The 243,793-nt window shown below is 38.3% G+C and overlaps 27 protein-coding genes, 2 non-coding genes and 1 pseudogene across 36 annotated transcripts; 17 read left to right on the forward strand and 13 right to left on the reverse strand.

Annotated features, from left to right (window-relative positions):
• Window positions 1-36,324: 36,324 nt before the first annotated feature.
• On the forward strand, window positions 36,325-38,120 carry LOC126789130 (uncharacterized). The gene is made up of 2 exons (XM_050515202.1): window positions 36,325-36,797; window positions 37,724-38,120. The coding sequence occupies exons 1-2, from the start codon at window positions 36,368-36,370 to the stop codon at window positions 37,825-37,827; spliced, it is 534 nt and encodes a 177-aa protein (XP_050371159.1). The 5' UTR covers window positions 36,325-36,367; the 3' UTR covers window positions 37,828-38,120.
• A 5,441-nt stretch (window positions 38,121-43,561) lies between these two features.
• Window positions 43,562-45,365, forward strand: LOC126789129 (uncharacterized). The gene is made up of 3 exons (XM_050515201.1): window positions 43,562-44,011; window positions 44,432-44,615; window positions 44,757-45,365. The coding sequence occupies exons 1-3, from the start codon at window positions 43,659-43,661 to the stop codon at window positions 45,147-45,149; spliced, it is 930 nt and encodes a 309-aa protein (XP_050371158.1). The 5' UTR covers window positions 43,562-43,658; the 3' UTR covers window positions 45,150-45,365.
• A 295-nt stretch (window positions 45,366-45,660) lies between these two features.
• Window positions 45,661-49,881, reverse strand: LOC126789128 (mRNA cap guanine-N7 methyltransferase 1). The gene is made up of 13 exons (XM_050515200.1): window positions 49,692-49,881; window positions 49,177-49,316; window positions 49,019-49,087; window positions 48,870-48,941; window positions 47,932-48,033; window positions 47,732-47,785; window positions 47,483-47,621; window positions 46,964-47,028; window positions 46,772-46,822; window positions 46,611-46,673; window positions 46,298-46,421; window positions 46,132-46,193; window positions 45,661-46,033 (listed from the first exon to the last, which is right to left on the reverse strand). Exons 1-13 carry the CDS (start codon window positions 49,765-49,767, stop codon window positions 45,941-45,943), a joined length of 1,110 nt encoding a protein of 369 aa, XP_050371157.1. The 5' UTR covers window positions 49,768-49,881; the 3' UTR covers window positions 45,661-45,940.
• An 86-nt stretch (window positions 49,882-49,967) lies between these two features.
• On the forward strand, window positions 49,968-50,039 carry TRNAW-CCA (transfer RNA tryptophan (anticodon CCA)). Its single transcript has one exon. It is a non-coding gene; the product is annotated as a tRNA-Trp (tRNA).
• Window positions 50,040-52,244: 2,205 nt separating this feature from the next.
• LOC126789126 (putative beta-glucosidase 41) lies at window positions 52,245-55,672 on the reverse strand. Of its 2 annotated transcripts, XM_050515198.1 has the most exons (13): window positions 55,257-55,672; window positions 55,093-55,159; window positions 54,944-55,002; window positions 54,510-54,585; window positions 54,353-54,424; window positions 54,179-54,266; window positions 53,843-54,098; window positions 53,636-53,751; window positions 53,313-53,536; window positions 52,963-52,994; window positions 52,780-52,882; window positions 52,585-52,693; window positions 52,245-52,504 (listed from the first exon to the last, which is right to left on the reverse strand). In XM_050515198.1, the coding sequence occupies exons 1-13, from the start codon at window positions 55,371-55,373 to the stop codon at window positions 52,276-52,278; spliced, it is 1,548 nt and encodes a 515-aa protein (XP_050371155.1). In that variant the 5' UTR covers window positions 55,374-55,672; the 3' UTR covers window positions 52,245-52,275. The 2 variants fall into 2 exon arrangements, with proteins under 2 accessions (XP_050371155.1, XP_050371156.1); XM_050515199.1 differs by lacking the exons at window positions 54,944-55,002; window positions 55,093-55,159.
• Window positions 55,673-58,861: 3,189 nt separating this feature from the next.
• Window positions 58,862-61,572, forward strand: LOC126788039 (organelle RRM domain-containing protein 2, mitochondrial). Its single transcript, XM_050513992.1, has 4 exons — window positions 58,862-59,060; window positions 60,084-60,152; window positions 60,238-60,344; window positions 61,243-61,572. The coding sequence occupies exons 1-4, from the start codon at window positions 58,913-58,915 to the stop codon at window positions 61,336-61,338; spliced, it is 420 nt and encodes a 139-aa protein (XP_050369949.1). The 5' UTR covers window positions 58,862-58,912; the 3' UTR covers window positions 61,339-61,572.
• Window positions 61,573-65,204: 3,632 nt separating this feature from the next.
• LOC126788511 (uncharacterized) lies at window positions 65,205-66,705 on the forward strand. The gene is made up of 2 exons (XM_050514509.1): window positions 65,205-66,183; window positions 66,401-66,705. The coding sequence occupies exons 1-2, from the start codon at window positions 65,687-65,689 to the stop codon at window positions 66,453-66,455; spliced, it is 552 nt and encodes a 183-aa protein (XP_050370466.1). The 5' UTR covers window positions 65,205-65,686; the 3' UTR covers window positions 66,456-66,705.
• Window positions 66,706-74,911: 8,206 nt separating this feature from the next.
• LOC126787104 (protein DA1-like) lies at window positions 74,912-75,679 on the reverse strand. Its single transcript, XM_050513037.1, has one exon. It carries the CDS (start codon window positions 75,476-75,478, stop codon window positions 74,912-74,914), a length of 567 nt encoding a protein of 188 aa, XP_050368994.1. The 5' UTR covers window positions 75,479-75,679.
• A 1,287-nt stretch (window positions 75,680-76,966) lies between these two features.
• Window positions 76,967-80,128, reverse strand: LOC126787871 (scarecrow-like protein 21). Its single transcript, XM_050513780.1, has 2 exons — window positions 79,855-80,128; window positions 76,967-79,137 (listed from the first exon to the last, which is right to left on the reverse strand). Exon 2 carries the CDS (start codon window positions 78,969-78,971, stop codon window positions 77,241-77,243), a length of 1,731 nt encoding a protein of 576 aa, XP_050369737.1. The 5' UTR covers window positions 78,972-79,137; window positions 79,855-80,128; the 3' UTR covers window positions 76,967-77,240.
• A 23,901-nt stretch (window positions 80,129-104,029) lies between these two features.
• LOC126786848 (calcium/calmodulin-regulated receptor-like kinase 1) lies at window positions 104,030-108,970 on the forward strand. Its single transcript, XM_050512805.1, has 8 exons — window positions 104,030-104,277; window positions 105,058-105,429; window positions 106,116-106,269; window positions 106,639-106,765; window positions 107,075-107,160; window positions 107,263-107,334; window positions 107,519-107,722; window positions 108,364-108,970. Exons 2-8 carry the CDS (start codon window positions 105,113-105,115, stop codon window positions 108,697-108,699), a joined length of 1,296 nt encoding a protein of 431 aa, XP_050368762.1. The 5' UTR covers window positions 104,030-104,277; window positions 105,058-105,112; the 3' UTR covers window positions 108,700-108,970.
• Window positions 108,971-109,569: 599 nt separating this feature from the next.
• LOC126787105 (GDSL esterase/lipase At1g28600-like) lies at window positions 109,570-110,581 on the forward strand. The gene is made up of 4 exons (XM_050513038.1): window positions 109,570-109,579; window positions 109,740-109,888; window positions 109,970-110,246; window positions 110,334-110,581. Exons 1-4 carry the CDS (start codon window positions 109,570-109,572, stop codon window positions 110,579-110,581), a joined length of 684 nt encoding a protein of 227 aa, XP_050368995.1.
• Window positions 110,582-111,711: 1,130 nt separating this feature from the next.
• LOC126788342 (50S ribosomal protein L24, chloroplastic) lies at window positions 111,712-113,732 on the forward strand. The gene is made up of 4 exons (XM_050514316.1): window positions 111,712-111,865; window positions 112,581-112,619; window positions 113,057-113,287; window positions 113,388-113,732. Exons 1-4 carry the CDS (start codon window positions 111,761-111,763, stop codon window positions 113,586-113,588), a joined length of 576 nt encoding a protein of 191 aa, XP_050370273.1. The 5' UTR covers window positions 111,712-111,760; the 3' UTR covers window positions 113,589-113,732.
• Window positions 113,733-124,103: 10,371 nt separating this feature from the next.
• On the forward strand, window positions 124,104-129,728 carry LOC126786821 (putative anthocyanidin reductase). Of its 3 annotated transcripts, none has more exons than XR_007671222.1 (7): window positions 124,104-124,294; window positions 125,614-125,781; window positions 125,926-126,143; window positions 126,239-126,398; window positions 127,868-128,078; window positions 128,172-128,733; window positions 129,413-129,728. XR_007671222.1 is itself a non-coding variant. In XM_050512771.1 (6 exons), the coding sequence occupies exons 1-6, from the start codon at window positions 124,150-124,152 to the stop codon at window positions 128,332-128,334; spliced, it is 1,065 nt and encodes a 354-aa protein (XP_050368728.1). In that variant the 5' UTR covers window positions 124,104-124,149; the 3' UTR covers window positions 128,335-129,016. The 3 variants fall into 3 exon arrangements, 1 of the variants encoding a protein (XP_050368728.1); XR_007671223.1 differs by having other exon boundaries at window positions 128,172-128,419; XM_050512771.1 differs by lacking the exon at window positions 129,413-129,728 and having other exon boundaries at window positions 128,172-129,016.
• A 1,045-nt stretch (window positions 129,729-130,773) lies between these two features.
• Window positions 130,774-133,015, reverse strand: LOC126788513 (uncharacterized). The gene is made up of 2 exons (XM_050514511.1): window positions 131,969-133,015; window positions 130,774-131,416 (listed from the first exon to the last, which is right to left on the reverse strand). The coding sequence occupies exons 1-2, from the start codon at window positions 132,642-132,644 to the stop codon at window positions 130,785-130,787; spliced, it is 1,308 nt and encodes a 435-aa protein (XP_050370468.1). The 5' UTR covers window positions 132,645-133,015; the 3' UTR covers window positions 130,774-130,784.
• A 3,816-nt stretch (window positions 133,016-136,831) lies between these two features.
• On the forward strand, window positions 136,832-141,899 carry LOC126786409 (B3 domain-containing transcription factor LEC2-like). 3 transcript variants are annotated; one of them, XM_050512231.1, is made up of 7 exons: window positions 136,832-137,140; window positions 138,442-139,571; window positions 139,645-139,719; window positions 139,963-140,060; window positions 140,167-140,213; window positions 140,337-140,364; window positions 141,285-141,899. In XM_050512231.1, exons 2-7 carry the CDS (start codon window positions 139,566-139,568, stop codon window positions 141,295-141,297), a joined length of 267 nt encoding a protein of 88 aa, XP_050368188.1. In that variant the 5' UTR covers window positions 136,832-137,140; window positions 138,442-139,565; the 3' UTR covers window positions 141,298-141,899. The 3 variants fall into 3 exon arrangements, with proteins under 3 accessions (XP_050368188.1, XP_050368187.1, XP_050368186.1); XM_050512230.1 differs by lacking the exon at window positions 140,337-140,364; XM_050512229.1 differs by lacking the exon at window positions 141,285-141,899 and having other exon boundaries at window positions 140,337-140,767.
• Window positions 141,900-143,600: 1,701 nt separating this feature from the next.
• LOC126786198 (probable histone H2A.2) lies at window positions 143,601-144,693 on the forward strand. Its single transcript, XM_050511950.1, has 2 exons — window positions 143,601-143,862; window positions 144,276-144,693. The coding sequence occupies exons 1-2, from the start codon at window positions 143,674-143,676 to the stop codon at window positions 144,489-144,491; spliced, it is 405 nt and encodes a 134-aa protein (XP_050367907.1). The 5' UTR covers window positions 143,601-143,673; the 3' UTR covers window positions 144,492-144,693.
• A 421-nt stretch (window positions 144,694-145,114) lies between these two features.
• LOC126786196 (probable U3 small nucleolar RNA-associated protein 11) lies at window positions 145,115-147,956 on the reverse strand. Of its 2 annotated transcripts, XM_050511949.1 has the most exons (11): window positions 147,822-147,930; window positions 147,606-147,634; window positions 147,311-147,401; window positions 147,119-147,209; window positions 146,914-147,005; window positions 146,738-146,831; window positions 146,573-146,652; window positions 145,878-145,961; window positions 145,640-145,739; window positions 145,465-145,561; window positions 145,115-145,365 (listed from the first exon to the last, which is right to left on the reverse strand). In XM_050511949.1, exons 3-10 carry the CDS (start codon window positions 147,364-147,366, stop codon window positions 145,469-145,471), a joined length of 690 nt encoding a protein of 229 aa, XP_050367906.1. In that variant the 5' UTR covers window positions 147,367-147,401; window positions 147,606-147,634; window positions 147,822-147,930; the 3' UTR covers window positions 145,115-145,365; window positions 145,465-145,468. The 2 variants fall into 2 exon arrangements, with proteins under 2 accessions (XP_050367906.1, XP_050367905.1); XM_050511948.1 differs by lacking the exon at window positions 147,606-147,634 and having other exon boundaries at window positions 147,822-147,956.
• A 1,619-nt stretch (window positions 147,957-149,575) lies between these two features.
• LOC126786420 (formin-like protein 5) lies at window positions 149,576-156,030 on the reverse strand. 2 transcript variants are annotated; one of them, XM_050512242.1, is made up of 9 exons: window positions 155,937-156,030; window positions 155,260-155,850; window positions 154,136-154,850; window positions 153,980-154,048; window positions 153,241-153,898; window positions 152,943-153,148; window positions 152,024-152,259; window positions 150,176-151,095; window positions 149,576-149,917 (listed from the first exon to the last, which is right to left on the reverse strand). In XM_050512242.1, the coding sequence occupies exons 2-8, from the start codon at window positions 155,425-155,427 to the stop codon at window positions 150,193-150,195; spliced, it is 2,955 nt and encodes a 984-aa protein (XP_050368199.1). In that variant the 5' UTR covers window positions 155,428-155,850; window positions 155,937-156,030; the 3' UTR covers window positions 149,576-149,917; window positions 150,176-150,192. The 2 variants fall into 2 exon arrangements, with proteins under 2 accessions (XP_050368199.1, XP_050368200.1); XM_050512243.1 differs by having other exon boundaries at window positions 155,260-155,705; window positions 155,828-156,006.
• Window positions 156,031-167,122: 11,092 nt separating this feature from the next.
• On the forward strand, window positions 167,123-168,776 carry LOC126788379 (21.7 kDa class VI heat shock protein). Its single transcript, XM_050514368.1, has 2 exons — window positions 167,123-167,583; window positions 168,258-168,776. The coding sequence occupies exons 1-2, from the start codon at window positions 167,271-167,273 to the stop codon at window positions 168,533-168,535; spliced, it is 591 nt and encodes a 196-aa protein (XP_050370325.1). The 5' UTR covers window positions 167,123-167,270; the 3' UTR covers window positions 168,536-168,776.
• TRNAA-AGC (transfer RNA alanine (anticodon AGC)) lies at window positions 168,668-168,740 on the forward strand. Its single transcript has one exon. It is a non-coding gene; the product is annotated as a tRNA-Ala (tRNA).
• A 5,207-nt stretch (window positions 168,777-173,983) lies between the features above and the next one.
• Window positions 173,984-179,332, forward strand: LOC126785734 (kinesin-like protein KIN-14N). The gene is made up of 16 exons (XM_050511360.1): window positions 173,984-174,479; window positions 174,572-174,716; window positions 174,808-174,917; window positions 175,002-175,121; window positions 175,228-175,410; window positions 175,943-176,152; window positions 176,233-176,307; window positions 176,491-176,637; window positions 176,706-176,844; window positions 176,926-177,035; window positions 177,429-177,590; window positions 177,678-177,889; window positions 178,302-178,383; window positions 178,468-178,572; window positions 178,665-178,769; window positions 178,985-179,332. The coding sequence occupies exons 1-16, from the start codon at window positions 174,288-174,290 to the stop codon at window positions 179,162-179,164; spliced, it is 2,277 nt and encodes a 758-aa protein (XP_050367317.1). The 5' UTR covers window positions 173,984-174,287; the 3' UTR covers window positions 179,165-179,332.
• Window positions 179,333-179,485: 153 nt separating this feature from the next.
• Window positions 179,486-180,416, reverse strand: LOC126785735 (photosynthetic NDH subunit of lumenal location 3, chloroplastic). Its single transcript, XM_050511361.1, has 3 exons — window positions 180,140-180,416; window positions 179,705-179,991; window positions 179,486-179,618 (listed from the first exon to the last, which is right to left on the reverse strand). Exons 1-3 carry the CDS (start codon window positions 180,414-180,416, stop codon window positions 179,520-179,522), a joined length of 663 nt encoding a protein of 220 aa, XP_050367318.1. The 3' UTR covers window positions 179,486-179,519.
• A 4,241-nt stretch (window positions 180,417-184,657) lies between these two features.
• LOC126786122 (transcription factor ILR3) lies at window positions 184,658-187,512 on the forward strand. The gene is made up of 5 exons (XM_050511840.1): window positions 184,658-184,913; window positions 185,967-186,029; window positions 186,629-186,706; window positions 186,804-186,966; window positions 187,053-187,512. Exons 1-5 carry the CDS (start codon window positions 184,789-184,791, stop codon window positions 187,317-187,319), a joined length of 696 nt encoding a protein of 231 aa, XP_050367797.1. The 5' UTR covers window positions 184,658-184,788; the 3' UTR covers window positions 187,320-187,512.
• A 534-nt stretch (window positions 187,513-188,046) lies between these two features.
• On the forward strand, window positions 188,047-189,077 carry LOC126786661 (uncharacterized). Its single transcript, XM_050512552.1, has one exon. The coding sequence runs from the start codon at window positions 188,106-188,108 to the stop codon at window positions 189,075-189,077; it is 972 nt and encodes a 323-aa protein (XP_050368509.1). The 5' UTR covers window positions 188,047-188,105.
• Window positions 189,078-189,517: 440 nt separating this feature from the next.
• Window positions 189,518-193,107, reverse strand: LOC126786660 (probable galacturonosyltransferase 12). The gene is made up of 6 exons (XM_050512551.1): window positions 192,724-193,107; window positions 191,369-191,424; window positions 191,076-191,231; window positions 190,294-190,884; window positions 189,910-190,212; window positions 189,518-189,812 (listed from the first exon to the last, which is right to left on the reverse strand). Exons 1-6 carry the CDS (start codon window positions 192,932-192,934, stop codon window positions 189,528-189,530), a joined length of 1,602 nt encoding a protein of 533 aa, XP_050368508.1. The 5' UTR covers window positions 192,935-193,107; the 3' UTR covers window positions 189,518-189,527.
• A 1,280-nt stretch (window positions 193,108-194,387) lies between these two features.
• On the reverse strand, window positions 194,388-198,809 carry LOC126786554 (disease resistance protein At4g27190-like). Its single transcript, XM_050512404.1, has 2 exons — window positions 196,770-198,809; window positions 194,388-196,632 (listed from the first exon to the last, which is right to left on the reverse strand). The coding sequence occupies exons 1-2, from the start codon at window positions 197,564-197,566 to the stop codon at window positions 194,451-194,453; spliced, it is 2,979 nt and encodes a 992-aa protein (XP_050368361.1). The 5' UTR covers window positions 197,567-198,809; the 3' UTR covers window positions 194,388-194,450.
• A 1,047-nt stretch (window positions 198,810-199,856) lies between these two features.
• Window positions 199,857-206,511, reverse strand: LOC126785693 (autophagy-related protein 18f). Its single transcript, XM_050511316.1, has 8 exons — window positions 205,465-206,511; window positions 203,106-203,567; window positions 202,603-203,025; window positions 201,987-202,223; window positions 201,085-201,912; window positions 200,828-200,994; window positions 200,319-200,690; window positions 199,857-200,099 (listed from the first exon to the last, which is right to left on the reverse strand). Exons 1-7 carry the CDS (start codon window positions 205,657-205,659, stop codon window positions 200,321-200,323), a joined length of 2,682 nt encoding a protein of 893 aa, XP_050367273.1. The 5' UTR covers window positions 205,660-206,511; the 3' UTR covers window positions 199,857-200,099; window positions 200,319-200,320.
• Window positions 206,512-227,124: 20,613 nt separating this feature from the next.
• LOC126786257 (uncharacterized) lies at window positions 227,125-235,326 on the forward strand. The gene is made up of 20 exons (XM_050512029.1): window positions 227,125-227,367; window positions 227,456-227,544; window positions 227,670-227,779; window positions 227,858-227,912; window positions 228,413-228,498; window positions 229,264-229,330; window positions 229,430-229,492; window positions 229,748-229,918; window positions 229,995-230,088; window positions 230,184-230,263; window positions 230,356-230,431; window positions 230,653-230,696; window positions 231,072-231,139; window positions 231,650-231,735; window positions 231,823-231,980; window positions 232,103-233,435; window positions 233,572-233,852; window positions 234,168-234,359; window positions 234,440-234,596; window positions 234,856-235,326. The coding sequence occupies exons 1-20, from the start codon at window positions 227,256-227,258 to the stop codon at window positions 235,158-235,160; spliced, it is 3,627 nt and encodes a 1,208-aa protein (XP_050367986.1). The 5' UTR covers window positions 227,125-227,255; the 3' UTR covers window positions 235,161-235,326.
• Window positions 235,327-235,331: 5 nt separating this feature from the next.
• Window positions 235,332-236,588, reverse strand: LOC126786258 (E2F transcription factor-like E2FE). The gene has a single exon (XM_050512030.1). It carries the CDS (start codon window positions 236,583-236,585, stop codon window positions 235,626-235,628), a length of 960 nt encoding a protein of 319 aa, XP_050367987.1. The 5' UTR covers window positions 236,586-236,588; the 3' UTR covers window positions 235,332-235,625.
• A 1,226-nt stretch (window positions 236,589-237,814) lies between these two features.
• LOC126787106 (zingipain-2-like) lies at window positions 237,815-239,420 on the reverse strand (annotated as a pseudogene).
• Window positions 239,421-243,793: the final 4,373 nt, after the last annotated feature.

The raw sequence follows: 243,793 nt of genomic DNA on the forward strand, positions 1-243,793 counted from the left end.
TAAGTGCTAACCATGGTATAGTGCAGTTATGTAACTTCATTTTTTTTTCTTTGGAGCTGTGCCATCCACTCTTCTTTGTTCCTTCTGTGTGGTACAACTATGGCTAGGTAACTTCATTTTTTTTTCTTTGGAGCTGTGCCATCCACTCTTCTTTGTTCCTTCTTTGTGGTACAACTATGGAAATGCCACCGGTTCTTTTTTCCGATGAGGAAATGCAACAACTCATATATAAGCATAGCCCCCCCTTTTTTTTTAAAGAAAATGGTGGTGGAACTGAAGCCACTGACTTCAGTCACGTACTAGTTGATCATAAAATAAGATCTGCCTTGGCCGGCTACTTATAGACGCAGAGGTCCGTTCATGGGACATACCACTAATTATCAAATAATGGAGAGACTACTCATGATGGTTGTTTTGCCTTAACATGTGGGGTTGTTGCGTTAAAGCGTATTAGGCTTTATGTTTGGCATTCAAGAGTTTGAAAAACGTAAACGACCTAATCTCTTGACTGCTGTCAATTCATAGACTTGACAGCACTTAACAAAAGCATTTTAGGCTTTACGCATCACATTCACCATGGCGGCTTTCAAGAGTTTGACGGACGGGACAATCACTGTCCTCGACGATGTTGAAGATGAGTAAAATGATGACACCACCTTAACCGTATATCCCTCTCTTACCGGGTCATTCGCTTTTAAATCTCCATTCTATGGCAGCTGAACTCCCGTCTTGCAGTGAATCGCCAAGTAGCCAGCTTCTAAATGCACAGGTCAGGTAATGAGGTGCTAAGTTTAGACGTTTGTAGAACTTTGCTTGATCACGACAGCCCGAGAAATTCGACAAAATACTTTTGATCAACGTCAGTCTATGCTTGAGTCCCTTGAGAACTTGAATGAATAACAACAAAAGCTAGAGCAGACGTTGGACTCGCTAGATGCAGACCTTTTTTCTTCACGATGCAAGACTTGTTGATCTAGATCAGAAGAAGTGCCAAATCCGAGAGATTCCAGAACTGACTGCAATAGAGATTGAAGAGGCAAAGAAGTTACGAGCCAGGTTTGAAGAACGTCGAAGCAGCTTCAAGGGTTTGACCTGGATGTGATAGCTGACTTGAATGATCAGGATTTGCTCCTTTTTTTTTCAATCAAACCCTTATATTATTTTTTATTTTCAAGCAGGTAAACAGTTGGGGTTTGCTTCTTAATCCTCTCCTACTCATCAGAACAGATGACTATTAGTTCATCTAGAGTCCAGTTTTCCTTTTGAGCTTTAATAGCTAGTCCTGAGATGGTGAAAACGGCTTGGGAGTGTGTCCAGTGCATGATGCACCAGCAAGGTATCTTGTACTCCCACCATCATCTCTTTAGCCGATTGTTGATATTATTCAATTTTAATAAATGCTCTATGACTCCTCCAGTTCCTGAGTATTGCAAGCTATGATATTCCTTGTTCAGCCTTTTCACTCTCCTTGAACTTAGCTGCCACTGCCTCCAGAAAATCAGTAGCAAATTCCAGCTCAGCCACACATCCTCTAATGTTTTTTAGACATAGACTGCCTAATAACATTCTTAGCCATCATGTTTGAGTGCATCCACTTCTTATAGTTAGCTTTGATTGAGGTTTTATCATCTTATGTTGGGGTTTCAAGTATATCCTCTTGAAAACAATAGCCTATCTTGTCATTGATGGTGATATAAGTTTCTACAGAATCCTTCCAAACTCTAAAGTTTGAACCAGTAAGCATTAAAACACTATTGAATGTGAGGTAGGTGCTACCTAAAGAGCAAAATAAAATTTTTGTGAGTTCTTAGCTATCAGTGTTTTCTGTTTTGTCATACAATGTCAATCAAGACAAGCATAAAACAAAAACAAAAATTCTATAAAACAACACAGTCATATACTTGCATGTAATTCAGTCCATAACTTTAAATCAACACTAAGCAATACTTTTGAGCAATTACTTAATATTCTGTAATTCTTTTCAATAAGCCACATAAGATAAAAACATGTTATCCAAATAATCAAATTAACATCTTTAGATAGAAGATCTAATTCCAAGTATCCGAATTTATTTTCATCAAATATGCTTACTGCTGTCTGTATTCTAAAATCATATTTTAACCACTTCTTTGGCAGAACAAAAAACATGAATTTAAAAAACACATAACACAACTTTTCAGTTTGTTATCTTGAAAATTCCCTGTAGATATCAAAGAAGAATGTTTTGTGCAATATGTTCAATTATACCAACAGGAAACCACAAACCAATTTGAGCTTGCAACCTTGTTTTTCTATCCAGATAATCTTTATAAGAAAACTAAGCTATGTGTCATGTAAACCTTTTGCAATATATAAAATTGGGAGATTTTAAACTTCAACATACATTGTCCATTAATTACAATACACACACAGAATGCAATCATTCAATTCATTAATTCAACCATAGAGTATATATTTGCATACAAAACTAAATTTCCCAGTCATACAGGAACCACACGTCAACCACAATCCAAGTCTCTACGCTACTCTTATATGCACACTAGGTGTGCTCTAGGGTTGTTATGTATATTCATATACATATATATACTTCATATAATCTGCTTAAATTGAAATCTAAAAAACTTTAAGAAAAACTTGTTTTGCTTTTTCCCCAATTTTGCTGCAGTTTTTTAGCAGAAGCATAAAACAAATTTTTGAATCAGCAGCAATTCCCTTTGGTCTTCTTAATTCGTAGCAATTTGGGTTATGAATCCCGTAAGAGACGTAAAGGTCTCAATCACTTCCGATCCAGTCTTTTCCCCATAACCAGAAACTCAACGTTATGAAAAACACAACGGCAAAAAAATTATGGGTTGTTGTTCTTGAGTTCGGATTGGGTTGAGATCGGATCCGCGTGTTTGCAGCCGGTTCGACCCGTAAAGAAAAATTCCCCTTTTTTTGTTAAAATCTAAAAACGATTTTTAGCTATGCAAAACTGAAAATTTTGTGTTCATAATTGCTCTGATACCAAATGTAAATTGAATTACATGATATGAGTACATAACCAAAAATCATATCTATAACAACTAATCGTTACTTTAGTGAATGAGATTAACTTACCATCTTCATGAATGACAACACCGTAATCCATTGTGCCTTAATCCGGAGTCACAAGGTGCTAGGCAAGGTCTTCTGTTAGTCACTACTCTCTGCTTTCTCAATGGGCAGAAACTCACGCAATAACTCGTAGTGATAACATGGACGTTTACCATATATATATAGAGAATCTTTAACCCATAAGAATCATTCCATTAAGGACATCTTGTATGTTAAGTCATCTTATTTAGATTCCTGATTCAATACTGATTTGTAGTCTTGCTTCTAGACTTAAATTAGGATTCCTTACCATAATGATATAATACACGAAATCATTAAGTACTAGATTTGATACTATCTTTGTTTCCATGTAGAAATAAATTATGACATTAAACATGATAATCATATCACATAATTGATATGTGATATGTGCAAAATTGATCTAACAGTTAATGCTTTTCCTCACTGTGGCAAAATCAAGAATGAATCTGAAGACCACACCATGAAACCCATCACCACCACCGTGAAAGCATCTACCTTTGTAGTTGAAATCCAGTTTAATCAACTCAGTAAATTCAATCCCAAATCCAATTTCATCTTCTCAGTAATTTTCCTTCTCTCTCAAGCCCAATCTAATTCCATTCCCTATAGCCATAGATTCTCAGAAAATAAAATCGAAATTTAAATTCATCTAGGTGAAAAATCACTGTCATCGCTGATTATACGGTACCAAATGTCCGCATGTTGAGAATATACATCTCACATGGGAAAATGTGACATACCATGTGGGTTTATAAGGATTTGGGTTACTTGATCCATTGTCAATTGGTTTTGGGTGTGAATCTCTTATCATTTTATCATGATATCAGAACAGGTTACCCATGTCTACGTGTGAAGCTCAAATGGCCACACGGACTCCATGTCAACCCAAATGTTGTCCACATGTATGGCTTGAAAATTTGACACACGTGCGGTGACGTGTTGAGAATATACATCTCACATGGAAAAATGAGACATAGCCTGTGATATGGGATTAACATGATAAAATGATACGGGGTTCACATCCAAAACCAATTGATAATGGATGAAGTGACCCAAATACTCATAAACCTACAGACTATGTCTCATTTTCCCATGTGAGATGTATATTCTCAACACGCCTCCGAACTGTAGCGAATTTTCAAGTCATACATGTGGACAACATTTGGGTGACGTGGAGTCCGTGTGATCATTTGAACTTCACAAGTGGTCGTGGATAACCCGATTTGATACTATGATAAAGAGATATAGAGTTCACATCCAAAATCAATTAATAATAGATGAAGTGACCAAATTCTTATAAACCCAAAAACTAAGTCTCATTTTTTCATGTGTGATGTATATTGTCAACATTGCCGGACATGTTCTTCCTGCTAAAACCATCATCGTTGATACTATTAGATTTAATCGGGCGATTTTGGGAAATTTCATTAATGAAGATGATGGAATTGAATGATAGAAGTGGAGATTGATGATGACGGGCATAAAAATTGAGAAAGAAGAGTGAGGTTATCTGCGTAACGATGAGGATGTTTTTCCTCTAAAGAATAAAGAAAAAATACTATTTTGTTTTAATATAAGTTAACAGAGTTAGTGGGAATTAAATTATTGAAAAGTGTCAAATGATATTGGTGGCACAGGTTTGACATAGGGGAGTTGGTTTTTTGCTAGGTGTTAATATCTTAATTTTATTGATTAATATTACGAAGTTACAATTACTTTATCTATATTTGCAAGAAAAAGATACTACAATTGGAATCATGTCCAAGAATTAAAGGAAGAAGTGAGGAAGATGTTGATGGCTCCATAGGAAAGTATTTTATGGTAAGATGACTTTCATTGATGACATTACGCGCTTAGGATTGTCACAGCTTGCCGAGAAGGGAAACTTGTCTCGCATTCACTAAACTCAAGAAGCAGTAGACTACTGATAATGCGAATAACCATATTTTTTTCATGTTGAAATATCGGAAGAGTATATGATAACGAACTAATTATGTCTTTTGATGCTATCACAGTTTAAAGTCCAAGTTAGAGCTTACATCCAAGAAGCGAAAAGGTTCAAGAAAAAGTACACGCCAAGAATGGATGAGTATATGGAAGTCGAATGTGATACATCCTTCTTTTGCTTCATAGTCACATCATTTTATGGACTAGGACCTAGTGTTACAAATGGCACCATGGATTGGGTGTTTAGTGACCCTAAGATTTTGAAGGCTACATAAGTGATTGGCAGACTCTTAAATGATATAGTTGGCCACAAGGTACATCATGTACATACATATTTGCATTAATATTTAGACTCAACCAGCCATTGATCTCGATGCATGTTATAACCTTAGTCTTGTTATTGTAAATGCAGTTTGAGCACGAGAGAGAACATATTGCTTCATCAGTGGAATGCTACATGAACCAATATGGTGTCACAGAGGAAAAGGCAAAAATTGAGCTAATGAAGCAAGTCCGTGATGCATGGAAAGATATAAACGGAGAGTGGCTCCATCCCCGCGCGAGTATCCCGAAACCCCTACTATGGTTCATTGTGAATCTTGCTCGTTCGGTCTAAGTTCTGTAAAAGAATGTGGATATGTTTACTCATTCTAATTAAAACCGCACTCCAGGTTTATCTTGTCTCTCTATATATCGAACCTGTGTAAACTTGAAATTTTAGCTAGCTATAAAATAATGTCTACAAATCAAGTCCTGTAAGTTTTAAGAAGAAGAAGTTCATACTTGCTGGCTACTGAAAGTTAAATTAACTGTTTGAAGAACCGGTTCAAAGACAGCTGCGAGATGTCTTGTTAATAAAGTATTTTTCTCATTTTTCTGATCGATTGTGTGTGTTCGCTCGACTACTCTGATTTGATATTGTTTTGCCGGATTCATTGGTTAAGATTATCATTGGTGTGAAGTGTGAACATATGGTGTCACCGTATCTGTCCCATTTCTGCTACGATAGCGCCAACAAATAATGTTTTTAGTGTTGAAGGCGTCATCAAAATGTTGTTAATTGGACTAAGAACTATTAGGTTTCAAGAATCTTAGGGTTTAGGTACAATGTCATATATGAATATGATTATTCAAATTAATTTTCATCAGCTATCCCATAAGGAGACTTGACCATGTTAAAGTAATAAGTTTTCGCCAGAGACTTAATCCCATTTTAATCAGTTTCTATTCCATGCTTCAAAAACTCAAAGCAAGATCCAAACACAAGTTCTAGATGTTAATTTATACGACTCAATTCAGTTCAATCCCTTGTACTTCTAGGGGCTTTAGGTTGATGTCTTGATCGATTTCAAACTCAATAAATCACGTTGGTCTGTAATTCCGAATGATATCAACCTGGTCCAAAATTTAAATTCCACTCTGATTGTGACATTATGGGCTGATGAAGGTATTTAGTTTTGGCTTTTCATACAAGCTGCTGTTGTTCTTCCTAGTTGGAATAGGAAATCTCGGAAAGGCTCTTCAGATATGGTAACCGTATCTTTTCTTTTGATAAGATTGCATTTCTGGTATATCATATTATCAATCTAAACTAATTGTAATTTATCTGATTATTTTTATTCCTTTCTTATCTCTAATTAGTTAGTAAAATTAGCAATATCAAAGGGGGAGTATTTGTCTATAAGTATTTAGTTCTTTGGCTCTTTCTTGTGTGGTTTTTCTTCACAGTAATTTGATTATTGTGCAGTTGTGTCTCGCTCAACAGGTTAAGCTTTAAACCAACGTTCTCGGAGTATTATTCAAGCAACACTTGTGTGCTGGCTCATTTGCTTATAGAGAATTCATAGCTATTCAACTGTGTTGAATTAGGATTTTGAGTGTCTCTAGATTAGTTCATTGTTATAGTTAAGTTGTTCAACTCTGTACAAGTAAGCTTTGTTTGCTTAGTGAAGAGATTCGGTTCAATCTCTACTTGTTGATTTAACAATCTTGATATCGTAGTGGATTGTGGTGGACTACAATAGAGTCTCGCAATGATTTTTTCTGAAAGGGTGTTTGGGCGTAAAATAATACTCTGGTATTATCTACTCTTTAGGCTCGTGGACCGGTTATTTGGGGAAAATTTATCACAGAGCAAGATTACCTGCCGTATTGGAAAAGATTTAGGGGACTAAGGATGTATAGAATATGAGTTGAATAAGGAAGGTGAATCCAAATCAACTAAGAGGTTCTCAAGACTTGATTCGCAAGAAAGAACAATTTGTGTTCTCTATATAAAGGGGTCGAATGTGCAGAATAACACACGCAACCTCAAACAAACTATCGCGCAACCGCATAGTCAAATCTCGCCACGGAGTAAAAGTCTAATTCGCTTCGGCAACCAAGCCTCCCATCGGAGCGGAGCTACCCAGATGTACGCCTCGCGCTGCATGTAGCAAACAAGTCTGTTTAACCTCAGCAATTAGAGTCAAGTCCATCGAGTCGCTAGCCTAACTTCTAGCAAACACAAAAGTCTGCACTAGTCAGCAAATCCCAACAGGGAGAGAGTCCCGCTATCAACGACACAATATAAGCTCTATTTTTCCCCAAGCGGTCTAAAGTAAGATTGGCCATCTACTTGAGGTGGAGTGAAAGGTACCTAGCAACTCCGGTTGTGTATAGGTCATTCGAACTTCAGCGGTTTTTCATCAACTGCGGAGCAATCGTTTGAGAAGAAGACAGTACGTGAGCCCGATCATTGTCAAACAAAGCAACAGTTGTACCTAACTCAAAGGTACTGGCACGCTAGCAACAACAGAGAACGAAGGGTCAAACCGTCTAGGGTTCGACACCGGGGCTTGCTGATTGTTCTCTGAGGAAGATCTGTTTTCCCACCTCGAACATTTGGCACACCCAGTGGGACAGTGTCAAAGATAGCAAGCCAGAATCCTTACTCACGAGGATATGCCTCTTGCTCGAAACCAGAGCACTCGTAGTGTGTTCCTCACAACACAGCGACTTGCAGAGGTTTATCGGCGGTTGAGGCATTACTGCAGTTTGGAGTGATGGCGACACCGGAAGACATGCAACTAGCTTTCAAGGAGTTGACAAAGGTAGTCAAGTCGTTGGAGGAGTCCTTCGGTGATCGAATAACTGCAGTTGAGAGAACGTTGGATAATGTGTCGCAACCACAGTCGACACAGGGTCAGCGTCTGGCTGAGACCAACGACAGGTTGAAGAAGTTGGTTCTAGGTGCTAATGAGCACACGAACAATGCTTGCTTAGAGTTCGCAGGCCAGGATGAGTGATTCAATCAAATCGAAGAAGCGTTGGGAATCCAACGGACTGTCGCCAGGCTTTACGAGAAACAGAGCCATGACAAGCCTAATACCACCAAAAAAGCTAGGTCCAACAAGAAAGACAGTGTCGGTAACAACAACGGCGATGAAGAGAACGAGGCCAGAAGTGATGAGGCTGACAAATCTGATGCTGAGCTTGTCAAACTCGCAAGGAAGAAGAAGCTGAAGGCTAAAAAGGGAAAGTTCACGTTTGGAAGTTCCAGACGGTCGAACACACCCGAGGTTGAAGCTTTACAAAAAACATTGGCACTTCTTCAACCAGGCGGAAGACAAGAGCGTCAACATCAGTTCCGTCGCGAGCGACGAGAGGAACATCGAGAAGAGTCTGAGCAGGAAGTAGAAGAGGGTCAGAGCCTTACCAAGGAGCAGGTTCAGAAGATGATCCAGGAGAGTGTGAGGACCATTCATGGTCATGCTGCCGCGAACATATCTTATACAAGTCCATTCCCGGAATGGGTGACAACATGTCCTTGGCCCTCGGGTTATCGACCAATCAAGTTTCAGACTTTCTCAGGAGAGGGTTCCGAGAATGCAGCTGAGCATATATCGCGTTTCCACATCGATTGCGGGCCATATGCATCTGATCCAGTCTTCAAGATGAGGGCTTTTGGTTCATCTTTGTCAGGACCGACGCTATCTTGGTTCTCCAAGTTGGCGCCAAGGTCCATTTCAGATTGGTCCATGCTTGAGACAATGTTTAAAACGACTTTTGGAAGTGTTGAGCCTGAAGTGGATTTTTCATCTTTGACTTTCATGTTTCAACAGCCAATGGAATCAACAGTAGAGTTCCTGAAGAGGTTCAAGGTTCAGCAAGCAAAATGCAGAACGTCGTTCGCGGAATAGGATGCCATTCGCATCGCCATAAAGGGTTTGGAGACCTGTCAGCCAGCCAAACATCATGATACCTACTTTTCTAGCATGGCAGACTTAATGAACAAGGTAGGTTCCTACCAATTGTTTCTCAGGGAGATGGAGGACAGTGCTACAGTTCCAAAAGGTTCACATGTATCCTATCACCCTGGAACTTTGAAACTACGCTATGCAGTTCCATCCGGAACTAAGAGGGTTTCCACTACCTACTCGCATGTAGATCCTTTCTACACACCGTATCCATACGAAGAGCAGTGGGTCGAGGAGGTAGATGATGAAGTGGCTGTTGTAGAGATAGCTGGAAGACAAGCATTGAAGTCTAATGATTTGAAGATGTCCAGGGACCCTGTCAAGATCTCTACAGCAGTATTTACCAAGCCCGAGTACAACTCATATACCTACAATGCTCACAAGGCTCCATAAATTCTGGATGAGTTTTTCGCGAGTGGAAGAGTGAAGCATGATACTACAATGCCTACCGCAGCGCAGATTGAAGGGAAGAATAACTGCAAGTTCCACAACTTGTTCAATCACCACACAGCTGATTGTGTTAAGCTCAAGGATCAATTGCAGACCTGGATTAACAAATGCATGCTGGGGGTAGACACTGAAACAGTTGCAGGTTGGATTAATGTTGATCCCTTCCCTACAGTGTCAATGGTGGAAGTTACACCATTGGCAACACTGTTGAAGACTCATCGCCCTTCCAAGTTTGCTGAGTATACTTATGATGCGTCATTGGCTCATGAGATCTTGGACAAGCTTATTGCTGAGGGTGAAACCATTGTACCATGGACTGAGTTCCCGGCTGTGGAAGAAGTTAAAGGTAAACGGTATTGTAAGTTTCATAACGTTTGGACTCATGATACTCGTATTTGTATACAACTCAAGGACCAGGTACAACAGTGGTTAGATGAGGGAGTGTTGTCTTTTGCTTCAGACCCCAATCCGGGTGTGAAGACAACAGCGAAAGGAGTGCCCGTGGCAGGAGAGGTTGCAAGAGCCAAGCAATCTGATCCGGATAAACAAAAGAGCGTTGTCCAGAACAAGGAACAGAATGTCGTAAAGGCAAAGACTTATGTCCTTTGCAATCGATGCAAGAAAGCGTGTTCCATAAACTATGACAATGCTGGCAGACACGAGGAATCGCGAAGACATCGGAGGTCTTGCTCGCTGAAAAATCTTTCCGAGAGGGAGAACCCCAAAAAAGCTAGAGTTCAGATAGACACTTATGCTCAAGTGTTGAAACTGCCACACTCAGATCTTGGTGGGGTCGCGAACGTTCTTGGAAGGCAGCGAGTTGGGGCGAATGTACTGGAAACTCAAGCTTCACGCGAGGCGCTACAACGGCCATACATACCACCTGCCCCGAGGTCATTAAAGCCAGATGTCTGGTACGTTCAGGAGCATGGAAGAGCTCTGGAGGCTACAAAAACTCAGAAGAGGAACATACAGAAAAGATGGGGAAGGGCCAAGCGAATGTTAGAGGCGTATAACAGAAGAGTGCTCTCTTGCGACCAGCTAGAACAGCCACCTTAGTTGTTGCGAGAGACAGTTAAAAAACTTAGTCTAAAGCCATACGTGCACATTCGCCGGAATGATAGCCACATGAAGGAGTCATACCCCAGGGAAAGCGTTCATAATCGAATTGAACAACCAATGGAAACTGCTCCTAAACGAGGAGTTTCAATCCATGATAGGTTGTCTTACGCGTCCACCGACGGCAGAGCAACAAACATACATCATGTACATGGTGTTTCTATTCAGCAGAAACAACAGCGAAGTAATGTTGCACAACCTGCGCAATCTAAATGGGTGCCAAAAAGGTCTGTAAGTAAGTCATGCCATCAGGAACCAGTTCCAGAGAAAATCAAGCCACAGTTTGAATGGAAGTTGAAGATCAAAGAACCAGCACTAGTGGTTCCCACAGTAAAAGAACCAACACTTGTGGTTCCAGCGGTAGTTGAGACTGCGCTAGTGGTTACTCCTCCCAAGGCCCATCAGGAGCAATCACTAAAGGAATATCTCAGAAGCAAGTTCCCCTCACGAACACCAACTGGGTCAATTTCGGATGACAATATGGAAGAATCAGGTGGTAATGAGCAAGGGTTAGAATTTTCTGATCCAGAGGACAAACTGGAGGAAGGTTATGATGAAGAAATGATAGCTACCCCAGACTACAACATGTTTAACCTCTGTCATGGAGATAGCGTCGAGGAAGGAATACTAAGGCTAGACATTGTTCCTAGTTGCAACATGGTGTTCACTTTGTCCTCGAAGTATGCTCTTCCACGGCCGATGCCATCTCATCTATTCATCAGAGGTGAGACGCATGCCCAGGAGGTGGGTACAATCGCAGAGTTGTCATCTACAAAGGTGCCAACTGGTGAGAAAGACACGAGGAGAGAGGGAGCTGATAAATCTCATACGATGATAGATCTCCAAAGGTTCTTCATGATGTTCACAAAGCCTACGGTGACCATGACTCAGCACATTAAACATTTATACATATCAGCTGAGATGGAGGGTAAGAGAGTGAACAAAATCCTCGTCGACGGCGGTGCAGCAGTTAGCATTATTACAGTGAAAACAGTCGAAGCACTTGGTATTGCAAAGGAAAAGGTTCTCAGTTGCAATCTTAAGGTTAGGAGTTTTGCTGGCAACTTAACTAAGACCTTGAGAGTTTTGATCCTCAAAGTCAAGATAGGACCTTCTGAGTTGTTCCAGACATTCTTCGTTACAGACTGCACCTCTCCATACAACATCATACTTGGCAGGGATTGGATACGTAGAGCTTACTACATCCCTTCTACTCTACACTAAGAAATGCTGATGTGGGATCTCGCAACTGATAAGGTAGAGCTAGTGAGAGAAGATGATCGACCATACTCAGTCGCTTCATGCATTTTGGATGCGGAGTATTATTATGGTGACATGAGGCCTTTAGGAGTTTCCGGAATTGATACTAAGGGTCGTCCAGTTGGGGTGACTTCTACAGAATTGACGAGATGAGGTTTAGTATAAGTTAAAACATATATAAATTGACATGGCTTCATCGTGAAAATGAAAAATAATCATCCATGAGTACAACACTGGCCAAGGAGCAAGAGCAGGCCTACGTGTCCTTTCTCCAATGTTTATCTATTTACATAGAGGAACAGGAGGCTTGGGGGGGGGGGCAGTGGCGCTAGTCGAATGCATTGAGGATGATTTAACTGAGGTTGAAGCAGAGAAAGAGTTCATTCAACCAGCACCAGCAGCTTTGGATGACACTCCACCTAAAGTAAAAGATCCAGTGGAAAAGATCAATCTTGGGACTACATAAGAGCCCATGGAGGTTGAAATAAGTAAACACTTGGATGAGAAACTGAGACAACGTTTGGTAGAGTTGTTGCAAGAGTTTCGCGATTGTTTTGCTGAGAAATTTGAGGACATGCTGGGCTTGTCACTAGATTTGGTTTGCCATCGCTTGCCCATAATGGAAGGGTACAAGCCTGTACAACAAAGTTCACGGCGAATGAGTGCTGACACAATAGCAACAGTCAAGAAAGAGGTTCAAAACATGTTCCAAGCCGGTATTATCCGACCAGCTAAATATTCTCAGTGGTTGTCGAACATAGTACCAGTGCGGAAGAAAAATGGAAAAATTCGCGTGTGTGGACTACAAGAATCTGAATGCTGCGACACCGAAAGATGTCTATCCCATGTCGTGGCGGATATGTTAGTAGATGCAGTCGCAGGACACGAATTACTATCTTTTATGGACGGCACAGCTGGTTATCACCATATTCCTGTTGATGAACCAGATAGACACAAAACAACATTTAGATGTCCAGGTTTCACCGGAGTGTTTGAATATAACAATATGTCATTTGGTCTGACCAATGCAGGGGCTACGTACCAGCGAGCAATGAACCTGATTTTCCACGATGTGTTGGGGGGCATTCCCGAAGTATATATCGATGACGTGGTGGTCAAGTCTAAGAAGAAAGAAGATCACATCGAGAATTTGAGGACAGTGTTCACCAGGATGAGAAAGCACAAGCTCAGGATGAACCCAGCTAAATGCATTTTTGGGGTTCGAGCAGGAGACTTCTTAGGTTTCATAGTGCACGAAAGAGGTATTGAAGTCGTGGAGGATAAGGCAAAAGCGGTTCTAGACACGCCGGCACCTAGGAACAAGAAGGAACTTTGACGCTTCATTTCGAATTCCGCTGGAAAAACTGCAGTCTTTTCTCCTTTGCTGAAGCTTAAAGCGGATTAAGAGTTTCAGTGGGGACCTGCGCAACAGGCAGCTTTTGATAAAATCAAAGAATACCTTACTCATCCACCTGTTCTTCGACCCCCATGGCCTGGAGTACCGTTGAAGCTATACATCTCGGCTTCCCCTTACTCAATCGCAGGACTCTTAGCACAAGATGGTGATAGAGAGGGGGGCAAGAAGATTGAGCATGCAGTTTATTACCTGAGCCGGACCTTATTAGAGGCTGAAACTAGATACTCGCCAATTGAAAAGTTGTGTTTAGCTTTGTACTTTGCTGGTACTAAGCTCTGCCATTACATGATGTCCTTCACTACAGTGGTGGTGGCGCAAACCGATTTAGTGAAGTATATGCTTACCATACCTATGCTTAGGGGTCGGATTGGCAAGTTGATCTTGGCGTTATCAGAGTTTTATTTACAATATACACCCTTAAAGGCGCTTACAGGACAGACCGTGTCCGACTTTTTGTTGCATCATCCTATTATGGAGGACATCGAAGACCAGAACTTGGTTGTTTTCTTTGTTCACAGTCAGCCTTGGGTTCTGTATTTTGATGGTAGCAGCACTTATCATTTATCAGGAGCGGGTGTTGCATTGGTTAATCCTTCCAGAGTCAGACATTGTTACTCTTTTCAACTAGAATGGAAGTGCAGTAACAATCAGGCAGAATATGAGGCAATCATCATTGGCCTGGAGCTTTTGCTTGATCTGGAAGTCACCGAGGTGGAGGTATTAGGTGATTCACTCCTAGTCATTAACCAGCTCAAGGGTGTCTACAAGTGTAACAATTTTACATTACTCCCTTTTTGGGAGCGAGCATCAGAATTGTTAGACCAATTTGCAGACGTGGTGCTTGATTATATTCCTCGGGAACGAAATTTCGCTGTCAATGAATTAGCACAGTTGGCTACGGGCATTCGCTTGGCAGATGGCATTCGCGAGAGGATTTTGAAGGTTCAAAGACGCACATTACCTTCCTTTATGGTAAGGAAAGAGGTTAACGATGAATTGTTGGTTGCTGTTATCGACACTATTGATGTAGATTGGCGGCAACCGATTATCCAGTACCTCACTGATCCTTCTGCACCGGTGGACAAGAGGGTTAGATATTTTGCTACTAACTACGCCCTTCGAGGCGGTGAACTATTGCGCAGGGCCGAAGACGGCTTATACCTGCGATGCATCTATGGAGCTGAGGCTAAGAGGTGCTTACGAGAGGTTCATTGTGCCAATTGTGGTTCTCACTAAGATGGTCTAAAGATGCGATGGCTCATTCGCTGATATGGTTTCTATTGGCCTACCATGCTTAAAGACTGCATCAGCTTTGTGCAGGGTTGCATTGAATGTCAAATGCATGGACCAGTCCAGCATGTGCCTGACGTTCCTCTGCAACCAATAATTAAACCTTGGCCAGGTCGTAGATGAGCTTTAGACTTTATTGGAGAGATTCATCACAATTCTTCCTTACAGCATAAACACATTCTATTGGCTACAGATTTCTTCACCAATTGGGTCGTGGCTATACCAGTCAGGACGACATCTTCAGAGGTGATTACTGCCTTTATTTTCAAATATATTATCACCAAGTATGGCATTCCAGAATGTTTGGTGGCGGACAGGGGGCAGGTTTCATGGCTGAAAAGACTCGAAAGTTCTTAGCTGGTTATGGGATCAAGTTTCTGTATTCCAGTCCTTATTATGCTCAAGAAAATGGCCAAACAGAACCTAGCAACCGCATCATTATGTCTATACTCAAACGAATGTTGGATGCAAATCCGCGATCTTGGCAAACGGACTTGGATCACACGTTATGGGCTTATAGAACTTCTAAATGAACTCCAACTGGTACTACACCTTATGCCTTGATGTATGGCCATAATGCAGTACTTCCTATTGAAATTAATGTTCAGTCGCTGAGGGTTCGCGAGCAGCACCAGTTGATTGGCGAGGACTATGTTCAGGCTATGTATCAAGAGCATGAGGACTTGGATTCTTGACTGATGGAAGTTCTCGACAGCCTTATTGCAGAAAAGAAAAAGATAGCACGGCTATATGACAAACGCACGAGAGGATGCAGCTTTGGAGTTGGGGACTTAGTTTGGAAAGCTTGTTTGCCTTATGGTGAGCGAGTTGATGGTTGTGGTAAATGGTCTGCTAAATGGGAAGGTCCTTTTGTGATTGATTGAGTAATGGGCAAAAGCGCTTACTACCTTCGCAACACTGATGGGAATGTTCACAGAAATCCCACTATGAACGGTCGCCATCTTAAGAAGTACTTTCCTAGTGTTTGGGAGTATGAAGATCCACCGGCAACGGTGCAAGCAAAGTAACTGGTGTGCGGACTTTGGGTTTCCTTGGTTTCTATCCTTTCAACCAAGTAAACAAGGGGCAACACCATGGATAATCAGTACTTAACGATCGCGAACCCAGAAAATTTTGATGTTCGCAAATGTTACTAACGGTCGCGAACGTTACTACCGGTCGCGAACCCATAAATTTTTTGAGTTTTTCCTCGAAACTATCAAGTTTTACTGAAACTTTATGAGTTTCTTAATCATGCTCCGGCATTTTTTGTAAACACATTGGACCAATACTTGTGGTCCAGAATTGGTTGTAACTTTTGTTAAGCAGCAATGAAACAATACAAGTGTTTTTGGGAAACAAGTTGTGTTTTATTCATATGACTTTGTGGCCAGAAACTTTATACAAGACCTATACTATTACATGTGAGCTTTAACAAGTTCTGATACCATCTATGCTAGGTGGAAAGGTCTTCGCGGTTTCTCCTGTTCGTCCTACCACCACGAGAAACTCGAGATTAAGCTGTACCAGCTGAAGGCCGATTGGAACCAGCTTGATGCTAAACATAGGTTCTAATTGGAGGACTACTGGTAGCATGAGGGATCCAGAGCCTTGATTTGTACACTTCTCCCTATGTTCCTTCAAAGAAGGGAGATTGGAGGATATTGCACATAGGAGATGCAACAGCTCGCATCGCGTATCAAAAGAGGTACGTGACGAGCATGAAGCCTGCTTCTTGATGCTCGGCGATTAAACAATGATGAATATGCCATAGGAAGGGCTGCCATTTCCTCTCTCACTTGTAATCCTTCACTAGGAACAACCCTTAATGGAGGGCAGATCCCTAGTCCTGAACTACAAAGAAGAGAGGATGTGAGGGTGGAATAAGACTCCCACCTCACATTTGAGGGTAGAATAGGACTCTCAAAAATTGCTATTGAGTTTGCAAATCTGGGGGATGAAACTTAAGAAACCTAAGGGGTTTCGAATGAAGAAATGGAACAGACATGGTTGGAGGCTGCGGAAGAGAGTGTTGTGTGTTCTTTCCTTAGGGTTTCGTTTTATAGCATAAGAAACTTGGATTCAAGGGCTGAGATTAGAGATACAGATTTGGAGATCACGCCCGGGATTTATTGCAGCAGTAGTAGTCCAACTTAAACGATTTGTGCATTTCCCAATATTGATTGCTCCTGTTTTCGAGAGTTTGCATGCAAACTTGGACGGTGGTGAGTTATGTTGGGCTCTGGCCTTGGGCCTTTACTTGGGTTTTTGACGGGTCAAGGAGACTCAAGTAGGGTGAGCAGACAGAGATAAATTGCAATTCTTACTACTAAAATACTTTGATGTTCAAATTACATTCTATGTCCGATAAGGCGGATATTTAGTTGAAGTTTTCCAGTATCACTGGCTTTATCACAGATCAGGTTGTTGATCCTCCTTTCCTTAGCCTCATAAGCTGCCAGTTGCCTTTTGCGCTCCTATATTTGGGGTACCGTACTTCTTATCTCTTCCTCCACAGCCTTGAGCTCTCTAGCTTGCTCAGCTTCAAGCTCCGCTATTTGTTGCCGCAATGCACTGATTTGTTGTGAACAGCTGGTCTTGGCATGCTGATGCTTGGTCTTAAGTTGGGTAGGGCTTTGCACAATAAAGTTTCTAGCATCAGGTTTGTGTTGCGATAGACTCTGAGATTGGTTTCTCAAAGTTTGGCATTCTGCCAGGAGGCATAGAATGGTGCTCAGTGCATGTTCAGCCTTCGCTACTAGGCTGAGATCAGTTGAGTGTAGCTTGAGGTAGTGAAGGGCATCTTGGACTTTAGCCAGGCGAGCTGGATCCATTAGATCTTCAGCAGATACCTCCGCGAGTTGTGCTCGGGCCTGTACAAGTTCTTGAGACTCTAGGGATGTTAAGGGGCTGGCAGGACCCAGCATATCATCTAGAAGATCTTCCAGAGATTGACTAGAACGATTCTCTAATGGATCAACAGCTGATGTGGATCCAGATGCTCCAACAGTTAGCATGATTGGTGGGCTGGAAGTAGTCGCGATTACCACAACCTGCAGAGGGTAAAGAACAGTTAATAAGACAGTTAAGTGTTTACAAAGGGAAACAGAAACATATAAACCAAGAGGTGGTTAAGGGTTTTACCCCATCAGATTGAGAAGAAGGAACATTGTTTCTTGAAAGGGGTTGTGGTGCAACATTATGGCTCACTGAGGCCGCATTCGCGAGGGAATGCTATACATTTTCACCTTCTCGGTGAGAGTTGGTCACACCTTCTTCATCTCCTACCACATTCTCCAGAATTTGAGTTGAAGATGAGTGGGAGAGTACTGTCGTTGGGTTGATTGATGTTTGTGGCTCCAAGGTCCGAGTGCTCGCCACCGTGTTAAGGGGAGTAGCTTGAATTGGTTCTTTATACGCGATCACAGCCTGTTGGATAGCAGTCGCAACTCCCATGGTAGGTAACTGAGCTTCAGCATGAACTTGTGTTAGAGGCCATGAAATATATCATTGATTCACAGACAACCAACATAAGGTAAATGAATTACATCTTAGCAAACAACAAAGTGTTGCATGGGGGGCAACAGTGTGTTTAACTACTTACAGCAACGTCTTCCATCATGGTTGCAGCAGCCTGAGTGGTAGACAGAGGTGGTGAAGTTGGGTTCTCGCTAACCTACAAATCAAATAAGAATCAGTCAAAGTGGTTCATGAATGGATTGCCAGTTGGAACAAATAGGGTGTTCTTTTTACCTTAGTTGCTGTTTCTGGGTTGACCTGGTTAGTTGATGCACGCGGCATTACATCAATCGCGAGCGGGGCAGAGGTGCTTGAGGCAGCTATTCTTCTCCTCTGAATCAGCTGAGGGTCACAGGCATTGGTTAGTGGCGAAAGTTGCAACAGCCTTTAAGGGAATCAAATATGGGCGAAGACTTACAGGAATGAAGTCTATGGCGTCAGGATCATCCTCGCCGTTGTCAGATTGCATTATTCTCCCTCCTTTACGGCCTTGGGAGGAGGAAGCACCAGCTGTATCCTCAAAAACCTGCAACATGAACCAGTTAGTGGTTTTTAATCAGTGTTGGAATAAGAACTGTAGGAGTTCGAAGAAGAGTTAGGATTTTACCCTTGAGGGAACAATTCTTGCGGCATTTGGAATTACTGTCCGCAGCAAATCTTCATCACCGGGAACCTCGGATCTTCCTGCAAGTATCTTCTGAGCCCCACCTGGAAGATGTATTGAAAGATGACTCGCGATCGTTGCTCCCACTGGCCAGAATTAATCTTTCTCCACCATTGGGAATAAGCTTTGTCGACACGGAAGCAGCGAAGGATACTCCCACTTGCTATCACAGGAAAGGGGGTAGGTTGCAACTGAGACTGGTGCCCAGGATTAGCGGCAGTGGCGGGAACCATGGGGCGTCGCCATGATGAAAACAGGTTCAGACTCTCAATGGGAGGGAATGGAACCATTTGAGCCATGCCTAGCTGCCTCGCGAAGAGATGGGGGCATAGAGTTCTACTCCAGTGCAGGGATGTCGGGGTAAGTCCGCCATCGAAACAGCTTGTTCAAACAGATTTCGGCTCTCCCCGTCATAGCGTCTGAGGATTAGAAAGCCTCCTCGGAGGGCATCAGGGTGAGTGCGGTCTAGGAGCAGCCGTGCGGAGTCAAGAACTGAGGCATCCAGGGTGTAGAAGTACTCGAAACATGCTGCATAGCGAAGAGTGAAATTGGGCTCCAAACCAACAAATGCTTCTCCCAACACTTCAGTTAGACGGAAGTCCCTTGCGTTTTCGTTCCGCAATTGCACAAAGTAGACCTGGATCTAGAGGTCTAGAATCCACATAGGCCCCGAAAGCTTATGATAATTGAGAGGTTCCATAGTAAGCGAGCGCATCATACAGTAGAGTTTTGCCAGAATTATTTGTGCTAGGCCCACAGTGTGGCCATTGTAGAGGAGGGTCGCGAGTTGCATGTGCCGCCCAGTCATTTTCTTGGAGTTGGAGCATAACATAAACTTTGATAGCCAAAATTCCAAGAAGGCGATTCCAGCATTGGCAGTATGATTGCAATTAAAACTGGAAAGCCAGGAGCCATACGATTGGTAAATGTCAATCTCGCAGGTGGCGGTAACCGGGCACTCAACATCAAGATAATCCTGATCTCTATAAGGCCTGGTACCAACTGGTAGACCTAAGATAAGATATATGTCTAGCAGAGATATACCCATTTGACCAAATTGAAAGTCGAAGGTATTACTTGCGGAGTTCCAGAAGCAAGCAACGGTCATGATGGCACATTTGTTGCCTCCATCTTGAGTCAGGTTGAAGGAGAGATCGATACTTTCCAAGATTCCCGCTGCTTCCCAGATGTTTCGATCGATCAAGCGGCGACCTTCATACCATGTCCGCATGGCTGTGGAAACAATGGGCCATGCTCCAACGGGGGACCTGTGATGATTGTGCAATTTCCATCCATTGAAGGTGGTTGGGGTGTTCCTAAAGGGAAGCGGAGGAATTCGCGAATGGTGGTGCTAGTCGGCGTTGATGTGCTCGGGGATTACGGCAAGAGAAGGGCCCAAGAACACGGTGCTGTCATCAATCACTCCAATGGTGGTGTGATTGGTGGGTTCGTTGTTTGGGTAGCCGAGAAAAGGTTTGCACCTTCCTGGGCATCACGGTGATTGGGTCTCGGTGCCATTGTTGTTGGAGAATAAGAATTTCGAAAGAGGGCTTTCTGGGTTTTCTGATGATGGAGCAATCGGGTTGGATGAACTTGTAGAGTTCGAGATCGCAATTTATATAAGGGCTTTCTGGGTTTTCTGAAATCAAAACTGACTGAGTTCGGGGAAGAGTCGTGTCTGCTCTGTAACGACCCTAAAATTTCGAGCTTAAAAACTCAAAATCTTAAAAACGTTAAACACAAAATAATCTCAATGAAATCGAAATCATTTTAATGTCGCAGCGGATCACATCTGAGTTTAAAATATAACTCAGTCAAGCCGATTATTACAAACCCAAATGATAATTGAACATATAACAAATGGAATTGTATAATCCTCACAACAACCTCACAAATAAAATCACACCAAATCTCACACACAATCCACGCTGGAACCTCACCACGACTGGATGCGATCGACTTCGAGTCTTCGGAGTCGTCACTCAATCACCACTACTCAGCACCTGCGGAAGTATCCCCTACACCATTGAAATTGGTGCACCGCGATTGCAACACAAACCCGGTAAGCTTTACAGCTCGTATGAGTAAAATATTAAAATAACTCTCGTCTCATAAAAGACACAACTCCACATCAACACAGTATAATGAAAATCATGAGAAAACGAGCAACCCATCTGGTTACTCTAATACTTTCACAAAATGGTAACTAATGAGCGCTGGTACACATCTGTTACCCCTCACTTAGTATACCGCTGATGTTGGGTAACCACCCGCCACCCAACATCCAAAACAAGCTGAGTACCCATGAGCAGATAACCACCAGTTACCTCCCATGCAGTACTATGGCAGACAGACTAGAGCTCTAACTGTATCGTAACTTTCGCCCGGCCAAAGGCTAGGTTCCGACTTGCCTCACATGTACAATAATCTCACATCATATTGTACCACACATCACGTCCGAAGACAAATCACAATATTTCACATTTTCCGTGATAAAATCACATGTACAATAATCTCACATCATATTGTACCACACATCACGTCCGAAGACAAATCACAATATTTCACATTTTCCGTGATAAAATCATGTACAATAATCACTCATCATATTGTACGTTTTAAAACTTTCACAATATATCCATAATAAAAATCATAACAGTATATTATATAGCAAACTATATATATTCGTATTTATTTACCATTTATACAATATATACATAGTCCACTATATCATATACATGTCATATTTCATAAACACCTGAAAAATTACGTACGATAATCTCACATCATATCGTACCATTAAAATCACACATGCACAATTTTTCTGTCACCGAAATGACTATTTTTAATGAATTAATAACAGTATGTAATTTAATGAACTATATATATATATGTATTTATTACCATTATACTATATATACGTAGTCCACTAAGTTATATACATGTTGTAATTCATTAAATAAACACACTTGCAAAAATGTTGAATCACCACGAGGGTAGATTCGTAATACAGTGAGATTTTACTCACCTTATTGACTTGAGCGTGAATCCCTCAATTTCTGAAGATAATTTCCTTCCCTCGCTTTATAGATCACCTTGAAAAGATAAGAAAGGAATTTAGGATCGTTTCGTAAACCTTTAAATGCCGAAACAGTAATAATCGATTACTGTTCAGCAATTTTCGGTTTTACGAAGTTACTGTTCACTGTTCACTATTCACGTTTACTGTACAATAAGTACTATATACGTATTTCTGTACGTATAAGTACTATATACGTATTTCTGTGCGTATAAATAATATATATACGTATTTCTGTACGTATGATTATTATGTACGTATTTCTGTACGTATAAATATTAAATACGTATTTCTATACGTATAAATAATAATACGTAATTCTGTACGTATAAATATTAATACGTATTTCTGTACGTATAAATATTAATACGTATTTCTGTACGTATAAATATTTAATACGTATTTCTGTACGTATAAATATTAATACGTATTTCTGTACGTATACGTACGATTTAAATGTAAATACAAATTCAGTAAATAAAATTTACTAAATTACCCTTTTACAAAAATTACTTTTTACATTTACTGAAAGTAATTTATATTTACATTTACCGAAGGTAAAATTTAATTACATTTACCGTAGTAAATAAAAATTACATTTACATTTACCGTACACAGTAAATTACCAAAATACCCCTTCAGTCAAAACTAATTACACCGCCTCACACGGCGGCGCGTGTGGCACACGCGCCACCTCCGGCCGGCCGCGCGTGGGGCCCACGCGCCGAGCCCAAAACCGGCGCGTGTGACGTCACCACCACCCCAAAACCCTCCTCCTTTCTCCCCTCTTCCTCTCTCCGGTCCTAGGCAGCCCCTATGCCACCCAACACCTCCACACGCGCCGCCTAGGGCGGCGGTATCCCTATCTCTCCTCCTCCTCCGATCCTCCATCAATCCACCTCCGATTCAAATCAATTTCACAACAACAATCAACACAACCAAATAAAAACAAACCCTCACCTAATCGACGTCTTGAGAGTATCGGAGTCGATCGTGCTTGAGTCAAGACGAGGTGGGGTGCGGCGGTGACGCAGCGATGACCTCCGAGCTTGTCGATGCTCGTGGCAGTGAGGCACGGTGTGGGGGAACTCGGGGCTGCTTGCTGCGGAGCTCGCAAGGCCGTAGGAGCGGCGGTGCAAGCCACGAAGGGCAGGGGTGGAGATCGGAGAGGGAGATCGGCTTGGGAGAGGGAGGAACCGAGAGAGTGAGAGAGAGAGAGAGAGAGAGAGAGAGAGAACTGAGGGAGAGAGGTCTGAGGGGAGGCGGGTGAGTGAGGAGTGAAAGGGTTTCCAATTATGGGAACCCTAGCTCCAAACATTTCCTTTTATACCCCCTCCCACAATCGGAAACTAACTTCCGTCGTTAATAACTTTTACGTACGTCGTCCGATTAGAACGCGTCACATACTCTCGAACTCGTATCGACGAGCTCTACAACTTTCGTGAAGAAAGTTTTCGCAACCGAGCGACGGAATAAAAGTCGATAATTCCGTTCGGAAACGTAACGTTTTTCTTAATAAACGTTCCGAAAACGTTTCCGTTTTTCGTTTCAAAACAACGCAAACAATAAGTTTCATTTTATTTGAAATTCCAAAACTTAATAGAATTCAAAACAATTCACATATTGTTTTAAAATCTAGGGTTATTACATGCTCGATTGGAACTGGTTTGAGTTTCTGAAACAGTAAGTGTTTCTCGCGTACTTCAGCTCGAAAGGTTGTAGTGGTTTGAGGTGAAGTCGTGCGTCAGTTGGCAACGGGGGAACGTAAAGCGTTTCGAATTATTTTAAAAGGATAACCGTTTGGGTTTTTCTTCTAGCCCTTTTCAATTTCGTGAGGTCTTCAATTTCAAGGCCTGGGGGGCAATGTTTGGGCCTAAAATAATACTCCGGTATTATCTACTCTTTAGGCTCGTGGACCGGTTATTTGGAGAAAATTTATCACAGAGCAAGATTACCTACTGTATTGGAAAAGATTTAAGGGACTAAGGCTGTATAGAATCTGAGTTTAATAAGGAATGTGAATCCAAATCAACTAAGAGGTTCTCAAGACTTGATTCGCAAGAAAGAACAATTTGTGTTCTCTATATAAAGGAGTCGAATGTGCAGAATAACACACGCAACGTCAAACAAACTATCACGCAACCGCATAGTCAAATCTCCCCATGGAGTAAAGGTCCGATTCGCTTCGGCAACCAAGTCTCCCATCGGAGCGGAGCTATCCAGATGTACACCTAGCGCTGCATGTAGCAAACAAGTCTGTTTAACCTCGGCAATTAGAGTCAAGTCCATCGAGTCGCTAGCCTAACTTCTAGCAAACACAAAAGTCTGCACTAGTCAGCAAATCCCTACAGCGAGAGAGTCTCGCTATCAACGACACAATATAAGCTCTGCTTTTCCCCAAGCGGTCTAAAGTAAGATCGGCCATCTACTTGAGATGGAGTGAAAGGTACCTAGAAATTCCGGTTGTGTATAGGTCATTCGAACTTCAGCGGTTTATCAGCAACTGCGGAGTAATCGTTTGAGAAGAAGACAGTACGTGAGCGCAATCATTGTCAAACAAAGCAACAGTTGTACCTAATTCAAAGGTACTGGCACGCCAACAACAACAGAGAACGAATGGTCGAACCATCTAGGGTTCGACACCGGGACTTGTTGATTGTTCTCTGAGGAATATCTGTTTTCCCAGCTCGAACAAAGGATGAGCTTTTCTGGACAATTCTTTTCTGGAAGGCAGTCTTTTCTGGAAGGCAGTGATGAGCTTTGGCGGTGAAATAAGTGATAACAAACTGATCAGATTTTATTAATTAATATACTTGTTTTAAATGTCTAATTGTCTACGATGAATCGTGAGCAATATATGAGCTGCATGCAGGAATATGGATGTGTCGGTTTGGCTCATTGGCTGACCGATTCGGAGTTTGATCTACTTTGGAGTGATGTATTCAATGATTTGTAGCAAATTTAAAAAAAAAACATTTCTATACCGGAAATAAATTTGTCAATCATCCATATTGTGTCTATTTCATGCCCACTTCATCCCCACCTCATAAATAAATAATAAATATCTTTTATGATAACCATTATAAATTTATTGAACAAAAATAGCACTTGTCATTTATTTATAAAGTGAGCATGGAGTGAGTACAGTAGAAATGAGCGACAAATTTAATTACTAATGGATAAAACTTATCGTTGCTTTTGCCACGTTTAGTTGGGTTTTCTACCAAAAAATAAAGGAAAAAACTTGGCAGCTCTAGTCAATCATGCAATACAACATGGCTATTTTAAAAAAAAAATTACCTTCCCAAGACTGATGAAATAACAAAAGGAATAACAAAAGGTGTTCGACGTCGTTGCTAGTTCTCTCTCTCCCTTATATGAACTAAGTGGACCCATGCTACAATTTCCCTTATATAACAAGTCTAATAATAACGATACTCCCCCCCCCCCCACTTTAGCCACCCGGCAGAATTTGGGTATGAGGTTTTCTACAAAAAGTCTTGTCATCAGTGTGTGGTAGCAATCCTTGATTCTTCACATTTTTCAAGGTGGAATTACAAATGACTTAAATCTAAACCAATCTATTTCTAACAATCTCTACCTTGCATGATTCAAGTCACCATTAATTGTCTCACAATCCAAATAGCTCCACCTCAACTACAAGCATCAATCCAAGTCCAAATCTTGTGTCCTCAATCAAATTGGAAGCTCCACGAAATTCGATCGTGTCACAAGCATAACTTGGGCTCTAATACCAATTGTTGTGCGGAAGCGACCAATAATCTCACACACACGGGTCTAATAATGCCGATATTCCCCCCAATGGAGTTTGGATATGGGGTTCTCCACAAAAAGCCTCGGCATTAGTGTGTGGTGGCAATCCTTATAACCTAAGAATGACTCTTCACTTTTTCTAATGTAGGATTCACACAGACCTTTAATTAACTATCTAATAAAACAAGAATGAAACTCAAAACTCCAATCCATTCGTAATCACTAGTTCACTACTACCCAGTACCTCAAATCACAAACTTTTGAACCCAGAAAACAGAAACCAAACTCCTAGCTACAATTCTCTTCAATTCCAACCATGCATGGCAAACAAAACTTTCAAAACTTAAATCAAAAGATAAAAATTATGCCCAAAGAACCATCTAGATTGGTGGAAACCTTGCTTTTCTCTCATTGACAGCCTCGCAGACTAAAACGATGGCAGATTAACGGAAAAATGGTTGGGCAGCCATCCCAAAAAAGAAGGGATCTTTGGTTGTTTGACATTGGCAAAAAGCTGATTCAAAACGGTAAAATAATAATAATAATAATAAACTTCGCAAATGCTCTTGCTTTCAATCAAATCAAGTTTCGATATTGCTCAAATTGAAAACCTAATTTCAAATAATCAAATTTTTTATTTCGATTGTGAAGACGACAAACCCAAATCATCAAAGAAGAAAGAAGAACACGAACTGGAGAGAGAACAAAACAAACGTCGTTTGTTACCTATACCATAATACAACAGCACGCCTTAAGGAAATAAATAGCCATGTGACATTGCATGATTGGCTAGCTAGAGCTAACCAGATCTGTGAAGGTATTTGTCATTCCCCACCTTCTCCTAGCTGCACTAGGAAAGCATCTATTTTGGTAAGATATGTCTTTCTCAGTTTTTGAATTTCAAATTGGATCTTCTCCGAGATTTCCTTGAATATAAAAGGTTTGACTTATTTGTTTTGGCATGCTTATCTGCTATAATTATTATTCCTATTTGGTTAATTGTTTAAATTAAATTATGTTTAAGGCTTGGATTGAGATCTGGTTTGTTGAGTGGTCCTCGACCTCTATATAAACCTAGGTATTATTCTCTCTTTTGTGACGACTGATAAGGGGCATTGTTATACAGATTGTGATATTGCATACAAGTTATTATGCTAGTGTCAACTGTATCATGCATTCAATTTCGGTAGAACTCATGTGACAAGTTTATGATCATTTCTGAAGTTGTCTATTCTCATATTTGAGATTGTTCTTTCTTGATGTTTCAGGAAATAGAGTGAAGATTCAGTCATTGTGTTCAAGTGAATGAGTTTTATAATATAGCTTCATAAGAACAAGTTAGCAATGTTTACTAGTAAAGAGATATAAGTGTTATCTCTACTTGATTGAGGTGTATTGTAAACATCATTCATAGTGAAAGATTTTGTGTGTACTACGATAAAAGTCTCGCAGTGGTTTTTACCAATTTGGTTTCCACTGTAGTTAACAATTATTTGTTGTTTGTTTATCCTCTAAGTGATCTCCAGTTTGTTCATTATTACATACATACACATACTTTCCTCTCATATATCATTAAGTGGTACCAGAGCAGGTCATTCAACATATCAAGTAAGATCAAGGGCAATTGAGAAGATTTCTATCAATACTCCTCCGGGTTTTACTGGGACAAATTATGAGGATTTGAAACTTATGATGAGAGCATTTATATCTGCTCAAGATAGCAGATCTTGGCATTGATTTGTAGAGGAAACTGGTGAAAAAGCAAAAGGTGTGGCGAACACTTCAAATAATTCACTAAAAGGGGAAAAGCCAAAACTGAAAGATTTCAATAAATGGTCCAAAGATGAGATAGCTTACAGTGAGGCAGAAAACAAAGCAGTAAATGCATTATTTCGTGCTCTCTCTCAGGAGGAACGTGCTCAGATCAAACACTGTGAGAACTCCAAGGAAATTTAGGACACTCTTCAGATCAACTATGAAGGTAATAAAAAGGTAAAGAAACATATATTGCAATTATTACTAAAGGAGTTTGTAAATTTGCAGAAGAAGGATGATGAAATTATTGATCAGTTTCATAAAGGAGTTATCACCATTACTGGAGTAGTTAGATCTCTGAGTGTCAAGAAAACTATTCCAGAAGATGACATTGTGCTCAAAGTCTTACGATCTCTGCCTGAAAAATATGATATGAAGGCTATTGCTATTTCAGATGCATATGATATAGATGAGTACAGCTTAGTGGAGTTAATCAGAAATTTGAGGACCTATGAAGCAGATCTAATGGCAAAAGAAACCAAGAAGGTAAAGTCCGTAGCTTTTAAAGCTACCAAGTAGGTAGAACCCTCTGAAAACTGTGATATTTTCTGCTGCTGATTTTGCTTTGATTACCAAAGAGTTTAAAACTAAATGCTTTGATTGTGGAGGTGTTGGACATTTTGCCTCTGACTGACTGTGGTAACATGAAGCATAAAGAAAGTGAGAAAAAGGCTCTTAAGTCATCCTGGAGTGACAGTGATGATGAAAAGAATGTAGCTTTCATTGGCTCTATCAACTATGATGAAGAATCCTGCAATGATCTCTCAGAAGATGAGGATGAGGAAATAACAGGCAGGTATACCAAATTTTATAATGCTTCAATTTTTATGGTTAACAAAGTAAATTTCTTTGAAGAACAAATCGAGCAGAAGAAGTTAGAATACATAAACTTGGATAGATAGTTCAAATCCTCTCAAAGACAATGGTCACAGGAGAAAGAAATGATGAAAGAAGAAATTGTTTCTCTTAACAAAAATTCTTCTTTAGAAAGCTGGAAAATCGACAAGCAGCATATGGAAGTGAAACTTGAGTATCTAAGATATCAAGTGAAGTATTTAAAAACTGATAATTCTAATTTATCCTCTGAGAATATGGTGTTGCAGGAAAACTTGTAGAATAGTGATAACAAACTAAAGAAGTTTCTGATCAGTTCAGATACTGTGTCGAAGCTAATCAAAGATGTTCGGCCGTTTGGAAGCACATAAGGACTAGGATTCAATAAATTGCCAAAAGCACCTGCTGAAACATTTATGAATGAAGGACATGTGAAAGTAAAGGAAGTTGAAGCAGAATCATCATCAACAATACCAGAAAACAGTAAGGGAGACTCATTATCCTACTCAGGTATGAAAATGAATTATGAGGCAATTAACTTGAATTCTAATTTTATTCCAATGTGTCATTTTTTGTGGAAAATCTGGTCATCTTAAGTCTAGATGTAATAAACTAAGAAAGAACAAAGTTGAAGAAAAATTTCAGCTTCTTGAAATGAAATTAAATGTGCATATGGAAATGATTCATAATCTAGCTAGTATGATTAAGGACACAAGAGAAAGGAAATATACAAACCAGGGTCTTATGATGCTAACTTTCTGTTTACTTATTTAAGATTCATAGGTGATGATTCAGATCTTGACGATCTACAAATTTTAGCTACTTATAATGTGTCCCTCACTTCCCTAACTGACAAAAAGGATGACATGTGGTACATAGACAGTAGTTGTTCTAGACATATGACTGGAAATAAGAACTGGTTTGTAGAGTTTGATGAGAAATTTACAGCTGGCAAAGTTACTTTTGGTGATTTTAGAAGAGCAAAAGTGCTGGGAAAAAGAACTATCAAAGCTCAAAACATTCCAAATCTTAGAAATGACTATTATGTTGAGGGGTTAACTGCAAACCTGATGAGTGTCAATCAATTAACAGATGAACATAAAAATGTATGGTTCAACAGCAATCGCTGCTTAGTGCTGGACCAAGATACAAACTGTGTTATGGATGGACTTAGAGAGAAGGATAATTGTTATCACGTTTATCCAAATCAATCCATTGATATTAACTGTTTTGCAGGAATTTCATGATAAGAAAGAGTTTAACTTATGACATAGAAAGCTTGGTCATATCAACTTTCAGGATCTGGTGTCCATTTCAAATAAAGACTGTATCAAAGGTTTACCTAAACTCAAAGGTGAGACAAGTGACATGTGCAAAGGCTGTAAACTTGGGAAACTCACAAGGTCTCCACACAAGGTGGTAAATTTTACTACTACAACCAAGGTTTTAGAACTTCTACATATGGATCTTATTGGTCCTGCTCAGCTTGAAAGCAATGGTAGAAAAAAATTATATTCTTGTGGTTGTAGATGATTTCTCTAGGTATACTTGGGTAAATTTTCTAAAAGATAAAACTGAAACATTTGAGTATTTTAAAGGACTTAGCAAACAGATGAACACTGAAAAGAAAAAAATTAATCTTAAGATTGTTCGAATTAGAATTGACAATGGTATTGAATTTAAAAACTCTATGTTTGATGCTTTTTGTCATGACCATGGAATTTTTCATGACTTTTCTACTCTTATCACACCACAAAAAAATGGTGTAGTAGAGAGAAAGAATAGATGTCTATTAGAAATGGTCAGAGTTATGTTGCATTATGCAGGTATAAAGACTATGTTCTAGGCAGAAGCAGTTAGCACAGCGTGTCGTACTATAAATAGGGTCATCTTGAGAGCAGGTTCAATCAAAACTCCTTATAAATTATGGAAGGGTAAGCAGCCTAACATCAAGTACTTCCATGTTTATGCTATATTTATAAAGATCGTGATCACCTATCTAAATTTGAAACTAGAAGTGTTCAAGGTGTGTTTCTAGGTTACTCAATAAACAGTCGTGCATACAAAGTTTACAATAAGGAAACCAAGGATGTATTTGAAACGATCAACGTGGCCATTGATGACAACTATGCCAGGCACATTGCAGAAGACATGGAATTGTTTCCACTCACAATAAAGGACTCAGACCAAGACACTTCTGAGTTTATAAGGCATCCAAATGATAGTGAGGTGTACGGTACTAATGAGGTTATTCGACCTGGCTATATGCAAGTACGTAAGGATCACTCCAAATCTGACATCATTAGATCTCTGGATGATACTATTCGTACTAGGAGACAAACATCTGAAAAGGTAAATGAACAATCCACGGCAAATGGGACTGTAAGTGATAACAACTCTCTATTGTGTTTTCTTGAGACTAACAAAGATGATATTTCTATAATAAAACATTATGGATTTGTTTCTCTGATTGAACAAAAGACTGTTAAAGAAGCTCTTGCAGATGAGGAATGGATAAGCGCAATGCAGGAAGAACTTGGTCAATTTGAACGAAATAAGGTCTAGGAGTTAACTTCACATCCAAGTAATGCAAATATCATAGGAACAAAATGGATCTTTCGGAACAAGACAGATGAAAAGGGAGTAGTGACTCGAAATAAGGCCAGGCTAGTTGCTCAAGGCTATGCTCAAGAAGAAGGACTTGATTTTGATAAAACCTTTGCCCCAGTAGCAAGACTTGAGTCCATCCCAGGTTTTTCTGATGCTAATTGGAGGGGAAATCTTCAAGATGGGATAAGTACTTCAAAGGGATGTTTTATATTGGTCACAACTTAGTTTCATGGCATAGTAAGAAGCAAAATTGCATCTCTCTTTCCACAATAGAAGCAAAATATGTAGCTGCCAGCAGCTGTTGTACTCAACTGTTGTGGATGCAACACATGTTACATGACAATGGTTTTGACCGAAAACTTCTTACTCTATTTTGTGTGCTATCAATATTGCTAAAATCATGTTTTGCACTCCCGCACAAAACACATAGATCTACGATATCATTTTATCTGTGACTTGGTGGAAAGGAACATGTTAGAACTAAGTTTTGTACCATCTATAAGACAATTTGCTGATTTTTCACTAAACCTTTAGATACTGACAGGTTCTTAAGCTTGAGAAATGCACTTAGGATTTGGAGGTCATGAAGGCTCACGGGAAAAAACGTTAGTAAGATGGTCTTAAAATCATGAATTTAGCTTGCTCTCCTTAGCTCTATCTTTTCACTGCTACATGTCGTGTTGAATCTCTGCTTCTATGTCTAAGCTCTACTTCACCTTCACTCACAGTTTACATTGTGGTAGCTCTATTAACCTACATGAAGTAACTCGAGTGCATCTGGCTATAAGTTGAAAAACAATGATCACTTGTGTTTTGTTTGTCTCACAATATTCTCAGAGGCACGGCCAGGCTATTCTCAAAGTAACCACTTGTGGGAGAGAAACATGAATGGATGTCTCCTATGGAGGCTGTTTATATGACAAAACCAAGCTCGAGTGTGTGACCTTGAAGGTATCCTGGCTATCTAATACCCTAATATCATCTGATATGGGAGTTATTGTCATTGAACATTCGTTACATGGGCTTTTGTGTTTCTCAAGTCACTGAAAAAAATATTCTACAAAGATCTTGGAGTAACAAGGGGGAGAGATGAACATTATCTACAAAAGGTACTTCAGGTGTTATGGGGGAGAGTTGTTGATCCAATCAAAGATGTCAAGTTACATGCAAGTGGATTATATAGACTCCATATATGATCTCCTCTCCTTGCACTGGTTTTGCTTAGATCGATGGAAGCAGACGTTCACATGCTCAAGTTGATAGAACGTCAAATGGCTATATGGATTGATGTGGTGAAATTACAACTCAGTGAAATAGAAAAAGCTCGTGTCATGCAAATAGCTTTGCAGATTTTACTGAGTTGTGAACAAACAAACCCGATAAACTCTAAAAGCTCGTATGAGTAAACCGACAACTAAACAACCTCATACACATACGAAATTCTCATCTAAATACGATAATTAACAAAACAAAAGTTTCCAAATAGAACCACGAAAATTTCCTCAAGGATGATCCGGAGGAGACACTTCCCTCCTGAAACACTTTCACATGCATTATGTAAAAACTCGACAACTCATAGGTAAGTAGGAGGTATCACCTAACCCCACTTCCTAAACATACACACTTAGCGTAATGATCAATATTGTTACCCATAAGACATAGGCAATCGGACTAGAGCTCTATTCGTTCCCACTCACCCGGCCAAGGTGTGGGTTATTTATGCCCAAAGATCCCCTTCACTACTAAGGAGGGATCCTGATCCCCTTCACCACATAGAAGGGATCAAATGTCTCTTTCACCACATAGGAAAAATCATAAACCATTCGTAGATTACTACTAACAAGATAATTGTCGATTTATAAACAAGTCACCTCCCTCATGCAAGTACTACGAGTCCATATAACAACTCCATAGTCATATCACCATTATACATATATATTTTTCATGAACAAGCACATATGTATCCACTTGGTTCACCAACAATAATTTGTCTTTATACGAGAAACATAAGAGTAATTTTTTTATAAAGAAATTCATTTTACTTACCTATAAACCATTGACGATCAAGTTCATATGATTTTAAAATCAAAATGCATTTTCTCTAATAATTTCTCGTTAATTAAGGCAACAAGGAAAATATGTTTCATAAAGGGTTTTATTCACCCTTCCAAATCACGTATCTCACAATTCTACCATAATGATACATGAACAGGACACAATAACATAGCAACATATATATGTTTATTATTATTACCATTAAATACACATATATAAATAAGTTATATTATATCAACATCTCAAATGACCAACAAATAAATTTAATATCAATGACACATGACAACTACATTATAATATAGAAATCGTATACATCCATATTATTATTACCATTAATATACCTATATAAGAAACTATAATGTAACAACCACTTTAATTACTAACTTAAATTTCCACAATATGATCATATATTCATAACATGATATACGATAACCATGCTTACTTATGTAATCAACATTACCATTAAATTTACATATGCAAATCAACCATACTTTATCAATATCAACTATTAATCATATTCCATAATCACCAAACCCTTTAAAAATCCTTTTATTAAAAAAAAACATTTTACTTACCCTTGAACCATTGACGATCAAGCTCATGTAATTTAAGACAAAAACATATTTGAATTCACAATTAAAAAATGGTGAAATATGGACTGTAATAATAATTCACTAACAATTTGCAAACAAGTGAGTTTTACTCACATTTTTGCTCCCGCAAAACTTCCTATTCACTAAGACAAGTACCAAACTTCCAAATCAAATGCCTAAGTGGAATAATTTAGCTTAGTAAATAACCAAACAATAACACGCTACTTGAACCTACAACTCCACTCTTAGGTCTACACTCAAAGATTGCTGAAGCGGCAACTTTTCTCCTTGACCTACCAAGATCACAGACGGACCAGCACCCTAGCAACACTAACAACAATCGAAACTTATGATCACCACACCTCTAACAACAACTCACTCGCTCAAGAATTAACCTAACACGTGCAAATAATATATGTGCCTGCTCGTAGACGAGCACGACTTAATGGAGTAAGCCATTACTCCAAGCACTGTCGAACGCGCCACCACATGCCATCCTAAGAGGCTGCGCGTGGGCCCCACGCGCTGGTACCTAAACCTCATCAAAAGATCACGACTTTAACTACAAAGATGTAGATCACAAGGAGTTAAGCAACTTTCATACCTGGATTGAAACCTAACTCGGCTAGAAAGTGGCCGAAAAACGACTGGCAAGAATCTAAAAAATTCACACTTCACACTTCTCTTAACTCACGAATTCGAGCTCCAAAACCATTACAATCATGCCTAGAAGGAAGAATGGGGTCGAAAGGAGAGAGCTTGCCGAAAACACTACAACGATGTCGGCTGGAACTTGCATGTGTCGCAGCTACTCACACGGTGGTCGAGGTGGCGCGGGTCCTAGCTCAATTTTAGGAGAATTTCGAGCTAATCATTTTGATAGGTAGATCAGGTTATGGCGTCGCCGGATGGAGGAGAACGGCGCCGGAAAAATTTTCTGGAAAAAGGAGAGAGAGAGTGACAGAGGGAGGAGAGAGAAAGGGTTGGGGTGGCTTCCAAAAAATCTGATTTTCCAAATATAGGGTTTCCTCTTTTCGACCCCTATTTTACCACTTTCCAAAAATGCGCCACATCGTTTTTATTCGAAACTTTTTCGCATGACGTTTGATTTACATGTGTCGTGTGTCTACGAACTCGTATTGACGAGCTCTACGACTTTCGTGAAGACAGGTTTTAGAGATAAGCAACGAGTCAAAAGTGAACTCTTGAGCCCTTGAAGACTTGATCGTTTTTCAAGCTTTCGATTCTCGGAATCGATTCGACTTCAAACAACGACTAAATCGAAGGTGTAGAATGCAATTTTACTCAAATCACCATTCAATAATTTCAGAGAAATTACAAGAAATGTGAATTAAAAGTTCGGATAATTACACGTGTTGAGCCCGACAAGGCCCTAGCACGATAATTTCATAGGCTAGCTCGTTAAACACATAATTTTATATTATTTATAATAAATACTTAAAATTATCACTATTAGATTTGAATATTAGAACTTTTAAATAAAAATCTCTTGATTATTTAATTATTTTAACTACAATATTTCACAAATATAATCAAAGTAGTGAAGAAAACGTTATTGTTTTGACATACGTAATATTTTACAAATAAGATTATGAAATATGTTGTAGTATTATATTTATTTTACCATTCTAAATATTTATATAAAACAAATATTCTAATTACATAATATATTTTTTCTAATTGTGTGTTATAATGCTAATAGACCAGACCGGCTCGCTTCTTGGCCTAGCACGGGTTCGAGTCCGGCCCGATATAGGCTTGGGCCGTGAGCCAAGCCAGACTTGATATTTAACCAAATAAGTCAGCCCGAGCTCGGTACAAAAATTAAATGGGTCGGTCCGAGTACAGTTTTGGTCCTATTATAATGAGTCGAGCAGGACCGGTGTTTTCCACCTTTGCGGAGGATGACAAAGAAAGAACCCTAGCTAGCTAACGGCACGGCCCAAGCCAGACTTGATATTTAACCAAATAAGTCAGCCCGAGCTCGGTACAAAAATTAAATGGGTCGGTCCGAGTACAGTTTTAGTCCTATTATAATGGGTCGAGCAGGACCGGTGTTTTCCACCTTTGCGGAGGATGACAAAGAAAGAACCCTAGCTAGCTAATTGCCGTTTTCGAATGAGGAAAGATGCTGATATACCTCTTTAAATCTTATACCGCACGTCATGTTTTTTTGGTTACAGCCATTTTCGAGCTAGGTAGATTGACCTAGATCGATATTCATTATGATCTTTAAGGGTCACCGAAAAACAAATGATGTCAAGAGACAATATAATTCATACAACAGAAAGCCAACATACATAATGATTAGCATAAACAATCCGAAAATCTGGTGAAGGTACATTAGGTGCTACACTACAAACTAATTAAATCTCCTTTTGCCCTTCCACCAAGTTACCAACCTAGGGCAATCTAGTAACTTCCCTACATATTTTCCTTTATGAAACAGTCTCTCAACTTTCCAACTCTCCTTTAAAAATCATCACCACCTTCATCATCATCATCCTCCCTTTAAAAAAACACCGAACTCTCCAAATGCTCTCTCTCTAACACAGCCCACAAGCCATGTCCTTCTTCATGTTACTCCTTCGATGGACTCTCCTCAACATTCTTCTCTCTCTGCCCCTCTCTCTATCTTCTTCCTCCATCCATGACCTCCTCCGCTCGCACGGTCTGCCAGCCGGTCTCCTCCCCAAGGAGGTCAAGTCCTACTCACTCTCCGACGATGGCCTCCTCCAAGTCTTCCTCGACGCTCCCTGCCTCACCAAATTTGAGGACCGGGTTTTCTTCGACAGCATCGTCAGGGCCAACCTCAGCTACGGAAGTCTCATCGGGGTTGAGGGTTTGACTCAGGAAGAGCTCTTTCTGTGGTTGCCGGTGAAGGATATCATCGTTGATGATCCGGGATCAGGTCTCATTCTTTTCGACATTGGAGTCGCTCATAAACAGCTTTCTCTGTCGCTCTTTGAGGATCCTCCTTCCTGTAAACCATCAGGTAATTCCATCATGCCATTCATGCATATCAGAACATCATTTGCTTAGTTGTTTAGTTTTCATTTTCTTGTCTGGGGTTTTGTTTTTGTAACATATGTTGCTGTTCTTATGGAAGCTCATGTGGGTTTCTGTCATACTTTTGTGTGAGCTCAACAGTTTTCTTTGGACTTTAATGTCTGCCATGTCTCTGATGATAACTTCAGGAAACTATTAACTCATAGGTTGGTCCGCTGGTGCTTCAATTATTAAGTTCTATTCATAAAAGAAATGTTTTTTTATGTTTTTTTTTTCATAAAAGAAATGTTATATAATATATTTTGCAATTATTTCCCTACCTTTTACCTGTTCTCCCACATGATACATCATAATTTTCAATAAGACAATGGACGAAAAAAAAATTACAAATGCACATGAAAATCAAAGAGAACTTTCCTTTGTAAAAACAAATAAACCAAAAACAGAGAGAAGCTTAATTTTCTTGCTTGCATGGTAGCTCTTTTATTAAGAGTACTTCTTTGCACTCTAGCATTCTACAATCAGCATTATAAGATTTGTGGAATTTGCTATTATATATGCGTGAATAGTATGTATGAGTACACATCAATTATACGTTTTCCTCTTAATTGGAAGACTCAATTAATTACTCACAATATAGTCCACTTAATTAGGTTTTTAACTACTTTTCTGAATGTTTAAACATGGTGGAATCCAAATTGTGGGTACATGAAGACAAATTAGACATGAAAGTAACAGCTGTTTAATCATACGATACTAATTTATGCATGACGAACTAGCTAGGTAGCCAAAATCAGTGTGTGAATAGCGACATTTCCACTGTGTTGTGCATCTTCATTTTGGTCCACAAAGCTTGCATGCAAAATGGGGTGTGGGTTTGGTTCTTGAGCCTAATTCATGTGACTATTGCAGGTGTGGTGAAGAATCATGTGAAGGCGCAGGAAAAAAGGGTTCGAAGCTCTGAGATAGCTAGGGAGATGCCTTCCTGTTACAAATTTAATTGTCGTTTTCTATGATTAATCAGTTTAAAATTGATTGGTCTTCTTCTTACTTAATGATATAAGTAGTATGTAAGTAGGTGGAGGCTGGCTCGATGAGAGTATTTAGGGTTTAAGAGTCTTTCAAGAGGAATAGGTGGAGATTAACTCCAGGAGGAATCTGATGTACGTCCTCATCATATTAGCGGTTATAATCTTCTAACCTTTGTAAAAGGCCTTTCATTCTCACCTGTTCCCCAATCTGCCTTATGTTGAAGCAAAGCAAGGGATCAAACTTCTTTAAATTAATCTCTACTATATATTAAAAAGTACGAATCGACAAGGCAAGTATTCCAGAGTAGGTATAGATCGATAGTTCTTTATTAATAATAGTTTTATTATTAGCTAATTAAAAATCGACTTTAGATGGTTTTTGGTTCAAAGATTGATCACTACACCGACTAAAAACGTAAAGCTTACTATGAACTAAACGCAAAGTCTACTTCCTAACTCCTTAGTACTATATTTATATATGCGTACCGGCCTATGAAGCACGGAAACGTGCATACACCCACGTTTTCCGTTTCCGAAGCGGAACCACTCCGGAAACGCGTCGGAAACGCCCGGAAACGTGCTGGAAACGCTCGGAAACATGTTTCCAGAAAAATGAGTTTTGAAAACGCGGTGGAAACGCGAGTTTCTGAATTGGAAACGCGGTGGAAACGCGAGTTTCTGAATTAGAAACGCGAGTTTCTGAAAAATAAAAGTTTTTTTATGTTTTTTTATTTGAGATTTTGAGTTACTTAAACTAAAAATTTGTTATTATATTTATTTTTTATATAATTTATATATATTTATTTTATTTTATTTTCGACGTTTCCAAAACGTACCCGCTTCCTAAATTTTTTGAAAAACACGCTTCCGCGTTTCCAAACGTTTCACTTCCACGTACCCGTATCTGATTCCGTACAACCTAGGTACCGGCCAGGTTCAGAGTTTAAGAGGGGTACTATATCATGAATAGAAAGGCTTATGGTGTATCTGAGGATGACGAAGTATTTCCAAAGTCATCCCATCTTGCTGATTGACTTGTACGTAAGTTGAAATGAAACAGAGGATCGGAATGCCATAATTTAAGGGAGAAGAAGCGCAAGATTTCAGGCGATCGAAGACTCGAAGTGCTCGGTTTCATAATTTAATGACGTGCATGCATGAGGGAACTTGGATCATGATTATAACAAAATGTCCATGTATCTTATGGTGCATGATTCCTACTATTGTTGGTCATCATCAACAATAGGATTAGCATATGTTACTGACACTGAGCTTTTTATTAACACTGTATTACTAGTAGCGGCAAGAAGCAGGAAAGGAACTGGGCAAGCTAGTGACCTACTCATTGATCCGACAAATTTCCACGGCTATAAAGAGAACTAGGTCACAATTCATAACCCTAGCATCTACTTTATATATTTAATTACCCATGACTTGAGCCATTAGCTTTAGGGGTGGACAAACTGACCCGAAAACCGAAAAAAACTGGACCCGAACTCAAATCGAATCCGAAAAAAACCGAAACCCGAATCAAACCGAACTGAAAATAAAAAAACCGAACCGAACCGATTCTATTTGGGTTGGGTTTTGGGTTCAGTCCTTTAGAAATCGAACCGACCCGAACAACCCGAAGTCAATGGTCAACGTTAAAAAACGACATTATTTTGTCATATTTATAATTTTACATTATTATTATTTTTTTAATAAAAAAATAGTGTAGTCGGCCTCACAGCCGCACCTAATTTCTAACATAATTGACCTAATGTATAAGAGGCGCATTATTTAGCCGTCTTGCTTCCTTCATAATGCGATAGTTTTATTTTAAACCTAATATAAAGGTTATGATACATTAGTTGACACTTAGGTGATCGTCAACTCTAATTCGAAATATGGTCGATTGACACCAGCAGATGTGATTGGTATATTTATTTAGGGACCCCGTAAAAATTTGGTCCATTTTGGACATGGTTTAACCGTTCGTACCTATGGTCAACAAAAAAAGAGGCGTTTTGACATATTGAAACCCCATTGACCGGGGCTTTGCCAAATAGATTTCTTTAGTGCGACCGTGCATGATAGGTAACAAAAATTAGGTGATTTCAGATATGCAAACGGCTTTCGGCGTTCGCATATTTGTAATATGTCCTCCCTTATAGCATAATAGTGGTGTTTTCGATGTACCGAAAATTCCGACGGTCAAATGAGTTCCGAATTGGATGAAATTTTTATAGGGTTACTAAATATATATACCGATCACATCAGCTGGTGTCGATCGATCCCTATAAGTTTCCTTCATATAGTCGCTTAATAATGCGATAGTTTTATTTTAAACCTAATATAAAGGTTATGATACATTAGTTGACACTTAGGTGATCGTCAACTCTAATTCGACATATGGTCGATCGACACCAGCAGATGTGATTGGTATATTTATTTAGGGACCCCATAAAAATTTCGTCCATTTTGGACATGGTTTGACCGTTTGTACCTATGGTCAACAAAAAAAGAGCCGTTTTGACATATTGAAACCTCATTGACCGGGGCTTTGCCAAATAGATTTCTTTAGTGCGACCGCGCATGATAGGTAACAAAAATTAGGTGATTTCAGATATGCAAACGGCTTTCGGCATTCGCATATTTGTAATATGCCCTCCCTTATAGCATAATAGTGGTGTTTTCGATATACCGAAAATTCCGACGGTCAAATGAGGTCCGAATTGGATGAAATTTTTATAGGGTTACTAAATATATATACCGATCACATCGGATGGTGTCGATCGATCCCTATAAGTTTCCTTCATATAGTCGCTTCATAATGCGATAGTTTTATTTTAAACCTAATATAAAGGTTATGATACATTAGTTGACACTTAGGTGATCGTCAACTCTAATTCTAAATATGGTCAATCAACACCAGCAGATGTGATTGGTATATTTATTTAGGGACCCCGTAAAAATTTCGTCCATTTTGGACATGGTTTGACCGTTCGTTCCTACGGTCAACAAAAAAAGAGGCGTTTTGACATATTGAAACCCCATTGACCGGGGCTTTGCCAAATAGATTTTTTTAGTGCGACCGCGCATGATAGGTAACAAAAATGAGGTGATTTCAGATATGCAAACGGCTTTCGGCGTTCGCATATTTGTAATAGGTCCTCTCTTATAGCATAATAGTAGTGTTTTCGATGTACCGAAAATTCCGACGGTCAAATGAGGTCCGAATTGGATGAAATTTTTATTGGGTTACTAAATATATATAGCGATCACATCGGATGTTGTCGATCGATCCCTATAAGTTTCCTTCATATAGTCGCTTCATAATGCGATAGTTTTATTTTAAACCTAATATAAATTTATGATACATTAGTGGACACTTCGGCAATCGATAACTTCAGTTTGAAATATGGTCGATCGACACCAGCAGATGTGATCAGTATATATATTTTGGGAACCCGTAAAAATTTCGTCCGATTTGGATATTGATTGACCGTCCATAGTTATGGTTAACAAAAAAAAGGCGTTTTGACATATTAAAATCCTTATTGACCGGGGCTTTGCCAAATAAGTTTTTTTTGTGCGACCGCACACAATCGGTGACAAAAATTAGGTGATTTCATATATTTAAACAGATTTTAGTGTCCGCATTTTGGTAATGGGTATTCCCTTATGACATATTAGTGTTGTTTTCGGGTAAAAGCCCATCGGGCTTGCGGGCCTCGGCGAGCTTTTCAGATCCACGGACTAAATGATGAGGCATAAGTCAATTAGGTATGAAATAATCATTAGAATATTAGTTTTTCATCTTTATGTTAAATTTTGTACTTTTAAAATTAATATATAATATTACGTATTTTACATACGGATAAAACCGAAAAAGAACCCGAACCGAACCGAACCGTATGGGTTGGGTTGGGTTGTGGGTCACAGTCTCTAAAATAGAAAAACCGAACCGAACCGAACCGAATTTAAAATTTGGGTTGGGTTATGGGTTTTGTCCAAAACCGAACCGGATGGACCCGTGTCCACCCCTAATTAGCTTCAGAGCTCAAGACGGGTTTTCCGTCCGGATTTCACCGTATATGCACCATTTAGACGCCGACAACACCGTTTCTATCTTCTCGCCGGAGTGACAACACACATTCCTAAACGCTGCTACGATGAAAAAGAAGGCGAAAGAGATCGGGATCAGAGGTCCACCATGATCGATTGTGAAGTTCTGAGTGAGGTTGCTGCACAGACCTCCAATCTCGATCTTTTTCGCCTTCTTCTTCATCGCATCAACGTCGAAGAAAGTGTGGTGTCACTTTGGCGAGAAGAAACGGCATCGCCGACGTCTGGATCGTGGAGAAACGACGGAAATCTGGACAGAAAACTTGTCCAAACGTCCACAGCCAAAAAGCCATATATATATAATATGGTTTTACTCTCTCAAATGAGTACATACAATAAGAACTGAACGAGAAGTTTGATTTGAATTCAGTCATCAAATTTGTATGGTGTTAAAGATTAATGTGCAAAATATTGGTATGGTTTAACATGAAATATCAAAAATTATTGCTAATTACTTTGTACTCGTCACAAAACTCGTCCTTGTTTCATAATGATATTGATTTGATTTCATAGAGAGATTACTTTTGAATTACATTTCCCCAGCTTTCAAGTCATTTACAAACTACAATACTAGTTTCACATACACGAAACTTTGTAGTGTGGTTGTGCATGCCTGCATTATAATTCAAAGTTTAAACGATCTTTTGCCACGACCTTAATGGAATTTAAAGTTTAGGGGTTTATAGTGGATGATCAGGTAAAAACCTCCCCACATAGAAAAATGAGATACATATTTAGGAGAAATCTTGTATGTACGGTGTGCATATACACTACGCCATCTTAACCATCTATATATTTTATTTAACCATAATGTATTTATATAAATGTCATTAATTTGAACTGTTCACACTGTCGTGTATCTACACTGTGAAGAGAATACTCTTGGCATACACTATCACACCGATCTCTTTCTTTTTTCTAGTTTTGTCATATTTTAAATTAGACTTTGTTGAAAAAGAACAAAAAATAAATTAGACACGTTTTTTTTTTGGTGCAATTTCTCTCACTCATTGGTCTTCATATACGCAAGTACACACTCGACTTGGAGCGGGCCATTGAACTTCGGGCTCCATGTTGTTATAGGGCCCAGACTGGGTCATACCGATACACACCCATATTTGCCAATATCACATAGGTCCAACAAAGTTATCTGCGATTTAGAGCAACTCCGACAGTAAAGCTATTTTATATAGTTAAAAATAATTAAAAGTAATAGTTGATGGGTGTACCCCAGGAAGGAAGGCTATCCATTCTTAGCTAATTCAAATTTTAAATTTTAATTCCTTCTATTTTAATCACAATAACTACATAAATCAAAAGACGCTCACAAAAAAACTAACAAGAGGGTGAGCAACTTAGTAGCATTACGTTACTTCGATACAAAGAAAAAACATTGTAGCAAAATTTCGGGGGAAAAACACACTGATAGATTTCTGTAATTAAACATAATACTGTGTATCTAAACCCTAAAAATAGTGAGATTAAAGATCATAGTCATCAATATACCATAATAAATGAAGATACACGACATAATATTTATCTATTGGAAATACTTTATGTTCGTGACACATCGTGTACGTATACGATTTACTCTACTCTTTCTCAGGCCACAATAAATACCCCTACTCCTCTCTTTTCTCTTCCCCCAAAACCTCCGGCTATTAAATCGCGATCATCTCTCTCTTATCCTAGCGTTTCTATTTCCGATGGGCGGCGGCGTGATGAGGACGGCGGCGAAGGTCGCCGGTATCGGCACAGTTATGCACGGCGGGCTCCGCGGCTCGCCGGCGGTGCCGTCATCGGGGAAGTCGGTGCGGACGGCGTCGGTGCCCGTCGCGGCGGGGATGGCGTCGCAGAGCGTGAAGGGTCCTGACGCCGGGGCGATCGAGAAGCCGTGGGTGGAGGCGGCGACGACGGTGGATGACTGGCAAATGGTCGGCGACGAAGGGGAGATGGTGATGTCGGCCGGCGAGCCGATGCCGAGGGTTGTGTTCGGCGCCGCGCCGAGCTATAAGGAGGCTAAAGAGGCCACGGATGAGTTGAAAGAAGCTCTTGATAAGTATTATTATTCCTCTAATTACTTTCTTTGTTTTTTGAATTTTGGATTTGATTTTGTTTAGAATCGTACTGGGAATCTGCATTTACTGCTCTGTTTTTATTGCTTAATCTGGAATAGAAGTTGTTAGAATCATCATTTGCTTGTTTGGGATATGAGTTTTGATCTTTAAGGATAATCCTAGTTTAATTATTGATTAGATTAGTTGTTGAATTGATTATATAGGGGGGGGGGGAAATTAAAGTTCAATTAGGTAGGGTATTTGATTTAATCAACATTTGCTCAGTAGTGGAACTTGACTGGTTGTTTTTATTGTTTAAATATTTTGCTGTCATTAGTTCATTACCGGGTGGTCTGATTTCTTAAAAAAGTAGAATATGGTTTGTAGTTGTTTAGCTAATTCTGTCGAGTGTTAACTTTCAGGGTGTACCTATCTTCGCCTAAAGCTACTGAGCTCGGGGAACAGACTGCTGCCGGTAAGGTGTCTGGGCTATCCTTGTTTTTGAACCCTGAATCCGAGGCTGAATCGGTTCTTGCAACTAGGACTTCAGTTCCACAACATGCCTATCAGGCATTTGAACTGCTGAGTCGAAGTACTGAGGCTCAGGTATTGACTGAACTTTACCTCAGATAAATGTCTTTGGACATCGGAAATGTATTTCTGTGGTTCAGCTGTAGATACTAAAATAATGTGATGACTGACCACAATTTTATAGGGGAATAACTATTTTCTTGGTTTTATTTCTAGAATGTTGTTGCCTCGATTGCTAGTGACCCGAATATCTGGAATGCTATGATGGAAAACTCTGCAGTCAAACAATTCATGGAGTCTCAGAAAACCTTAAATCGTGTACAGTATGAATCTGTTTCTGATTCTGAGGTTTTCCATTCTGTACCCTGTAAGGAGGTCAAAGAGGAAGATGATACAAGCCAGTCTTTTGACTTGGAACTTCTGTTCAATGGTTTTGTTGATAAAGTGAAGCTTACTGTCAATACCATTGTCAGCAATTTGTCGACATACATTCAGAACATTTTTGAACCCCCTGCAGAGGACAATGGGACTACCAGAAATGTACTAACAACTGGGTTCATGGGATTGGCAGTTATGGTTGTGATGGTGGTTTTGCTGAAACGGGCCTAGAGCGTTATCAATCTTCCTGAATGAAGTATCTGAAATTGCATCTCAGATATCTTGCTCAGTGAATGTATGATAAATAAGACCAATTTTTCCTTCTTGTTACCCTTTGGTAAAAATTTTAGAGACGATTTTGCTTATGGTTTTGTATGATTTGCCTGTATAGTTTATTGGTCAGACATAGCTTGGTAACGTTAATTTGACAATGCATTGTTCGATGCTGCTTTACTTGCGTCGTGTTTCAACCTTAAACAGAACCCACTGATTGCAAATGCATACGGTTGGCACAAAAGTTTGAAGGTGCTAGTGACGAATTTGGTTTTAGTTGATTCGTTGGTAAAACCTCAGCTTCGTTTTGTAGGCTGCCTTCCCAAATGCCAAAGTAAGAAATTTCCCGAGTCCCTCTGCCTATTTTTTCAAACATTAAACAGTAGATTTATCGGTAGTTTTAAATTTTTAATAAGCATCACAGGGTTTTTGCTTGTTATCATACACTAATAAGAAACTGGTGCTCGGCTAGACAACTCCGGACCCGCTTTCATTTATTTTTAAATCGATCATTCACCAACAGCGAGCTGGACATTGTAATTGAAAAAAAACAACAAACTATATATGATTCCAGTTTGTATTTGACCACATATCTTGGATTGCTGAAAATCTACAAAATTTCTTGGAGCTGATAGAACAGTATGGTAGATTGATCATCCCTCTCCCACTTGGTCAAGCAGGGTACTAGGGTCACATTGCGCGTTTGTTCTATGAAATGGCAATTTGAAACATGTTCGGCAAACGATATTCTATTGTCCAATGTGCAGGACATCCTCTTTTGATAAATGCATCTTCCCCTTGTCTCTTCTACTACTTGCTAGAGTCCGATCAGGTTGGCCCTTCTGGAAATAAAACATGTTCATTTTCACATGTTTTTAAATTGGTGACAGCAACAAAAATTAAATTATGCTGGTTATACTTGGCACCAATGCGCACTCACCTTCCTCAAGACAAAGGATAGGTACAAATAGGCGACTTCCCATTCGTCTTGTGATAGTGTACCTGATATCACAAAGCAAAAATGAAAAATATATTACGAAAACTGATCTCACACATAATGATAGTGATAGATGTTGAGGACACACAAGTATGAGCAAATAACATACTCTGATCTTGGTTACCATCACCTAATGCCCCAAGCCTCCGCATTAGCTCCACGTACTCTGGCCTTTTCATGTACTCGTGCACAAAATCATGAGAATTCTTCACGAAAACTAGTTCCAAATCATACTGCAAGAGGTCAATACAAGTTCAAGTTGTATGCATATTACAAGACTTTGAGAGCCCAGCGCCCAAAGTAAACACAACAGAAATTTAAACACAGAATAGGGAGCATGTCAATAGCTCAATGCACTTCAATCTTCATTCATGTGTTGCGCATTACAATGGTCATTTTCTTAAGCATTAAGAAGGTTATACCTCTTCTAGCAATGACTTGAAGACATGAAATGGGACGATCCACTCAGGGCAGTCAACAGCATCCTGCAAAGTCAAGAATTCAGATATAATCATCTAGAATAACAATATTGAAATTACAACCACTATTAGCAGAAGAGAATATAAAGAAACAAGTTAGATACCTCCAAGTGAAACGTGTACTGGATACCATACGGGCTTGAAGATTTAAATTTCTGAGCCACACAATACATGTATTGTCAAATTAAAACAAAAAATTAAAATCATGTACAATATAAAAATCATATCTCAGCTTGGGAGAATGCTTAAACAAAAACAAATCAGAGAGCACATATGTGCAACATGATTTTTAATACCTTCTCAGAAAAAGCCTCATCAAATTGTATCCAGTAGACGCTATTTCCGAAGAACAATCCTTCAGCTGAACAATCAAAGACAAAATTGCATCACCAAACAATAATCAAAAGGGGAACATCTACATATTACTTTGTAGGATGCTCCAAAACTTAGTACTCAGCAAGGAAGGATCCTCACTGAGGGTTATCATTTAGTGAAGTCCAACGCTGACAGAATAGATTGGTAAGGTAGATTAAGGCCTTGACACTTTCAAGAGAGAATCAGGGTGTTGCCTATAATTCCATTGGTTTAATTCACAAGTACTATAAAATCACTAGAAAGTGGGTTAACACACTAACAAAGATCCCATATCCAACAACTTTTATAACATTGAGCTCATATTCCCACTCAAGCGAGAGGCACTCAAATTGCTTATCTGAGAATTTATATGACATATAGTAGATTATGATTATTTTTTTTATTCAACATTGCTTTCTTCAGCATCACGCTAAAACAGAGATTATAAGGTGTGAAATAACCTTCTCTCAGCTTCTTGATGATGACATTCGCGTCTGGCATTGTTCCTATGAAAGTTCCCCCTGGGCGAAGTAAAGCAGAAACATTCGCCAGAGCTCTCCGTGCACGTGCTTCAGTGGACCACGAATAATGCAAGGCAAACTGCAAGATAAAATGTGCTTTGGCTTATGATGATTCAGTTCCAAAGGATATCCTCACTTCCTATTTTTGTTTGTTCCAATAATGTATTCTATTGTTGAATGATAGATTACCTGGCAACTGCAAATGTCGAATGGTGCGTCATCTGCTAGGGCTTCATCTAGTGGCTGAAACCATGAACATGACATTAATATTTATAGGGTAAAACTACTCTTACGGTTCATGTCTACACACTGCTTTATGGCTTATGAGATTGAGACAAACACAGGCCAGCTCTTGGGAAAAAAAGCATGGTTAAGCTAACAGCAGATACCTCAAAGCAATCTCCCCACATAAGGCGTGCCGGAAATGTAAACTTCTTACGCCGTTGATGATGATCAGCATCACCATTGTAACGGGTACGACAATCTTCTATCTGTGAAACATTTTAAAACAGAACGTTACAAAGTTAAATTGAAAAATCAGAACTAAAAAGGCATCAGCATGTCTTGACAAGAACTGAGCACAGATACGTATTTTGTTCATTGGTTTGTCCTCAGGAAATACACCCCCAAAAGCAAAACGCATACTTGGAAACAATAAATTACGAAGGGCATTACCACGAAGAATAGCAATCATTTACTGTTACAAAGAGTAACTGATGAATCAACATATTATGAGGTTGTCCAGAGTTTTATTTCTTTCTCAGAACAAGAAAACAAATTCAAAATAAGTGAATAACAAACCAGCAAAGTTCAGAGATTAGTACCCTATATTTGTGATCAAAAACCAAGATCGAACATATGTTAAAACCTCTCAATTTAGGACTCCAGAAATTAATTGAATCAAACGAAGATTCTATAAAATCTCTCAGAACTTAAGAAATTAATTGGATATCATCAGTCAAGAACTTTCTGCAAGTTTATTTCACAAGACAGAGACCTTCAACCCACACCAAACAAGATTCTAATGAGCACTCTACAGCGCTGGCCAAGGACACAAAGTTCAGACCTATATACAAAATGCTTCTTTATAGCTATAACTTAAACCAACTAAAAATCTACAAGAATGGTACAAACTTACACCTATTAACTTTGAGGCTAGTAATTCCATGGCAAAACAATGAAAAATGATTCTGGACTCCAAATAAAAGACAAACTTTGAGGAACAGCATAGATACGCAAATTAAAAAAGATCCCATTGCTGTAACTATGTATCTATAAAAAGAATGCCAACCAATGGAGTTTACTATTACAAGATTTCAGCACATACCGATCCCTCAGCAATGTCAATACCAACGTAGTACCCAATTTTTGCCTTGTCCCACTTAATTAGATCCCCTCCCTGACAAAAATAAGATATTAGAAATAGTTTAGTGAAATAAAAAGGGGGAGAGAGGGAGAAAAATGGACCACCAATACCTTGCCACAAGCAAGATCAAGAACAGAGTCGCCACGACGAGCATATAGCTGAATCAATACACTCTTAATCTGTAAGATAAGAAATCGAACCATATCAATGAAAAAATACAGACAGTGATCATAACATTCTGAAGTGCATAGAGAATTAAATCACCAACCCAATTGTTCAGCTTTTTCAAATGAATAATCGGACTAGCTTCTCGCTCCTCCAAAGTTTGATTAGTCCTTGCACTGTAATGATCCGCCACCTTTCTTGCGAAATTCTTGGTGCTCTCATCCTCCAAGAAATTCGAATCGTCTAACAGCACAATGTAAACACTGTCATTAACACAAAACACCTAACAAAATGCGTGCATTCACTAATATAGCACACAGTGTAGGAAATACAAACAAAGCCTTTCAAATTCAGATTCTTAAACATATGATATGACTATTACCAACAGTGCAAGATTCCCAAACCTAACAATAATCCCAGCTCAAGTTTATCAGCATATCAGTATTGCAATGATAAGCACTGCAAAGCTTTCATCTTTTTCAAGTACACAGCAACCAAATACAGAAGAGAGTATAAAAATACAAGACCCAGATCCAAGGAACCCTAAAACTAATCAAAGTTTACCACAAGAAACTTAGAAATTCGAAACAAGGAGCAAGAGGGTAAGTGAAATTTTACCTTCAGGGTTAGGCTTGAACCTTGATTGAGGTGGCCCAGCAGAGCCGGAGGACGATTCGGAGTAGCCTCGCTTCATTGAACACTTCTGGGTTCTGCTGGAGGGAATCGAATGCAGCTTAAGATCAGAGCAGTGCTGTCAAAAAGGCACGGCAACAAAAAAGGGGTATTGTATCCAACTTCGGTTTTGCTTCAAAAACGAGACACACGAAGGCTTAGAAGGGGGCTTTGGTTTTGTAGAAAAATGTAAAAGATGAATATCAAATACATAACGGATTAGGATCTGTGGCGCAATGGTAGCGCGTCTGACTCCAGATCAGAAGGTTGCGTGTTCGATTCACGTCAGGTTCAATTTTTCATTTTTCCCTTTTTTTAGTTTTTATTTTGTTTTGAAAATGAGTTCAAGTTCTGTGCTTTTACCTGAAGAAGTTTTAGTTTGATAACTGGGAATACATTTTACTTGAGGTTGAATGATTTTTCTTCTTTTATATAAGAGATGAGGAGTGGACTTTCGAGAGCTCCATTGAATAGAACTTTATATGTGCTAGTTGATTTAGTTCTATAACACTCCCTTTTTTCTTCAATTGAATAATTTTTAGTTTGATGATGGGAATACTGAGATGAGAAAAGGGTTAGATTACATTCTAAAAAAAAAGTCATAAATAAATTCTAATTTTGAAATATTGTTGATCAACACCGATAGATGTGATTGATATATATAATATATATAGACTCAGTAAAAATTTCATCTGTTTTGAACATAGTTTGACTGTCTGTACCTACGGTCAACCAAAATGTGGCGTTTTGACATAATAAAACCAAATTAACCGGGGCTTTGACAAATAAGTTTCCTCGTTGCGACCACGCACAATTGATGACAAAAATTAAGTGATTTCAAATGTGTAAACAGCTTTCGGCATTTGCATTTTAGTAATGGGTCCTCCCTTAGGGCATATTAATGGTATTTTTGGTTTACCGGAAATTCTAACGATCAAACGAGGTTTGAATTGGATGAAACTTTTACATGGTCACTAAATAACCGATCACATCGGCTGGTGTCGATTGATCCCGAGAAATTTCTTTCATATAGTCGTTTCATAATGCGATAGTTTTATTATAAACCAAATATAAAGGTTAAGATACATTAATTGGCACTTAGGCGGTCGACAACTCTAGTTCGAAATATGATCGATCGACACCAGCATATGTGATCGGTATATATATTTAGTGAACCCGTAAAAATTATGTCCGGTTTGGACATGGTTTGACCGTTCGTACCTACGATTAACTAAAAAAGATGTGTTTTTACATATTGAAACCTCATTGACCGGGGCTTTGCCAAATGGGTTTCCTCAGTGCGACCGCGCATGATAGGTAACACAAATTAGGTGATTTCAGATATACAAACGGGTTTCGGCGTTCGCATCTTTGTAATGGGTCATCTCTTAGGGCATATTAGTGGTGTTTTTGGTTTACAAGAAATTCCAACGGTCAAACGAGGTCCGAATTGGATAAAAAATTTACAGGGTCACTAAATATAAGTACCGATCACATCGGCTGGTGTCGATTAATCCCGAGAATTTTCCTTCATATAGTTACTTCATAATGCGATAGTTTTATTTTTAAACCTAGTATAAAAGGTTATGATACATTAGTGGACACTTATGTGATCGACAACTCGAGTTCGAAATATGGTCGATCGACACCAGTAGATGTGATCGGTATATATATGTAGAGACCCCGTAAAGATTTCATCTATTTTGGACATAGTTTAACCGTCCGTTCCCTAGATGCGACCGCGCACGATCGGTGACAAAAATTAGATGATTTCAAATATGCAAACGGATTTCGACGTTCACACCCTGGTAATTGGTCCTCTCTTAGGGCATATTAGTGGTGTTTTCGGTTTATAGAAAATTATGACGGTCAGACGAGGTCCGAATTAGATGAAGCTTTAATATGGTCCCTAAATATTAGTACCGATAACATCAGCTGGTGTCGATTAATCCCGAGAATTTTACTTCATATAATTGCTTCATAATGATACAATTTTATTTTAAATCTAGTAGTAACTTTAAATATAAAGAAATATAAAATATAAAATCTTGTATTATTAATATATATAATATGTTATGTATAATTATTTTAAAAAAGTCATAAAATGATATATGTATAATATATTATATGCATATATAATATTTTATTTTTGGCGGGCATTTACGGGCCGGGTTTCACACCTCTAAACTAAGACTGACCCTCTACTCACGGAAGCTGGTTTTCTCACGGGTCGAGCCGGGTAAAAACTCATCAGGCTTGCGGGCTTCTGCGAGATTTTCGGATCCACAAGTTAAATGATGAGGCCTAGGTTCATCTTTGTGGATTTGATGGGTAGTTCATCGATGAAAATTATACCCCTTGTTCATGGAGAAAGTTTGTAAAACTAACAGGGTTACTGACGGTGTGTTCGAATAGTTACTGGTCGGGTTTATAAGTTCGTGTATTAAAATTCATGATTTGTAACTTGATGTATATAAATTCATAGTGAGTTTATTTTCATGTACCCATTGAAATATTCAATGCATTTCAACTACACATCTTTTATCTGTACTTCTGTATGCAGCAATGTATGGCTTCTCTGCTGATTATTAACTCGGAGAAACCTTGTAAACCATTGAACAGAAGATTTAGGAATCCTCGTGAGGTTCTTCTTGTAATCGACATAGTAGAGCCCAAATCTGACTGTGTAGCCCATGTTCCATTCCCAGTTGTCAAGCAATGACCACACAAAATAACCACGAACATCACATTTGTCTTCCCTGTATTTTCAATTTTCTGTTAAGCAGCATTTACAATGATGAGTCCAGAAGCATAGGATTTCAAACTTAACATTAGTTACCTTATAGCAGCTGATAGGTTTGAGAGATAGTCCCTGTGAAATCGTATTCTCTTTTCATCATTTAAAGCATTATCCATAGATGTGAAAGGTTTATTTGGATCATCCATACCTGATTTCACAATTTAAAGTGCATGCAAGTGTCAAGAAATTGAGTTTGATGCATGAAACTTGAAAACTGAATCTGAACCTACTCACCATTTTCTGTTATCATCATTGGGGGATTACCATACTTATCTTTGATGTATCTTGCCAACTTCCGGATGCCCCATGGGACTATGCGCAACCAGCGAGAAGCTGCCTGGAGGAGGAACTAGTGATGAGCTTTCTTATATATTTACAAAGTATATTTCAGGGCTTTATCAAGTTGTTGACACTTACTTTTTCTCCAATAGCCACTCCTCTTTTGTATTCTGCAATCAAAATCAGATATAAGAGGTATCAATTGAAATTCTGAAATACATTTGATTCTACAACTTGTACGTTAGTCTTTAGGTAGTGCTTAGTTCACTAAAATGAATTTTGGAATGGAACAGTCATTCTTATAGAATGCTAAGTCTCTTGTTTGGAATATATGATACCAATTGCATATCTGACCAATTTTCAGTACTGTCACCTTGAGTTTCACTATTCATTCTTATTTAAATATATCTGCATTCCATTCCTATGTTCTAATGTTCATTCCAGCAGCTAAACACTACAAGGTGGCAGAATGTACTGTGGTATCTTACGCGTTGTAATGACTGCAGCATCAGATGTAGCATCCTGCAGTATAAATTTTCTAATCCGTGACCTGTCATTCCGAGCATATAATGTGGTGTAGTGGTTTATGCCGATAAAGTCCACCGATCCCACCAGCAATTTAGACACTTCCTGTGCAATTTCAGGTAATCGATTACCCACAAGCTTCTTCATTGAGAGAGGATAGTCGCCAAAAAATAGTGGATCAAGGAACCTGATTCACTTTTCCTGTGTTATATAAGTTCTGCTTATATACTTTCTTTTTGGTACTCCCAAACTGTATGAATGAATGACATGTTTACAAAGAAGTTACCAGCCCAATGTGAATGCATTTGCTCTATGTGCTGCATCTATATCCTCATCACTTTCCGATAAAGGTTCATGCCATTTTGCATCAAGTGCAATTCCAATCAGACCTCCTTGTTTTTCCTAGGTATCCCAACAGAAGAGAAGGTATACAGAAAGAATGAGTGTATGTACTAGAAGGTTTGGAAAGTACTAAATACAGAAGGCAGGGTACCTTGAAAAATTGCTGGTAAGTATGATAAGTAGCAGCATGGGATAGGAGGATGTTATGAGCAACAATGTATGGCTCAACAGATGAATTTCCTTTCTTACAAAACAAGTGACCAAGAATAGAACATCGCCCTGGAGCTTGTATTCCCAAATCATAACTTTGGAGTGCATAACCATGGGGCTCGTTGAAAGTGATCCAATGCTTAACTCTATCTCCAAAAGCTTGGAAGCAGGTGAAGGCATAATGTTCAAAGTCTTTTCTGCAAGTCATTGAGGTAAATATAAAGCTTAGTTAAATCAGTACTCTTAAAGATTGTCTGTACATGATGATACAACATACACTATCTGTGTGCTCAGCCATCCTTCATATTTGTCTTCAAGCACCTGTGGAAGATCCCAATGATATAGAGTGACAAAAGGCTGGATCCCTGATTGGAAAGAATTTGATCTTAGTTTCAATAACCTTTCTTCTTCAAAGTATAATTATTTCCCGAAGAAAGTCTCATTCAGTTACCCTTTTCAATTAAAGAATCTATTAGACTATTGTAGTAGCTTATTCCCTCTGAGTTTGGTGTTCCTGTTCCATCTGTATAGACAGTTGCAGAGGCAGTTAGTAGCCACAAGGCAACAACTGGTGAAGCATATAATCTGAACATAGAATCAAATCTTACTTGGAAAAATTCTTGGCCACGATATTGAGAATCTGTATGCATTTACTCCCATATCCTTCATCAAGTCTACATCACTCTGTAAATTTGGAATGCTTAATTTCTACTTGGCTAATAATGTATTTTGTAATACCAACAAAGATGGTAATGCATCATTGTCATCTGTCATCATCATCTGAATATTCTTATTTAGAAGTTCATATAATAGTTTTCATTATTGTTGCATGATTCCTCAATATAATGTTCAAGAAATTGCCCTTGTACTATTGAATGTGACAAGTTTTGTGCTTCTTCGATAAAGCTAACTGGTTATCTAAACTAGGAAAAACTTGGATGTAATGTAAACAGAGTGGCGTGGAAGTAATGAGCTTGCTTATTATCTTAAAACTCTTCAAAATGGAAATACTGTAAGTCAACTAATGTCCCATTCACTTCACCTGAAATCTATGATATTGATCCACAGCTGTGTCTGCATTGCTGAAATCTAAAATCTTCCCTGTCAAACATATCACAAAAGGAAATTAAGCAATTACAAAGCATTTCAGATGATGTATTCTGTGAATTTTTGTGTTAGCTTCAAGCCTACCTGGTACTTTAGTGAAAGTATCCCATACACTAGCTCCCTTGTTTCCTTCATTTACAGCTCCCTCAAACTACCAAATACAGACATCATAATTGTTAATCTGCTCTTAATATGCAGGCTGGCTAGGTAGCTCCTTAATGTTGTAAAACAAAAGCATTGCGAAGTACCTGGTATGCCGAAGAAGCTGTTCCGAAAACGAACCCTTCTGGGAAATCTGCCCTGCTAAGAGCTTGACAGTTTGTAAAAATCCTGGTAATCAAGAACAGGATTATGCACAGTCTCATGATTCTTCACTTTCCCAGCTGGAAGTTCCTCTGGTGATCCAGTTTGGTTTCCTGCCTCATTGAAGAACAAAAGGATTGCTTTTTGAGAACTCTGAATTTATAAAGAGGAAGACTAAGCTGCCGTAATTGAAAAGTGAAGAATATATAGAACAAGAAACGGGCAAAGGCAGCCGCGTAGGAAGAAGGTGACACTTGTGATACGTATCTATTTGAAAAGAGTCGATATTTTTGTTTTCGTATCAAATTGCTTGATATATGACATGCAATGATGGGGCACTCAACAAGAACAACTGAGCACATGTGATATGTTTGTATTTGAGATAGTTGATCTTTTTCTTTTCGTATCAACTTCCTTGATACATGACCATAACACTTAATTTAACACGAACGTACAATTTATGAACAAATTAAGTTTAAACGTCCACGAACTTAATAGTTCTACTAAATTGTCCCGTCACTCAACACCTTAACGTAGAAGAACAATTTCGCGCAGTTTAATTTCTCTCGTTGTTGGAAGAAGAACACCTCTCGAGAGGAGCATTAAACGAGTGCTCAATAAATTAAGGGTAAACTTGAAGCTTGAGCAATGGTACCATCGATATCAACCTGAATTCGGGGTTGGTGAGAAGAGGACTAATATACATATCACCTCCATCGCCGACCTTTCATTTGTTTATAGGATTAGACATTGCCAGCAATTTCGATGCATACATCACACAGCCATTGTCATTACAGAAATGATTTAACTGAGAGCAGTCGACTTTTTCTGCTCAAACAAGAAAGAAAGAAAGAAAAATGGCACTCTAGGTCTAAGATAATATACATCATATGGAATTCTAAGGTAAAGGGACATTTGATTGCGTGGAAGATACGAACTTATCCATCAAAATGGGAGACATGACAGATTTATATGACAAACACCTAGCTTTTTTATGCTAGAAGTCTTTTAGACACAAATATTGTATTTAAGCCATTTTTTTCCTTTATATTATCAACCTCAAAGGTTTTCTAGGCTTAGAGATTTATATGACAAACACCAAGCTTTTTTTTATGCAGAGGAGTCTGTTAGACACAAATTTAATCTATTTTTCTTTATATAATCAACGTCTTAGAGAGGTCATCAAAAGTATATAAATAGTTCAATTTCAGTGATCATCAACAAAACAAACCTACATTGTACTGCCAACTACTCAAAGTATCAAACACGAAAACAATAGAAACATGAAATGGTCTTATACCACATGGTCAGTGCTGATTCCGAGCCCAAATCGAGGCATCCTCGGCCACCAACAGCATCTTGAACTGATGAAGATACAGCGGACCATTCCTGTCTCTAATCCTGTTCCGAAACGCCTCATACTCCTCCGGCAACCCCCTCAGAGCATACTCAATAATCTCGGCATGGTCCGGCAACACGCCAAACCCAGCCAGCTTACTCCTCAGATCACTGATCTTCTCCACATACACCTCCGCCGAGTCATCTCCCTTCACAATCGTCTCCAAGTCTGATCTGTACTTGATCACATTGAAATTCTACATGGACTTGAACCGCCGCTCCAGCCTCAGCCACAGGTCCCGAGCCGAACCGGAGCCGAGGGCGTGCGGAAGCGCTGCCGGGGAGGAGAGCGTGGCGTTGATGGCGGCCTGGATGCGGGCGTCGTAGCGGCGCCAGAGGTCGAAGTCGGGGGAGGACTCGGGAGGGGGAGTGATGGTGCCGTCGATGTAGCCGCAGAGGCGGGGGCCGGAGCCGCCGATGAGGAGGGTGATGTGGCGAGCCCACGAGAAGTAGTTGGCGGATTCGAGGCGGATCGTAGCGCTGCCAATTGAGGCGAGGGCGGCGTCGGGGGGTTCGGGGTAGGAGGCCATGCTCGGGTTATGTCAGATCTCTAGTCATATCGTTTACTCATAGGTGCAGAATATATATATGGCTACTTAGGTGCGGACGTCCGATTCCGGTCTGATCATAGGTGGAGAATATATATATGCCTATTTAGCGATTACGGTCACATCAGACCACAATGGCGGGGCAGACCAACTCAGCTGCACTACCCATTTTTCGGTGATTCCATCTGTGTTGGTCGAAGCTCATCGGCGACCCACGGCGGTCGAAATCTGAAAAAAAAAATCAAATTTCTGGGCAGATTTCAACGATTTCACGACTCTAGCTGCCGTAGGTCGCCGATAGAGCTCCGACCGACAAGAAATGTGGAGTGCAGCTGTCGTGGTCCGCTCCGCCGTTACGGCCTGCCATCACCGGAATCGGCGAATCCATACCTTACGTAATTTCTAGAATCATAAACTTGATACATCATAAACTTGCTACACTTTGGTGATTCTATTAGCCAAGGAACTAGTTGGTTGAATAAGATTCTCAATAAGCCTTCTGATGTCTTATTATTTGACATTATAAATTGTGTACGCTTTGGAGGCTTCTCTTTGAGATATATTCTATACAAAAGTAAAAAAAGCCTAACGACGAATGAAACAAAAGAGACAACTATGTCCCAATTTACATAATTGATATATCACCGATGATTTTAAAAGATATTGAATGTATAAATGACTTCTAAGGTTTCGCACATGTACAAATTTATCATAATCAGAAAGGGGTCGTTGGTAATACAATCGCAAATAAAACCTTTTAATTAAATCGCGATTAAGATTTCATCGTGCCCTACTCTTCTCGTCCGTATCCGACATGACCGAAGGAGAATGTTGAAGTAGTGACTTGACCAAGCTTCCTTCCCTAGTGTCACGAGCTTACTCTTTTGCTATGCAACTCGTGCGGCCTTAGCAACTCCCTTATGCTAAGTCAGCCTTAAACTCGCAAACGCCCTGCTAGAACAATTGAAAGGCAAAGAAGAATATCTTGAAAGAGAACTTATATTGAACAAGAGAGAACTTACAAGTATGCTTGATAGCTTGCTTCTTGCTTGACTGCTTGATGGAACAAATGAGAGGGTGCCTTGCTATTTATAGGCCTCCTCATCCTACTTTACAAGTTCTAGATATTTCTAGGACTAAGTACATTGTAGAGAATTCTAGAGAACTCTACATAAGTCTATACAACTCTACATGCTTCTAAGATGATCCTTGAGTATTCTAGAGAACTCTAGAGTGGTCTAGTTCCACTAGCCTCTCCAAGGTTCTAGAGAAATCCGGAAATGTCTCAAGGTAAAATTTGGCTAAGTTTGGCGGGATGTGACACTAGGGTGATATGTTCTTACTAGTTAAACTAGTTGCTAGTCATAGTGACAAAGTAGAAATATGTTCATTGCCTCATGCCCTCTTGTGTAATGGGCATTGATCTATTGAGACCAGCTGGGAGGGGAAGGTTTTGTGTTGACCTAGCAGCACATGACTAAAATGCCCCACATTAGGTTGCATTTCCTTATTCTTTTCATGGGTGCTTTTGTCATTTTAATATCACCTCATCGATATAGAGCCAATAGAGAGGTTCCTCCGATCTCTCGCTCTCTAGAATAACCTGAGAAGAGGGGTTTTAGCATAAACCCGTAGAAGCAAAAAACGAATAGCAAATGGCTTTGACTATGAGAGCGGCGGCGGCGGCGGGGCCTACACGCGGCCTTAGACGGCTGTTCTCGACTGGCTTCGTTCCTCCGATGAGCTCTCAGGCGCCTAACCCTCGACAAGAGGCTGAACCAAGCACCAACCTCTTCGTCTCTGGTAAGTCTCGCTCTTTCGCATTATTACCCCTTGTTTTCTTCATATTTACCTCTATTTGTTATTGGGTTATCGTGGCTTTAGTGTGTTTCTCTGTAAAATTAGGTAAAATTTGTAGCTTCATTCTCGTTAGTTTGGTTTTGCTGGACTTTCTGAATGTGTGAAGTTAAGGCTTACTGTGGAAACCAAGAAAACGAGGGCAGGAAAACTGTATGTATGTATAGAATGGTTGGTATCGATTTAAAGTTTCGGGTTTGTTCGTAGGGTTGACATTGATTGATTTTGAATCTGTTCTTATAGTATCAAGTTCTAGTTTTGATCTCTCTCTTTCTTTGACATAAGCTCCAAGTATCTCTCTTTCATTTTAAGAAATGATTGGTCGATACTACTAGTTTTAAGTGACTGAGAAGTAGTGACGAAGGTTTTTCAATTGAACCCATGAACTGTGTGATGCACTCTGTGAGTCTGTTATTTTCACCCTACTAGCAGTACATAGGTGAACTTACCAAAATGAAGTTAAAATGGCTTTCCTTTTAAACGGTCTTTACATCACAGTGGCAGTCCATGGATTTGAAAAGATTGGTTGCGACTGAAGGTTTAGTCCAAGATAGAAGTGCTTGTGCAGCCTTAAAATCCATGTTTGTTGCTCATCAAATTAGACAGAGACAATAATATTTTGAATGACTCCTTTCATACAAATGTCATCCAGTCCTTTTTAACAAAATCAATTCTTTTTCTCAAACAAATGAATGATTGTTTCTGACTATCTATTCCTTTTGTTATTAAGTAATGAAAGGGGTTTTTTGTTTGATAAAACTGAGATCATGCGTTGTTTTGTGGATAACCTTGTATGTTATTGATCCTGTTGCCGTAGCTTTCAGTCTGGGCTTCTCTTCATTCTTTCCCAGGGTAATACTGTATGTGTTGCTGAATACTTCGGTAGTCTAGAACCCATCACGCTTCAGTTCCCTTTGATTTGTATTGGATTACATATATGTTTTTCTGTTTTGTCTTTTTTTTTTGCAGGGCTTAACAAGCGTACTACTTCAGAAGGACTACATAAAGCTTTTGCTGCATTTGGTGAAGTTGTTCAAGGTGTTCTTTTGCGACATTGTTGTTGTTAATTTTTTTCATATTATAATTCTTAAAACATATTCTAATTATGCTTTATCATATACAGCTCGAGTGGTGACTGATCGGGTATCAGGGTTCTCCAAGGGATTTGGTTTTGTAAGGTATTCAACCTTAGAAGATGCTGCCAAAGGCAAACAAGGCATGGATGGACAGGTCAGCCGGCTGTATTCTTGATATCCATAAAGTTCGTTTAAAATTTATACAATTAAGCTAAATTAGATTCTCATAAAAAAAGAGTTTGGAAAAGTGATAATAGGCTTTTGTCTCCACCCAACAAAAGTGTTATGTTCAACTAACAAGGGTGATCATCTGTTGGGCGCATATTGGCATGTTAATGATCAGACAGTAGAGATAGTGAACTATTCTGAAACTTTAGTAGTAAAAGCATAAAATCCCACGTCCCTGAGAGAAGAAATTTGTTGATTATTTTTTCTCAAACCAAACTAAATTATATTTAAAAACAAAGATAAAAATAGATTAAACTGAAAACACCATTTCTAGCTCCCAACACTATATGTTGTTTCTCGTTGTTGTTTGATACTCATGGGATGTTATTGATCTAAGGATCTATGATAAACATATATATCACTGTATTAGCATGCTAAGGAATTCCTAATGTTGCCAACAACCGCTGAGGCAGTGAGTTAGAGCTTCACTTTTTTTGTAACATCTATATGAAATGTTTGTCTGCTCCTTATAGCCAAGATATCAAACCCTTCTTTGAAATAGTTGGATTAATAGTAATGTTTTCCTGTACTTATCCACTCAAACACACAAACTTGTTATATACATACACGACTGCACCCTTCCTCTATGGCATTTTCAATTTCCAAATGTTCTGTTGTCCAAGCGCTTCCGAGTCAGCAATTTGTACACCTCTTAAGTGAGAATCCTCAGAAAACTAACCTTTTACATGGTCTGAATCCACACAGTTGCCGGAAGTATATAGGAACTTACAATTTACATGGTCACAAAACTAACGTTACCCTGCACCTTTTTCTTTTTACTTGTTTTATGTCAAACTTTAACTTTTTATATTTTGTTTGTGTAGTTTCTGGATGGTTGGGTTATATTTGCTGAATATGCAAGGCCGAGAACTACTACACCACCTCCTGAGAACAATTCGACACAGTATGGCCGTTACTGAGTCCAGTTTTAGAAACGATTATTTATTAAAAATATCTATCATGTAAACTTTTTGATCTGAGGGTTTGGTGCTTCTGATCAAATTCTTAAAGAGGCTATCCTAATCTGAGAACCAATACCATTGGAAATCAATCGTATCACAGATGGTCTGTATTTGAACGAACCTGTAAGGACCCTATTATTTAATTGAAACATGTGGAAGTTGTACCGAGCCATTCCGACTTTGCTCGACTTATTTCTGTTCTCTTTCAAGTTTCAACAAATTAGGCAACTGCATTGTTATGGCTCGATCAGGGCTTGGAATGATTACCGATGAATAGATTAGGCCTTTTAACCACCGAAAGTGATTCTCTAAATGTTCTTCAGTTCATATTGATAATTTTTCTTCACCCCACCGTTCTTATAGCTCATTACACACCATCTGAAGTTATATAACTTCTGTTCCAGTTAAGATGGGTTTTTGTTGTACTCTTCATAGAACGGAACTTTTTTGTTGGTTAGTATTCCGAGCTATGTTCAATCGAGAGCCTTGTTCATGTACAATCTAACCTTAAACTTATTTTCAGCATGTATAAAACCTCAAACTTTGAATCGCAGTTGTTCATTGAGCAAGTCAGACGCCCGTGCTCTCAATTTAATGATAGCTCTATTATCTGCGATCTCAGGAGTATTAAATTGTGGACGAGAAAAACGCTTAGAGGTGAAGAACAGACAGAAGAGGTGTGAGAAGAAGGGAAAACAAAAAGTGTGGACCCTATGCGGTATGAAGTTGACATATGAAGTAGAGACGAGAAGTATGTAATGTTGTAACAAAATTAGCTAGAGACTTGGTCTTTGAACAATGCCAACGCTCGACCGTGCTTAGGTTTTTTGCTGGTAAACAAAAACTTATTGTCGTTCTCCAGAAAATCTGATGTTATCCTAAAGTCTTAAACCCTGTAGACAAAATCGAGCAGGAATCCTGAAGCTAAGCTTTACTAATATTCGTGCTATACCTTGGATTTGCATCCAACTTTAAACCGCAGTGACCTCTAACGATCGATACCTGTAGATCGATAATAATTCAAATTATATAAAGCCTCTTATCGTGTTCATGTTTTTATTTCATTTTTGCACTTTTTATGAAAATACTCGATCAGAAAAAGAAAAGAAAAAAACGTACGACGGTGGAGTAAACAAAGTGTGTTGTGTTTTTCTCTTTTCCTTCTCATGCTCAATTGGCAGTTCTTTCCAAGGCCAAGGCTTGCTCGGAATACCATCAATACAGACAATTTGACACTTTGAGTTGGATTCTTCCTGCTCGACCTATCGCGTCCAGATGAATATCAATTCAACCCACAACATTACATACTCACATTCTCATAGCCTCTTTGTGCCATTGATAACACTAGCATACAGGTGGTGGTCTAAACAGAAGCTATCTGTGCCACAAGGGCAGTGCCTTGCGATCGAAGTAATCCGAGAGCAATTTATTACCCTGATGCCTGAAAGTTACGAAACATTCGATATTTTGAAGTCCAGTAGCTTATCATCCAGTAGGGGACAAACGATCGTTTTTAGTTATATGGGAATTAGTTGGGAAGGTTTAAAAAGGCCATATAGGGGATGCGTCTTCATTTCTCAGCAAGCATCATGGGCCTCTGAAACTCATCGAGTCATATATGTTTATGGATTGTTGCTTTCTGATAGGGAATTTGAATTTAAGGGAAAGAAATCTTGAGCCACCGATTTGGTATGAATAAGAGGACTTGAGAAGATTCTAATTTTGGTATTTTAGCTGAAATACTAGAATTAGAAATGTGGTGGAGAAGAATTTGAATACCTGCGGAAGGTATTAAGTTTGTTTAATATGTGGAATTCTGAGACGACTTTGATGGTTACAAGTGCCTTATTTGGAATTTTGGATATACGTACGTGTAAGCTTTTAGATCCGTAGGGTTACGTTCTCATTAACTTTCGTTACTGCTCGTAATCTCGTATTGATTTACAAACTAGGAGTGTCGAACTAAAGTTAATGGATATATAATGAAATCAAGATTCCCTAGTTATGACTTACAAACTCTCGTTGTTTTATCTGAAATATATATAGTAATTAATAACTCAGATCATTGAGCATGTGCTTTGTTATGAAATAAAAGGTACGTGGAGTTCAAATATTTTATCAATCTTCAGGAATCAAGATTGAGATTTAAGTGTCGGCTTTGGCGATAAAAAGTCGATGCAAGAGATGGTATGAAGATGGGATTACTTCAATTTTGTTATTACATGCACTAGCTACATGCATGTAATCCTATGATTCCTACCTAGATGGTCTATCTCCCTGATCATTTGTTCCAACAGGTAAAAGAAAGAAAAGAACAGTTTCTAATTCTTTATCAGAGTATCAAACAAAAATCTAGCTTGATAATACATAGTTGCTTCACAGGAACTTTACATGTGGATAAGTATTCAAGTACTGCACCAATAATAGGACTGCTTGATCGATTTGTCTGTGCATTATAAATCAAATCATATATACTAATTGACCTAGTTTAATAGATAGTATGATCGAATGATCGATGGATCCATCATTAAATAGATTAAGGGAACAAAAAAGCAAATGGGTCCGACGGCAAAGTAGTCTTATTCTCTTTCATTATTCATACGTAATTGAATTAATTGCACCAATTCAATGCCAGTTTTATGATTTATCTAGTTTCACTAACCAACAGATTTCGCGATCTCTATCAAATTAAGTAATGGCGAATCGTGAGTCACAGGATTATGATTATCTATTCCAGAATTTCTTCAATCGTCTAGTTTGATGACATAGCTATATATCCTGGCCGGTATGAATAGTTTTCCACATGCATTTGAAGTCTGACGTAGTCGGAGTCGTCTAGCTGTGAGGAGATTGTATTGAACAGGCCGGCTGGTGGCTGCCGTACGACTCAAGTAGCTAGGGAGAAGATGCACATGGTGACATGGAGAAGCGCGCATATGCCAGAGAAGACCCATATATGAAGCGAGGAAGAGGATATATTAGGGTTTGGGCGAAGGAGCTAGCCAAAGCTTTAAGACTCTAATTAGTTAGGGTTTCACCCTCATATGGACTAGTAATTGTGTTGTCTCTAGCTACTATTCCTTCATCTGATACTGACATTTGGAATCCCCGCTCAGACAGACAAATAGCAACTCGGAGTTCTTCAAGAATAGTAAGGCGCAGAAACTAAGCCACCAAGGGAGTGAATATGAGAGGAAAAGTAGTGGCAAAAGATGTTATTGGTATGAATTGGCATCAATGGCATGGGTCCTGATATTTGAGGGAGATAAGTGTATTAACATTGACAGAAACATTTTGAAATTCCAAAGTTTACATTTCTATAGATAGATATGAACTAACAATACCATTAAATTTAGAGTAAATTTTTTTATGTACACTGAGCTCATACAAACTCATCGTTTCTTGCCCGTGGTTACCTCAACAAACAAGAATTATGATAATTATTTTGTGTACTCAGAACACCACGTAACACTGTCATGTGGTATCCAGCCAATCATATTATTCTATAATATAGTAAATATGCACTCGGCGAAATGAAAAAATATTAATTAAATATGAGTAACCAAAATAAACAAACACAGTAAAAATGTAATAATAACATTAAAAGAATACGTCACATTGTCACATACACTATGTACCGGGTACATATAATAATTTTTCCAAAAATTATATAGAAGACTTCAAGTCATCAACAGTGACAACTTTGTTACAATATTGATAATCCCTGCCATAAAACAATCTAAAAAAAGACTAACTTGTATATAAAATATGGATGAAGTTTAGTATTATTTAAACTTGTAATGAATTATATAGATTAGTCTCTATAATATAATCTCCCTCTAAACTAATATGCCTCACTCTATTACAAACGAGTTTTAGTGTCCGTGCTGTCACCCTATCGACCAGAACGGGAAAAGAGAGACTGCATGCCTCCAGGTAGATCCATCATCTAACCAAAACATGGGGCACCTTGTAATAACCTCACAATGCAAGGGGCAGGTTTTCCCGTAGTTCAGGCACATCCAGATCACGCATTATAAAAACCACACCCCTCTCCCTAACAAACCCAGAAAAAGATCGAGCCACGTACAAAGTCCACTCCCCCCACACCCCCTCATCTTCTGGTTCCTCTGGCTTGGACGCCAAAAAACCTTTGAACCATCAATGAGGGATGAGCCGAAGCGTAACTAACTAAAGCTCGATACCGGGAGCCCCACTATTTCAACACCGCCCCGTTCTCTAAATCTCCCAGGGTTCGATATCCTAACGCAGTTACGTGACTTCCTGCGCACGTAACTGCAGGAGCATGAAGTTCTTCTTGATTTCTTGCTGTGGAGTCACCATGACCGCACGCACCACAAGAGCTGGTTCTTCTCCGTCTATGTCGCCTTCCAGACAGAAGAAGATTGTCTCCCCCGCGAGCGGAGGAGGAATATCGTCTCCCGCGCACGGGAGGATGCCGTCTTCCAACCCCGGGCGTGGAAGACAATCGTCTTCGTCCCCGCGAGTTAAGTCGCCGCGCGGATTCATTATTCCTGTGAGACAGACGAGGTCGGAGCTGGGGCTGGCACCGGTGCCTCAGCGGCCACCGCGGCGAAAGAGTGGGAGGCCGGTGGGGTCAGCAGCTTCGGCCTTGCAATATTCGGAGTGGACGCCGTCGCTGTGCACGATCGAGGAGGACAACGTCGTTTCCGTGAGGAGATCCGGTAGAGATCGGACGCCCAGCATTGAGCGAGCGGTTAGTGAAAAGAGTGGTAGGGAAATGTCGCGAGTTCAAAGCCGTAGCCACACCAATGATTACGGGTATTCTATTTTTTTTTTGTTTTTGTTTTTGAATTAGGGTATTCTATATATTTAGAAAAACTGTAAAACCTTTTTCTTTGCCAAAACTGTAAAAACCTTCCATTATCATCAATCTTTTCTGTTGGTCATTTGTTGCGACGTTTATTTTATTATTAGTTGTGATATTTTATTTATTGAGAAATGGCTGTGTAAATGATTGGTCAAACTCAATTTGCAGGCGATCTTCAGTCACAGTTATTCCGGCGTATGCTCCGGCGCCGTTCTTGTTCTAAAGGGATGGACTTTTTGAATATATATATTTTTCAATTGTTTCGGTGCGAGGGATAGGAATTCACTTGTATTAACAGTCAGTGTTATTGTGTTCTAAATCGGGTTCAAGACGACATATATTGTGAATATGAAGAAGGTTAGGGCAATAAGAATGTTCTTATACCTAGCTACTTGCTCAAAAAGAAAAGACCAAAAGAACAGCGAATGTAAAGCCTCTTGTACCCCTACTGGTGCTATTTAATATATATTTATATATTTATATATTAAACTACATTTAGTGTTCCTTTCCGTTCTTTATGAATTAGAAGATACGATGTTAACCTATATACTTATGTAGTCAATCGGTAGTGTTCAGCTTATCACATACTAACGATATAAAGTTTGTTCAATGACCATTATATGTACATATATTTAAGAGAAAATGCACCCCAACAGGGCTAAGGTAGAGCCGTAGAGCAAGGTAAAATGAAGGGTGTAGTTTCTCTTATGTTAAGATGCGAAAGAGAGAGAAATTATGGTCAAATAACAAGCCAATTTTTTCCACAGGACTCGGATCCATTTTATATTATTAATTATGGAAACAACTTTTGAAGATATAGACTACATCAAACGAAATATAACGAACTTAGCAAGAATACTAAATGATGCATACAATTTGATGGGACACCGACCGGAGTAAACTTTAGTCAGGTGCATTTATATAGTCAACATTTAGAAACTAGTAAACCGAGGCCCAAGTAACCCCAACTCATAGTGGCACAGGATCAATAAAATGTGAAGCAACACAGTCTTTCATAACTTTCCCAACACAGGTGTAACCGTCTTCTCCTTTGTAAGAAAAACGTTTCGCATCAAGTCTTAAATTATTGTGGTAAGGTTAATTTAGTACCAAACCTTAAAGTTGTACCAGTGTAGTACCTAAACTAGCAATTCGCCATTAACGACAGGTATGAGGTCAATTTTCGTCACGGCTCCGTCTTCTAGATCACGTGTCCTGCATGTGATCACAAAAAAATGTATTTAGTACTCAAACTCTTGTGACAAGGTCAATATAGTACTCATACTCTGAGTTGTACCAATGTAGTATCCAAACTCGCAATTCGCTATCAACGTAGTACCCATCCGAACCCAAGTCGCTCTGGTCCAGACCGGATGTGAACCGGAAAAATGAGATGAGGGGAGTGGTAGGAGTAGAGGTGGAGGAAGAGGGAGGGTCGAGGGTGAGGAGGTTGTATGTGAAGGAGGTGAGGGAGACGATGTGGTTGGGTTCCTTCCAACGGCGCGTCCATTGACGCGACCGTTAGACGGGATTTTGGGGGGCAGCTATATGGTGGTTACGGCCTAATTGTTGGTTGTTGTTGGGTGGATCGAGAGGGGATTCTATCCATGAAGTCGGTATGAGAGCTTGAGGGTGATTTGGGTTGTTGCGAGGCTTTTCCAGCAGGAGTTGCTGGTGTCGGCATAGCCTGGCAGAGAGGTGTGATTGAGTTGAGCACTCCGAAGGAGAGATGCAGTGGTGGGCTACCTGGGTTGTTTTTCGAATTCAGGTTGGTCTATGCCATGGTGTGGTTGCAAGTATTGGTGGGTTTGTTTCTTCGTGTGGGCAACGGAAGGTTGCGTTTTGGTTGACTGTCAACACTAGTGGCGGAATGGTAGAACGACATCTAGATCTGATTCTTCTTTCGTGTAATAACATGAATATTCGAATTCCACTCTTCTAATTCTCAAAAATTATTAGAATGGTGTTGTTAATGTAGTGTACTACACTGTGGCAATACTCTCCATTATTCACTGAATACGTCGTGCTCCTTGCTCTCATTCCTGTCACAAGTAGCACAACTCTTCAGAGTGGACACCACGGCGGTGTGGTCTTCGACTCTATGATGCTTAAGTCAGGTAGGTAATAATTTAGGCAGAGTAACAGTGAGTGGTTTAGTTTGCTTACCTTATGAGGTCAAGGGTTTGACCTTTTATTGTTGAGTTGAGGTAGATCATTCACTCATCTTCTGATGTGGGACTAAGTCTATTTGAGGTGTTTTCTAGAGCTACCTTTGAGATGCGCGTGAGGGCGCGTCCGTAGTCGGCTCGAGTCACGGGGCGGTTCATTACACAGCTGGTGTGGCTGGCTTTCTGCCGGTACTACGGGGCTGGGTTACTTTTGACCTTAGGGGATGTTTGGTGCACGGGATTATGGTAGCTAGTGTTAAATCCTTCAACAATCCTACTTTCCTCAAGCTAGGTTTGTGATATCGAAGGCATAACCCACGTTTGGTGTAAGCATATCTAAATACTGACTTTCCCTCTCTTCATTGATTTCTATCAATGTACCTGCAAAACCTCCAATAAGACAAATTCATAATTGTTCTCCATGATTCCTTCAACACTTGTACTAATTACAAACTGAAATTATATAACCATTGAAGATTGAAAGTTGGCAACTTGCTCAAAAGAACAAAACCCGGAAACTGAGTTGTAGAAAACCCAAGCTCAAGAGAACAATCCCAAAATTGGTACCACCTGAGAATCACCCATGACTCCAAGAGCCAAGCATCTGTTGTTGAATTGAGAAGAGAAAAACCCAGAAAAGCAAAAACGTTTTAATAAGAGAGGAACCCAATCAGAAAATCGATTGATTCAATTCCTCACTGTCAAGATCTTTAAATAGTAGTTGATCCCCGACACCATTGATTTTGATTTCAATTCTGACGCCGCCGTTCAAACAGTCTCCTCCGTCACCATCGCTCCTGCCGACCAGCGTCAAGTACCACATACCCGAAGAAACAAGCAACGATTGGAGGATGAGAAAGGTATGCAGTTGGATCTTTCCTAGAATGGGAGAAATTGAGCTTAGATGATAGATTGACGAAGAATGGTGAAGTGAAGGGGAAAGAGACACCCAAAATTGCAGAACTGATAGAGAAGAAGAGAAGAACGACATTTTGGCTTCCGTAGTCCCATGATTTTTGGGGTCTTTGTGTAAGAAGGGTTTTCAACATTTTTTGGACTCCTCAAACCCCTTAACAGAGCCCCATTTGTCACCAAACATGGGTTTATTTTTTTTGACTATCTAAGGTTGTCTTATGCAGTCATAACCCACGTACTAAACATACCCTCAGTGTGCTAATAGTTACGCTGATTATGGCTGGGCATAAGCCTAAGCCAACAAGTCCCCCAAAGTTCCCAATCTAGGGAGGCAATTTCTTGACTAGGGAGTTAAAATTAAGCGTTTTGCCATAATCAGCGTTGCGGGGTCCAGCGGACCCCACTCGGAGTCCCCCCACTCCCCAGTTAAGGAATGCCACATCAGTTGTGGATGCGTCCGTCATAGCGTAGTAAACTGTGCGCGGAGGGCATTTTTGGGCGTTGTCGTTGGGCGTAGTACGTCCGTCATAGCGTACTAAATATTTATGCGTAGGACGTCCTTGGATGCTGTCTTTGAGAGTAGTGCATCCGTCATATCGTAGTAAATCTTTGTGCGTAGGACGTCTTTGAGCGCTGTCTTTGAGCGTGGTGCGTCCGTCATAGCGTAGTAAATCTTTACGCGTAGAACGTCTTTGTACGCTGTCTTTGAGCGTGGTGCATCCATCATAGCGTAGTAAATCTTTACGCATAAGATGTCTTTGGACGTTGTCTTTTAGCGTGGTGCGTTTGTCATAGCATAGTAAATCTTTACACGTAGGACGTCTTTGGACGCTGTATTTGAGCGTGGTGCGTCCTTCATAGCGTAGTAAATATTTACGCGTAGGACGTCTTTGGACGTTGTCTTTAAGCGTGGTGCGTCCGTCAAAGCGTAGTAAATCTTTACGCGTAGGACGTCTTTAGACGCTGTCTTTGAGCGTAGTGCGTCCGTCATAGCGTAGTAAATCTTTACGCGTAAGACGTCTTTAGACGCTGTCTTTGAGCGTAGTGCGTCCGTCATAGCGTAGTAAATCTTTACGCGTAAGACGTCCTTGGACGCTGTCTTTGAGCGTAGTGCATCCGTCATAGCGTAGTAAATCTTTACACGTAGGACGTCTTAGGACGTTGTCTTTTAGCGTACTGTGTCCGTCATAGCGTAGTAAATCTTTACGTGTAGGACGTCTTGAGATTCTCTCTTTGAGTGTAGTGCGTCCGTCATAGTGTAGTAAATCTTTACACGTCAGACGTCTTTGGACGCTATCGTTGAATGTTGTAACGTGACCCGGAAGAGGCGTTATTCGTGCTGTGGGTGGCACGTGGCGTACATGCATTTGGCGGACGTGTCTTTGACTGTTAAATTTGGGGGGGGGGTGATGTTAGTAGCTGAGGCAGTTATTGCGTACGTTTCGAGGCATCGCCTCGGTGACTCATGCCATGTGGCGAGATCTGGGATGACGTCTTTTGGGTCAACGACTACAATGCGGCTAGTGTCCTTCGACATCAACGGCTGGCAATTGCCTGTGAGAGATTGACGGGCGTGATCAAGTGTAGGGTTAATGTAAAAGGGTGAAAGAGAGAGAGGAACTGTCATTATCAATAGTTTCAAGTTTTTTTTAATTCCCGAAAGCTCTCTCATTCCCTCCTTTGCTCTCGATCACATTCTTCGCTCTTAACCGGAATCTCGCTAGACTTGTTGTGCAAATCGTTCTCTAAGGTATGTATTTTTCGAAACTCCTTATCCTTGTTTGCATGTTTGGGTTGATTTTTTCGATATTTTGGGGTTGTGATACTTTGGGTTGGATTGTGTGGGTGGTTGACCCTTTTGACTCCAAAAAACTAGTGTGGCTTGGGCTAGGCTCTTTTTTGGGCCTGGTCTGGGCCATTTGTTTTGTTTTTTTGTTTTTACTTTTAGTGTATTTAGTTTGTTTTTGGTTGTTGACATGTTGTCCCTCCTTTTCGAACGAGAGATATGGTATGCTAGTGGTGTTTGTCGTGTCGCTAAGTGAGCCATGGTTATGGTGTTGTTTCCAGAGCCTATTTTATCGTCGGTTAATTTTTATTGTGTCAATGTAATGAGGAGCGTTATCTCTGCATATATGTTGGTGGTTTTGATGTATAGTATTTCATGGAGCGGTTTTATTTTTGAGATTGAGTGTAAGGAGGTATCGACTGCATTTGGAATAGATTAGGTTACAGTTGAATCTTGATGTCCTTGTCCACCGTAATCGTTAGTTTTTAGGTAGAGATGAGTGGGGATTTTATGTCCACCACCAATGTCCCTTGGTTTGTAATGTTGGATTCTATTTAAAATATTTTATTTTTCTAAAAAAAAATACACTTCAAGATAGTAATAGTGTTGGGTTCAAAAAATTGAAGATCACAATGCTAGTCGATGTTGGGCTTGATGATCTAGTCTTCCCCTTCTGAGTTGCGAGACTAAGCCCAAAGTCTCTCTTTAGAGAGACTCTGTTGCGATATTACAAAGGCTCCGGGCTTGAAGGATCACAAAAGTACTTAGCGGTGCGCTTGGTGTGGGAGCTAGGATCTCATGATTGTAACAGGATGCATGCTCATGGTGATGGAAGGCTTGATTTGGGTGATGTCAAAGTAAAACTGATGTGGCTATTTAGGATAAGGGTGGTGATTTCAGGTATGCATGAGGAGGGTGATGGTGGTGGTGGTAGCTTGCATGTAAAAGTCTCGTTGCCCCTTTGTTTACTGTAGTCCTCCTTATATAGGGGTTTTGACAAGCGATGGGGGTTCAAAAGTCCCGTGACCTTTGTATTTTTAGCAAAGGTCAGACTACTCTTTTTATCACTAGGTATTGGCTCTTAAGCTAAAATGGGGTAAAGAACAAACAACAATAGGGCTCCCATAACTGAAATATTGGCTTGAGCTATTCTTGGTTATAAGACTAGATGAGAAATGGGCATCGGGTTTCCTTCAAGTCAAAAAAGTGAAAATTAGGGTGGTATAGGGTTTGGCTTGAAGTACCATGTGACCATGAGATGAGATACCCGTTACAAGCCACGCGGAAGTCCAAAATCAAGTTTGGTCCTCAGCTCCCAAGATGCCTCAGATACTTGACATTTCACCTCCTTAGGCCTCATAAAATCATGTCGTCCTTCTATACCACAACCCACCAATAAGTCTCATTTGGCGGGTGTCTTGGGTACACATTGCTAATTGGCCACTGGCACGCTACGTCTGTTTTGGCATGTGTTTGTCTAAGCTTGGCATGTGTTGGCATGTATTGGTACGTGCATGAATTGTGTAAGCTCGTGGGTATTGAGAGGGTTCCGTAAGGGACCATCTGCCGAGGAGGAGGGCACACTTGAGCATTGATAGCATCACTTGCCATACTCTTAGGTAGAGGTGGCAAATGGGCCAGTTCGGGCCGGCCCGGTCCATTTTAAACGGTCCAAAACCGTGCTCGTGCCGTGCTCGGACCGGCCCATTTATTTATCGTGTCGGGCTCGGGCTGGGCCATTTGCTAAATATTAAGCCTGGGCCCGTGTCGGGCCAAGAAGCGGGCCGGCCTGGCCCATTAGCATTATATGACACAATTAAAAAATATTATGTACTTTGAATATTTATTTTATATAACTATTTAGAGTAGTAAAATAAATAAAATACTACAACACATTTCATAATCTTATTTTAAAACGTTACGTATCTCAAAATAATGACGTTTTATTCAGTATTTTTGATAATATTTGTGAAATATTGTAGTTAAAATAATGAAATAATAAATAGATTTTAATTTAAAAAGTATAATATTCAAGTTTAATAATAATAATTGTTTAAATATTGATATAAATAATATAAAATTATGTTTTAACGGACCGGCCCATGAATTAATCATGCTCGGATCGTGCCGGGCTAAAAACGAGCTCGGGCCGTGCTGGGCTCATGGGCCAAAATATCTCGGCCCGGCCCATTACAATAACGGGCTCGGGCCGTGCCGGGCCGATTTTTAACGTGTCGGGTCCGGGCCGGGCTCGGTCTTTTGGGCCCATTTGCCACCTCTACTCTTAGGTAGGCTTGGTATAGAAGAGACTACCTAAGGGAAAGAGTTTGGAAATGCATGGCATGGCTCAAGTGTCTTATTCTTAGGTGAGCTGGGTATCATTTTGGGCGTGGCATGATTAACCCTTTTTTTATTTTAGTTTTCCGGCGCGAGAGAATGCGCAAGTATCAATCTATCATAATTGGTTTGGCCTTATTTTATGAACCAAGTTGTGGCGCATGCCCAAGCTTTGTCCTTCAAAGCTCTTCCTATTTAAACAAAAAATAAAGTTAAATTTATTTTTTTTTGGTATCAACAAATAGTACTAAGAATAACAAAGATGGGTCATAACATATATGGTGGAGTTTAATTAAAAAAAGGGCATGGGAGAAATGGAAAAAAGGGAAGAGTCTCTGAACTGTAATCTCCCAATTTGGGTATTGTATTCTCCTTCAGTCTACTATTTCAACCCACATAACAACATAAAAAATAATCTCTTGGTGACTCACCTATACTGGTATGCTTAGTAATTTGATCAATAATATTGAGAGTGATGCATGGTGAAATAATTGTGTATTATTGAATGATATGTGGGCTTATATATATACATTACAAAACTACAATCTCGTATGATTCGGAGTTCTAATCTATTACGAAAATGTTAATATGTCTCCTAACATGAAACCTATTAGGCTAAGACACACATAATGGTAGAATAGTAATTCTTCCGGAACATAGAGTTGTATATAATTGAAAATTTGGGGTGCTAGGTCAGGCTGTTGCATAATCGCCATCTTTCTCCACAGAAAGAAAAAATGGACGAAACAATTAAAACATGCAAAGCCCTAAGATTTGAAAGGAGATTCGATCACATGCTTTGTAAGCACATGGTTTGCCTATAGTACATAACAGTTCCTATGATACTGGACTAGTGGCAGGGTGGTTTACCCTATGAATTTATCAAAAATAATTAATTTGTCAAAACAATTCGTTTTTGTTCTTAACAATATTTGAGCGAGCGGCATCCAAGAATTTCTTGGCAAGAAATATTTGAAAATAATTTTTTTTTTGAAAAAAAAAAGAATATTTGTTGATTGTTGTTCTCAATCTGCATTCGGATTTTTTTGTAAATTTGTAGTAGCAAAAGAGTTTCGTTTCTTCGGATACTAGCTAGCAGTACTTCTGAATATATATAGCTAGTCGAGCACGCGAGTCATCCAATAATTCCAATTAACTCCTTATAGGTCACTGTAGAAGAAGATCTGTTAGTATCGGTTCGGAGAAGGATGTATGATTGAAGAGCACGTTTTTGTCTGAAATGTTGCTCTTGTACCTTTCCTAATTGAATTACACATTTTACATGACAAATTGACAATCTCACGATGTTCTATTGTTTTCAATAGTTGGGCAAAACCTGAAAAAGAAAAATGAAGGGAAAAATTTCATTAGTTTCATTTTTTTTTCTGAACTAGCCGAGAAAACCTCTTGGTTTAGGGGAGATTCATTCCGACTCTTAATTCTTATGTGTATCTCTCCTAGCTTCTCTTGGCACTATTCTGGAAGCTTTTTCTCTGTAATTAGATGATCGATTGTAGTTTGAAGGCCATGTTCTGCAACTGCCAGTTGTACCTCTCTGAATCCTTCGCCATACTCATAAGAGTTGTGCTTTTCCACCACAAACTTGTATGTTTCTACCAACTTCCTTAAAAATTGAGTCTGCTCATGACTATTATGTGCTGATGATGAAGAGTTAATTTCATTGTCCAGCCAATCCAACCATTTCCAACCTACTACTTGACACATTCCTTCTTCCAGTTTCCTTTCCAGTTTCCCGGATTCGATACCTTTTGATCGAAAATATACATGCATCATCTCATGAGTCAAGATTGCCTGTGTCATAATCTTGGGCAAACCGAACAAAATGGCTATCCCGGTTCCACATTCATCCGACATCTGCTCCACTACAATTCTATTCCCTTTCCTTGAACAATTTGTAACACTCGTGACGGTGCCCTCGAACATTAACCCGAAAACCATGCCCGGAAATTGCCCGTCACAAAGTCTGGCCATCTCTTTCGTGTCCACCAAGAAAACAGGAACGTCGTTCGGAAGGTCCATGTTGAGTGTTAGGAAAAATTCGTGACATTTAGGAATCAAGGGATGTTCACTCTGCCGGATATCGTAGATTGCTGTAGAATAACAATCCAGACATGTTTCCCGACCATCGCCAAGATTTATATATGTTACATCACTTGTCTTGAACCTCACGCAGCCACAGCATATTGGAGTTCCATCGTCTAGATGTTCGGGACATACTGTTTGGTTCCACATTATGTTACAGCAAACTGGAGTGCCATCTGAGAGATGAGTGAAATGATCCAAGCTCTTGGTAATTGTGTTGCTACAAACATCGCAAACCAACCTTGGTTTTCTTGAAGATATAGCAACTTTCTTTGATGCATGAGATTGCCCTTTTTTATGTTGACGCTCTGTTAGGGAAATTAGCTTAAGGGCAAGCAAAGTTTCCTCGATTTCTTGATCTTGATACATGCTATGCTCAAAATAATATTGCAAATTGCCTCAGGTGAGATGATACCTCTGACCTTGACTAATTCTACTTCAATTTCCCGCTCTATCACAAACTTGAGCTAATGCAAGAGGCTTTGAAAGCTTGAGTATTGGAAATTTAAATGCGTGCTTATATAGACTTGTTTCCAGTTTGTATAAGGTTTTTTCCACTCTATTTTCCTTTCTCCGGTTGGATAAGGATTTCCTTTCATTAATCTATATGAGGTTTCGTAATTTGATTAAGAGTAAGTGAGTACCAGAGGTTTCCTAATTTGATTGGTAAGAGTAACAGTCAAAGCAGCTGGAACCTGAATCCTGTTCCATTTCAACGAAACCTTATCAAAAGCTGATCTATAACTTGCCTTTTGCCATCAGAACTTTGTCATTCTCCTCAAGATTTAAGAATCTTAGCTAATCAAATTCTAAAAATTCCGAGGCAGGTCGCCTCTGGCCTGTCCACCTGTGTAAAATCAGTAGAGCTGAGAGCGTAAAACTTATCTGCAGCAGATAGAAATGGGATTTCAGCAATGATCTTTATTGGAGTTCCAGCAACCAAAGAATGGTGATCGGCCTAAAATAATGTAAACTGTGGTTTGTGGATCCTGTTGGTGCAGCTGGAGTGAGTGGAGTCCTTGGCTGAATCAGAGCTCTTCAATGCGCAAGTAAATCGTATTCCTTGATCCAAAGCAAAGACAATTAGGCAAGGTAGGCTAAGTATTTGGATGAAGCAGCACATGAATTTGCAGAGTTGCTGCGCCTGGTTGAATGACTTGAATCTGTAATGGTGAGGTCTGTTCCATGAATAAAGAGATGACAACAACATCTTGCACTGCAGAGTATAATGCATTTTGTTTGACATCACAACTAGTTCATTTTTTTCATTCTTGAATTGTATGAATGGATTCATTTAGCTAAATTTGCTATCTCAAAGAACAACCAACGACTATACCCTGGAGGATTCAGATCTTTGGCTCATCTTGACAAAGAAAGAGAAATAAAGAAGCAAACAAATTTAGAATCAGAATGGATATCAGAATATGTATAAACAACCGTGAGAATACACCTGGTGGTATCAGTTCTGGAATTATTTGTCTCGGCATAAATCAGCTAACTATGCATTCTTAACATCACGGCCAGAAAAAATGCATTTTAACAATGATAAACATCATTGAAACATATAATGGCTGATACCGTAGTGCACATTGTTAACAAAAGCAAAGGGCTATATCACAATGAATCTATAAAAATAAAAGAAATAAAAAAAACAAAGTTGTTTTTTCTACTGCTAACTCTGTATCTTTATTTTCAACAGTCAGTGCCAGGCAGAAGCTGATACCAAATTTCTGTGTTTCCATCCCAACAGCATAGCACCACCCTTCTCCTCCAGCTTATAATGCTCCGAGTAACACCTCAGCAAACTCCTTATGACCGAATTGACGTATGAGCTTAATGGGTATTGCCGAAATCCTGCCATTGTCAACCTGGACTTCCACTTTCCAAAGAGCTCGTGACGTTCCACCCTCTCCTTTCCTTCACAGGCAATGACATTGACAATATCTCGAGCCAAACAATGCTGCTCCACGTTGATCCTCTCCTTGCTGTTCCTCGGCAGGGTCACGTCAATAGACTCAAACATTGCCAAGTAGTAGTCTAGAGTCTCTATAAATCGATTCAAGAATGGGGTTGTATTCGTGTTCGATTCTTGCTCAACCAAAGTAGTCACTTTTGGAGATAATGACTTGACTATCCTCAGAAGCCCGTCCCTCGGATTGTTCACATCAACACTTTCATCTGGTGTGTGGTGAAGCTGCAACGGGAAGTTCACCGCCAGAGCCTCACCAGGCCTGACATCAAGCATGTCCCGTGTGACATCGGGTGCAAAAACTGGAACCCCATGAAATTCAACTGGGATGTTAAATTTCTCAGAGATAGCTTTCAACCGTCTTCCCACTGCCTCCAAGCCATCCCCTCTAGCATACTTAGAAACAGGATCATCAATACCAGTAATTCGTACATGGGGAGCTCCACTGGGTCTTGCTGCAAGAGCTTGAAGAAGAGTGACCCATTGGGTACCCTGAGCGATCTGGAAGTCTATAATGTGGATACGGTCCTCATTTCTGCAGGCGTCAGCAATGGCCCCATTGGCTGCCATGTAACCAAACTTCAAATAGGGGCAGATCTCGTACAGAATGTGCATGTATGAAAGCAAGTCATCGCTTTCAGGCTCCCTGCACCTGAGGGCACGATAGATATTGGAGCCTGAAGCCTCCTTCCTTGCAACCAACCCTTCTAACATGTAAGCTCCGAGACGCTGGATTGGTTCTCCGGTGATAGACACAGCACCTCTAGCCTTTTCAATCAACTTCTCATAATCATCCATATTGTTGTTAGCAAGTGCTTCGGCACATGCTATCAGCAATTGTCGCAGATTATCAGCTGGAAAACCCTGTCCTGGTGCTTCATCAAGAACCTTGTGACGTTTCTCCGACAGTCTATGCCCTGACACAAAGGACGTCTGGCGCTGCATCACAGGTGCACTCTGATGCTCCTCTTTCCATGACAGGGATCTCTGTCCCTTCCGTCTGCTGGTTTCCCCAAAAATGTTTGTTGTTGTGACCTCTTCTTCATCAGGCCCCATTAAAGCACTCTCCAATTCCTGCAAAGCGTGTTTTATGTTGGGGCTACAATTTGCATGCTGTAACAAAGGTGTCCTACTGGAAGAGAGCTGCAGACTGTCCCGACGACAATCCACAGAAGAGCTTAAGCTTAACTTAGGAATATAACTGTTGGTTTCAAATGGAGAGGTAGCAGAATGACTGACTCCTGAGAGAATTTCTGTAGAGCTTAGTTCCTGGCTATCGCTTGGTGTAGTAACCGTATCAGAATCAAACTGAGTTGAAAAAGGTGAATTTGGTGAGTTGCCAATATCAAATTTCAAAGACCCAAGCAACCTGTTAGGTACAGATGGGACAGTAGGATGAGAAGCTGTATAAGATAAGCCTGAATCAGTTGCGCTGAAACCAAAATGCTGGCGCGAGTCCATGCTATGGGATTGGCATCGGCTATATGTGACAAAAACTCCCAGATGGATAAATAACAACCAAAGAAGTTTGTGTGGTTACTTTCACTCAGAAACAACTGATAGCAGTTTTGCAAACTGCAATACTCCAGTAGAACTCAATTTCCTGAACTTTCAAGCTGAAACCAGTCTGCAAAATTAGATACAGACAAAGGACCAATAAGCAGGGGTTCTTGAAGCAGAAATATCGTATACTCAAACCTTGCAAAACAGAAAATTAAACATTTTCTTTTAAACTTTTCTGCAGGTCAATCCCAAATAACAATTTCAGTTCTTCCTGATTCTTGAAAATTGTAGAAAGCAGATGTCTTTGATGTACTAAAGCACTACTAACCAATTTCAATGTTAATTATGTTTGGTCTATTACTGACACATACCGAAGTGATAGGACAAACATACGATAAGAATGAAGAAATGAAGATTGAATCCAATACGGTAAGACCTAATCAACTTCAATAGATAACATAAGACCTCTGACCTAAAGTCCGAAGGAGAGAAACATTCAACAAACAAAATCGTTGATCAGTTAAACACGAAAACAAGAATACAGATAAACAAACTATGTTAAAGGTGCACAATTCATATCATATTAGACTAATGGGATAAATGATCAATCTACATAATCAAAATCGAAGTGATTTCCATTTGGAACCAAAACCAATTGGCATAAACCCTTAAACCCTCGACAGTTAAACCAATTCCACCCAATCAAACCCAACACCAGCTCACATCATCTCTTGAATTCCAAATTTAAAAACACTCAGATTCTATCCAAACTTTCCATCCACCTCAAAGCAATGAACTCACATACGAACAGCTAGCTGACTGGGATGGGATTAAAGCATACCTGATATTTCACCTTCCTTCTTCTGGGTTCTCTCAAGCTTGAATCTTTTGTGTTGGGTAAACTCTGGTTTGGTCCAAGACAGGTTTTTACAAGCTCTCCTCAACTCGTTAAGCTTTCAAAGGAACAAGGGTGCTAGCCTCAAAGGGTATATATAGGAGAGAGAATGAGAATCTGACTTTGACGGCAAGTTTGTACGGAACGTCACGGTGACGTCGTATAATACAAGTAGAAAGAAGTGAAGAAGATAGAATTTGCATTCTGGGTTTGTGAGGGTTTTGTATATACAGAGAGAGAGAGAGAGAGAGAGAGAGAGAGAGAGATGAGCTTTGGGCGCCGACCACACGTTTGGTCAGAACATCTGAACATTCCAAGCTTTTTCTTCTCTTTGGGTTTATGATTTGGAGGGTGTCGTTGAAAGTCGCCGAGACGCGCTTGGTTAGAACTTACAAGTAACGAAACAAACACAAGAGTGTGAGGAAAGTTGTGACCTACATAGCACGGAAGCTTGGTTGGACGACCGATTCCCGCTTCGGAAGCGGAAGCGGGAGCGGAAGCGCTCAGAAGCGCGGGGAAGCGCGACGGAAGCGCGATTCCGAAAAAGGTGGGTTTGGAAGCGCCGCGGAAGCGTTGGCTTCCAAATTGGAAGCGCGACGGAAGCGTTGACTTCTAAATTGGAAGCTCGATGGAAGCGTTAGCTTCCAAATTGGAAGCGCGGCGGAAGCGTTGTCTTCCAAATTGGAAGTGTGATTCCTTCTCTACCTCTATTTCATCAATCAATGTCTTGAGACTCTTCTTGTCGTCTCATCTTCTTATTTATTTCGTTAAGCGGTTAAAGATGATCATCATCAATCAATCTAATATGTGTCAGAAATAAGGAGGAGAGATATCAGGAAAATCTAGATGAGAGAGATATAGAGAGAAGACAGAGAGTTGTGGAGAGATATGAAAAAAAATCCATATGAGAAAGAGAGACAGAGGAAAGACGAACCGTTTTTTTAATCAATTTCATCTAAGTGATATCTCTTTAACTTGCACGTGCCCAACACCTTCACACTATGTTGTACATTCTTTTGTTTGAATTTTGAAATGAAGCTTTAATAATGCTATAATTAAAGATAATCATGGGTTAGAAAATAAGTCATTAATAGTTATCCAGTTATTTTAATACTAGATAAAATAATTAAAAAATAAAATATTATATAATATATATATATATTATTCTGACGCTTCCAAAACGCACCCGCTTCCTTAATTTTTGAAAAAAAAATGCTTCCGTGTTTCCAAACGCTTCGCTTCCACGTACCCGCACCCGATTCCATGCAGCCTAGGTTGTGACACATCGTTTGTAGTATAGAGTCAATGTTGGGGAAATTGTTTCATAATCACAATATATAATACTCGAGATGAGATTAAACATGTCCGATTAGATTATAGGATCTTATGCTCATGTTTGAGCTTGGTTTGGAGCTTGAATACATTGACTAGGGTATGACTTGAGTAGAATTTGTCGAGAGTCTGAAATTTCTATCTCGTAATTTCCGAACTTATATAATGGATTATAGAGGGATTATATAAACCAACTTCTAGAAGAGACCATTCATGAGCTAGTTCATAGACTAGTAGAGAATTCTATTCTATAATCGTGAGATGGTTGTCTTGGTGAATTGAAGATCCACTTCACTTGATATTGAAAGTGACTCTTCCCTCTCATAAGTCTAAATTCTCTTGATGAAGTCAAAGTTTGATCCACTTCAATATCTTAAGTTTGCAAAAAGAATTTAGCAACAAGATATTTTATTATTTATATATCGTCCTAATCCGTCAAGTAAAATGATTTATTTTTATTTATCTACACTCATTTGCTTTTTATTAAAATTAAAAGTTTATTCCTTTATTGCGTCGGTGACCATTTAATATTTTATTTTGTTTATGATATTTTATCGCGTTATAAATCATATGATATGAAACAATTGTATTGATCTATATATCCAAACTCTTCGATAACCTACTCATTGTTTCTTGCAACATAAATACGACGAAGGATCAACTTTGGTGGTTTCAGACCACCTGCTTGAATCTCTTTTTTTGGATCTCTAGTTGTTTTGAATGTTCATATAAAGTGGAGAACCCCCAAAATGACACTAATCAGACCTACGCGCTCCCACTTGTAAATAACAAGGAATCTTATTCCTTTTGACTCCTTTGACCCCGACGTTCTCCTCACCCAAACGGCAAGACCCGACGTTCTGTTTCTGTCAAATTCACTTAACCCTACGTTGACATTTTTATGAAATAGACATCTCTGATCATATTTATTTATTTGTTTTTGAAGATGATCTTATGGTAAAGCAATACGCAAATTTAGCTACGTTCCAAATGCACTCTAATTTGTATATACTGTATGTTAATCTTTTGATCATGCAGAACTTCATTTTTACCAATCAAACTGATAATAGATGACAAAACTATATGAATTATTTAAATTGACGTTCGTCTTTTCAAAATAATTAGTGGTGATTTAACAAGAAATAAAGAGAAAAAAACAATAAATTTTGTCAATGCATATGAAAACTGTAATTTCTGTTCACTAGCCGTAACACAAAACCATTTCATATGACTTTCCTTTAAATTGTTAACATATAAAGAGTGTGTCGGGTAAAAATTCAAGAAAATTTGAAAATAGTACAGTATTGGTGACTTCTATTGGTAATTAAACACGCAGCTGGAATTGGATGTGATCGTAATCAAGTTTGAAGTTGATTTTGCCACTTAGAAAACTCCAGAAACATAGAACGAGTGATCGAGGGAACGACAACCCCAACCTAGCTAGCTAGCTAGCTACTTCCAAGTTTATCACTTCTTTTCGATCGCCATGCCACCAAGTTATGAAACCTGACTCTATGAATTTGACATTTTAGCTTTTGGCTTGATCGTTGAGTTCTCGAATGTGAGCCCTAGCTAGCTGGTGAAAAATTTACGTTCATCCTGGCTTGTACCTTATCTTCGTCTTGCTTTACGGTACCAAATCTAAATCCAATAAAAGTGTTCTGTTGCCAGAACGGCTAAAAGTGACAAATCTGATAGATCAAAAACGTGCAAAAATGCTTGTGAAAGTATTATGTTTACGACACCTAGAATGAACGAATGAGTAAGTCCAACAATCTAATGATAACATCATTGAAAATGGTAAGCATCAATAATCTTAGAGATAAATTTCTAATATATATAGAGGTATATTATTAGACTTGTCACATCTCTAAGATCATCATTGTTAGAAACAAGGCAAACGCGCATGGTTTAGCTAATTAAGGTGAGTAACCAAACTACAGCATGGTCCTTTTTAGAATCGTGATGATAATTATCGACTGTCGGCATTTCAATGTGGATACGTACGAGTAAGCAAGAGTAGTGCATGCAGTGAACTTAATTGAAGAAGAAAAGCCAGTCATCCCTAGCTATCAACCTACCGAATTACCAAAACCATTGAACGTAGAACAGTGATTCAATCATTCACTGGCATTCTGAGTAATATACGTACGTACATGCATCAACGATTAATTTCTATATATAGAAACCAATCCAAAAATAGGCCGTAGAATTGTCGATTGTCTCCGATCAAATTCAGGAAATGTCACCCCGTCATCATATGACAAATTATTGGCCTTAAAATCTCAGACACGTATTCGACCAAAAAAAAAATCTCAGACACGTATGCTTCTCCCTTTATGCCACTTATTACATTTCTTTCGATCACTAAATTGTTGTTGATCGACTAGACTAGCATGATTTAGTGATAAAGGGAATAATGTGACAGTGCATATTGCCTTACTATTCAATACCTTTTTGCATCACCAAGGAAGAAGAGGATGAATGGGTGATAGCCAGAGAAGCTAAAAGAAAATTCGACCAAAGAAAGAGCTAAAAGCAAAGATTTGCGGGCATCTAATTATACGTTAATTAAACAACGCATTTGCATTCAGTGCATGAACTTAAGTACTAATTAACATATCACACAAGTGATTAAGCAATGTATGTTTAGGTTTCATTGTTTCATGCATGCTCAACTGTTCATGAACTATATATGGATTAGTTCAATGAATGAGGCTTATATATGTCACTGTTACACTACAACAATAATACCCTTTTGCGACCGGGGATTTCCGACTAATGTCTTTTTTAGTCGGTAATAATGGTACTTCCGACCGTATGCAATTCTCCGTCGGAAATATAATTTTGGATCATATTTTATTTCCGACGAGTTAGGTATTCGTCGGAAATGTGGTCGAAAATAAATAAATACGACCATGTTTCTGTTAATTAGGAAAGTTGTCGGAAAAAATACAGTAATTTAGGATGATATTTTGTTTGGTCGAAAAGTCGTTAGAAAAAAAACATTTCTGATTACTTTCTATTTGATCAGATGGTCGTCAGAAACTGTGTAGTTATTTATTATGTGAATAAATTTCAATTTAACGAATGATGGTCAGATGGTCACTCTAAAATTAATAATAATTTTTCATTATTTTAATTTTAGGTGAACCGCCAACATAGTACGTAATATTATAAATGTCATATTATAAATTTATTTTCGACACAAATCTTTTTAATCTAACGGTATATATGCAGTGCAATTAATTCAAGATGGTCTTTATCGAATTTGATTGCACCATGCCACCATTTTTATTCAAGAATCTTGTATATACATATCATAAAACTGATTGATATGATCTTATATAACTCTCTTTTTGTACATTCTAACATTGATATAATTACACGAAGGAGGAGACCAAGTCGTTTATATTAATACTAAAAACCCATTCACATCGAACAATTAATAAATGGAAATCAACGTGGCAAATAGAGCAGTACTACTGTACCACCATCAATTAAGCTTACCATAGCGGTTAGTACGTAGTTTAGATAAAATCAAACGGGCCCTTAGATTTTCCCAAGGAGGTTAGTTGCTTGTTTTTTTATCAACGGCCGTTACATGATTGTTAACCGTCAGACTTTCAACCCCACCTTTCTCTCAATATAGACAATAGTGTGGGAGTTGAATTTCGGTTCTTTTGTTTCCATGGAATCTGCTGGGTCAGACTTCTAATGTTGTATTCGAATGATCTTCTAATGTGAGGTTCCTATATATACTATTCAATTGCGTGACTTTAACTTGATCATTGTTCTTGCAGTGTTGCCTGTTGTACAGAGTAATAATCGATCATCGACGAGGGAGTTTTAGCGTGGTGGTTGGCAACCGGGCATCAAAATGATAGAGGTACTGTCGGATTCATTTATATATCTTTAGCATGACAAAGATATTGATCATCCACTTTCAGACGAAATGATGGGAAGTTAATTGGGAAACCAAATAGATCACGTACCTCAGAGAGCATGGAAATCACATGATCAATACTATCCTCTCTGCTTCGTCTCTCTCTCTCTCTCTCTCTCTCTCTCTCTCTCTCTCTCTCTCTCTCTCTCTCTCTCTCTCTCTCTCTCTCTCTCTCTCTCTCAGAGTAAATCGTTCTTATGTATTTGATTAGCTTGATCTCTAAAGCACTTGGTTTTTTTTTGCAGGGATGTATCTCCATTCTGGCTAACCTATAAGAAAAACTCAACCGCCAATTCGCCATGGATTTAGACTAGAACGTAGAGTGGATATATGAAAAAAGTCAATGGACTTGGAAATTGTACGAAGTATTTGGTTTTATACGTTGAAATACTTCGTATGTATATGTAGACTAATAAATACGGTAAAAAGAAAAAAAACCTATTTATTCAAAATATAAATAAAATAAAAATTGTTAGAAATATAAATTACAAAATAACTGTGACCGACCAAATTCCCAATCAATTTCCGACGACGATTTTTTGGTCGAAAATAGTGTCATTTACAACGGAGTTTCCAACGGTAAATTTAGTTGTAAATGCCTATTATTTCCGACCAAAATGGTCGCAAAAAAGTATTTGTGACCAGGGTAGTACCGACCGAGGCCGACCAGATTCTTTTGGTCGGAAAGTCTATTAACGACCAAATGAGGGTTTTTTTTCGACCATCTCAAGGGTCGGAAATCATGTTTTGTGTTGTAGTGTTAATCAATAAGTTTATGATCGATTCATTCGATTGGATTCTGTTAAACCGACATATCGATCTGTTTCAAATATGATGATTGAATTAACACATAATATACGTATAAAACTATTGTTCTTAATAGAGGTTATTTTATTTTCGTATCAACGTGCTTATACTTTATACTGACTAGCCTTACTTTATACTGACTAACCTCATGACACACATTCCGTGTGTTATCATTAGGTTTTTTTCTTTTTTATATAAGAAATTGTAAAAAAAACAAAACAAAAATTTAAAATTAATGAAAAGAAATAAACTGACAGTGAGTCATTTACGTAGTTATTTTCACAATAGTTGGTAATTATTATCCATTTGAACTGAATTATATGATCATGGTTTTCTCCTTATTTTTCTTTACCGCATAAATCCTCCTTCTATTCTTTCTTTTCACCTTTATAATTTGTAAATTACAATCCTACCTTTAGCACCATATCCAGACAGAATTAAGAGATTAATTAACTGTGGGTATTTTTAGTAGTTCAAAAATTTAACCATGAAACATTCCCTCCTGACTTTATTGATAGAAGATGTTAACTTGCATGGTTAGAAATTGACTAGGATATTACCTCGGTCAACATCAATTGAATATGAAGATAAACAGATCGTTAAGTTTTATTTGTCAAAAAAAAAGTTTTATTATTCTTAGTCTTTGCATCCTATATTTGATGAACTGACGTAATTTTCAATACGATAATGATCAGATGGCTCTAGAATTATTTTAGTTACTAAATGTCGAGAAAGAAAAAGAGGAGGTCAAGAAGAAGCTTCAGTCGATCTATGAAATCTATGTCATCTGATGAGATTATCTTATATGTGGTGAAAAGAAGTCCACGCTAGAAACTATCATGAACTGTCAACTATATATGAGCGACTGCATGTAGATCTTGGATTATCGAATGACAGCAACCAGTAATCATTTATGGCCACCCCAAAATATGGTTTAGTCGATCTTGTCACAAATACATGACAATTGACAAATTACAAGTTGATAGAGTGATAGGAAAGATTTATACATGCAGCCACAACATATATTTGTGTCTTTGAACATTTGGAGGAAACAATACACACGTTGTCGACTAATTTGTGACTACTTCTAAACTTGATAGTTATCGCCGATATATGCTTGTGTGGATAGCACCGACTACCGACTCAAAACATCCAGACCATTCGATCGGTTTGTGGCCTAATGTATTTGATCACTAGGTACCAGTGGATATTGTCCCTGTGTTTAGCTAGCTCTATCCTAAACACATACATCCCAGACACCTATTAGGATCAGAACCTAGAGCTCTGCATTATGTTGCGAACCCATTTCGTAAACACTAAGGCAAGCAAAAACAAAATAGAAAACCCCATAAAACAGCAAAAACAAAACAGAAAACCCATAAACACCAAGGCCATGATGCAAACCCTTTAGCTAATGAGCTTAATTGGAACCATCCAATAAGAGGTCCTTTTTGTTCTATGATAAGCTCCATCAGCTTGTCATACTCAACTCTATTTCTTCCACCTGGTTTGTATATATCCAAATCGCAACTGTTGAGTCGGTACCAACTTATAGTGATCAAATTTGACATTACTAAAATTCCTTTCGATATTTTTATATGTCAATCTTGATCCTCAAGAAGTTGTCAATCACATGTAAAATGCATGCGAAGTCGGAAGAGTTCGGAGAGCCCGCGATTTACGGTGCGTTCCCATTTCTCACCCGGTGCGGCCGTTCACACGTGATTAAATATGTATATTGACAGACATTAGAATATCTGACTGTAATTCTGTGTGCTCGCCACATCAGCATCGAGTCAAATTTGTGTAGGCCTGGTCAAAGCCCTAACCGCCTGACCGAATCGTCATCTGACGGCTCAATATGGGGATCGGGACACGTGGCTTTAGGGTTTGAAGTTTGACTAGGGTCAAGGTTGGTGTTGTTGACTTTTTATTACGCAATCGCTTTTGTATGTAATAGAAAATATAATGGAAATTATTAAGCCACATGAATGTGAAGAAGATTATTTATCTTATTAGTGAAGATTTGGTCTCGTGTTCTTCTCTCAATTTCCAGCTCGATGTCATTATACAGATCGAGTTGTTATTTCGGTGTCATGACTGTCATCGATCTTCCATGCATAGACCTTAATTAATTTAAGCTAGTAGTTTAAGAGTTGTATTCAAATCTTGTTTCTACTAATCTACTTTCTTCAAACCCTTAAACACAACCAAAACGGTATAAGTTCTGTGAAAACATCAGAAATGTTATCAAATAAGTATAATGAACTCGATCAAATATTGCAATTTTTTACGGTACCATGAATTTGATTTTCAGAGACGTTTTAAACAGTTTAGTCACAAGCTTGACCAGAGATCTAGGGACAGCGGGACACTTCATTTGTCTACAAGACTACAACCACAAAGCCCTTATTTCTAGTAGCGATGGCCAACGGACACTAGTGAGTAGTGAAGAGGAGGGGTTTTAAGATTCAAAACCGAAAATAATTTTGTCAGCAATACATATAGGTCCGTTTGAGAACGAACGTCCACAAAACAGAAAAAGTGCGGATGCCCTACCGTCATCCATCTTTTAGTTTGAATTGGGCACTGATAACAATGTAGCTCTTGTTAGAAGGATACTAAGCTTCGATCTCGAACTTCGTTTTGCAATTGAACTCATATGTTATGAGTATGTAGTCGAGCTTGATGGTGTGCGATGGTTTGCCGGCAAAACTTTCAACCTCGATCACATTGACCTCCATCTTCATGCCGACGCCGTATAGGATAGTTGTGGTCTACATGAAGATGCGGCTGTGATTTTCATCATCCGCAGTTTTTCTGTTTTGCGGACGTCCATTTCTAAACGGCTCCAAATATACACACATCATGATCAACAAAATCATCTATACATATATGCATTTTACATTTGAGAATAATTACTAAGAGATGACTTCATTCCAAGTATAGTAGCTGCTGGGATATAAGACAAATCCACGTACAAGAGCTGTGCGCTACAGATACACTCTTCACATTCTCTCAGTCGGCGACTCTCCTCGTTGAATCTATATATGGCTTAATGAATTTCTTATATATATGAACGACTTCGTACAGTGTCATTATTTGCAGAACGTTCTATTCCCATATTTGGGACTACAAGAAAGTATACTCGATCAAAGTGGGCTTTGTGATCCTAATTTCTTTGACTAGTTATTGATTATGCATTATACGTACACGTTTGGGTGCACTTATAGTAAAGCTCTGTGCTTGTAATTCTCTACTGCTTGTCAAAAGCTCCTCCGGGCGACGTGGCCCTCACCGCCGGCCTAGGAAGCGTCGCACTGTCCCCCGAAGTCAACCCCGAGGTCGACGCACCCTCTCACGCCGCCGCGAAGCCGCACGACGCCGCCAACTCCTGCGTTTTTTCCTCCGTCGCAGTCAAGACATCTCTGGTGGTTCTCAAACTCGAACCGAGGTGAGATTAGTTTAGGTAATTTTCTTTAAATTGAAGAATATATATATCGAGCTTGAAAAACTTGAAATATACAGTAATGAAGACTACGATGGAGTCAGAGTCTAGTCCGAATTATCTAACAATTTGATTCTCCGGTCAAAAGAAAGCTTAACACTTACAAGATAATTAACGATTCCAATTTTGTTTTCTTCAGATGTAGATGGACATAATGGATGGAAAGTCCGATCCAATGACTCCAATCTGAAGTATTTGAATATCTTCTTTGGATGCCTAATCTCTCAATCTCTCGTGATCTTTGTACATACATAAATCTTTAACCATTTATTTTCTTGATTGATCGTACGATGTCCATATAACAACTAACAAGATTTAGGGTATCTGGCGTATATATGAAGGTATATATATTTGATATTTCCATCTCTATGATCGATCTCATCTTGGTCATTGGTCCATTTGGCCCATTTATCATTTATGGCATGTGATATCATTTTAGTTGGAAGCCCGTATTTCAAAATCAGAACAGAAATTCCTTTGACAGTGAAGAAGAGGCTTCTTCAATTCTCCTCTTCCCATGCATCCTTTCTTAATTTCTAAAAGTTCTGGGTTAAGAACTGGAGTATATATGGAAGCTGCTAGTTTTGCATGCTTGAACAATAATAGCGGAGAATCTAGACAGAAAGTGTTTTATCATTTCTGTATCATATCGTAAGAAAAACGGTGGTACAGTTTGTTTTTTTAGGTTATCGACTTCTCGTCATGTTTATATCAACAAAATGACAAGCATAAATACAATAACATGATCAAAGAAAAAAAGACCGTGAATATATTTTACAAGCTCTTTGTCTTTCCGGCCTTGTCCTCTCAAGGTTTGTGTGTATCCTAGCTAATTGATTTGTATAATTTGCTAACAAATCCCAATAAACGAGTTGCCTAACTTAACAAGAATTCCCATCACAAGTGCTAGCTTGGACTATATGCTTACATTTTTTGGACAAAACGTGACACAACAATATTAATATGAATTCCAAGTTGGTGTGGTCTCTAACCACTTTGGGTGTATCAGATTGGTTAGGGTTCTTAGGAAAACTATTTCCCTCCGACGACGCGATCTTTGACGCTGCCGTTGGACGAGAGTTTGCTTACGGGTCAGCCTGAGTGATGGATTGAGAGAGGGCGGCGGCTTTCAGGTGCGGCCTGAGTGAGATTTCTAGATGGTGGCAATTATGGTGTTGCTCTAGAGATGCTGGTCGAGCCTCGTCAGCGATAGAGAGATGGCTAAAGCGGTGGAATGGGATGGGAAGTAAAGGCCGCAATGGTTTACCTGGGTTTTCAGTTCAGGTCAGTTTGACGCTTTGTTGGCTCGAATTCTTGATGGGTGGGTCTCGCTGTTACAAGCTCGGTTGGTGGATTCTTTAGCAATGGCTGGCTTTGTTGGCTGGATGACGATGATGCGGCTGGACGGAGGTGGATTGGTTGCTAAACCTTGGGATTGGCGGTTTCTCTCTGATTCTTTGGAGGTGGGCCAAGATTCGTATGGGCATAGGTTGGGCCATCTAGTTAGGTGGGTTTGGCTCTGTGTTGGCCTAAGCCCGTTTTTATTTTTTTATTTTTCGGTTTTTGTTTGGTTATGTTGTCACTCGTTGTGTGAGGGTTTAAGATGTCGGTATGTATGGTTTGGTCGTGTCGTTGAGTGCACATATTTATAGTGCATGTCATTTTCAGAGATTATTTAAAAATTGATTCTTTTTTGGTGTCAATGTAATTAGGAGGTTGTTTCTGCAAATATGTCGGAAATTTTAGTATGTGATGTTATTTAAGTGGTTCGCTTCTTAAGACTGGCGGCAAGTAGGTTATCGACTACTTCTGGAATCAAATTTGATTGGTTCAGGATCGGGTCTTCTTGGCTCATGTATATTGCATGTTGTGATAATCTTATGACTAGCAATATTGGTCGAACAAAGTGTGGGGAATTTTCTTCCTCCACCGAGTGTTCATTTGTTGTAATCTTTTTTTGTGCAATATATATTTCTGTTTTTCTCAAAAAAAGAAAATCAATATTAATTGAAATTGGTTAATTTGTCACTCTTCCCTCTTGCTTCAATAAACTCTCCTTCTTGTCCCAATTAATAAAGCTCAGTTAATTAGTTTGACCCCGCCCTCTCCTAACTATCAGTGTTTATTAAGCAAATAATGTTTATAAACTGTCAAATAAATATTACTAAGAATACCCCTACATGAAATATTCTAAGCCAAATAAAAAGGAGGACGAAATTGACAAACTGTAAATCAGAAAATTTGCATAGGATTAATTATCAGATATATGACCACATTTTTAGGAGAAAAATGACGTACTATCTCCCACCCTGATTCAGTTACATTATTCTTTTGTATTCTCATGGAAATTAGAAACTGACTAAACTACCATAGATGAAAACTGCAGCTTAATGTTGATTAAATCTCATATCAATGGCACTAAGAGCAAATGCACCCCAACTGGTAAAAAGCAAGGGCAAAAGGAGATGTTTTTGCCTCCTATTTGATGAATTTGACTCTGCCTTTCAGTATTTCTGTGACCGTGAATGGCAAGACTTTTGCCTCTCAACCATCTTTTCTAGGGTAAATTAATTTCTTGTTTTGCCCTTAATTCATGCTTCTCTCGGTTTCTCTCTTTCCTCTCATTCTCTTTGTTACTACTGGATATTTTTGATTTCCAGTCCGTAAGTCCTTCCCCCCATTTTTCCTTCGTCTATCTTACCTCTTCTTTCCTTCTCTTTAATTTCATGCCTATGAATCACCGATCAAGCCCTTATTTCAAAGAGAATCAAGTCAGGCCTTTGTTTCAAGGAGAATCAAGATCAAGGCGATAAGTTTCTTCTCCAATTCATGTTGCATCCGTGATTTCAACCATCCACTGAACAACCCATCCGCAGGGCTGTCGACAAAGGAACAAGGCGGATCAGAAAAGGCATTGCTAAACCATAAACAGAGTAATATATAGGGGCAAAGAGGGAAAAGAAACTTTGTTGCCCGACTTGATGAAGAGTCAACAATTGCCAGCAGGCCTGGTCGAACGATTTTTGATCGGGCAAAAAACTAAGCGCTGCATCAATTTTGGGATGATACACAAGCAAGACCGTGGTCTTGCCCCGCGTGGTGCATTTGCTCTAATAATACTTATAATAGGGTTTCTTGAAACATTGATTAAATTAGTTCAAAACTGTTCCGCAGGCGCGCGTGCAACAGTGCTAGCTAGTATATAATCAATCATCTTAACCCTCCCATTATTGAGATTAGGAAGTAAGTAATGGGATTATGTGAAGTTGTGAACGTGAAGAGAACAAAACCACATGCATCAACATGTGCATCTTCACATGCATGAAGCCACCATCGACCCCGCCAAAGTGGACGTGCCATTTACTTCAACCTCGTAAACGATCAATTTATATCTTGCCCTACAAGTCAAGCGTGACCACAATCACTATAACGCATAAAGAACCCCAACACTATTTCATGATCGATTATTCAATTTGCGGAGGGGGTGAGTTTAGTTGTGCTCCATTCTCCTACACCATTGATGCCCTCACTGTACGGTCAACGAAGATCATCAAGCTTGTATACACATATGGGGAGCTAGCTAGAAATAATTAAATAAACTAGTAATTTCATATCCAATGTCTCCAATATCATTGCAAAGAATGTGTTCAAAACATCTGTGCTGTTTTTTTTTAAAGGAAGACGTCAATTTCATTAATCTTTTGTAGGAATACAACTGGAACATAGAACACTCTCATGGGCCACAGAAGAAATAAATTATACAAAATTCCCTAAACAAAGAATAGTACAAGAAATCTCTAAATTGGAAGTCATAAAAATCGCCCAAAGTAACTAAACCTGTCAGATAAACTGACTTATTCAAGACGTCTGAATGCCAATCTACACGGAGGTAGAGGGAGGAGTAACCACCACCAATGGCAACCCTAATTTGCCAAGGATCGGAACCTGAGCCACCTCCCCGACACCGTCATCTTCGGCAATAAACAGGGAGCGGCCAAAGAACCAAGGCCCTATAATGAGAAGCCTCCTCCGATCATCAGATCTCTGAAAGCGAAGCATGAACCTATCGCCCTCCCTCAAGTGAAGCCGCCCCAACTACCAAACAGACGCAAACGTACCCATGAGGCCATGACCACCCTCGCTGTAGATCGACGGCCGCGTGACTCCATAAGCCTTCCCACGGCAAAGGTATCAGACGAAACCGCCACCGCACCAGCAGCAGAAGCAAAGGAAGTGCAGCTAGCCACCCTCTCTGATAGCTAGGGCTGCTGCGAAACGAGAAGAAACCTCATCGGACATGGAGGATCCGACGAGAAAAGGAGGATGCTCGCAGTTTTCTGAAAACCCAGACTAGGATTTGAGAGAACGACGCTTCTTTGTGCAAGATGAGTTGGTTGTTACCAGTTCCAGAGTTAATAGTAAACATCTGTGCTGTTCGTTTGTTTCTTTTCTTAATCAAATAGGTATATTTGTTGTTTAATTAGGGTTTTGGTTTGATTGTCTAAACTGCAATTAAAGACAATTAAGTAACCAGTTTATCTATAGATATAGGAATATGACTTATTGTACTTGTTTTGAGGTATGTAATTTTAGTAATTGAATGAGAGGTGCGTTAGTCATTGTCGATCGCTACTTTTGATTAAAACAATTATAGCTTAACTGACTTTGATTTTTTTTTTTCTAAAGAAGAAGAAGCAAGCTCTTGAAATTGATATCAAATTTAAGCGTGCATGTTCCGTCTGCGGTAGCGTTGAGACTCTAGCAAATTGCTCCAATAAAATGTCCTTTAGTTTGATTTAAGGATTTGAAAGAGTACTTCGAATTTAGGTTTAGGCTATCCTAGAGTTATTGAATCTTTAAACTACAATCGATTTAAAATTGTTTGAGAGGTGAAGCGCCAAATAACAAATCATTTGGAACGGTCATCTTGCAAATCAACTTGAAATTTTCCTATTGAAAACTTGTTGAGATTTTGCTTGAGCTAACTCACTTGATCGATTAGCCAATAATTAATGATATAACAACATTCCACTAAACTAAGCTTTATTATGATTATATACACGAAGTTACTAAAGCGATCATGGCGATCCAAGATTTGCTCAATTCAAACCAACACACTATCATTACAAGACAGCCTTTGGTCCCTTTGATCTTTTCTTTATCCAGCAGGGACTGAGGCTTAGCTTTTTATTTCTTTGAAAACTCTAAAATGCTCATTTCGAGCATCGTGCGTCTGACTGACTTTAGAAGCATTCTTCGATTTCATCGTCAGGTTAATCAGAAGCATTCTGCCATATTGTTATATCACTCACTTTCATACATCAATTTACTAAACGAACCCTAGCCAATTTTCCCATGCAATTCTACGAATTCTCCTACAAGTTGCCATTGTTTAATTTATTCTTTTATAATGTTTATATTGATTTCCTTTTTATGCAATATTGATTACATTGAATTTAATATCGTAGAATATTAACAAGTGCTTCGTCGTGACCTCCACTCCCAGACAGGCAGACAGTGTGAATATGTTGATCACTTCATCCAGTCATGGCATGGTGGGGTGTATATATAAATCCACATTTTCAGATTGTAAGCTTAGTACGCTAGCTAGCTAGCCACATGCTTATGACTGTGTTTGGTCTCAAGTTTTTTTAAACTGTGGGTTTAAATTTTTAAATAATCTGATTAATGTGTTTGGTGAATCAGCTTATTTTTTAAGTTTACAAATTTCAGTGTAATTTTTAAGCAAATTATAAAAATTGCAAAATGAAACTTTTAGAAGCTGCTACTAATTAAATATGCAAACACATATTTTTCCAATCAGACATGGAGCCAAACTAGGCCATATTAGTTAATTAGACAGTTGAGTTGTTCACTAATTTTGGTTATGATATTTGCATATACTTCAGTATTGTGTTATACTTAACAATGCATTGATATCCAAAGATACAATAGCTAGCTTCCAAATATTGCTATTTCTGGATGGATTGTTCTAAACATAAAAGTCATGACATATGAGTTGAAAAAACCAATAATATATGTTAATCAAATACAAGCAAGCTTTAAGGCTAACATTAGAATTTACTATAGAAGTCATGCATGTAGATGATCAGATACACAAGTATACAACTAGACAATGCTGCTTCATTAATTTACACTATTCAATTCTTTCACGTCTTGGTCCATACATATATCATTATTTGCATGAGGATAATCTTGAAGACTAACTGGAACAGTCTAATTAGAACAAGAATATCACTCCAGATATTAATTTGTAGGTGGCTTGACCCTAAATCTAAACATTAATTATCCCGTCATTTTCATTGAGGTCACGGTGGGGTTTCACTCGTTCTTACCTTAATTTTCTTGCTTTGTCTACTCGCTATTTGTTCGATCTTTTTCTTATTTCATTAGGTGGATTTAGTTGACAGTTGCTCGATCACTATACCAAGATCAAATTTTCATACCCGTTAACTCCTAAACATCAACAACCACTTCGTATTCTAATTCCGAATACACGAACGTTAACTGGCCGTACAACTGAGTTTAGTGATTACACTCGTGTATATTCTTCAATATTAATTAATTGTTTGATAAAATGGTAGTAATAATCCAAACCCCTATTACTCGAAATGAACTTTGATTTCCTAAAAGCCTTATCTTGGAACAACAAAGGATGTTGATCAAGACCTAATCGATCTGGTTCTTTAAATTATCATAAGCCAATTCAACCAAATATAAAAAGGCTGAGAAGGAATAGTTGATATTGAAATAATCATAAAATCAAGCAAGTAGTGTGATCTCATTGCCAAGCTAGCAGTACGTGATTGACGCTTCATCGATTATGTCAAACTCATCAATCTAAATGTAGATGTGCGAGCTAGCGGGGAGAGATTGACCCTAGCCACATTTGGTTTCACCACCATTGCTAGAGAGTGAACACTATAAGTCTATATTATGTATTTCCCAAGCTAATTGCTATTCTATTATAATTCAAAATAACAAAGCATATATATGTACACGATACTTCATCCAAGACTTTTGAAGATCGAACCATTAGCCAGTTTAGTGTTTCTTAAGTTGTCATCTGCCCACATTTTCTACATACAAAATGAACTTCCATCTTGTAGTTTGATTACACAAACCAAAAATTTAAAATATGACATATATAATGGTTGAGAAGGACTTGAACTGATTCATCCCAAGTCTAATTTAACTATTAAGCAACTCGACACTACGCCCACAATACATTTAAGTGACGGAGACTTCCTGTCACATAAAGTAGATATAGCGTCGCTATAGGCCTCAAGCGACGACCTGTCCGTCGCTTAAAGGTCGTCGCTTAAAATCCGTCCCTCCAGGTTTGAAATGGCGACAAGATCACAGTTCGTCACTTTATCCAGACAGAGGCGACGACCCTAAACCCTAAATTCAGCAGATACACGATCAACTCTTTCTTTGGTAGCCTGCGACTCCTCCCTTGAAATCCTTAACTCCTCTTGAGTTTCTTGATTGGAGCTTTCAAATTGGCGTGGTCCACCACTCTTTTTTGCTGGCCTTCTTAGGGCTCTTCCCCCCACCTGCCATTATAACAACACATTAATAGATTGTGAACAATGCAGTAAATTAATTTGGAGAATAGAAGTAACTACAAACAAGAACAAGTTTTAAAAATGCAAAGCTTTAAAGAAATAGCTACATTTTATGCATTTAGTTATGATTTCCATTGCTTCTATATTAGCCTAAGTCTAAATGAACAGTCTAAATTAACAAGCATATATACAATATGGTAATCATTATATAGCTAACAGCCTAATAGTACGTAATAGCGAAAAACTGCAAATTAACTTTTATAAAAGACAGCAGCAATTTAATAATAATCTCACGAACATGTATAAAATAGGAATTCACCTCTTATTTCTATGCCCCTCCTCTGTCCAAAAGCCTCATCAAAGATTTCAATCTCATCTAATTGTGACATTGGTTCTGCTTCCATACCTCCAGGGATTGCCTCTTCTCGCTGCCTCTTTTTCTTCTCAAGCTTGTTTGCAATTATTGCTGCCATAGATGCACATTGATTAATATTTAAGCATCAAAAAAATTTATTTAACAAGTCAACAATACAACCAGCTAGCAATACTTAAGGGGAAGAAGCTCACCAAAGCTTGCTTTGCGTTTGCTTTCGGTTCGTGCACTTCCAGCACATCAGCAATATAGTGTGTTGGATGCCCTTTCTAGAGGTGCTCCTCAACCCTGTAACTCATACCCCGTGCACCAGAGTGGTGGTTGATTTGATTGGTATTGTTGTTGCGATTAGCTTTGTTGCGCTCACAAACGGCCTCAAAATAAGGAAAACATAAAGTTAGTCACTAGTTTAAATTATTAAAACGTCAAAATATAGAACAATTTAAAGCAATAAGGTGAGATAATTTACAATATAATATTTTTCTTGCCATTGTTTTACCAACCACTGCCACTGCTCCGGCCGATGCAAAAACTCAAGGGGAACAACATCAGGTCCCATCTCCAAATAGAACTTCTCGTTGGCCATAAAGTGTTGTCGACAGTCATGCTTCCAATCTCTGAATCGTCTTCCAGCCTCAGAGTCTATCCACTCCAACATATTAAAGTCTGATTCCGCTACAACATAGTTGGTCTACAAAACATCATCACTAAACATTAGTACTCACTAATTTTTTTATACCGAAACACAGAAGAAAACAAATCACAGTTGTGGACTATATCCCTGTCTACATCATCAAGATCAAAATAAGAATGCTTCTTCATCGGCACCTTGGACCAGACACAACTACCGATGTCCCTAGACAACAAGTTGCCATTTTTATCTAAATGAGGGTCCTTGTGGAAATGAGACCATTGCAGTAAGATCTTGTGTCCCATAGCCTTCACAATGTAGTTGGTCTTGTGGCTAACCACAATACCCCGCCTCCGCTGTTGCTGGCCTGTATCAAACAACAATAAGAAACACATTGAAATAGCCCACAAGAACAAAACAAGAGAAAACAATAATCAATGAAGAAAGAACAGTGAGATAATTAAAATATATGTTACAAAGCATACTTTTTCAACTTAAAACTACATATATTGATATAAAATTACATCAACAAGTAGCATAAGAGATGCTTCAACATAGGTTTTTCATATATAACTCATCAAAAAGGTCTTGACTTTATTCAACATTAGACAAGCTCATAACCACAACTTCAATTCAGATCAATGAATGACCACAACTAGACCTAAGAGATGCTTCAAATTGCCAAATCAACTGGTAGATAAACTGAACTTAGTAAATTCTACGACTTATTTATTAATCATAGAATCTCTTGTACTAGGCTCATCATTATTCAAGATACATAGTAAGGTAGTATAAGCACGTATAGAATACAAGAACAAAACTAGAAGAGACCAATAAGCTAATCAAACAGAATCAGAATCAAAACCAAAACTAATTCATGAAAGAAACGAATAAGAGAGATAGTCACCATAACACTTTACTTCATCCAAAAAAATAAGCATCAAAGAACTCCAAATGACTATAAACCAAACAAAAAAAATTAAGTTTTGGATTCGATTATATACTTAGTGGCAGCAAGCTCTTCCTACACTTAATGCTCAAAACCGGCTTGGAAGAGGTGGAGCCGCCCTCTGCGGTGGTGGTGATGGACATGACGTCGTCATTGACATCGTCTTCAAAGTTTTCAAATGGGGGAGGCGGAGGAGGAGCTATTGGATCCAGTTGGGGAGGCAGCGAAGGAGCAGAGGCCGGAGTGGTTATGGTCGGGGTGGTGGCTGCCTCAACTGCTTCTGCAGTGAAGGCTGCTCGACGAGCAGCGAAGATGTGCAAGCGCCACGATATGGGCTTACCCGGAGCCAATGTTCTAAATATCCCGATATATCCCCAATATTAAGAAAACGATACGATAAGTTGTTTATCGGTCTATTATATCGGTCAACCCGAAAGATCAAGTCAAATGACGATATATCGGGTCAAACCGAGTTTAACCTGATATCTCGGTGCTTTTTAAAAAATAAAACCACGTCGTTTAAAAAAAATAATTTAAAGAAAATGAAAGTTTCGTTGATAACATTCAATGACAAGAGAGTTTATGATGAATGATCACCTCTATTTTTATTAATTAATAGTATTTATATATTTTAATTGTCAAAATAATCAAATATTGTTTTTATGAAGTTTATTTAGTACATTTACTTCTATAAGTTTTAATTTCTCAAATTTATTTGGTATATTTTGATGTATATGTTTATAAATATATTAAATTTAATTAATAATTAGCAAAAATGATAAATCCGATTATCTCGATATATCCTTATTTTATAAAACCGATACGATGCCGATAACCGTTATTTAAACCATTGCCCGGAGCCATTGATAGGGTTCTCGATGATTGTTTGGGTTTGGGAAGAGATGCTGAGGGTGGTGAGAAACAAAAAGAGGGATAGATCGATTTAGGGAGAGTGGTCGGTTTAGTTTATGGGGAGACAGAGAACTATTTATGATTTATTGTTTGGGTTTGGGAAGAGAGGCAGACGATTTGGGATCGATTTAGGATTTAGGGTTTCTTAGTTAATTTGGAAACTAAGAGAGAGAGGCCGACGATTTAGGATCGATTTTAGGATTTAGGGTTCGGTTCTTATTATCCTTATATACTCCCCACATACCCGACAAACTTAATAAACGCTCGTCGCCAAAGTTAATTTGGAAATGAGTTTAAATTTTCGGTGGATTTTTTGTGGGAGATTTTAGGAATTCCCATTATTATTTTTACAGGCCCAGTTCACAAAGAGAAGTATCTTGTCAAGGTATCTGGTATCACTTGTATAGTATTGCATCCAACTCTTGTCTGGAATATCTGTCATAACTGAAATAGTAAATATGCATTAAGTTAGCAAACAATACAATCATGCACATAATATAATTCTTCTTATTGTTCTTCTTCTTCTTCTTCTTCTTCACCTTATGCCTCCGGTTAGGGTCCTATCACATTCAGGAGAACACTTCATTTGTTAAGTCTCTTGCCTTCATGGGTTTTGCTTTCGGTTTTGGGAAAAATTCAGCAGCATCTCCCTACAATTCCCCAAGTGCGCAAATATCTAAAGCTAGTTTGCACTCGAGGAACAGTACAAGGAGATCTTGTGGAAATCAATACCAAAAACTGAAAACTTAACCACATAAAGTGCAAAGTCGCTCAACAAAGTCATGTTTTCCCAAACTGTCCAAAAATGGGACAATTCAAGAATCAAATGCCATACAAGTGATTCTCAAATGGGAATTCTAAGCTAAAAGCACCCAGTGAATTCTTGTAAGAGTTCACTCTTACACATATTCAACCGGATAATAAACACATACTTAGTAAATAAATTGAAATAAAAAACTCATGAACAATATATTGGATTTTTGCAATCACACACAAATCAACTCTACTTAACTCTAAATTCAATTAACAAATCCAACACTAAAGACAACACACAAGACACCAGCATATATATATTAAGTGATGAATAAAGCACTAATGTTATATGTAAAAACTATTATGCACTAAATTAATCTATATGTATAACTTAATTCTACTCATGAAGCTACAAAACAAAAATCAACACTAAATTCTACATACATTAAGTGATGAATAAAATACTAATTCAAGCTCTAAAACATGATGCATTAATATAAGTAAACACTAAACTCTAAAACACCAAATTGAAGCTCTAAAATGAACACCTAATTCAAGCTCTACTCTTACACAGATAGACAAAATGAACACTAAACTCTAAAACACCAAATTGAAGCTCTAAAAATGAACACAAAATTCAAGCTCTAAAACACCTAATTCAAGCTCTATTCTAACACAAATAGACAAAATTAACACAAAACTCTGAAACCCATAGTAAAGCTCTAAAATGAACACCAAATTGAAGCTCTAAATTGAGTCATTCTAACACTAAACTCTACAATGAACCTCCAATTGCATGATTAAATAAATTAAAAGTAAACTATAAAACATCAAATTCATGGTGCAATAAACTCAATACATGGTAAGAAGATGAAGAAATGATATAGTTCATACTAACCTACAATGAGAAGAGATAAGAAGAAGTTTTACACCCCTAACTTCAAGCTTTCCCCAAATCGGCCTCAAATCGCAGTTGCAGACTAATTTCCCAATTTTAGATCCAGTTTATGTATGTCTTTAAGGCCAACTGCTTAAGTAGATGAAAAAACATTTAACCGACGGAATAAAACAATGTTTGTCGCTCTATAGGGTTTAAGCGACGACAAAATATGTTGGTCACTTAAGTATTGAATCTTACGTGACAGACTTATTATCCCGTCGCTCCAGGGTGTTTTGAGCGACGAAATGTCTTCCTCTAGAGACGATCTTGTTTCTCCGTCGGTTAAAGTGTTTGAAGTGACGGAATTGAGCATTTCCCGTCAATGGTCGTCGCCGAAAAGTGTAATTGGCGTAGTGCGATCTCCAAAGTACACACACCAATTTCCTTAACAAATGACATAATGATTGAGGGTGACTTGAACTGATTCATAGTTTAACACCAGTCTTATTTAACCAACTCAATCTCAAACTCCAATAGGAAATACGTAGTTCTTCAAAAGTCAGACATACCTAATTACAGACTGATTGAGCTGATTTCAGTCCCTGATCCCATTAGCCCCTAATTATGCAACCAAATGAAGACCTATACCGCTATACGAACCTCATGCAGTTCTACTGCTTACTCAATGTGACATGGTCAAGGATCATATGAGAATATTTATGTGCTACTCGATATTGGACCACTCTATATGATATTCATTATTTAGATAGAACCATATAAATTTTGTTTGTGTTATTAAAGAGGTGCACCCCCAATTGTCACTATGAAATAAATAGTCCATGAAGAAGTGCACCAACCACCTCTTCAAGATTCATCCCACCCTATTTTCCTTATAATAACTCAAATTGAACAATGTCCTTGTAGAATTTGAGAATTGGATAATCATATTCATCTCCCTTAAAACGCATTTGTAACGAGAGTGTATCCAATTGTGGTAGTGAGGCGAGAACTATAAATATATAACGTATATGTCTCAAGAAAACTTCATTTTATGTTGTTAAAATATAGTTTTCGAATCTTATATCGTATATGCCATAATTCTTTTTAAGTAATTTGTGTATGCATGTTCACCAGGTCAGTTAAATTAATCAAGAACTCATGATCAACTATTTTAAGTCAGTTTTTTCTATATCAAATGTTGAATTTGCATGGAAGCGCGGCCGAAAGTAGTTTCTCACATTAGTTACTGACCAAGTGAACATAGTTATGCCACACTATAAGGCATTCTTCAACCCATGGGCTATTGTGCCACAATTCTCACATTAGTGTCATAGTGTGCCACAAAAGTGTGCTAGAAGTCGCCCGAAATGGCTTTTTAGTTTTTGTAGCACACTATATTTTATTGTTGTTTTGGTGAATGATTTCATAAATACATATCAACATTGTTTTGTGAATATATATTTCATTATTTGAAAAAGAAAAATTGTATTTTTCTTTATTGAAAGAATATACCACAACACTAAACTCGATTTAAACTAGTATTTTTAATGTAATAACTCCTTAAATATACAACACTGCCGATATAAAACTAATAATTTTTAATGAACCACAAAATCACTTACTAAAACTAATAACTAAATTACAAATAAAAGTGACAAATAATAATCATTTAAAATAGAATGTATAATTTCCAACCTTTTTCCGGAAATAAGTATAATTAAAAATATATGCAAATGACTATTATTCGGATATATCGACTGATACACTGAATAATCATGAGTACTATAATTTATGCAATTTTAAATCAGTTAAGTGTAAAATTACATTTTAATTTTTATGAAATAAGATAAAAAGTAATCGTTCATTATAAGATAATTTAAATTTTAATTAATTTTAGTTTTCTTAGTCTTTTGGCTATATAATTATAAGAAAATATAAATGATCATGAATACTAGTATTTTCTAACTATTTTTAATTATAATTTATATAACTTAATTAGTTAAATTTTATGTAATTTTAATTTGTATGAAATAAACTTTCAAGTTTATAATTTTCATAATACATATATTAAATTTATAATTTATTAGAGTATATTATAATTAAATGATAGTATAGAAATTAAAAGGAACAAACACATTAAAAATATTTAAAAATGACTACACTATAGCACATTTCAGTTGAAAACAATTGATGTCAAATCGATAAATAATGTTGATTTAATGTGTTATTACTACCAATAATCATTTGGATTGAAGAAGGCCTAAGCACACAAAATGACAAAATGACAGACTAAATCAAAAGGATTATAATTATTAATTTTACCCAAAACTCCCAGCATCCAGCAATTTGGGCATATTTGTCCAATCCCACAAGGCAATGCCATATTGGGACTCGCGTCTCAGTTTTTGTTTCATTTCCATTTTATACACCATCGGCGACTCGCTGGAGTTTTCAAAGCCAAAACATACACACATTCATACATACTTGCTCTTGTTTTGCAGATTGCTTCATTTGTCTCGTAACACTCCCAAGTAAAACTTCACACATCATATTATTCTTCCCTATCCCTTTAAGAATCAATTCATTTGGTGGTTTTGTCCACACTTTACTTCCTCCCAACTCTTTCGCTGTTGTCTTCCTTACTCGAACCAATTGTGTTGAACTCTTGCCTCTCTGCATATTACAGGTTTGTGCTGTTTAGTGTGTCAGTAAAACTCTGGTTTGGTATTGGTGTGATTTGTTCATCTGGGCTTTGGTTCTACTCTCTGGGTGCCCATTTGTTTTTGTTATTCTTTTTGTTCTTTGGTTCTGGTTTGATAGTTCTTGATTCTGGGTTTGGTTTGGTTGAAGAAATGAGACAAACTCAGAAAAGTAAAGACTGCGCTTGAGTTTGGTTTGCATATATTTGCATTGGGTTTTCTTTGTCTTTGATTGTGGGATGTTTTGATCGTTCTTATGTTTCTGAAAGACCAAACAGATGCTTATTGGATTGTTTGGGATCATATAGGGATCTTAGTTTAGGTTGATTTAGGTGAATGGGAAACAGATCGAGTAGTTTTGTTTCAGTAACTTCGATCATACGTGGAATTCTGCAGCATATAATTTAGTTTTGCTTTTATATTGTGTTAATTAAGGTTTTATTTGGTCCAAAGCGGAAGAAAGGTTGATAATAACTGTTATATTATTCCTTACTGTTATACATGGACCTTTTAATGTTTAGAGTTCAACTGTTCTAGAGGTTGAAAATGGAATAAATGGGGATGCTGGGATATTTGGTTTTCAAAATTTGGAAATGGGTGCTTATGTTGTAATCTGTCCTTGGATGCTTCTGTGGAGTTTGTAATTTTCAAGTTTGACTCATATTTATGGCTACAAATCGACAGATTGTTCATTGTTGACTTGAGGTCTTTAGTTTGATTATTTTTTCTTGACTGAGTCCTGTTCTAAGATTGATGGTTCTTTACAGGTTTGTCAATGGCGTGGATAATTGAATAGGGAATACTGAATTTGTAATTGAGAAGATGAAGGGCGAGCCAGTTGGGCTGATAATTGGGGTTTCTATTGGGGTAGTGATTGGAGTGCTCTTGGCAATTTCTGGGTTCTTCTGCATTAGGTACCATAGAAAACGTATGCAAATAGGGAACAGCAGTTCCCGGAGGGCAGCAACTCTTCCTATTCGTGCCAATGGTGCTGACTCTTGTACAATGTTGTCAGACTCGACACTTGGTCCAGACTCACCTGTCAAATCTGGACGGAATGGCAATTCCTTCTGGATTGTTGAAGGATTTAAGAAGAGTAATGTAGTCTCAATGTCTGGAATACCTGAGTATTCTTACAAGTAATGTTTCTAGAAAAATCTATTTCTCTCATTGGCTTCCCTTCCTGATTTGCATGATGTGTCTTATTATTAATATCTTTCCCTTTATATATGATCATAATGTTTAGTATAATTATTTGTGAACTTTCTCTTCATAGATGTTAAGTTTTCTTAGAATGAGGCGGCGTTAGATGTAGGCATCTTTTTTATCTCACACAGAAACTTGTCAGTTTTGTTTATGGAAATATACAGCACCGTTGCTGGCAAATTTCTTAATAAATTGTAGTCATATATGAACATTAGACGATCAATCTACTGAGAATAGGGAGGATTGCTTGAATGCATGTTAGAATTTAACCTCCAAAAACCAATGATATCGCAGTCTTGAATTTTATAGAATGCATCATCTGTTACACAATCTATTTTATACCATAAGACAGAATTATATACATTTGAACTGCCTTGAAATTACTTACTCTGCTACAGCTAATATGTCAGAAGATAACTAATGCATACATATATCATCATTACGAATTTACAATTACTTTTTTTCCAACTCGGAACTGCTTATTACTCCTTTGTGTATTTGACAATGAAATTTACAATGAATTCACATCTGTAAAGAACTTCCTTTTTCTTACTGAATTTTAGTGCTTACTCCTTTTCTACTTGGTTTGTTAATTTTGTTTCATAATGTGTCCTTACAGGGATCTGCAGAAAGCAACCTATAATTTTACAACATTGATAGGGCAAGGTGCATTTGGTCCTGTGTACAAGGCTCAGATGTTAACGGGTGAGACTGTTGCCGTTAAGGTGCTTGCAACTGATTCTAAGCAAGGGGAGAAAGAGTTTCAGACAGAGGTAATGACTGTTGGTTGGCCATACATATATTTTGTGTTTAGTATGCCTGAACGAGTTGGGAGTCAGTTACAAATCTATAGGAGTCTGTGCAACTGTATGGATGCAGTTAAAATTTAAGAAATTTACTCCCCTTGGGAGATATTTCTCGAAGATTATTTGTTAGTATCTATTAAAAGGCTAGATTTTTCCACTTGAAAATACTTTATCATTTACTTCTTTCGTTTATTATTATCCTCCTTTTCTTTCCACATGGCATCATCGAGATGCCTTGATATTCATTAGGTTATATACCTCTTTTACTATAAAGAGTATATCTTAAACTTTCACTCTTGAATATCAGTAACAGTTCTTCACTTCTTCACTTTTCAGGTTAAGTTACTGGGAAGATTACATCACAGGAACCTCGTGAACTTAATTGGATACTGTGCAGAAAAAGGCCAACATATGCTTATTTATGTTTACATGAGTAAAGGGAGTTTGGCCTCTCATTTATATAGTAAGTTAGCTACGAAATTCACATTGTTTACTTTAATGGAATATTTTGACTTAATACTCAGTTGTGTATGTTTTAATTGTCACCGTACTCACATATTTATTCCAATTTTGTTCATAATAATGAGTGCTGTGCAGTGCCAATTAACCTTTTGGGGCTATTTTTGTCATATATTAATATTACTGTAAACTTTGCACCAAAGCATATGCTAATCTAGAAATAGAAAAAATAAGATTATAATCATTGAATTATTGATTCAATGAAGGCATATGGAATATAATCAGTTGGGCATAACATGCTGACTTCTTGCAGATGAAAAGAATGAGCCATTGAGTTGGGATTTGCGGGTTCATATAGCTTTGGATGTTGCAAGGGGCTTGGAGTATCTTCATGATGGAGTAAGTAATTAGTAATAGACTAAACAGAACTTTGTTTGTTTCAACACATGCGTATTTTTTATGCAAGGTGTTTATTTTTTGGTCTCTAATTTTTCTCTTCAGGCTGTTCCTCCTGTAATACACCGGGATATCAAATCCAACAATATCCTGTTGGATGAATCCATGAGAGCCAGGGTACTTAATCTCTTTTTCTAATGCTTTATCAATTGCTTCCACAAGAACCTTTTACCTCAATTTCACTCTGTGAAGGGGAGTAATTAATTTACTTTGTTTCTAAGTGTGGAAGAAGTACTTTTGGGATTACATTTACGCTATCCTTGTTTAATATATGAATGATGGGTCTTGCTGGATCAATCAGGTAGCTGATTTTGGACTTTCAAGAGAAGAGATGGTGGACAAACATGCAGCCAATATAAGGGGAACTTTTGGCTATCTAGACCCCGAGTATATTTCTACAAAAAATTTCACCAAGAAAAGTGATGTTTACAGCTTTGGAGTTCTGCTGTTTGAACTCGTAGCTGGTAGAAATCCTCAACAGGGTCTGATGGAATATGTGGAGCTTGTAAGTTTCTCTCTCTCTCTCTCTCTTTTCATGGACGTTGGAGGTTGCAATATTGATAAACAGGAATTAACAGTTTTGAAATGTTTTTGTTTTTAAGCTGTCTTTATACTTTTCCTGGTATGATGTCTCTCTCTCTCTCTCTCTCTCTCTCTCTCTCTTTTCATGGACGTTGGAGGTTGCAATATTGATAAACAGGAATTAACAGTTTTGAAATGTTTTTGTTTTTAAGCTGTCTTTATACTTTTCCTGGTATGATGTCTCTCTCTCTCTCTTTTCATGGACGTTGGAGGTTGCAATATTGATAAACAGGACTTAACTGTTTTGAAATGTTTTTGTTTTTAAGCTGTCTTTATACTTTTCCTGGTATGATGTCTCTCTCTCTCTCTCTCTCTCTCTCTCTCTTCTCTTTTCATGGACGTTGGAGGTTGCAATATTGATAAACAGGAATTAACAGTTTTGAAATGTTTTTGTTTTTAAGCTGTCTTTATACTTTTCCGGGTATGATGGCACAGAAGAATACAATGAAATGCATAGATTGGGTTTGTTCGTAACTTTAAAAAAGAAGTCTTGAAGAATATTTACTTACAGACAGTGCTTGGTATTTACTCGCATATCTAATGAATTATCTTTATGAACAATAGGCAGCAATGAATACTGAGGGGAAACTAGGCTGGGAGGAAATTGTTGATTGTCGTCTTAATGGGAACTTTGACGTGCAAGAGCTCAACGAAGTGGCAGCTCTTGCATATAAGTGTGTCAGCCCGTCCCCAAAAAAGAGGTCTTCTATGAGAGACATTGTACAAGTACTATCACGAATGCTCAAAGTGAGGTATAATAGAAAGCACCTTGTGAAATCATTGTCGTCATTGACCGATGAAGACACCATTGATGTGAACCAACCAGAAACCAAAGTTCAAATGGCTGAACATAAAAGAGATGAGTCTATGGACAGCATAGCCGATACATATGATTTATAGGCGGTAGTTCGTCCATTTGTTTATTCGTTCCGGTTCTTGTTTTTTTTTTTGGCTTTGGGTTTTGATATATGTGCAGTCTGTAATGAGATAGAAACAGCAGATAGTTAATTCTGATGACTTGCAAGTGACATAGGATTCAGTTTAGCCTTATTTGTATACAGTTTTTCCTTTGCCCCTTTGCCTTGTTTTGCCCAAAGGACAGATTCCAAAATTGTATACCATGCTTGGAGCAATTGTGAAATGAAGGAACTTTACCTTCCTTTCTACTTATTATCCACTATTTGCACCAGCATGTGATTTCGTATCATTTTGATCTCTTGGACGATCTTGGTTTCAAGATGTTGCATTCGTCTTCTTTAAATTTCTCCTTCAGCAATCAGGCAGATGATTGAAAACAGAAAGATCCAAGTGAAGACAACCCCTCAGAGAAAATGATGACAACTAGTTGTATAATACATATATAAATATGCATTCCAAGGCTACCTGTCTTACTAGTTAAACTGTGTTGCCAAGTATCTCTAAAGTCTAAATCTCTAAGTACAATAATGAACAGAAAGAACATTTGAGGTAATCATAGAAGTTGACTGGAAAGATCAATTAGACAAGTAGGTACCTCCCAATCAGGCTACCACAATTATTTCAAGGCTGGATATATATATATATATATATATATATATATATATATATATATATGTAGACACACACGGGACTTTTGCCAACTTTCCGATCGAGTTTTCACATCTTCACATTTCGGTCTTTAGATAATAACGTATAAATCACCTATGTAAAATTTCAGCCAATTTGGTAATAGTTAAATCACTCAAAACTGGATGGTGGAGATATGAGAACTCGATCGAAAAATTGATAAAAATGAAAATTTGTATCTTAGCTTAAGGTACGGACCTCCGCACCTGAAAACCTCCGTGTGTGTATATATATATATAACCCAACAATCTGTGGACATATATGATAAACTACAGTTTGTAATGTGTAAGGTTGACTCAGTTGCTTATTACTTACCTCTCTTGTTTAATTTACAGATTGCAATGAACTCCTCTCCAGATCGTTAATTCTTGTGGGAGAGATTGGAGGAAATGATTACAATCATGCATTGTTGGCAGGGAAAAGTATAGAACAGATTCAAACATATGTACCCTTGGTGATAGCAGAAATCTCTTCAACCATCAATGTAAGAATCTAAAATATTAGGATCATAGTTGCTACATGTCTACTCAGTTCTGTAATGTTGGAAGTCTGCATTGCTTTGCAGGAGTTAATTGAGCTTGGGGCAATGACACTTGTGGTACCTGGCAACTTTCCAATCGGTTGCCTTCCCATTTATCTTACAAAATTTCAGACTTCAGATATAAACCAGTATAACTCTTCAACTGGCTGCCTGAATTGGTTAAACAAGTTTGCTGAATATCACAATGACCAGCTTCAAATAGAACTAAGACAGATTCAAGGGCTTCACCCCAATGTCCACATCATTTATGCAGATTATTACAATGCTGTGCTTCCCTTTTATCATTCTCCAGACGAATTCGGTACTTAAAAATCTCTGCTCTCTAAATCTATTCTATAAATCTGTTACCATTCGTGTAACGTTATGCAACTTGATCATGTCATTGCAGGATTTATTGGGGGAACAGTTGAAGCATGCTGTGGATGCGGAGGACCATACAATTACAACTCATCGGCAGAATGTGGCTCCATAGAGGCAAGTGCTTGTGAAAACCCTGCAGAGTTTATCAACTGGGATGGTATACATTTTACTGAAGCAGCATATATGTGGATAGCCAAAGATTTATTAACAGGCAAATTCAGCATTCCCAGCATTGGTAGTTATCCTTGTGTATTTCAGAGGAGTGATGACCTGTGATAATCGAACTACTACCCCAAATTTTATGAGCAAGCATCACTTTGATTAAGATATAGTGATATATCAAACCCAGCTGGATTAAGGAAAGTTAGGCTTGCACAGAATCCCTACCAGCTTCTTATTGTTTAATCATGTAACCAATTTTACGCAACCAGTATAATTATGCTTCTCAATTCTCACAAAGCTTGCTGATCATACACATCAATCATAAACTCGATCTGATCAGTTCTTGGTGAATTTTAAAGGCTTTGGTTACATTGTAATTGGAAAATTTTCAGATCTTTTCTTAGGGAAAATGATAAGATAACACTCTTTTGGCGTATAGTTCATCCGTTGCTGAAAAGCAAAACTAGCAATCAACCGGGAGATAAACTCACTTACAATTACAAGGTTATATAAAGAGTCATTATTTGAGACAAAACGAAATACAAAAAAATTAGATAAGAAAATATCAACAACACAAACTAAATCCGAGCAAAGTATCAAAAATTACAATCACAACCCTTTTTCTCCACATTCACTTTAAATAGCTTGAAGTATCTACTGCTAGAGATGCTCTTACGTTTCCTCTTTGTGCAATACCAATGCATTTTCGAAAGGAAAAAACTTGCGTACAAACTAGTATGTACGCGTGCGTCCAAACTCTCGTTTATTTGCACACTTTGAGAATATAAATATATGATTTTAACCGTTCAAAAGTTTAGTTTATTACTAAAGATCATTTATGTAAAAGATCAACATAAACAAAAATCATCTTCATAGTCGATTGCATCAAACAAATTAACGGTTATGGTGAAAGTTAGTAGTCTCATGATCAACCGTCAATTTGTTTGATGCAATCGACTATGAAGACGATTTTTGTTTATGTTGATCTTTTACATAAATGATCTTTAGTAATAAACTAAACTTTTGAACGGTTAAAATCATGTATTTATATTCTCAAAGTGTCAAAATAAATGAGAGTTTGGACGCACGTGTACATACTAGTTTGTACGCAAGTTTTTCTCTTTTCGAAAAATAAATGAAAAGAAAATTGCGAATACCAATGGTCTTGAATTACTGAAACACCCTCAGTGTCCAATATCTTCTCTGGCAATTTCACGCACTCTCTCTCTCTCTCTCTCTCTCTCTGTTATCCATTCATAAAATCAAGAGCCAAATTTCAGTGAAGCAACGAGAATGGCAGCCATGGCTGCACTCCAGAGCTCCATGACCTCTCTTTCTCTCACCTCCAACCTCTTCCTGGGTCAACGTCTCTCTCCCCTCACTATCTACCCTCTTCCGGTACACACCCCCTTTCCTCTTCTCCTTCCTTCATTCTCTACTCTCTCACCTCATTGTTTCAATCTCAAAGTTTCAAACTTTTCGCAAATTTTGAACTGGGTCTTTGTCAAATTAGACAACTTTGCAGGTGTTTTGTTGTTAAATTGCATGTGTATCTTTGTTGTTTCTTAATGAAGCCTTTTGCTATGAGTACAGATAATGTGAGGTTGGCCTTTGTCACTTTTGCACATTGTTGTCATAAGTTAGTGTAGAAATGAAGTGTTTATGAGTTGAATGCTCTCAACTGTAACTTTTGAGTTTTTGGTTTCATGATCAGTGTGGCTTTGTCCTTGTGATATTACGACATCACGTTAGGTTTGTACATGGTTGTGAGCAAGGCTTTTTTAAGCCCGCATACGGATTCTGACTCTGCTGAGTTCATAATACTAATGTGATTGTATATCTTGATGCTTTCAGGAGATGTGATTCATTGTGTTTCATAGTGTTAATATTAGTTGTTGTGTTTTTTTTAACATCTGATTACTCTGTTTCGGAGCCGGGAACTCTGTATTGGTTTTTTTTTTATGTGGCTTGTTGTCATGAATGAGAAGCAATATTGTTATACTTTGAATGTTATGAGAATTTACTGGGAAAGAGTTCTGGTTTGAGTTGTTCTGATTACTGTGGAAATTGAGGAGTTATTTCATATTTGTCTTGTTGTTTCCTGTTTGTGCAGAGTAAGTTGACATCAAAGCCTTGTCAGATTGTAGTGAAGGTTTGTATCCCTAGTATGATTTCTCCAGTTTATGTTATGACTTTCTCTGTTCTTTAGATTGCATTTAGTTATTGTATTAACGATATTTGGGTTTGAAGGAGGGAGTTAAAGTTGCTAGCTTTTCAAGAGGTTATAATGAGTTCTAATCTTTTTTGCAATAGTATTTCTGCAAGCACTTTTTTGTATGCAATTTGACTTTAAATTGTGGTGAAATTTACCACTCAGGCGCCACTTATAAAAAGGCACCTTGATTTGAATTAAACTTCATATACATGGACATATGCCTGCTTCACATATTTTGACATTCATCAGGTTACAAAAATAGTCTGCAAATTTTATGTAGCATCCTTTTCTATTTTCTTAGATGGGTTCTGATGTACAACTTTTAGGCTATATATTCATTTTCCTCATAGCTTAGTATTTTCTTCCTCTGACAGTTGAAGCGATGGGAGCGGAAGGAATGCAAGCCAAACAGTCTGCCTGTTTTACACAAAATGCATGTTAAGGTTGGAGATACAGTCAAAATCATATCTGGACATGAAAAGGGTAAAACTGGAGAGGTAACAAAGATCTTTAAGCACAATAGTACCGTGATAATTAAAGACATCAATTTGAAGACAAAGCATATGAAGAGCAGAGAACAGGGTGAACCAGGACAGATTATCAAGGTTCTTTTTCTTCCTAAAGTTACAGTCTTCAGCTCACTGTTTCATCTGTTTTTTGTGTACTATTCGCATTTAATTACAAGTAAACATTCTAATATTTCAGGTAGAAGGAGCTATCCACAGCTCAAATGTGATGCCTTACTCTAAAGAAAAGAACGTAGCAAGTCGTGTGGGTCATAAGATCCTGGAAAATGGACAACGAGTTCGCTACCTCATCAAAACTGGTGAGGTAATAGACAGTGCAGAGAACTGGAAGAAGCTGAAAGAAGAAACAAAGAAAACTGAAGTAGCTGTATCTGCATAAGGATCCAAATCTTGAGTCACCAATGATGTAGTTAGACACTTGCGATGTATCACTATCATTTTGTTGTTTGTATTTGACTGAGGTGCACGCAACAGAAACGAAAGTCCCCAGATGTAATTTTGTTTATTGGTTGGTTATCAAATTGAAATGTTGATCTTCCTCCAAAATGTGCATGTGAATTTAGTTCTTTGTTCGAGTACATCTTGAATGAGGCTGGTGCATTGAATAGGTCATTAGAAATTGTCTACACGGTTAAATCAGATGCACGTCAGCTCTGACTTTGTATACTTTTGATGCCTCCACATTCATGTAGCAATGGTTGCATCTTCGGTATTTTCCTTTTCATTATTTGTATTTACAATGGTTTTGCCACTTCGTTTGTGTGACTGGTTCGTGGTAAGCCATATTAGATGCACTTCTTACTGCTTATTGAGGGGGTGAGTCGTCTGAGCACCTGAGTATCGGAGAAGCTTACCATGGGGTTATATGAGGAAATAAATTTGCCGACCACCCTCTATTTGCCTAACTTGTGACCACCTTTTTAAACTCATGACATGTGTTAAATTGCTCAATTATTATTTAACTTTGAGTTGAGAAAAGACACATGACATAAGTTTAGAAGGGTTGACACAAACTGGACAAATGTAAAGTGGTCGGCAAATGTGGTTATATAACAACCAATTTAGGACTTATGGAGTTATGGTGAAATCACTTAAATGCATTTTCATTCCTCTTTGTGCCTTCCACCGTTCCACACCACAACTCACTATTCCCTTACAAACTAAGAAAACTACAAAGCTCCAATCTTGTTACTATTCTGGTGAGTTGGAATGACTATAAGCATCGGCTATAATTTATAGGAAAAGTCTATGGTGCAGCGCTACATGCGTGTAGCGCCCCTAATTCACCGTCCATACACTCCACGTGCATTTCAAGACACCCTCTATCCATTTGTCTGATTCGGTATGTATGGTATGCAGCGCTGCACCATTGACGAATCCATAATTTATATCGACAGTTGAAAATGACATTGACATTTGGTACATGTCTAAGCAAATATGGGAAAAGGATTGACCCTCTTTATTCCCATCATGTACAAATGACGCGTGCATAGCTGTACAACTGATTGAAATGACTAAGAATGACTGAATGAGTCTAACATTTTTCATACTTCCTTTATTTAAATGGTGTCAATTCCTTAGAAGTCCACTTATTTTTCAACCTCAGGTCATCCTCCGGCCACCAACCTTGCCACCACCGGCTTCACCTCGATCAGAATCTCAATCGCACCCTCAAGCTCCTCTTCGACCTAGCATCCTCTCCACTTAGTCAATGATGCCGATCTACGGCGTCGATGCCACACGCCTCAATTCCCTCACCAAAAACCATAATCCCTCTTTGAAAATCACCACCATGCTTTTCAAGGGTTCTCCGGTGTTGTCTCTGTTGCTCACTCGCGGCGAGACCCTGGCTCTCTCCTCCGTTCCCTTGTCATCTTCTCCTTCCTCGATTTCCTGCCCTGCCACTCCGCTAAACTCGGCTACATTTCTGTTCGTGCTATTTGGTCATCGCCGACGAGGAATGACATCGGGAGTGTGGTATGCGTGGTAGCGAAGAGCACGAACAACCTGCCGCTGATCAGTGTAGTTTTTGAGCCGTTTGAGGAGGTGAAGGAGTTGGATCTCGTTCCCACTCTCCCTCAGGTATTTTTGGCTCACCATAAGTACAGTGAGGATATCAATGCATCATGCTCTACTGCCTCTTTATATCTAGAGGCATGTGTAGCTTTTTGACGCAAGAATATTATATATAGAAATATATGTTGGAATGTTTTTCAAATAGTGACAGTATCTATTTAGTTTTGTAATAGTATTTTTTATATATTCATTGATATTATCTTTTAAATATTGGTAGTTACTTGTATGACTTAACTAGAGTTCACTTGAAATCTTATCGTTGTAGCTTAAGCTATTGTTGGTAGTATCTTTGGTTGTTATTAGTAGTATTTTTGGCTATTGTTGGTAGTAGCTTTATTTTTTACTGGTAGTACCTTTGTTGGTTGTTGGTAGTACCTATAGCTTTGTGGGGCAGTAGCTTTATTTGTCATTGGCTTTTAATAACAATGATAGTGGTTTTTTATTTGCCCGGTAGTAGCTTTTTCTTTGCACGGTATTAGTTTTTATTTGCTTAAACAGCTTGGCAGTAACTTTGTTTCTCATTGATAATATCTTTGGTAGACGAGCATAATAGCTTTTGTCTGGCTCAGTAGTATCTTTTGTGTGGCTCGATAGTACCTTTTGAGACATCGTCAGAGATTGTCGGAAATCTCATCGTAGTACATTTTACTGTTAGTGATAGTAGTTTTTTTCGCCTATGACTGTATTTTTTATGTCATTATTAAAGTTTGCCGGAGTCATGCGGAAGTTGCAAGACACCTCGCTGGAACCGGCTGGAAGTCATCGGAGACCTTGCTGGAGCCGGCCAAAAGTTGCCAGAGTCAGTCGGGACCTCGCCGGATGATAGAGACTTAGCCCTATCTAATGGATCTGGATTTGCAGTAGTAAAAGAAAGAACAAAAAGGGAAATAAACTTTGATATATTGATAAAAGCTGCTTACATAAACCCTACGAGAAAGCTTAAATAGCTCATGGAAGTCATCACATGTGGACACGTGTCACACATCTAACGGAGCAGATTACAACCTTATCACTGCTAATTAACGGCTACTAACAACAACCATTATAGATAATTAATACCAGGGTTTGCTCAAAAATACAGTGGCCCACAAAAACTATTCCTAAGCCCAACATGAGACTTAGACTCATAATATTCCTGCCCGGTTGAAAACAAACTTGTCCAGAAGTTCAAACTATGTAATCAAAAGTTGGATACCTTGCAACTATACATCTACCATTTCCCAAGTTGCCTCTTCAGGGGTGGCGCCCATCCCATGGACAAGCCACTGAGTTTTAGTTGTCCTACCACTTTTCAACATTTTCCTCTCCAAAATTACAATAGGGAACCACTTCAAAGTAGTGGAATATTTTATAGCTGGTAAAGTAGCCTCTACTGGTGTGCCTTGACCACCAACTATCTTCTTCAACATAGACACATGAAAAAACATTGTGGATTTTAGCACTGCTCGGTAGTTGTAGCTTGTATGCAACTTGCCCCACCTTCTCAATGACTTGAAAGGGTCCATAGAACTTAGGAGCCAGCTTGTGACTGATTGCCTTAGCAAGTGAGCTTTGTTTGTATGGTTGTAAGCGCAAATTGACCCAGTCCCCTGCTTGAAACACTCTTTTTGAGCGGTTCTTGTCATGGTATGATTTCATGTGAGTTTGAGCTTGCAACAATTTTCTTTTCACCAAAGCTATTAACTCATCACGTTCCATGAGCTGCATGTCCACTTCATTCACTGCAGTACTGCCTGGAACATAGGCTCTCACTATTGGTGGTGCATAGTCGTACAATGCCTCAAAAGGGGACATTTTGAGAGCAGAATGTTATGCATAGTTATACCAAAATTCTGCCCACAGTAGAACCTTAACCCAATCATGTGGTTTGTTACTAGTAACACACATGAGGTATTGCTCCAATGTCCGATTGAGGTTTTCGTTTGCCCATCGGTTTGTGGATGATAGGTAGTGGATTTGTTCAAAGTAGTACCTTGGAGTTTGAAGAATGTCTCCCAAAATAGACTCATGAAAATGGGGTCACGACCGAGATGATAGCATCAGGCATTCCATGAAGTCGAAAGATCTCATTCACAAAGACTTGAGCAAGAGATGAGGCCGTGTAGGGATGTGAAAGAGAGATGAAATCAACATATTTGGTAAGTTTATCGATGACAACCCAAATGACACTCTTACCTTCTAAACTTGGCAAACCTTCAATAAAGTCCATAGTCACCACACTCCAAACCTTATTAGGAATATAAACAGGCTGAAGTGATCTAGGAGGCTTTATCATCTCGTAATGGTGAGCTTGACAAGTTGAACAATGTGCTACTAACCTCTTCACTTCACTTTGAAGCCCTGGCCACCCAAAGTTCTTGTGAACTCGCATATAAGTACATGGCATACCAACATGACCACCAATTCGACCACCATGGAACTCTATGATCACCTTGATAGGAGCACTTTGTACGACATTCTTAACATATTTTTACCTCCATTTTTACTTTACTTAGCCCTTATTATTGTAGTGTTGAGTCATTGAGTCGAGTTAAGATTCTTTGGTGGCGTTGGTTGCATTTTGGTGCTAAAACGGGTATAAAATGTAGAAATTGTTAAGAGTACTATAGAGTAATATTCCTTGTCGAACTAGGAAACCTAGTTAGGTTAGGATTTTTATTATTCGACATTTCTGTAACATTTGTGATTTATATTAATTATTTTCTTTCCTTATTTTCAGAATTAAATGTGAGATAATGACTTGGAAATTATGGAAACAAAGAGGAGAAGAATGAAACAAAAGGAGAAAAATGAAAGAAATAGTTTAGTTTCTGAATAAGATGAAAATGAAGAAGTATGCAGTCTCAAATGAGGGAAGGTTCATCCGGCAATTAAAAAGAAAAAAGAAGAAAAGAAGGAAACAAAAGGAGAAAAATGAAAGAAGTAATTTAGTTTTTAAATGAGATGAAAAAGAACAAGTATGTAGTCTCAAAAGAGGGAAGGTTCATCCGGCCATTAAAAGGAAAGAAGAAGAAAAGAAGGAAACAAAATAAGAAAAAGGAAGGAGAGAACTAAGAGATAATTATGAAGAATGCATGTGGCCTAAAAGAAGGGAGAATGCATGTGACCAACAAAGATGATCATCATTCAATAGAGAAGGAAAGAAAAGAAGAAAAAGGAAACAAAGAATTTGCCCATTACCATGCAGCCCCTCTCACTTATTCCTCTATAAATAACATGTCATTCCTACACATTGGTATCTCCATTCTTTCACAAACAAGCCGAAACTTTGCCCAAAGACATACAGAAAATTCAAGCCAAAAACCTTCATCCATCATCACCAAACCGTGCTCATCCTCTTGCCTCTCCAAATCCGAATTCATCTTACTCCATTATTCAAGGTTTCTAATGTGTGATTCATCCATGACTTGTAATTTTTATTTTGGTTTTCTGAAATTTTCGAATTAATTGAATGATTTATTGGATGATCTTTTTGGTTTCATATATGAAGAATATAAATTTAGACTTCTTTGGTTTTATGTTTTGATTGTATGAACTCTTGATTATGTGTTTATGCCGTGTATAATAGCTATGGGCAGTAGGGTTTCGAAATTAATTTAGGTTTTATTTCAATTAATTTCTTAAATTCGTACATCTAAATCAATGCTTGAGGAAGCCAAGGCCATGGTTCTCCTAAGGTTGCGATTTAATTCACCAAAGTGTTCATTGATTGAATATGCGCTTCGTGTTTCAATTATTGATACTTGTTTAGGGTTGTGATAGTTTTAGGAATTTTCATGTTTAATCAAGATGAGTGACGCCATGCTTGTTTACATGTCTCCAATTCGACTTAATGTGCTTATATGCTACTTTGTGTTTAACTAGTATGCTTCGTTATGTTGAACTTTCTTTAGCATATGTTTAGGATTGAACGCTTCGTTGATTCTAAATAATTAAGAAGTCTTAACGATTAGATGAACCGCTTCAGACTCTAATTAGAATTGGAATTGAAATGGACTTAAGAAGAATCGAAATACTTGCTGCATATATGTTGTTCTATGCGTGTCATACATGTTTCTTGAGTAGAATTCGTGTTTTGGTTATGTGATGAATGGTTGATCAATTGTATATAAGTAATTTATGATTTATTTTAAGTTGTAGTTTTAGAATTCAAATCAAATCCCCCAATAACATGATAAGTGTTGAGGTCTTTTTGATTCTCCGGACTGAACGATCTCTGCTTATTCTATACTAACGATGATGTTTTTCAGGGTATTTTATAGACGTTTTAACAAAACGATCTATCACACCTTTTCACGCCATGACTTGGGCACAAACATCTTTCCTTTTATAGATAAGCTGATCATTGACTAAGCTATAGTGTTTGTAGCTCTCCGGATCACCTTTCAAATCTTCGATAACCTTTTTCACCTCCTCATCTGCAAGACAAGCTTCTTGTATCTCTTCAACAAACTTGTGCACTGGTTGAGATGTTCCCATCATAGTATGCAATTCAATTGTCCTAGATAAGACATCAGGTGCTACATTATTCTTCCCTATGCGATATTGTATAGTGTAATCATAGCCTAGAAGTTTTAGCAACCACTTATGTTGAGCTGGAGATGTAATTTGCTAATTCAATAAGTGTTGAATTGTCTTATGGTCTGTGAGAATGTTAAAATGTTGCCCTAACAAATAGGCCGCCAATGTTGCACCGCCATGACCACGACAAGCATCTCTTTGTCATAGACCAACAAAGCAAGGTGGCGTTGTGAGAGAGCCTTGCTCATGAAGGCAATAGGATGTCCTTGCTGAGATAGAACTACCCCGACACCAAGATCAGAAGCATCACATTCAATTATAAATTCCTTTGAGAAATCTGGAATGGCTAGGGTGGTTTGATTAAAGCATGCTTGAGTTTGGCAAATGCTTCTTCTGCCTCTTCAGACCACTGAAAGTTATCTTTCCTTAACATATTAGTTAATGGTTTGGCAATCATACCAAAATCTCTCACATATTTGCAATAATAACCAGCTAAGCCAAGGAATCCCCTAATTGATTTCAGTGTCTTTGGTAGTGGCCACTTTTCCACACAAGCAACCTTTGATGGATCCATTTCCACTCTTACCTTGCTAATGATGTGACCAAGATATTCAACTTGGGAAGTACCAAATGCACATTTGCTAGCCTTGGTGGTAAAGTGAATGCTACTGCAACTTGTTTAAGACTAACTCAAGCATGTGGAGATGAGCCTATAGAGATAGACTATAAATGAGTATGTCTTCGAAAAATACTAACACTCCCTTTCTGAGGTACTCACGAAGCAGCTCGTTCATGAAGGATTGAAATGAAAATGGCACATTGTTTAGACCAAATGGCATGACAAGATACTCATAATGGCCGAAATGAGAAAGGTTGTTTTGTGGATATCCTTTGGTGCCATTCGAAGTTGATGATAACTTGCCCTCAAGTCAAGCTTAGTGAAAATGGTTGAACCATGAATCTCATCTAGTAACTCATCTACAACCGGAATCAGATACTTGTCCTTCACCGTTGTAGAGTTTAGTGCCCTATAATCTACACAAAGTCGCCATGTACCATCCTTTTTCTTTACCAAGAGAACTGGTGATGAGTATTAACTGTTGCTTGGTCTAATGATACCACTATCAAGTGACTCTTGTACTATCCTCTCTATCTCGGCCTTTTGAAAGTGAGGATATCGATAAGGACGTACAGTAATGACAGGTGTATTAGGCTTGAGCTCAATCTTGTGATCATGAGAACGTGGTGGTGGTAGTCCAGTCGGAGCTTCAAACACAGAAGAGTACTTGGTGAGTAACTTAGAAATCTCAAGGTGCACAACTTTTTGCCCTTGTTTAACTCCCACCGATTGAACTTGCACAAAGACCACTTCCTTTTCTTTCTTCAGCAATCTAGTCATGGGTTTACAACTAACAACTGTAGAAGTAGGTTCAAGTTGGCCCTGCAATAGATACTTCTCTCCCTTATACATAAAGCGCATCCTCTTGGTCTCAAAATTCCACAAAATGTCACCTAAGGATTTTAACCAAGTTTCCCCTAACACCATTTCACATCCAGAACAAGAAGAACATAATAATCAGTTGAATTCATCTCAACACTTACTATTCCTAAAGAGTGCATGAGGCCTCAGTTAGTAACCCTCACTCTCACATGCTTGATTGAACGAATTGTATGCTTTGTGGTCTTGAGTGCACAAGGGTGGATAAAATTATGGCTTGCTCCTGAATCTACTAGCACATAAACCATTCGACTCAACACCTTTCCTTTTAGTTGCATAGTTTAAGAGTTTCCATCTTCAGTCATAGCTCTCAATTCTAACTCAGGCTCACCCTGATCTCCTTCTACAACCATGGCTGCCAATTCAATTCCCACTTGCGCATCACCCTCTCCACGTGGTGTAGGCACATCTGGTAAAGGTGGCTAATACACATCATCAGGCACCACTTCCAATGACATAATGTCGTGGCAGAGTCGACAATTATGCCCCGACCTAAACTGGTCGTCACAAAAGTGGCATTGGCCACGAGCACGTCGTGCTTGATACTCAGATTGTGACAACCTACGACATTCTCCCTCATTTGCAGCTGGTTGTATCACTGGTGCTCTTAGAGGTATGGCATGCGGCGTTGCAGGAGCATAAACAAGATTAGTGCGGGGAGGAGCTAGAATAGGAGGTGGCTGAGGTTGAGCCACTGCTTGATGTTGAGCCCTCATTTGTGTTTCTATGATGGCCTCATAGATCTTAGCTAACTCACATGTTGAATAGAGAGTGTTTGGTCAATGAGCTTGCACTTGAGCACGAATTGAATCCTTCAAGCCACTCATAAAGAATGACTTCAACGTTTGAGCCGAGAAGAGAGCTTAGTGATCTGATCCATGTACACATCGACATAACCGTGTTGTTGCATACGACCTAAGGCTGCTTGGTAATCATAAAGTGAATGTGGATTGAACTCTCGCACGAGCAAATTGCTCAGGCCAATCTAACTTGCAGGGAATTCATGGCGGAAGAGAAACCATTTATCAGCAGCCTTGTCCTGAAGGTGCACGTAACTATGGCTAGTTTGCGATGCTAAGGAATTTGATAGAATTCGAAGTACTGTTCCGCTCGGTGTAACCACTCGGTGGGATCTCTACCACTTAATAAGTTGAACTCTAGGTTCATCTAGCGCGTTCAAGGAATGGATGGGTCATAGTTGTGTTGGTGATAATTAGGGTTTGACTGGTATGGCGGATTTTGGTCATATTAGCCCTAGGGAGGTGCGTATGGTGGAGTAAGTGGAGGTAAGTGGTAGAATAAGTCGATATTGCATGATTTGAAGGTCCAGCACTAGTAGAACAGCTAATATAAGGACCGGAAGAAAATGGAGCCTCATATTGGTACTGTGAAGAAAGCTGGGGCTGCGTGGAGAATGGAACACCATTAGATCCAGATTTGAGGGCAAAATGTGTAGAAGGGCAGTGTATTACCTTGCGGACCATAACTAGGGTTGTAGATATTCGATAGATCTGTGTGTTAATAGTATTGGGTCACAGGTTGTTTCAAGTTTAATGGCTAGCTCGAAGAGACGAGGCCACCAGACACGCTTCCTGTCGAAGCATTACCCATATTAGAAGTTAGCAGGGTAGCAGTTATGGCTGTAGATGACATGAGGATCGAGTTCGTCAAATCACCATCCTTCGGACCCAACAACAAAGGCAAAGTGGGGGGCGTACCACGCTACCCGAGGACTCTGGATCCATGTACGACATAGCAGTGGACACACCATCAGTAGATGATGGGGTAACATCCCTACCTGTCTGAAATGGCGTACATGTAGGCGGTAGCGAGCCAAAATTGCGCACATCAACTTTAAAGCCTCACGATGTAAGAACAATGCGTCGCTCAAGGCTGAGATCTTAGCACTAGACTCAACTCCTAAGATAGTGAGCTTTGCACTAGTCTCCTCCTTGAAAACACGCAGCTCAAACTCCATATCAAAAATCTCAGTGACAACAGTCGTACCATCTCGTGGCTTGGCCATGGCGCTCAAAGATCGAAGGCTCTAGATACCACTTGATAGAGGCTTAGCCCTATCTAATGGATCTAGATTTTGTAGTAGTAAATGAAAGAACAAAAATGGCATAAACTCTACGAGAAAGCTTAAATAGCTCATGGAAGTCATCACCCGTGGACACGTGTCACACATCTAACGGAGCAGATTACAACCTTAACACTGCTAATTAACGGCTACTAACAACAGTCATTACAGATAATTAATACTAGGGTTTGCTCAAAGATACAGAGGCCCACAAAAACATTTCCTAAGCCTAACAGGAGACTTAGACTCATAACACCAGAGCCGGTAGAAAGTCGTCAGAAACTTTGTCGGAGACCTAATTAAGGAGAAGATAATATTTGGGTATTTTAGAATTATATTAACAGTCTGTAATTTCATTCAACTTTAGTGTTTATAATGGAAGCCATTTTATGAGAAAATAGCATTATGTGAGAAATAATGTTTGAGTATTCTTATTTAAAAATATGAGTCATGAAGTAACCTCATGTGTAATTGGCCCTTGATTTAATTTCAAAACCCAAAATATATTCAATTTTCAAGCCTACTTGTCTAGTTGCTTCTTATTATAATGTTATTGGTGTTATTGCAAATGATCGATCAGACTTTTAAAAACGGCAAATTGAGTATTGTATTATTCACTGCGTGATTCGCAACTCCACGCACCAGTCTACCCATCAAGATTATATAAGCTTCTTCGCTTTACCAAACTGATATCAAGGTCCTAAGATCAGACCACGTAGGTAGACTGGTGCTGTTCTTGACAGAAGAAAGTGAATTGAAGAAATGGAGGGTTCAGAATGTGAGGACAATAAAAATGGAGCTCCGGCAGTTTACTGTGTCACCGGAGCCACTGGTTATATCGGGTCGTGGTTGGTGAAGACTCTCCTTGAAAGAGGCCACAGTGTTCATGCCACAGTCCGCGATCCTGGTACTCGATCAGTTCAGCTCTCACTTTTCTTTGCATGTTTAAATCTGATCATATTCAAGTTTTTGCTGTCATCTATTTCGATCAGTCGGAAAAAATAAGAAAGAAATCATAGTACGAAGTACGAACACCAATTATCTCATCAAATTTGGTTTGCACCGTGAAAGATATAGAAGGTCAGAAGGCTAGGACTTCGCGATCGATTAATTTAGCACCAGCTTTCTGAGGTCGATTAATTTGAATCATCAATTTTTTAGCTCGCAGTAGTCATGGAACCGTCCAGTATGCTGCAATACATATCAATCATATGTATATATCATATGTATATGTTTGTTGGAATATTATTCTTTTAGTGGAGGGTGTGATCATAGTTCTGAATCACTTCACTAAAATGGCTGAACGCACTTCGTGCATAATGGCGCACAGAAATTCTATATCCTTCATTGAATGTCTGGATTGATTGTGAATGATTGAAATTGTAGGCCAACCCTTGATTGATCAAGAACGTACTGTTGTGAACCTTCAATTATTCTCCTTCCGCAAGGTTCTCTACTTCTCGTGTTATTTTATTTATTTATTTTTGGGGTTATTTTCTCAACTATATATTGGTATAAGTTGCACTTGAACCCTAAAAGAAGAAGAAATGAGCGAGTGACTGAAAGAGGACAGGTGAATTGTTACCAAACAGCTTTATATCTTCATATTATCTTAGCTACGATCCAAGTTTCTACTATGCCGTTGTCTTTTTTGATAAATCTCAGGTAGATAAACTTTAGACCTTCTAGTCTATTCTTTTTATTTCTTTTTACACTATAGGTTCATGCTTCCATCTAATATTGTTTTTCGGTGTTGAAGTCTGCATATATTTCTGGAATCTAGGAAACATGTTAGTGGGAATCAGGTCTGGGGACTTGAAGATTATATCTATATCAGGGTCTAGGTCTGGGTTTCTGTTCATTTAATTTAATTTTCTTTGTTTTATTTTTATTTTTTATAGCATAAGGGTCTGGGTTTCTGTTAGGATATCATGGTTTTTGGTTTTGAAGTCTGCACATATCGACTTAATTTCCCCAGAATAGTAATTAATAAAGATATCAGACTCAACAGGATAACAAAAAGAACATGACTTTAGCAGAAACCGAAGCCTTACCACCCTCTGTCATACTAATTTTGTTCATGTCATAGCTAATGACCAGTTGATGACTAATTTCACCACCTCAATATACCGATTACCTTTGACTCTACTGTTATTATGCTTTTTATATAATCTTTATATTATTAAAGCCTGATGATCATCGGTTACTACCTACCTAATATCACAGACAAGTGTGTGCACCTATTATCATCGTTGACCGGCACTGACCGGTTGAGACTATACCGAGCTGATTTGCGAGAAGAAGGAAGCTTTGATGAGGCTGTTAAGGGCTGTGATGGGGTTTTTCATGTTGCAGCATCAATGCAATTCAGTTTTCCTGAGGAAGAGAAATGTGGTATATACAATAAGTTAATTAATAATTATGAAACTTCATTTGCTACGTTTTTACTACACAAAATAGCACATGATACTGCAATCATTTAACTTTATTGAGCATAGTACTAATATTTCCTTTCATTGTTATTTTTGTGCCTCCAAGAGAGTTATGTTCAGTCGAATATCATCAACCCTGCAATCAAAGGAACCTTAGACCTCCTTAAATCCTGTCGAAAATCAGGTACCGTGAACAGGGTTGTGCTCACCTCTTCAATTAGTACTATGACTGCCAAAGATAGCAGTGGAAATCCAATCTCTGTAGTTGATGAATCTTGCAAAACTCCTGTTGATCGTGTCTGGGATGCAAAAGCAAGTGGATGGGTAATGCCTAATCGATTCTTCTCTGCCTCTTGTTAGTTTAATCAACTCACTAAATTTACAAGCATGAAAAACTTTGTTATTTGATTAATTTACAGGTTTATGCCCTTTCAAAGATCCTCACGGAAGAAGCAGCATTCAGATTTGCAAGTGAGAATGGGATTGATCTTGTTTCAGTAATAACAAGTACCGTTGGAGGACCATTTCTCACTTCCACTGTCCCATCAAGCATTCGAGTTCTTTTGTCACCATTAACAGGTAGAGATATATATTCCTAACCATGAAAAAGATCAACAATAAGCCAACACAAATCGTAAGAGCGAGACATGCATGATGATTTCATGACTTTGCATAGAACAGCAAAGCCGGTCCTGTGTCAAAAGCGGGCCTGTGCGAATTTTTTTTGAAGCCTTGGATATATATGTATAAATATATATATATATATAGCCGTTCTACGGAGGTTCGGACAGTCCAAATTCGCCGTTTCCGGCGACAGCAAGCCGCAACGACGGGCGGACCACGATAGCCACACTACCCACTTCACGGTGATCCCGTATGTGCCGACCGGAGCTCCATCGGCAACCTACGGCGGCCGAAATCTGTAAAAATCAAGTTTATGGGCAGATTCTAACGATTTCACCATTCTGACCGATGTAGGTCGCCGATGGAGCTCCGGTCGGCACAGACATAATCGCCGAGAAGGGGGGAGCACGGCTGGCACCATCCGCGTCGTCGTTGTGCGTTGCCGGTGGCCGAAATAGCCGAATCCAAACGGTCGGGACCTCCAGATCTGAGAAAATATATATATATATATATATATATATTGTCGTTTGTCTTTTTTATATAATTTCCTTTACTTCAAAATGATATACTACATACCTGAGAAAATCTATATATATATACATATATTATGTGTAGTATATCATTTTGAAATAAAGGAAATTATATAAAAAAGACAAACGATAATATATATATATATAGTAAAATATTACAGAATTGAATCAAGGGCCTTGAATCAATTGATGTTCTCCCCGAATAGAAAAAAATAGAATAAGATTAAATTAATAAGCATAGATTACCTTTGACAACTGAGAATTCTTGATTAATTTGGAATGAGAATTCTGATTGATCTTTGAGAAAGTAATGCTTAGAGGTTTAGAGGATTATGGGTTTTAACAGGAAACAACGGAGGCATAGTTTATCAGATGCTAAAAATCTTCGTCTTTTTTTCTTTCTTTTTTACCAAAATGGGTGAGGCATAGATAATCTATGAAACGGTCTGACTAGTAGTGATGTTTAAGCATCCAAGATTGACACGACCTTTAAAGGAGAGATTATGATGCTGGGAGTCAGAAGCCAAAAAAAAAACAGAAAAGAAATAATAGGAAGGAAAGGAGTTGCTGGGACTTGAACCATAAACCCCTCACTTGCCAAAAAACAAACTTAACCAACACCACTGCTGCTACAGTTGCTCACTCGGCTTCTTTTTTATTACTTAACATAAAATAATTGTATGGCGGCCCTGTGCCGCCTAACGACAGCACATGCCAAAAGCCGGCCCTATAGAACAGACCTAGATGAGCATAGACATTTGCCTGTACAATGTGATGGTATTTACCCAAGTAGAGAACATGCTCATCAACAGTAAAACTGTTAAGAATATGTACGTACTTAACCAAATTTATTAATTACATGCTGATTGTATTCTCTCATTCTAATTTGTGTAGGTGACTCTGAGCTCTATGGGATATTATCTGCTGTAAATGCAAGAATGGGATCAATTGCTTTAGTCCACATTGAGGACATATGTGATGCACACATTTTTTTAATGGAGCATGATGAAGCAGAAGGTAAATACATATGTGCGGCGCAGAGTTGTCCAATATCTGAGTTGGTTCATTATCTGGCTCAGGCATATCCATCCTCAAATTTAAAAAGGTAGCTATATTTTTTCGTATATCTTGTGAAGTTTTCAAGTAACGCTTGCTCTAGACAACTTACATGTTTTATATCCTTAACATTCATTTGCAGCGTTGTGTTAGAGGAAGAACAGAATAATCCAGTACCCTCTAAGATATGTTCAAAGAAGCTAAGAGATATGGGATTTAGTTACAAGCATGATATAGAAGATATTATTCACCAGTCCGTTTCTTCTTGTATGCATTTTGGCCTTCTACCTCGTATTGCAGAGTAACTCATCATGTCTCCCATGTATACAGTGTTATTATTGAAGGCTTGAAGGAAGCCGCATTGGCCCTTAATTACTTAAAAAGAAACAGGTAACTCTTCATTATAATTATTTGAAACAGGTATCGTTTTCCTGGTCTATTCAAACTTATATATATGTCATCATCAATGAAGAGATGATTTTCAGTGCTTGGGAACCATGTATATAAGTATATTTTGTATCTGCATTTCCTATACAATATAATGCTACATCCTGACATTGAGGTTTGCAAGACTGATGTTTATGCAAGCATGGCGCCATGCTGCCATGGCGATATGAACTCTGTAGCGTGGGGGTCAACTAATCTAGGATTGCCAGCTTATTGGTAAGCAGAGTCCAAGTAGAAGTACTGGTGAGCCAGCTGAGGTATAGAGAGTTCTTCAAATAAAGAAGAAGAAAATGTAGAAGCAAGAAAAAGAGATCCGAAATTTTATTTTAGGTAAATGAGTCCTTATTAACGGTAAAATGAATTTGACCATCCTAACATGCCTATTTAGGTGAAGAAATTTGACGAGCATGATCGGTTATTTGGTTGGAAATTTGACCAATCTAACATGCAAATTCCGAGGTCTTCAATGAATTATGTGTGCTAGCAAATGAACTTTTGTCAGATCGATCTTAATTAAGAGACATCAATTTTTGAGGTGAAGTTAAGTGTGGTAGAGATAAATGTGAGAATGTGTGTGAGAATGTGTGAGAAAATTAATACTTCAAAAGTATGGTGCCTCTACAATGCTCTTGAGAGAGAACAATTTTTGAGGTGAAGTTAAGTGTGGTAGAGATAAATGTAAGAATGTGTGAAAATTTTGATACTTTTACAAGTCTGGTGCCTCTCCAATGCTGCATTCCTTGTCAAGTCTTGTTGTTAATACTTCATAGCACCCAAGAAAATGAAGACATGTCTTGGTTTCATGGCTTCTTGCTGGGTTTGTTACAGTTCTTACATATTCATTTATTAATTTCAAAGCTGTGTCTTTATATAACAATCAGCTCCTGGATAGCGGTGTCTGCATAAATCATTTCAGAAGCTTTTCATGATCTGCAGATTCATCATTGCTAAGCAACTGGCACACTGAAGGAGGAGAAAGAATAGTCCTTGTCAAGGAGTAATGTTGATTGCTATAAAGACCTTAAGTTCTGTTCATCTGCAACCAAGATAGCTAGCTACCTTCACTAGTTCACTTCAAACATAAATACTCAAAATTGAATGTTGATGGGCACATCATGATTCCAGACAGGTGGTGTAAGCAGTAGGGAAACAATTATGATCTGCATGTGCCTCAGAGGAAGTTAGATGCCCTTACATGGGTGTACAGATCAGTAATTTAACCCTTATAGTGCCCATTGGAAGGTCCATGCCCTTAACCACTCAAAAGTCAACAATAAACACTACCTGTTTGAACTTTGAAATAGAGAAATGAGAGCCCCTCACCTTATCTTGAATGTGAGCTTCTTCTGCACCAGGAAATCTTAAAAAATCTGACAGTATTAAAGAGTGATAATACAGAAATGTTACAGAAGAAAATATTGAAATGTTAGTGATAAGATAATATCTTGTTCAAATTCTTCTTCATATTTTTCCTCTGGTTAATTTTGGATTAATCAAGGATCACATTATCTTGTCATATTCAAATGATGCTAATTAGTGGCTAAGTAAAAAACCCCATTACTTAAAAGGAGCATTCACTGGTGAGTCTTGTTTATTAAGCCCGACTCTAAATAACATCTAAATCATAATTAGTGTGGTGGCAAACTGGCAATGGTCCCAATAGTTTAAAGAGTTGGATGGGATCTAGGATTTGGTTAATTGAAGTACTAATAATAGAATAGCTTAAAGAATTGTTCTTTTTGTGGTTTGCTAGTAGCTCCCCACCTGTTTCAAATCTTGAAGGTTTCAAGTAATATATTGTTAGAGAAATCAATTCTTGAAATTCATGAACAATGTGACACTAGGGGTTGGATGCTGTCTTACTCTTGATGACATTATAAAATGACTTTTCTAAGAATGCACTCAATAGTATTGCACTCAATTTTAAACTTCACCAACTACTATAATAAACACAAACTGTTATTTCCCATAAACATGTACAGGTTCAATTATGAATAATTTCCCTAAAATTTTGAAATTTTCTAACTAATTTTCAATTGCTATACAAACCTTGTGTGATACACATAATCTGTAAATGAATGTTGCATTGACAGCATAGCACAGACCATCCTTAACTGAAGAGGCAGAGTTACAATTTCAGACTGAGAAGCACAACAAATTGGACAGAACAACCAAGTTTCTTCCATAAATAAGATGGGACAATCTCCTACCCAAAAAAACAAAAAGAGGAAGAATTCACAGAACATCATACTCATGAATATGAGATAGTTTTCTAAAACCCCCCTAAAAAAAAGAAACAGAACTTTCTTCAGGGTTTGCAGATTACCACAAAGCAGGGAAGGAGAGCTCTAGGATTGAGCAGATAAAGCTCTTCAATATTTGAGTAAAGTCCCATTTTTCCAGCCAAAGAATCAAACCCAGTTTGTCCAGCAATTTCTTTTATGTTATCCAATGGCTTATGAACCCTCCCAGCAATTACTCTGCAGACTATCAAAGCTTTCCTAACACATGGATCCTCTTCCAATATTTCAATGCATTCATAGGCTCTTGCGCTTGTGGAAGTTGTGAAAACGCCTACACCTTCCTTGAGCTCCTTCTTTGCAGAAAACCCATTTCTTATAATCCTACAAACACAACATTTTTCTGATATACATAGACTTGAGGAACTATTTAGGCCAAGAGAGCAGGCCACAGTAGTCCCATAAAACCTTAAAAGCTCATTCCCATCAGCAATGCACCTTGGGTGCTTCTTGGGAAGTTTAGTGGCTTTGATCTTCACCATTTCTCGATACTCTTCAAATCGAGCAAGAGTTCTCTGCATGTTGTGCACTTTCAACACTCTTTCTATCCTTCCACAATTGTTCTCGGATTTCAACCAGCTCGTCCGGCATATGATCTCAACGATTTTTCTAGATGAGTCACCTTCCATAAGTTCAGTAACTGTAAAAATAAGGCAGATACTGTTAGAGAGAAATAGACAGAAGTTGAAGTAAAGTGAGCATAAATTTAATCATGGATAAACATACAATTTGTAGGATCATAAGCATTTGCGAAATTCTAACTTATAGTTTAAGAGGAGAGTATTCTCAAATTTCTAATGATTAAAGTGTCTTTGCAATCAGTAAAGCTATAAGAACTCTCAGGACAATCCTCTGTTCTTAGACAGAAGAAAGTGCTCATCTTTATGTGGTCAGAAGCATTTGATCCTAAGAGGATAAGGCAAACTGAAATTCAAGATGCTTTGGCAAGTAGTAACTATTTACAGAGTGATAAACACTTCATCTTTTCTTAGTCAGAACAAAGTACTCATATTTTTGTTGTCACAAGAATTTAGGCCTCTGGTCCTAAGAAGATGAGGAAAACTGACATATAATGCTAAGAGACTTCAAATTATTTTTGAAATAAAACCCAGAAACACAAAGCTCAAGTTTTTTGATATTTTGAATAATATCAATCCAAAATGAGAGTCTTACTCAAGAAGGGAGGTCATACCAGCATGTTTAGAGAGATGATGAGCTTCAGCAGCTTCCCATTTTGTAAACTGCTCACCACATTTGTGACAAGTAATCGAGGAAGAACCATCAAAGGAGACCCTATTGCTTTGACGAAGTCCAATGCCACTAGCAGAATTGAAACCTGAAGAACCCTTCAAATTTCCAAACCCTTCTGTATCTGCAGAAACCAGAAAAGGGGTCTTCCTTGGAGGAGTAGAGGCAGCTGAGGTCCTAAAAGAAGGGTTGAAATAGTGCATTGTAGGGTGCCCTCCAGGCCCAGGTGTGCCTGGCTTCAGTGTGTCCAGAAATGTAGAACCACCATTGCTACTATTCCCACCTCCATTGTTGCTGTGGCCATTGCCAATATCAAAGCTTGTGATTTTCAGCTCACACCTTGAGTTGCTCAAAATGACTTCATGAGTTATTGGGTTGAGGAACTCACTGCTCCCTATGGATCTTGGGCTGCAGTTACTTGGTGGCCTCTCCAAATGTCTCTTGCTACCATGAATCACATCCTTGAGATTAGCTATGGACCTTGAACAACCTGACCTCCCCCCTCCTGGCTTTCTTGTCAAGATTGTTGTCAACTGCTTCCTTGACTTTGGGTCATGAACATCTGAAGGCTCTGATTTGCAGTGGAGGGATTTCTTCAGAGAGAACCACACTGTTGGCATAGTTGAAAGTACACCCTTTTGAGTTTGAGGCTCTTTTTGAACTTTGATCTCTCTGTCTCTTTTGCTACTTAGGCTTCAGTGGTGGCCCTCTGGTTTTGGCAAAAATACTTGCTTCAAGTCTTCACCTTATTTTCTTCAAAACAAATTCACTGCATTTCATTGCCACTAAAGCTGGAAAAAGCAAGCTACAATCACTTTCTCTCTTCAATAAGCTTTCTATTTTGGGACACCGAACTCTACCAAATGAGCTCTAAATTTTCCCCACTTCTACAAGTAGTAGTAGAAAGCAAACCTTAGTCCATGAATATTCAAAAGCTAACAAAGCAGCATACTTGAAGCCATGTCAAGCACTGTTCTACCCAGAAAATATATTGAAAAGCAGAAACAGAAATTCTAAATACCATAGTGCTTGTGTTAAGTCTCATTCAAATGAAGCACTTACTTTGGAAGCTTCTCTGAAATGGGTACCCAAAGAGGAAGAGGGACACAGATGGATCTCAAACTATAAACCAGAGGTGACATTTGGATTATAAAACAAAACTTGCTCTAAAATAAAAATATGAAAATGGAGAATCTTTGGGCTGTAGAGAAAAACCTTGCTTGTTCAATTACAGTACACTAATAAATGGACATCGTTACTGGGGAAGGCACACGTGAAAGAAAGAGACACTAACCCTGAAATCTGAATTTTGCATTTATGGACCTCTCTTGAATGTTGTCTCATGTTTATCTGGATATATTTATGTAATTTTGTCACCATCCCTTGTTTTGAATGTGAATTTCAGATGAACCGAGTCTGATAGATTTTTTCTGTGTGGTACTGGATTACTAGTAAGTAGTAACTATTAAATATCAGGTTGTAATTTTGATTCTAATGGAAAATTTGAAATATTATGGATTTACAGAAATTTGAGTCGTGTTTGAAATATTAACAAACATAGATAATAGATTCATCACGATTAGTCTAATAGATTCTTTTTTTTCTTTTTTTTTAAAGGGGTTTGGAGTCTAATAGATTCTTTAAGCCTGCATATGTTATTCTGGTAACATAATGTCTCATTCAAACCCCAACTTGTGAAAACATTCTTTGGGGTTCGTCTTGTGCACATTTTTAATTCGTGAGTGACATATCAACAAATATCGACCCAGTATGCGTTTGGTTGTTAAAGCAATATATCCTCACAAATATGACAGACGCTACAGACACCATACCTTAAAAATTACTCCCAGCTCAGCCACATTTTATGTGCAAAAAAAATCAACAAATATTATTAATGAAAATGCACAAAAATTAATTTCCAAGACACTTCGAATACTCGCACACTAAAAATTTACACACATTGCAACAATTTAAAATTTTCAAAAGTTGACTGCAAATAGTATTCGCAATTTCGCAAAGATCGAAAGATGATGATAGTTATAAGTTCAGAAACAAATATTATTGTTTAATAATTACTAAATACAAAGCACTATACCCAAGTTTTGCCCCCACTTTTGGGTTGATGACTGGTGTGCATAACGTGAGCCTGTAAGGTCTTCTGATTCAAACATTGAGTCACATAACAAGACACATTTTCGTGGTTTCCTATGGATCTTTCCTCTTTTCGTCTTTTTCCCCAGAGAAGTGTAAGATTTAGGTGAGCACTATCAAAACGGAATCAATGAAACTTGGTTAAAGATTTAGAGCTGTGTCTGGTATTCACTGAATCACTAGAATTGAAAAGGAGTTGTTAACAAACGAAGAGGACAGTTCCTTGTAGGGTTGTCAATTTCACTAGTGGGATCTTGTCAGCCAAAGGCGCCAGAGAAATCCAAGCATTGCTGCTGTGGTTTGTGGATTTGTAGTTCACCACTGTTGCAATTGAAGGTGGTGTGCAGCATTGGGTGTCATTAAACCTGACCCAAATGTAGAGCCTTGCTCTCTTCTTGCCCGACTCTGTTTTTGTGCTTGTTGTTTTTCCCTTCCCCCTCTTCTTTTCGGTTTCTTCTCTCTTGTTGGATTCTTGTTCTGTTTTGGGGCTGTCCTGCCTCTCTTTCATTCATTATTTATTTCGACCAAAAACAAAAGAGAGACGAGTTAAATGTATCTCAGGGTTTCCTTGAGCAAGGATATGGTATAATTGCTCGTTCTCTTCCATCACCTGGTTTATTTTGTATAAGCTTTGAAGCCCGATTTTTAGATAAATTTGTACCCTTGTTCTTTTTTAATCTACATCAAAAACATCTATCAACTTTCCTTATAGAGTTTTTTTCTATTATTAATCTATTTAAATTATTTATTCAAGTTCACAGTTTTGCCATTCTAATTAAAAAAGAAATTACCTCTCTAAATAGTTATCCAAATATTCATCATTAATAAAAACCAAGAATTAATGATGTCCATTTTGGGAGCTATATCCCACAATAATTAACTTACTTTTAATGGCACGAATTGGTGAAATCAAAACTATTTAGGAGCAATTGATCCACACAAAAATATGCTATTTTGACACTATCATAATAAGTTAATAGGTGCATGCATGAAGTAGTGAAACGTATAGAAACTTGGAAAGAAAATAATAATTTTTTTAAGGAAAAGGAAAAAAGCTAACACACTCTTTTTTTTTTTTTTTTTAAGAAAAACATACATATAGTCAACCCAGAAGCCACTATTTCTACCTCACAAAACAAACTCATGATTGATCAAATAAATCTATCAACTTATTCAACTATATCACAAACTTGAAATTCGAAAAAAAAAAACACAACCATGTTCTACATTACAAGCAATCAGTTAAACCTGTATCACAAGGAATTAGGTACTATCACATAGGTAAAAACCTTATACAATCAAAAATTGAAACCTCCAGAACCAACACTAGCTATCTAATAGCTAGGTAACTCTTTCATGTCGCACAGGACAAACATCTCCCCTCACATCTATACGCGAGGAACAATTTACCCACTCACCAATAATACCCTAATGCACAGACACAACTGATTCCATAGGTAAGAAACACTTACATGAACAAAAATTACATAACCCACAAATTCAACATCCAAAAACAATAGTTAAATAACCATATTCATAGGCAACACACACAAGGATATACATGTTCAATCAAAATAATCGAAACAACATTGGAGGTATACATATGGCTCAGTACACACACCATAAACAAGTAGAACTGAAAAAAAACTAAACCTATTAAACAGGTCGAGAGTGTTAGATACCGTAATGAGCAAAAATAACACAAATCGTTGACATAACTCCACGTACCCACCACCCTTCAATTCAGCTGTCCATGTATACCCAAGAAAAATACCGTTGGATATATATATATATATATATATATATATGAACTAAAGCTGCTGATACTGAAATTCAAACCCCTTTTATTGATTCTCGTTGCTTCGATCATGGATGAGATTCAAGATGAAATTGGATATTGTATTAGTTGACTAATGAAGGAGTTTAGAAAACACATGGCTTCCATCATGCGAAAATCATGATTCTGGTTGTTTATATATGAAGGAGTTTTAAACGGAGCTTCAATCAAGCCAAATAAGGATTATGGTTTTGGTTTTGGGTTTTTGACATGTTTTGTAAATTATTACAAATCTAGGTTCTATTATTAGGTCCAAAATATATATTTTTAAATTAAAAATCAACCTAATAAATAGATTTGGGTGTAGCTTGAAGTGGTGAGTTTAATCTAAAATAGGTGTACATGTTTGGGTGTATATCTAAATATCTCTTATAAATTCAATTTCACATGAAAAGAAAGAAGCTAGAACTAAATCAAATGAACAATTCATGTCAAAAAAAAAATCAAATGAACAAAGAAATGCTTTTAGCAAGGGAGTGTAATGATTTGATGGATCAAACGAAGAAAATGAGCGTAATGATTCATCACCTAAATCGTCTCACTTTTAGAGTGCTAAGTCTTAATTTTGATGATGGTTTACCAAGAACTGAACCGTAACGTAAAAGATTAAAGAATTTAATTCTACTCATCACCTAAACTATTTTCACACATGTGCTGGTAAGTAAATGATGATAGTATACCAGTAATTCCAACTAAAATATAAAAAGTATAACTCAATATGTTGCTACCTATAACACTTGCAGTACGTTTATGTTGTTCCAATTTAGGCAAGTTTTTGTTTTTGAATTTCCAACAACGGTATGCAGATTTTAGAAAAAAGAAAGGTCGTCTATGGCGTTTTGGATCAATGGAATCTATCACTTGCCTCTATCACCCCAAAAAAAAAAATTCCCAAAATTTAATTGTGCACATTAGAAATTTAAAGAGAAAAATGGGCCGCACATCAAGAAAAACTAGTCGAGTGGTCTAAACTCGACTCCACCACTGTTTCATGTAGTTTCAGGCTCACGGGTGGTGAGCTTTTGGGTTGCACTGCTCAGACTCAATCCGCGGATGGTTTCAGACCAATTTCCCGTGGCCCCAGATTTCCGGGCTGCACTAACTTCTCGAGTTCCACTGCTAAGCCAGGTTTGTCTTTCCTTAAAACAAACGCTGATACTATTACCACGTTTTGCTTTTAACTAGTTCCATCTGCAAACATGTCATTCCCAAACTTCAAATTCCGACACCCAAATGGGTGCTTGGACTAGCAAAACAGGGTTGCAATTTGCAGCTCAGTATGGGTTCATTCATGGGTGCTCTGTCTTTTACACTAACATGCTTTGCATTTTGAGTTTCTGTAAGTCATAACATCTAGCCTTCTTTTGAATGAAATTAGGAAAAAGAGTAGGATTTTATGAACATAAACTGATCTAGATGTTCTAGTTTATGAATTTTTGAAGAGCAATAGTTGATATTAGATGGTAGGTGGTGATTAGTGATGATCCCTCGTTTTACCTATTGAAATTACTACTGTGAATTGAACTTCTGAGGACAAACTTGATTTAATGAAATGCTAATTTCAGCACTGAAATTTGTTATAGACATCTAAATAATAGTTTTGGACAAATTCACATACCATATTCTTGTGTTTGGCTTGCATTCCTTTTCTATTTGTCTACTTTATGGTAGTCTTGGATGGTAGTTTAATTGGGCATCGCAGTAATCTGACTCTGTAACTGCAACTTATTTCATTTATGAATACTGATATGTAATGGATGGACGTGTGCTGAATTTTCTGATCCGTACGCCATGCAGTACTCTTGATTATGTATGGTGCTCACTGCTCACACATGGTTTTAATCATCCTTTGTGTTAGGATATTTAGTTAGCCTTTAGAAACTCTGACTATTGAAACTCTTTTCTAATATATGAGTATCAAGCCATATTGGTATTCCCCATTTATCTGCCTTTCAGGTTAAGCTTCATATCAAATTATGTTCTTTTACTGCATGAAGGCAACTGGATGGCCAAAAATCCAAAAAACATTCGGTTTCTTATTACAGTGCTTTCATGATTAAAAGCAGCAGACGCAACTAAGAGATTGCCTGCATAATAAACTTCCACCCATTTGCTTGCTTTGATTTCTTTATTTTTAGGCCAAAGCAATATAAATTTATTGTATTATGCATCTCATATCAGCATCTCATCTGGCCAGACTATCAATTTTGTACCGCACATTGAAATACTTAATTACTGTTCCAGACTATCAACATATCGTATCTCTCGTGCATATCATGCATTCGTGCCAAATTGCTGACAAGAGAACATTCCCTTGTTTAATTGCACACTTTCCTGTGCAGAATTAATTTTGCTTACATAATAACTAAGAAAGAAACAGCCGCAATTATGTCAATGCAATTGTGATAAAGGGATTTGTTTCTATGCAGGATGGACTTCAAAGCATCTTGAAGTCCTTCGTTGGGGATAAACAATGTAAATGCAAGCAAGAACTGGCTCAAACTGGAGTAAAGCAAAATACATCGAGTGCATCAGGTTGTTCTGCCCCCTTTTCTACTCATATGCGAAAAAAAATTTTGCTTACATCACATACATGACATAAACTAAAAGATATGTGTTATTTAATAAAATGTGAAAACTGACCTTAAGAAACCCCGGAACGAAAATATTATTAGAAAAGCATTATGAATAATTAAACCGTAAGGGTTCTAGACTTCTAGGTTGGTATATGGTTGGTGATCTTGTTGCAAATACATGAGATATTGCATCCCTGGAAAGAGAAATTCATTAACTGTGTCGTCATAATTAAAAGTCAAAGCTGAAAGCCAATCGGCCCCCTAAACATTCCTCTTGTTGATACCTTTCTTTCAGAGAGAGAAGAGTGACATAGCGTGAAATGCATGCGTGGAGCAGCCATGGTAAATTTGAGGTTTGAACACTGTCATTCACAAGCACACTCTCTCTCATCTCCTTAAACATACACAGAATCTTCAATTCAAATCAGACCAACCACCACCACCACTAGCTTATCTGATTACCAACGTACACAACACCAAGAGAGCGGATTTCTTCTGTTTCTTCCTTTTGTGTTCACTGTGGTAATGGAGAACTTCCATCAACATTTCTTTCCTTCCACAACACCCCCCCCCCCCCCCCCCCAACCTTCATTTGTGAACCTATGAGTCCCTCCCCTTCAACTCTTACTAGTTCAATTTCCCTGTCCAATCATTATCCGACAGTTCAGTACCTACCACCAATTGATAGTGGCTACCAGCTGTGCTTTCAGACCTCATACCCTCATTTCCAGAACCATGCCTCTCAGCCATCCTCCCAATATCCCAACTATCCACTCCTGGTCCCTCAGCTGCAGCCAAATCCAGTCTCTGAAGATCAAGGAGGGATTGAGTCCAAGGCTGCAAGGGATGAGCGAAGGATAGCACGCCAAAAAGGACTCTTTTTAAGCAGAGGTGCTGCTGACTCTGGGTCCTCTTCAATTTACACAGATGGATTTATCGGGTGCTGATTCTGATATGCAGAACACAGAGCCCTGGATATGAAGGTGACTGCAGGATCATCTTTATCTTTTACATTCCGTAATATGTTTGTTAACTGTGAGTAGCCTCTCTTGATAGGAATTGAGTGTGTTGTTCAAGAAGGAGTTTAAGAAGAGTGATGTCGGTTGCTGGGGCAGGATTGTCATCCCAAAGGTGAGGTCATTATAATTCTTTTTTCTTCTTTTTCTAATTGAATCATAAAAAATCATGTTCACTGATTATGATTTTCTCTAATTAACCATTATTAACTGCAACATGTTTCTGACCTATACTGTTCCTTTATCCAGACTGCCATGATATTTGCACCAATTTTTTTGTATAATCTATTTCACTTTCCTCTACTATTGAACAATGTACATGAAGCTGAACATATTGGTTGTCTTCCATCATTCACAGGAGGCAGAGAAATACCTTCCGAGCCTTTCTGAAAAACAAGGCATCGTGCTTTGGATCAGAGATGTACATTCCAGTCAGGTGTGGGGCATGAAATACAAGTAAGTTGTTGTCACTGGATGATGATTTAGCCCAATAACCTTCTCTGTTAAGAGTTTTGCAAACTGATTGTAGCCATATTCTTTTCTGCCTGTTAAATTAACACAGGTATTGGGCAAACAACAAAAGCCGAATGTATGTCCTTGACAGTGCAGGTAAGCCTGAGACTACCGGATATAAAATTTCATCTGTGTTTCTCTCATTGACGAATTTAGTGCTCTATATGGATGAAATAATCTCACTAGTGTATCAACCCTTTCTGTTCTTCAATATACCAGGAAGCTTTATTAGAAAAATGGACTGGAGGTGGGAGATTGGATTTCTATTTACGAGGATGCGAGCAAAAACTTTATGAGTTTCTCTTGATTTCTTCCATTTTACGAATTTATTACAGATAACTGAGACAAGTAGGTGGTACTTTGAATATATCCCTTCATTCTGTAATGAGGATGTTCTCTTTGGAGAATAGTGAAATGGTGGTGATTCAAGCCAAAATAGGAAGGTGGCATTGAATAGACAGCTAGGATTATATATGTGCATGCTTTGCACCATTTAGAGTTATTGAAAGACACCATAGTACTTGGGCAGCCTGTCCTAGCCAAATATCTTGCTCATTAAGAATAATTGAAATTGGCATCTAGGCATGATTTAATATGGAGTTCAGTAGTAGTGTACTCCAGTCAGTAAGTGACCAGGAAAGCCCAAAGCGGCTGATAAAATTAGATCCAAAGGGATTATGAAACATTCTTAGTTTAGACCTGGAGAACACATCCGTTAAGCAGACCACACTTCAATATATATATAAACTTCTTATATTTGTAAAAGGGTGGTGTGTGAGTGTCTTGTGTAGTGACTGTCCTAACCATATGCATGAATGCATCTATCATTGGAAGTATCAACGGTATACAACTTGGATATACAATATTTCAAGAAGAAAGAATCTAATATGGCAAGACCATTAATATGTAGTCCATAACTGCTGTCAAGACTTTGCTTCTATGCAATGGGCATCTCTTTTCATAGACTTGTGTAATAATACATTAGTTGTAGACTGTAGCCCAAAGTTCCCTACTCTATCAGTCTGGGGAGAGCTTATCTGCCGATCTGCCATTTGCATTAGTTATGTCTTGCGATGGGAAGTTCAATTATGCTTTAATTTCTGCTGCTTCTCTTAATTGCTATATCCTTAACCAGTTGAGCTTCTGTCTTTCCATGCGAGGAAACAGTACTTCTCCATAGACAAGGCGGGACAAAGACCAAAACATGTAGCTGAGTCCTTGCATGAACAACAGCACTATGCTACTGACTCTAAAGATAATAATGATGACATAACAGCAGTAGCATCAGCACACAGATTGCCAACTCTGACCACAAGAACACCAACTACACAAACTCCATTAACAATGCTTACATCCAGAGTGAAACCAGTTCCGACAATACAAAATTGTACACACCATATACCTTCAGTGAAGAAGATGAATTGTATCTAGCAGCACTGTTAGAAGATGAATCAGACAAAGTGGTGACATTGTGTACGGCTCCTGCTTTTTGACATGCACGACTTGAGGATCTATAGCTCCATCAACATTGTAGACAGCCAGCTATGCCAGGACTTGGGCTTCATCATCGTCCTCACGGGGCACAGAGAAGATGGTGAAGGATGGGGCGCTTCCGGAAATTAATCGTTATAAGAACGATTACTTGGTCGAGTGATATGCATTATAAAATTTTATGGATGTTTGATTATGCAGGAAAAGAAATGCTTCTTGCAATCAACTGCAAGTTTTTTATGGAAGTTTTATTATTATTATTATTATTATCAGTGAAATGAATATTTAAGATCATTGCCTTCATGATTGCAGAAAGATCTAGCTTGTTTGTTTCTCGACATTATTTACCTCAGGTTTTATTACATAGAAATCTTTCTATCCAATATTTAAAAAAGAATTAATTTCAGTTTACCCCCTCAAATTTTAAACTCAAAATCAGTTTATCTCTTAAACTTTTATTTTAATCAGTATACCCCTTATATTTTCAAATGACATCAAATAATGACATAATTCAGATTTTCTTAGTTAAAATCTGATCAAAAATATTAAAAGAATGTTTTAAATCATATATGCAAGACCAAAACAAAATTTCTAATAAATTTATAATAACACTGAAGTTTTAAAATTAGGTGTCGTAGCATAATTATAGATATAATTCATATAAAAATCCGAATGTTATTATTCTTTGATGTCATTTGAAAGATTAGAGGATGAACTAATTATAATAAAAGCTTATGAGACAAACTCATTTGTAAAACCCCGGTTAATGAGAGTTTTAATATGTCAAAACGACTCTTTTTTGGTTGACCGTAGGTACAAATGGTGAAATCATGTCCAAACAGATGAATTTTTTACGGGATCTATGTACCGATCATATCTGCTGATGTCGATCGACCATATTTCGAACTTGAGTTGTATATCGCCAAAGTGTCAAGTAATGTATCATAACCTTTATATTAAGTTTATAATAAAACTATTGCATTACGAAGCGACTATATGAAGAAAACTTCTCGGGATCGATCGACATCAGCCGATGTGATCGGTATATATATTTAGTGACCATATAAAATTTCATCCAATTCGGACCTCGTTTGACCGTTGGAAAATTCCGGTAAACTAAAAACACCACTAATATGCCATAAGGGAGAACCCATTACCAAGATGCGAATGCCGAAATTTTTTTACATATTTGAAATCATCTAATTTTGTCACCGATCGTACGCGGTCGCAATAAGGAAACTCATTTGACAAAGATCCGGTTAATGGGATTTTAATATGTCAAAACACATCTTTTTTTGTTGACCGTAGGTACGGATGATCAAACTATGTCCAAAACGAACGAAATATTTACAAGGTCTCTAATTATATATATGGATCACTAGTGTCGATTGACAATATTTCGAAACTAGAATTTTTTTGTAATTTTTTTAAGAATATTTTCCAATAATTCTTTTATTTTTTCAAACATTTAAATAAGAATATTATGTTTTATTTTCTAATACAAGCCCGCAATGCCCATTTTAAATGAGTGAGCTTGAGGATTTTTATATTTATAAAATCCCTGACCCATCATTTATCTAAATATATTAAAACTCGGTCCGACCCGTTGACGAGCCCCACTTAGTAATTCACTTATTCAAACCGCTATTATACCGCCACAGTTGAAAAAACAACGTCGTTTCAATTCCCTCGACAGAAAAGAAAATGGATATTCAGGTGGATTAGTATTTCAGCATAAACCCACCAGATAATATCCATAAAACAAGAAAGTCCCCGGCGCAAAAACGAAAAAAAAAACCCAAAGTCAACAAGCAAAAACACAAGGGCAATTCGAACAAAAACTCCTCACATCCTCTCATCTCCACCGTCCGTACCCCCCACCAATCAACGGCCTCGGATCTCGATCCGCACACTCAAACCCATTGGCTGAGAATAAACCCCAACGCATATAAATACCCAGAAACCGTCTGAGTCTTTCCGCCATAGCACCGAACTAAGCCCATTGTTTCTCTCGATCTTCTCTTCTCTTCTTTCTCTCTCTGAATTTCTCTGTGGAGCTCCATCGATGGCGGGTCGAGGCAAAGCTTTGGGATCTGGGACCGCCAAGAAGGCCACGTCACGGTCGAGCAAGGCCGGGCTTCAATTTCCGGTGGGGCGTATCGCCAGGTTCTTGAAGGCTGGCAAGTACGCCGAGCGAGTCGGTGCCGGAGCTCCGGTCTACCTCGCTGCCGTGCTTGAATACTTAGCCGCAGAGGTATACTCACCGCCTCTCTGGTCTGTATCTTTTTTGTTTGGTTCTGTTGACGTGCTTGAATCTGGAGCTTCTGATTTTGTGAATCTAGGGTTAGGGTTTCCAATTTGGGATGAATTTTGTTGCTTAAGTTTGTGATGTGTTTGTGTTAAGAAATCAATAATTGTGTGGTTAAAATCCTGTATAGGTTATGAATTGTTCTTTTAAAGCTATTAAAGATGAAATTTAGCTTAGATTTGGATCTAGAATCTCAATTATTTCATAAATTTGAAATTTATTTAATCTTGATTGTTTGAGATTGAATTGCATTTATGTTTTGAGTTAATATTCCAGATAAAACAGGCTTGTGGTTTTTATTTGATTCGGTTTGCGAAAGAAGGAGACGAATCTAATGTGATTTGGTTCGGTGGTTACAGGTTCTGGAATTGGCTGGAAATGCGGCAAGAGACAACAAGAAGACTCGAATTGTGCCACGCCACATTCAACTCGCTGTGCGAAATGATGAGGAGCTCAGCAAGCTTCTCGGAGATGTGACAATTGCCAATGGTGGTGTCATGCCCAACATTCACAACCTTCTGCTCCCAAAGAAGGCCGGTGGCTCCTCCAAGGCCGCGGCCGGCGATGACGACTGAGTCTGTTTGAAGATGGAAAAAAAAAGGACCGGTCTTGACGGTGTCATAAAAGTGTTGCATATCAGATCTAGTTTCTTATTTGTAGTTTCTTGAGTTGTAGCTTTTGGAGGGTAGTAGTTGTAGGGTTATAGGTAGTGTTCTGTGAATATAATCCATCTTCTACTAGTTTCTTATTATAAGAGATTGTGGGAACTTCTTTTTACTGATTTCGCTTATTTGTTCCTTAAATAGTCAATGACATTGCTGCAAATGCTTCTTCTGGTTTTTACTCATTCTGGGCTTTCACTCTTCCATTTGAGCATGTTCTACTCCTTTCAGAACTGAACCCCTATTATTTAAGGACCTGCCTCGCATTTTGCTCGGTTGATGGCACGCCTAATTACACCGGGAGAGCTTCACTAGCAATTAGAAAAAGACTTCCAAACAATGTTTTGAAGTACAGCCCACTTAAACTTCCTTTTCCCAACTCACACTACAGCAACACCCAAACCAATTGTACCATTCCTGCAGGCCACACTCGTTCTTCATGCCCTTGTGGCCAAAAGTGCTTGATTAAAACCTAAGACCTTCGATCTCTTTTGAACAACCAAAATGTTCCGATGAAAGTTTGAGTCACACTAGGCTTCGCGTTATATCTGAATTTCTTATTTGATTCATAGGAGTATAACAAATTAGTCGATATCACTCCGATTTCATGTACAAAGATTGAAATAAACTGCTCAATATCGGCAAACAATAATTTCAAAATAGTTGTCGTATAACAGATAAACTCCATGTTGGGACTAGCTGGGAACTACGTTTGATTTGGACAGTTACATCTCATCAGCTCCATACTTTTTCAAGTTTTTTTTTTCTGACAGCAACACACCAGTTCCTGCACGATTACGCAAACATGCTTAAGACACGATGTTCAACGGAAATAGATGCTAGAATTTATAGACACATAATTAGTTAATTCAGTCGATTAGCACACCTATTCAGCGCTTCCTCTCTGCCCGCCACCTGAATACAGATTCCGATGTTAGTTGCACCATCTCATCTTCACGGAGTTTGCGCTTTTTGCCCTTTTTCTGTTAATTTCAAATGCATATGTAATTTAACATTCCCAGTGCACAACAAAAGACACAAGCCGAGGGGCAGATGTGTACCTGTAACTCCTTCTGCATTGCCATGTCCATATATATTTTCTCCAGATTTTGGACTCTTGCTCTCCTTGCTTCAAGCTCCCTATAAGAAGCCGCTGTTTTCCTACTCATTGAATACAAAAAATCTGAGCTTTTGAAAAGGAAATAGGAATAATGAATCACTGGACTATTAAGAACCCAGAAAAAGCATATACAGAGACAAAATTCATCAATCTGTGTTTATTAACAAGTGCCAACTAACTTTTTAATACAAACAGGAATATTCTGAGAACCAGGCAATATTTCCCCTCTTGAACCACGTGACTGAAGCTCTCTAGCCTCTTCTCTACAAAAAACAACAACATATGATATAACAAAATAAGAGACATATCCAATATTTTGAAGAAAAACAACTAAATAAGTTAAATGTCTGTCCAAGTTCTGAATATATCAAATGGAAAGAAGACGAGCAGGAAGCAGAAATCAGGAGAAACATAGAAATTACCATTTTACCAATGTGAGATTAAGCCTAGCATTTGCCAAAACAATCTTCTAGTACGATCCTACTGTTAACTTAACATCTACTTGTAACTAATATGGCAACTTCTATAGTTACATGGGCTAGAAAGAGCAGTTGGTAGTTTCGTAAGAGATTCTCACCAATTTATACTAATGCCTTTTTCAAGGTAAGAATTTTTTTATAGAGATAGTCAATTAAGTTGTCCATAGAGTGTGCAACTGCATGTATGGTTCTTGTACAAATCAACTTACTATTGTCCTCCTTGCTGTGTTTGTTCATGAGTTTTCAGGTTTATGATATTAAAGATACAACTACTTCATTCTATGTTTGAGGATGGTTGCATGTTTGCTTTGAAAAGGAGGTTGCAAAACTCCAGCTCAAATAACTCTGAAATAGTTACATTCTCTATGAGAAAAAGCTCCGCAGAAAGCTCAAACCTGTCTTCAGCAAAGTATACGTGTCTACTTGAAGGCCGATTATCAAGTGAATGCAGCGTTGCAGTCATCTTTGCAATTTTCTGCAATGAAAGACGAGAATTGTTGCCAACTGGTTCAATCATAAAACGACCATACTAATAGCTTCTTGATAAAAGGGTCAATAACCTTTTTCTCACTCTGCACTTTCTGCAGGACATATCCAATATCCTGGGTCTTCATAAGCAAAAGCTCATCTGGAGTGTACTTGTTAGCCTCACCCCTGTAGCAAAAGCTTATGTCTTTTGAGTAGCAGCTACTAAAGAAAAATGATAAAGACATCTTATATTGGACTGATATATTACTTTATTTTATGGACTCCATCAGCAGTTTGGCTGTTGATCATCTTGAAGTAGAACTCATCTGGGTTCCGAAATCTTGCTTTCTCTTTCAGTATCTGTTAAGTGAAAAAAAAAATATATATATAGTGAGGCGGGCATACACAATTTGTCGTTGAGCCACTGGATTTAAGACGAATTAGAGATTTAAAAACAAGGATCATAAATGTACCTGTAAAGTCTCCTCCTTTTTGTGGTAAACCTTAGCACGCTGAACATAGTCCTTGTGCTTTTCAAGAAACCCAAATTTTTTCCTTGATTCCCTAATAAAAGTTCAAACCAAACAAACCATAGCCCCATTATCTCATGCAAAACAATATCATCTCAAAAGCATATAAACACCAAAAAGAATACAATCACTCACGGTTGAGATCGCTCCTTGTGAGCACGTCTGCTAACAGCATTCCTCAAAGACGACATGTTGAACACTAAGAGCAACAATCACCACAACTTGACTGCCAAAATGTAGCAAATGAGGTAAACTACTGCCAAAACTATGCAAACTTTCACACTATAGCAACAAGAGTTACAGAAACAACATATATGCGAATATCTTCACTTAACTTGACATATATACTAGTCTCCCACATGTAGAGAATTCACCATAACACCATTAAACTTCAAATTTCATCACATTTTTCAATATATTCCATACTTACCACCCATGCCTCCCACTCTCAGATTACAACTATAAAAATGAGCTGAGTCTCAATATTGATTGTTTGGTAACTTCAAAAATGAATCTTTACAATCAACAACTACTAAAACCCTAAATTGGGTAGCACCCATCTCGTTAAATTCGAAAAACATTACAATAATTTGCAATAAAAAATTTAAAGAAGAAATTTGAACAATACCCAGGTCTCGTTTCTTACCAGCTCGATGCAATTCGATGGTGGATTTCTGTAGAACCCAAGAAGGAACGGGCCCGGGAGAAGAAGCTGAGGGAGGGTAAAACCCTAGAGAAGTTTAAACAGGGTTTTAGATTCGAGACCCTTAAACCCTAGTCGGACTAACAGCAGAGAGAAACAATTGAAGAGTTAAGTTTAAGGGCATTTATATATCACTAGTTCACTACCCAGTACCCACTCCTCTTTTTTTTTTTTTTTTTACGTTTATCTCTTAATATATATTAATTTTGTCTTTTATTTATAGCCCTTGTGTTTTTGAGATCTTCTATTCATATATTCAAAAGCTTAATTGACCTCCATTTTATTCTTATAAATACTTAAAATAATATTTAAACTCCATATTGTTTTTTAAAATATCAAATATCTAATTTGTTATATTAAATTAGACTACTATCAATTCATTTATTTCCTATTTTATTTCAAATTTATATATATATATAATTCGAAAAATGTATAATAATCACACAAACTATATTCTCGAATTAATTTACTCTTCCACTTATTTTTTAAATTCATAATAAAATTGGTAAACTAATTTTTTTCATTCACTGATATGAAATATATGCAACTCACCAAAAATTAACATCAATGTATATAAAATATTCTAACCTCTAATGAACGAATTTTGTTCTTTGACTCAAATAAAATTTTATGAGAAAAAGTTTAGATAGTCATATAGTTTATACATTCAATTTGATTTTAATCATGTACATTTAATTTTTGACTTATGATATTTATAAAAAAATGAAAGTAATCAATTAAATAATTTTATGCAATTTGATATCCCATTTTGGGATATTCTAACAATAAATATAATGGATAATTATCTACATATGTAATTTAGAATAGATAAGTTAAGAATTGATTTTTGGTAATTTTATATGCATTGACTAAGTCAAAACTATCTAGAAAAAAATGGAGGTCTAAGTACCATTTTAGGAGGTATGAATAGAACCTCCCAATATTTTTTTGTGAGAAACTAATGATAAAAGAGTAAATCTATCAGTTTGTAATTTAGTGGTAAACGATATCGTAGTAGAGATACCTATTACTTGTATGAAATTACAGAAAAATTCTTTGAGGTGAAATATTTGCCCACCAAAACCCATTTTAAATTTTCTCTAAGGCGCAAATAAATCGGATCAAAAGCTTAGATCATGTTGCCATGTTTAAGTGTCTCTATGGAAGTGATTGCTAAACATCACTGTTGAGTATGCTTATCGTAGGATGATGAAGGGAACGAATCTTTGAGTTTGAGAGTATCCTGAAAAACGGTTCTACTTCTATCTCAAGTAAGTTGGGACCCTAAATCGATTTTTTTGTTTATTTAGTGACTGTTTAAAGGTTATTTTATTTAGTGACTTAATTAAGATTTGAGAGTAGCCGTACTACTAACCTTTTGTTAGGAAAAAAAAATCCCGATTTCCTTCCCTTAAAATTGGTTGAACCCCAACATTCTTTGGATAAGGCTAAGCCAACGCAAAGACAAATTCTTTCAATAAATGGTTTGAGAAACCATCTGTTCCTCAAACAATTTTGGCACCAGCAATGACAAGGAACCTTCTGTAGTTCTGTGCATCCCTTGACAAAACACAATGCTCCTCGTTTCGAATGGTTAACTGACTCTTACAATTTCTTTGTGACATAATGTGGGCACCGGAAAATTTCTTTTCAAGAGGGTGCATTCAGGAGTCTGATACAGACAGCGAAAATAATCATGTATCAAAAACTTTCATTCCTGAGAAGAACAATTCTACAGATCACAAAACTATCTTGCTACACTTTTTTTTTACTACAAAACAATAAAATCTATGAACAAAATATAAGTGAAAAATGGTTCTGCTAACTAACTGATGTGAGCATTCCGAAGGGTATCATCAAACTCTTTTTGTCGCAATTCCATCATCAACAGGACACCAAATAACAATGAAGGTTATTTAGAGCTGTAGGGTCCATCTTGGTTTATATGGCGAAACACCATCTTGAACAGAAGGGATTCTGCCGCGGGCTAAGCTCCCGCTTGGAACCGAGCAGGCGCTTTATCAAAGCAGTTCTAGTATCTGAGAGTAATTACAAAGTTGAATTAATTATTTGATTGTAATTTAAAAGACCTCAGACCCCACAGGGAATGAACCTCTAGCCCCGTACTCTTGTTCTGAAGGGAGAGAGGAGATCTACTAAGACCCCAAGTCTGTTGATAGTATCCTCTACTGTTGCATTTTATATGTATAAGTGGTCTATAATGATTTCCTAAGCATATCATATACAAAGTACGGAAAACAACTTTTTCTTTTAACTAGGTTTATAAAATTTAATACCTTCTTGAGATGGAAATCTATGGATCTTCATCATCTGAGCTAGAATTGTCTATGCGCCTATCTTTGATTGCTGGGAAAAGCCGCTGATGGAGATCTGGAAAGGGATCCAGCGCAGATGGTGTTGTCGGGGTGCGGGGATCAGACGCAGATGGCGTTGTCGGAGGCTGGCGGGGATCGGAGGGAGGTGCCTCCTTTCTCTGAACTTTTGTGGACTTGCTTGGAATCAATCTAACTTCTTTGCATACCCTATCCAAAATTATCAAAAAATCCCGCACAATAACAAACAAATGTAAACCCTCATCCTTCCCTGCATTCCCATGGAAATAGTCACCGGTGCTCTTTACCAGAGCCATGATTCTCTTTTCTTCCTCTAGCAGACCCCTGATATCAACATCAGCATTCTGCACAAAACTCTTCAGTGTTTCATGAAAACCACTTTCTTCTTCTGAATTCTTCATGTCTGTATTTAGAAATTCTCGGGATTTTATCAGACCATGACGAAGTTTGGCAACAGTTCCTGTTAAGTTGTCAGCATCCAAAATTGATGCTCTTTTCACATTTTCGAGTTCATTGCTCAAACCTGACACTTTCTCTAGACCAAGATTACGATAGTGCTCCTCTGTGTACAGGGAAGTTTCCTCAAGGAGATCATCTGTTTTAACGCTATTGAAACTCCGGTTTGCTTTTGCTGCACGAGCAGCTCTCACACCCTCAGAGCGGATTATTTCCTGAACAACGAAATGCAAAAGCGTTGTCTTGCCATCTGTTCCCTTCACATCTGCCAATTTCAAGAGTGTGTCGAGCTTAAATGCCTGTGCACCGCCACGAAATGTTCCATCATTCATGCGATTGCCAGTTTTAAGAACAGCTTCCAAAAGCTTGAGAAACAGCCGGCTGTTTCTGAGTTCTTTGCAAGCAACCTGCAATACAAATGCAGGTTATAATTTACATAGTATTGAGGGACACGGTCATGCATGAAAACAAAAAACACATTAGAACAAAAGAAGGTGCAGAATTGAATGGCTATTGACATATTATGTAGCTACTATGTCCCCACACTCATAAAGCTTATTGCTGTTAAAGTGGTACTCAATATTTAAAAGTTGACGGAAAGCCAGATAAAAAATTGTTGAAAAGCTCCGCACCAACATAATGTGCAGAGAGATGGCAAATCTGATGCCTCATGCATGACAGAAGGATTTTAGGTCAGGTAAGCCTTCATATTTCAGGTCAGATAAGAGTCATAAGACTAAACCTAGTAAAAATAGCAACTAGGTATTGCAAAACTGATGTAGAGTTTGAACATAAATTTCCAAATTTGCTATCTTGGGCATTCCAGCTAAAAGTACAGTAGTAGTCATAGCATAGTTGTCATTAATGATTGTAGATAGATGGAAATCCAAGGCTTAAATCCAAACGCCACTACTAATAAAAGAAATCCTAAAAGAAACAACGGTTGCTGCAGGAAGTTCTTAACTCCGACATGCAAGGGTCAACCAACCCCAAAGTAGTACTTTGCTCGTTACATTGATGTTCTCATTCATGTTATCGAATTGCACTTTTTTCATTTGTACATTAGCTTTTCACTGTTCACCTTTCCAAACCTAGTAACCTGTATTTTTTGCTATGAAGTAATGATTCCACAGCTCTAGAGTTTAGAGTCTTTATGCAGGATATCAACATTACTATAAAATATGATGCACTTTGCTTTATGATTATTTGGTTGTGTATTGAGCATATTGGGTATATTTTAAACTTTCTGATCAAGACAAGTTGAGAAACCCAAAAATCAGGCAGAAAAGCTATGAGATTCAAAATCATAGTGCAATTAAGAAACCAGTCTCCTACCTCTAAGGATGCAAAGGATTCTTTAAGGGTGATGATCTCCTCCTGAAGATTGCACATAAAAAGTAAGGCTTCCAACCGTTTAAAGGCATACGGGATGTCAATCAAGCCTTTTAAAAACCGTTCAGCAGGCCCCAGTTGAGAAAGTTCACCATCGAACACCCTGAGCTTGAACTCTTCTTCTTGCGTTGGTGCCATCTTCAACAAAGTCTGAACGAATTCGGACGGAAGCTCATTGCCTGATTCAATGAAGATATGTTACAATATGCTTCTCATGCACAAGCAAGGTCAGACACACATGAACTCTACCCATCATTTGTACAGTACCTTTCTTTATATGTTCTTCTATTACTAAGAAGTGATGTTATGCAAGTAAATTACAGCACAATGTTTTAACCTAAACTTTCATGAAAATGATGAAGCAAGATATGAAAAGAAAAGCTATTCACTTAGAAGAAACATGCAGAACTCCTAGCCTCCAGCAGCCAAAAAATAGTGTAGATGCTATACAATCCCATTTGCACAAAAAGGAAAAATCGGATAATTATAAAACAATGTCGACAATTCCCAGTTTCACTGTTTTAGTATATTAAAAAATTGCCTAATTTTATTCCAAACCACTGCACGTCCAAAAGCATGGCGGTCATAACACCTTTAATTTTAGCTTTCGGTATATGTTATTACTCAACCAAAAAAACATTCCCTCGAGAACTCCCCCCCCCCAAAAAAAACATGAGATGTAAAACCAAATGGGCTCTAAACAGTTGCATTAAAACCTCAAACTTCAGAAAATCATTGCAAGCTCCTTCAAGAACAGGAAACCAAAAAGCAGAACATTTTCCCTTGCAATCTCTCTCTAACACGATAAAACCGAATAAAGTAAAATATTGCATTTTCCATGTCATGGAAAGAAGTGAGTTACCTTCACAAACTGCATCACAGACCTCTTCGGTTGTCACATTCAATGCCCGAAGAAGAATTGAAAGATTCTGTGCTTTTTTGGGATTAATAATTTGAATAAACTGGGGTGTGTTATCTTGGGATGAAGATTCTTTCTTGCGATCATTTTTGTTTTTATCACCAGAATTATTGTACCCAAACAGTGATTCAATCATGTTCTCATCGAACCTGTATGATAATTACATATAGTCTTCAGCAGCTTATAATGTTAAATAATTTATCGGTAACATCTAAGAAGTAAAAGAGAAGTGGGTACTAACTGGAAAGATCCTGATTTAATTTGATGCCACACCATTGATTGATCAGGGTTTGCTAGAACCTTATCCCAAAAAAAGGGTTTCAGCTTTGTTTTAGGAGCATCACCATCAGCATCTGATCCATCACTTGAAGCAGCATTTGATGTACGCTTTGGTGCGAATGGCAGAGGTCGAGCTAGCTTAGAACCTAAAGGCATTGATGGAGGTGGCCTAGGAGGAGGAACGCCAATCTTTGGAAGTGATGGGGGAGGAGGACCAGCAGCTGGAGGCGCTGGAGGAGGAGGAACAGCTGCTGGAGGTGCTGGAGGAGGAGGAACAGCCGCTGGAGGTGCTGGAGGAGGAGGAGGACCAGGAGCTGGGGGGCGAGGGCCATGAGCTGGAGGTCGGAGACCAAGAGCAGGAGGTGGTGGCGGAGGGGATGCACCAACAGATGGATTCAAAGTAGGAGGTGGTACAGGAGGTGGAGGGGTAGGTGGAGGAGCAGCCCTGCCAGGAGGAGGCTTAAAAGAAGAAGGTGGTTCAGGAGGGAGAGGCTTTGCTCTGCCAGGAGGCGGCTTCAAAGGAGGCATCCCAGGAGGAGATGGTAGTGATCCGTTTCCATAACTGGATGCCTCATACATTTCATACTGGTATTTGGATGCACGTGTGATGGATCCTAATTCTGCAGTGAAGTAAGGAGAACGTCAGACTCAATGAGAATATTACTATTCAAAGATTAATATTTTAAGGCCTCAGTTATTACCCAATGATTCATGCTCAAGCTTCTCCCTTTTTATTGAATTTTCGGAAGGATGAAACTTATACGGAGAACCTGAAACATCAAAATTAAGAGAATTCAGAACTGAAATAGTTCAAAAAAATAAACTGTACGATAAGAGTACAAGATAGAGAACTGTACCTCCAGAGTCGGATAAGCTCAGGCTAAGGAGGGGGCTCTCATCATTTTGTCTACCTTTACGCTGTTTGTTACAAATTTTAGTACAACATAAGAAGAAGACTGCTGCAAATACAAATGTCACTGATGCAGTTACCACAACTGCAATGATAATTGGTTTACGATCAGTCTTTTTATTAATCTGTATAATAGAGCCGGGAGCTGGTGGGCTAACTGAAGGTTGTGAAACCGAATTTCGGGACACAGGAGGAAAAAATGATGCTTGTGGAGCAGCAGGGCTCAAGGGCCTAGGAATGCTAGAAGCAGAAGGTGCAGGACCAGGGGTTGATACAGGACTGAATATAGAAGATCCTGGTCCAGGGGCAGGAGATGGTACCTCAGCAAAGGTCTCTAGCAATTCGCTGCCCATATTTCTTCTTGGAACAGGTCTGGGACATAGAGACTCAATATACTTGGCATACCAAATCTTGGAGGCACTCTCTTCTCCAGAGACATGGAAAAAGAGATTATTCTTTCTGAAACAATCTGAAAGAGTTTGTTTCACCTGAGGATGAAGGACGCTTATTAATGTGTGCAAATTTTCTTCTAGTGACTGTCTTTTTGAACTAATTTCATCTGTGCTACCAGATATTTCCTCTGGCAACCATAAGTGAAGATCTTGAATAGTTTCCACCAAATGGGTCAAATCAACCTTGCAATGTACCCATAACAGCTGTGCCTGCACCCCATAGAAATTACAATAACTACATTGCAGAAATCTACAAACTTAATGAAGAATACCTAACTTCATTTGTGAATATTTCTCAAAGTCGAAGTAATACATTTTATTTCACTGGTAACTTGTTTCTTGCTTAACATTTCATTTTCATCAGACCTAAACTTCTCAAAATTACCCCAATATTGGTGGTCTCAAATAGTTGATCTAGTTTCACAGTAATTACCCCGAAACATCTTACATCAAGTTGTGACCAAAATCACAAATCAATACTAGGAAACTATCTCTGTACCTTAACCAGTTCTTAAGCCCAAACCTACGTCTACAAGCTAGAACAAATAACCTACCACAAAAAAATTTATGAAATGTATTCGAATTTGAACAAATGCAAATAAATGTTAAAGTATCTTACCATATCTCCATCAATCCTTCCAGTTGCTGGATCAACTAGTCGAGTGAGGAACACTTCTTCTGTGATCAATCTCTCCTCCGAGCTGATCAAAGCTGAAACACAAAGCAGAGTAACCAAAACAATGAAACGACTTGTCCTCATAAGACCCATTTGTAGTTGTATTGTCATTCCGAACGTTCAATATCCTTCTCATTTCATCAATCCCTAAACCTCTCATAACCAATAAAAACCCTACAACACCATGACCACCCAAAACTTGACCAAAAAGCTTCAAACTTCCACAATCTGCCACCAACCCAATATTCAAATTCTCCTCCACAGCACACCTCCAATCCCAATTTGCCTTATCCAAGCGAATCCTCACAAACCCACCAAAGATATCCAATCAAAATTTGAACTTTAAACACAATAGGAGATAATCAATCAAACCCAGAATCCTTCTTCTTCTTCTCCCCAAAAAGAACCCAATACAATGAACCAAATGTTATTCCAACACGAAACCCAGAAAGAAACCAAGCACAGAAAGCTGAATAAGAAGCTCAAACAGAAGCAACCAAACAAGTTTCACCTCAAATTTCCTCTAAGCAGGCCCTGCAGAATCCAATGTTGAAAGGGTCAGCGCGTGAAGGCTTGAAATGGGTGTGTGATTATGACCAGATCCAAGACATGGAGCTTACACAATGTCAGCAGCTGAAATGTAATGGCGGTATTTGACCAGAATATGTAGGAAAGGTTAAAATCTTGAGATTCAGAACGTTTCGTCTCAAAGCTGTTCAAACGAATGACTCTGTTTCCTGTCTCTTTCTCTCTTTGTTTTTTGTTTTTTGGCATTTAATACTATTTTCTACCTTTTATTTATTTTTCGTTCTAATTTATTAGTTTCTGTTTGGAAAAAGAATATTCATCAAACCAATTTGGTAATTTTCCACATTAATTTATATCACTGTTGAATGTGTGAATGTTTGATGTGCTGATCTCATCATTGTGACTTTTATTTATCCACCGAATGCGGCATGACTCGCGAGAAAGCCCGCTTTCGTGGGTAGAGGGCTGGTTTTATGGGTAGAGGGCCGGGTTTAGATTAGAGATGTGAAACCCAGTCCGTGAGTTTGGCCCGCCAAAAGTCCGCAAGTCCCGGCCCGTAAAAGCCCGTCAAGTAATAAAATATTATACATATGTTTCAGGATGAAATAATTATGTATTATTAAATGATATGGGGGCCTATATATAGGCATTACAAAATCACAATCCCGTAAGATTCGGAGTCCTAATCTATTACGGAGATGCTAATCTATCTCCTAACAGGAAACCTATTAGGCTAAGACACACACAAGGGTATAATAGTAATTCTCCCGGAACACTCCCCATTGTGTCGCATGCCTAGGTTGCATGGTGCACACATCGTTGCCTCGGTAAAAATCTTGCCAAGCAAAATTAAAACCTCTTGGGTAAAAACAAAAGCTTGATCGAGGGAAAAATAGCACAACACACCGTCTACATTTGATAGCATCATGTGAGGTAGACTCCCCCTGAAGTCTACGAAACAACTCCCCCTGATTAGTGTCATAATCATGGAGTACAAAGAACAACGTATACAACGTTCATTACATGCTTCTCAAACGTAGTCTTGGGCTAATGATTAATCATTAATCTAGCCACACATCCTTAAATCATACATGCTATACTTAGCCAAACTTAGCTCTTAGGAAACAAGATTGCATAACAACTCAAAATAAGAGTTTGCAATGAAAATCAGATTCTCGGGTAGAATGACCTTCACTAACTTAAACGGCCATAACTTCTTCCTCAAAATATGTATCAGCGAACCGTAAAATGTTCTGGAAAGTAGACACCCGTGGATTTCCAATGACATAAAGTTCACAACCTAATCCGATCAGAGCAGTTCACAGTTCTCTGTCGAAGTTGACTGACTTACAAATTTCCGGACAAAACTGTCATACTTTGCTAAAACGGCCATAACTCACACAATATGATAGCTATGAATAAATGGTTGGTGTCCTTGAATAGACCTTTCCAATGGTACCAATTTCACCATAATTCATTGAGCGAGCTGTCTTGTAGGTCTCGTTGAAGTTGACCTACGAAACTGGACAGATTCTGATTTGTCACATTCAATGTGTCTTTCGCAAAAAGAATGGGGGAATGGACCAATGAATGACTGATTTTGGTCCGAAGCGGAACCATATGTATCATTTACGCTACCAGTGTCGACTGCTACACTAAGGCATACGTTGATGTTGCTGGAGCTGCTGGCGGCGTTGGTGTGGATAGGATTTGTGTTGGTTCATTAAGTGTAGAACTAAACTCATGTCAAATGAGCAATGCAAGTCCAATGACGATGCATAGGCGCATAGTTAATCACATCATAATGAAAGCAATAGTGTCCCAACAACACTTACATATATGAATGTATAGCTCATTGAATCTCTTCATCATCTATACTTAGACGGAATAGAGAATCAATAATTAGCTTTCATATGAACACATATGTGTATGAGTTCTTGCAACCAATTGTACTACGTTCTCTCGAACATCGCAATCTGATTACATAAGCTCTCAGTGGTCTGGAGGCATTTAAAGTCCCTCGGGCACTCTCATATCTGCGTCAAGATCCCTTTACAGATATTTTATGACCATTATCATATGCTGCAAATTAGTTTTCATGGACACTACTACTGATCAAGTAGCGGAAAGCAATTATGTCCATAACGAGAGAAATTAACTCATCGTAGTCAATACTAGGATAATGAGACAATCTTTGCGCCATAAGTCCTGCATATATCGCATGACTTCACCTTTCTCATTACACTTACGAACAACGACCAACATAACAAGTCTAGTTCAGTCTGTATTGATTCTTTCCACTTTGGTCAAGTTGCTCATCGTTGATGTTTTACAACGGAATAAGAGCATAAGCGAATACATCATCAATCATGGGAGATCAATCCATTAAACACACGCGCGCACTGTATACGATCAATTGAGATATTTATATTCTTCTCTAACATCAACAAAATGAGTCTGTAGCGTCCCATATAAACTTAGTTGATACACATGTTTAGAGAATATCTCTTGATGATGGGCGAAATACTTGTGCCTACGCATTTCGCTTCTTTCTGGTTTTGATTCCAGAGAATAATGGTCTCCCCCTCATCTAGGTAGAAGCCAAAACCAAAGCTATGACCCTTATTAGTCAATCTTTGCGTTTGCCGCCCTTATTTTGCGGTGCAATACCACGGGCGCCGACAACACCACAGCGTACAATGGTGCCATCGTCGGCTTCCTTCCCATTGTCAGGGATGGTGCCAATAGTGCTAGGACCATGTCATATGAAATTCTCCCATATTTTGAGAGTTCCAACCTTACTGGCACATCACAGCATTTATGTGCGATCTCGTCACTTTCGCAATATCGGTAAAGAGCATCGAATCTTTGACTTTCTGAGTAATGGTCTCCCCCTCATCTAAGTAGATAATGCGTTGCACATTTGCTCACTTTGAGTAGTGCGGGATCTTAATGAGACATAGTGCCACACCACGTCAATTCCTGGCGTTAAAACCGGAATGAGAGCATTCCATATCTCCCCATAACGACATGAAGTATGTCTCACCAAAGTGATTGCTGCTAATATCGCAGGATAGAGATCAACGGTTGTAGATTCGAAATAGCGAACAAGTGTTGGTGCTTCATTAATCATAACCAACCAGAATACTTAATCGTTTCAAGTAGACCCATTGAGATAACTACAATAGAGGCACATAAACAACTTTAACCAAATAGGCGTTTAATGAAAAGATTGTTGGGATCGTATCGAGTAACCATCTGGTACGCACTAAACGCTTGGTAAATTGTGAGTCTAAAACGAATAAGTGTCGCTACATGCAACATTATTACATATCTCCATGCAAAAATCGGTAGGTTAATAGCCATAACCAAGTCTGAGCTCTGCTGGATAGTGCAATAAATGAACATGAGGAATAATATGTTCAACGACGATCCCAGTAGATATGCAAAACGAAATCATCAAAGTCGTGGAAGTGAACTCTCCAACGGTATCCAATCAAATAGATTTGAGAGAATGGGAAGGGTAGTGAGCCCTTAGTATGATGATCATAACTAAAAACTTAGCAAATGCATCGTTCCTTGTGGAAAGCAAAGCGACGTGTGACCAACGCGTCGATGCTCTTAACCTATACCATAAAAATACCGAAAAATGCCGCATTCGGTTGGATAGGGTCTACTAATGTCACCTTAAATACTTTGTAAGAATGGAATGTTCTCAGTTAGAGCCTTAGCAAATAAGGACTTCCTTGAAATCTAGCAAGATAACAAGCTTTGCAAAATGAGCAATGGGCATCAGAGATTGCCATGGAGGCATTAGAAAACATAAGAGGCATCACAAGCTCCTGTGAAGGAGGGGATGCCGCCGCCGACGGCCTGAATGCCATGGAGCCGCCGAGAGGGGCAGGCTCGACCTCACCGTGTGAAGCACGGGTGAGGTGATCCTCCAATCGCTTCGTGAACATGAAAAATAGATGATCATGTGAATTTCAAAGAACTCGAATCATCATATCTCGTTCAAAATGACCAAAACAATGATCATGTCAAAACTGAGGAGACAGCAAAACCGAACCCATGATTCAAAGAATCTTAAGTTACATAAAGCTACTGTTGTAGGCAAGCAAAGCTATGTCCACAGGCTAACAAAGCTACTGTCTAAGTTTGAAAAAGCTATTGTCAATGAAATCTGACAGATTTATTCCTCTCCATTCTTAACACAAATATCAAGATGAAAATTCATCATTGGCATGTAGGGCATTTGAAAACTTAGCAATGCACGAAGATATAGAACACAATCTCCACACGAGATCCGTAAAACAACTACCTGCGCCGTAGGACAGTGTGGGTGGTTACGCAATTAGCAAGACACTCGATTTCACGGCGGGACATGCTCAAAATAAAATTAAGAGAGTCAACGACGCGGTGAACTTCTCTAGACAATACGCCGTATGATATTGTAAGAGGGGGGATTGAAACAAATGTGCAATCTCATCGAGTGTATCACATGGCAATAGAACTAGATTCTTCAACTTAAGAGTTGGAAAAACATGGTATTGGAGCAGTTGAATACCAAACAATTAGGGTGGAAAACCATCCATTTGGTGTGGGTGGTCAATAATAATAATAAAATCGTTTGAGCTATGAAACGACTTGGAGAAAAACAGGAAAATTAACCGGAAAACCATGTCAAAATAACTTAAAATCGGGTGAAATTTGGACTGGAAAGCGTGGCAGTAAAAACTGCGGGAAATATGTCAGAAAAAATGACGAGAAACGACGAAAAAATCGTCGAAAACTCACCGGAACCGGTAGTGCTGATTGCCAGAAAACCGGCCGACGATAGTCAGAGCTAGCCGACAAGGAGGCCGAGGCTGCTGTCCAACAGGGGGCGCCGGCAGGAACCGGATGGTGTCGTCAGAAATTCCGGCAAGTGGCTGGAAGGCGGCTAAAACGTCGAAAAATATTCCGGAAACGCCGGAACAATAACAGGGAAAAATGATGTCAATTTTGACGTCCCGAGGTCCGTTTTCCAAATTTTAAGGTACAAAATCACAATGTAGTGCTATTGGGGTCCTATGTAACCCAAAAGCGGCCATATTAAAAACCACGTGAGTTGCAAACGTTGACCATTCATGCTAGGTTTAAGGCAAATAAAATTCTCACGAGCTCATCTAAGGAATACGAGAAATTTTATTAAATATGCCAATATTTAATACAACACAAATAAGCTTCTAATTCCAATAGACGACTTAAACTAAAGTCAAGCAAGAATCATGGCAATGCCAACGTCATACTTGAAAAATAGTAAGCAGAAAACATAGTCAAAATAGATTGACTAATCAAAAGTTCGTAGCAACAAAATCTTGCATATCGGATCGGGCGAAGCCGTAGCCTGAGGCTAAAAAATGTGCTTACTTGAGAATGGAAGAATGTTACGTTTCCATCTCCAAAATTTCCTCAAGAAATAGATACAGGTGCCAAAAATGGCATGTGTTTCTCGGATGTGGAGCATGGTTCAAGTCAACTCTGGTAATACAACGCCATAGACGTTTATTGAATCACTTTAAGTGTGTCCCATAGAATGTGTTATTTTTGGGATATTTTGTCAGCAAATAGTGTTGCATCAGAGTAATGAATCAACTCAAATAAATGAGTACGTAGACCTTGAGATTATCGTTTATAGACAAGAGTTTAAGAAAACTCAAACATTCAAATAACAGTCGTGATGGCGACACATCCATAAGAAACGAGGGTTGTATAGGTTTCGAATAATTAAACTATTCAAGTATATAACCGGAATTAGAAGGGTTGTGATGTATATGGTCACAAAATAATTGATGCATATCAGCGATTCTCATGATCGCACCCAAAACATCGGTGTACTCAGACAACCACACGCAATCGATTTCTTTCCTTTAAATAATAACGTGACTCTCCTAGGGCCGTCACACGAAAAACGTCGACCAAGAGGGGAATCATATCCCTCTTTGGTCTCATCGGCGTTATAAGAAGGCCGGAAAAGAGACATAAAGAAGGCTAATAGCGCCCGATAATTTATATATATATATATATATACAGTCTCTATCCAGAGTGAAGTTCCAATTTTGGCAAACTTTTCGGTCAAATTTTTTCAACATAAGTAATTCAATATTTAGGTATGCTATTCAAGATCATCTATACAAAATTTCATCTAATTCGGACATCGTTAAGGTATTAAAATTAGATTAAATCAATAAATGAATTAAAACTGTTCAACGTGAACTGTTCGTGTAAATCTCAATTTTGAAAGCTCAAATCATTATCAAATTAGATAAAACTTTATAGAGATGATCTTGAATAACATACCTAAATATTGAATCGCTTATGGTGAAAAAAATTGACTGAAAAGTGTGCCAAAATTGGAACTTCACTATGGATAAGGACTGTATATATATATATATATATATGTTCAAAAGCGGGAACGTTTATGAAAATTTTACCTTTGAAGGTTTGTAGAAGACTGAAGCAGCTTCTCTTGAGCGAAGACTTTGCTTATGAAGTTCGCGTTTCTTGCTTGAATATGCGGGGGAAGCAATTTTGAATGCTTTGATGCGGGGACTTGCGGGGCAAAAAGATATTTTTGCGGAGCGAATGCGGAGGAGACCCTGCGGGTTTGCGGAGGCTGCGTGCAAGGGTTGCATGCAGGGCTGCAGGGGTTGCAGGGGCAGCAGGGGGGGTCGCAAAGGTTGCAGGGCAGGAGGTGGCGGTGGCTGCAGGGGGTCTGCAGCGGCGGCGAGTAGGAGCGGCGACCGACGGGGAGCGCCGACGGGAAGATGTCGGAGGTTGGAGATGAAGGCGACCGACGGTGGAGAGAAAACAAATTCTAGGGCTCTAAAAGTTCAGGGTTTTAGGGCAAAGTGCGTAATAACGTGTTTCATGATGAAATAATTGTGTATTATTGAATGATATGGGGGCCTATATATAGGCATTACAAAACCACAATCCCGTAGGATTCGGAGTCCTAATCTATTATGGAGATGCTAATCTATGTCCTAACAGGAAACCTATTAGGCCAAGACACACAATGGTAGAATAGTAATTCTCCTGGAAAAACATACATATTTTATTAGGTTTAGAATAAAACTATCGCATTATGAAGCAATTATATGAATGAAACTTCTCGGGATCGATCAACACCAGTCGATATGATCGGTATATATATTTAGTGACCTTATAAAAAATTCATCTAATTCCGACCTCGTTTACCCGTCGGAATTTCTGGTAAACCGAAAACAACACTAATATGTCATAAGGGAAAACTCATTACCAAAATGCGAACACCGAAAGCCGTTTGCATATCTGAAATCACCTAATTTTTGTCACCGATTGTGTGCGGTCGCACCAAGGAAACCCATTTGGCAAAGCCCCGATCAATGAGGATTTTAATATGTCAAAACGCCTTTTTTTTGTTAACCGTAGGTACGGACGGTCAAACAATATCCAAAATGGACGAAATTTTAACGGGTTCCCTAAATATATATACTAATCACATCTGCTGGTGTCGATCAACCATATTTTGAACTTTAGTTATTGATCGCCGAAATGTCTACTAATGTATCATAACCTTTATATTAGGTTTATAATAAAACTATCGCATTATGAAGCGACTATATGAAGAAAACTCCTCAGGATCGATCGACACTAGTTAATCTTATCAGTATATATATTTAGTGATCCTGTAAAAATTTCATCCAATTGGATCTCGTTTGACCGTCAGAATTTCCGGTAAACCGAAAACACCACTAATATGTCCTAAGGAATGACACATTACAAAGATTCGAACGCCGAAAGCCATTTTCATATCTAAAATCACTTATTTTTTTGTTACCTATCGTGCACGGTCACACATAGGAAACCTATTTAGCAAAGCCCCGGTTAATGCGGTTTCAATATGTCAAAACACCTCTTTTTTGGCTGACCGTAGGTACGAACGGTCAAACAATGTCCAAAACTGATGAAATGTTTACGGGGTTCCTAAATATATATACCGATCATATTTGTTAGTGTAGATCGACCATATTTCAAATTAGAGTTGGTGATCGCTTAAGTGTCATCTAATATATCATAACCTTTATATAACGTTTAGAATAAAACTATCGCATTATGAAGCGACTATATGAATGAAATTTCTTGGGATCGATCGACACCTGCCGATGTGATCGGTATATATATTTAATGACCCTATAAAAATTTCATCCAATTCGGACCTCGTTTGACCGTCGGAATGTTCGGTAAATCAAAAACACCACTAATATGCCATAAAAGATGACCTATTACAAATATGCGAACGCCGAAAGCCGTTTGCATATCTGAAAATCACCTAATTTTTTTTAACTATCGTGCGCGGTCGCACGGAAGAAATCTATTTGGCAAAGCCGTGGTCAATAGAGTTTCAATATGTCAAAACGCCTATTTTTTAGTTGACCGTTGGTACGAACTGTCAAACCATGTCCAAAACGGACGAAATGTTTACGGGTTCCCTAAATATATATACCGATCACATCTACTGGTATCGATCAAGCATATTTCAAACTAGAGTTGTCGATCGTCGAAGTGTCCACTAATGTATCATAACCTTTATATTAGGTTTATGATAAAACTACCACATTATGAAGCGACTATATGAATGAAACGTCTCGGAATCGATTGACAACATCTGATGTGATTAGTATATATATATATATATGTATATATATATATATATATATATTTAGTGATCATTTTAAATTTTATCCAATTCGGATCTCATTTGACCGTCAGAATTTCCGGTAAACCAAAAACAACACTAATATGCCATAAGGAGGACCCATTAGCAAGATGCGAATGCGGAAAACTGTTTACAAATTTGAATCACCTAATTTTTGTCACCGATCGTGCGTGGTCGCAACGGGGAAACCCATTTGGTAAAGCCCCGGTTAATGAGGTTTTATTATGTGAAAACGCCTCTTTTTTGGTTGACCGTAGGTACAGACGATCAAACCATGTTCAAAACGGATGAAATTTTTACAGTGTCTCTAAATATATATATTGATCACATCTATTGGTGTTGATCAACAATATTTTGAAACTAGAATTTATTTGTGATTTTTTTAGAATGTTTTATAATAATTCTTTTATTGTTTCAAACCCTTAAATTAGAGTATTATATTGTTTTTCTAATACAAGTCTGCAAGGCCTGTCCCGGCCAGGCCCGCAAAAGCCCGCAATGCCTGCTTTAGGTGGACAAGCTTGAATATTCGTATTTTTGAAAATACCCGACTCGGCCCATTGACGAGCCCTATACGGTATCTCTTAGAATTAATCAAATTTTCATTGATGATTAGGTAACCCCTTAGAATGAACCCAACAAAGAACTGACTTAATGAGAAGAATATTTAGTAAGAACATTTCTATCAGTTTCTCTTAAAATTTTCTATTATTATTTTTTTTAAAAATTCTCTATTATAGAGGATGAAAACACCAAATTTCTATAAAAAAATGCCTCGACTTCAATAACTTCTCTATTGTATTGTATAAAATTAAATGCAAATGTATATAATTAAATAAAAATCAAATTGAATCTCATAATGTCATAATTTATACTAAGATCAAAGAATGAGTGATAAATCATTCTTTTTTTTGGATTATTTTTTAGGATGGAGAGTGAATTTTTTTCTAAGAAATTATAAATTATTTTCAAAATTATACATATTTTGAAAAATCTAAAAATCTAGAGATTTTATTTCTCTCTCTTCTCACTTTCTCTATTATATTTTTCTAATATAATTGATATTTTTTCTTTATAATAGTTATTTGAGTTTTAGAGGATAGAGTTGTGGGAGATGCTGTAGGGGGGGGACAACCCAAACCTCATTGGAAGAAATCCAAGAATATACAAATTAACAATACTTAACATATATTATATGTTTTGTAAGCACCAAAAGAAAAACTACTCTCGCAAATTACTTATGTTCGAAAGCATTTTTTTTTCAGACCAAAAAAAAAAAGCATATTTTTGAATGAGGAAAAAGAAACCCTTTCTGGTTGTGACCCACTATCCAAACTCCACAAATTCCTTAGTTGGAAATTTAGCATCAATCATGCAGATACTAATCCTACTTTAGGAAAAAGCCAACTCTCCGCATATGCCAACACGGCAACACCCCATATTAGCCTAGCCTGCACAAGAAACTTAAAAAATTGCACACAAAGTGCGGAGGCGGTGCAGTGCGTGACAAAGAGATATTCACATTATGAACTTTTATTTTGGTCTGCAACACCCACACCCTAAGGTATGTGACAAGTATTCCTTTCCCACAACCTTTTTTGAAGATCATATTGGGGTAAGATATTTGTCTCTATGAGGTAAAAGACTCATTTACTGCAATTGTTATTAGCCTAACAGCTGAGAAAGGGGTAATCTGCATTGCAGAATATATTATTCATATTCTATACCGTCTGATAAACTCAGTTGAGGATCTAAAATCTCAAAGGTTTTCATATGGTACATGAAACTGCCAATCAGAGATGAAATACTTAAGAGGTTGGAATCTATGTATGAAACCAATGATCAATGTCTCCAAATAATCTGTCAGTAGTTTTCAAAAGACAAAACAATGTTTTTAGCCATTGCTGATAATTACCAAAGTGTTTAGATCAAAGAATGTTTGTATTCCCATACCTAACCTAATGCTAGATACTTGAAAAGTTAAGAGATGAACTTACACACCCTAATGACCAGACACACGTAATGGCAAGCAGTCTAGAAGCAGAAAAACAATGAATAAATAACAGTTTAAGTTCATCAAATTACCAGACTTTTATGTTATTAGGGAAAATCAAAAAAGAAAAGAGGAAAGACCATCAATGGAAAAAGCCTCTGCCTTGTAAGACCAATAGTCTCTTGCTTCCAACGGACTGCAATAAAATATGAATGCATGATTTAGCTTGTTCAAAAGATTCTTGTATTGATGGTCCAGAATCCAGATTCATTATTATTATTATTATTTTTAATTTCCAAACACGTATTGTATTGATGAGATTTCTTTTATGAACAGTAAGCGTGGTAGTTATGAGATTTCAATGGATTCTGCATAAGCAACAATTATCAATCAATCAGTCTCAACTCTCAAGTTTGAATGGGATAGGATTTTGCCACATTTTCCATAATACAGACTCAGCCTTGGGTTGCTTTCCAGATGTAATTTCTTCTTACCTATCAAGCAAGATGTAGCTAGAAAAGAAATATTCCCATCCCAATAAACTTTACATCCTTCCAATACGCCCATGGAATTTGTCCTCTACTTTTTTATAAGGTCTTCTCTTCTTTCCCACTTTAAGAAGCCACAACCTCTCGAAACCTCTCCACCATAGACTCAGAATTTCAGCTCAATTCATCTCCAAAGTCTTCCATGACTACCACCACTCACAAGAAGCTTGAAATTTTTACAGATGATCAAACTCCACAGAAATGGTGTGTTCTATTGAGAGAAGAAGTGTTCAAGAAGTTAATGTCACAAGGTAGTCCAATAGTGCACAAGGTGTTTGGTGGTGGATCATTTTTCAGTCCTCTTTTGTTTGGGAAATTCTTTGATCCATCTGATGCCTTTCCACTGTGGGAGTTTGAGTCAGATATCTTATTGTCTAGTCTAAGAAGCTCTGGCCAAAGCACTATTGATTGGTTTCAGACAGATCAGGATTATGTTCTCAAAGCAGAACTACCAGGTAATCGATCAAGATCAATTACCAAGCTAGTAGTACTTTTATTCTCTAATATTTTTATATTTGTTTCAACGATAATTAACCATACCAACCAAGGAGACTTCCTATAGTATGTTGTTATAAATCATGCAAATTGTTGGCAGGCTGCAGGTTTCAACCATACAAATTATTACAAACGTAAGGACAGTCTAGCTAGACATAATTCCTTAATTCACAAGTAAGACAAGGGGGAGGGGTTTCTTGTATATTTATTTATTTTTCAAGCTTTTATTTTATGTAAATTGATTGGCCTAAACAATCTAGTTTTATTACTGTAATCAAAAGTATTATCATTTTTTGAAGAAGTAAAACCAAAGTTTGATGATCATGGATAGATACATGCACCGGTTTATTACTCAAAAATTATTTCAAAATATTTCTGTCAGGGATATTTCTGTTTGTTTAAATCATATCTTGGCAAAGTTTAATAACTTTTACTAAGGTGGTTGATTTTTGACTATTTGGTCAAAGACTTACTAGCTCTCAACTTACTAAATTATATAGCTATGAACTTTTACATTAGTTAAACACTATTCGAGAGTTGAAGGGTAAGGCAGATTAAAATAGTTCAAACTAGAGACAATGTTCATGAAGCTAGTTTATTGATTAACACTAGACTGTTGATTTTGGTGAAACAGGAGGAGGGAAAAACAGTGTTCAAGTGTATGCTGAAAATGGGAAGGTTTTGGAGATTAGCGGGCAGTGGAAACAGCAGCAGCCCAAGACAAACACTACAAGAGATTGGAGAAGTGAGCAGTGGTGGGAATATGGGTATGTAAGGAGGCTTGAGCTCCCACAAGATGCAGATTGGAGAAAGATAGAGGCATATGTGACAAATGACCAGATGTTGGAAATCAAACTTCACAAGATCAAGAACCCCTTGGATTCTGATAATAATCAGAACGCAACTGCATAAGATATGTGATGAAAGAATGAATCATTTTGCCTTTTAATTATTATCTTGACACTGCTGTAATGTAATTGTGTTGATTTTGTAACTACTGAATATTATGTATAATTAAATAATATGGGCAAACGCAATATCAACGGGGATGTAGCTCAGATGGTAGAGCGCTCGCTTAGCATGCGAGAGGTACGGGGATCGATACCCCGCATCTCCATTTTGCAGCTCTTTTTTATTTTGTATTTTTCTCCCTTCTCCTTTCTTGTTTAACTTATACGGCTTGTCGTTCTATCAAACCCCAAACCCCAAGTATACATCGAACCATTTATTGTTATTAATTTTGGGGTTAATTCCTCCTCTGGTACTTAAAGTATGACTACTTAGACAATTTGGTACCTGATGTATGAAAATGGACAATTTGGTACCTGAAGTTCTCATTTGTAAGCCATTTTGGTACTTCTATCAATTTTGATAATATTTTAAGATTATTTTCGTCATTTCTAGCCATAAACTCATTAAATTCACATTTTCTTCATTTCTTTCTATAATTGTCTCTCTTTGAAGATAATTAAATTGATATATCTACTTCACTTAACATCTACTTCACTTATATCGAAAATAATTTTTTTTCTTAATATACTTATTGTATTCTAATTATTTTTTCCAAAAGAAATAAATTGTCTTTATGCAATTATAATTTTTATTTAAATATTTTTTTAATTACTTATAATTTAAATTGATAGCTACATTATGAAAACTTATATACGTAAATCATCAAAGATACTAAGTGGATGAGTTATCAAAGTTTTAGTGATAATTTAGAGGCAATTTGGATGTATTATGAAAAAAATAAGTAAAGTAGAGATAAGATGACGGAAATAACCCTGAAAATATGGTCAAAATTGACATAAGTACCAAAAATGGCCTAAATTTGAGAACTTTAGGTATCAAATTGTCCGTTTTCATACCTCATGTACCAAATTGTCTAAGTAGTCAAATACAGGGGCAGAACTACGTTGTAGGCTGGTAGGGCTGTAGCCCTACCGAAAATGAGCTTAATAGTTTACATATTAAATGTGAATCTCTACACTCTACTTGAGATTGTTCAGTTGGTTAAGACCAAGTTGATTAATTAAGTCCCGCCCACTTCTTAGGTCGAATCGCACATCTCACACTTATCTCTGTTTTTTTTTTTTGTCTGTTTTCCTTTCTCCTACCCAGTTCTTTTCTTCTTATTTTTTTTTCACTTCTTTTATATCACAATTTTCAATTAGTATATCTTATAGGGGCTAGACCATCTATATTTCTTCATTATTTTTCCTCTTTTTCTTTAGTTACAACAAATTTCATATGCAATTTCTTTAATTAATTTGTTTCTGTAAAAAAAAAAATTTTGCCTTAAAAACTAGCCATACCCAATGGTGGTTCCTGGTTCCGCCACTGGTCAAACATCAACTACTATAAGAGGAATTTACCCTTAATTTTGGGTGGATTTTCCGGTTAGAAGATCATTTTGCACCTTATGACTTGAACACAATCACCTAGATATATATGATCGAAGCACACTACTTGCCTAATTGTATCATGTAGACCACGCCACCACGGTGACAACATATATTTCTCTAACTATGGCCTAAATATATAGCTTTGGTTGTGCTCCTCGTCTCATTATTAAGCTCACATTCTACTTGCAAAAATGTTCTAGTCCACTGACATTATCTATGAAGTTTGAGATTTGAGGATGTGAATCCCATAAAGATTAGCAATTGTGTTGATGAGGATTTAGGTCTCTCCAACTATGACCGATCCAAAATTTTCTGCATGAAATGACTACCATGCATCTAGATGACTTACTCTCAATTTGGAAAGAAAACAAAAATTGAGAATTCTACGTACTGTTTTCTTTGATACAAAGAATTCATTCTGAAGGGTTCTCGTATTTGATCTTTGAGCGTACGTTGTAGGTGATCCAACTCACTAACCTAGTTGTTCTTTTTCTTGTCTTGGGTCAAACGGAATCTCACAAACTCGAAATTTAGTTAATAATTTCTAGTTATATAGGTCAACAAGCATATAGTAGTTAGGAGCCGCCCAAGCATTAGAAACTCAAAGTCTCGTTTGCTTGGATATCAAACTTAACGAATTGGTCATAAAAGAATAATTAATATAAACACATGCAACCGCCATTTGCCAGCAGTACGTACGTAAGAGGCAGATTAGGGTTTTTCATTAGTTTATTTGTTAGTTTTGGATTTAAGATGTAATCATTTCGATGATTAAGGAACTAGTGACGAACTGACGATCATGATTATATAGTCCTATGCTCATTCCTCCAAAATTACTGTTAGTAGGTTAACATACCACAGTGATTACCTGCTGTTCGGGTTATTATGTTTGCTGATGATGAACATGCAATAACGTAATAACTCGATCTGGTCGACTTACATACTTAGCCTTTATGAAGCCAAGCTTCCTCATTGCCATGATCACCACTGTCATTATTAATTGGACTAGAAACTGAACCTTCTGTATATCAAGTTGGAGCTAGCTGAAATAACCAAAATAATTAACAAAGTTAAAATCTAGAGATGGAATGATCTTTAATCTCTTAACATTTTTCGTGAATTATGTAGACAATTTTAAACATTGTTGTACATTGAATAAACTAAAATCATTCCAAGACGTACGAAAGTAAGCAATTGATAAAAAAGGGCGACGATTCTTACTGACAACGTTACCGTGGAGAGCCCATTTTCTTGACATATCTGCATGACTGCATGAGCCAGTCGCAGCACCCAGCCATCATAACGACATGAGATATTGCTAGAATTAATTCTCATCATTGATCGAGTTATGACATTCTGTAATCAAACGAGTATATTCTTCTGTAGTTGTTAAGTACGTACGATGGTTGACAATTAGAAGAGTCGAAATCTCTCTATAGAGCTTTAGGGTTTCTGCTTTGTTTGTGCTTGAGATTTCATATTACGAAGCCGTAGCACATTGTCACCACAAAATAGGCTAATTAAGTACGTTGCTTCCATCTAAAGGCTAATTATATAAAGAACTAAAAGCTAGAAGCAGGGACCTCCTCTGGACCTCTACACACACAGATACATTGCTATGCGATACATTTATATCTATAAGATAGGAAGAATTGAAGTATTTATTCCATATTTAGTAAAGAGAGGACCTGATCGATATTGCAGCATGCAGGAGCACATGAGCAGGCAAAGTGATGATAGGGTATATATGACCTAACTCTTTTCACATAGAAAATATTAGCAATTAAACACTTCAGCATATTTCTTTTTACAAAGAGAAGGAAGAATAATCGATCTCAGGAGGGCGAGAGGTCTAGTTCATTAATAATTAGCACTGGCTGTAGAAGAAGCTTCTTAAAAGGTCTGGAGTTACTAATTAGATAGATCAGAAAGTGACACCCCCAGAATGCAGCTGAGCACCGAGAAATGAAAAGAAACACCAACAACTATATGTGCGTGAATCATTAAGATATGAAGTTGCATCTTTTTTAATTGTATAATTAACTTTACCAAAGAAATGGGTACGTAGAATATAGCTTTGAGGGGAAATCAAAGTGAAAAATTCTTGGCCTCCATTTGACGCAAGTGAAAATGGTTTTTTAATTCTGATCGATCTGGTGGATAAAGTTGGGGATTATTTGGAGCTGGTCTTCGCTGGTTGCTTCAGCTAGGGGTTAGGAGATAGCAGAGAATGAACCATTTTACTAATTAATCAATAAGTGTGAACTGTGTGATTAATTTGTGCGTACGTATACATTACTGCTGTAAGCAGAAGACTGTACAAACAATGATTGTGCTTATGCATTAGTGGCATTATTATAAGAAACAACTAATTTGGTTACACCAAATGTTTCTAACTGAAGAATACGAATATACGATCCATCGGGCGACCCCTTTCATTTAAGTTTTCTTTGAAGAAAAATATACATCTATATTATGTTGGTACAGATTACAGATAGATTAGGTTGGGATTGGGACCAAGGGAGAAAACACGTACTTATCAAAGTATTTTAGTATGCACTATGCGAACTTGCGAACTTACAATTTTATTTGGATATTGGATAATTGCAAAGATAATGTTACGGCAAAGAAATGCCAAAAAAAATCATGAAACGCCATTAGGCAGAAGAAATTTCGTGTTCATAGCTAATCAATTGACATGATTAGAAGATAAACTAAATTTTTAGGGAGACGACTACTAGTAGACGACAACAAATATGAAGCCCTCAAAATTACAAATGTGTCAATATAGAATAATGGACATCACCTTTTGACATCCATTTACGTATATGATGTCCTCTCTTAAGGTCTATTAGAGCTATAAATTGTGTTCCTCCAAATTACATATTTATCATCACTTTTGCGTACCCAAAGCCAAAAATCTTTCAAAGAAATTCCATTTTCATATCTAAAATGGGCTTCAACTTATGAAAGCTACATGCAAGGTAAAGAGGATATGTCAACTTTCTTGTTCACCTATTTTGTAGTATAATGAAATTTATTTTAGGATGTTACTCCTTACATTTCAACATCAACACAACACTGTACTATTTATTTTCTTATTCCATCTGAAAACTAATACGAATTAAAGATGATTTGAAAATGAAATTCTAGCACAAACATGTCCATTTATACACACTAGCATGTACACATGTATATTTCCACAGACTACACAATCATTTTAATTTTAGGTAGTGGTTTCTTTCCACAATTGTCTCCCCTTAATTTTAGTTTACTTATTTCCACTTGTTGTATTTTTACTGTAATCATCTTTGATATATCATGTTTTATTTTAAAAATTTATCTTCTATAGTCGTTATTAGAATTTTAATTTATAAATGAAACTGTTGACACTAATAGTGTCTTCAGTTATAATAGTGGAGATATTTTATAATTCCATCAACATAGGGTGAGTCGAATTATTATGTCACTAGACTGACTCAAACAAAGTATAAGTCTGATCCGCAACAAACTCGACACAGTCACCAGTTTAGGAAATTTGTTCTCTTTTTCAGCGTATTTACGTGGTTGTAATATTCTCAATAATTCCCAAAAACTAAATATCGATCTAAAACATAAAAACAAACTACAAGGCTAGTAGAGACATTAGCACATGAACATTGTTGTTTCTATTTGGTCAGCATAGCCATACCGCTTGATCCACATTTTCAAAATCATTCAAAATCCCAAACGGCAGTAAATAAAAATACCAATCTAATCCATCCAATCCAACAACCACCACCAACGAGCTAAGTAAATCTTGGGAGGATTTAAAGTTTTAAATTTTTTACTCCTGAAAACAAAACTAAAAAACAACCAAGCTTTGAGGAGAGTTTGCGTTCTGTTTTTTCTAATACTTTCTGGGTTCCTTGTTTGGGGATCCTCCTCTTCCTGCTTGTTGAAGCAACGGCTGGGATTACACTGCTCGCTTTGAATACAATCCATGGCCCCACATCACCACACATTCTTCTGAAAGCCCCTCATTTTTCTTTTCTACAAATATTTTCCCACAACACAAAAGCTCAAGTCTTGATTGCTGTTTTGAGAAACATCAACCCATTTAAGTTTTTGGTTGTTTTGTTTTTCACATGTAGTTTTAGTGTTTTGAGTTCTTTGGTGAAACTGTGTTTTGAGTTGGGTTTCTTGAAAAAAATTGATCTTTTTGACAAATCTAGAGTTGTTGATGAAGTTGGTGTGAGAAAGTTTCAATCTTGGTAAAAATGGTGAGCACTGCAAACAATTGGAGATTCCGGCCAGCTTATGCTATGGTGAATGGGGGACCCGACTTGGCTCCCACTAGTGCTCCGGCGAGTAATGCCGGGTCGGAGTGCGGCGACGTTGAGTTCACCAGAGAATATGTTGAAGCATTGTTGAATGAGAGGCCCAAAAGGAAAGACAGGTTCAGTCTCAAGGTTAGTGGTTTTAAAATCCTTGGTTTGGTTTAATTAAAAAGCATTAGGGTGTTTTAGTGTTCTGAATTATCAAATTTGATTGATTTTTGCAGGAAAAATGTGACTCTTTGACTGACTATATTAGAAGGCTGAAGCCTGTTATAAGATGGTTTCAAGAGCTTGAGGGAAACTATTTGTTGGAGCATGAAAAGTTACAGAACAGTTTGGAAGTGTCTGAGCTAAAGCGCTCTGAAATGGGTAACGTGCCATTGCCTTGTGTGTATGATATGAAATTTTGAGAAATGAATTTGTTTTGTTAAGTGAAGTGATTGGATTTCTTTTATTATAGATCTTTTACTGAAAAACAAGGAAGAGGAATTGAATTCAATTATAGCGGAGCTTAGGAAAAACTATGCTTCATTACAGGAGAAATTTACTAAAGAAGAAATGGATAAGATGGTAAGTTGGGTGGGTTGGATATCCGGTGTGGCTGATTGAGTTTAGTTGTTTGATGAGATTGTTTAAACTTGATATATTAATTAGGCTGCAATGGATTCTTTCACCCGAGAAAGAGATGCTAGACTTGAAATTGAGCGGTCCAAGTATTCCCTCTCAGATGAGCTTGAAAGAGTTCAACGAGACCTCACAAGTTCTAAACAGCAGGTCAAATAGAATATTCCTGTGCTTTTTCACTTTATCATTCTATTATGGGTGATTAAAAAATTTCTACTTTAGTGCTTGATCTGATTACTTGGGCGGAATTCTGCAGAATGCTTCACTGAGTGACATGTACAAACGGCAGCAAGAATATATTGCAAATTTGCAGCAGTACAACAGTAAACTACAGACTGATCTCTCCACAGTGGAGGAGGACCGTAAGCGTGTGGAGACCGAAAAGGCTAGTATCGTGGAGAATCTGGGCATGTATAGGGGTCAGCTTCAAGTGTCCAGGGTGAGTTTCTTTTTATAGATTGTTTTATTTAAAAACAAGTACGATCAATTATGTTATCCTCCTTTATGTAGCTGATACTGGGAGATAGCTACCCTCCTTTATGGATATTAATTGGATACTGGGAGTTAGCTGTCCTCCTTTATGCAGCTGATATGCTCTAATAAAAATTTAATTGATAAGAAAGAAAGTAAAGTTTGTGGTAATTAGGATCTTATATATGTTATCACTGGCTTTATAACGCAGAAAATTTCTATTTAAACTCTAATGTTTTTTGTTTAATTTCATTATTGCGTCCTTCAGTGGCAATTATGTTAGGGGAAATTATCTTCAATATGCTTTGTTGTTGGAATATCAGGCCATTACTCTGTTTCTGTGGTCAGGGGTTTAGGTATTTCATTAAAAATTATAAACAAGTACGAAAGATAGGACAGTAATATGATATCAAAGTGGTTTACTTCCTGTGTATTCTTCTTTTGGTGACTGCTATGGACAAGGAACCATTTAAAACTAATACCTGATTGGTCTCATACAGCAATGTCAGGAGGAGGCAGTCAAGCAGAGAGATGCTTTGGCCACTGAAGTTGCAAGCCTTAAAATGGACCTGCAACAAGCAAGAGATGATTGTGATCGACATCAATTGCAAGTTCAGAGTTTAAGTGCTGAATTTATGGAGTATAAAGAGTCTACCGAAAAATCTTGTTATGAGTGGGGTAACCTCACATCAGAAAATGCAGAACTGGAGGTTGTTATATAATACTTATCTTTTTCTTATTTAGTTTTGTATCTAGAACAGTTGTTAACATAATGATGTGTATTTTTCAGGCAAGGTGTCTGTCACAAAGTGAACGCATAAAGGAATTGCAAGACCAACTAATGAGTGCAGAGAAGAAATTACAGGTATATCATATCTTTTTTTTCCTCTGGGATTGTGAGTGTGTGTCTGTGTCTGTGTCTGTGTGGCATGATCCACGCTTGAGTAGAGTGTATGATTCTGGACCGTTGATTTTGGAATGCAATGTTTAAACCACTTGCCCGTTATGCTGGTTGAAGGTGTTAAGTATTGTTGTTTTCTCTTTCTAGCTGTCCGACTTATCTACAATGGAAAGAAGAACAGAATATGAAGGGCAAAAGATTCTTATAAGTGAGTTACAAACTCGTTTGGCGGATGCAGAATTTAAACTTATTGAAGGAGAAATGCTGCGTAAAAAGTTGCACAATGAAAACTTGGTAATTTATCTGCCATAGCTTTTATCAGCTAGAATTGTTTCCACCTTACTAATGTTCTCATGCTACAGGAACTAAAAGGAAACATCCGCGTATTCTGTAGAGTCCGACCTTTTTTGGCTGAAGATGATTCTAACACAGAAGGGAAAATTATTTCATATCCCACATCAATGGATGCTCTTGGACGGGGGATTGAACTAGCGCAAAATGGTACAGTACTTAAAAATCAATAGTAAATTACAGCTCTTTCTCTGCACACTGTACTCATGCGATTCTTGTATATTTCATCAGGGCAAAAACATTCTTTCAAATTTGACAGAGTTTTTATTCCTGATGTATCACAAGAAGATGTATTCGAAGACATTTCACAACTCGTTCAAAGTGCTCTTGATGGTTATAAGGTGATTAATTGGGTCTCAAGTTTCAATGACATTTCATGCCACCTAGTGCCTAATTTTTTAAACTAAATTACTTGTGTTTTAAGTTCTCTTATTAGTTTTCGTGGAAATCTTTTTATAGTTTCTTGGTCATGTATGGTTTATATTTCTTCTATATTGTTATTTTGGTTTTCATATTTGCTTGTTAAGTGAGTATCAGGTGTGTATTGTTCATTGTCTGATCAAGTTGCAATATATGTATGCATGTATGTGTCCGAGCATATGTCCGTGTGCATCTGTATATTATTTTGTTGTACTTGGTAACATAATTGTAGCTAAGATTTTCTTTTGTAGTTACTTTGCTTTCTTAATTATGTACAACTGTGGATATTTAGTGAAGGTGGCTTCTTGTTTCAGGTTTGCATCTTTGCTTATGGTCAAACAGGATCAGGCAAAACCTATACCATGATGGGTAAGCCGGGGGATCCAGAGCAAAAAGGTTTGATCCCTCGTACATTGGAACAAATATTTAAAACCAGACAATTTGTCCAGCCACAAGGCTGGAAATATGAAATGCAGGTGACTTAAATCTCTCTCTGTCTCTCTCTCTCTCTCTAGTTGCATCTTTTTTTAATCTTTTTTTTTTCATTTGACATATATATGTAGGTGTCAATGTTGGAAATTTACAATGAAACAATTCGTGATCTGTTAGCAACAAATCGGTCATCTTTGGAAAGAACAGAAAATGGTACCCCTGGAAAGCAATATACAATCAAACATGATGTAAATGGAAACACCCATGTCTCTGATCTTACCGTTGTGGATGTGCGTAGCGCTAAAGAAGTTTCTTTTCTCCTAGAACGGGCTGCTCATAGCAGGTTGCTAAATCTAAACAATGATTATGGATTCCTCCTCTATTCTTCCTCCCATTGTTGTTTTATTTCTTGTTGATAGTGTCAGATAATTTTTGTGAGATCGTCTATCACTCTATCACAAATAAATATTCTTCCATGCTTGTTATCTGTTTACACATTCTACTACTTTGGCCATGTTGAAATGCTTCTTTACCACAGCCAAAACTGTTGATAGCAAAATTCAGATGTTTTTTCGACCTAAAAGAAAAAAAAATTCAGGTGTTCAATTGACCTATGTTGTTGTGATGTTTTTACTTTTTATCTTAGTGTTAAGGTTCAAATGACTCATAGTCTCATACTCATTGTCCGTCTGATCTGGTACCTAATCTTCTAAATATTTGAACGGATTTACTTACTGCTACCTGATTCCTTTCAGGTCTGTAGGCAAGACTCAAATGAATGAGCAATCATCACGGAGCCATTTTGTTTTCACACTACGCATATATGGTGTTAATGAGGTAAAGACATTGCTTTCCTCTATAAGCAGTACTCATACTTGTATTAGTTTGCTAATCTATTTTGATAACATAATTTCATCTTAGAGTACTGAACAACAAGTACAAGGTGTCCTGAACCTTATTGATCTTGCGGGGAGTGAACGCCTTTCTAAGAGTGGATCAACTGGGGAGCGATTGAAAGAAACTCAAGTGAATATTCATCTTTTATTTGGCTTATATGTTAGTATGCTAGTCATTTTTCAACTGAATAATCTTATGATTTTGCTTTTGAATGCTATTAGGCCATCAACAAGAGCTTGTCATCTTTAAGTGACGTTATATTTGCCTTGGCAAAGAAGGAGGACCATGTGCCATTTAGGAACTCAAAGCTTACTTATCTTCTCCAGGTTATTGTTTACTTGTTTAAGCAATATGTTGGAAATTGTCATTAGATTAGGATTATCATTGGATTCCGTCCATGCTATATCTTCTTGTCAGACGGTCTCGTATGTCCAGTAAGAAGTTTTGAAGATAATTGCACTTGTGGTTTCCTGTTTGACTATAATCTGTGGTTGCTTGGACTATTTAAGAAATTATAATTCTGAAATCAAATTTTGATCAGCCATGTCTAGGAGGGGACTCAAAGACATTGATGTTCGTAAACATTGCTCCTGATCCCTCATCAGCAGGTGAATCACTCTGCTCACTTCGTTTTGCTGCACGTGTAAATGCCTGTGAGATCGGAGTTCCACGACGTCAGACTTACATGAGACCTTCAGATTCACGGTTGAGCTATGGTTGATCTTTGATCGCATATATTTTTCTGTTAATTCATGATCAATTATTTGTATTGCATCAGTAGGAAGAGTTATGAAGTGAAAATTGAGAATGGTTCTAGCATAGGCTTATTTGTATAGTAACGAGTTGTGTATTCCTATCAGCTAAACATAGGAGAATCCTTTATTCTTCATATTTCTCTGAACGTGACCATGTTCTGCCGAAGTAATTTGATTGCTCGCTCTATTACGGCTTTTAAGTAAATGCTAGTAGAAGTACAAACCAGAGTGAGTAATTGTTGTAACCGTAGTGTGAACTTAGAAATTGTTGGAAATAAATGTGCATTTGTGAATGCTTTTATCAACTGAACAGACAGTGATTCATGCCATTCGAGCCATGACCTCTTGGAGAATAACTGTTGTATCTTGATAATATGTTTCAGTCTGGGACAGGTTCCTTTGCCTCACAGCACCATCAAGCTGATGAAACAGAATAAGAGAATGTTGTCAAAACTTAAATCGCAGCACAAACTTAAGAAAAAGAAGCATGTGTTCGTTATTGGTACCTTTTCGACTGTATTGAACAATCTGTTAGCAAGGTCAGTGAGTGGTTGTTTCTCATCGTCTGATGCTGCAGTGATAACTTTGTCGAAATCAAAGTACATGAATGTGGATTTAAGTCGCAGATACTTTTGTACATAGTTTAGTTTATCTTGTGCAATCAAATCCGCCATAGCCAGGAGATCAAAGGCATACTTCTTCAGCCTATACTTTCTCCCTTTGGTTCCAATGTCCGCCATATAGAGATGATTCTTTAGAAATGAACGCGTCCCCGTCTCCTCATTTGCAATTTCTGCAACGAAACCACACTTGCAGATCAGTAAACTGTCGCCAGTCGAATCTTTCAGACCATGGTCAACAACTTTCAGATCCCAACTGCCAAAATTGTTATGTAACACGCATGTTCATGCTACAAGTAGCACATTGCCAGAAAAACTTACTGTTATCAGCAGAAGGAACTGGCAGAAGGCCATCAATCCAGAACCCGTTGCTGCCTTCGGCAAGGGCCGCTCCGCTTGAGGAGTTCCCAACAAGTGCAATAGAGGCAAGGCCTAATGCTAGCCTTCTTGTTGTTTGTAGTGCTTCTGGAACAGCATCTTTTTTCTTGCCTAAACATCCAACAATGCTAGCTCGCTTTTGGGTTCTTTGAAGGCTTGTAAGCCTTGATAGAACTGGCAGTGTTTCAGAGATTCCGTTTAAGTTTGCTAACTGAGCCATGGAGAATGGGAATGGCAGGTGTTGAGGAAAAGAGAGAGTGACTGGCAAGAATTTCAGTTATATCCGTTTGGAAGTTGTAGGCTACTACTGACCACCAGAACTCCAAAAGGATTATCTTCACTGGGGGATTATTTAGTAATTATCTATACTCAGTTGTACAAACGCAAGTGAATGCAAGATTGTCCACTTCCCAAATGGCATATTTACAAGAAAAACTGAAAAAGAAATCTCTTGACTTGAGACCAGTAAAAATAAGATAAAGATTGAGAAATTACATTCATGAAACAAAATAGTAGGCTTTATCGATTGTAAGCAGAACTTGTTTGAAGTATTGAAGATGGAAGTAAACCAGTCACGCCAATTTTTGTTAGAGGAACTGATGATCGATATCGGATGAAAAGTCCGGTCACAATGCCCAACTATGAGCTAGCATGAGTACTATTGGTAAACAAAAATCGATCAGTAGGACAATGATCAAGAAAGTCGAAATCCACTATGATTTGACTGCGTGAGTAGCTCGAAAATTAAGAAGAAATTCTCAAAAGCAAGATCTGTGAGTTAGCCTTTCTCTGTATGTCCAAGTATACTTCTCCAAGCGCCTGTTGCTGCTACAATAACGTACTATCATGTTCGCAAGTTTACTAGCTACGATGCTCGCTGCTGAAACTGTTGTTGATGACGAGCTAGTCAAAAGCAATACTTGCTTTCCCAAATTCGTAACTCTGATCCAATTTTTCTGCGACATATAAATCATATACATGACAGAAAAGTTTGTCGCTACTTAGCTGACCATCCCTACTATAAATCACTGACAATAGGAACTTAAAATCAGAGCTGGCCAAGTGAAGGTGCGACGGACAAGATCGATGGTAGTGTCAATGTGGTGGTGTTCATCATAACCTACTTTTGAAGTGCTACATTGAAGGTACCTAATAGTACAACCTTTGAATTCATAACAATGGCACAATAGAAACTTCCAGCTGCATAAACCACATCCTTGAATCTACAATCATCAGGATTCACACAAGGAAGTTGATCTATACTCCATCTTCTATATCGTAGGTTGTATGTAGTTATAGTGAAATAGTGATCTTCTTCTCCTTCCCCTTCATCCCCTTCTCCTTCTCCAATACCACGAGGTGCCCTACTTCTCCATACGACGAAGATAACGCAATCCAGAGAAGTCGGAGCCGTCGAGAAAGCTGCTACCTCCAAACTTCTATTATATCCATAGTTCCAGTCTAATGGAGGCACTTGTACTTTTTGAGTCAAGTCGTAAAAAGGATCAAGAACAAGTAAGAATGTCCTATTAGGGCTTGTTTCTGACTTTACAAACAGCAACCAATCTGAATATGAACAACAACAATTTCCACATCGGTTTTCCTTGCTTTGAATTCCTTCGTCTTCCAATACCTTTCTGTAATAACCCAATTGAAAATTCGATGATAAATCAAAGAACCTTGTATAAGAAATAGTTCTGGATTCTGTTCTAGAGGAGTAGTAGACATCGGAACATCTGGCTACCTCTAGCATAAACATTGCACGTCGACGTTGAATCTTATTTTTGCCGTCGTCGTCGTCGAGGGAAGCTCGCCGCCACTGTTTGCACACAATACCAAAGCGCAGAAAATCAATATATGAGAGACGATCGGCCACTTCTCTCAACTGGTCGATTGGAAGATCAGACCAACAACAATGGTTTGAGCGTCTATTCTGATCACATAATCTCTTCGCCATGATCGATCTCTCGTTGGATCAGATTTGAAATCAACTGATGCTAGAACCAAAGGGTAGCTAGGGTTTCACTAGCAAAGGAAATAAGTTGTGGTTTGGGCCCCAAGGGTCAAGGTTTCATTTGCCCGGTGAGATAATTGTACAATCCGCCACCGATCTCTCTTAGTTGTAATATTAAATTTCATTTATTTAGTACGTTTTACCATTCTCATAATAATTTTTCTATTGGAATATGAAATCAACAATATTATGGGCAGCACATAGAGTCCGCACACACTAGCTAGTGCGAGATCAAATCTGTCTCTAATACTCTATACCACATCACACATGAATGGTTGGATGAAGAACAAAACTATGTTGAATCCGGGATTTGAAAATGGACGATATCAATTAAATTGCCATTATCAGCAAGGAGATTTTTGAAGTAGTAAAGTACATTGAATTAGGAGATCTAGCTAAAACTCTCAGAAAGATGGTACCAAACAAAAACAATGTACAGTATATCGGAAAATAGATTAATGATTTCAAACAATAACATGCAATAACAATCATGCAACTTTGTTGAGGCTAGGAATCCAAGGACGCAGGAAGATTGCTTAACAAACTCCTAGCCCCCACTGCTGATGGAGCCAAATTCAATGATAAAGAAGTATCAACTCTTTTCCAATTCTCCTGCGACGAATAATCAAACCCATAAACCTCCAGATAAAAAACACCTCGCTGTCGATGATAAACGGTCAATATGAGCTTCCCATTAGATTTACTCACTTTTAGATGTGTTGGACAATATGGAAGTTTTAGGGTGGAGATGGGATTGTTCACTAAAACCCAATGTTGAAGAGCAGCATCGAAAGTTCCCAATACAATCTCGGACGAGTCGATAACAATAACAAAGTATAAAACTCCATCCACATAAACCATGTCCCTGAACTCACCATCAAAACAGGGAAACAAGTACGAGTAGCCCGTCCTCTTAATTCTTTCATCACGGAAGGGTGGTACCTTAAACATATTCCATCTTCCATCTTGTTGGTTATATGTGGTAATACTGAAATATCTCTGCCTCTCACTGTAAGTAGCGAGCCATAGGATAAAAATAACACAATCTGGAGAAGTTGGAGTGGTCGTCATGGTGGCTAACTCAACCTTCTTGCACCAAAACAAGTCCTCCTTTAATAATTGTGGAGGCAGAGTCAATTCCATAGTCTCTTTGCGAAGAGGATTATGAACAAAGAATGTAAACATATCTAGATCAGCATCATAACATGTTGTATGGTCTGATCTAAACAGAAACAACCAACCGGAATTTGGGCAACACAAAGCTGTTTTCAGAGTCGGACGACGTCGTAATTCTTTTTGCTTTTGTACCAGGTTTCTGAACCAGAAGCTCCCACGGGATCTTAGATCAGAGTACATGGCTTCACAGTAGATTTCGGTTGCACGTCTTTTGTATTTGTTCTGGGTGTAGCCCCCGCACAGTATTAAACGTCGGTCGTCGGGAATAGCTTTCTTCCATGTTTTGCATACGACGCCAAAGCGAACAACATCGCGGTATGAGAGACGTCCGGTCACTTTTGTTAAGAGCTCGATCGGAAGATCAGTCGACCAACAATATTGGCGGTCCGATTTTCTCATGAAAGCAAGCTACGTACGGTGAACTCGAGTTTGTGTGTAGGAGTAGGACTTTTTATCTCTATCTCTACTGCTATAACATAAACCCTTATCCGGTTAACAATTTCACTAATAAATTGAAGCATCTTCATCTATTAGTGTCAACAGCTTTACTAATAAATTAAATTTCCGAACATACTCAATCTGAAAACAAAATATTATTTACAAGTTTGATATCAAAATGATATGTATCCCGGATCATAGTTTTATTTGTAGTCCCGATTTTGTGGCATCGCACATAAAAGGTTAACATGCAAGTTGTGTTTCGTAAAATCGATGTGATTTTGCTATTATCAATTTGGATGAGACACACATGATCTACATATAGTTATAAGGTTAACATGTTTTGTGAAATTGATGCGAGTATGCTAATATCAATTTGGAGGTGGCACATATCGATCTGTATATATAAGTTGGCATTATGCAACAAGTTATAGTTGGATCAATCTTAATATATTGGAGGTAACTAAAGAATTATGGTTTACCACATGTACCTGTTATTTTGATAAGTAGAATTCATAGGAGTTGGAAACAATGAGCATTAGCATTCAAAAACGATTTTGTTGCGCTAGTGTTTGAACCGTGTTTGCCCATGTTGTCGTTGCATGCTTATTTGATAAGAAGCCTTAAGTGTCACATATACATCATAATAAATCAGTTGGTCATCCCACAGAAATGAGATCGTGTGCTCTACGCACAATAGTGACAATAGCATCCTCAACGTGCTACGCATTGTGTCCCTGAATGCTTGGACGTAAGAAATGCTTTAAAGCCCAAGGCCCAAATAGCGTGATACAAAGTCACAACTGAATGGAATGGAGAGACCAGTAGTGGCGTGTGACGAAAGAGACAGAAAGATCCACCAATTCGAAATCCCACATTCAGACTCAGACTCTTCCTTCCTAACCCACCTTTTTTTGTCTTCCTCCGACTCCTTTTTTAGCCGGAATTCTTTTTCGCCGGCAACATGGTCTCCCCGGAAAACACCAACTGGCTCTACGATTACGGCCTCATCGACGACGCCACCTTCCCCATCTCCTCCTCCGCCTTCAACTGGCCCGTCCAGCCCCTCCCCGGCTCCTCCACCGTCAGGTACCCTTCTATCCGCAATTAAATTAGGGTTTTTTCTGCTCTTTTGAATTCTGATTGGAATTGGGTGCTGTCTGAATCGGTAAAAAGCAGCTGTTTTTAGGTTGGTTGGGTTTGTTTTTTTAGGGCTTGGAGGAGTTGAATTTCGTGTGATTGGTCAAATTGGGTTGAATGTAAGTGTCTCTTTTTGTATGTAGGTTGAACTAGTCAATTTATTGTGGGGCAATGTTACTGTAGCGTGTTCTGATAGTGGAAGCAAATCTGATTTGGGACAATCTGCTGGCTAATTATGTGTGTATGATTGGAACTGAATTAGGGCTCTCTGTGTTTGGGGTTTCGCTTTCTGTCTTGTGTTAGAGGAGTTTGAAGGTTTTGCTTTTCATGTGTTGGAAATGAGTATGGGCTCTGTTTAGGAGTGGCACTAGTAGTTCGAGCTTGGCTTTGTTTGTTGGTGGGTTGACATGCTATGTCTAAAGTACTTGATGTCCCTTGTAGTTGGATCTTTCACTTCATTTTTTCTGGGGTTCTGATGGAGAATAGAGACATTGACTAGTCACAGCATACAAGATATTAGCAAGTAATTAGATGGATTGTGGGTCTTATTTATTTATTTATTCTTTTTTTTTTCTATTTCATTTTAACTAAGAAATCTCCCACTCGTACTTCAACTGTAGCAATAAGCCTGGTACGCATCGTAAAATGCCAGAGCCACATCGGATGAAACATGGTCTTGACTATTCCATGTTGGTCTGGATCTTGAGTTGAATTACATTTGGAAGTGTTTTAACAGGGAATTCTGGAAAAATTAGTAATGTGTTTCGAACATTACATCTATCATTGATGGGCTAGGTTTTGGAGTTACTGTAAGTATCTATGAGAGTAATGAGAAAAGTAGTGGCTTAATTTTGTAGTTGGAGAGGAGGACATGTTAGAGCAAGGTTTTGGGTGTTTCTATTATCGTATTTTTGCAGTGCATCAAGTTCCTGTGTCAAACCTGTTACAAGTATTTGTACTGCTACTCATTATTATTTTGTGGTGTGATGGTCTGTTTCGTAGTGTTGAACTTGATGGCTCATTGGGGGATGTTGAGGGATTTAGGGAATCTGGCTCAAAGAAGAGGTATGTACTTAATTGGTTGTGTTCTGATAGCCTATGCTGCTCATAAACTATAGATTAGTTTGTTTCTCACCAACCTGGTATTTAATATCTTATCATAATATATTTAAAACAAGCATGCTTATTTGTCATCATCATTGTCGATAATTCATGGATATTGAACTCTCGAAGCAATATCAAGCCCTTGTGGATTATTGAACTTGGCAATCTTTGTTTCAGAGGACATGATCACATAGGCAACAAGAAAGGAAAAACCTGAACATAACATCAGATCATGTTCTATTGAATGTACAAACTGATGAAAAAAGCCCGTTTACACAAGAAGCACACATGTGTGTTAGTTTGATTTCAATAATTGAGGCATGTTGTGTCAAATTTCATATCAATACTGGGCTAGTTTTCTTATCAATTCTATGTAGGTTAATTTGTTCTCCATATGATGTTAGAGAAATCCTGTCATACAATATCACATGTTGTTTCATGGGGTTTGAGCCTATTTCCATAGTAGTGTCACAGAATTGAGTTGATAAAACTAGTAAGTGTTTCTAGTCATATCTTAATGTAGCTGTCTTCATCTATCTGTTGCATTTGCTCTCCTGCAGGGTTAGATCTGAATCATCCTGTGCAACTAGCTCCAAGGCATGTAGGGAGAAGTTGCGAAGGGATAGGCTGAATGACAAGTACTATATTTTTATATTCTCCTCTTTCTCTTGTCTCCTTTGCACTTGTACTCTGTAAAGCGTTCGTATTTTTATGCTTGATATGAACTGATAATAGGTTTGTGGAATTGGGCACTATATTGGAGCCTGGAAGGCCACCTAAGACTGACAAGGCTGCTATTTTGATTGATGCTGTCCGAATGGTGAATCAATTACGTGGTGAAGCCCAGAAGTTGAAGGATTCAAATTCTAGCCTCCAGGAGAAGATCAAGGAACTGAAGGTAAACCTTTGTTTACTTTGAATTCCAAGGTTTAAGACAGTTGCTTGTCAGAAGTTGCAAGGTAAACTATTTTTCCCCTTGTGCAGACAGAAAAGACTGAACTCCGTGATGAGAAGCAGAGGCTGAAGTCAGAGAAAGAAAAATTGGAGCAGCAACTGAAGGCCATGACTGCACCACCGAGCTTCTTGCCAGCCCCTCCTGCGATGCCTGCTGCATTTGCTGCTCAAGGCCAAGCCCATGGCAACAAGATGGTGCCTTTCATTGGTTACCCTGGGGTGGCAATGTGGCAGTTCATGCCACCTGCTGCTGTGGATACATCCCAGGATCATGTACTTCGCCCACCAGTTGCTTAAGTTTACGGCTGGTATTCATACAAGCAATTTGGCATATCATTCTATCCCGAACTGAGTGTATTGTCTCGTTATTGTCCTTGTGTCGTGTCTTGTTCATTTTTAAGTTTCTACTGTCTTAACTGAATTTGGTGGGTGACCTGACTGTATCTCCAACTTGAATACTTCTATGAATTGATGCTGGTATTTACTTGTACATGGTAATAAGCTAATCAATCTGGCACCTTGTTACCACCATTTTCTTTTTGGATGGATGGAGATGGGTATGTGGGACACTTGGGTATGGTTCCAGAAAGGAAATGAGCACATTGTCAAAATCGGTAGGCTGCCTTTCTCAGCTGTGTGCTTTGCCGATTTGTAAAGATAGGTTCAGTTGGCAACTTTCCAGCACCAACAGCAGTATGCTACTAACAAATTTCACGCTGTTGTGCAAGCTTCAAATCCCAAATTATAGAAAATGGGTGCCTAATGTGATTCACGAGGATCCACATGTCCCAACTTTTCTATATTAAATGTTTAGTGCAGAATTCAATTACTGTAGTAGAACTTCCCTAATTTTTTCATCCTGGTTAATTTGAACCTGTAAATTGAGCAGTGGGGATGGACAAATATTACAGTAATTGAATAGTCGCGGTAGAAAACTTTGATCATAGAAAGATGGAAGTTAAAACAAGTGGAGTGTTTTCAAAGGCTCACAAGTCACAACCTGCCAAGAGATCTTATCTTCCAGTGTATCTTTCAACTACTTGGTTCTCTTTCAGCTCCTTCCTAGTCTGTTCAATCTCTGAAATGGCTTCCAATCTTCTCAGGATTCATACTGAAACCATCAAAACCCCAAACCCAGCAACCCCATTTTCACACACCAAAACCCTCCACCACCACCACTCCCAGCTCTCATTCCCTTCAACTCTCCTCAACAATTCCAGAGCCCTTTGCTCCCTTTCTTCCCCCACCCCACCAAACTCAAAAGAAGCAGCCATCCAACAAGCCAAGACATGTCTCACAAAAACCCTAGAGAAGCCCCTCAACAACCTCAGACTCACCAGCAAGCTCAAGAAGCTCAAACAGCCCCGGTTCCGTATCGAAATCCCGGTCGCCGACGACTCCCCGGAGTCCCTATCCCAGCTCGCTCTCCAGTTCTTCCGAGACCTCCCCATCACAAGAAAAGGCTCCCCGGTCAACATCGCAGTCCTATGGCCCGATATTGCCTCCACAGAATCCGCAGTTAAAGCCTTCAGGTCCTCCCCTTCAAGCCCAGTTGAGCATTTCGACATTCTCTCAGTGGCCAACGGTAATACCAGAATTTCAAACACCGCTGACGTGGCAGTGTTTTTGGCGCCAGACCCGTCCCAAGTGGCGGTTATGAAAACCGTGGCGGAGTTGCTGTATCCGAAGCCGGTGATTATGTTCAACCCCAAGTGGGGGTTTGAGGCAGAGGGCGAGTTCGGGGAGTTGAGTAGCTTTGTGGGTTCGTTTGAGGTCATCTTTTCGTTTATGGGTTTGGAAGTGAAGGGTCTATTGAGTAAGAGAAATGGGGTAGTTTTCAAGTGTGTGAAAAATGGGGTTGTGAGTGGGGAGAAGTGGGCGGTTCTTGTTGAGGAAGAACAAGGGGAGTTGAAGCTGGCTTCGACGTTTAAGACGAGACCTTCCATTTCTGAAGTGGAGTATGTTTTGTATAATTTGATGGCCATGAATTCGCCTGTAACGAAATCCGTCAAGTTCTTTAGGGATTTAGTGTCAAATGTAACCGGAAAGAAGTAGGTACTGAGTGGAATGAACGTTGCACTCTTCAATCTTTACTCACTTGTTTATATGCTGTCAAATTTGATGTCTTATTAGTCCTTTAGTTTGATTTTGGTTGTTTGGAAACCCCATGCTCTTGAAATTGTACTTCTCAGTGAATCAGTGAATCTTAATTCTTACGTTTTAAATTTGGATGCATGGAATAAGTACATAATTACATCTTGTGTTGTTTAACAAAATTTATGGTTGAAATTTCTAACCAGTGGAACAGAAGAAGAAAATACAAAGAATACAGATGAATAAAGCTAATGTCCACTGAGGGAGGAGAGTTCGGGAAAGTGAAGCTGGCGGTGCTGAATCCTCCTGTATTATAAACTCTGGGGGAAGAACTCTCTCATTTTCCTTCTCCACATATACAGCACACTCCTTATGATCATTGCCACTGCTATATACCTCTCGAAATTCAATCTAAGATTCCCTTACGTGACAACCCTTGATGAATTTATCTGTGAAGTCTACATACTTCGACCAAAGTGGTCGAAGTTTGGGAAATGCAATCTCTAACCACGGTTTTGCCCTCCCATTAAAATGAATGACAGCGGCACGCTTGGCATCAGCAGCAGTTGTGTTTTCCTGATATCCAAATCCCAGCATGTGCCAAAAAGGATCAATAACATGGACATGGCCATGGAATGCTATTAGGCCAGGGGGTAATGTTCCTAGCTGCCACAAGCTCAGGTCTGATTTCAAGTTCTGCATAATGGCATAATGCTTAGTATAATTTAGAATATAAAAGTATGAGTATTTGCTTCAAGTCAAGGTTATAAGTAACATGAGTAGCAGAGCTCACCTGTTCAAGCCAATAGTGATATGTACTGCTTATGTTAGTCTTCCTCCAAGCCTCTAGATCAAAAATGTTCATGCCATAAGCCCATGCACATGTATTGGGGTCGAAGTTTTTAGATATCAAAGGATGAGAGAAGTTCAGGTAGCTCTTAAACTTCTTTGACATAACGAATTTATCACTTCCTCTGCATGTTTCGACCGCTCCATTGACCTTTCCATTCATATCGATATCCCACAATGGGGAAAGATCAGTCTGAACTACTACGTCATCATCCAGGAACACCACTTTGTTCAGACTAGGAAACATCTGCATGGAGCACAAAAGACCATTAGTCTAGTGACTCCAGGCAAAATAGGATAATGGAAATGCTAGGAGTTAGAAGTATACCTCTGGTAGATGTATTCTGATATGATTCATGATTGAATTATACTTGGGACTAAGTGCCTGCAACTTTGCTGCAATGACATTAGGCCTATCTGTATTGTTTGCCACAATGGCTGATGACCCTCCTCTGAACTGTGATCTCACTTTTTGGTCTTTCTCCATTGCTTCCAGCACTGGCACCTTTCCCTTTGAAAACCAATCAAAATGGTGTAACGCCTTGACCTCAATAACTGCAGGGGATAAAGGATGCAGCGAAAACCATGCTTGCATTGGACAGTATGTCTTCCTGTCTGTGATTATGTGGATGACAACTTTGTGAGGGCGCAGCGAGTTTCGGACCAGGGAAGTGGCAACAACAGAAGCAGCAAGGATATTGTCCGAGGCGAGGACAAAGTGGAAGAAGGAATTGTCAACAAGAGAAGGGACAAATTCAGCAAAGGGGAGCTGGAGACGAGCGGCTGCGTTAGTTGAGTGTTCATTGGCCAACCTCAAGGCTAGGCAGTGGAGCTGTTTAGGTATACTGCTTGATGCTACATGCCTGTACAAGTACTCTTGGATTTTTGCATTTCTGGTTCTTTCCTCGAGTAGAGTGACCTGAAATAATAATCTATCACTTTTACTAGACACATAAGCACTCTTTCACCAGATCATATTTTTCTTCTATGGATCTTTTAAGACATGTATGTGTCGATTAATTGAATTCAAGCATCTGGTATTTCTTAAATGTGGCAACTTCAGTGACATATTAATTAGTTCTCAATGCAAAACATATTGAAAAGCAATACCATCTCTCTGAGCTTGACAGCAAAAGTCCTTGCGTCTATGTTGCTATCCTTTATCTCAGCCATAAACTCATCTAGGGACTGGGGAATGTCAGATCTTCCTTTTAGTTCATCTTTGCCAATGGGCTCTTCTAATACTTGGTAAACAACTTCTGGGACCTTTCAGAAATCAAAAGCAAATTGTTCATTAGGTAAAAAAACTGGTATGGCTTTAGTACAGCAACAATTTGGACAAAGTCCAGTGATAAAAATCATAAAACAACTTCTTTAAGTAGAGATAAGGATGAGGAGTTTACATTTGAATCAAGTCTTCTTCCCAAAATTTTTGGTCTTAGTCTTTTCCCCAAGCAACCTACCATTTTGACAAATGATAGCAATATATCAATAAATATAATGATAGAAATACACGACACATATAATAGCATGAAGACACTTCATGGATACTATTTTCAATTTAGGAAATGCTTGGCACCACCAAAGCTACAAGTTAGCAACTCAGCATTTTGACCGTGAAGATCCACAAGAATGTTGCTAATCAACAACTTGACAACACTATCTCAACAAACGAATGTCGTACACCAGCCCATTTTGTAGAAAAGAGATAGTATAAGTACCAAACTTAACAATATAAAACAGATCGTCGTCCTATGGTATCCACATGATTCACATTTTATGGCTTACAGGTTACAAATCAAATTTCCCTGTGGGTTGCTATCTGATGTTGCAATCAAGCACCTGTATCATATTCTCAAAGGAGCTCAAAGCTCAACTAAAAGAAGAAAATAGACGAGAGGAGCTTTGAGCTCGAACCAATAAAGAAAAGGCAAGAGACTGAAGTGAGGAGCTTTGAGCCTTAAGCAATGCCATTAGAATAATCAGAGGTGAATCTACCTACTCATCTATTTTCTATTTACAGTTTGCAATATCACAAGTTTAGTTAATTAGCAAAACACAGTAGATTGGGTAGCACATGAGTTTCCATAAGAAAACAAGGTGATTCAGTTCCTCTTGTTAGTTGTTAGAATCTTTGTTTATCATATCAGATTAATTTACCTAGTAGATGACAATTTTTGCTGCCACAATGATCCGACCAATGGTTTAAATCGTCAAATTTTATTTTATTAGTCCTTGTCGGCCTGCAATTGAAATTTTCAAGATAGAAGAGATGATGCTTCTTAATTATATGAATCCTAGATACCAACCAAGTGCTTTGAACAATGATTCAGGACTTTGTTTACTGTTGAACAAGATAAGATGAGTTTTAATATCTCAATACCTACAATTTTTGCTGATCTTGCATTTTTTATTATCATCAAGACTAAATAATATGTTTTGCCAATTACCACACAAATTGATACTACAGGGTAAAATTTTGTTTTTCAGGTATGTTATGTATATTGCTATATTTTCAATCAGATAGGAAACATATAACCTATCGGATTGTACTAAATTCAGCAATTTTATTGGAGTTTGAAGTTCGTTCGACTTGTTATCACAGTTTTTGCAGAAACACATGCATTATTCTTCAAGCCCTGAAACCAATGCTACCCAGTTCTTCGATTTTCAACTAATTAGTTGTGTTGGTGATTGTGTGTAGCAATGAAACTAAGCTAATACTAAATGGCTTGACTAGATTAACGTATGCACATACCTATTGTAGAGCACCTGGTTTCTCCTTCAATGGTGTCCACTGCTGTCATGACAAACACAAACCTGAGAAGAAATGTGAAGAAGAGAATAGAATAGAAGAGCATCCGATAGGAGAGCCGTCTGGACCCGACTTTCACCTTGATGAATTCTCTAACTTCTTTCCCAGGGAAAACTGTGACATGCCTCAAGCTGGGTGATATATGAAGCTGCATTTTGTGCCAATCAAATCGAAACCCAGCCAGAGCTTTCCCTATTATGTTTCTATCTGGGGTTGGCAATTTAAATCACCCAAAGAAGATGAAAGTGCAAGTGCAAGAAGCCATGGAAGATGTAGCTGTAAAAGGAATGGTTTTGAATAGGGCTTATTAAGGTAGCCTGTCTGTTACCTAACCTTGCTTAGTTTTTGGGCTATATAGATAGCAAGGTTTTATGGGATTATATTATATGTGAGCTCATGGAGAATTTGAAGAGGATGGAGGGTTGTTAAGGGAGAAAGAGACATGAGACTGATGTTGTTTGTTAGAGAGGTTTGGCTTGGTTTTGAAGGAGGGAAGTTGAGGGAGCTATGAAAATGAATAAGGGACTAAATGAAATAAATTATAGTACGTAGTGTCAAATGTGAAGGGGATGTTTTGAGTTTGGTGTTTGCTTGGCTTTGCCTCCACATGAGGTTGTTCTTACTTAGTAGAACAAATGAGACTTTGGAGTTTTGAAGTATGAGTATTTGACAGAACAGGGCTTCTAAATGGAAAATGACTGTTAACCTTGGGGTTTGGTTGTTGGGAGTGAAATTGCAGGAACCCTTATGATTCTATATTTCTATTCAGATTAATGAGAGGAGGGAGACTTTAAGTAGAGGACTAGTTTTGCTCTTGTAAACTTGTAAAATGGTTTGCAGGGGTTTCAAACTTTGAATAGGGTAATGGTACGTTGGTAACGGCAGGTAAAATAGCAAACAAGCATTGTACATGGTAGTAATTGGATTCTTGCACAAAATTTAAGTAGGCATTGAATTGTAATTTTTTCATTAATTGTTGAATTTCATTATATTGTATTTATGAAAGGAGTTACATTTGGTGATATCGGAATAGACACAATTGAGGGTCAAACCAAGATGGTGTCTCATTTTCACAAACTACAATTGGAAATGTGGATTGATCTAACTAGCTTTTCACCATTTGAATTTGATTAAAATTCATCGGTTTTCTCAATACTGACAAACATACCTTCAGTACATTTTCCAGAAATATGAAAGTAGAGAAACAAAATTGAATCATCAAGTAACATCACAAGCACAAGAAATAGTTCACGAAGAAAATGACTTCAATGATGAGAAATTTATATTCACATCTTGGAATGTAAAATGTCACTAGTACAGAAGGATATTAAAGCTATGAAGTAATGCCGACGTGTTACAACAACAAAAAAATTCAACAAACGAATTAGACAGCAATATAGCTACAAAAAGGAGATGAAACCCATGAAACTGTTTCTCGAACTTGTAATCGGGACTTCCTCAGCACTTTGTTTATATCCATTCTTAAGCCTACAAGACAATTTAGAACATAGGGAGTATCAGACAGATAACAATATATCTTTTACACAGAAATTTCTGCAAATTTTCATTGGATTGGAGAGATGTATTTGAAGTAATGTACGACACAGGAAAAGTCGAAATCTTTCATGAACTCAAAAATATGAACAGCGAAAGTATATATTATGAATTTATCACACATTCTTGTTTACCTCTGTATCTAACAGCATTGTGGAGTCTGCGCACGCTTGGAATCGTTGCTGAAGACCGGTCATATCTCCATCTCGTTTCCATCTAAGACCATTCCACCAACTTAACTCTCCTCTAATTTCTTTGAGATTTGCTGCATTGTGAGCTCTGAGTGGAAGCATCTCTAGCTTGGGGCAATTGCTAACTTCAATCCTCTCCAGAGCAGTCAACTTTGCAGCCCTTGAACAAATAGTTGTTAAGCTGTCCATATCCCTTACTTCTATTGTTTTCATCTTTGGAAGAGGTTCGTACAAAATGATATTTACAATAATTTGCTTCATCCTCCTGCAGTCACTCACCTTGATTTCTTCAACATTTTGAACCCTTCTAAGTAAAGGGAAGGATATGAGAGTCTTTAGTCGTCCGCATCCCATCACTTCGATGGTCTTTAATTTTCCAAGGCATCCTCTAGGGAGTATCCTGTCCACCATGGTTTCCAAATTGTTTAGGCGATTGAGACTCAAATGCTGTAGATTTGGCAATGTGCTTGCAAGAGTTTGTTCGCCAATAAACAAACTAGTGATGCAGTCACAATTTGAGATGGTGAGAAACTTCAAATTTGGCAGGCCACCCAATTTTCTGTTGGAAACTACATCGGATAAACTACTCATGCCTCCACATGTGACCAGGTCCAGGGAAACTGCACTGCACAATAACCCCTCAAGGCCACTTTGCAAGAGGTCAACCCCTCTAAGTATGACCCGTTTCTCATCATGCTGAGTTGGTAAATAGCTTAAGTCACAGCTCCTTGGACCAATCCAAATAGAAAACTCTTTCAAACTTCCAAACCAAGAGCCATCAAAGTCCAAAGCAACACAATCAACCGTGTCTAGCCTTATGTGAAGAACTGAAAGCCTCTGTAAGGATAAAATTTCATCAAATGATGCTCCTTCTACATTACATTCCACATCCCACTGATAAGCACTGAAAGACATGTCCAAGGCCTCAAGACTATATAATCCTGAGATGGATCCAGCTATGATACTTTTTAGGTGGTTTGTGTGCGACAAGTTTAGATCTCTCAGATGAGTTAGAGTTCCCGTGTCTTTTGGAAGCTCTCTTATGCGAGTGCCATATAGATCAAGCACCTGGAGTTTATGGAGAGCTCCAAGTTGTGGGAGATTTTCTAGAGAAGAACAGTCTCTTAAGAGAAGAGTGTGTAGCTCTGTTAGCTGAAGAAGAGAAGAAGGCAAGGAAGATATTTGAGTGCTGCTCAGATTCAAGAATCTTAAGGCTCTAAGTTCTCGAAAGAACCCATCAGGAATTTTATAGAAAGGATTACATTGGAGGAACAACACAGTGAGTTTGGAGCACCCGGAGAATGAGAATCTACTAGGCAAGCTGGTTATAGAGTTCTGCATATATGAAACTACTCTGAAAGAACTCTGCAACTTCGCCTGCATTCCCAGAAATGAGCTGCTAAAAAACCCAGTTTCTTTTCTATTTGAGTATATCCACCAGGCGACTTCCCTCAATACAGTGTGCATCTTTACTGTTCCTATGCGTTCACCTTGTTCTAGCATGCAAGAGTCTTTCAAATATTCAATTTTTGCAATTCCATCGTTAAATGACTCCTCTAAAGTTCGATGCTCACTGATTAGTCCTTCCGCTCTCCAGCCACATATTAGTTCCCTAGCAGTAATTAAAAGATTTTCTGGGTACAGGGAACAAAACAAGAAACACCTCTTAAGAATCTTACTTGGTAAAGAGTTATAACTCAATTCCAGTCGCAGATGCACCTTTTCAAAGCTCCCATAATCTGATCTTGAATGCTTCAACTGGCATAGAGCATCTTTCCATAACTGTATCATTGTTTTGTCCTTCATGTACTTCCCCATAGTCTCAATTGCTAGGGGTAAACCACCACATTCCCTGGCTATTTCTCTTGCAAGAGGATTTATCTGTTCTGACTCCACTACATTTCCTGCACTCCATGCAAATAAACTCCAAGCCTCTTCCTCATTAAGAAGTTCCATCTTTAATTCTTTATCGGTCACCATTTCCCTACACACAGCAAGAGATCGGGTTGTGAATACGATCTTACAGTTTGCTTGGTCATCACCTTGTGGTATCCCCACAGCATCCCAGTCAATCTTCTCCCAAACGTCATCAAGAATAAGGAGAAACCTGTTGCACAAATATAAGGAGCTTCAACAAATTAGGAAGCTATACATTGTAACAAGCATTAACAGTGAAGTAAGTCAAGTAACATTTAAATAATAAAACAAAATAGAAAGACTAGGCATGAAATCACTAACATATACCTTTTTGACTTTAATGCTTGATGTAATCTACAAGCCCTATTCTCTATGCTCTCTTCTGCTTTTATTGCCAAGTTTAATCTCTCAGCGACCCGAGATTGAACCCTTTTCATATCCAAGTCATTTGAGACAGGGATCCAGATGACCACATCATATAACTTTGAACCAGAAGACTTGAGCTGATTGTTCAAGGTTTTTACTAGCGTAGTCTTCCCAGAACCTCCCATTCCATAGACAGCAATCCTACTGATCTTATTATCAGCCAGACATTCCATAACCTGCTTTAGCATCTCTTGTGCTTTCTGGCCAACAAGAGATGGTGCTGGAATATGCTGAATGGGTATGATACGAAGCATCAAAGATTCCCACATAGTAGAAAAGTTGTACGATTCAGTAATTAATTGTTTCACCCCATCACACCTCTTTGCTGCAATTTTGCTAAGATGGTACCTCTGGTGCATGTTCAAGTCAAAGATACATCCCTGGCCATTAACAGAAGGATCGATCTGATCTTCCTGCAAAAATGGCTGCAGTTTGCTGTCAATCTCCTCCTTAACAGCCTGCTCAATGCCTTCAACCTTCTCAATCCAGCCTACAACTTGGCTTGCTGGGCACTTCCCTTCTAATTTTGCTAACGCAATATCTTCAGTTATCTGATCCTTTCGGCAACTGAGGGTTTGCAGCTCCTTCTTCAGAGTCTGGATGTTTTTTTGGAATTTTCTCAGGGTGGCAAACTTCGACCACAGGAATTTGGTTAAAGACTTGCCTACTTCAACAATGAAAGCACCCAAAGTTTCCATGGTACAAAATAGTTGGCAGAAGTAGGTCGTTTTTTAGTTCGGGCTTTAAAGAGAACTAAGGCCAATGGGAGGGGTGGGAGTAACGAGTACTTACTCTATGACTGAAACTATAAGCCCTATAGTTGATTTGGGGTTAGACACAAATAGTTATGTGTCATCAGATTTTATAGACTTGAATGTTTGTCTAGCAGGTTTGTCTTAAACTCCTAGAAATAAGCAAGGAAAAACAAATAAATTCATCGAAGAGCCCAAAAAGAGACGGAACAAGAACAAGAACAAGAACAAGAACAGAAGAGTAAAAATTAATCATTGACTCATATCTGACATAGAGGTCCAAATACAAGGAAATTGTCATTGAATTTCCTAGTCAATGACAATTCTTAGCCTCACTTGATTAATACTCCTCAGTTCCACACTCCAATGTTTGCAAGCATGTCTTTGGTACACTCAGCGCTCCTGGAATCTGGGTACTAAACAACAGTAGTACCAAATCCAAGGAACTTTTTCCAAATACATAATGACAAACAGAGACTCCTTCTGAATTCCGGTCTTGTTACGGAACTTATAAAAACATTAAAGTGTCTGAATTCCCTAAGCTCTAAACCACACTATAAGCATTCTGATATCTGACCAGACTTTGCAATACCAACATAATCATCAACAAAAGTGCTTTCAGATTAAAATCCGGGCACATGCTTCACCATAAATTGATCAACATCTAGTAAGGCTTCCGAGATATTAAAAAAAATTACATATATCTGAATTCATAAACTGTATCCAACTGAGCGAACTGACAGTAGTGTTAGTGTGTATTGCATTTCCTGGATATGCCTCACACATTAGCAGAAACGAACTCAAACAGCAGCAGAATAAAACAAGGCTTAGATATATCATTTAAAGAGTCAGTTACAAACTTACAATAGTACTGTCTGCTAATGTCAGAAAGTAAAGACATGATCTTTCTGTTTCTGCAACCAGTTTCATAGAAATCTGAAACTAGAGTGAAAAGCAAAAGAAGATAGCACCTGGGTATAATGAAAAACAGGAAGAGGGGCCAGACCTTTGTTGGGTTGGTGTTGTAGGATTCAGCTTTACCTTTGCAATTGAACAGAACTGGGGTCTGTACCCAGAAACTGCGTTTCGCCGGCTTCCTCCTGATGTTTGTTTGAGAATGGATTAGTAAAACAATACAAAAGTAAAAGTTATAAAGGAGGGTAAATAAAATAAAAAGACTAATGTGGAGTAGGATTTGCAATCAGGGTTATTATCTCTTGGTTATTTCACTTGCAGCTAATTGCTAGAATCCCTAGATTATAATTTCAAAAGGTTTAGTTGTGTGGAACTCGCTGATACGAGTTAGAGTTGTTTAAGTAGTTTTTCTCCTTTAGGGTATCAATGCTTAGGATGCTTAATAATTATTATATATGCTGAAATGTGTGATCTTGATATAGTAAAAATGATTGATTATTCAGAACCGAATCATACATATTCCGGTTTCAAATTATTGATTATAACCAGCCAAATAATCTAGGTTCATAGAAAGTGTGATTTTAGTATGGTAAACACGTACCTCGCGTCATATGATTGTTGTAAATGATTTTACTTATTGGGGTTTGAACGTTAATACAACAATTCAACCACATCCGAGGAAACGAACCAGCTCGAACAAATTATTTCAGTCAATCATACAGAGAAAAAAATCGAAGCAAAAATGGGTGACGGAATTTCTATTTGAGAATGGCACGACGTCTATCCTTGAACATTTGGAGCAAGAATGATCAGTTACATATTTGCGCGAAGCAATGGAGAGATCCCAGAAAAGTGTCCATGTTACTCAGGGAGGTACAGATTCTGCTTAAAGGTCGAAGTTGGCCAGAAGCTATGAAACACCAAGGCTGATCAAGACATCGATCACAATTGGTCACCAAGATTTTGTTTCAGTATTTCGACTGATATTTAGGAAATAAGACTGCATATAATCTGATCCTGGTACTATAACAGTAGTCGACTACCAATTTCCCATTCTTCTTGAGCTACATGCATCTGATCACTTGAACATTCAAAGATGCTTCTCTCCTACAGCCACAAGGAGGTAACACTTCTACTGCCGGCAGAAGAAATTCCCCAATAGTAAAGTAACTTTCTGCACAACCTTGTTGCTGTTCAGAAACTGAAATATAATAGCTTTTAACCATTGGTTTATGAGCACAAAACGTTACTCTCACTCAAGATATGCAACACTTATATCTGAGAAAAGAACAGCAGCAAGATAACTTGGAAAACAAAAGAGAGCGATAAAGCGGCAGGAAGATGCAGTTCTATTGTTATGTACATATTACAACTGATTAGGAAACGTTATGTGGCCAATTTATTTACAGAGTCAACCAAAGATGAAAACCAACCACATAGTTATCCACAATTTCCGCATCAGTAAAGCCAGACACCCCCCTCCCTATTGCTCATGCTTCTCCCAAAACCACCCATTGTATTAACATTGTTACTCTCCCAGGAGAACTAAAGAATATCTGCACACCTGATACAAACAGATACCGACATCAAAATCATACTGGTACACAACTCTGGTAAAAAAAATTACAACATATAAGCAAGTAATGCGATAAAAATAAATCATTATTTATGCAAATGAATAACTAGAAGAGCCCATCAAAAATCTAAAAACAATAGACAATCAGACAAAAATTGCAACCCCAAAGAAAATCCCACAAACTACTACATTCGTAAGAAAACATACCTCTAATCATATTCATCACCTCCCTGTTCAAAAAGATTCCCCATTCCCATGTCTTCTTCTATGTCATTATTTACAAACTTGAGTTGAGCCTCCATTTTAAAGCTGTGCTCTCTACTATTTACAGTCTCAAGCTGAGTCTTTGTTTCTGGGCTGTCATTGCTATTTACAGAGCCCGTGCTTCCTATTGTCATCTGAGGAACACCCCACCCAGTTTCTTCACTACTGTTGTGTTGTTCTGCAAGTCCAGTACCACTGTCACTCATGGTATCAAGAAAGTTTGAACTACTCCTGCCTGAAAGCCTGTCAATTTCAGGTATTGCAGACCTCTGTTCAAAAAGTTTCCCACTGATATTGCTATTCACAGCAGCAACCCTGCGAAAGAAAAGGTACTAAATCATCTACAGCAATATTTACCTTCTCTTTGTGCATCGTAGAGGCAACAAACAATTATAAAATAGAGACATGCCACATAAGTAAAAAATAAATGGATGCATAGAAAGTCTTCTCACCTCGCTGGTTGGAACACTGGAGTCTGAAGATAGTCAAAAACTGGGACCAAATCCTTTGCCCTTGCTTCAATCATGCGAGTTGGAATCCTTTCAATCTCAATTTCTCCGGCAGTGTCACTTTCACCATCCATCTTCACACCTTCCACAATCATCGACTGAAAATATAGCTGGCAAAGAATAACCAAAAGCATAAACACAAACTCAAGGAATTTATATGAATATCATGCATAAGGACAATCTATCACATAGATAGATACCTCATTTTTTGCCCATAGTGGAGCTTGAGTTTCTTGCATCTGCAGTTCAGCTTCTGAAATATACAAATGATTTTTTTCCTCAGGGGTGATCTTTTCTTTTGGGACAGAACTCAAAGCTTCAGGATATACAATGTTGGCCTTCTTCATTCCTTCAGGATATATCTTATTATTGTCTAGATTTCTACTATCCCCATATATGTCAGTGTTATCCTCCTGTTCTCTCCGGTTCTTCTTCTGGCATACGTTCCACTTCTGGATAGCTTCAACTACTAATCTGGCATCACCCTCGTGATCTGACTCATAAGCAGAGTTCAATCCAGTCACAGTTGTTGAATCCAGACCATTTGGCATTCGCAATGCATATTGTATCATGCAACCAGATGGAGAAAATACCAAAAGGTAGTATTTAGCCTTCAAAGAGCTGGACTCAACATGGTAATCATTGGCTTTGCAATTATGGAACGAGGAAGCAATTGCCCCAGAGAAGAAATTCGTCTTGCCAGTGGCAGCGGCAGCAGCACCAGTTACAGTCCCTCTCCAACTATTGTCTCCATTTCTTATTCTACTAACAACAGAAAGTGTAACTGGGGGCCCAGGTGAACAGAGGCTCTGCTGATTAGGCATTTGCAAACCTGAATTAGGTGGCCAACGAACTGCCGATCTAGTTGGGACACCTGATACAGTATATTTTGGATTGAAGCTAGCCTCGGAACTTGGAATATCAACAGGTCCTCCCTGAGGATTTATAGCAAACAGATGGCTAGTCCCCCTAGAGGAACTAACCATAATCCAGTTGCTGTCATCACTGAAACTAATGTCCTGAATGACCTGCAAAGGTAGAGAATATTATTAATATCAAACATGTGATTGTTGTTACCACAAAAGATCATGATGATTCTTACTGCATTTGTCATTCCACGCTGTAGCCTGTAAAGATGTACATGAGATGCATCAGCATCAGTTGAAGAAGAGACTCCAGGAAGTCCAGGCATTATCTTAAAAACATTGATGTTATGCCCCTGAACTGAAGCAGACACTAAAAGCATGCCACTAGGATCAAAGCATAATGCAGAAATTGGACTTTGGTGAGCCCTGAACTGTGCAATAACAGCTTTACTGACGATATCTCTGACAATGACCTGACAAACCAAAAGAAATAATAAGCACAAGGAACCCAAATTGAATCTGAAAAGACCAGGAAAGTGTCATTTACCCCTATTAACTTTATCAAGTCAAAAACAGAATGATTAAATCATGCAAATGATGAGTAAATACCATGCCTAATAGCACGAATATCCTTACATGATCTGCATAGCAGATCGTTGAACTTCATGGAACATAAGAACATTTCCTTTATTCACAATAAGAACATTTTCTAATCAGATTGTACAATGCAAGTGCGCGCTTGTACGCACGATATATTAAAAGGTTCTTCCAAGAAACACTAAATTTCTATCGGGATCAAAATAACGGTTTACAGCTATATTAGCATGAAAGCAAAGGTTTGAGAAGATATACCATTCCAACACTCTCTGTGTCTGTTGACTTGCCATTGACAGTTCTATTGGCTTTCCGAGAAGGATTCCCTGACTGGGGATAAGTAATACTATCAGGTACAAGCTCTGAGTAGAACTGGGACAGCTTCTGAATCCCCATGTCTCCCAAGGTCGCAATCCCAGCAGCTAGTTGCTTGCTTGACTCTTTTGCATAGTGAGCAACCAGGCTACCATTTGAAGGAGAGCTAGCAGAAGGTTCCAGATGTTGTGGATTAACACGCCCAGAACTGGTTACTGCAACAGGACTTCCACTATAAGCTAGCCATCTCTTGCCTACTGCAACAGGTCCACAACCTATACCTCCGGAACCTGGGAATCCCGTAACTATAGGATTGGTAAGAATAGTATATTCCCGCTCTAATGTTGTGGCATCAAAACAGTGTATCTGCAATACACAAAATTAGATACTTGAGCATCGGAGAAAGAGAAATCATTATGACTAAAACTTTGCAAATACAAGTATACCTGAGTTGCTTGAGAAATAGCAATAACTCGAGAACTGCACTTCACAGAATAAACAGCTGATCTGAACTTCAGCACGTGAACATAGGATTGAGATCTCAAGGAAAAAACACGAACAGAAGTTGGCACAAAACTACTGTTCACTTTGTCAGGGCTGTTAGTGGTAACACCGTTGCGAGGGCCAGTGTTATCCTCTTTGTTATTATCAACAGATATTGACCCATCAGCACAAACAACCAGCAGTGGACGGCTTTCTGCAAACTTGTCATCTGATCTCTTTGAGGCTATTGGTTTAGGTAGCATTTGCATAAATGAAATAGGACCATCATGTGTGGAAATCAGGTCATGGACATTATCTGCTTCTTCAACATCCCAGACCTGGAAACCAGAGCGGTAACCCAGCAGAAGAACTTTACGGCAGACATTTCCCTCCCCCTCTAACTTGTCAAATCCAGCCCAGTTTACCTATATTTTTCCAAAAACAATAGCAATAATGAAAAGGTTAAGACAACAGTTGAATTTCATGAAAAACAAAAGGAATAACAATACCATATTTACAGAGTTATTGTCTGATATGAACAAAACAATTTGGTGGTATATAAAAAAAAAGGCCAAATCTTGCAGAGAAATGTGAAAGCAAGAATGGATTATATGTATTTTGTATATTTATGCTGAAAGATTAACAATCTCAACAAAAGAAATAGCAATTTAATATCATGGAAAAATCCAAAGAATATACCCAGGCAAGTCCTCCCATCACTTAAAAATTAACAGAATGACATAAATTGTCAAGCAGGCACGTGATATGTGTAGTGCAGACAAAGTCGAATACCGCAATGTATTTTGGTTATCCAAACAGACCAAAATTCAATTTGACCTCTCTTGTCTCCAGCTCTGCCTTCAGTAACTTCTAGTTCTGAGGACAAAGGAGAAGCTCTCTCATACTATAATTTAGGATCAAACTCAAATTGTTGACCGACATGAGTAATCCTTATATCATCTAAATCATACTTGAGAAGAAGTACCTTCATCCTTCTTCAACATATGTCTTACTATACTATTTGAGAATTGGTATGCACATATAAATAGACTGAAATTAGTAACCTTTACTGTAAACCAGATTTAATATTATTTCATATAGTACAGCATCGGAAAAGACTGGCCAGCAAAACTTATTCAGATGATCTCAAATCCATCTGAATCATTTCCAGGTGGTCATCTGAGGCAGGAAAGCCATGATCAATTTTAACACACGGCAGGTGAATCAATTTCAATTGGATTAAGAGGAAATGATGGATGGGTGGAGGGATGAAAACCAGAATGATTCATAGCATGAAACATAAAAAAGAATTGGCAAAATCTTTCCAAATCTGTGCAGTCAATTGCAATAGAAATGGCTTAAATTGCAAGATTAATGTCATATGGATCAACACACGTGGAAGATGAAGCGTGCAGCCAACAAGTTACTAAGCAAAATTCATTCAATCTTGCTTACGTATCCAAATATTGATTCAAATAACACGTGTAGGCTAGTGATTACTAAGCAACACAATCTTGAAAATTTCTTCGCAACTCAACACTATAAACAAGCGACAAAATACAAACGGTTGATCCAGATTACAAATTAGAACCTACAAATCCAAACTGCCACTTTCTCAACATACACATGGATATTTGTATTCCGACAAAATCTACTAGATGACTATACCCGGCATGAAAACACCAATTGATAATCAGTCAACAAGGAATAGAATCTCAAGAACCATGCATGCATAAAATCCTAAAATTCTGTGAAGCACACAAGCGATCACAGTTCCGAACAACTGATGCTTTTTGAACCAGCACCGACACTACCAATACTATACCACTCAAACTTACTTGAATCTCATTTTAGTAACACAAAATGTGCATTTGTGTTCTCTTTCCAATTTTAAAGATCAGCATGCAGAAAAATCAGACTAATATGCAAACCACATATCTCATAACTGACATTCTTTACATGCATACACTCCTTGTAACTGCTACATGGGTGCATTTCTGCTCTCTTTCCAACATCAAATATAACAGAATTCCAAGATCAAAGTCTCCTAAGACATAACTGAAGCTCTTCACATATAATTCTATTCAATCAGCATTTACAGTCTTTCCCTTTGCAGCTCTATCTCCTATCTTCCCCAACCACAATGTCTAGTCCTTTCCGGCCACAATTATCAAACTACCATGTTTACAAAACACTTAACAACACACGATAAAAGAACTGAACTCTACAATAAACACAAATTCATCCAATAAACTACACCGAAAACTAACGAGAACAATAAAAATTTCCCAACTTAAACAAAAAGCAAACAACTTATCGTACCTGATCATTGCTGGCATCCTCATCCCTCTCCACAATCGAAGAGGCCACCGACACAGCCGACCTGGCAACAGTTGATGCCCCAGAAGACACAATCCTCAGATAACTCGAAAGTGCCCGAAACGAACTCGGAATGAAACCATTAGTCTTGCCATGGCGGGAAACACCACCACCATTACGTCCACCATCATTCATCATCCCCAAGAAAACAACCAACACTCAGATAAACAAAACACTCCTTATCTACTACTTCTTCTTGTTCAAACCCAGCTGTCTTAATCATAACCCTTCAGAGCTGTTTCTCTTTTGAACTTCAACAACAACACAAAAAAAAAAAGAGAGAGAGGGCCAAACCCAAAATAAGAAACAGCTCCAAATTCACAACCTTTTTAGGCTCCAAGTGTCTCCATCTCCAAGTTCCACAGCCCTAACGCATCCAAAACAAGAAACTAAAAGAACCCACAAAGCCTCTGGTTTTTCACGTCGTTTAGTCAATAAAAACAAACAAGACGATCAGAATTGCGCAAGCACAAAACTACCCACCAAAATTGTTCTTTAACAAAACAAAGACCCTTCTTCTCATCCCAATGACACAATCAGAAACCTAAAATCTAGAGAGACCCAAATCGAAAGCTGCAATCTTTGCTCTGAAAGTAAGCTTCTTGCAATAAATAAATAAAAGGAATAAAAGAATTTACAGAAGAAGGAAAAATGTGATTTTTATGAAATTTAAGGAAAGGGTTTGGGAATTGAAATGTGAGAGTGATTAATGATTAGGGTTTTCACAAGGAAAAACCGCCAGAAAACCAGGAGGGAGATCGGAGGAGAGATGAGAAGAGATAATGGCAAATGATTTTTATTTTTTTCTGATGACGATGATCATGATATCAATAAAAAAACAAAGGAGGGAGGAAAAAAATTGAAGGAATGAAAAAGACTATTCGTTTACGACTCTATCAGCTTGCTTCTGCTATGTGCCTATCTCCTAAAGATTGTCAAAGCTTGGAGTTGGAGATTTTGCTTTGGTGTTTGGTCTGGTTTGGTTTTGTTAGTTCGGTTTTTGGGTTAAGTTGAGAACCAGAACAACTTCTTCAACCTCCTCTACACGTTTCTTTACCTCCCTATTTCTTTTTTCTCTTTATAACGAGTAAAATATGGTAAAGTTTTCATCTTTGTGGTACATAACATCAATTTTGCGACAACATATGTGGGATATTTTTGTTTGGATTAGAAAGATGGGATGCATGTGTGATTTGTTGTGTTTTGTAGTTTTGAGAAATGAACACATTTTTTTCAATATAGCATAATATATGAGGCTCAAAACACTCTAGCCAATCCCATAGTTTAGTGGGTTTGTCTTTCTCAATGAGACCTGCTTGTTTAGGTTGGGTGCAATTTCAAACCAAAATTTCGTTTAGGAATGAAAACTTGCACAAACTTGGAAGCATTGTTTGAAATTAAGGAAGAGAGTAAGCTTCGTTATACTCAAAAGGGTATCTGACCTTATATATATTGAAATGGATTCGAATAGGATACCATGTTGTTTGCATGGAAATGGAAAATTATAAATGATGACCATTGTACCTTGCTTCAGTTGCTTGTGGTGGTCTAGCTTTTTACCCCCACAATAAGCAATTGAAAATCATTGCTTCCAATTTACCCATCTTGTGTGGTATTGAAGGCATAGGACTTCTTGTAACAGCAATGTGCATTTATACGATGAAATGTGAAGACCATTAATGTTGGCATGTGTTTGTTAACAGGATGATGAGTCTCATTTCTTTATATATGACGTATGGTCAACTACATTAAAGTTTTTAACGTGGCAAGTATAGTTGAGTATTTGAGCCTACAAAAAACATAGGGTTGGAAAAATGTCACGGTCCTGCGGATAATTGTAACAAATAGAGAAAAATCGTTGCTAACATTAGTGTCACGAATAGTTTAACTGGATAAGCCCTTGATTCGATATATAGCAGGATGAGTATGAACCAACAGTGGAAATTTGACCATGATGTTTGTTGAGTAGTGAAGATTATAGGGTAATTAATTTTTTTTTTTTGACTTTCTGTTTGAAATTGATTAGAAAAAGAGCCAAGACTTTCCATAAATTGAGTTATGTATGACTTGCTCCCCAAGTGTTTTTTTTCTTGGAGGTCAAGAATACCACCATTTAGAGCATCTCTAATAGTTCCTCTTAAAATTCTCTACTACAGAGGATGAAAATATCAAATCTCTTTAAAAAATGTCTCAACTCCAACAGCTCACCTATATATTATATAATTTAAATGTAAATGTGTATAATTAAATGAAAATCAAATTAAATCTCATAATGTCATAATTTATACCAAGACCAGAGAAATATTGATAAATCATTCTTTTTTTTTTGGTTATTTTTTTAGAATGGAGTGAATTTTTTTTTTGTAATAAATAAAGTTTAGAAATTGTTTTCAAAATTATACAGATTTTGAAAATTCTACAAATCTAGAGATTTTGTTTCTCTCTTCCCACTTTCTCTATTATAAATAATGGTTTATAAAAGCTATTGGAGCTAAAAATTGGTGTTTTTCCTCTCTAATAGAGATTATTTGAGTTTTAGATAAGCTATTAGAGATGTTTTTAGATGCTCATTTTTCTAATTTTGTCAACAATAGGGCCCTTCCTCGACCACAAGCTTTCGCCTCATCACCACTCTTTATTGTCGCACCATACACCTACAATAAGGTGATTATCCGACGATAACTTGTTAATTAATATGCAAATTTTAATTACATAAACATCGATTTTGAGTTGTCAAACTGATGACATTGAGTGTGAGAGAACAAATATTAAACGAAACCTAACACGTAGGTACTATTTGAGAATCAAGATCATATGAACAAATCAATAATCTATTTAATCTTGAACACAATCATGTACAATACTACAATCTATATGGATCTTATATGATGACATCTAGATTGAGAGAAAAATGATCGCCCATTCTGATATTTGGGTAAAGTTTTGTTATTTGTTTTCTTCCTTCTTTTACCTAGCTAGCCACATCATTGTGTTTTGAAAAGTTAAGACAATGTGATAGGAGTATTAATAAAATGGAAGTTTAATTTCTATAATTCTCGTGTACTCAAGTATAATATGAAAAATTATGGCATTTCCGATAAGAACCGTCTTATTGAGAATTTGTTGAAGACCTCTTTAATTCACACACTTTTAGATTTCATATTCATATCTTGACCATTTAGTTTTTAGATATATATGAGTAGATCATCCATGCAAAAATTCATCAAATTTGACAATCGTTAAGACATTATTAAATGTGATTTACTCATTATGAACTTGAACGGTTCATGTTTGAAAGTTTTGGTTCATTCATTCATTTGATCTACTTTGATACCTTATCTTAACGAACACTAAATTAGCTGAAAATTTATATATTTAATCTACTATTATATACCTAAAGTCTAAACTATTGAGATGAAAAAATGTGACAGAAAAATAAGTCTAATTAACAATTACTTAGAAAGTCTTCAACTAGTCCTTAACAAGATGATCCTCATTGGAAAATCTCCATATGAATCATTATGTTGCAGTTTAGATCAATATAAAGCTATACAAAAGATATGAGGAAGCTCACATGAAAGATGAGACTAACATACGAATACGCAAGTCTATGCACATATCTAATCCTATCTTTTGAGTATGCAAGTCTATGCACATACCCAATCCTATCTTCTGAGTTTGGTTGCTACGGCATCAACCCATTTTCGTCTAGTCTTATAATGTTGGGTATAAGTTTTGTTCGATTACAAAGCCATGATGAGACAAACTTTCTTATGTTGGGGGTATTATTCTTTTCAAACCCAAATTCATATCATTGTTTGATCATTAATTATCACACCCCGAGACCATTTTTGGTCATGAAAAATACAGCAGTAATCGCCGTAGTTCTAGGTTAGTACCAATTGATACGAGATTCTAGGCATCGACAGCGCCAATTTACGACTACAAGGCTATTGGGATAAATAAATAATAGTAAATTTGGGTTAAAAAACAGATGAAGCTCAATTTACTGAATAAATACGAATAAGCGGAAGGTATCAAATAAAATGAAAGTTTAAGTATGACATGAGAAAAGTGCGTCATCATAATAAATACGGGCCAAAGGAAACAATTGCATGACTAAAATGAAAAGTAACAGAGTACGCGTCGTGCAATTGTTGAAGTAAAAACGGAGATCGGGTAAATAAGAAATCACACGTGAAGCAGGCTCCTCGGTATCGAAAGTGAACCACGAGCGATGCGACGCCACTAGCACCTAATCCAAGTCCTCGCGTGATCCACGAGGATCTTTCTACAATTAACTCTTTCCATAATTAACGTAAGTTAACGTAACCATTAATTATGAATGGTTTTAAATTACGTTTCTATTTATAGTTTCTATTTTAGGAAATTGTGTTTGTATATAAACAATGATATTGTACGAATTAAACATTCATTCAATTGGAAATCAGTTTTCTTTTGTTTCAATCTTATTCTTTCTCTAATCGTTTCATACGTTTCCTCTCATATTGAGAAGTCTCTCTTATTTTCCTACTAAAGTTCTATCCCTTAGAAGTTTTGGATCAAGTGGCATCAGAGCACCAGATCCAAAAGGGTGAAGGTGGTTTATGGTCTTAACTCGCGACCGACGCAGAACTTCTAACGAAGAACTTGTAGGTCCTTTGCTCGTTCATCGAAAGCCAAGGATAAAGAGAGGAACAATGACAGGAGGAGCTTCACAACCAAATAGCGAAGGTGAACGTCTCACCAAGCTTGAACTAGAGGTCTAATTACTAACGACATCTATTTTCTGAGTTGGTGGAAAGTATTAAAACCTCACAACTTTCACAAGCATCCCCTTCAAAAAGAAAGTTTGAAGATGACAGTGAAGATGAGGAAGATACCACTATAGAGAATGTCTCCGAGGAAGTAGGAAATCCGAAAAATCCTATAAGTGCCTTGAAAATTAATTTTAAGGTAGAAATTCCTACTTTTAATGGTGTTATAGATGCTGAACGATTGGATAATTGGATAGATACATTAGAAACTTATTTTTCTATACATAAGTATTCTAATGCTGAAAAGATCCAATTCGCAAGCTTGAAACTCTCGAGCCACGCCGTTACATGCTGGAAGTCATACCGAAAACGGTACAATATTTCGGAATTGACGTGGAGTAAATTTAAGAAATTATGAAGAAAACAATTCTACCATGTTGGTTATGAGGAAGAAAGATGGTATAGATGGCAGCAGTTCAATCAAAGGTTTGGTCAATCGGTATAAGATTATATCTCTGAGTTCCACAACCAAGCTTTGGTGTTGGATATAGATGTTGACGAACATGATGTTTACATGAAGTATATTGGAGGTCTTGCCGACTACATAAGGAGAAAACTAAAGTTGTTCACCGTAGAATCTATTGAAGAAGCTATAGTCAAAGCCATCGCCATCGAGGCTAAATACAAAAGATTTGACAAGAAGGAGGAGAAACAAACAACTGCAAGTAATAAATCTGATTGGAAGAAGAATGGCAAACATATCAAAGATGGACCACCACAGAAGAATTATTGTGATCATTGTCGTACCAGCAGACATGCTAAAGACAAATGCTGGATACTTCATCCTGAGTTGAAATCCCAAAATTAGAGGAACAACCAAGGGAGGAACGACATAAAGGCCACTTTGACGGTGCAACAGGCAGAAGAGCTTCCAGAGTTGAAGCAGCCTGACATTACACTTGCCTGAATGACTTCACCAACAGAAACTGCAGATGCTTACAAGCGTGAAGAGCTATTCCATTTGAACATTCAAGTGAAGCAGAGTGTTGTACAAGCTATTGTCGATCCTGGAAGTCAGAAGAATCTGATTTCAGAGGCTCTAGTAAGGAAGGTAGGCTTAGAAACAACGCCGCATCCTAAGCCTTACCCACTAGGGTGGATTCAGAAGGACATTGATATGCAGATTAAAAAACAATGTACCTTCAAATTTACAATCACTAATCAGTTTATCGATAAAGTGACATGTGAGGTGGTTCCACTGGACGTATGCCAAGTTATATTGGGTAGTCCATATTTATGGGACCGTGATGCAATTCACTATAGGAGGCTTCGCAAGTATCGTTTGGTGAAGGATGGAAAAGAGTTCCACATCAATGCATGCATGCCTCAATCTACAAACACTTTGCTGACAGTTAACCAAGCCAAAAGATTGGTTAACTCTTGTGGGCGGTTTGTTTTATTGATGATTCAGCCACAAGAAGAAACTGCTAATGTTGTTATTTTGTCAGCAATAACTTTAACACCTTCACAATGTTCCGATATTGGAAAATTGCACAAGGATTTCAAGGTTCTTTTTCAGGATGTGCAAGGTTTACCACCACGAAGAGTTGTGGAGCATGAAATCCAACTGGTAGGAGATTCACCTCTACCAAACTTGGGTTTATATCGCACTTCTCTAACAGAAAGTGAAGAGATCAAGAAACAAGTACAAGAACTTCTTGAACAAGTAGTTATCAAGCCCAGTTGCTCACCATGTGGTTCACCAGTACTACTTGTGCCTAAGAAAGATGGAGGTTGGCGCATGTGCGTTGACTATCGAGCACTTAATAAGATCACTATCAAAAATTGGTATCCGATACCAAGAATTGATGATCTTCTAGATCAATTGCATGGTGCTTGTTACTTCACAAAACTCGATCTCAAATCTGGCTATCATCAGGTTTGCATCCATGAAGAAGATACTTGGAAAACTGGTTTTAAGACCAAGCAGGGATTGTTTGAGTGGTTAGTTATGCCATTCGGACTATGTAACACTCCAACAACCTTTATGCGACTAATGAATGAAGTACTTCGCCCTTTCATTGATGACTTTGTCATTATTTGTCTGGATGACATACTAATATACAGTATCACATGGGAGGACCATCTTCGTCATATTGCTCAGGTTTTGGAGGTCTTATAAACTAGTAAACTACAATTAAACGGGAAGAAATGTGAATTTGGGAAGCAAGAGCTTGTCTACTTAGGGTTCATTATTGGTGCATGGATGCTCAAAATGGATCCAGAAAAAGAACAAGTTATCACTCGATGGCCTACACCTCGTTCAGTGACTGAAGTTTGAAGTTTCATAGGTGCGTGCCAATATTTGAGAAAGTTCATTAGACATTTCTCTCTAATTGCAGCACCATTACATACTCTTACAAAGGCCAATCAAAAATTTGAATGGTCAGAGAAACATGAAGAATCTTTCCAATTATTAAAACGGAAGATTACTGAGGCCCCAGTATTGGCATTGCCAAATCTGTAAAAAACATTTGAAGTTTAAGCAGATGCATCAAATTATGCGATGGGAGCCGTATTACTTCAGGATGGTAAACCAGTTGCATACCATTCTGAGATGTTTAGTGGACCAATTTTAAAATATCCAACTTATGACAAGGAGCTTTATGCACTGCATCAAGCAGTAAAGCATTGGAGAGCTTACTTGTTAGGAAAAGAAGTTGTGGTTGACTCTGATCATAAGCCTATTCAATATCTAACTACACAGTCTAAGTTACAACAAGCTCGGCATATGAAGTGGATGTCTTACCTACAACAATTCAATATAGTGATTAAACACAAGAAGGGAGTGACTAATAAGTTGGTAGATATGTTATCTCGACCGCCTCTACCAGTAAGTTCCGCATTATTGGTGGAAATGCAGATCCAACCTATAGTTCCTTCTGAGTACGCAAAAGGGTACGACACAGATACCATTTTTAGTTCCGCTCATACTAAGCTGCAACAAGGAAAGACTAGTGAGTTTCAACTAAAAGATGGACTTATGTACAAAGGAACACAATTATGCATACCAGAAGATGGCGACAGACTGCAATGGATTCGTGAAGCGCATACTTCCAAAGTAGCAGGACATTTTGGAGTTGAAAAGACTTTACTGAATCTCCATCAATATGTCTACTGGCCAAATATGCATGTTGATGTTTCCAGATATATACGAGGTTGTGTTCTATGTAACACCTCGAAGCCTTCCAACAGGAAATTGGGATTGTATCTTCCATTACCGGTACCTAATCGACCATGGGAGAGCATTTCAATGGATTTCCTTGGAGGATTACCTAAAGCCAGTCTGGGAATGATTACTTATTCGTAGTAGTGGATCATTTCAGCAAAATGGTAATACTCATTCCATGCAAGAAAACTGTCACGGGAGAGGGAGCTGCTAAGTTATTTTTCCAGCATGTTTGGAAACATTTTGGCCTTCCAACGTCAATTATATCAGACCGAGATAGTCGATTCTTAGGCCATTTCTGGAGGTCATTATGGGGCATGATGGATACCAGGTTGAAGCGTAGTACTGCTTTTAAGACACAAACTGATGGACAAACCGAAGTAGTCAACCGAACAATGGTGCATATATTAAGGGGTTATAATTCCAAGCATCCAAAAACTTGGGATGAAAGTCTCCCATATTTGCAATTTGCTTTTAATCGAGCAATTCACGGCTCCACACTGAAATCTCCTTTTGAGGTTTGTTTGGCTTACTTACCTCAAAACCCTTTTGATATGGAATTTGCTACAAATGACAAACCATTAAGTGCAAAGGAAGAAGAAGAACATGTTCAAGCACAACAATTTCTCGAACGAGTTTCAAAAATTCATTCAGAAGTGGAAGCACAATTGCAACGATCTCAACAACGATATAAAGCTTGATATGACAAACATCGTGTACCATGTACCTTTAAAGAGGGTGACTTAGTATGGTTACACCTTGGGAAAGAACGGTTAACTGGTGAAGGCAAGAAGCTCAAGCCTATTCGATATGGACCTTTCAAGATCATCAAACACATTGGTGATAATGCCTTCCAACTCGAACTACCACCTTATATGCATATGTACTCGGTTATCAATGCCGAGAATCTGAAACTCTTTGAACCGTCTCTCTTGGATGATGAGCCCGATGAAGACACTCGACTTCCTTTGGTCGATGACTTAAAAATAGAGCGAGAAGACCCACTAGAGGATGACTGCATACTGGAGCAAAAGGAATGTCAAACCCGCTTTGGAAAGTACGAGTATTTCCGCATAGGCAAAAAGGGGAAACTTCCTAGCAAATCTAAATGGTACTTGAAGGCAAAGGCAATTGCAGAGTTCCCTGATCTAAAATTACCTTGAACATGAGCTCAAGGTTCCTAAATGGGGGGGCCATGATCCAGGAGGATCTTTCTACAATTAACTCTTTCCATAATTAACGTAAGTTAACGTAACCATTAATTATGAATGGTTTTAAATTACATTTCTATTTATAGTTTATATTTTAGGAAAATGTGTTTGTATATAAACAATGATATTGTACGAATTAAATATTCATTCAATTGGAAATCAGTTTTCTTTTGTTTCAATCTTATTCTTTCTCTAATCGTTTCATACGTTTCCTCTCATATCGAGAAGTCTCTCTTATTTTCCTACTAAAGTTCTATCCCTTAGAAGTTTTGGATCATCGCGAACCGGTTGCCAGATAACTGAAAAGTATGGGTGAACACTCGTCCTCGCTAACCCGATGCGGGTGAGACGACCCAACCGTAGTTAGGTTTGAAAACCATTTATATATATATATATATACATATAACAATATATATATAGATTGTTAGTGTAAAAACATGTAACGAAAGTCCAACCGAGACTATAACAAGTCTTATAAGGTTTAGGAAAAATCAAGTAAAATCATGCATATGTAAAATATGCGACTCGGCTCGAAATATCAAATGTGTCGATGGGGTATATCAAACCCGACTGGCTCTAAGGTTCGGCTTCGGGCGAACCAGGAGCCAATAATGTACTACAGTGCCAGACATCAGGACACAGTTATCACCGTAGTATTAAGCCACACAGTGTCGGACATCAGAACAACGGAATCACCGTGGGTAAATCATGGTGCCCGAACATCAGGACGCAAGATTCAACATATAATAATAAAACGTGCGTTGCCAGACATCAGTACACGAAATCACCGACTTATAATCATGCATAAAATAAAAGGATCAGTCTCGAGACAATATGACCAAAGTAAAGTGCCAATGAATGCAATATGCGGTAAAGACGTATAACATATACATTTTATATATAGAAAACCACTAACCCGAAAAGGTACCGACTCACCCTACTTGATATGGCAGTGCCGAAGTCCACGCCCCAAAGTCTCGCTCCTCGTGCTCTGAGTAGAATTCAAGCTCGTCTCGCTAAACAATAACGACAAAAATGTGAAAGTAAGGTCCATGACGTCTTTAGTCAATTTAGTAATTGATCGTTAGTTTGACTAGTTTGATCACCCGAGTCGAGGTCTCAGGATGATCGGTTGATTTTTCTAAAGGTGAGTGTGAATTTATTTTATAGATATTCGTATTCTAGATTTAAGACACAAATAATCGATAAATGGAAATTTTAAATTTATTCTTCTGGAATTTAAATATTAAATACTTAAGAGTTCCTCGATTTCTGATCCGGGCAGAAATCGAGTTTAATGTTTAATAGTAAAGCTAAAATTATGTTTTAGCGAAAGGTTTCTAATTTTTCTTAATCCGATTTAAATCAAGAAACCTAAACGTAAAAGCAATAAGATTTAAGTAAAAACTAAATTAATTATTATTTGAGTAACTTTTTAACTTATTTACTGCTAGGGTCAAGAACGTAATTATTGCAAGTCAACAGGGGTAGAAAAGTCATTTTTAGAAGTTTGTAAATAAAACAACCCCCTCGGTCCCAATAACTTTCAAGACGGTAGTTATCCTATACATGCTCATCAAAATAATGAGTCACCATTGATATTTACACATTTGGGCCGGGCCGTGGAACTAAAAAGCCCATTCGGGCGACAAGTTATTAGAAACAAAGACAACCAATCAAAAATGTCACGAAATTATTGCAAGCTCTTTTTTTATTAACTAGTTAAAAATTAATAGGGTCCAAAATTTTGAGTTATGTGTTCGTCCACCTTTTGTTCCAACAAATCATAACTAAAAGTTAGCCAAAGCTTAGCTCAGGACCCCACAACTCGTCGTATTTGGTTTGCTCATTTTGTTCTAGGATTCTTCCTATTCGTAGGTCTTTTATGGCATGCTGGACGTCCTGGATCATTAGACAGGATTCCGAAGATGAAATAGAATAAGAAAGAGCTCACTTCAAGTTAATATTAGTTGGATTTCAAGAAGAAGGAACCGAGAAGAAAGTATCAGCAATAAAATGCCAATTTAAGTTAAATGGATTCAAAAGGATGAGAAAGTGTACCTAATAAAAAAGAAGTTTTTGTTCGAATCCTACTGAGAGGTCCACTAGAGATAAAAAAAATTGTTGAAGCCTACAATTACTTGAAATGTGTTTAGATAACATCGCAAATCCCAAGTTTGTCTATGAAGAACAAATCTAATTAAGATGCGGCATTAAGAGCTATTCATAAAAGTGGGCTAATTTGATTCGATGCAGAGATAAACCCCGCTCTACTCCAGCGTTTAGAAATTAGTTAATTGGTAACGCTTGCTGATTCACACGGGATTCCACGTGTCCCATGCTACTCGGGTCAGAGCCATGCCTCAAAATTTCCTTGCCAAGCTACATGAAACAGGGAATAAAATAAAATAAAAGAAATAAAAAAGCGAGGCTATTAGAGCGGGATCTACTTTTTTGGGATTCCATAGGGTCAAAACGGCCAGTTATAAAGGGAATTCCTTGTCTCCTCCACAATAAAACAGTAAAAGGGTAAGTTATATACAGTAAAAACCAAGATTTTACCCTTCCTCCTCCGATAACCCATTTCGGCCAAAACTTCAACTTCAATCAACTCAAAAGAAACATGCAAATATACCAAACTAATCGAAATGACGTTACAAACACAACAACACCAAAATCAAAGGAATCAGAGTTTGATTGATACCTCAATGAAGCACCGAAAAGAGATCCGGTTGAAACTGCACTCCTCTACGTCGATCCCGAGCTGTGACGCCTCGACTGGGGTCTCATCCAAGCTGCTTCGACGCCGCCACATCCAACTCGAGCTCATCAGAGGCATCTAGGATTGAGAATCAAGTTTGTCGGTGACGAGGGATCACATCGGAGCAAAATAGGGAAAGAAATTTGGGATTAGTGCTTGGAAGTTGTGGATCGAAAGGGAAGAGGGACTATAAGGGAATGGGAGGCTCATATATTACCAGAAGAGGAAGAGAATGTGGCCAGAACTCGTAACCTCGCCGAGAAGCTCACCGGCGTCACTGCTCAATTTCAAAATCGCCGGAAGGTGGCTCGAATCTGACATGCAAGCACTAGGTCTTGAAGAGCTTGTGTCAAATGGAGGTGGTGCGTCGGCCAGAGGTTACCGAACGGCGTCGGTGCAGCCGGTTAAAGCCGTCGGTCTATGGGTTCTTTTAGCGGAAAGGGAAGAGAAGCAGAAGGAAGAAGAGAAGAAAGAAGAAAAAAAAAGAAGAAAAGAGGGAGAGAGGAAAGGGCTCGGGCTTCTAGGCCCAAGGTTTAAAAACCCAAACTGAAAACTAATTTCAGAAAACAATTTTAAACACCACAAAATTTTAAAAATTTGTAAAACCTAAACTGAGCGTCGGAAAAACATTTGGTGAATACTTATGCGCTCGTGACAATGCGTAGTCTATCTCAAAAATGACTAAAAATTTGACATTTAAAAAAAATGCCGGTTAGCGTGACAATAACGCCGGAAAGATAAAGAAATTTTTCATTGGCTCACATCAATAAATATTAATTAAGTAAATAAGGACTTATGGAACTGCCACTAGCCTAGTTATTTAATTACCCTTATGAAGAAAAATATTTTAACAAAAAACAATGTATTGCATGGATAATTTGGTAAAACACAAAAAAAAACTGAATATCTTCCATTAATTATTTTTTATTTTGTTTGTCAAGATACCAAAACATTTTCATATAACCCAAATCTTTCCATGTGATCGAAGAGAAAAATAATATGGAAACTAAAAATTGAAAATGAGAGAGCGAATTCATGTAAAGCTAAATAGGAGAATATATAATTTTAACACACGAGCATGGCTCTTTCACAAGCACACACGGGTGTGCAAGAAGGCTAGTAACTAATAATACTGACCAAACACACTTTCCCGGAATGCGAATTAATGAATAGTGAGAATATGTTTAACCATTTAAAATCTTTTTTTTTCAAAAAAAAAAACCTGAATAGAACATAATTATTAAGTTCATTGACTTCATTAGTCAAGCGACATTAGTCTCCCTTCGTATCTGAGAGGTCATGAGTTCAACTCACAATAAGCTCGTTGTATCATTTGAGTTTTTTGTTCGATTAAACAAAAGTTCAAGTTGTGTTTGACAAGAGAGAAGTTTTCATTGAATATGTCATCTCTATAAAGTCTCTTGTATTTTGTAATTGAAGTTGCATGTTACCTCTTGCATCACACCATTTCGCATTGATCTTTCTCACCAACTAGAAATAAGCTCCCCTACACTCTTCCTAATAAACTGAACACAATTTTTTCTTTTGCAATCTCAAATATCTCAAGATACGTAACAAATTCATTTCACAATTCTAAGCTCTAGTTTCCTCACGTCCAAGCCAAAAACTACTTACACACAACATATGTGATTTTTCGGACCGAAGTGACCAAGAAAATTCAAACCTTGAAGGTTTGCTATATCAATACTCACTTAGGCCTAGTTTGATACAACTTCACTTCTAAAACAAATCAGCTTTAGGTTGACTTTTAGAATTCATAGTGTTTAGTAACTTTAGACAAATCAGTTTTTTTTAGAATTTATAAATCACCTACAACAGCTTTTAGAAGCAACCTTCATAAGGTGCTTTTACTCAAAGCTCAATAAATGTTAATATTTTTCTATAAATTCTCAAATAACACTCTTATTTATAATCATTCTCAATATGTCAAAATAAAATCATTGATGCAGGATGAAATAACTACGTCTTTATTGAATGCTATGGGGGCCTATATATAGGCATTACAAAACCACAATCTCGTAGAATTCAGAGTCATAATCTATTATAGAGATTCTAATTTATCTCTAACATGAAACCTATTAAGACTAAGACACACACAATGGTAGAATAGTAATTCTCTCGGAACACTCCCACTTGTGTCACATGCCTAGGTTGCATGGCGCATAACGTTGCCTTGGTAAGCACCATGTCAAGCAAAACAAAAACCTCTTGGGTAAAACAAAAGCTTAATCGAAGGGAAAAAGAGCACAACGCACCAACTACAAAACGATCTTAATATGTGATGTAGACTCCTCCTGAAGTCTACCAAACTCTGAAGTTCCGATAAACGACCCATGCCAATATTGTTCACATGTTTCACAAAAAGTAGATTTAGGCAAAGACTTAGTGAACAGATACGCAACATTGGATTCTGAACTCACTTGATTGATTTGAACATTCAAGAACTTATGTCGTTGAACGTTGTAGAAGAACTTCGGCGAAATATGTTTGGTGTTGTCTCCTATGATGAAACCTAACTTAGTCTGCTTTATGCAAGCAACATTATCTTCATAAATGCACGTAGGTTGATCAGTTGTAAAGACTAATCAACAAGAATCACGAATATGACGAACGAGTGACCATAGCAAATACATTCTTTAACTGTTTAATGGAAATCAATGATCTCTACGTGATTCGAAGAAGTAGCAACAAGAGATTGCTTCATGGATCTCCAAGATATCGCCGTATTCCCAATGGTAAACACATAACCGGTTTGAGAATGAGTCTTGTGAGGGTCAGAGAGGTACCCTGCGTCGGCATAACCAACTAACAAGTTATTTGGAGTCTTTGCATCGGGGGAAGGAGCAAGTCGGGACCGAACTCTGCTCTCGATATTGTGGTCTTCTGCCATGCCGTGGCTACCTACGGCGGCTCTTCCGCGTACGATGGTGCTGCCTGCGACACCGGTGTGAGGTGGCACGGCCATTGTGTTTTCTCTATTCTAAAGATAGAACAATCACATGTCAAGGGAATCTTTCAAGTACCAAAATAAATGCTTGATACCATTCCAATGACGTAGCATAAGGGCGGAGGTAAATCTAGCTAATAAGTTCACTGCGAAAGATATGTCCGGTCTAGTCCATTGAGCAAGATACAATAGTGCCCCAATTGCACTAAGGTATGAAACTTTAGGACCAAGAACTTCTTCATCATCCTCTTTATGGTGAAATGGATCCTTCTTGATATCTAGACTTCGGACGACCATGAGAGTAGACAATGAACTGCATAGATCCACATTGAAACGTCAAAACATCTTCTGCGTGTAATTCAACTGGTGGAATAAGATATCGTCGGCTCTATACACAAGCTCAAGGCCGAGATAGAATTTCATCCTCCTTAGGTCGTTCATCTCAAATTTCGACTTTAAATGAGACACGGTCTTATCAATCTCATCAACAGTACCAATTATATACATGTCATCAACGTAAACCGCAACGATGACGAATCTAAAATTTGTCTTTCGTATGAACACGCATGGACATAGTTCATCATTCTTATAACCTCTCTCTTTCAAGTACTTGTGCAATTGATTGTACCACATTCTTCCGGATTGCTTCAATCCGTACAACGAACGACATTACATGACTGCATGAGCACTCCATGGTCTGGAGGCACTTGGTGGAGGTAAAGGTAGTCCTTCAAGAGTTTTCATGTATATCTCTACATCAAGATCCCCATAGAGATAAATTGTGACCACATCCATAAGCTGCATGTTTAGTCTTTCAGACACTACCAGACTAATGAGGTAGCGGAAGGTAATGATGTCCATAACAGGAGAATAAGTCTCTTCATAGTCAATGCTAGGTCGTTGTGAGAAACCTTGCGCCACGAGTCTTGCCTTATAACGCACGATCTCGTTCATCTCATTAGGCTTATGAACGAAGACCCATTTATGTCCAATTGCTTTGACATCTCTTGGAGTCAATTCAACATTTCTGAAAACTTCTTTCTTCGCTAATGAGTCAAGTTCTGCCTGTATTGCTTCCTTCCACTTCAGCCAATCTGCTATGCGTTCGCATTCAGCTACAGAGCGAGGTTCAACGTCGTCTTCAGCTATGATCTCATGTGCGACGAAATAAGCAAAAATGTCATGAATGCATGTAGTGGCTCGGTTTCGGACCGATTACTCACTTGTGTAGTTCACTGAGATTTCATTGTTCTCTGGCATCAAACAAGGTTCCATAGCGTCCCACGGTAATTTATGGACATAACTGTAATCAGAGACGACTTCATACGATGGAAATTCATCGTTGATGACGCGTTGTGCCTTTGGCATTCGCCTCTTTTTAGGCTTTGAATCATTAGAGTTTATTGGTCTCCCCCTTTTCTTTTGAGGAGCCAAGGTTGAAGCTTCTGCATGTCGGTCCATCTTGGCATCGTTTCCACAAGGGGCCCCGGCAACGCCGCCGCGTACGGCTGCCATCCCACTGTCAGGAATGGTGCCAACATTGCTAGGTCCAGGAGATTGTCTTCCACGCTCATATTTTGCGACATCCAACCGTGCCGGTACATTTGCAGCAAGTATGTTTGATCTCGTCACTTTAGCAATATCTACAAAGCCGTCGAGCATCAAATCCGTGACTTTCTGGAGGTCGATAATGTGTTGCACTTCTAACTCACTTTGAGTAGTGCGGGGATCAATGAGACATGATGGGGACACACCACGTCAATTCCTGACATTCATTCAGAATGATAACATTCCCATCTCCCCCTAACGACGGGAATCATGTCTTATCAAAGTGACAATCTGCAAATCTTGCAGTAAAAAAGATCTTCGGTGGTTGGTTCTAAGTAGCGGACAATAGTTGGGGAATTATAGCCAACATAGATACCTAATCGTCTCTGAGGACCCATTTTAGTACGCAGTAGAGGCATAATAGGTACATAGACGGCGCAACCAAAGATGCGTAAGTGTTAAATATTGGGTTCGTAACAGTTACTATCTGGTATGCACTAAACACTTGGTTAGCCGCGTGTTTGAAACAAATTAGTGTCGCTGCATGCAACACTGCATATCCTTAGGCAGAGTCCAGCATGTTAGTACCCATAACCATTGCCCGAGCAACAAGCTGAATACACTTGATGATAGCCTCTGCTAGACAGTTTCATGAGTGAACATGAGGAACATAATGTTCAACTTCGATCCCAATAGACATGTTGTAATCATCAAAAGTTTTGGAGGTGAATTCTCTAGCATTATCCAAACGAATGAGTTTGATAGGATGGCTAGGGTGGTGAGCCCAAAGTTTGATGATCTCAGCTAATAATTTAGCAAATGCATCATTCCTTGTGGATAGCAAAGCGACGTGTGACCAATGCGTCGATGCATCAACCAATACCATAAAATATCTAAAAGGTCTGCATTATGGTTGAATAGGTCCACAAATGTCACCTAGGATACGTGATAAGAATAGAATGTTCTCGGTTGAAGCCTTAGCAAAAGAATGACTTCCTTGAAATTTAGCAAGAGAACAAGCTTTGCAAAACGAGCGATGAGCATCAGAAATTCTCATGGAGGCAGTATAAAGCACAAGAGGCATCACAAGCTCATGTGAAGGAGGGGATGCTGCCACTGACGACATAAATGTCGTGGAGCTTCCGAGAGGGGCAGGGTAGGCCACACCGTTAAGCACGGGTGAGGTGATCCTCCAATCGCTTCCGGGACTTGAAATTGGATGATCATGTGAATTCTTAAGAATTCTAATCATCATATCACGTCTAGGGTGCCCGAGACGGGTATGCCAAAGCCTATAAGAGTCTGAATCACAAAAGTTGTGTTCGACTGCATATGATTCAAAGATTCGAATGAAAGTAAGATACAAACCATTCCCAAGACTCTTCATCTTCTCTAAGATGCGGCGCTGGCCTGCTTTCTCAGAGGTAACACAAAGATATTCCTCTACATTCTCAACATAAGTATCGAGGTGAAAACCATTGGGATGTATGTCCTTAAAACTCACCAAGGTGCGGGGAGACTTCGGCGCATAAAGAGCGTCAATGGCGCTGAGAGTCGTACAATTAGGCAACATAAAAGAAGCGGTGTCTCTTCCATGAATGATGGATTTCGAGCCAATCATTGTAGTCATCGAAGAAGTCGAAAACAGTAGATCCGTGAAAACCTGCCTGTACCGTAGAACAGTGTAGGTGGTTCCGCAATCAGCTAGACATTCGATTTCGCCGTGAGACATTTACAAAATGAAAATTAAGAGAGTCAGCAACATGAGAACACTTCTGTAAAATACACCATAGAATATTGTAAGAAAGAGAATCGGAACAAAGTGTGATCCTATTGAATGTATTACATGGCAATAATACTACATTCGTCAACTAAAGAGTTGGGAAAACATGGTATTGAAGCAGTGAAATACCAAACAGTAAACTAGGGTAGTAGAAACAATCCAAAAGCAGTGTAAAAACACACATAAAGAGTGCCGGAGAGTGCATAAAACAGACTTGGAGAAAACTGAAAAATTAACTGAAAAACCATGTCAAAAGAACTCAAAATAGGGTGAAGTTTGGACTGGAAAAATGTGGCAGCAAGAACTGCTGGAAATATGCCGGAAAAATGATGAGAAATGATGAAAAAATCGTCAGAAAACTCGCCGGAAACCGGTGGCTGGAGCTGCAGATCTGACAGGGGACGCCAGCAAGAACTGGATGGTGGCGCCAGAAATGCCGGCAAGTGGCCGAAAGGCTGCCAAAACACCGAAAAACGTTTCGGAAACGCTGGAACAGTAACTGTGCACGACCTAAGGCCAAAATGACATCAATTTTGACGTTTTGAGGTCAGTTTTCTAAATTTTAAGTTCCAAATTCACAATGTAGTGCTATTATGGTCCCATATAACCCAAAAGCGTCCAATTTAAAAACCACGTGAGTTGCACACTTTGATCATCATGCTAAGTGTAAGGTAAATAAAATTCTCAAAAAGATCGACTTGTAAACAAGAAACTGAGAAATTTTATTGAATGTCAATCTTTAATACATCACACATGAACTTCTAATTCCAAAATCAAAAGACTATTACAAAATCAATGAAAATAACAATGGCGGTCGGCCATAACAATACTTGAAATCATAAAGGTAGAAGAAGCTAAAAACGACTAATCAAAGGGAGTATCTATGGTAATGGTCGGAGGATTAGCCTTGGAAGCAAGGGGCTCGGGTTTCATGGAGATGTGGTGAGTCTCGATCTCAAGGCCCTCATCCAGATGATTCGATTCGGCTTGTAGAAACTTCTTGTAGGTGGAGTATGCCTTGATCGTCTCTTTGCTAGTGCGACAACCGCGATTAAAGTGCTTGAAGGAGCCACATTTGAAGCATGAAGACTTGCCATTACAAGAAGCGGAGGCATGAGGAAGCACACGGCCTCCTTGAGGTTTGGGACGGGGACGGCTTCTCCCGGAGGGTGTGGCGCCGCCACCATCTCGAGTCCAAGTATTGGACTTGAGCCGAGAACAACCATGTTGTCTCGCACCATGAGAGTTGTTGTTTTGGTGCTGGTATGGAGCGTTCCTTGATTGATTTATTTTCTTAGGAGATTTCCATAGTTAGACTGTGGCGTAGAAATATTTTCAGTGCTAACATGTCTATTGTTATTGTTGAGGAGGATCTCAGAATGCCACTCCTTCTTTGCCAAAAGCGCCATTAAATCGGCGAAAGACCGGATCTTCCCGTCGTCTACATGAGTACGGTACGTATGAGCTTGAACCTCATAGTTGATTGGAAACGTGTTCAATGTCTTATTGAGAAGATCTAGATCGGTCTTGATGACACCAACGGTGCCAAGATTAGATTGCAGGCATAACATATCCTGATTGAAGTCATCCACTCTCTTATAGTCCAATAGACGGATGTTATCCTAACTAACGGTCAATTAAGGGAGAAGTTTATCATGAACGTTGTTGTACCGCAAGCATAGTTTGTCCCACAGTTCTTTAGGATCTTTTACGTTCAAGTTTGAAAGTTGCATGGATGTGACGTCTCATGAAGATGAGAGCTTGAGTCTTAGCCATAGGTGGGAAATTAGCAGGAGGGTCGGCAAATATGCCTTGGATCCCTCGGCTCTCGAAAGCGAACTCCATGTCGGAAACCCAGCGGTGGTATTCCTTGCCTTCTAGATCAAGATGGCCGAATTCCGGTTGAGATGGCGATGACACCTACAAAAAGGAATACGGAAATGATAAGATTCAAGATAGGAATTAGAAGGGGTGACGTTTATGGTCACAAGAAAAATCGATGCAAACGGCGATACTCATGATCATACTTAAAACAGCGGTGCACTCAGGCGACCACACGAAAATCGATTAACTTCCCTTTTTAAAACAATCGTGACTCCCCCAGGACGGTCACACGAAAAACATCGACCAAAAAAGTAATCATATCCTCTTTGGTCTCATTGGCGTTATAAGAAATGCCGGAAAAGAGACATGAAGAAAGCCAATAGCGCCTGATATAATATATCTAAACGTTCAAAAGCAGGAATGGTAATGTAAAAATTACTTTTGAAAGTGTGGAGAAGATGGGAGTAGCTTTTCTTGAGCGAAGACTTTGCTTGTTAAGTTCATGTTGCTTGCGTGAATGTGCTGGATGAGCAATCTTAAATGCTTTGATGCGGGGTCTTGCGGGGCAAAAAGATGATTTTTCGGGGCGAATGCGGAGGAAACCCTACGGGGTTGCGTGTAGGGGCAGCAGGGACTGTGAGGAAGGGTTGTAGAGAGGTGCTGCAGGGGGTATGTAGCGGTGGCGGGCAGGAGCTGCGGGGAGCGGCATAGGCTATCGCCGATGAGGAGCGCCGACGGGAAGGGTACTGGAGGCCGGAGACAAGGGCGGTCGACGGGGGAAAAATAGGATTTTTAGGGCTCTAAAAGTTCAGGGTTTTAGAACAAAATGCATGATAACGTGATGTAGAATAAAATAATTGTGTCTTTATTGAATGATATAGGGGCCTATATATAAGCATTACAAAACCACAATCCCGTAGAATTCATAGTCCTAATCTATTATAGAGATGTTAATCTATATCTAACAGGAAACCTATTAAGGCTAAGACACACAAAATGGTAGAATATTAATTCTCTCATAACAATCATGTCTGTTTTTATCGTTGACCATATCTACAACAATTTTGTTTAGAAATTACCAAACAATTTATTTATTGACAACACTTGAAAAGTAATATTAACCAAACACAAACCTATTTTAATTCAAAACTGATTTTTTTCACAGTACAATAGAAGTATTTTTTTTTTAAGTCGCAGTAATACAAAACTATCCCTTACTCAGGTACTCAGATAAGTTATAGAAGCCTGCGGTAAAATATAATTTTACTCTAAGGTAAAAGGTAAAACAATTGTGATGCCAGTAAAAGCGGAATCGGCATGCCGACAATTCTACTGTACCGACTGCCATGTCTCTGCCGGATTCTGACACAGCAGCACAAATCCCAAGATCCAACCTCCCATTAAATCCCACCCCGTCACGTGCCCCTCAATCACGGTCACGTGCCTCTCCCCCTCTCCACCCGCCTCTTTCACCTCTCCACATTCCCACCTGAAAAACAAAAAGTAATAAAAACCACTAAAACCAAAAGCAAAGCAAAAAAGAAGAAGAAGAAGAATTCCTCGAACCCCAAATGCCCGATCCGAACCCGATCGCTGCCTAGATCCGAACGCCACCGCAGCTTTAATCGGATCATCGAAGCCTCGTTTCCGGCAATGGAGTCCATTCTGGCCCGCGCGCTGGAGTACACTCTCAAGTACTGGCTCAAATCCTTCTCCAGAGACCAGTTCAAGCTGCAGGGCCGCACTGTGCAGCTCTCCAATTTAGGTCAATTCGCCGCTGCCTCTATACTTTAGATTCAGCTTTGATTTGTTAATGGAAGGAATTCTGATTCGTTTGTGGTTTTTGATGACAGATATGGACGGCGATGCTTTGCACTCCAGCATGGGATTGCCGCCGGCGATACACGTCACCACCGCCAGAGTCGGGAAGCTGGAGATTGTGGTTAGTGAGTCTTGATCCTGCATTCGTTTGTTTATTGATTCGATTTTCGATTAGATGTTAGTGTAAGCTTAGTGAAAGTTGAGATGGAAATGAATGAGGTGTATTTGTTTGGTGTGATTTGATAGCTTCCATCAGTGAGCAATGTACAAGTGGAGCCGATAGTGGTGCAGATTGATAAGCTGGATTTGGTGCTGGAGGAGAAGTCGGAGTTGGATGCGTGTAGCAGTCCGACGAGGTAGTTTCGATTTGTGTTTGTAATTGAGATTGTTTGGGAGATGATTGTAGATACTGAGTGAGGGATTGTTTCGTGCAGTTCGCCATCGTCGGCTAGCACTGGGAAAGGAAGTGGTTATGGATTTGCTGATAAGGTCAGGATTGCTCAATTGCATTTTGATGTTTGAACACGGAGATATTCGTGTGCTTGTTGTAATATACTTGTGCCTTTTATACTATGTTTCTGGTGGTAGAGGTAGAGTAACAGTTTTAGGTTAAAAAATTGGACATGGTGAGGTTGAGCCAAAATATTGATCATTGCTTGTTACTCAAGTCAAATTTGTATAGGTACGAGTTTCTATACAGTCTATAAACAGTGAGGAAGCTGTTGAACTATACTTCTGTGTTATATTCCAAACAATGGAGTCTGTCGGATTCTTCCAGAGAAGTGTACTTAAGAAGGCATGCTAGATATATTCATTCCAGTATTTAGCACCCTATTTTTCCCTGTCTTCCTTGCCCCTTTCTTCTAAAATAGTTGTAGCTTTTGTGAGGCCTTGAGTGTATTTTTTCAATCATTTTGCTCATGCCATTCTTCCTTTGTTCCTTCTTGTATTTGAGCTTCCAGAGGAAATTGACCTTTTTAAACAATCAGATTGCAGATGGAATGACTATAGAGATTCACACAGTTAATCTTATGCTTGAAACTCGCGGGGGTGGCCGCCAAGGAGGGGCAGCTTGGTAATACCGAAGACCTGTTTGTCTACTTTGTATACCCTTCTTGCAGCATCCTGGTTCTGTCTGCTCCATATTGGTCTCTTAAGATTTTACTACCTTATTGTAGGCTGTATAACTTTGGAAGTTATAGTTGTTGTGAACCTGTCAGTTTCTGATTTTATTTTGTTGTATGCATTAATGGTCTTTCTGTTTATGGTTCTTTTTGCTGGAAGCCTGGAATATATTAAGAAGTTAGTAATTCTATAAATGGCCATGGTCACTAAACTAAACTGTCCGTATGTAAGTAGTAAGGGATTGTATATTGCTGCTGTGCACTATAGCTGCTCAATTTCAGTGGGCTCCTTCATCTATTTTAGAAATTCTCCTGTTGTTACTATAAATTTCTTCTTACTCATTAACAGATTAAGTTAATATTTTTTTGACATGGAATATATTAGTAATATAGTCAATCATTTCAGGATTTGTGAAATAATAGAAGTTAAAAGTCCTTGGACTGTAGAAGGAGGAGCATATAGTCAGATACAACACAACTTAAATTATTGAATATGATGAAAAAAAAGTAGGAGGATGTTAAAAAATTGAGGTGCTTTTAGTGGGTTATTTATGTAAAGGATTCAATGATGTTTGCATAATCTAGATAGGAAAACTTTTGGATTTATGAGTTCAGGTTCCTAAAGAGTAGATAGGATTTCTTCCTATTTTGGATCATGGACTTGTAAATAACTGCTTATGTCATCCTGCTCTCATTATGTCAATCTTTTCTCCCAGGGCATCACCTTTGGCTTCTATCACTATACACAACCTTTTGCTGTATTCTACTAATGAAAATTGGGAGGTAATGTATTGCTTTTGTGCATATGCTAGTATCGTTTATGTGCATAGTTGACTACTTTTATAAGCTCAGCTGCTTACTTGAACAAATGCTTTGTCACAGGTAGTAAATCTCAAGGAAGCACGGGAGTTCTCTACAAACAAAGCCTTCATTTATGTTTTCAAAGTAAAGTTTCTACTTCTGTGTGTTACGACTACTATTTCCTTCTATTTTTATTTTCTCTTATATGTGGTGGGATCAGGGTACCTTCCCCCCTCCCCTCACTGGCTCTTATTGTCTTTGCATTTCCCATTGCATTGCTTATCAAATATATGAACCTGCTTGTTCATGGTTGCATGTTCCATTGTTCTATTACCAAAATTGTTATACTTTTCAAGTTTAATTTTGTATTAAATGGTAATAAGACTCTTTTCATACCAGAAACTCAAGTGGGAATCTTTGTCCATCGATCTCCTACCTCACCCTGATATGTTCACGGATGCTAATATAGCATGCACTCAAAAGGGAGGAAACCAGAGAGATGATGATGGTGCAAAGCGAGCTTTCTTTGGTGGGGAGCGTTTCATAGAAGGAATTTCAGGAGAAGCTTATGTAATGCAGATCTAAACTTTGTGGTTTTTTGGTTTTTATGTTACTGTATCATTATTGACTTGGTGGTTTTCACCAGATCACAGTGCAAAGGACTGAATTAAATAGTCCACTTGGGCTTGAGGTTCAGTTACATATAACAGAAGCCATCTGTCCTGCAATAAGTGAACCAGGTAATGAACGAAAAATTGTGGATGACTCGTCTCATTGGTTTTAAATTATATAATGTACAGATGCCTCACAGCTAATGTATGATCATGCCACACAGGATTACGTGCACTTCTTCGCTTTATGACTGGATTATACGTCTGTCTGAATCGAGGAGATGTTGATTCGAACACTCAGAAGGTCTGCAGTTTTCTTTACTTCATTATTTACCACTATCATGCTTGTGGACCATCTTAATTCCTTTGCCTCTCTTTTTGTAATGGCATATTCAGCGGTCAACTGAAGCAGCAGGTCGTTCTATCGTTTCAATTGTTGTGGACCACATATTTCTTTGCATTAAAGATACTGGTACGTGAAATTTAATACTTCTGCTACATGGAGAAAAGAGGATTCATCCTAATTAACCAAATTTAACGCAAAATGGTCTGGACTATGGAAGTCAAGTTTGTTGGTAGCTAGTTTCTTACTTTCTTCGGGGTTGCATGTTACTTTCTTTTCCGGATTATATTTTTTGTATTTCTAATGTCATTTATTTAAAGTATTTAAAAAAATTTCGACTTTTCTTGCAGAATTCAAGCTTGAACTTTTGATGCAATCACTCTTCTTTTCACGGGTACTGTTCTGGGACTTAAAAAGTTAAAATGGTTATCATACCATATTTCAGTATTATGATACCTATCAGACACAATCTACAGAGTGCTGATACTTCAAGGAGTATACTACAGTATCTTTCACACTTCTTTAACTTGTCTGGATTTTGATCTGAATTAGTTTGGCATTTGGAATGTGCTTGATATTGAAATTTACTTTTTTATACTCCTACTGAAGATAGTTTTTCTACATACACTCAATACCACATTTTTAGCCATTAGATATCATTGGGTAGCCTACAGATTGTAGGTTGATCCATGTCTTGTAGTCTTTCTGCTGTGCCATGTTTCTCTACTCATTTATCAGTCCAAGAATTTAAGAACATCCACTTTTGCAGACAAGCGTTTCTGATGGAGGGATTGACAACAACTTGTCTAAGGTTATGATTGGTGGACTCTTTTTAAGGTTAACTTTGTTCACTTCTATACACTTGATGGTTAGACTGCTAGTAAAACTTTCCTGGTGCCCATTCTTCAGGAGTTCAATGTTCTAGAGTTTTACTATATAAAAGTATGCATGTGTTTTTGCACGATGATTTACACGTACAAATAGGATCAGCTATACAAGTTATACACATACAGATCAGCTTGTCAGGTTCTACACATTCTTCAGAAGTCCAATGTTACAAGAATTTTACTATAAGCGTGTCTAGAACTTGACTAGCTGATCCTATCTATATGGCTAAAGGCATAATTAGTCAAGAAATGTCCATCTGTTGCTTACCTGTAACAGTTCAAATTTTTCCTCTATAGTGATATTGGCACTCTGTAATCCTAGTTATTGAAGCAATACATGTTGATGGTGTCTCATACGAGAAAATCGTTAAGTTGTAAAATAGGATAGAATCATCTATGCTTTCTATTTCTAATCAGTCAGATGACTGACTCATAGTTAATGTTGGTGGCTGAAATGTAGGGACACCTTTTCAAGACCTCCTTGCACCTTGGTGCAACCATCAATGCATGCCATTTCTGAGAAACCTGTGCATGTTCCCGACTTTGGTATGGGGCTAAATTCATTATATATTCTGGAAAAAAAGTAAACAAAAAGAGATTTAATTTGTGTGTCAAATTCTGTGTATTGGACAGGTAAGGAGTTCTGCCCTCCCATATATCCTTTGGGAGCTCAGCAGTGGCAATTGATCGAGGGTGTCCCTCTTTTATGCCTTCATTCTCTTCAGACCAAACCCTCCCCTGAGCCTCCAGCTTTTGCTACTCAAACAGTCATTAATTGCCAGCCCCTGATGGTATGCAATAATCATTCCCAATTAACAGTCCTTATATGTACAAACGGCCATTTATTTTATGTCCCTCTTTTATTCACCTCTTCTTTTTTGCTGTTCTTAATCTTTTTCTTTGTGCATCCCAGATTCATCTTCAGGAAGGGTCCTGTATGAGGATCTCTTCCTTCCTGGCAGATGGAATTCTTGTCAATCCTGGTGCTGTTTTACCAGATTTCTCAGTAAATTCCTTGATTTTCGTCCTCAAAGAATTAGATGTTACTGTTCCTTTGGACGTGGAAAATTTGCATACTCGTGGGAACAATAGGAGCAGTATCAACCAGAGTTCCTTTTCTGGAGCAAGACTTCATATTGAGAACTTGTTCTTCTCAGAGTCACCTTCACTAAAACTAAAGTTACTCAATTTGGAAAAGGATCCTGCTTGCTTTTGTCTCTGGGAAGATCAACCAGTAGATGCTAGCCAGAAGAAATGGACTACTAGATCATCACACATTAGTTTGTCTCTAGAAACATGCACCGAGTCAGATGGACTTAAGAAATCTGTTGGTGGGACCTCAGGCTTGTGGAGATGTATTGAGCTGAAAGATGCTTGCATAGAAGTAGCTATGGTCACTTCTGATGGGAGCCCATTAACAAATGTTCCTCCCCCTGGTGGTATTGTCAGGATAGGGGTAGCGTGTGAAAACTATCTTTCCAATACTTCTGTGGAACAGTTGTTTTTTGTTTTGGATCTTTATGCGTACTTTGGCAGAGTTAGTGAAAAGATAGTTCTTATTGGAAAAAGTACTAGACCAAAGACTAGGAATAATTCGATTGAGGGTAAGCTAATTGACAAGGTTCCCAATGATACAGCAGTTAGTTTAGTGGTGAATGATCTCCAGCTACGATTTCTGGAATCATCTTCCATGCATATAGAAGGAATGCCTCTGGTTCAGTTTATTGGGCATGATCTCTTTATAAGAGTTACTCACAGAACTCTTGGTGGCGCAGTGGCTGTTTCCTCCATTATACGCTGGGATAATGTTGAGGTGGACTGCGTAGACAGTGAGGTGAACTTGGCAAGTGATAATGATACAGTTGTAAATTTTACTGAAAATGGTCATGATCTTTTGGCGAGTGGAAATGGGTATCCTCAACTAAGACCTGTCTTTTGGATACATAACCGAATCCATCATTCATCCAATGGAAGAGCTATTGTCGACCGATTTCTTGACATAAGCGTGGAAAATGTAATTCCGTTAAATGAACAAGATGTAGAGTGTCATAGTTTGAATGTGTCGGCTTGTATTTCTGGCATTCGCCTAGGTGGCGGAATGAACTATGCTGAATCCTTGCTGCTTCGATTCGGAATACTTGACGCTGATGGTGGTCCTGGGAAGAGGCTTTCTAAAGAGTTGGAGAATTTACAAGCAGGCCCACTTTCAAAACTTTTCAAAGCACCCCTTGTTGATTCTAAAGAGGGTATGTGGCAGTTGGATTTGGGTTATTTTATTTAAATTAGTTACACTCAGAGAGGTCGTTATGGTGTTCTATGTGCTTCTTTTTTATATATCATTATTTTACTGCAATCGCCCTAATGTTCTATATATTTTTTCAGATGGAAGTTCAGGACGTGGGAAAGAGAGCAAGGCTTTGCAGTTGCCAGATGATGTGGACGTGTCCATAGAATTGAAAAATTGGTTATTTGCTCTTGAAGGTGAACAGGAAATGGTAGTGTTAAGGAGTTCCTATAATCAGGAGGGTGTGGGCAGAGAAGAGAGGTCTTGGCACACAACTTTCCATAACCTGCACTTAAAAGGAAAGAGCAGTCCTAAACAAATGATAAATGGCATTAAAGAGTCATTCCGGACACCAAAATATCCTATAGAATTGGTGACGGTAAGCATATCTCTCCCTTGTTGAAGGATTGCTTGTTCCCCTGCTTGCTCCAGCTAAAGTATCTTTAATTTCAGGAAAAAAAATCATTTAAAAGAAACATTTCTTCCCCACTTCATCCTATTATGTTTTCATCATTGCATCCTCTCTTTATCAAGGACTAGTACACACATATGAATGTCTATTGTTCAATACATGCATTTGATGATTGATCTAATGATAGAAGCAGTTGTCTGTGGATAGTTTCTTACGTGCCTTTATATAAAGAAGATCCAAAAAGGTATCAAATGGTTCTCTAACATTTTGAAATGGTTTCAGGTTGGTGTGGAAGGATTGCAGATCTTGAAGCCACAAGCCCAGAACTATAATAAGCCTGCTGTCTTAAATGTGAATGGGATCAAGGAGTCGGCTGGAGTGAATCTTGAGATTCGCCTGGTGACAATGGATGACATTGATGATCATGATATGGAATGGGTTGTAGAGAATGTGAAATTCTCTGTTGAGCAACCGGTAATGATATTTTCAAGTTAGTTTTAATTGTCTTCTGTTTTTAAGGTAGTGTTCTGATAAGCAGAAGTTTTTCTCCACAGATTGAGGCGGTTGTATCAAAGGATGAGCTGCAAAATCTTGTTGTTCTGTGCAAGTCAGAAGTTGACTCAATGGGTCGAATAACGGCTGGAATTCTACGGCTATTTAAGCTGGAGGAGACTATTGGCCAGGCTGCTATGAATCAACTGACCAATCTTGGTACGTTTCTGTTTTCCAATTTCCAGAGATTCATATGCCTCTGTCCATTCAGATATAATTTTTTTTTACATATACACGTTGCTTGCACGCTTTGCTCAGTTCATTTGTGGAATCCAGTCTTTATCCTTCAAGTTTTATTTTATGGCTTGTATGATTGGGGTGCCGCTTAAAATTTGTTGTTATTTCTATTTTGGGAAAAAATTCGGGCTCAGTTTGGTTTGTTCAATCTTCATTCATGAATATTGAAAATGACTTGCAGGTAGTGAGGGCATCGACAAGATCTTCTCCTCTGAGAAGCTCAGCAGGGGTAGTAGCATCTGCAGTGTTGGGCTCTCTCAATCAAATTTGCTAGATGAAGGCGCAGTTACAAGTACATCCACATCAGAAATGACTGTAGCTTCACTTGAGAAGGTCGCTACCGATTCACAGGTTATGTGTGCCGTTCTTCTTACCGAACTCAGTAGTTCAGAATCTTCCACGCAACATCTTGCAACTGTAAAACAACTCACGCAAAAACTTCAGAGTATGCAGAGTTTATTGACACAATTAAAATCTCAGATATAGTCACACATCCCTTCCCCTGTAATGTTTCGGGATTAAAATGATCCCATTGAATAGGTTAGCCATTCTTTTTGGTATATAAAGAGATAGATCAGCATGGTTGTGGTTCTATCCATAATATGTACCAGACTCAGCAAACAATTTTGTAAGGATTTGAGTTCGTGAAGTAATATATCATACCCAACTTCAATTCACCAATATTTTAACTTCAAGTTTTGCAAGTTTTAGCAAACAAGCAGTAGATTGTATTCCTTGCAAAATGAGGAAAGCTGAGAGTACAAGTATAGGAAATACACCACAGTATTGTCAATCAGGTTAACCAAAAGCAGTATTGAATGAGCTGACAATATGCCGGCACGTACCCTGAGGAAGACAGCCACTTCATTACAGGTGACCCATCTCTTCTTTGTCGAGCCAACAAAACAATCAGAGAATCGAAAACCAAGGCAATGTACCTTGAAGTAACCGTCAAGAACTCGGAATCGGATTCTTCTCGGCAACCTGAGAGTTCCACAACTTCCACGCTTCCCCGTAATGCGAAAACAGCTCCTTCATCGCTTGGTTGTGATACTGCGGCCGGCGATAAGCTCCCAAACTCTCCCAGCAAACCTTATTCATGTCCACACCAGACCTACTAACCGTCGCCGGAGCGAAAGGACCAAACTGGTAGCACTTCTCAGCCTCTCCTCCTTCATCTCGCTTCGCCTTCTCGGCCGCCTTACTCCTCTTACAGCTCACATTAGTCAGATCAGTACCAAAGCTTCTCTTCCTCCCCTGCTCCGAATTCGGAGGCTCCAAATTCAAATCAAGGCCTTCTCTTCTCCCATTCAGCCCCAACCACCGGTACGCCGGCTTCCCTGTGTCCGCCGTGTGCGTCTTCTCGATCAAATCCACCGATGACAGCACATTCGCAATGTCGTAGATCCTCCTCACCTTCGTCCTCATCATCGAGACATTCTGCGCATCTCCGACTCCGAGCAGAAGCCTCGCCGCCTCATCCAGCGAGATCGACTTCGACTCCGATCCGGCGCAGACGAATAGCTTGACGAAATTCTGAGCCAGGAGCGCCAGCGACTTCTCCCTCTTGTTGTTCTCGTCCGCCGGAGTCAGATCCAGGCCTTCTTGTTGGAGCTCCTTCAGGGCGTCGGGGACGGCGGCGAAGCCCTTCCAGGTGTAGGTGTTCTTGGAATTTCTTGAGAGGAGGCCGACGCTCTCGAGGACGTTGACGATGTCGTAGATCCGGCGGCGGACGACGCCGAGGCGGGAGGCGGCGTCGTCGAGGCCGATCAGGACTGTGGCGCCGTCGTCGCGGTTGTAGAGGCCGAGGAAGTTGGAGCAGAGGAGGCTTAGGGATTTCTGCTTGCGGCTGTAGGAGGCGTCGCGGCGGGTGGTGGTGGCCGGAGAGTGATCGGAGGCGGAGGCGGCCATGGATGAGAGAGGACCGTTAGAGAGAGAGAGAGAGAGAGAGAGAGAATAAAAAAGGGAGGGTTTGAGGGAAATGGGAAGGGGGGGGGGGCTGGGTTTGAAATTTGAAAATGCAAAGGAGCGTTTGGGGGATATCTCAAACTTATAAAAGGAGAAGCGAGAGAGAGATCGCCGGCTTGGATTTCAAAAATTTAAAGAAGAGTTTTCTAGGAGCGGGAATCTTTTACCAAAACACAGTTTTTTTACCATGTGTAATTTTCCAGATTAACCTCTCCTATTTCTGGTCTTTCCCATCTAGGGTCATTTTCTCCTCTTTGGACAGTGAGCTTACAGATTTCGTTTTATAATGCCACTCAATCGATTATTAAATAATGGGTTTATTCTAGTCTTAGCAATTCTCAAGAATGTAATTCATTTGTAAGCAATTCAAAACAATATGTTGTTTGTTCATTTGTATTTTGTAGTTGATAACTACATAAGAATTCTACATTAATGGGATACTAGTTTAGTATCGTATAATGTAATAGTGAGAATCAGTTCGTACAAAAAACAAAAGAATCCTACATCTTCCAATTGACACTACTCGGAGCATATAAACATGTATGCAGGTAGTACTCTATGAAATGTATGTTATATCTCACATATCATTCCCGAAAGATGACTCAAATGAAGAAGATTAATGTGAAATTAAGATGTTGATCCAAATTCCATGTGGTAATGTTAGCTTTAGGATATGTTGTTCAGCCCGAAAATAAGGCTCCAGGTTTGTCTTCATGGCTTGCCTCGATCTGGCCATGGAGTTACAAGATGTCAATCATGGCACGGTGGTCATAATCTGCCTAGAAATAACTTTTGGACATTTACTTTTTTATTTTCTATACCATGGTCATAATCTTTCATAGATGTCAATCATCGTATGATTTAAATTATACTTCTTGTAATTATATCTTTCGGGCCGGGGTATAATATACACATACGATCTTCTGGTACTAGTTAATTATTTTCCACAGAGCAGGTATCTTTGTGCTGTGTTTGTAACTTACAACATCAGTCCATTATCATCACTAATTCAATCACCCCCCGGCTGGGGGCGTTATTCCTAGCTTTCTATACCACATCCATACTTTTGGGGTACTCTTTTCATAGAAAAATCACTAAAGAAGCATCAATCATATGATTTAAATTATACAACCTGTAATTATATATCCTAGCCTTTGTGGCCGGGGTCTGACCTAAATTATATCATCAGTCGGAAATATACCGGCCATGGCAATGCCGCAAACCCCTTCCGGCCTGGTGGGAACATTCCTCCGGATTTTCATGTACCCCTTATCACCCCACCCCTCACCCCTTGAATTCTTGATCTTCCAGTAGTCTATTCCGTTTTCGGTTCCGTACCCTGTTGGAGAGGAGAGATCTCACATCTAAGAAGTGACAAATAAAATAGAAATTATAAGTGGGTGAATAATAAACAATTGTACCAAGGTTTTTTGTGATTAAAACCCAACACCTGTGAGGTGGCTAAGTTGAGACAATATCGGTACAGTTGGTTCATGGGCCACGCTTGTCGCTGTTTAACATAGTATCAGAGCGGGTCTCTCTCTAGTCGCGCCTCCAATCTGTTGCGGGCTCGAGTTGAGTGCCACTTTGTCATGGGCCCATGATGGGTGTCATTATCATGCCATCAGAGGGTTTTCTGATTGGATGATCACCAAGTGTCGTTAGTTACTGGACCTTGGTTTATTTCGTTCCAGTGTGTGTGATGTTAATCTGTCACGTGCACTCGTGCAGACCTAAAAATTAGGTTGCACGTGAGATGACGTGTTGGAGATGAGAGATCCCACATCTAAGAATTGGCAAATAAAATAGAGATTATAAGTGGGTGAATAATAACCAATTGTACCGAGGCTTTTTGTGTTTAAAAACCCAACACCTGTGAGGTGTCTAAGTTGAGACAATATCGGTACAGTTAATCCATAGACCCCTTGTCACTGTTTAACATACCCAACTATAGTGATAGCATGAGTCCTTTTCTCATCCGCACCTGCATGATGACACTCATCGTCTTCGTCTTCAAATATATAGCCACCTGAGAAATCAGTAAATTCGTCACTTGTGTAGACTGAGGCACTGACTGGTTGGTTCGTCACAGCTTTCATCAGATCCATTTCGTTATTCGGAACCCATTCGTAGCCAGTTATTGTAGCTGCCGGATAACTGCCGGCGGTGGTGTCACATGCTTGCTTGTCCGTGCCTGTGTATGGATAGTACTTGTCACTGTAAGCAAGTCCGTGTTCTTTGGTGTAGTCAAAGGCCTTAAATCTGTGATTGCTTCCATTGCAGCCCTCGGTACCAAAGTGCCTACTGCAATCCAACACTTGTTGCTCGGACAATTCTCTCAATTCGCCAGTCGCCCTTTGAGCATTTCCTTCAACAGCAGCTACTGCTGCAAACGCCCAGCAACTACCTACACATTATAATGGTATGCATGTAATTAAAGAATAAAGAATGTACATAAAATGATATATACGAGGGAGTGAGATGCATGCGAACTTAAGAGCATGCAGTAGCTAGCTTTTAGCTAGGATGATGATTTGTTATTAAAGCTAGCTAACAGAAAATGATGAACGAAGTTAATTAAACCAAATATTATTTCCTGCTTCTTACCACACACTAATTGATCCATAACAGGTGTAACAAGTCCCTCTTTTTTACCCAATCGATTTATGTGGGAAGCTCATTAACCTTCAAGCTTGTGTACCTAAAAGTAGCCGAGTTAGAGATGGTGGTGGAACATGAGCAGAAAAGTATGGTGATGATAAGAAATTTCTGATCCATTTTATCGATCGATAGAGAGATGGCCAGATGGGGTTCAGTTCTTGCTTATATTGTTCTTAATTAACTCGATCAATTATTTCAATATAAATAGTACTGCATATGCAAGTACATATGCATAAAGTCACCATGCACGTACTATGTTGTTTCATGTCACTGTCGAAATCCACTAAGCTAGTAATCGTAACCTTCCTAGCTATAGTGGATGCACGTACATATACTCATTATAGTTTCTCTAACTTTCATATGCATGCCGTAATATGGTGGCATATTATGGCGCCACAATCGTATGTGACATGCCACATAACCTTGCTATATCAGTAATCAAAATAGTCATAAAATTTCATTTTTAAACAAAAATGACAATCATATCCTTATTTAATATATATTCATTATGATTTTAAATTAAGAAATATTTTCATGGACATAATTCGGATACCATATTTTGTAAATACAAATTAAAATCCAGACGATTCAGTTACCTTATTACATTTATTCAAAAATTATTTTACGAGATTTATTTAAAAAGTTACCATACAAGTGATGAAAAACAACATTTTTATGTCAATTTATTAGATTTTTTGGGACATGTAAGGTAACAAATTATTATTTTTCCATGAAAATTAATACTGGTAGACAATTATCATATATGACCGACAATTACTATATATATATATATTCTCTATCGAATTAAAAATCTCTAACAAAATAATTTTATTTTAAAATATGTTTTTCCACACACATCTATATTTTTCGTGAATGAAATAATTTTATTTTAAAAATAAGTTTTATACGCGCCCGCGCGCGTACACACACACACACACACACACACACACACACACACACACACACACATATATATAAGCACATCTCTTCTTGGCTGCGGAGGTCCGCACCACTGTTTTGGTGCGGATTTCTATTTTTGCACCACTTTCCGATTGAATTTCCTCATTTCCACCGTCTAGTATCTAGATAATATTGTGTAGATCATCTCTGCAAAATTTCAGCCAATTTGGTGATCGCTAAGGCTCTCACAATTGCGTTTTTCTGTTAAAAACATGAACGGTTCATGTTTGACAGAATTCAGTCCGTCCATTTGTTTTTCGATTTTGAGGACCTTAACGATCACCAAATTAGCTGAAAATTTACAGAGATAATCTACACAATATTATCTAGATACTAGACGGTGGAGATGAGGAAATTCGACCGAAAGTGGTTCAAAAATGGAAATCCGCACCAAAACCATTGGTGCAGACCTCCTTATTTGAGAAAATCTGATATAAGCATACTTTTGTAAAATATAAAAAATAATTAATTACATTTTGAAAGCATTATAATAATGAAAAAATAAGAATAAATGATAAAGAAAATAATAATATTTTTATAATAATCTAGAGCCGATGAATTAACATGGATAAGATTGTCTTTTTATTTAAAAATGACATTTTATGACTATTTTAATTACTGACGTGTCAAGGTTATGTGACATGCCACATAGGATTGTGGTTTTCCATTGTAAATAACAAACTGTTCTAAGATAATTATTATTCTACTCTTGTGTGTGTCTTAGCCTTATTAGGTTTCCTGTTAGAGATAGATTCGCATCTTTATAATAGATTAGGACTCTAAATCCTGTGGGATTCAAGTGATGTAATGCCTATATATATAGGCACCCATATCATTTAATAATATACAAGTTTCATCCTGCATCACGTTATCAACGCTGAGTTCTAAAGTGTCTGAGCGACGAGGCCACCACCAAAAATTCATTCATAACCCTGCAATTCCCTCCCCCCCCCCCCCCCGGGAGCCTTTTCTTTTTGGCATTGCTGGAAAATTCAAAGCAATTCCCGACAATTTGTTTGTCGGCAACAGAGCAAACTAGGGACGAATATGCTATGGGCACCCAGATCTCTTTTCTAGGCACCAATCCTCTTCCTCCGACCTACAATGGTCGCCCCTGATGGCACCGCCCCTGCTCCAACGCTGCACTACTGCTCTCGCACGTCAGCGATGTGCCTTGTGCATGTAGCGGCAAAGCCGACGAAGGACTACGACGGCGACCCAAGCCTCGAAGCCATGATTGCTCCACGCCAGCGAACCTGCAAGATCTACTCCGATTGGTTATTGGTGGCATCGCCGACCATGAAAGGAAAAGTGATCAATCATCGTACCATTGTGATGACATGCATGCCAGAGATGGAGTTACTCAAGCGCTTTTTATGCCATCAGTATGAAGATCGACAAGGAAAAAGAATTCATCAAGCAATTTTTCTACACGGAGATCGATTTGCAGAGCAATTTAATTATATGCAGTATATTTGGCAGACCAACAAGTATGTTTTTCTTAAAGTTGTTGCTTTTGAACACATATATATAAATTATCGGGCACTATTAGCCTTCTTCATGTTATTTTCTAGCCTTTCTTATAACGCCGATGAGACCAAAGAGGGATATGATTCCCCTCTTGGTAGACGTTTTTCGTGTGACGGTCCTGGGGGAATCACGTTGTTATCTAAAGGAAAGAATTCGATTTCGTGTGGTTGTCTAAGTACACCGTTGTTTTGGGTGCGATCATGAGAATCGCCGATATGCATCAATTATTTTGTGACCATATACATCACAACCCTTCTAATTCCGGTTACATACTTGAATATTTTGATTATTCGAAACCGATACAACCCTCGTTTCTCATGGATGTGTCGCAATCGCGACTGTTATTTGAATATTTGAGTTTTCTTAAACTCATGCCTATAAACGATAATCCCAAGGTCTACGTAGTCATTTATTTGAGTTGATTCATTACTCTGATGCAACACTATTTGCTGACAAAAGATCCCAAAAATAACGAATTCTATGGGACACACTTAAAGTGATTCAATATCCGTCTATGACGTTGTATTATCAGAGTTAACCTTGATACATACTCCACATCCAAGAAACACATGCCATTTTTGGCACCTGTATCTATTTATTAAGGGAACTTTGGAGATGGAAACGTAACATTCTTCCATTCTTAAGTAAGTAAATTTTTTGAGCCTCAGGTTAAGGTTCCGCTCGATCCGATATGCAAGATTTTTGTTGCTACAGACTTTTGATTAGCCAATCTATTTTGACTATGTTTTCTGCTTACTATTTTTCAAGTATGACGTTGGCATTGCCATGTTTCTTGCTCGACTTTAGCTTAAGTCGTCTATTGGAATTAGAAGCTTATTTGTGTTGTATTAAATATTGGCATATTCAATAAAATTTCTCGTATTCCTTGTTTACATGATGACCTCGTGAGAATTTTATTTTCCTTGACTTAGCATGAATGGTCAACGTTTGCAACTCACGTTGTTTTTTTTTGGCCTTTTTGGGTTACATAAGACCCCAATAGCACATTGGGAATTTGGACCTTAAAATTTGGAAAACGAACCTCGGAATGTCAAAATTGACGTTGTTTTTCCCGGTTACTGTTCCGGCATTTTCGGAACGTTTTCCGACGTTTTACCGACGTATTGGCCGCCTTCTGGCCAATTACCGGCATTTCCGGTGCCACCATCCGGTTCCTGCCGGCGTCCTATGTCGGACAGCAGCCCCGGCCTCCTTGCTGAGGTACAGTACTATGGAGCAGCTGTCCATAGACATGATCAAACTTCTACACTTTAGAGTTAACACCACATCGTAGTCGATAAGATGAGTTGCCATCTTAATCTAGAATCATATGATCCTGCCTCTAAGTTGAAAGTGAGACTAAGTTCATTGCATGTTTAAATTATTGTGTTATACTACACTATTGATATCATAAATAGTGGATTACTGAATTACTGAGCCCCGATATATATCAACACAGTTAAAACTCGAAAGTATTAAGGATTTGAATTATGGCGCCGAAACTGATGTTGTGGAAACTAATCTAGATTAGGTGCATAAACACATCAAACATGAAAAGCCAATGGTGGCAGCAACTCGGTTATTACTTACCAGTCAAAAATCTCCATCAAATTCCATGCGCATGTTGCGGTCAATAACAGGTAAGATTCATTAGTATCAATATGTGATAGAACTTCCAAGTACTGAATTGGAGGTCAATTCTCAAAGTATGGTAACTCAATTCAATAAACCGTGAAAAATTCCGTTACAATAGTATAAATGAAAATTTTCATCACAAACCAATGATATAACCGATAATTTTTGTCGCAAACCGATGTTTGTCCCTTTTTTTTCAACCATGTAGCTACACACACAACTACGGATGGTAACAGCTGCACTCCCAACCGCTCCTAAAATTCGATATCAGTTGAGTGGCGAGTTCTCCTGATATCTACTCAAGAAGCGAAATAATCGAGTTGAGAAGGAAAGGAGGTTGAAAGTCCCCGATGAAAAACAAAATT

This window comes from Argentina anserina, chromosome 3, assembly GCF_933775445.1.
Source record: "Argentina anserina chromosome 3, drPotAnse1.1, whole genome shotgun sequence".
In the NCBI taxonomy this organism is placed as follows: Eukaryota; Viridiplantae; Streptophyta; class Magnoliopsida; order Rosales; family Rosaceae; genus Argentina; species Argentina anserina.

Bases quoted from the DNA above. Each gene is read 5' to 3' on its own strand.
- LOC126789130 (XM_050515202.1), top strand. From the start codon at position 36,368: ATGTCCTTCTTCATGTTACTCCTTCGATGGACTCTCCTCAACATTCTT. The intron at 36,798-37,723 runs GTAATTCCATCA...TGACTATTGCAG, and splicing joins TCCTTCCTGTAAACCATCAG to GTGTGGTGAAGAATCATGTG.
- LOC126789129 (XM_050515201.1), top strand. From the start codon at position 43,659: ATGGGCGGCGGCGTGATGAGGACGGCGGCGAAGGTCGCCGGTATCGGC. The intron at 44,012-44,431 runs GTATTATTATTC...GTTAACTTTCAG, and splicing joins TTGAAAGAAGCTCTTGATAA to GGTGTACCTATCTTCGCCTA. The intron at 44,616-44,756 runs GTATTGACTGAA...TTTTATTTCTAG, and splicing joins GTCGAAGTACTGAGGCTCAG to AATGTTGTTGCCTCGATTGC.
- LOC126789128 (XM_050515200.1), bottom strand. From the start codon at position 49,767: ATGAAGCGAGGCTACTCCGAATCGTCCTCCGGCTCTGCTGGGCCACCT. The intron at 48,034-48,869 runs GTATGTGCTGAA...AATGTTTCACAG, and splicing joins TTGACATTGCTGAGGGATCG to ATAGAAGATTGTCGTACCCG. The intron at 46,422-46,610 runs GTATAACCTTCT...GACCTCTTGCAG, and splicing joins TCAAGTCATTGCTAGAAGAG to TATGATTTGGAACTAGTTTT.
- LOC126789126 (XM_050515198.1), bottom strand. From the start codon at position 55,373: ATGAGACTGTGCATAATCCTGTTCTTGATTACCAGGATTTTTACAAAC. The intron at 54,586-54,943 runs GTGAAGTGAATG...CCAAATTTACAG, and splicing joins ATCAATATCATAGATTTCAG to AGTGATGTAGACTTGATGAA. The intron at 54,099-54,178 runs GTATGTTGTATC...AATGACTTGCAG, and splicing joins TGGCTGAGCACACAGATAGT to AAAAGACTTTGAACATTATG.
- LOC126788039 (XM_050513992.1), top strand. From the start codon at position 58,913: ATGGCTTTGACTATGAGAGCGGCGGCGGCGGCGGGGCCTACACGCGGC. The intron at 59,061-60,083 runs GTAAGTCTCGCT...TTTTTTTTGCAG, and splicing joins CACCAACCTCTTCGTCTCTG to GGCTTAACAAGCGTACTACT. The intron at 60,345-61,242 runs GTCAGCCGGCTG...TTGTTTGTGTAG, and splicing joins AACAAGGCATGGATGGACAG to TTTCTGGATGGTTGGGTTAT.
- LOC126788511 (XM_050514509.1), top strand. From the start codon at position 65,687: ATGAAGTTCTTCTTGATTTCTTGCTGTGGAGTCACCATGACCGCACGC. The intron at 66,184-66,400 runs GTATTCTATTTT...CTCAATTTGCAG, and splicing joins AGCCACACCAATGATTACGG to GCGATCTTCAGTCACAGTTA.
- LOC126787104 (XM_050513037.1), bottom strand. From the start codon at position 75,478: ATGGACCTTCCGAACGACGTTCCTGTTTTCTTGGTGGACACGAAAGAG.
- LOC126787871 (XM_050513780.1), bottom strand. From the start codon at position 78,971: ATGGACTCGCGCCAGCATTTTGGTTTCAGCGCAACTGATTCAGGCTTA.
- LOC126786848 (XM_050512805.1), top strand. From the start codon at position 105,113: ATGAAGGGCGAGCCAGTTGGGCTGATAATTGGGGTTTCTATTGGGGTA. The intron at 107,161-107,262 runs GTAAGTAATTAG...TTTTCTCTTCAG, and splicing joins TGGAGTATCTTCATGATGGA to GCTGTTCCTCCTGTAATACA. The intron at 107,335-107,518 runs GTACTTAATCTC...TGGATCAATCAG, and splicing joins ATGAATCCATGAGAGCCAGG to GTAGCTGATTTTGGACTTTC.
- LOC126787105 (XM_050513038.1), top strand. The intron at 109,889-109,969 runs GTAAGAATCTAA...ATTGCTTTGCAG, and splicing joins AAATCTCTTCAACCATCAAT to GAGTTAATTGAGCTTGGGGC. The intron at 110,247-110,333 runs GTACTTAAAAAT...ATGTCATTGCAG, and splicing joins TCATTCTCCAGACGAATTCG to GATTTATTGGGGGAACAGTT.
- LOC126788342 (XM_050514316.1), top strand. From the start codon at position 111,761: ATGGCAGCCATGGCTGCACTCCAGAGCTCCATGACCTCTCTTTCTCTC. The intron at 111,866-112,580 runs GTACACACCCCC...CTGTTTGTGCAG, and splicing joins TCACTATCTACCCTCTTCCG to AGTAAGTTGACATCAAAGCC. The intron at 112,620-113,056 runs GTTTGTATCCCT...TTCCTCTGACAG, and splicing joins CTTGTCAGATTGTAGTGAAG to TTGAAGCGATGGGAGCGGAA.
- LOC126786821 (XM_050512771.1), top strand. From the start codon at position 124,150: ATGGAGGGTTCAGAATGTGAGGACAATAAAAATGGAGCTCCGGCAGTT. The intron at 125,782-125,925 runs GTATATACAATA...TGTGCCTCCAAG, and splicing joins TCCTGAGGAAGAGAAATGTG to AGAGTTATGTTCAGTCGAAT. The intron at 128,079-128,171 runs GTAGCTATATTT...ATTCATTTGCAG, and splicing joins CCATCCTCAAATTTAAAAAG to CGTTGTGTTAGAGGAAGAAC.
- LOC126788513 (XM_050514511.1), bottom strand. From the start codon at position 132,644: ATGCCAACAGTGTGGTTCTCTCTGAAGAAATCCCTCCACTGCAAATCA. The intron at 131,417-131,968 runs GTATGACCTCCC...TTATTTTTACAG, and splicing joins TCATCTCTCTAAACATGCTG to TTACTGAACTTATGGAAGGT.
- LOC126786409 (XM_050512229.1), top strand. The intron at 139,720-139,962 runs GTGAGGTCATTA...CATCATTCACAG, and splicing joins GCAGGATTGTCATCCCAAAG to GAGGCAGAGAAATACCTTCC. The intron at 140,061-140,166 runs GTAAGTTGTTGT...AAATTAACACAG, and splicing joins GTGTGGGGCATGAAATACAA to GTATTGGGCAAACAACAAAA.
- LOC126786198 (XM_050511950.1), top strand. From the start codon at position 143,674: ATGGCGGGTCGAGGCAAAGCTTTGGGATCTGGGACCGCCAAGAAGGCC. The intron at 143,863-144,275 runs GTATACTCACCG...CGGTGGTTACAG, and splicing joins TTGAATACTTAGCCGCAGAG to GTTCTGGAATTGGCTGGAAA.
- LOC126786196 (XM_050511948.1), bottom strand. From the start codon at position 147,366: ATGTCGTCTTTGAGGAATGCTGTTAGCAGACGTGCTCACAAGGAGCGA. The intron at 147,210-147,310 runs GTGAGTGATTGT...AACTTTTATTAG, and splicing joins CACAAGGAGCGATCTCAACC to GGAATCAAGGAAAAAATTTG. The intron at 146,832-146,913 runs GTAATATATCAG...CTTTTGCTACAG, and splicing joins GATGGAGTCCATAAAATAAA to GGGTGAGGCTAACAAGTACA.
- LOC126786420 (XM_050512242.1), bottom strand. From the start codon at position 155,427: ATGACAATACAACTACAAATGGGTCTTATGAGGACAAGTCGTTTCATT. The intron at 154,851-155,259 runs GTAAGATACTTT...TATGGGGTGCAG, and splicing joins GAAGGATTGATGGAGATATG to GCACAGCTGTTATGGGTACA. The intron at 153,149-153,240 runs GTTAGTACCCAC...ATTATCATACAG, and splicing joins ATTAAATCAGGATCTTTCCA to GTTCGATGAGAACATGATTG.
- LOC126788379 (XM_050514368.1), top strand. From the start codon at position 167,271: ATGACTACCACCACTCACAAGAAGCTTGAAATTTTTACAGATGATCAA. The intron at 167,584-168,257 runs GTAATCGATCAA...TTGGTGAAACAG, and splicing joins TCTCAAAGCAGAACTACCAG to GAGGAGGGAAAAACAGTGTT.
- LOC126785734 (XM_050511360.1), top strand. From the start codon at position 174,288: ATGGTGAGCACTGCAAACAATTGGAGATTCCGGCCAGCTTATGCTATG. The intron at 176,845-176,925 runs GTACAGTACTTA...ATATTTCATCAG, and splicing joins GATTGAACTAGCGCAAAATG to GGCAAAAACATTCTTTCAAA. The intron at 177,890-178,301 runs GTTGCTAAATCT...GATTCCTTTCAG, and splicing joins GAACGGGCTGCTCATAGCAG to GTCTGTAGGCAAGACTCAAA.
- LOC126785735 (XM_050511361.1), bottom strand. From the start codon at position 180,416: ATGGCTCAGTTAGCAAACTTAAACGGAATCTCTGAAACACTGCCAGTT. The intron at 179,992-180,139 runs GTAAGTTTTTCT...GTTTCGTTGCAG, and splicing joins AGTTCCTTCTGCTGATAACA to AAATTGCAAATGAGGAGACG. The intron at 179,619-179,704 runs GTACCAATAACG...CTGTTTCATCAG, and splicing joins TGTTCAATACAGTCGAAAAG to CTTGATGGTGCTGTGAGGCA.
- LOC126786122 (XM_050511840.1), top strand. From the start codon at position 184,789: ATGGTCTCCCCGGAAAACACCAACTGGCTCTACGATTACGGCCTCATC. The intron at 186,707-186,803 runs GTACTATATTTT...AACTGATAATAG, and splicing joins AGGGATAGGCTGAATGACAA to GTTTGTGGAATTGGGCACTA. The intron at 186,967-187,052 runs GTAAACCTTTGT...CCCCTTGTGCAG, and splicing joins AGAAGATCAAGGAACTGAAG to ACAGAAAAGACTGAACTCCG.
- LOC126786661 (XM_050512552.1), top strand. From the start codon at position 188,106: ATGGCTTCCAATCTTCTCAGGATTCATACTGAAACCATCAAAACCCCA.
- LOC126786660 (XM_050512551.1), bottom strand. From the start codon at position 192,934: ATGCAGCTTCATATATCACCCAGCTTGAGGCATGTCACAGTTTTCCCT. The intron at 191,425-192,723 runs GTATGTGCATAC...TCAAAATGGTAG, and splicing joins AACCAGGTGCTCTACAATAG to GTTGCTTGGGGAAAAGACTA. The intron at 190,213-190,293 runs GTATACTTCTAA...TGCTCCATGCAG, and splicing joins TCAGAATACATCTACCAGAG to ATGTTTCCTAGTCTGAACAA.
- LOC126786554 (XM_050512404.1), bottom strand. From the start codon at position 197,566: ATGGAAACTTTGGGTGCTTTCATTGTTGAAGTAGGCAAGTCTTTAACC. The intron at 196,633-196,769 runs GTATATGTTAGT...TTTGTGCAACAG, and splicing joins CAAGCATTAAAGTCAAAAAG to GTTTCTCCTTATTCTTGATG.
- LOC126785693 (XM_050511316.1), bottom strand. From the start codon at position 205,659: ATGATGAATGATGGTGGACGTAATGGTGGTGGTGTTTCCCGCCATGGC. The intron at 203,568-205,464 runs GTACGATAAGTT...GGAAAAATATAG, and splicing joins AGGATGCCAGCAATGATCAG to GTAAACTGGGCTGGATTTGA. The intron at 202,224-202,602 runs GTATATCTTCTC...TTGGTTTGTCAG, and splicing joins ACACAGAGAGTGTTGGAATG to GTCATTGTCAGAGATATCGT.
- LOC126786257 (XM_050512029.1), top strand. From the start codon at position 227,256: ATGGAGTCCATTCTGGCCCGCGCGCTGGAGTACACTCTCAAGTACTGG. The intron at 230,697-231,071 runs GTACTGTTCTGG...CCACTTTTGCAG, and splicing joins AATCACTCTTCTTTTCACGG to ACAAGCGTTTCTGATGGAGG. The intron at 231,736-231,822 runs GTATGGGGCTAA...TGTATTGGACAG, and splicing joins TGTGCATGTTCCCGACTTTG to GTAAGGAGTTCTGCCCTCCC.
- LOC126786258 (XM_050512030.1), bottom strand. From the start codon at position 236,585: ATGGCCGCCTCCGCCTCCGATCACTCTCCGGCCACCACCACCCGCCGC.